The 288,358-nt window shown below is 44.0% G+C and overlaps 1 protein-coding gene across 1 annotated transcript; it reads right to left on the bottom strand.

Moving 5' to 3' along the window:
- Window positions 1-32,206: 32,206 nt before the first annotated feature.
- Window positions 32,207-161,220, bottom strand: COG6 (component of oligomeric golgi complex 6). The gene is made up of 19 exons (XM_077298167.1): window positions 160,918-161,220; window positions 159,840-159,983; window positions 154,802-154,873; window positions 142,132-142,190; window positions 121,240-121,351; window positions 118,311-118,393; window positions 116,607-116,677; window positions 112,059-112,152; window positions 102,849-102,977; window positions 102,136-102,227; window positions 98,233-98,297; window positions 92,652-92,743; window positions 88,421-88,538; window positions 69,968-70,099; window positions 62,636-62,803; window positions 61,137-61,244; window positions 58,198-58,251; window positions 53,551-53,630; window positions 32,207-32,422 (listed from the first exon to the last, which is right to left on the bottom strand). The coding sequence occupies exons 1-19, from the start codon at window positions 161,032-161,034 to the stop codon at window positions 32,275-32,277; spliced, it is 1,938 nt and encodes a 645-aa protein (XP_077154282.1). The 5' UTR covers window positions 161,035-161,220; the 3' UTR covers window positions 32,207-32,274.
- Window positions 161,221-288,358: the final 127,138 nt, after the last annotated feature.

Here is a 288,358-nt window from a genome sequence, read left to right on the forward strand (position 1 = left end):
TCTGGTCAGTGGAGGACTAGTGGAAGGAGGGAGCGCAGAAAGGCTTCAAAGGCCTAACATAACAAACAATAGGCTCATGGCAGTTTTACAGCGGTTACATGGATACACGGGCAGGCAGCTTGGTGGTGGTGAGTGGAGGAGTATTTAAAGTAGGGACCGCAGACAGGCTATCAAAGGCCTAACATAAAAAAACAATAGGCTCATGGCAGTTTCACAGCGGTTACATGGATACACGGGCAGGCAGCTTGGTGGTGGTGAGTGGAGGAGTATTTAAAGTAGGGACCGCAGACAGGCTATCAAAGGCCTAACATAACAAACAATAGGCTCATGGCAGTTTTACAGCGGTTACATGGATACACGGGCAGGCAGCTTGGTGCTGAGTGGAGGAGTATTTAAAGTATGGACCGCAGACAGGCTTCGAAGGCCTAACACAATAAAATGGGCTGGCTGTAGGCACTTTAAAATTGGTTCCAGGGGTACACGGGCAGCAGTGGTCTGGTCAGTGGAGGCCTAGTGGAAGGAGGGACCGCAGACAGGCTTCGAAGGCCTAACACAATAAAATGGGCTGACTGTAGGCACTTTAAAATTGGTTCCAGGGGTACACGGGCAGCAGTGGTCTGGTCAGTGGAGGACTAGTGGAAGTATGGACCGCAGACAGGCTTCGAAGGCCTAACACAATAAAATGGGCTGGCTGTAGGCACTTTAAAATTGGTTCCAGGGGTACACGGGCAGCAGTGGTCTGGTCAGTGGAGGACTAGTGGAAGGAGGGAGCGCAGAAAGGCTTCAAAGGCCTAACATAACAAACAATAGGCTCATGGCAGTTTTACAGCGGTTACATGGATACACGGGCAGGCAGCTTGGTGGTGGTGAGTGGAGGAGTATTTAAAGTAGGGACCGCAGACAGGCTATCAAAGGCCTAACATAAAAAAACAATAGGCTCATGGCAGTTTCACAGCGGTTACATGGATACACGGGCAGGCAGCTTGGTGCTGAGTGGAGGAGTATTTAAAGTATGGACCGCAGACAGGCTTCGAAGGCCTAACACAATAAAATGGGCTGGCTGTAGGCACTTTAAAATTGGTTCCAGGGGTACACGGGCAGCAGTGGTCTGGTCAGTGGAGGCCTAGTGGAAGTATGGACCGCAGACAGGCTTCGAAGGCCTAACACAATAAAATGGGCTGGCTGTAGGCACTTTAAAATTGGTTCCAGGGGTACACGGGCAGCAGTGGTCTGGTCAGTGGAGGACTAGTGGAAGTATGGACCGCAGACAGGCTTCGAAGGCCTAACACAATAAAATGGGCTGGCTGTAGGCACTTTAAAATTGGTTCCAGGGGTACACGGGCAGCAGTGGTCTGGTCAGTGGAGGCCTAGTGGAAGGAGGGACCGCAGACAGGCTTCGAAGGCCTAACACAATAAAATGGGCTGGCTGTAGGCACTTTAAAATTGGTTCCAGGGGTACACGGGCAGCAGTGGTCTGGTCAGTGGAGGACTAGTGGAAGGAGGGAGCGCAGAAAGGCTTCAAAGGCCTAAAATAACAAACAATAGGCTCATGGCAGTTTTACAGCGGTTACATGGATACACGGGCAGGCAGCTTGGTGGTCAGTGGAGGAGTAGGGACCGCAGACAGGCTATCAAAGGCCTAAAATAACAAACAATAGGCTCATGGCAGTTTTACAGCGGTTACATGGATACACGGGCAGGCAGCTTGGTGCTGAGTGGAGGAGTAGTGCAAGGAGTGTCTGTCCCAGTACTCCCAAAATATAAATAGATGTTAATGTCTCGCAAAACAACCAAAACAAAAAAAAAGATGGCATACTTAGGTACAGGGGTGGGCTCATCTGCTGTGTTTCTGACATAGTAATTTGGCAGTAACTATTTAATGGTGCCAATATAGGACACAGACACAGACTACTTTAAGTTGCATCATAGATGTCTACAAATTTGTATTGTCAGTGCCAGACATTGAATGATGTCAGCGAATAGACTAAAGATTGGTGGAGCTGTGCGACATAATTTTGCACGTAGTAGAGCCCAGTTTGAGCTGGGGTAGGGGGGAACTCTCTTGAGGCCGGCGGGACCGCCCCAGGGCCACTCATGTTACAACGGTGTGTCTGACGTTGGGTGCGCACCACCACCGCCAGAGACACTACATTGTACTATGAGGGACCCAGTAGCAATGCCGTCAACCAAAAGCGAGCACACCCACCTCTTCAGACAAACAGCAGTCTCACGGGTGCTTGCGCCAAGTCGCGATACCACGGCCCCGTGTGGGGAGTTTGGCCATTTAGGGAGGTGTAAACATGTCGTATGCTGTACAATCTGCAGCAGCAAATTAGACATTAGAAAAGTAATTCACAGGCAAGAGCTTTTCATAGGAAAGCTAGGTGTCGGCCGGGCAAGGTGGGGCAAAAGATTTTGAAATCCAGTTGTGGTTCATTTTAATGAATGTTAGATCGTCAACATTTTGGGTAGCCAGACGAGTCCTTTTTTCGGTTAATATTGACCCTGCAGCACTGAATACTCTTTCTGATAGGACACTTGCTGCCGGGCAAGCAAGCTCCTGCAATGCATATTCTGCCAATTCTGGCCAGGTGTCTAATTTGGAGGCCCAGTAATCAAATGGGAATGACGGTTGAGGGAGAACATCGATAAGGGATGAAAAATAGTTAGTAACCATACTGGACAAATGTTGTCTCCTGTCACTTTCAATTGATGCAGCAGTACCTGTCCTGTCTGCGGTCATAGCAAAATCACTCCACAACCTGGTCAGAAAACCCCTCTGTCCAACGCCACTTCTGATGTGTGCACCCCTAACACTCCTAGTCTGCTGCCCCCTGGAGCTCGTGTGAGAACGATCACGTGCGCTGTGTGCTGGGAATGCCTGAAGCAAACGGTCAACAAGAGTTGATTGTTTGGTTGCTAATATTAGTTCCAAGTTCTCATGTGGCATAATATTTTGCAATTTGCCTTTATAGCGTGGATCAAGGAGGCAGGCCAACCAGTAATCGTCATCGTTCATCATTTTCGTAATGCGTGTGTCCCTTTGTAGGATACGTAAGGCATAATCCGCCATGTGGGCCAAAGTTCCACTTGTCAAATCTCCGGTTGTGATTGGTTGAGGGGCAGTTGCAGGCAAATCTACGTCACTTGTGTCCCTCAAAAAACCAGAACCCGGCCGTGACACGCAACCAATTTCCTGTGCCCCCGTGAAAGTTTCCGCATTAAAAATATACTCATCCCCATCATCCTCCTCGTCCTCCACCTCCTCTTCGCCCGCTACCTCGTCCTGTACACTGCCCTGACCAGACAATGGCTGACTGTCATCAAGGCTTCCCTCTTCCTCTGGTGCAGACGCCTGCTCCTTTATGTGCGTCAAACTTTGCATCAGCAGACGCATTAGGGGGATGCTCATGCTTATTACGGCGTTGTCTGCACTAACCAGCCGTGTGCATTCCTCAAAACACTGAAGGACTTGACACATGTCTTGTATCTTCGACCACTGCACACCTGACAACTCCATGTCTGCCATCCTACTGCCTGCCCGTGTATCCTCCCACAAATAAATAACAGCACGCCTCTGTTCGCACAGTCTCTGAAGCATGTGCAGTGTTGAGTTCCACCTTGTTGCAACGTCTATGATTAGGCGATGCTGGGGAAGGTTCAAAGACCGCTGATAGGTCTGCATACGGCTGGCGTGTACAGGCGAACGTCGGATATGTGAGCAAAGTGCACGCACTTTGAGGAGCAGGTCGGAGAACCCAGGATAAGTTTTCAATAAGCACTGCACCACCAGGTTTAAGGTGTGAGCCAGGCAAGGAATGTGTTTCAGTTGGGAAAGGGAGATGGCAGCCATGAAATTCCTTCCGTTATCACTCACTACCTTGCCTGCCTCAAGATCTACTGTGCCCAGCCACGACTGCGTTTCTTGTTGCAAGAACTCGGACAGAACTTCCGCGGTGTGTCTGTTGTCGCCCAAACACTTCATAGCCAATACAGCCTGCTGACGCTTGGCAGTAGCTGGCCCATAATGGGACAACTGGTGTGCAACAGTGTCATCTGCCGATGGAGTGGTTGGCCGACTGCGTTCTGTGGAAGAGCTGTAGCTTCTGCAGGAGGACGAGGAGGAGGAGGAGGGGGTGCGAACGCCTACAGCCAACTGTTTCCTAGACCGTGGGCTAGGCACAACTGTCCCTAAATTGATGTCGCCTGTGGACCCTGCATCCACCACATTCACCCAGTGTGCCGTGATGGACACATAACGTCCCTGGCCATGCCTACTGGTCCATGCATCTGTAGTCAGGTGCACCTTTGTACTCACAGATTGCCTGAGTGCATGGACGATGCGCTGTTTAACATGCTGGTGCAGGGCTGGGATGGCTTTTCTGGAAAAAAAGTGTCGACTGGGTAGCTCGTATCGTGGTTCAGCGTACTCCATCAGGGCTTTGAAAGCTTCGCTTTCAACTAACCGGTAGGGCATCATCTCTAACGAGATTAGTCTAGCTATGTGGGCGTTAAAACCCTGTGTACGCGGATGCGAGGATAAGTACTTCCTTTTTCTAACCAGAGTCTCATGTAGGGTGAGCTGGACTGGAGAGCTGTAGATCGTGGAACTTTCGGGTGTGCCGGTGGACATGGCAGACTGAGAGACGGTTGGAGACGGTATTGTTTCCGCCGGTGCCCTACATGCAATATTTCCTCCTACAAAACTGGTGATTCCCTGACCCTGACTGCTTTTGGCTGGCAAAGAAACCTGCACAGATACTGCCGGTGGTGCGGAAAATGGTGGCCTTACAGTGACGGAAGGGATGTTGCGTTGCTGACTAGCTTCATTGGCCGAGGGTGCTACAACCTTGAGGGACGTTTGGTAGTTAGTCCAGGCTTGAGAATGCATGGTGGTTAAGTGTCTATGCATGCAACTAGTATTTAGACTTTTCAGATTCTGACCTCTGCTTAAGCTAGTTGAACATTTTTGACAGATGACTTTGCGCTGATCAGTTGGATGTTGTTTAAAAAAATGCCAGACTGCACTCTTCCTAGACTCTGATCCCTTTTCAGGGATTGCAGACTGAGCTTTAACCGGATGGCAACGCTGTGCTCCAACAGGTTTTGGCTTTGACACGCGTTTTGGTCCAGATACGGGCCCGGCAGATGGAACCTGTTGCGATGTTGATGCCTGCTGCGGCCCCTCCTCCACCTCCGCTTCTGAACTACTGCCGCCTGCACCCTGTTCCCCCAATGGCTGCCAATCGGGGTCAATAACTGGGTCATCTATTACCTCCTCTTCGAGCTCGTGTGCAACTTCGTCTGTGTCACTGTGTCGGTCGGTGGTATAGCGTTCGTGGCGGGGCAACATAGTCTCATCAGGGTCTGATTGTGGATCTGTACCCTGAGAGGGCAATGTGGTGGTCTGAGTCAAAGGAGCAGCATAGTACTCTGGCTGTGGCTGTGCATCAGTGCACTCCATGTCAGAATATACTTGTAATGGGCATGGCCTGTTAAATGTTTCACTTTCTAAGCCAGGGACGGTATGTGTAAAGAGCTCCATGGAGTGACCCGTTGTGTCGCCTGCTGCATCCTTCTCTCTTGTTGTAGTTTTTGCTGAGGAGGACAAGGAAGCGACTTGTCCCTGACCGTGAACATCCACAAGCGACGCGCTGCTTTTACATTTACCAGTTTCGGAAGAGGAGGCAAAAGAGCTAGAGGCTGAGTCTGCAATGTAAGCCAAAACTTGCTGTTGCTGCTCCGCCTTTAAAAGCGGTTTTCCTACTCCCAGAAAAGAGAGCGTTCGAGGCCTTGTGTAGCCTGACGACGAAACTGGCTCCACAGCTCCAGACTTAGGTGGAATATTTTTATCCCCACGACCACCTGATGCTCCACTACCACTACCATCATTACCAGCTGACAATGAACGCCCACGACGACCTCTTGCACCAGACTTCCTCATTGTTTTAAAATCTTAACCAAAGTAACTTTATTTGTTGCTATCAAACAACTTACACGGTGAGCTATAACTTCAGTATGATTTCAATATCCCTTAACAGGTTGGTGAGACCACAAGGAAAATCAGGCACAATGTTACACACTCTGTTTTCTGTGGCACAAAATCACAGAGATGACACACACGCAGGACTGTCACTCAAGCACTAATGTCAATATTAATCTCCCACCTAATTTATTTATTTTTTTTTCTCAGGGAGACTTTAGAAACCAAATAATATTAAAAAAAAAAAAAAAAAAGGCTTTCTATGGCCCACAATTAGAGAGAGAGAGGTGGCACAACCAGGAGTCAAGACTGGCGCACAAGCTGAAAGGGCAATATTACTCTCCCACTGTTTTTTATGTTTTTTTTGTTTTTTTCAGGGAGACTTTAGAAACCAAATAATATTAAAAAAACCAAAAAAAAAAAAGGCTTTCTATGGCCCACTGAATGAGAGGGAGAGAGGTGGCACACCCAGGAGTCAAGACTGGCACACAAGCTGAAAGGGCAATATTACTCTCCCACTGTTTTTTTATGTATTTTTTGTTTTTTCAGGGAGACTTTAGAAACCCAATAATATTTAAAAAAAAAAATAAATAGGCTTTCTATGGCCCACTGAATGAGAGGGAGAGAGGTGACACACCCAGGAGTCAAGACTGGCACACAAGCTGAAAGGGCAATATTACTCTCCCACTGTTTTTTTATGTATTTTTTGTTTTTTCAGGGAGACTTTAGAAACCCAATAATATTTAAAAAAAAAAATAAATAGGCTTTCTATGGCCCACTGAATGAGAGGGAGAGAGGTGACACACCCAGGAGTCAAGACTGGCACACAAGCTGAAAGGGCAATATTACTCTCCCACTGTTTTTTTAGGTTTTTTTTTTTTTTTCAGGGAGAATTAGAAACCAAATAATATTAAAAAAAAAAAAAAAATAGGCTTTCTATGGCCCACTGAATGAAAGGGAGAGAGGTGGCACACCCAGGAGTCAAGACTGGCACACAAGCTGAAAGGGCAATATTACTCTCCCACTGTTTTTTTATGTATTTTTTGTTTTTTCAGGGAGACTTTAGAAACCCAATAATATTTAAAAAAAAAAATAAATAGGCTTTCTATGGCCCACTGAATGAGAGGGAGAGAGGTGGCACACCCAGGAGTCAAGACTGGCACACAAGCTGAAAGGGCAATATTACTCTCCCACTGTTTTTTTAGGTTTTTTTTTTTTTTCAGGGAGAATTAGAAACCAAATAATATTAAAAAAAAAAAAAATAGGCTTTCTATGGCCCACTGAATGAAAGGGAGAGAGGTGGCACACCCAGGAGTCAAGACTGGCACACAAGCTGAAAGGGCAATATTACTCTCCCACTGTTTTTTTATGTATTTTTTGTTTTTTCAGGGAGACTTTAGAAACCCAATAATATTTAAAAAAAAAAATAAATAGGCTTTCTATGGCCCACTGAATGAGAGGGAGAGAGGTGGCACACCCAGGAGTCAAGACTGGCACACAAGCTGAAAGGGCAATATTACTCTCCCACTGTTTTTTTAGGTTTTTTTTTTTTTTCAGGGAGACTTTAGAAACCAAATAATATTAAAAAAAAAAAAAAAAAATAGGCTTGCTATAGCCCACTGAATGAGAGATAGCACACACAGCAGTGGCACACAAGCCCTGACTGAGGCCAATATTTTTCTCCCACTGATTGATGTAGTGTTTTTGTGTTGAGGTAGAATTTAGAACACAAATCACGGAAAAAATAAATAGGCTTTCTATGGCCCACTGAATGAAAGGGAGAGAGGTGGCACACCCAGGAGTCAAGACTGGCACACAAGCTGAAAGGGCAATATTACTCTCCCACTGTTTTTTTATGTATTTTTTGTTTTTTCAGGGAGACTTTAGAAACCCAATAATATTTTAAAAAAAAAAAAAGGCTTTCTATGGCCCACAATTAGAGAGAGAGAGGTGGCACAACCAGGAGTCAAGACTGGCGCACAAGCTGAAAGGGCAATATTACTCTCCCACTGTTTTTTATGTTTTTTTTGTTTTTTTCAGGGAGACTTTAGAAACCAAATAATATTAAAAAAACCAAAAAAAAAAAAGGCTTTCTATGGCCCACTGAATGAGAGGGAGAGAGGTGGCACACCCAGGAGTCAAGACTGGCACACAAGCTGAAAGGGCAATATTACTCTCCCACTGTTTTTTTATGTATTTTTTGTTTTTTTCAGGGAGACTTTAGAAACCCAATAATATTTAAAAAAAAAAATAAATAGGCTTTCTATGGCCCACTGAATGAGAGGGAGAGAGGTGGCACACCCAGGAGTCAAGACTGGCACACAAGCTGAAAGGGCAATATTACTCTCCCACTGTTTTTTTAGGTTTTTTTTTTTTTTCAGGGAGACTTTTGAAACCAAATAATATTAAAAAAAAAAAAAAAAAAAAAATATAGGCTTGCTATAGCCCACTGAATGAGAGATAGCGCACACACAGCAGTGGCACACAAGCCCTGACTGAGGCCAATATTTTTCTCCCACTGATTGATGTAGTGTTTCTGTGTTGAGGTAGATTTTAGAACACAAATCACGGAAAAAATAAATAGGCTTTCTATGGCCCACTCAGTGAGAGATGGCACACACAGGGATGGCACTGTAGCAGAAATGCCAATCTTAATCTCCCACAAAAAAAAAACAAAAAAAAAAAAAAAACTGTCCTACAATTACTATCTCCCTGCAGTAATGTAAGCCAGGTATGGCAGGCAGCAATAGGAGTGGACTGATGCACAAATTAAATAAAAAGTGTGGACAAACAAAAAAGATAGCTGTGCAGAAAGGAAGGAACAAGAGGATATGTGCTTTGAAAAAAGCAGTTGGTTTCCACAGTGGCGTACACACAGCAATACAGCTATCACGGAGCCTTCTAGGGCAGCCCAATGAGCTACAGCGCTGAGGGGAAAAAAAAAAAAAAATAGCTTCCACTGTTCCTGCACACCGAAGGTGGTGTTGGACAGTGGAAATCGCTGCAGCACAAGCGGTTTGGTGGTTAGTGGACCCTGCCTAACGCTCTCCCTGCTTCTGATGAAGCGGCAGCAACCTGTCCCTAAGCTCAGATCAGCAGCAGTAAGATGGCGGTCGGCGGGAACGCCCCTTTATAGCCCCTGTGACGCCGCAGACAGCAAGCCAATCACTGCAATGCCCTTCTCTAAGATGGTGGGGACCAGGATCTATGTCATCACGCTGCCCACACTCTGCGTTCACCTTCATTGGCTGAGAAATGGCGCTTTTCGCGTCATTGAAACGCGACTTTGGCGCGAAAGTCGCGTACCGCATGGCCGACAAGCACAGGGGTCGGATCGGGTTTCATGAGACGCCGACTTAGCCAAAAGTCGGCGACTTTTGAAAATGATCGACCCGTTTCGCTCAACCCTACTGGACAACATTGAGTTTCAGCTCACTCCAAAGATTTTCTATTTGGTTCAGGTCTAGGCCACTCCTCTCCATGAGGACACAGTTACCCTGGCTGTGTGTTTTGGGTCAATGTCATGCTTGAAGACCTAGTCACGTGATTTTCTCAATTTTTTTAAAGATTCTGTCTCTCCCACTTTAAGCGTACCTACAATAAAAATTACAGATCCCTCCATTCTTTTGAAGGTGGGAAAACTTGCAAATTCGTTACTGTATCAAGTACTTATTTTCCCGCTGTATATACGGTTTATAAATTTGAAGCGTTGGAATCAGAGGTGCATATATCATAAGCTCACTGTTAGTTCTCCAATAATCGACCTAGTAATGGAAACAGATGCAGCCTCATCCATTAATTGTCAGTCAATTGTGTAATTAACAGCAGAGAGTTGTTCATGACAAAAAGATAACAGCGTGATGGGTTTAGTGCGATCCCCCGGCTGTGATATTTGACAGTTTACAAATACTGATGGAAAATACTGATCAAATACTGAACATGTGAACATGGCCTTAGGCTTTAATCACACATCAGTATTTTTATGCCAAGACCGGGAGTGTCTCCAAGCACACAGAATAGGTGTCAAAATTTCAATTATAGTTTTTCTCGGTAAGTTCGACTCCTGATTTTGGCATACAAACAACAATGCAAAATACTGACCAAATACTGATGTGGGAATATGCTCTCATAGTGAAACAGGAGGCCAGTAGTTCCTCATGTGCTGTACATAGAAGACGTCACAGCAGTTAGTCTCCATCCACTAGGTCAGAGACAACTGAAAATTAGTGATAGATCTTGCAGTGGTGAAAAATGTACAGTACAAACCAAAAGTTTGGACACATCTTTTCATTTAAAGATTTTTCTGTATTTTCATGACTATGAAAATTGTACATTCACACTGAAGGCATCAAAACTATGAATTAACACATGTGGAATTATATACTTGACCGTTATTATACCTTGCTTCTTTTTACTTCTAAGGTGGCTACTTTGAAGAACCTAGAATATAAGACATAATTTCAGTTGTTTCACACTTTTTTGTTAAGTATATAATTCCACATGTGTTAATTCATAGCTTTGATGCCTTCAGTGTGAATGTACAATTTTCACATTCATGAAAATACAGAAAAATCTTTAAATGAGAAGGTGTGTTAAAACTTTTGGTCTGTACTGTAGGTTATCAGTCATAAAATGACTGGAAATAGTGTTATTCCTCATGTATCACCATATGAAAGCTTATTCTAGAAAGTCAACAGCAACTACAGGTACACGTTAGGTAAAGCCTTCAGGTTGTCCTATGATAACCATTCACATGAAAAGGAGAATGAAAGTATATGTTCCGCTCACCTGATATGCAGCTTCATATATACAGTAGATCTACATGGCAAAGGGATACCCACTAAGTAAATGTAGCCAATAAATGATCCAACACTCGATCTCCAGAAAAAATAGTTTTTTAAACTGTGATGTTTTATTCATCCATATAACATAGATAAATTCCACACATTTAGAAACAGGACATGCTTGAAAATATAGCATTAGTTACCGTATGTATTTCGGACTTGCAAATTTGAACAGTTCTTAAGCAGCTACAGCTTATATTATGAACATCACCAGCATATTCCAAAGGTGTCTGAATACTTTGTCTTAATATGAGCAATTTTTATTTTTCTTTACCTGTTAGAAGGGCTCAGTCTGGCATTCTTACCTAACGTAAAATAAACTAATTTGCTCAGGCACTGTTCACACCGAAGCTCCATTAGTTAGTGATCCCACTACTTATTTGTGGCAAGAATAGTGTCGTTAAAAAGCAGATACCTTAGGAAACCTGATAGAATTATAGTCAATAAGACCTGAAGATTTGTAAGATATGTTGAAGCCTTCATGACTCCATCGGATATGGAAACTATAGCACCATCGTGACCACAGACCTTTGGATGAACATTGTAAAAATGTATTTATTTCCTTGAGACTGTGGAGGAGAGATGATGTCCAGCCCTATATAGTTATGATTAAGTTTATCATTTATATATTGGACAGTTTTACTTGTGACTCGTAGAACCCTTATTCCTGAATATCCAAAGCTGTCTCCATTGTTTCCTTGCAGGTATAATACCCATCATGGATTTGCCATTCTGTCCCAATTCCCATATATAAAAGAAATAAAATTTTGACCAACCAGCCATGCAATGGAAAAAAAGTGTTGGTACAAAACAAAGAGGTAGAAGTAAAAAGAAGCAAGGTATAATAACGGTCAATGCTACAGATTAGCCATCGATCAAGGGAGCCATTGTGGAGCCCTTATTAGGGTGGTAGTTGTGCTTGATGGCATAGCTAAGAGTAAAAAAGGTGAAGGATCAAAACAGTGAACATGATAAATCTGATTATTTTCTGATACTATTTGGATGCATAGTATAGGTCCCAACCTGCTAGTAAAAAGTGAAGTATTCTAACAAAAAGTTATTTCAGAATTTAAACTACAGATTCTATTAAAAGACGATCCTTTGGCTTTTTACAAATGGCAGCAACCTGGGAATGAGAATTCTTAGCTAGATGTAAGAATACATAGTACTTTTTATTCTTAGATATTTTATAAAAGCCTATGACTCCCACAACAGGCATAAAAATAACTCAAGTCTGATGCAATCTGGCATATAGTATTTCTGGCATGCCATTATTATGCGGTACATTTATAGCCATTCCCATTAGTCCAGAATTTCTATCATAGTTTAATAAGAAATGGGAAGATAGGAAGACTGCATACACCATTGATGGAGATGGTACTAATCACCCTCTCTATATGGCAGCTCACCTACTATATGATGCACGTAATATGGAGGACTGGAGGCAAGTGAAGCCGGGAAGTATGATCCTGAGGGGTGTCAAGTGCTCTACAAGAGAGATGTATAGCAGTGCAAGACTCTCTAATAGGGGGACTGATCCAACGCAGCAATTTATTAGCTTGGCTTACGCAATCTCTCAGCTGCGTAGTGCAGGAGACTGGGAAATCTTATTAAACTTGTCAAAGAGCGGCAAAAAAGGGCCAAATTGAATGCACATTTCACATTATTTCAGGAGCTAAAAGCAAGTGGTATGGAGAAGAGAGTCAGATACTGCGATTCAGGTGTTTGTGAGGGATGACGTGGGAATAATGAAAATTCTCATTTGCACATGGAAACACGAGAAGGAATGCAATGAAACTGAATGGGAGGAGATACTGATTAAATGTTAGAAAAACGTTTTGACAGTGAGGGTGATCAATGAGTGGAACAGTGTTGTGATTTTGCTTTTTGCTCCCTCTAGTGGTCATTAGTGATTTGACTCTGGAGCTTCTGTCTTCTTTCCTATATCCTCACCTGGGCCGTTAGTTCAGGGGCGTTGCTATATAAGCTCCCTGGACCTTCAGTTCAATGCCTGGCATCGTTGAAATCAGAGCTAATCTGTTGTGCTCTTGTCCTATGATCCTGGTTCCTGTATTTCAAGCTAAGTCTGCTTCCTTGCTTTTTGCTTTTGTTTTGTTTGGTATTTTTGTCCAGCTTGTTCCAATCTGTATCCTGACCTTTGCTGGAAGCTCTAGGGGGCTGGTGTTCTCCCCCCGGACCGTTAGACGGTTCGGGGGTTCTTGAATCTCCAGCGTGGATTTTTATAGGGTTTTTGTTGACCAGATAAGTTATCTTGCTATATTCTGCTATTAGTAAGCTGGCCTCTCTTTGCTGAACCTGGTTCATTTCTGTGTTTGTCATTTCCTCTTACCTCACCGTTATTATTTGTGGGGGGCTTGTATCTTGCTTTGGGGTCCCTTTCTCTGGAGGCAAGAGAGGTCTTTGTTTTCTTCTCCTAGGGGTAGTTAGATTCTCCGGCTGGCGCGAGTCATCTAGCGATCACCGTAGGCATGATCCCCGGCTACTTCTAGTGTTGGCGTTAGGAGTAGCTATTTGGTCAACCCAGTTACCACAGCCCTATGAGCTGGATTTTTTAATCTCGCAGACTTACACGTTCCTCTGAGACCCTGTCCACTGGGGTCATAACAGAACAGGCTGCCATGAGAGGTGGTGAGTTCTCCTTCAATGGAAGTCCTCAAACAGAAGCTGGACAGACATCTGAGATGGTTTAGTAAATCCTGCATTGAGCAGGGGGTTAAACACTATGATCCTGGAGGTCCCTTCCAACTCTAAAATTCTATAATTCTATGAAAATCACATGGTATACTGAGGAGGTGTGGTTCCATTTAATGAGTTATATTAACTCGCAAAACACCCTAATATGGGTCACTGAAAATTGATTTGTCACTCAAAAAAAAACTACTCCATGATCAATACAGCAAAGTCAGGTGTCACAAATGTCTGAACTCTGATGGTGTGAGAAGCCAGATCTTCAGCCATTTTTTACACACACACACACACACACACACACACACACACACACACACACGTAATTAGTGTAAGGGCTATTGTGAAGTTTGGTGGGCAGCTGCTCCCTACAGGAGAAATGCTAAGCCCAGGAGAAGCAACCCTGTCCCCCCTGGGATTGAGTGGTGCTGGAGTTCAAGGAGGCCAGCCCGTGCCTTTGCTGAGGACGCTGTCCAGACTCCACCGAAATCTGTGCAGCCACATGGGACATTATGTCCTGTGTGGTTCAAGAAGTGCCCAACCACCAGACATCAGTTAGGGATCAGAGGAGAGATGTCTATCCATGAACCTTAGTTGTCAGAGGTGGGAAGTAAGCTGAGATAGTTTCCTGTTAAGCCTGAGGTGCTGTGGATGCCAAGGTCCAGGCTGAGAGTAGAAGTTTTGGTGCACCTATAGGGCTATATGCAGCGAGGAGAGCTGCTACACATTGCCAGAAAAGATCTGGGTTCATCACACCATGAGGAGCTGTACTGAGTAACTGTGGAGGGCTGTAATCATCATCATCAACTGCTCCAGTAAAAGCTAGTCTTTCTTCCTGTTGCACCTGAGGTTTGGACATTGCTAATTAAGACCGGTTGATCCTGCATCCTTTCCACAACATTTCCCTTTTTATTCTGCTGAGGACAGCCCGCTGGCCGGTGAGACCACCATGACAGTTAGCCACCATTATGGCCCAGTTCAGTGGAGGCCGATCCAGGCATATGGTACGCGATGTTTCAGTTATGCATCATAGGCCCAATTTTCTTTGTCAGTACCGATATCTACCTGGACATTTTTGAACAGTATGTGAATTAACTGAATGATTGTGAGCTAATGGAAGGTTACTTCCAGAAAGATGGAGCAATGTGTCACACATTGGCTGGGAGCATGGCAGAAATTGAGTCCTTTTTTCAGCAATAAGATCATTTCATAGGGGCTTTGGCCACCACGGTTGCTGGATTTTACACCATCAGACTTTTTCCATCGGGATATGCTCAAAGGAAAAGTATATTAGAATGAGCCTCGCAATGTGGAAGATTTGAAGGAAAACAAACATGTAAAGTTAAATCTCTGCTATTTCCTCCAATAACCTTGCCAAGGAACATCAGGAACATGGAGCGCTGCATCGAAATATGGTATGTCTGGCAGAAAACGGTGATCACTTCCAGCTGTGCATGTAATGAAACGTATTACACATACAGTACAGAGCAAAAGTTTGGACACACCTTCTCATTTAAAGATTTTTCTGTATTTTCATGACTATAAAAATTGTACATTCACACTGAAGGCATCAAACTATGAATTAACACATGTGGAATTATATACTTAACAAAAAAGTGTGAAACAACTGAAATTATGTCTTATATTCTAGGTTCTTCAAAGTAGCCACCTTTTGCTTTGATGACTGCTTTACACACTGTTAGCATTCTCTTGATGAGCTTCAAGAGGTAGTCACCGGGAATGATTTTCACTTCACAGGTGTGCTCTGTCACAGGTGTGCTCTGTCAGGTTTAATAAGTGGATTTCTTGCCTTATAAATGGGATTGGGGCCATCAGTTGTGTTTTGCAGAAGTCTGGTGGATACACAGCTGATAGTCCTACTGAATAGACTTAGAATTTGTATTATGGCAAGAAAAAAGCTGCTAAGTAAAGAAAAACGAGTGGCCATCATTACTTTAAGAAATGAAGGTCAGTCAGTCCGAAAAATTGGGAAAACTTTAAAAGTGTCCCTAAGTGCAGTGGCAAAAACCATCAAGCGCTACAAAGAAACTGGCTCACATGAGGACCGCCCCAGGAAAGGAAGACCAAGAGTCACCTCTGCTTCTGAGGATAAGTTTATCCGAGTCACCAGCTTCAGAAATCGCAGGTTAACAGCAGCTCAGATTAGAGACCAGGTCAATGCCACACAGAGTTATAGCAGCAGACACATCTCTACAACAACTGCTAAGAGGAGACTTTGTGCAGCAGGCCTTCATGGTAAAATACCTGCTAGGAAACCACTGCTAAGGACAGGCAACAAGCAGAAGAGACTTGTTTGGGCTAAAGAACACAAGGAATGGACATTAGACAAGTGGAAATCTTTGCTTTGGTCTGATGAATCCAAATTTGAGATCTTTGGTTCCAAGCACCGTGTCTTTGTGCGACGCAGAAAAGGTGAATGGATGGACTCTACATGCCTTGTTCCCACCGTAAAGCATGGAGGAGGAGGTGTGATGGTGTGGGGGTGCTTTGCTGGTGACACTGTTGGGGATTTATTTAAAATTGAAGGCATACTGAACCGGCATGGCTACCACAGCATCTTGCAGCGGCATGCTATTCCGTCTGGTTTGCGTTTAGTTGGACCATCATTTATTTTTCAACAGGACAATGACCCCAAACACCCCTCCAGGCTGTATAAGGGCTATTTGACCAAGGAGAGTGATGGGGTGCTACGCCAGATGACCTGGCCTCCACAGTCCCCAGACCTGAACCCAATCGAGATGGTTTGGGGTGAGCTGGACCGCAGAGTGAAGGCAAAAGGGCCAACAAGTGCTAAGCATCTCTGGGAACTCCTTCAAGATTGTTGGAAGAGAATGCCAAGAGTGTGCAAAGCAGTCATCAAAGCAAAAGGTGGCTACTTTGAAGAACCTAGAATATAAGACATAATTTCAGTTGTTTCACACTTTTTTGTTAAGTATATAATTCCACATGTGTTAATTCATAGCTTTGATGCCTTCAGTGTGAATGTACAATTTTCATAGTCATGAAAATACAGAAAAATCTTTAAATGAGAAGGTGTGTCCAAACTTTTGATCTGTACTGTATGTCAAGTTATGTAGCATATTTTTGGGGTTCAGATTGCTTCATCCTAACAGGAAATACAGCAGAATATTCAGGGCCTTTTTCGAGTGAATCTCCCTGTAGGTTATTTTATCGTTTAATACAATGTAAAGTGAATGAACAAATGAGAAATCGAAATCTAATTTCACGCAAAGCAGGTTAAACTGTATGAATGACCATTGTCAATTTTTAGAACCAAAATATGTGATCACCTGGAGCAGGCCAAGCGTTTTTTAAAAATATCAAGGCACCATAATTTCACACAGTTTGGTTTCTGTCAGTTTTTATTATCAGGTTTTCTTACAATATTTCACAAAAATTGAGTACACCCCTCACATGTTTGTAAATATTTAATTATATATTTTTGTGGGACAACACAGAAGGTATGACACTTAGATACAATGTAAAGTAGTCAATGTACAGCTTGTATTGCAGTGTAAATTTGGTGTGTCCTCTAAATAATTCAACAAACAGCAATTAATGGCTAAACAGCTGCAACAAAAGTGTGTACACCCCGAAGTGAAAATGGCAACATTATGCCCAATTAGCCATTTTCCCTCCCCGGTATCATGTGACTCATTAGTGTTACAAGATCTTAGGTGTTAATGGGGAGCAGGTGTGTTAAATTTGGTGTTATCACTCTCACACTCTCTCAAATTGGAAGTTCAACATGGCCGCACCTCATGGCAAAGAACTCTCTGGAGAGCTGAACAAAAGAATTGTTGCTCTACGTAAAGATGGCTTAAGCTATAAGGAGATTGCCAACACCCTGAAATGGAGCTACAGCACGGTTGCTAAAACCATACAGTGGTTTAACAAGACAGGTTCCACTCAAAAGAGGTCTTGCTGTTGAGGTTGAGGGGTCTGCCTGTTATTGCTCGGACCATACAGCATCAAATTTGTCTGCATGGCTGTTGTCCCAAAAGGAAGCCTCTTCTAAGGATGATGCACAAGAAAGCCTGCAAACACTTTGCTGAAGATAAGTAGACTATGGTCATGGATTACTGGAACCATGTCCTGTGTTCTGATGAGATGTACGGTAGATACAATTGACACCATCTGAACCAAATAAGTTTATGTGGCGGCAACCAGGTGAGGAGCACAAAGATAATTGTGTCCTACATACAGTCAAGCATGGTGGTGGGAATATCATGGTTTGGGGCTGCATGAGTGCTGCCTGCTGTGGGGAGCTACAGTTCATTGAGTAAATCATGAATGCCAACATGTACTGTGACATACTGAAACAGAGCATGATGACCTCCCTATAGAGAGAGAGAGACAGAAAGAGAGAGAGATTAGATAGATACAAGTGCTTCTCACTAAATGAGAATATCAGCAAAAAGATAATTTATTTCAGTTCTTCAATACAAAAAGTGAATCTCATATATTATATAGAGTCATTACAGAGTGATCTATTTCAAGTATTTATTTATGTTTATGCTGATGATTATGGCTTACAGCCAATGAAAACCCAGAAGTAATTATCTCAGTAAATTAGAATAATTAACAAAAAACACCTGCAAAGGCTTCCTTAGCATTTAAAAATGTCCCTTAGTCTGTTTCAGTAGGCTCCACAATCATGGGGAAGACTGCTGACTTGATAGATGTCCAGAAGACAGTCATTGACACACTCCACAAGGAGGGTAAGCCACAAAAGGTCTTTTCTAAAGATGCTGGCTGTTCAGAGTGCTATATCTAAGAATATTAATGGAAAGTTGAGTGGGAGGAAAAAGATAAAAAATATATATATACTGTAAATATGATATATATATATAATCAGTGCTTTGCGTGTGTGGTTTAGTTTACATTTTTTTTACTAAATGAATTCCTTTCGGAAAAAAGGCTTGGGATATCAGGACATTTTATTAACCAGCAGAAGGAAAGCGGACAGCTAGGGGCAGATGTTTATAGCCTGGGAAAGGGGTAATAACCATGAAGCTTCCCAGGCTATTAAAATTAGCTCACAGCTGTATACTTAATCTTTCCTGGTTATTAAAATTGAATACCTCCTCAAAATAATGACATATGGTCCCCCTATAATTAATAACCAGCAAAGGCCAGGCAGACAGCTGCGGACTGATATTAATAGGCTAGGAAGGGGCATGGATATTGGCCCCCTTCCAGACTAAAAACATCAGTTCTCAGCCACCCCAGAAAACACTCATCCATTAGATGCTCCAATTCTGGCACTTAGCTTCTCTCTTCCCTCTTGCCCTGGTGTAGTGGCAAGTGGGGTGATCATATTGGGGTTGATGTGACATCAAGCCCAGAAGTTAGTATTGGAGATAAGAGGCCCCATTACTAACCCATAGTGATATTGTATAAAAAAAACACATACCCAGAATAAAGTCCTTGATTTGAAATAATGAGACAGACTCCTTAAATGAATCTAAATTAAACCATACTCACGTCATCGCCCAGTCCACAGAAGCCAATGTCTCCTGTAACGGAATTTAAATAGTAAACCACAATATTCTTCACCTGTCTACAGAGAAGATAACAATCCATTTTTCCCGCGACGCGTCTAGCTCTGCTACATCTAGATCGTAGGCTGCATTGTTGCATGATGCAATTATACAGCCTGACATTTACATTTACCAAAAACACGTATACTCATGTGAATTCCCAATCCAATAAAGCCAATATCTCCTGTAACAGAATTACTCACGTCAATGCCCAATCCACTGAAGCCAATGTCTTTACTCAGGGTGTGTGTTTTTTATACAATATCACTATGGGGGTAGTAATGGGGGCGTCCATTACTAACCTCTGGGCTTGATGTCAACTGAGAATACAAAGGTGACATCAACCTCAATTCTCAAAGTAAAAGGAACAGCATCCAGTCCAGGTGATGAAAGAATCCAATATCTTTAATCTGCCATAATGCAACGTTTCGACCTAAAAAGGCCTTTATCGAGCTTTTTAGGTCGAAACGTCGCATTATGGCAGAATAAAGATATTGGATTCTTTCATCACCTGGACTGGATGCTGTTCCTTTTACTTTGAAGACTGTTTATTTCCAATTGGGTCGTTGGACTGGAGCGTGCATCCCACTATTGATGTGCTGTCGGCTGCCTTCCTTTTTTATCATTGATCAACCTCAATGCTATCATCCCACTTGCCACCACACCAGGGCAAGTGGGAAGAGCGAGGCTAAGTGCCAGAATTGGCACATCTTATGACTGCACCTTTTCTGGGGTAGCTGAGAGCTGATGTTTTTATTCTGGGAGGGGGCCACTATCCATGGCCCCTTCGTAGGCTATTACTATCAATCCGCAGCTGTCTGCCTAGCCTTTTCTGGTTATTAATTTTAGGGGGATCCTATGCCATTTTTTGGGGACGTCCTCTATTTTAATAACCAGGAAAGGCTAAGTATACAGCTGTTTGCTGATACTAATAGCCTGGGAAGTTCCATAGGTATTACCCCCTTCCCAGTCTATAAACATCTGCATCATGATGTCTTCTTTCTTTCTGCTGGTTAATAAAATGACGGGTGATCCCACAACATTTTTTTCCAGAAAACAATTTAGTAAGTAAAAAAAATATATGTACAGTAAGCTTCAAAAGCACTGTACTATTTCTATATGTGTCTGACATCTTTATACCTATCTGTTTTTACTGTACTGGCAGATTAATTGCCAGCTTTTGAAAGGACATGTGTAAAAATTGGATAACACTCGCCTGGTCTGAGTGCCATACGATTTTTTTTTTAATCACACCCATTGACTTCTATTGGTGAATGCGATCCGATTTCCGATTACTGTCGCAGCATGCAGCGATTTTTTTTTCCAGTCCGATTGCGGTCTAATCCAAGCTGGAAAAAAAAATTGCAGATTAACACAATTATAGAATAACATTGGTCTGAATGCAATCTGATTTTTAATCGGATTGCATTTGTCCGATTTAATCACAATTGGGGACGAGCCCTAACTCTGAGGATGAGCTGCTGCAGGAGACTGTTCTAATGCGTAGTCAGACGGCCGTAAAACACGGACGACGATCGCATAGCAATACTCCTAACCCGAGTGTGACAACATGTATTTCTATGTAGCCGTCACTCTTGGGTCAGGAGAGCCGCCGGCCAATCAGTGCACTGCCATGCAATCGTCATCTATATTATACTCAGCCTGCGCCTTAATTCTCAGAGGGGAAAACTGGTGCGGAGCTGACCCTTTCACTGCCATCACCTGCGCTCCAAATAAGAACATTTGGATACCAATACAGCTAATAGTAGGCAAACTGTGTAGAAAGTAGGAGATTAGAGGCCAGTTACATGCAATTTTCTTTTACAGGAATCATTCCAGAGACATCTTCTAATAAAGTGATTTGAAAACTTTCAGAACTTTCCATGCTGAACAAAATTATTAAAAAATGAAAGTTCAGTTACTATATTAAATGCTGTGCTGCAAACATGTTAACTAGAACATTCACATGAGATCATCAGCTGATTCTGCCAAAATGAACGTCTTTAGACGACTTTTATCTAATGTGCGCGGCCCGCTTTACTCTTGAGGAGTCATTTAGTCATAAATGATAATCAGTTAATCTAATGATGTTCTCGGTTCAGTCACTGCTCGTGATGAGAATGAGTAGGCTGAGGAAACAGACATTGCAGATCATTCTGAATCATTACCCTTTCATGTAGAACTTCTTTACTCTCTCAGAAAGGCTTCTGCCATATGTAATGACACTAGTATTCATGATATACGCCGATGACGACATCGCTGGAGAACAGCAGAGGCCATTGTGGTAAATCACGCACAACTCTGGCACACAGGTCCTCCAGGATAATTCATGTGATTGTATTATTAGCGTCCTATAAATGCACAATTAATAAAGAGGCATGGAAACCACACACGGCCACAGCTATGAATACAGCTAAAAAGCATCATTGGCACATTCATGGTTTACTTTATAGTAAAAGATGCTTCATTCAGCAGCCGATCACTGAGTTCATTGCCTTCTGTTATAGACATGAAGAAGTTAGTAATGAGCGAACGTGCTCGGATAAGGTGTTATCTGAGCATGCTCGTGTGCTAACCGAGTGTCTTCACTGCGCTTGAATACTATGTTCCAGTCCCCTCAGCTGCAGGTCTCACGGCTGGTCAAGAGCAAACAAACAGGCAATCCCTGTACGTGTCAAGGCTGTCGGACAGACGTGGGGACTCATATTTTTCGAACATATCGAAGACACTCGGTGTTAGCACCCGAGCATGGTCAGATAACACCTTATCTGAGCAGCCTTGCTCATCACTGGTAGAAGTATTAACCCCTTTACCCCCGAGGATGGTTTGCGTGTTAATGACCGGGCCAATTTTTACAATTCTGACCACTGTCTTTTTATGAGGTCATAACTCTGGAACTCTTCAATGGATCCCAGTGATTCTGACATTGTTTTCTCGTGACATATTGTACTTCATGTTAGTGGTAAAATTTCTTTGATATGACTTGCAATTATTTGTGAAAAAAAACGGAAATTTGGCAAAAAAAATTTGAAAATTTCGCAACTTTCCAAATTTGAATTTTTATGCCCTTAAATCACAGAGATATGTCACACAAAATAGTTAATAAGTAACATTTCCCACATGTCTACTTTACATCAGCACAATTTGGGAACCCAAATTTTTTTTAGTTAGGGAGTTATAAGGGTTTAAAGTTACACAGCAATTTCTCATTTTTACAACACCATTTTTTTTAGGGACCACCTCACATTTGAAGTCATTTTGACACCATTCTAAAAACTGCACCCCTCAAGGTGCTCAAAACCACATTCAAGAAGTTTATTAACCCTTCTGGTGCTTCACAAGAATTTTTGTAATGTTTAAAAAAATGAACATTTCACAAAAAATATTACTTCAGATCCAATTTTTTTAATTTTACCAAGGGTAACAGAAGAAATTGGACCCCAGAAGTTGTTGTGCAATTTTTCTTGAGTACACCGATAGTGCACAGTGCAAAGCTCAGAAGGGAAGAGGCACAATATTGGAGTTCAGATTTTGTTGGAATAGCTTGAGGGGGCCATGTCACATTGGCAGAGCCCCTGAGGTGCCAGAACAACAGAAACCACCTATATGTGAACTCGTTTTTTTAACTCTTCTAAGGGCTAATAGGAATTTTTTTACAACAAACTGAGGTCCATTTTTTTCCTGAATGTGCCAATAACCTACATGTAATCAGGAAATATTTTTCGGGCACAGTGCAAAGCTCAGAAGACAAGGAGCGCCAGATTTTACTGTTATGGTTTTCAGGTGCCATGACCCACTGGGAGAACCCACGAGGTGCCAGAGCAGCAGAACACCCTCATAAGTGACCCCATTTTACGAACTACACCTCTCAATAAATTCATCTAGCGATGCAGTGATCATATGGACACCATGGGAGTGTCACAGAATTTTATACCATTGGGAAGTGAAGACAAAATAACTACATTTTTAAGACCAAAATTTTGTTTTAGCCAAAGATTTTACATTTTCACACAAAAAGTGAGTGAAAATGGCACCAAAATGTGTCCCACAGACCGTGTGTCCGTGGGCAAAACACGCTGACATGTCCGTTTTTAATGTCCGCACGGGCCACAAAACGTCCTGCACATGTGCATACGCATAACACATATGGATGTCATCTGTGTGACATGCATCGGCGCTGGGGAAGAAATGTTACAGTAAAGCGCTGTTCCCCGTCACCTGGTGCTGAACACGACTCTCATCAATCTCATCATCATGATAAGAGTTACATTTAAGTGATAAAAGAGCAGGCGGCGGCTGATGGGACTATTACTCCCATTAGCCTATCCCTGCTGCTGCTAATAACAGTGACAGCAGGAGCAGCTGATGGGAGTATTCATCAGCCGCTGCCTGCGCTATAAATAAATAAATTTTAAAAATGGCGTGGGTTCCCTTGTATTTTCTATAACCAGCCAGGCAAAACTCACTACTGGGGCTGCAAACCTCAGCTGTCAGCAAGGCTGGTTATCAAGAATAGAGGGGTCCCAATGCTGTTTTTTTTTTAATTATTTAAATAAATAATTTTAAAAAACGGCGTGGGGTTCCCCCATTTTTGACAACCAGCCTTGCTAACGCTCACAGCTGAGGGCTTGTATTCTCAGGTTGGTAAGGGGCCATGGATATTGACACCCCCAGCCTAAAAATAGCAGCCCGCAACTGCCCAGAAAAGGCACATCTATTAGATGTGCCAATTCTGGCGCTTTGCCCGACTCTTCCCACTTACTGCAACGTCTAATTCCTGTGAAGCCCTCGATCTCCTGTAATAAAAGTAAAATAAAAAAACAACAATATACCATACCTGTCCGTCATTGTGTCCCACGCAATAATCCATGTCTGGGGTATAATTCGTTTTCAACGTGGACGGTGCCAAGATGCGACCATTCCAGCTCAAAACCACTGGTGAATGAGCTGCTGGGAATGCAGCGTCACTGACTGGAGGTGATGTCATAGAGGTAACCTCCGGTCACTGGGCTGTGTTCCCAGCCGGGCTGCGCCATGGTGAGATCCCCGCTAGCAACGTGAGCGCTCAGTGACCGGGGTGACGTCATAGAGGTAACCTCCGGTCACTGGGCTGTGTTCCCAGCCGGGCTGCACCATGGTGAGATCCCCGCTAGCACCGTGAGCGTTCAGTGACCGGGGGTGACGTCATAGAGGTAACCTCCGGTCACTGGGCTGTGTTCCCAGCCGGGCTGCGCCATGGTGAGATCCCCGCTAGCACCGTGAGCGCTCAGTGACCGGGGTGACATCATAGAGGTTACCTCCGGTCACTGGGCTGTGTTCCCAGCCTGGCTGCACCATGATGAGATCCCCGCTAGCACTGTAAATAGTACTGGCAGCAGAGTGGCCTGTGTAACCTAAAGATTAAATTATGCTTTCCTCCAGACACTAGGGGGAGTACAGTGCACCAGTAAATACATATCACACTGATAGCTCCCCCTAGTGGCAGCTGACATAAGTCATTCATCTGGTAGATGAGATAAATCAGCGTCAGTTCCATCAGTTGATGGGATGGGAGCACTCACCGACATCCATCTTCACTGCTCACTGTCCTGTAACAGACTGAGGATGATTGACAGTGGGTGGTGTGAGCCACATGGATTGCCAAAGGAACCTTTTAGCTGCCACCACTAAGCTGTAGGGCCTGGAATATATAATTGCGACTATACACAGCCTGCTGGAGGTTAGCTGATATTTTAAGGAAATCCTTCAGTAGGATCAACCCTCCTAAGCTGTCTATATGGACATGTAGGTCATAAGAAGCTGAAAAAAACGATACCTTGATATCTGTGATCCACTGTCTTATTCCAGAGAAATCCATGTTTTTCTTATATATAAGCTCTGCGGCGGACACTGCCTCCAGAGCTTATTTTACATGAAGGGGGAGTTACCACTGTGAGACAAGTAACTAACCCAGAACAGGAGACATGGAATTGGTCTTCTTGCAAACACATTTTTTCAGCTCTTGAGATCTGCTGTATTGCAGCAATATTGCAGCCCTGTCTGCCTGTGAGATTGAAGCTGAAAAGGCTGTCCACTCGTTTACCATTGATGACTTTTCCTTATGATAGGTCATTAATGTCTGATCGTTTGGGGCCTGACACCCCTGCAGATCAGTTGTTGGCGGCCGCTGTATGGAAATGCTCAATGGCGGAGCTGCCCTGTATAAAGGTCGCAGCAGGGTACTGCACATCTTCCTTCTATTGATTTGGATAGGATGCGGATGTGCAGTATGTAGTCACTGCCACTAACAGAAGATGGAGCAGCTCCATAATGGAGGACTTCTGTGCGATGGCCACCAATACTTAGAACAGCTGAGGGTGCCGGATGTCGGCCCTGAGCGATCAAACTTTTGATGACCCAGGTCATCAATGATAAAGTAGGAGACAACCTCTTGAAGCCCTGAGAGGAACCTGCAGATGTGTCGGGTATAATCCCACACAGCTCTGCAGTGAGATCAGGAGAGCAGAGAGCGGCCATCACACTGGTAACTCCTCCTTCATGTAAAATAATCTCTGTAGGCAGAGTTATCTCCAGACACCATCTGCCCCAAAGCCTGGAAGACGGTATTTTCAAAATGATAAAAGATGATTTATCAGCAACAACACATCTGGGAGGACTGTTCCCAGCAGTCTATAACCTGTATGCCCCTATTAATACTTTAGATAGGTCAGATGTGATGACAAATTCCCTTTAAAAAAATTTTTTCATGCTTTCGTGTGTGATGAGCAGTCAGAAAGAGGAGGGCAGCTTGTGAGTAAAAAGGTGCCGTTCCTGAAGGAGTCAGTGCAGAGCTGGCGGATTGTTGTTGGTGCATGGCGTTATATGAGTTTGCCAGATAGAGGTTTTGATTAATTAATTCTGAGTAGATTGGTACAGGTCTGAGTCCTAGCCCCCTCCATTGCTCAATAGACCCCCTAGAAGTGCACAGCTTAGGAATCAGGACTGTGACTTTCTATTGCATTGCTCTGCGCACTCTCCTGTCTACTGAACTACGCTCTTCTGAGAGGTCTTTTGAGCTACCGGTGGGGGCACAGCACTGGGTTCCCCATCAAGATGCTCAGAATGAAAGGGATCTGGTCATGTAAAATAGTGCTACTAACCTGCAGATATGGGGTTAATCTGCAGGTTAATAGTGTTCGGAACTCTGGCTGGTGCCGGCACTAAGAGCCCCACTGCCAGGAGGAAATTAAGTTTAGTCACCGCTCAGTGTACAGAGAGCGATGGTTGCAATCACACTTATTGGGCGTTTTTTTCTTTGGCGCCTATTTTCACATTTTTGGTCTATGTAAGCTTGGTTTCTGGCACTGTGTATATTTCTGTGGTTTCTTCTAGTGATGAGCGAGTGTACTCGTTATTTCCGAGTATTTCGGGGTGCTCGGAGATTATGTTTGTGTCTCCACAACTGCATGCTAGACAGCCTGAATACATGTGGGGATTCCCTAACAAACAGGAAATCCCCACATGTATTCACGCTGTGTAGCAGCCGCAAATCATGCAGCTGTGGCGACTCATGCATACTCTCCGAGCATGCCCAAAATACTCACGAGAACAACTGAGTATGCGCGGAAATCTGCCTTTCTATGTGCAAAGAACAATCATGTTAATGATCGTTCTGTGCACATGAATTTGAGGTCAAGTCCTGTCTAAACAGGTTATTAAATGACTACTGACCTGTGGTCGCTTGAAGGCTTCAAGTGACCAATGTAAATTCATCTTAGATCTAGGGACCTGTAGTTCAGCGAGGTTGGTTCAGTGTGATAGGCAGTGACCACAAGGAAATTTCAGAGAAAAATGTGTTTAATGTCCAAAACTCACACAGTGTACAACACACCGTATCCTCCAGATCGCTACCGCGAAATGAGACAGTCCATAAGTGAGTCCGGTTGCCAAGGGCGACTGCACCACCGTATCACGCTGCGAGGTGCCAGGAGTTCGCTCTGCTGGGCTCTGTGATACTCTCACATAGGTTGAGCTTTTGCAGAGCAGACTGCTCTGCTTGCTGCAAACTCCACTCTGATGCTGACACACCCAACCTTCTGCTGCAATGGTCTTTACAATAACCTGTGGTCGCAGGCCACATGGAAAACCCGGCCCGGGGGCGGAAACAGACCAATCCCACTACCTTCCTGTAGGTGTTTCAAAAATAAAAGCCCATGCAGGTTTTCTTAAATCTGCCCTAGACAAATAGCTTGTCCAAGACTACACTTACAGTACAGACCAAAAGTTTGGACACACCTTCTCATTTAAAGATTTTTCTGTATTTGCATGACTATGAAAATTGTAAATTCACACTGAAGGCATCAAAACTATTAATTAACACATGTGGAATTATGTAATTAACAAAAAAGTGTGCTTTGATGGCTGCTTTGCACACTCTTGGCATTCTCTTGATGAGCTTCAAGAGGTAGTCACCGGAAATGGTTTTCACTTCACAGGTGTGCCCTGTCAGGTTTAATAAGTGGGATTTCTTGCCTTATAAATGGGGTTGGGACCATCAGTTGTGTTGAGCAGAAGTCTGGTGGATACACAGCTGATAGTCCTACTGAATAGACTGTTAGAATTTGTATTGTGGCAAGAAAAAAGCAGCTAAGTAAAGAAAAACGAGTGGCCATCATTACTTTAAGAAATGAAGGTCAGTCAGTCCGAAAAATTGGGAAAACTTTGAAAGTGTCCCCAAGTGCAGTTGCAAAAACCATCAAGCGCTACAAAGAAACTGGCTCACATGAGGACCGCCCCAGGAAAGGAAGACCAAGAGTCACCTCTGCTTCTAAGGATAAGTTTATCCGAGACACCATCTTCAGAAATCGCAGGTTAACAGCAGCTCAGATTAGAGACCAGGTCAATGCCACACAGAGTTCTAGCAGCAGACATCTCTACAACTGTTAAGAGACTTTGTGCAGCAGGTCTTCATGGTAAAATAGCTGCTAGGAAACCACTGCTAAGGACAGGCAACAAGCAGAAGAGACTTGTTTGGGCTAAAGAACACAAGGAATGGACATTAGACCAGTGGAAATCTGTGCTTTCGTCTGATGAGTCCAAATTTGAGATCTTTGGTTCCAACCACTGTGTCTTTGTGCGATGCAGAAAATGTGAACGAATGGACTTTACATACCTGGTTCCCACTGTGAAGCATGGAGGAGGAGGTGTGATGGTGTGGGGGTGCTTTGCTGGTGACACTGTTGGGGATTTATTCAAAATTGAAGGCATACTGAACCAGCATGGCTACCACAGCATCTTGCGGCGGCATGCTATTCCATCCGGTTTGCGTTTAGTTGGACCATCATTTATTTTTCAACAGGACAATGACCCCAAACACATCTCCAGGCTGTGTAAGGGCTATTTGACCAAGAAGGAGAGTGATGGGGTGCTATACCAGATGACCTGGCCTCCACAGTCACCAGACCAGAACCCAATCGAGATGGTTTGGGGTGAGCTGGACCGCAGAGTGAAGTCAAAAGGGCCAACAAGTGCTAAGCATCTCTCGGGAACTCCTTCAAGATTGTTGGAAGACCATTCCCGGTGACTACCTCTTGAAGCTCATCAAGAGAATGCCAAGAGTGTGCAAAGCAGTCATCAAAGCAAAAGGTGGCTACTTTGAAGAACCTAGAATATAAGACATATTTTCAGTTGTTTCACACTTATAATTCCACGTGTTCATAGTTTTGATGCCTTCTGTGTGAATGTACAATTTTCACAGTCATGAAAATACAGAAAAATCTTTAAATGAGGTGTGTCCAAACTTTTGGTCTGTACTGTACTTTTGGTTGTGACTGCAACGCACTCCCGAGGCCTCAATATGCTTCAGAGCGCATCCTGGGGGACACATAGCAACCCTCACAAATAACACCGGTCACTGACTCACAGGACCTTATAGGTCCTGACTCCATGATTACTTGTCACAATCACTGCTCATCTCTGCAGACTTCACTCTTATCTTGTCTTCGGCAACACATCGCACCAGTGTCCTTAAAAATATCATTGCCATTATGTCTCCTGAACAAAAATAACCACCAATGCTGTGCCATAAATGAGCCCTGCGCTGTGCCCGAATAAAAACTTGTTCCTCACTGTGCTCCGTGCACAAAAAATTACCACCTCACTGTCCCTATTACAGTTTATGGCCTCTACACTACCCTTTCCTTTAAATTTTTCCCACCACACCATCTTCTCCTCTTTACTATGACCATCACATCATTCATCCTTGTGTACTGTATTACTCTGACCCCATACGTTCATCAGTTATGAACTATGTGCGCTCTACACTGTTCTCACCTCATGCTGCCCTGTTCACACTTTATCCTCCAGGACGACTCTTACATACTGAGCCCCCTCCATACTGACCCCCACATGCTGCCTCTTCCCTATACTGAGTCTCACGTGCTGCCACTTTCTCCACGCTCCGACCCCTCATGCTGCCCTACTCTCTGAACAGAAGCCCCACATACTTCCTCATTCTCCATAAGGACCCCCTCCACAGTGCCCCAATTTTCATACTGAGAGTCCACGCTGCCCAGCTCTTCATACTGAGCTCCCAGTGTTGACTTACTCTCCAGATTGAGACCCCCACTCTACACCACTCTCCATACTGAGCCCCCATGCCACCCCACTCCATATACTAGGCCCCCAACTGTCCCAGACATTGCCAGTCTTCATGCTGAGTCCCCCATACTGAGCCCCTCCATGTTCCCACTCTTTATTCTGAGCCCCATCACACTATCCTTTACCCTGTAAGCCCCCTAATACATTCTATAGTAATATGCCCACTAACCCCATGTCTACAGTAATAGCCCCACTAACTCCCAGTCTATAGTAAGATTTCCCCTAACCCCCTAGTCTACAGAAATAGGCCTCCTAAATCTTCAGCCCTTTGAGTGCTTACCTGCTCCAATGTCTCTTCTCCTCGGTGGCAATGTCCTCTGACTTCAGCTCCCTGATCTGATGTGCAGCAGAGTTCTAACACTGCTGATGAGGTCTTGGTGTTTCATTCTTATTCACTTCTTAAAGACACAAATGCAAATTATTGGAGGCGCTCCCCCTTCTAAAAAGACTAGTTTTAATATATCCTTTTTTTCCTCCATCTTAGCGCTGCCCTCCACCCTAGGCCCTTGACCTCAGGTGCCTAGCAGCAAATATGGTCCTGCTCACCAGTGACCAATGTCAGAGTTGCTGGTCACCATGTCCGTTTGTGCCGCTTCCAGTTGTTACAGATGACTGTGATGCTTCCAGTAGGATTGCACATACTCGATGTTGTGCTGTTGGCAGGCCTGTGCATTTCTTCTGACCGCATACATGTACTTTAGTATTGGGAAGTGCAATAAAATCTTATTTTATGACTCACTGCATGATTTATCCTAGGAGTCGAGATCTGAAATAAGGATTGTGAAACCACTCGGCCTTAGTCACCATGATCAGATTGTATCAGGCATTGTCCATCACTACATGTGATATTTAGTTACTGATTACCAGCAGCCAGAATACAGGTCTTACTTCATGTCTGCGGCATACATCCCATCCCTCCACATACAAAAGCTTAGATGAACCAGTAATGGAGGAAAGTCCAGGTCCTACGATTCGGCTGCCAGCAATCTCATGAGTCCTCCACACACAGGAACAGGTGGTTGTGGCCTCTGCCAACACCTTGTGTCCTGGTGATGAAACAGATCAGTAGTCTGAGATCTGATGGGCCGGAGCATTCTCTCCAGCAATATTATTTTTTGAGGTGGAAAGGCTGAAGGGCCCAATAAACATTATGAAAATGGGCAAGGAAACAGGAAGGGGAAATAGTCCATCTAGCACCAAACAGAAAAATCCACGTCGAAATAAACACCATGTTGATAACTGAATAAGTATACATGAACCTTACGCGTTTCGGACTAATGCTAGTGTTCATTCATAGGATTCACGTGTGAATAAGGACGAGCAGAGATCCTGCTCGGCAGCTACTGGGAAGGCAGAACCTACTGCCATGATCTGCAGGCAGCGCTTCCTGTGCAGATGGCTGATGCAGCAGTGCCTTCATTAATCATCCGGCAAAGTGTGTCACTTCAAAATGTGTAGGTGTAATGGAATAAACTGCATTCCTGCACCTCTGATCTCCTGCTCATCACTGATCCTCTGGCTGCTCAGACGTTAACCCACTCCTCTCCAGCCTCACTTGTTTCCACATCGTGGGTCTGCAGCCTTTTTAAGCACTTACAGCGGTTGTGACTTCACAACCGCACGAGGTGAGCAAAATTTCCCATTTTTTCCTGTTCACACTCAGATAAGACCCTATAGTGCTCATAGTCTTACCAGCTATTTTTGTCCATTCCTCCATTCATAAGGAATGCAGAGGATGGTGCATGAAAAAAAAAAAAATGATAAAACACTGCAGGAGATTATCACTAGAGGGCTAGTAAACCTGCTGCCAAGTAGTCCTCCAGATTAGTGATGAGCGAGTGTACTCGTTACTCGAGATTTCCTGAGCACGCTCGGTGTCCTCCGAGTATTTTTTAGTGCTCAGAGATTTAGTTTTCATTGCCTCAGCTGAAGGATTTACAGCTATTAGCCAGCTTGATTACATGTGGGGATTCCCTAGGAACCAGGCAACCCCCACATGTACTTATGCTGGCTAATAGCTGTAAATCATTCAGCTGAGGCAATGAAAACTAAATCTCCGAGCACTAAACAATACTCGGAGGAAACCGAGCGTGCTCAGGAAATCTCGAGTAACGAGTATACTCGCTCATCACTACTCCATATTCATAACTTCTGTATAACCCCGCCCTCACCACTGATTGGCAGCTTTCTGTATACACAGTGCATAGGCAGAAAGCAGCCAACCAGTGGTATGGGTGGGGTTATACACAGCTCAGCATTTAGAGAACTGGTAGGTCTCTAGCAGAAAAAAACAGTGATTTCATCAAAACTACAGCAAGTAAGTGACACATCGCTGAAATCAGAGTCTCTGTCTCTACATTATACTCCTCCTAGGGAAACAAAAACCTGCTGACAGATTCCATTTAAGGATTAGTACATGGTATATATGTTACCTGTGTATAGTAACAGGATGAAAAGGAATAAGACCCAGCACACATATAGTTCGTTTATTAAGATCAGACACTATACAATGAGAGGTGACGGAGGAAAGGGGTAACGTTCAGGAAAGCAGGGTCTGCACTTGTTGTGGAGATCTATGGAGGATGCTGGTGGGCTCCTTGTAACTGTTAACAGGATCCATGACAGCGTTGTACAGTTCCATGTAGGCTCTGAACACCAGCTCGGTGGACTGTTTAATTATCTGTTCCCTGAGGAAAAGAAAGAGTTAATATACATGTCTATCTCGAGCCCAATAGTTATATGTGCGTTGTATATTCACTCTGTAGTTCTGCAGGACGCGCTGTCATTGCTATGTAGAGAAGAATAGGGATGGATTCTCTCATACAGAAAACCAGCAAGAACAATACTGCCATCTGCAGGTTACAACCGGGACTACTGTATGTATGTAGAAAGATAGATAGATAGATAGATAGATAGATAGATAGATATTAATCACAACTTGAACCTTTTCCCCTGCTGTAATTGTAAAATGCTATGTTTAGACCGCCATTAAATAAGTGCACGTTACAGAGAGTTATGTAACAGGCAGATGTGACTAATTCCATAAAATAGTAAATGTGTAACCTTCAGCTACAAGGGACATGGCAGGATGGAGACCTACAGTATAACATAAGAAACATTTATATATTGTAGATAAAACAGAAATAAATGTAACTCAGACATCACCTACGTCATATGTATGTGTGGGGATGACTCATTATTGCACTTGCACTTTTTTAGCCTAGTTTTTGGTATTTCTCGTCTGTTTTTCATTCTTCCAGTAATTCCCTTCTTTTTATAAATCTATGTTATATATGTTTGCCTTTATATTTGCCGCTGGGGGTGCGCTTTAGGGCTTCTAGAGGATTCATCATTTGGAACTTTTCACAAGCTTTGTAGCACATGTTCGCCAGTTGTACCCAGGAATGATTTCATGGAAGGCAGAATTTTTGTGACTTTTGCAAAAACGTTTGTTTTTTTTTTTTGCACTAAAATTTACAAAATGGTTAAACACAAAAATAAAAACATTATTTTTTTTTTTTACTTTGCGCAGAATTCATGGACCGTGTGCGCCCGTTTTGAAGAATGTAGTGCAAAACAGAAAATGGACCCATAAATTTTGATTCCGGGGCCAAATGTTTTGGTCGCAGCTGACTGCCAGGAGAGGAAGAGGTTCTGCAACAGGGATGCCATTCATGAGAATGAGCCCGGGCTGTAGCACCAGGCACCACCAAAGGACGACTGTGTTACTGTTACCAAAAAATAATCCTACTCTTCTAGCTCATGGGGCTTTTGCCTTCCTCTGGATCAAACATAGGATTTCAGGTTGAACTTTATAAACTTGTGTCTTCTTAAAAACGATCAAACAAGGATGTAAATGGGGCCGCCCCAGCTGCGGCTCTGCAGCCCTGTCTTGATGGAGCGGAGGTGCACGTGGCTCAGCCTTTGTTCCATTCATGGTCAATGGGACTGCAGGAAATAGTGGGGCTATGTACTTGGCATTCTGCAGCAGTCCCATAGTCAATGAATGGAGTGGAGGTCGAACATGTGCACCTCTTGTTCAAGACCAGGCTGGAAAGCCACTTCTCGAGTTTGCTGGAGGTCCATGGGTAGGTGAGAACTTGTTATTTTCAGAATAACCCTTTAATGGTGTAATTCCTCTTCAGCAGTCACCGTAGGGTAAACGTACGGCTGACGGCGGCGCTGCAAACATAAGCGCCAATTCATCAAGCAGTTTACGCCAGTTAAATGCTGGAAAACTTATGTCAAGAAAGTGGCGTAAATTACAAGGCAAGTGTACTCCAATCCTTGACCAGATTGGTGGCGGCACAAAGGGGCAGAAAGATTACAGACTTGGGTGCATCTCACTCCAGCGCACACGTCGCCCAGACTGGCGTATACTACGGAATGAGTCCGGCTCACAGCCTGTTAAAGCCTCAGGACCCTCGGTGAAACCTTATTACAGAGGCCCATTAAAGGCCATCACTACACTTCTTCATGCCTTTATGAGCAGCTAATGTGATCCAACACGACCGTGCTTTCACTGCTGTATACCGCTATATATCATTTTAGGAAGCCCCCGCTGCATTGTATCTGTATAATGCTGCCAAATTGCCCCTATTTTACAGCACTTAGAATGCGGGAACATTAGCAACTCACAGGCGACTATTTATACCCAACCCAGAAGACCATTTTCTGATAAATGTTTAACATTAATGCTGGATTTTCGCACTGAGCCCTTGTACTTCCACTGTAAAGATGAGGGTAAATGGGGTGGGGGGCGTTTCATACGTGAAATGTAATATTGACCTACAGAAATACATTAGTCTGGAGCGCTAGGCTTCCTCCAATGTGTCAATGAGAATGACCCAGCAAGGATATCCAGATTGTGATGAAGTATCAGGGTGACTAAACCCAAAACCTTGTTTTTTTAATTGACTAGGCCCTGTTCACATCAATTTATGGCCCAAAAGGGCAAAAATGAGTACACCCTCATCTTAGAGAAGATGATTTATTCAATCGTATCATGCTTTAAGTAGGTGGAGGCAACCGAATCAAACATGAACTGCCTCCTCTCAAGTGCACCGTGCTGCCATTTTCATCGTTGGGGGGTATCAAAGTCACCCAAATATTGAAACACTATTCTAATACTTACATTTGCTTTAAAGGGAAATTTCACTTTTTTGTCATATTTTCAGCTCTATATCTAATGCGTACCAACCACAAAGAAACAGAAGAGTAAAGATGCGCATTAATAAGACTCTCATTTCAAGCAAAAGTCAGATGGACCAATAGTGATATAATCTCAACTTTATCGAAAAGTCTGAACTTTGTGGAGTCATTGTCTGACTCTGGAGAAGACGGGCATTTAAAATCCCATACACCTTAATGGAGTGGGGGGAGCTGTGCATTACTGACACATGCCGATGACACGTAAACGAGGCCCTCCATGTGTCACGGAGACCATCACTCCAGCCGTATCTAGATCAGTCTAATGCTTACAGGAAATCTTAATGTATTTAGGTGGAAATATACCACCTAAAATGTGAAACACAACCAAAGGAGTTTTCACAATATTGTAAATTTTATTTCAATAATACATAACATTAAAAGGGGAAAATTCCACAAGTGGAATAAAAACATCAGGGGGTGTGGGATATGTATTTACATGGACAGATTCTAAGCTGTTGATGTAAAAGGTGAACCAAGCAAATGATGATGATATAGTGATATAAATTACCTATAGAATAAATATAGAGCTAAAGGCGCATTAGAATAGTAAAGAATAACAAGTATAAGAACAACTGACCGATGCAGGTAAAGTGCATCGGTGTAGGTAGATATATCTATGTAACAAATGGTTCATTAATGTATCAGGAGAGAAAAGTAGTATAATATTGGCAGATACTTGATGGATGTATAGTAAATCCAGTAGGACAAATAGATTGTACAAATATATCAAGATGTTATTAACATCCGCGGTAAAGAGCAAGATTCATAGATCTACTTATGCGGCTATAAGGTAGATATATCTATCTATCTATATAATCGTCTAAGGGTCACTTCCGTCTGTTTGTCTGTCACGGAAATCCCGCGTCGCTGATTGGTCGCGGCCAGCCGGTCGCGGCCGATCAGCGACGGGCACAGTCCTGCCGCGAATTCACCCTTCCCTACTCCCCTCCAGTCAGTGCCCCCATTGCGGTTTAGCAGTCCGTTAACGCTGCTATTAACCCTGTGTGACCAACTTTTTACTATTGATGCTGCCTATGCAGCATCAATTGTAAAAAGATCTAATGTTAAAAATAAACAAAATAAAAAATAATTATATTCTCACCTTCCGGCGCCTTTCCCGCTCCTCGCGACGCTCCGATCCCGAGAATGCATTGCGGCAGTGACGGGAGATGACGTAGCGGTCTCGCGAGATGATGACGTAGCGGTCTCGCGAGACCGCTACATCATCACGTGTTATTGCCGCAATGCATTCTTGGGACCGGAGCGTCGCGAGGAGCATCGCTAAACGCCTGGGCTGGATCCGGGGGCCGTTGGAAGGTGAGTATATAACTATTTTTTATTTAAAATTCTTTTTTTTTTTTTTTTTTTAACAGGGATATGGTGCCCACACTGCTATATACTATGTGGGCTGCGTTATATACTACTATACATATTGTAGAATACCCGATGCATTAGAATCAGACCACCATCTAGTATATATATATATATATATATATATATATATATATATATATATATATATATATATATATATATATATATATATATATATATATATATATATATATATATATATATATATATATACACGGTAGATACAGCCACAATAAAGCAGGTATGGAGAACAATTACATCACTGGAGATCTATACAGCAACAGTGATTGCACAGCAGATCAAACTATAGCAGGAGAATTGTAAAGTGCTACGGCATATGGATAACAAGAGTACACAAACCCCACATGTGAGCGCCTGCATCTGCCCGACGCGCGTTTCGCCTGAGCTTTGACTCCCTCGTAGTTTGATCTGCTGTGTAATTACTGTTGCTGTATAAATCTCCAGTGATGTAATTCTTCTCCATACCTACTTTACTGTGGCTACATCTATATACTATTTGTAGCTCTATCCGTTATTGCACAGTCACATTATTTGACGTTACAGACACAAGTAGATATATGAATCTTGATCTTAACTGCGAATGTTAATAACATCTTGATATATTTGTACAATGTATTTTATCCTACTGGATTTACTATACATCCATCAAGTATTTGCCAATATTATACTACTTTTCTCTCCTGATACATTAATGAACCATTTGTTACATAGATATATCTACCTACACCGATGCACTTTACCTGCATCGGTCAATTGTTCTTAAACTTGTTATTCTTTACTATTCTAATGCGCCATTAGCTCAATATTTATTCTATAAGTAATTTATATGACTATATCATCATTTGTTTGGTTCACCTTTTACATCAAGAGCATAGAATCTGTCCATGTAATTACATATCCCCCCCCTGATGTTTTTATTCCACTTGTGGAATTTTCCCCTTTTAATGTCCTGTATTATTGAAATACAATGTACAATATTATGAAAAATCCTCTGGTTGTGGATCACATTTTAGTTCACGTCCTTTAAGTCACAGTAACCTTTCAGCTTCTTCTGGAAGACTCAACAATGACGCAACAAGTCTCCAAATACTTCACACCAGACAACAATAGAAAAAAAAGAGCTAAGAACGCCCCAAAGTGTTTATAGCTAAACCACCCCTACCACCGACACTAATGTTTCAATGCAAAACACCAGACTGAAAATAAAGACAATGAGTTGGAGAAGGCATTAGGCGGTATTATGGGGAAAGTTCCAAGAACTAAAAAGGCATAAAAGAACATAACAGCTCAATTATGGAACAATAATGTACATCACCTGCGCTTTGTGCAGTAAAAAGACAGAATTTTAGCTTTGGCACAAATGTCTGAAGTTGGTTTCTGGGTTTAAAGGGAACCTGTCACCCCCCCAGGCGTTTGAAACTAAAAGAGCCACCTTGTGCAGCAGTAATGCTGCATTCTGACAAGGTGGCTCTTTTAGTTCTGGGTGCTGTAACTGCAGAAATAATCAGTTTTATAATTTGTCCTAAATACCTTTCTTCAGTCCTGGAGGCAGGCCTTTCCCCCCTGCTGCAGACGCCACACAGCCGTCACTCAAATCCTCTTGGCGCCGGGCGCCGCCTCCTCAGTGCTGTTTTGAAATGAGCCGGCGTCTGCTCTCTTTTCTCCTGCCTTGGGCAGGCGCAGTGAGTGCTGCCCGTCCTCTGTGCTCATATGTAGTCTAGCTGACTGCGCCTGTGCGGCCGCCCTGCCTGTGAATCCCAGCCCTGCAGTGAGAATAAATCAGAAGACACTGCGGGGCTGAGATTCACAGGCAGGGCGTCCGCACAGGCGCAGTCAGCTAGACTACATAGGAGGAAAGACGGGCAGCGCTCACTGAGCCTGCCCAAGGCAGGAGAAAAGAGCGCAGGCGCCGGCTCATTTCAAAACAGCGCTGAGGAGGCGGCGCCCGGCGCCAAGAAGACATGGCTGACGGCTGTGTGGCATCTGCAGCAGGGGGAAAAGGCCTGCCTCCAGGACTGAAGAAAGGTATTTAGGACAAGTTACAAAACGGATTATTTCTGCAGTTACAGCACCAATAACTAAAAGAGCCACCTGGTCAGAATGCAGCATTACTGCTGCACAAGGTGGCTCTTTTAGTTTCAAACGCCTGGGGGGGTTGACAAGTTCCCTTTAAATGCCTGACACGTAGCTCAGTAAATCCTCCACAACACCGCAGCACCCAAACTTTGCAGGTACTAGAGCTGGCTTATATGGGAAGCCGAGATGTCGGAGAGTGGGATGGTGGGCTCACTGACAGCTGATACCAGGCATGTCTGCCAAGTGAAGAGCAAAAAGAATCGCAACATCCTGGACATCCACAGATGTGATTAGTTTGTGGCTGCCTGACCAGAGCCCTGCAAATTTCTTACTACCTGCGACATTGCTCTGCACCTATCCTGATCAGTAGGCCCCACAACGTCCAGTATGTCATCCCGCAAGGTAACCATGGCACACCGTCACAAGTAATAGGAGGTCCGCAAGGCTCCAGTCTGGCGGCACAGTCAACAGATGTGGCCGATGGACCAGCGTTCATCAAATCATTCTGTTCAGTTCTAAAAGTGAATAAATAAAAGGTCACATCCACAACATACATTACCAAACTGGAGCACGTGGTGCCACCCTGTATGCACAACCATAGGCGCTTTACTTTACTAATATAGCGCCAACATATTCTGGAGGAGTGGGAGGAGAATGGAGCATCTGGAGAAAACCCAAGCCAACAGGGAGAATACACTCACTGGCCACTTTATTAGGTACACCATGCTAGTAACGGGTTGGACCCCTTTTGCCTTCAGAACTGCCTCAATTCTTCGTGGCATAGATTCAACAAGGTGCTGGAAGCATTCCTCAGAGATTTTGGTCCATATTGACATGATGGCATCACACAGTTGCCGCAGATTTGTCGGCTGCACATCCCTGATGCGAATCTCCCGTTCCACCACATCCCAAAGATTTCATGTTGTTTACGCCAAATTCTGACCCTACCATCCGAATGTCGCAGCAGAAATCGAGACTCATCAGACCAAGCAACGTTTTTCCAATCTTCTACTGTCCAATTTCGATGAGCTTGTGCAAATTGTAGCCTCAGTTTCCTGTTCTTAGCTGAAAGGAGTGGTACCCGGTGTGGTCTTCTGCTGCTGTAGCCCATCTGCCTCAAAGTTCGACGCACTGTGCGTTCAGAGATGCTCTTAGGCCTACCTTGGTTGTAACGGGTGGCGATTTGAGTCACTGTTGCCTTTCTATCAGCTCGAACCAGTCTGCCCATTCTCCTCTGACCTCTGGCATCAACAAGGCATTTCTGCCCACAGAACTGCCGCTCACTGGATTTTTTTTCTTTTTCGGACCATTCTCTGTAAACCCTAGAGATGGTTGTGCGTGAAAATCCCAGTAGATCAGCAGTTTCTGAAATACTCAGACCAGCCCTTCTGGCACCAACAACCATGCCACATTCAAAGGCACTCAAATCACCTTTCTTCCCCATACTGATGCTCGGTTTGAACTGCAGGAGATTGTCTTGACCATGTCTACATGCCTAAATGCACTGAGTTGCCGCCATGTGATTGGCTGATTAGAAATTAAGTGTTAACAAGAAGTTGGACAGGTGTACCTAATAAAGTGGCCAGTGAGTGTATATAAACCCCACGCAGATGTTGCTTTTGATCAGATTCAAAGCTTGGATGGCAGAGCTGCAAGGCAACAATGGTAATCCCGGAGTCACTGGTGGGCCATTCTGGGGCCCCTGGACACCTAAGGAGGATAACAGCACAGTAATAGGTCATCTGATGGGATGAGAATCTGCAATAAATATCCCACACTGAAATAGGAGGCACAGTATGTCCTCACAGACTTGTCCAAGAGCATGAGGAAAGCAGAAAAACAAAAGGTCTGTGCCATTGTCAACTTTTAACACTACTTGTACAATTGAATTTACTAGTCGGTAAGTCTGAGACATATAATGAGGTCAAACTATGGATTACAACGATTAATTGCAGGGCTACCAGGGCATAACTATATGTTTGTCATCTGTAAAGGGGCCCCTTGTGTGGGCTTAACCCTTTCACCGATGCCAACTATCTTTTGATGGCAGGCAGTGCATGTCTTCAGTCTATTGTGCAGTAGGGGAGACAGCTCCCAGAACATATCCTAAGAATGGGCTAGAGCCAAGATCAGAGATGGCTTTGATTGATTGCCAAAGCCCATGAACACAGCATGATTAAAGGGAACTTGCACCTTCAATCCGGTCACAGGACACCAATCAAGTCAGTCCTGATGACCTCCAAAATTCAGTAAGCCAAAATTAGAGCACACGGTTTTTGTGACAGCAGCCTGTATGATGGAGACATAGATTGAAGTAGGGAAAAAGGGGCTTTCTCATGCTTCATCCTAAGGATCGCACAGCACGTGGTTCTTCAAATTTGCAAAACATAAAAAAATGTTCATTATTTTTGTCTTTACAGGTTTTGCAACTTCTTAGCTTTTTAGGCTAGGTTCACATTGCGTTAGGGCAATCCGTTTAGTGCTAGCGCTAGCGGATTGCGCTAACGCAATGTTTATTTAGGGGCCGCGTTAGGGGTCGCGTTAACGTCCCCGCTCTCGCAGATGCCCGATCTGCGTGAGCGGGGAACGGACCTCGGGCGCGCCGCGCCGCGTCCGAGGCTCGCTACAAAAGAACGGCACATCGCTAGTGCGAGCCGAAAAAGGCACGCGCTAGCGATGCGCTACAGGGAAACTTCACATTGCTGTCAATGGGTGCGCTAACGGACCTGTTGCACGGCGTTAATTGCGACATTTTCGCCGTGCAACGCTGTCCGTTAGCGTGCACACATTAACGCAATGTGAACCTAGCCTTAGTGCAAAAAAAGTCACATGCTAGCTAAAATTCTACACAGTGTGAGCCAACATATCTGGTGTACAAAATATCACTCTGGGGGGAGACTGGAGAACATTTCCAGGGAAATTAGCGACTTCATAAAAAGTCACAATTGAAGAATCAGCCAAAAACCATCCTGTATATATAAATTATTCAGTCATTTATATGTAGTGCCCAAACTACGCCGATCTACCATGAGCGCAACAGCAAAGAATCACAGAAGTCGCTTTTGAAACTATTTGTGGGGCTATAAGTATTTTTTTTGTACAAAATTATAGGAGAAAAAATATGACTAAATGCAAAAACCAAGTGACATTATATTCTAAAATCCATTTAATATATTTATGTTGTCATCACAGCAGTTCCTTCCAGCAGCTCAAAACTCAGGAGAGAAATGTACTTTATTCAGACGTGAAGAAGCAGCTTCCATACAAGTCTGCGAGTTCTATACGGTGAGGAGGAGTGAAATTACCCAGCTCTAATGCGGAGCACTCTTCCCTCCAGCTCCGCTGTTATACACGAGCGATTATCCTTTGAACAATGCTTTTAAACCGTATATGTCTTTATTTCCCAGCAGATCAACTGGCGATGCCCATTAAGCCACGCCGAGCCATTCATTCCATTAAGCAGCATGTAACGCTGCCGAGTACGCGAGATCCAAAGGCTGCAGCCGCAGAGTGGGCTCGATGTTTTACTCACCGCGTCTTTAAGGGGCAAGAAGACGAAAGAAAATGATAATAATAATAATAATTATTGAGTTAAGGGAAATTGAACCCCTCATTTATGGTGAGAAGTCAATATGTAACATTATCCACCTGCTATAATGCACATTTTCCCAGGCACAGAGGATTCATCTTGAGCTTCTGGCCACATAATAGTATAAATAGACCCCGTTATACCAATAGTCCTGCTAGATAATAGAAGACTTTCTAAAGAAACACTAGCTGTATTGCTTCTCTAGCGACATAATGCTTTATTCAAAGGAAACCCTGGTCAATACAAGAAGCATCAGTTTATTGTAATTATTCCTTAAGAGGTTTAGTTTGTAGTCACTTGTTGTGTTGTTCTATTTACGTTGCCGACCGTCCACTCCAGGTGCTGGTGGTCGTACATGCTCAGTAGTCAGTCCGGGCCAGCAAGTCATTGCACTAGACGTGGCTCCTTCTCATATCACTGACCACAAAGTAAAAACCTCCACAGTGTCTATCGAGACATTGGAGAAATCTTTATGAATGCTTTTTCTATTTTTTTGTACATACAAAAGACTTAGAAAATAATGCAGTCACAATCTTCTACATGCGACGATATACTTGTGTGAAACAAGAGAATAGCTGCACACAGTGGAATAGTCTCTGTCTCTAATGGACCCAATGTACATTAAAGTTTTCTGACTCACAGATTTTGGTGGCACCAGCCGACCATCCTGAGTGTGGGGGCTTCCCGACTGTTCCCTTACACATGGACTCGGTGAGAAATGGGTTACCGTATGTATAATAATAGAAAAAACTTGGCACTCAGTAGTGAGGAAACACGGGTATTACATACGTGGTAATGTGTTTTTTCATGAGACATGACGGCACCACGAGAGAGGGGATCCGCCCATCAAGGACAGGAAACCTTCAAGATAAAAGGGGCAGCTCCTCTCTCCACATCAGTTGTTTTACAGAGTACGAGAGGAACTCCGCTGGTTAGTGTACACATAAATAATACATCCTATACGGTTCTATTCACCGATACCCCAGGGAGTGTATAATACAAATAATGCTAATAATGCACCCAACTAATGACGTGATCAAAAGGGTGGGAATATAAGGGTGCCGTCATGTCTCATGAAAAAACACATTACCAGGTATGTAATACCCGTGTTTTTCCATCATACATGACGGCACCACGAGAGAGTTACAGAGATTTGTATTCTCTTTAGGGAGGGATCAGTGCTTGTAACACTCCCAAATGTGAGATCAGAGGTAGCAGATAGGTCTAGCCTATAATGTTTAAAAAATGTAGACGGAGAGGACCAAGTGGCCGCCTTACAGATTTGGTCGATGGTAGCATCTGCTCTCTCCGCCCACGACGTCGCCATGGCCCTCGTGGAGTGGGCTTTCAGACCCTGTGGAACAACCCTGCCTGCACTACTATACGCTAGAATAATGGCCTCTCTCACCCATTTAGCGATGTTTTGAGGCTTTAAGGCCCTTCCTTGACCCCTGGAACGAAACAAATAAAGCCCTCTGCTTCCTCCAGGATTTTGTATTCTCTAAATACTGTAGGATACATCTCCTGACATCTAGGCAATGGAGTCTCTCCTCTTTCTTGTTACTAGGATTGGGACAGAAAGAGGGTAGGGTTATATCCTGAGCCCTATGGAATCTCGATACCACTTTGGGGAGATATGCCAGATCTAATTTTAATACAACCCTATCGTCCATAATTTGTGTGTAAGGGGGGTCAGCTGACAGCGCGTGTACACTATGTTCCAAATTATTATGCAAATGATATTTTTCTCAGATTTTCCTAAATGGTCGATGCAAATGACAGTCAGTCTAATAAAAGTCATCACCCGTTAGATTATACATCGAATTTTATTGAAGAAACCTCCCAATGATAACAGTATAATCTCCAAAATGAATAAAAACTCAAAATGCACTATTCAAAATTATTATGCACAGTAGAATTTCTAAACATTTGATATGTTTTAAAGAACTGAAAATGCTCATTTGTGGAATTTGCAGCATTAGGAGGTCACATTCACTGAACAAAAAAGCTATTTAACTCCAAAACATTCTAAAAGGCCAAGTTACATGTTAACATAGGAACCCTTCTTTGATATCACCTTCACAATTCTTGCATCCATTGAACTTGTGAGTTTTTGGAGAGTTTCTGCTTGTATTTCTTTGCATGAAGTCAGAATAGCCTCCCAGAGCTGCTGTTTTGATGTGAACTGCCTCCCACCCTCATAGATCTTTTGCTTTATGGTACTCCAAAGGTTCTCTATAGGGTTGAGGTCAGGGGAAGATGGTGGCCACACCATGAGTTTGTCTCCTTTTATGCCCATAGCAGCCAATTACTCAGAGGTATTCATTGTCATGCACGAAGATGATTTTGCTCCTGAAGGCACGTTTCTGCTTTTTAGACCATGGAAGAAAGTTGTCAGTCAGAAACTCTATTTACTTTGCTGAGGTCATTTTCACACCTTCAGGAACCTTAAAGGGCCCTACCAGCTGGTTCCCCATTATTCCAGCCCCAAACATGACTCCTCCGCCTCCTTGCTGACGTCGCAGCCTTGTTGGGACATGGTGGCCATCCACCAACCATCCACTACTCCATCCGTCTGGACTATCCAGGGTTGCTCGACACTCATCAGTAAACAAGACTGTTTGAAAATTAGTCTTCATGTATGTCTGGGCCCACTGCAACCGTTTCTGCTTGTGAACACTGTTTAGGAGTGGCCGAATAGTAGGTTTATGCACCACAGCAAGCCTTTGAAGGATCCAACACCTTGAGGTTCGAGGGACTCCAGACGCACCAGCAGCTTCAAATAACTGTTTGCTGCTTTGTAATGGTATTTTGGCAGCTGCTCTCTTAATCCAATGAATTTGTCTGGCAGAAACCTTCCTCATTATGCCTTTATCTGCATTAACTCTGTCTGTGCTCTGTTTCAGTCACAAATCTCATCAGAGTATGATGATCTCTCTTAAGTTTTCGTGAAATATCTAATTTTTTCATACCTTGTCCAAGGCATTGCACTATTTAACACTTTTCAGCAGCAGAGAGATCCTTTTTATTTCTCATATTGCTTGAAACCTGTGATTAATAATGTGGAACATCATTTTTAAGCAGTTTTCCTTTAATTAGAATCACCTGGAAAACTAATTATCACATGTGTTTAAGATTGATTTCAGTGATTCATTGAGCCCTGAGACACAATACCACCCACGAGTTTATTTGAAAAACAAAACAATTAAACCTTTGTGACACTTAAATCCAATTTGCATAATAATTTGGAACACAGTGTAAATCCCCCACCCTATGGGCCGATGTAAGTGCCACTAACAAAGCTGTCTTTAATATCAGTACTTTATCTGATGTTGTATTTAACGGCTCAAAGGGGCTTTCTGTCAAAGCTGTTAACACTAAATTTAGATCCCATGGTGGAGGAGTAGGGGATGGAACAGAGTCAGCTCTACTACAGGCTCGGATAAACCTCACCACCCACCTATTGCTTGCCAGGTCACAGTTCAATAAGGCTGCTAAGGCTGAAATGTGTACTTTGAGGGTACTAACAGCTAACCTCAAATCTAAGCCCTTTTGCAGGAACTCCAGTATTGCCACTATCGGGACCTCCCCTTCCCGTATTGGCCCTGAACTGGAAAAGAATTTCTTCCATATTCTCCCGTAGATCTTGGTCGTTACTGGTTTTCTGCTACTAAGCAAGGTGGATAGTAACCCAGCTGAGAACCCTTCTTTCTCTAACAACGACCGTTCAAATGCCAGGCTGTCAAATGTAGCCCGGAATTCTGCGGGTGGTTGAAGGGACCCTGTGTTAGAAGGTCCTGGTCTTCCGGGAGAACCCACGGGTCCGTCACTGACATCACTCTCAGCCAGTAAAACCATGGTCTTTTCGGCCAGAAGGGAGCTATCACAATTACCCTGGCCTTGTCCTCCCTGATCTTCTTCAGAACTGCTGGGATTAGACATATCGGTGGGAAGGCATACAGGCGTCCTGACGTCCATTCTATGCTAAAGGCGTCTACTGCCAACGGCCTGTCTGCTGGGTTCAGGGAGCAGAACTTTCGAACTTTTTTGTTGGCTTTTGAGGCAAAGAGGTCTACACTGGGTCTTCCCCACATGTGCACTATCCATTGAAAAATGGACTTTTTAGGGACCATTCCCCTTGCCTCAAGTGGTTCCTGCTTAAAAAGTCTGCCTTTATATTGTCCACACCTCGAATATGCAGGGCCGATAATGAAAGGAAATGCCTATCGGCTAGAGTTATGAGTCTTCTGGTTATGTGCATTAGTGACCGAGAACGGGTGCCCCCCTGGTGGTTCACGTATGCGACCGCTGTTCGGTTGTCCGATAGGACTCTCACATGATGCCCTGCCAAGTGTGGAAGTAACCTCTTTAGCGCTTTTTCGATCGCTAGGAGTTCCCACTCGTTTGAGGATAGATTTTTCTCCTCTTGAGCCCAGGGGTCTTGGACCTATAGTGTGTCTGAGTGAGCTCCCCATCCCCATGGACTGGCGTCCGTTGTGATTACCTTGGAGGCTGTGTATGTCCAGGGAACTCCTCATTTGTTTGATCTTTTCCTCTTTTTCCTCTGGGAGGCGACACTCCTGCGCCACGGAGTCTACTGTTATCCCTAGGAAATTCTGGACCATTGCTGGCTCTAGTTTGGATTTTTTGAGGTTCAGTTGCCATCCTAGTGTCTGTAGAGGGTCCATCACTATTCTGACCTGCTCCTGACAGTGAGAAAAGTTTTTCCCCACTATCAGGAAGTTGTCTAAGTAGGGTATTATCAGAGTGTCTTTTTCTCTGAGATGTGCTGTGACCTCTGCAATCAGTTTTGTAAACACTCGTGGGGCTGTTGCTATCCCAAAGGGCAGAGCCCTGTACTGAAAGTGACGCAACTGGGACCCCATCTGAACTGCCACTCTGAGAAACTGACGATCTTGTTGTCTGATTGGGACGTGATAATAAGCGTCCTTGAGGTCTAGGATGGACATGTAACACTGAGGATATAGAAGTTTCACCGCTGATTTTATGGTTTCCATTTTGAAAGATGGAATTATTAGATATTTGTTGAGGCCTTTTAAATTTATTATTGTCCTCCAAGAATTGTCCGGTTTTTTTATGAGAAAAAGGGGGGAATAAAATCCTTCCATCCTTTCCTCTATTGGAACTTCATCCAAGACGTGCTTGTCTAGGAGTGATGTTACTTCTCCTTCCAGATTGTCTTGTTTCTCTTGGGAGGACTGTACCGGGGTCTGCATGTATCTTCTTGGGAGGCCAGTGGTGGAATTTTAGTTTAAGGCCTGATCCTATGATCTGTCGGATCCATACGCTGGAGGAGATCCTCTCCCAGGCTGGAAGGAAGTGAGAGAGCCTCCCTCCCACCTGAGAAGCACCGTCACTGGGAGGGTTTCTTGGTGTCCCTGGGGGACTTGCCAAAATAGAAGCCTTTTCCTCCCCTGGACCGCTTATCGAAGTTGCTCCTGCCTCGGTCTCTATACTGCTGCCTTCGGAATTTTTGGCCTCTCCGAAAGGAGCGCCGAAAGGGCTGAAATGGCTGTTTTGGAAAAAATTTTCTTTTTGTCACCGGCTTTCTCCAACACCTCGTCTAATGCCGGTCCAAACAGGAAGTTCCCCTCACAAGGCAAAGAGCAAAGCTTCATCTTTGCCTGTGTTTCTCCTGGCCAGCATTTAAGCCATACCGCCCGGCGTCCTGTGTTGGCTAAAGCTGCTGACTTTGCTGCCAGTCTAGCCGAGTCTGCTGATGCTTCAGCTAGAAACACTGCCGCTGCTCTCATGGTTGGTATTGCCTCTAGGAGAGTTTCTCTGGGAACTTTTTGTTCTACCTGTTCCTCCAGGTTGTCTATCCAGATTTTAAGGGATCTGGCTACACAAGTGGCCGCGATAGCTGGCCTTAGTGCTCCTGCCGAGGCTTCCCATGCTGTTTTCAGGGAACTGTCCACTTTTCTATCCAGAGGTTCTTTTAGAGAAAATAGGTCCTCGAATGGCAGGGAGGATTTTCTGGCAACTTTTGAAATTGCCACATCAACCTTCGGGGCTCTGTCCCAAGATGAGGACGCCTCCTCTTCAAAAGGATATCTCCTTTTTAGGGAGGTGGTTATCTGGGACCTTTTCTCCGGTTTTTGCCATTCACTTTTAATCAGTTCTTGTAGCTGTTCATTAATAGGGAATGACCTCCGTTTTCTCTTTTGCAGACATAAGTTCTTGGGCTGTCTTCTTTGCCTTCTCATCTACCAGCCCCATGGTAGAGCGAACAGCTTTAATAAGCTTATCCGTAGTCTCCGCTGGAAATGTGTCTTCCTCCTCTGAGCTACTATCTGAGCAGCGAGCTGTATCTGAGTCCCCCTCTGAGGCCATGTGCACACGTTCAGTATTTTTCGCGTTTTTTTCGCGTTTTTTCGCTATAAAAACGCGATAAAAACGCGAAAAAACCGCTAACATATGCCTCCTATTATTTACAGTGTATTCCGCATTTCTTGTGCAAATGTTGCATTTTTTTCCGCGAAAAAAAAGCAACATGTTCATTAAAAATGCGGATTGCGGGGATTCCGCACACCTAGGAGTGCATTGATCTGTATACTTTCCGCACGGGGCTGTGCACACCATGCGGGAAGTAAGCAGATTATGTGCGGTTGGTACCCAGGGTGGAGGAGAGGAGACTCTCCTCCACGGACTGGGCACCATATAATTGGTCAAAAATAAAGAATTAAAATAAAAAATAGTGATATACTCACCTTCGATGTCTTCCCGCCTCTCCGGTGCACGCTGCCGCTTCGGTTCCTATAGCTGGTGTGCGGTGAAGGACCTGCGATTACATCGCGGTCCTGTGATTGGTCGCGAGACCGGTCATGTGACCGCTCACGTGACCGTGACGTCATGGAAGGTCCTGCGCGCACACACCAGCTATAGGAACGGACGCCGCTGAGGAGATCAGCTGTCTGCAGGTGAGTATAACCATTTTTTTATTTTTTTTATTATTTTTAAACATTCTATCTTTTACTATAGATGCTGCATAAGCAGCATCTATAGTAAAAAGTTGGTCACACTTGTCAAACAGTATGTTTGACAAGTGTGACCAACTTGTCAGTCAGTTTTCCAAGCGATGCTACAGATCGCTTGGAAAACTTTAGCATTCTGCAAGCTAATTACGCTTGCAGAATGCTAAAAAAAACGCGAAAAAAAACGGAAAAAGAACGCAAAAAAAAATTGCGGATTTCTTGCAGAAAATTTCCGGTTTTCTTCAGGAAATTTCTGCAAGAAATCTGGACGTGTGCACATACCCTGACTCCGAGGAATCTCTTTGGGATGCTACTGAGGGGCTGGATCTGTCCCTAGATCTGGAATCTGTGTCGGCTGTCTGCAATGCTTTTACAGACCTACAGACCTCTGATTGGATCAGTGATCTTAGACTCTCTGTAAAGGAGGGTGTTTCCTCCGCTACCGTCTTGTTAATGCAATCCTGACACAGATTTTTATTCCAGGATGGTTTTAACGCTTTTTTGCATAAGGGACATTCCTTGTTTTTAGCCTTTGATTTATACTTCTTGGGGACCTCCTATACTCCACCCCCCCCAAATGTATGCAAGAAAAGAGGGGAGAGACGGAGATAAGAGAAGAGAAAAGAACAGACTTTAGCGTGCTGGACTTTCTCGAAGTTCACTCACCACTCGGACGCTTTCAAAGTACGGGTACCGGATCCGGAGGTTGGCTGGTTTTCTCCGTGTCTCCCAATGAGACTAGGGACACCTCCTTGGTATGGCGATCCGTCCGTACACTGTCCGAGAGGCTTCTGCTGCTGCCACGGCGGGTCTGGCTCTTTTCACTTGAGCGAGACCGCCTCTCCTGCATCTCTTGCTGTAGCATCAAATGTTCTGGCGAAAAGCTCTCCATCATACACACTACCACGTAACAAGAGTAGTCACCTTCAACCTGGCCTGGTTTAGTGACACAGGGCAGCATTTCTGGCTCGTTTAAATAGATTCACCCCCTTTTTTTTTTTTAATGGATCACCTGGTTGATCCTGCCATTACTGGTTGCTTCAGTAGTCAGGTGCATATGCGCAGCTGTCATGATTTGATTACCTGGCTGATCGTGCCTGCACCACTTCCGGTGCTCATAGATGCAAACACCTGGTTGATCCTGCATCTGCCGGCCGCTAGCGCAATGCCTGCACTGTATAATTATGTCAGAGCCCGCACCCGGCAACCACTTCCGGTGCGCGCTATTAGGTCCACCATACACCTGGTTGATCCTGCCATCGGGTCCTGAGCGAGGACCCGGTCCTTACTTCCAGTGCGCGCTCCTTAATCAACTATTCCACTTGGTTGATCCTCCTCCCAGTGCCAGCATCTGCGCATCCTCCTTGCGCGCAACCGGCCACTACTTCCGGTGCGCGCTCTAATTCTTGGTCCCCCGGCCCCTTTGCACCGCATCCAGGGTTCCGAGTGCTGCCGCGTCCCGGATGTTGTGCGCACACGCGTTCACACACTTCTCCTTCCCGGCTGCGCGATACACGTGCCGAGATCAGCGCTGGATCACAGTATGGACTGCACTTACCCCGCGCTTGTCCCATGGACCGCTCCCCTGCTGCGATCATGCTGCTTACAGGTACTCCATGCCAGGGAGGAAGGAGGGGAGGTGAGGGGGGGGACCATCTGCAGTGCTCAACAGGGATGGCATAATACCTCCGAGGAGCCTTACCTAGCCTGGGCACCAATGTGTCTCACAGGCTGCATGGCCACCATAGTCAACAGGGAGGGAGCACCCATTGTGACCTCCGAGGACAAAATTAGCAGGTGGATTTTTTTTTTTTTTTTTTGGCAACCGGGATGGTCACTAATCATGGCCTCCGAGGTTCCATCTTCACCCGGGCGTTTGCCTCACGGGCTGTGGCCATGCTTCGCTCAGGGGGGGCATGGAATACATGGCCCTCGAGGCGACTACCGGTACCTGGTGACGGGTGCCCAAATCCACCCGACCCAGGCCCAGGCATCCTCTTCTGTCTTCATCAGAAGTCTTCTGTCTTCATCAGAAGTCTTCTATCTTGAGGGTTCCCCGTCAAGGACAGTAAACCAACTGATGTGGAGAGCGGAGCCGCCCCTTTTATCTTGAAGGTTTCCTGTCCTTGATGGGCGGATCCCCTCTCTCGTGGTGCCGTCATGTATGATGGAAAAAATTATTTTGCTTCTTTTTATTATTAATGCATCCAGACAATATTAACGAATTAACGAATAAACGTTTTCGGTCCGGCAAAGGACCTTCATCAGACAATTCATTAGTGTGAACTGTATGTAGAAGCAATCTCCCCATAGAGAATACATGAATGACAGTAGCTTACTTCTCTCTCCCCATAGAGAATACATGAACGGCAGTAGCTTACTCCTCTCTCCCAAGAGAGAATACATGAACGACAGTAGCTTACTCCTCTCTCCCCACAGAGAATACATGAACGGCAGAAGCTTACTCCTCTCTCCCCATAGAGAATACATGAACGGCAGTAGCTTACTCCTCTCTCCCCATACAGCATACATGTACGGCAGTAGCTTACTCCTCTCTCCCTAGAGAGAAAACATGAATGACAGTAGCTTACTCCTCCCTCCCCATAGAGAATACATGAACGGCAGTAGCTTACTCCTCTCTCCCCACAGAGAATACATGAACGGCAGTAGCTTACTCCTCCCTCCCCATAGAGAATACATGAATGACAGTAGCTTACTTCTCTCTCCCCATAGAGAATACATGAACGGCAGTAGCTTACTCCTCTCTCCCAAGAGAGAATACATGAACGACAGTAGCTTACTCCTCTCTCCCCACAGAGAATACATGAACGGCAGAAGCTTACTCCTCTCTCCCCATAGAGAATACATGAACGGCAGTAGCTTACTCCTCTCTCCCCATACAGCATACATGTACGGCAGTAGCTTACTCCTCTCTCCCTAGAGAGAAAACATGAATGACAGTAGCTTACTCCTCCCTCCCCATAGAGAATACATGAACGGCAGTAGCTTACTCCTCTCTCCCCACAGAGAATACATGAACGGCAGTAGCTTACTCCTCCCTCCCCATAGAGAATACATGAACGGCAGTAGCTTACTCCTCCCTCCCCATAGAGAATACATGAACGGCAGTAGCTTACTCCTCTCTCCCCAGAGAGAATACATGAACGACAGTAGCTTACTCCTCCCTCCCCATAGAGAATACATGAACGGCAGTAGCTTACTCCTCTCTCCTCAGAGAGAATACATGAACGACAGTAGCTTACTCCTCTCTCCCCAGAGAGAATACATGAATGACAGTAGCTGACTTCTCTCTCCCCATAGAGAATACATGAACGGCAGTAGCTTACTCCTCTCTCCCCAGAGAGAATACATGAATGACAGTAGCTTACTTCTCTCTCCCCATAGAGAATACAGAATACATGAAGGGCAGTAGCTTACTCCTCTCTCCCCAGAGAGAATACATGAATGACAGTAGCTTACTCCTCTCTCCCCAGAGAGAATACATGAACGACAGTAGCTTACTCCTCTCCCCACAGAGAATACATGAACGGCAGTAGCTTACTCCTCCCTCCCCATAGAGAATACATGAACAGCAGTAGCTTACTCCTCTCTCCCCATAGAGAATACATGAACGGCAGTAGCTTACTCCTCTCTCCCCAGAGAGAATACATGAACGGCAGTAGCTTACTCCTCTCTCCCCATAGAGAATACATGAACGTTCCTTTGCTAATGATTGCTCACCTGCTGTATGCCATTGTTGGGTATACTTACTTTTGATGGCACTTTATCAGGGGACACCTAAGGGCCCATTTAGAGGAGTTGAATGAACTCTTATCGGCTGTATACAATCTTACGTGTGGTCGTTTAATGATGTCTTTAGACAGGTCGTCCAGAATACTATGAGCACAGAGTGATTGTTCTGTGACTATAAAATGTATCACGTTATCGGCAACACAGCACCAGGTTACACAGGATAATGTGCTGCTGAGAACGATGATTTTAAAGCCAGCATGAAAGATCCAAGCACCTGATGATTTGTTCATTCGTTGGGTGATTGCCGGCCTGTTTATACAAAGGGTATTCTAATGAGAGCTTGTTCCTGAATATTAGTTCATTTAAGGGGACCTTAACACAAGACACTTCTATTATGCTACATGTGCATTCATTACATCTCATGATGGTGTGCACTCTACAGTTTATACATATGGCTTCATTGTCATCACTTACAATATTATTATTTGCCTTTTTGGTATTTCTTCCTCCGTATGGTTACCTACGATGGGGCAGGTGTGGAGCTGTTATTAGGCCTCCACTATTGTCACCCACGCTTTTATTCCTTCACTCTCTCCATTTTGCAATAATTCTACATTTTAGGGTATAAGTTGATTTCATTTTGGCTTAATAAAGGATATTGTTATTTTTGTTACGTGTTGTGGATAATTTTTTTCCTTTGTGTTTGGAAGTATATCCATATTCGTCATTGTCATTTTCACTTTCACCTTATAACTTATAGAATAATTACGTATTTATTAAGTGAACTGTCACTTACTTTACGGTGGCACTTAGGAAGAAATTCAGCTGTGGCATCTGCAGATTGTCAGGGCCCGCCAAATACCGATCGAACTGAACCTATAGACAAGAAATACTGTAAGTGGAAAGTTACTGATTGCTTACATTGCAGCAGTAGTGCAGCACGTTTCGGCAAAATGTAGAAAACTTTTTCTTAAAGGGAACCTGCTTGCACAGAATGACTGTTCAAACCAAGCACAGAGCAGCCAGTCGGTTTCAGTGGACCTGCTTGTTTTCCACCTATCTCCGTGCTTCCCTGGCTCTATAAAGCCAGAGCTATCAAACAAAGAACACGAGTGCCGATAAAAGGAATACAACTAGGTGTGAAGGTGAACGGTTGGCACAGAGTGACTGTGCTTGGTTTGAACAGTCATTCTGTGCTGACAAGCTACCTGTAAAGCATAGCTACACTTTCACAAAAAGGACTACATTGCAGGACTCTGGACTCGAGTGGCAGATTTTATAAAAAAGCACCACAAGGAATAAGTCAGCTATGGAATCAAGAAGGCAGTACAAAGCTGGGGACAGATTCCTTAGAAGACAATGTGAAGAACCCCAAGCTAAACTAATTCTGGGAAGAGGTGTGTGACTCCAGGAATTCAAAGAAATGAGATAAAGCTCCTGCGACCCCTCTACGTGCTCCAGGCAGAACTCCTTCCTAGAATTAGATATAGACGTAGAATGAAGCCACACATTGTGACATAGTTCACAGTCCCAGCTTTCTTCTCGCCTCCCTGTGCTTGCCCCTCCATAGGAGGAGGGTGACATAATTATAGAGACAGCAGACGAGAGGCTGGCGGTTACCACTACAGAAGTGACATATGGCGCTGGCACCAGCTCCTGCGTCTAGCCGGTATGTATATCCTTCTATGTCAGGGAGAGACGGTCACAGTCCAGCCATGTCTGCCTAGCCAGAGACAAACTTAGAAACAGAGCCCAAAAAGTCACAGTGTCACATCTGTACACCCCTCCCACCTTTTATTACTGAGGGGCAGGAGTGAAGCCGGGCATTAATAATAGCTGGCAGGCATCTTGCCAGTAGGTGGCTGCTCGTACAATGCCGCCATTTATATCCTGGTATACTTATCATTATGCTGTGGCTACAAAATAGAACATGTCCCCTGCTAAATATAACAGGCCCCCAAATAGTCACACAAAGTTGAATTCAAGTTCATACAAGTTACAACCTCGCAAACTGAATAACACAAAGCCTACAAGGAATACCAAGCAGGTCCCCATGTAAAGTAACTATTCAAGTGCTACTCACAATTACAATATCATCACAATGTTAATTTATTTCAGTTCTCCAATACAAAAAGTGAAACTCATATTATATAGTCATTACAGAGTGATCTATTTCAAGTGTTTATTTCTTTTAATGTTGATGATTATGGCTTACAGCCAATGAAAACACAAAAGTCATTATCTCAGTAAATTAGAATAATTAACAAAAAAACTCCTGCAAAGGTTTTGTAAGAGTTTAAAAAGGTCCCTTATTCTGTTTCAGCAGGCTCCACAATCATGGGGAAGACTGCTGACTTGACAGATGTCCAGGAGGCAGTAACTGACACACTCCACAAGAAGGGTAAGCCACAAAAGGTCTTTGCTAAAGAACCTGGCTGTTCACAGAGTGCTGTATCCAATCATATTAATGGAAAGTTGAGTGGAAGGAAAAAGTGTGGTAGAAAAAGGTGCACAAGCAACCGGGATAACCGCAGCCTTGAAAGGATTGATAGGAAAAAACCATTCAAATATGTGGGGGACATTTACAAGGAGTGGACTACTGCTGGAGTCATTGCTTCAAGAGCCACCACACACAGACGTATCCAGGACATGGGCTACAAGTGTCACATTCCTTGTGTCAAGCCACTCATGACCAATAGACAATGCCAGATGCATCTTACCTGGGCCAAGGAGAAAAAGAACTGGACTGTTGCTCAGTGGTCCAAGGTGTTGTTTTCAGATGAAAATAAATTTTGCATTTCATTTGGAAATCAAGGTCCCAGAGTCTGAGGAAGAGTGGAGAGGCCACAATCCAAGCTGCCTGAGGTCTAGTGTGAAGTTTCCACAATCAGTTATGGTTTGGGGAGCCATATCATCTGCTGGTGTAGGTCCACTGTGTTTTATCAAGACCAAAATCAGCGCAGCCATCTACCAGGAAAGTTTAGAGAACTTCATGCTTCCCACTGCCAACAAGCTTTTTAGAGATGGAAATTCCATTCTCCAGCAGGACTTGGCACCTGTCCACACTGCCAAAAGTACCAATACCTGGTTTACAAACAACAGTATCACGGTGCTTGATTGGCCAGAAAACACGCCGGACCTTAACCCCATAGAGAATCTATGGGGTATTGTCAAGAGGAAGATGAGAGACACCAGACCCAACAATGCAGACGAGCTGAAGGCTGCTATCAAAGCAACCTGGGATTCCATAACACCTCAGCAGTGCCACAGACTGATCGCCTCCATGCCATGCCGCATTGATGCAGTAATTGATGCAAAAGGAGCCCCGACCAAGTATTGAGTGCATTTATTGAACATACATGTCAGTAGGCCAACATTTAGGATTTTAAAAATAATTTTTCAAGCTGGTGTTATAAAGTATTCTAATTTACTGAGATAATGACTTTTGGGTTTTCATTGGCTGTAAGCCATAATCATCAACATTAACAGAAACACACACTTGAAATAGATCACTCTGTTTGTAATGACTCTATATATATAATATATCAGTTTAACTTTTTGTATTGAAGAACTGAAATAAACTAACTTTTTGATGATGTTCTAATTTAGTGAGAAGCACAATACACATACAAGTGTTTGGTGTTATTAAATGGTAACTAAACTTTTACCTACTTTTTGATATGTTAAATACAATTGATCAGTGGGGGATGGGGTCCTGAGAGCCCATGATCTCTCCAACCAAAGGGCAGCAGTGCTTATATAGAATCAGCCACCAAGTATTTGCTGCCCCATCGTTGAGACCCCGATAGCAGCGCTGGGTCCTATACTGGGCTGCAGTTGTGTTAAACCACCGTTTCATCTACTGCAGCTCTGCTAGTCCTCTCAATGACGAGCTCCTGATCTTCTTGAGCTCTGGCTATTTGGAGAACAAGCAAAGCTTCAGAAGATAAAACAGTGATCATCAAGTCTGCAGCAAGGAGCCCAGTAAGCGACACAATGATGTAATCAGGGTATTCTATTCCTATTTTATTTTGCCCCCACCTTGGGTAGAATAAATCCGATTTCAATTAACATGCTCAAAAGTGGGCAGAGTGATGTGGGGCTAAACTGAACATCTGTATACCGCTCTGCACGCACTACAGAATTAGCTGAGCACTTGAGAGATCGGTGGAGGTTACAGAACTAGAACCAATCGGTAAGTAATGGGGACTACAACTTACTGAAAAGTTTAGGTGCACTCTACCAGCACTGACAGGTCATTTCTTGCTATAATCATCATGTTCATAAGCCAAGTGACTAGTCATTATTGGGGGACGTTGTGGCGGTCACAGCTATGGGCACAATGCATCACTGATCAGGGTGCGAGAAGGTGGTGCATGCCACAAGGATTTGCTGTTTGGTGCGCTTTGCCACCTTTCACATTGCACAATTTCCAAGGGCTGCAGTAAATCTTAAAGGGATTGTCGAGTCATAATAAATTGATGCCCTATTTAAAGGAAAGGTCATTAATATCCGATTGGTTGGGGGCCGATATCCCCACTGATCAGATCTTAAAAGCTCCAGCTGGATGTAAATAGATAGAACGAAACTGCACAGTGCAGCAACAATCAATGTGTAGTTGCCGCTGCGGAGTACTGCAGAACAGCTCTTATTTTTAGAAATGTAGCTGCTGTCGTACCTGCTCTGCAGCATCAGGGAGACGCCACAGTACACTTATTATTGCTGTGTTTTACATCTCTGTTCCATCTATTTACATTCAGCTGCAGGCTGACTAGTTTCAACTAATCTGTGGGGTGCCGGATGTTGGTCTCCAGAGATCTAATACTGATGTCCTGTCATCAATATATTATGACTGGACAACCCCTTTAAAACTGTTCTGAAGCTATTGGAGAAATATATAATCTGATATAAGGCCCTGGGACCAAAGACTATTTTGCATCACAGGTCTAGATATGCAAATAGCCTCTTCAGAGAAGTCAAGCCAGACACTACATTTGCAGACTCATGTTACTGCGTGTTTGCCCTTCATCAGTACAGAGCAAGAGATCTGATTTGACTGCCTTACAGGCCTCCAACAGGTGGTCTTAGGGGTAACATTTCTCTTTGTGGAGAATACCACTTTCAAATCACACATCCTGCTTTGCACTGATGAGGGGAAATGATGTGTCTTCAAATGGTGTGTCTGGTTTGGCTTCTTATCCCAAGTGTAAGTTTTAGGACTACTAACCCCCACCCCACCAATAGGTGGCGCTAGAGTTCAAATCGACTTCCGCTCTAGAGAGGCTATTTAAAAATGTAAAATCCCAGAGAAGCATTGCATGGCCTTTAAGTCTCCTTACAGTGACAGTCCGCTCCACAACGAGAAACGTTACCATCAGACAGCTCACATTTACATTATGAATATATATTTGGGTAACAAAACATTAACCGTGTAGTGCTTTACCATTGCGGCCTTCAGTGAGACTGCATCCATACTGGGCAGGTTTGATAGTGGTCCCTGTAAGAGAATGATATGTAGTAAAAGAGGTTAATACAACCAGGTCATCGATGGAAATCCTTTAGGTCTAATTTCAATCACGTACATACTGTATAAGTCAATGGAAGAAAGGGTCAGTCATCATTAAGGTGTCACCTCACTTTTCAGAACATCTGGCAGTCTAGTTTGGCACAGCTACGTAGTATATAACACAGCCACGTAGTATATAGGACAGCCAAGTAGTATATAGCAGCCACGTAGTATATAGCACAGGCACGTAGTATATAGCACAGGTACGTAGTATATAGCACAGCCCACGTAGTATATTGCACAGCCACGTAGTATATAGCACAGCCCACGCAGTATATAACACAGCCCACGCAGTATATAACACAGCCCACGCAGTATATAACACAGCCCACGCAGTATATAACACAGCCCACGCAGTATATAACACAGCCCACGCAGTATATAACACAGCCCACGCAGTATATAGCACAGCCACATAGTATATAGCACAGCCACATAGTATATAGCACAGCCACATAGTATATAGCACAGCCCATGCAGTATATAACAGCCCACGTAGTATATAGCACAGCCCACGTAGTATATAGCACAGCCAAATAGTATATAGCACAGCCAAATAGTATATAGCACAGCCCATGTAGTATATAGCACAGCCAAATAGTATATAGCACAGCCCACGCAGTATATAACAGCCCACGTAGTATATAGCACAGCCCACGTAGTATATAGCACAGCCCACGTAGTATATAGCACAGCCCACGTAGTATATAGCACAGCCCACGTAGTATATAACACAGCCCACGCAGTATATAACACAGCCCACGCAGTATATAACACAGCCCACGTAGTATATAACACAGCCCACGTAGTATATAGCACAGCCCACGCAGTATAACACAGCCCACATAGTATATAGCACAGCCACGTAGTATATTGCACAGCCCACGTAGTGTAGAGAACAGCGAAGTAGTATATAACACAGCCCACTCAGTATGTAACACAGCCCACTCAGTATGTAACACAGCCCACTCAGTATGTAACACAGCCCACGCAGTATGTAACACAGCCCACGCAGTATGTAACACAGCCCACGCAGTATGTAACACAGCCCACGCAGTATGTAACACAGCCCACGCAGTATGTAACACAGCCCACGCAGTATGTAACACAGCCCACGCAGTATGTAACACAGCCCACGCAGTATGTAACACAGCCCACGCAGTATGTAACACAGCCCACGCAGTATGTAACACAGCCCACGCAGTATGTAACACAGCCCACGCAGTATGTAACACAGCCCACGCAGTATGTAACACAGCCCACGCAGTATGTAACACAGCCCACGCAGTATGTAACACAGCCCACGCAGTATGTAACACAGCCCACGCAGTATGTAACACAGCCCACGCAGTATGTAACACAGCCCACGCAGTATGTAACACAGCCCACGCAGTATGTAACACAGCCCACGCAGTATGTAACACAGCCCACGCAGTATGTAACACAGCCCACGCAGTATGTAACACAGCCCACGCAGTATGTAACACAGCCCACGCAGTATGTAACACAGCCCACGCAGTATGTAACACAGCCCACGCAGTATGTAACACAGCCCACGCAGTATGTAACACAGCCCACGCAGTATATAACACAGCCCACGCAGTATATAGCAATGTGGGCACCATATCCCTGTTAAAAAAAAGAATTAAAATAAAAAATAGTTATATACTCACCTTCCGGCGGCCTCTGGATCCGGCCCAGGCCTTTAGCGATGCTCCTCACGTCGCTCCGTTCCTAGTAATGCCTTGCAGCAATAACCCGTGATGATGTAGCGGTCTCGCGAGACCGCTACGTCATCACAAGTCGTTGGCGCAATGCATTCTTGGGACCAGAGCGTTGCAAGGAGCGGGAAAGGCTGCCGCGGACACCGGAAGGTGAGAGTATAATGATTTTTTTTACTATTATTATTATTTTTAACATTATATGTTTTTACTATTGATACTGCATAGGCAGCATTAATAGTAAAAAGTTGGTCACACAGGGTTAATGGCAGCGTTAAATCGCGTTATGCTGCGGTGTAACGCAGTCCATTTAACGGACTGCTAAAATGCTATGTGGGCGCTGACTGGAGGGGAGTAGGGAGGGGCCGGACTGTGCCTGTCGCTGATTGGTCGCGACCAGCCGGCTGCGACCAATCAGTGACGCGGGATTTCCGTGACAGACAGACAAATAGACGGAAGTGGACCTTAGACGATTATATAGATAGATGGTTGACAAATGCAATGTTGACTTTTGTCTCTTTTTACAATTGTAAGTGAGAAATCTATAAAGAAACCGTCTGTGTGTATGGAGCTCAGCCTTGTCCACCTCCTTCTCCTGTGTGTGCCTGTAAGACACTGGATGACTGGTTGAAGCAGACACCTCCTCCGGTGACCAGTCTGAAAAAAATTCGAATCCCTGCCCCCGATCTCAGAATGCATGGCTCCATCGGCCACCAACCAAACATGGAACAGATTAGCAGAATATTGGTCCCTTCTTTTCACTGCAGGATTTTTACAAGACTGTTGCAGAACGGTGCAGATGCTGCTGGCTAACAAATAAGGAGGAGGGCTATTATATGGGCTAGTCATATATTATATGGGCAAGTCTTATATGGGCTAGTCTTCTATATTATATGGGCTAGTCTTATATTGGACAATAGAAAAAAAAAGTGCAGGTTCATAGTAAGAAAAAAAAAGAACACATGTCAACTAGGCGGGCTAGCACATGGTGATGGTAGAAGTGTGTGGTGTTAAAATGAAACCTGATCTTGTATTTCAGCTATGCTCTCCATACAGGAACACTGGATTTTAGATGTGACGGGATCTATTTCTCACCTGCTCAGGCCTGTGCTGCTGCAGACAACTGTATATTTGGCTTAATCCCGCTCTGGTCAATACATAAGAGGCTTGTTCATTAATTAGAGTGTCCAAATGAGCATCAATCTATAAAAGGGAAAAAACACATGGTACTATTAAATATTACAAACAATGTGAAAAATAGACATTACACTATTATTGGAACATAGTTAAAATCCTGATAAGTAAAGTAATGGGGGTTTGTCTACTACTCATACTCCCCCTTCTGCATCCCTATGTTCCCCCCCCCAGTAAAATAACACCTATACTGACCTCCAGTGCCGATGCCGATCCAGCGGTGTTGGCACTGGCTCTCCCAAGGATCGCGTGACATGTTATGTCATGAGATCCCTGTGGCCAATCAGCACTGGCTTCACTCACCCTGCCTTCGGACAAAATCACATACATTCAGAGGAAGAGAGAGCTGCTGCTAATCACTAATCACCGTGGGGAGCATTAGGTGATATGACTGTGTCCATCATTTTTTTTTTTTTTTTTTTTTTTTTTTTTCAGTTATAAACTCTTTTATAATTTTAAATTCCTTTATATAAGTAGTAGTGAACAGGTTGGAATTGAAAGGGATAAACCAGCACTGGTCACCTCCATTAGGAGGTGAACGTGGTCAGTTATGTCAATCTACAGATACCAGCTGGCTTGCGTGTGTGAGTGGCAAGTATCATGCCCCGTCCTATTCTAATGAATAAGACAGGTGCGTGATATGTGCTGCTCTTCAATGTCAGGGAAGTCAGTCTCAGGGGGCTAAGTTTTGGGACTGTACATTGAAAGAGAGTGTAGTGTCTGTCTAGATGGTGGATGCACAGTCACAAAAGGGGGGGTTCGCTTAGCTACTTAAATGAGCAATCAGCCAGCCCCTAACACACAGGAAACTCTACTGTGCCAAGCTTTGACGAAACAGGGAAAATCTATGGAGATTTGCTACTACAAGTGTATTAGTAAGTCAAATACAATTACAACAGGAACACATTTAAAGGGGGATCTTCCACTAGAATTTTACCAAACAAACTGCATACATTATAAAATAGAAGATCACAAACTTGATGAGGCCGTTATGCTTCCTTTGGGTTATAGAGCCCTTCTGATATGGATTTTCAGATAATAACATGAGCTAAAGAGTGAAAGAGCTCATGCGTGTATTCAGTCTCCGTCCATGCATCCAGCCTAACTGACAGCTGCAGCTTGTACTGAGTAGTGTAAGATTTCAGCAGGGAGGAGGGACACTGAGGAGCGGCCAATCAGATGGCGGAGATTGAGTTAATTTCAAAAATTATTATGAAGCCAATCTTACATATGTGGATAAGTCTATAAAGGTTCATGAAGGTCTATGAAGGTGTCTCTTCCATAAAAATGACTATGAATAGATACACTTTTCCTTCCTTAACGCTCTATATTTGATTGGAGAAGAGAAGCAAGAAAATTCAGCTGTAGCTAATGAAGTAATACACTGGAGACAGACTTGCCTGGAATTGCAGCATCTCAAGACGCTTGTCAGTGAACTCAAATAAAGCCAACGTCGTCTTCATCACATAAAGACAATTGACCATGTATGTGGCCATGTCAGCTGTGCCCAAATTACTGGCAGAGACCGTACACATCTGTAGCAAGGGATCCAGGACACAGGACAAAACCTAATGAAATAGATCAGGACACAGAGTACAGAACATCATGTTAATTTCCTTTTATTCAAGGGGGGTTATTTCCAATTACACTGGAGTATATTGTCCATGGTTCACGGGAACAAACAGTCTAAACTATCACAGGGCTTACATATGTATCCTACATTATTATTATTATTCATTTTTATAGCGCCATTTATTCCATGGCGCTTTACATGTGAAAAAAGGGGCATACATAGACAAGTACAATCAACATGAGCAATACAATGCACACACAAGTACAGAAGGAGATTGCACCCTGTCCGCTAGGGCTCACAGTCTACGGGGGATGGGTGAGGATACACTAGGAGAGGGTAGAGCTGGTTGTGCAGCGGTTCAGTAGACTGAGGATCACTGCAAGTTGTAGGCTTGTCGGAACAGGTCGGTCTTCAGGTTCCTTTTGAAAGTTTCCATGGCAGGTGAAAGTCTGTTGTGTTGTGGTAGAGAGTTCCAGAGTATGGGGGAAGCACGGGAGAAGTCATGTATGCGGTTATGGGAAGAAGAGATAATAGGGGAGTAGAGAAGGAGATCTTGAGAGGATTGAAGGTTGCGTGTAGGTAAGTATCGGCCGACCATATCACTGATGTATGGAGGAGACAGGTTGTGGATGGCTTTGTATGTCATGGTTAGGGTTTTGAACTGGAGCCTCTGGACAAAAGGAAGCCAATCAAGGGCTTGGCAGAGAGGAGAGGCTGGGGAATAACAGGGAGACAGGTGGATTAGTCGGTCAGCAAAGTTTAGGATAGATTGGAGTGGTACAAGATTGCTAGAGGGGAGGCCAGAGAGCAGGAGGTTGCAATAGTCAAGGTGGGAGATGATGAGGGCGTGCACAAGTGTTATTTGCAGTTTCTTGGTCAAGGAATGTACGGATCTGGGAAATGTTTTTAAGTTGGAGTCAGCAAGAGGAAGCAAGGGCTTGGATATGTGGCTTGAAAGAGAGGGCACAGTCGAGGATCACCCCAAGGCACCGAGCATGCAGGACTGGGGAAAGTGAGCAGCCATTGACATTGATGGATTGGTCTGGTGAAGGGGTAGAGTAAGATGGGGGAAAGATGATAAACTCTGTTTTGTCTATGTTCAGTTTAGAAAGCGAGTAGAAAAGAAAGATGAAATAGCGGACAGACATTGTGGGATTTTGGTCAGTAAGGAGGTGATGTCAGGTCCAGATAGGTAGATCTGCATGTCATCGGCGGAGAGATGATACTGCAGACCGTCGGATTCTATCAGCTGTCCCAGGCCAAAGGTGTAGATGGAGAAGAGCAGGGGTCCTAGAACTGAGCCTTGGGGAACACTGACAGACAGGGGGTGAGGAGGTGGTGTGGGATAGGGAGACACAATGTCCGGTCTGTTAGAAATGACGAGATCCAGAATAGGGCCAAATCTGTGATGCCAAGAGATGACAGAATCTGTAGCAAGAGGGAGGGACGTCTTCCCGGTATTCCAGGACCTCTCCTCGGAGAGCCAGGATTCACAGCATCCGTCAGGAGGCAGTGTATCAACTTTCAAAATGATCAAGCCAGAGACTTCACGCGTCATTACGGCGCCACCGTGGGATTTCAAGCTTCGACAGGCCGGAATTCCTCAGACTGATAAGTTTACCTGTTTCATAACCGGTTGTTCTTACCCTGACGTAATATTTAGTTTAACTCTCCTTTTAACCCTTTCTCTCCCTGCGTGGAGTAACCCCTGCAATAAACCCTTTAACTCTTGCTCTGCCTCCTGCTCGTCACTGCATCCCGCGTTCCTGCATTGCTTTCAGTACAATTGACCTTGCGTTTGTGTACACCCCAGAAAAGTTGACATTGCCAAAAGTGTGTAGTGTGTTAGTGGTGTGTGACTGGTGTGGTCATAGTCCTGGGGGAGTGACGCCTTTAGGTGACAGCCATATTGTCACGTCTGCCGTGCTTGCCGCACCTACTCCCGGGCCCCGGCATACTGTCCCGGCGCGCTCCCGGAGTGACCGTGCGTCACCCGAACTCCTCACTTCCTGTCTCTTGGGTCCCGTCGGGTGTGCATGTACACCTGGCATCCCAGGCTTAGTAGCGCACGCGCACTTCCTCGGGCTTGACTACAGCCGCTCAGTTCCTCCACTCTATGACCTGGGAGGACCCTGACCCAGAAGTCCTGCAGCACGCACTCTATATCAGGTAGCCTCTCCCCCTGCTCTGTGCCTGACTGTCCATTGTGTCCCATGCTTGATTCAGGCTCCAAGCTTCCCTGCGCTCTCCTGTCTACCTGCCTGTCTGAACTGCCTTGCGCGCTGCCTTGCGTCCTGCGCCACCCTATCTTGTGACCTCTCTGAGTTCTCTCCTAGTGCCTTCCGTCCCAGCCTGTTCCTTTCTCTTACTGTGTCGCCAGTTCCTCCTAAGTGTTCCTCCTCCGTTGTTCTCCTTCGGATATTCAGCAGTCTCCCCTGCGGTTGTCGGTCCCTGCTACCTGTCTCCCAGTCTGTTTTCCGCTTGTGTCTCCTACCTACTGTCCCTGGGTATCAGCTTCCGCAGAAACAGTCTCCCCTGGGCCTGCCCCTGACGCTCCCTGTATAGGGGGTGGTCCACTAGGCCAGCTCACCCGAGGGAGGTTCGTTGTCGCGGTCCTGCAGGTTCACATTAGGAGTTCCACAAGTCTCACACATGTGATGACAGTGTGTAGTGTGTTAGTGGTGTGTGGCTGGTGTAGTCATAGTCCTGGGGAAGTGACGTGTTTAGGTGATAGCCATATGATTACCGTGTGTAGTGTGTTAGTCGTGTGTGGCTGGTGTAGTCATAGTCCTGGGGGAGTGACGCGTTTAGGTGATAGCCATATGATTACCGTGTGTAGTGTGTTAGTTGTGTGTGGCTGGTGTAGTCATAGTCCTGGGGAAGTGATGTGTTTAGGTGATAGCTATATGATTACCGTGTGTAGTGTGTTAGTGGTGTGTGGCTGGTGTAGTCATAGTCCTGGGGAAGTGACGTGTTTAGGTGATAGCCATATGATTACCGTGTGTAGTGTGTTAGTCGTGTGTGGCTGGTGTAGTCATAGTCCTGGGGAAGTGACGTGTTTAGGTGATAGCTATATGATTACCGTGTGTAGTGTGTTAGTGGTGTGTGGCTGGTGTAGTCATAGTCCTGGGGGAGTGACACGTTTAGGTGATAGCCATATGATTACCGTGTGTAGTGTGTTAGTTGTGTGTGGCTGGTGTAGTCATAGTCCTGGGGAAGTGATGTGTTTAGGTGATAGCTATATGATTACCGTGTGTAGTGTGTTAGTGGTGTGTGGCTGGTGTAGTCATAGTCCTGGGGGAGTGACACGTTTAGGTGATAGCCATATGATTACTGTGTGTAGTGTGTTAGTGGCGTGTGGCTGGTGTGGTCATAGTCCTGAGGGAGTGACACGTTTAGGTGATAGCCATATGAATACTGTGGGTAGTGTCACCTTTCTGGGACATTAGATAAATATTTATTCTTTACATGAAATAACTCCTCTTTCCAGAGTGACCCCGTATTCTGGATTCCCCCAGGGCAGTGGGGAGCTGTCTGGCTGCATCGAGAGGATGAAAATCTGTGATGTGTGATCTTCCTTCACTCCCTACATAAAACTACATTTTACAGGACCATGTCCTTTAATAAGTTCACAATAAATGCATTAAACGTTATCCCTCCCTCTTCCCCTCCCCCCACTCCCCCCCCAAAAAAAAAAAACAGGATATGGGATCACATTATGACCTCAGAGGGTCCAACTGCTAGATCCCTAGTGATCTCAAGATTAATGCTCAGCAACCCCATCCTGAATGGATCAGAGGGTGTGCACGCTCGACCTCCGCATGCAATACTTTCTTATGCAGCAAATATTAATCTTTTACAGGAGCAGTTACAGTTTCCATCTTACAGAATGGGTAATGTATCCGTAATTCATCCACTCTGATGGTCCGTATGGCATCCATCCGTTTTTCTTGCACCCATCTGATTTTGCAGTGATATCGCCGCTTGCTGCAATTATTTCCTCAAGCCGAATATCGCTGAGAAAAAAACACAGATCTGCGCGGCCTCATTGAATAACATTGGTCCGAGTGTAATCCCTTTTTTATCAGATTGCTCTGGTCCATGTTATACAGTGGTGTGATTTTGCGAGTGTTTCGAGCACCAACCATCCAGGGATTCATTCCGATCGCCATTTTTGGGGTCAGGAATGAATTTTTTTCCCCTGCTATGAGGATTATCCAAGAACAAGTCCTCGGGGTTTTTCACCTTCCTCTGGATAAGTATAGCAAGTAATTAGTTGCTGAAATTGAATGAATTCTTGCAGTCATACTTGCTATGTCACCATGTGGACTCATCTGCAATGTGGTGGAAATGGACACACAGAAGGAAGCAGCTGCTCCTTCACTAACCAGATATGGACTGACGGAAGGAAGCGGATGCTCCTTCACCAACCAGATATGGACTGACGGAAGGAAGCGGGTGCTCCTTCACTTACCTGCCATGGACAGACGGAAGGAAGCGGCTGCTCCTTCACGTACCTGCCATGCACAGATGGAAGGAAGCGGCTGCGCCTTCACCAACAAGATATGGACTGACAAAAGGAAGCGGATGCTCCTTCACTTACCTGCCATGGACAGACGGAAGGAAGCGGACGCTCCTTCACTTACTTGCCATGGACAGACAGAAAGCCATGAAGCTGAACACAATGTTGCAGGATGAATATCCTAGAGGGATCCAGGAAAACTCAGAGCAGGCAGATCACACTCCATACATTCCTGCACTTCACCTTTCCATCATGTGTGATGCAGACCTGGATTTCTAAAAACAGCACATGAGCAAGCTGAGGCCTGAGGAATGGAGTCATCATCATCATCTACTCCATCACCTTCCATAACAATAACATTGTTTACGGATAAATAAAAAGAACAATCTATAGAAGTTTCCGTATAATTTCCTTTATTAGTGGCCTCTTAAGGAGGAGTGATGTTATATTAGTGGATTTGCCTCATTTACATTGCTCTTGTTTGATTGGTTTATTGGAAACAGCAGAAAGTTTTTAAATTTTGCAAAGAAACCCAATGTTTAACGGGGTTCAACAATTTTGATTGGAACAGTAAAAGGCCAACAAAAAAGCATAAGCAGCAGAGTCTACACATATAAGCCATGTTGTATAATGTAGGAAGCGGCAGTCAGCCACCTTGCCTGTCCTCCCCATACACATGTAGGGGATTCGGCCTAAATGGGTTTGTAGTTTTTAAGGGGAAGGAAGAAGGTGACAGCCAGGCCTTTTTAGGGGCGGCTTATCTCAAACAAGCCCTCTGTCATGGGTTGAGAGCCCCACAATACACTGGAGATATAATAAATGGGCAGGTTCAGCTGACTTTACACTAACGTGTAAGGGTCTTCCTGCTTTTTCTCAGATATGAACACACACATGCTCAGCCACATTCCCCTGCATGTGTATGGAGGAGATAGGAATGATGGCTGCCGGCAAAGCCAGAGTCACCTCAATATAACATGCATGTCCTGCTTTATAGTGGGGATAATCTACTCACCTCATGTGCAGAATAGGGCCGTAAAAAAGGATTTGAAAGTTTTCTTGAAAAGATCTAAATTTGCTACTAAAGCTTTAACCGTTCTAACATTCTAACAGAATAGAAAAGTGCTGGAAAAATTAGGGTGATGAAAAGTACACACATGGGGGAGGTTATTAACCCCTTCACCCCCGAGCCTGTTTTCACCTTCCTGACCAGGCCAAATTTTACAATGTCACATAATGTGCTAATAAAAATCGAGAATGCTTCAACAGATCCAAGTGATCCTGAGATCGTCCCTCCTCATGTTAGTGGTACATTTAAGCCAATATGTTTTTCCCGTTTATTTGCAAAAAAAAATGGCATTTTAGAAATTTTTTTTAGCAAATTTCAAATTTTAAAATTTTTATGCTCTAAGCACCTTTAAAACGAATGATGGAGCAGATGTCCGTTCCTCAGCATCATGACATGCTACGTCCATCATGGATTAAAACCGTCACGGTATGTAAACATGCAGTGACAGCTCTGTGCTGACAGCAGTCACTGACAGCTGAGCGGCACGGTAAGAGGTGCGGGGAGCCATGTCACCAGCCCCCACACGCAGATTGCTGTGATCGGTCAGTCAACCCGACTAACTGATCACTGCATGATCGTGCAGGAAGTGCTGAAATATCAGCACCTTCCGCATGATCTCCACCCATGGAAGGCTCACATAAAGCAGAAAATGCTAAGCAAGCCTGAAGAGAAATCTACATGAAGCGTCAACATCACTTATCCAGCAGGAAGAACGCACATCCCAAAAATCACATAACATGGCAGTGATGTTTCTTAAGAAGCTGCCCCAATTGTTATGGGCTCATAATGAGGAAAGGTGTTCCCCACAACAAACACACATCCACATTCTACAGAACAGATGGATAATATTAGATTACTGGAGGTGCTGTGAGCACAGATATGGACTTTCCAGTTTACACTTACCAGCACCCTAATGGGACAACTTTTTGAGAGTAACGTAAATGGCCGCATCTCCTCCCCAGATGATTGCTAGAGAACTGACCACTGGCACCCAGTGATCGCAGTAATGGAGACACCATATCCTCCATGTGAATGGAGCAGTAGTGTGCACTGTCTATAGAAATCGAGGTGACACATGCAGGCTACTGATTTATTACCAGGGGGATGGATAGGAAACAGTCAGACCCCTACCCATCATACATTTATCACCCATTCTGTAGATTGATAAACATTGAAATATTATTCATGGGTGACTCCTTTTTTTATTTCGAGGGAATTAAAATTCGTCCTGATCATGTTATGGACAGCACAACTCATTACAGGGCACAGCTAATATCCGATGGTTGGAGTACAATTACACTCCCAATAATTCCTCCATCGTACCAAGCATGGGTGCAGAGAAGATGGCCCTTTCCCGGTGTGATTCCCGTTGCATCACATGACAAAGCACACCGTCCATGCTGCCGCTAAGAATAGATCACATGATCCTTTTCAGAGCTGCTGACTTGCTGAAAAAGGGAACATGTGACTACAAAGAACTTTTTATTTTTATTGTTTGTTCACGCCCCGTACGCACAGTGTGATCCTGATAGTGACAGATGTAACACACAATCTACGTAAGGCTCACATACCTGCACAAAGTCAGCTTGTCTGGCATCGAGGGGGACAACGGAGGAGTCGTGAGAGACGAGAACTTCACGCAGAAGAGTAAGGGTCTGATTTAATGCCGCACTTGGTCCAAGATCTGCAGGAGGCAGCTCCACCTAAATGACAGGCTCCTGGTTAGACTTACATTCATAATGACATGATCTCAAGAAAGCAATAACCAGTTATCACTGCTCCAGTGCCCATACACCTAGACCGGCCATATATATGGCATTTAAATCAGGTGTTAGAAATGAAGAAGAAAAAAAAAAACACACAGAAGCCTACTGTAAGAGCAGAAATAAATCAATTTATGGCTGACCCTAAAATTAAGGTTTTTGTAATGAATGGAAAGTTGAGATGGGTGATTACTTAAAGGGAATCTGTCACCCCTTGGATGATTTTGATCTATTACTATGGGTATACAGGTAATAGAATGGTTAAATCAGTCTAACCGGTATGCCTCATAGCTGCGGTAAAGATCTTGAGAAATTAATTTGCAATCTTTTATGTTAATGATTTCTTCCAGGCTCTGGGGCTTGCAGTGCCAGGAAGATTCCCTGCCTCCTGACTTCATTATAATGGTAAATCTCTCCTATCAGCATCACACTGGCCTGTTTGGCGCTGTAATCCCACGCATGCGCCATGCACATGCGCGGTTACGCAAACCCTGTCCGCCCCTGTATGGTCAGTGTCTGCATTGATCATTCTCGTCTGCGCAGAAGATGGGTGATTGTAGTCAGGAGGCAGAGATTTCTTCATGGCACCCACGCCCCGAAGCCTGGAACAAATCATTAACATAAAAGATTATAAATTAATTTCTCATGATCTACACCGCCGCTGTGAGGCATAAAGGTAAGACTGGTTTAACCATTCTATTCCCTGTATGCCCAGAGTAATAATCAAAATCGTCCAGGGAGTGACAGATGCCCTTTAAGCTGGCCAAATTAGATGGCTGAGATTTTCAGAAGTTGAGGGTGAGCTCGATGGTTGAGTGGAACTTGTTGAAGGTTTTGTGGAAGTTAAGCAGATCATCTTTTGAGGATGTCCAGATTATTAGCAAACCAGCAATGCAGTGAAAGTATGCTAGAGGTTTAATAGCACAAGAATATAAAAACTCCTACTCTAGTTTGGCCATAAACAGGTTAGAATATTGTGGTGAAACTTTGCTTCCCATGGCACTGCCCAAACAACGCAGATATAAATATTTCTCAAAGGAAAAGTAACTAATGGAGCACAAACATGATAAAATTGCAGGGCATGGCTCTGTAGCCATATAGTTATTTTGAAGGAAATTTTGGCATGCACCAATACCATCCTCATGGGGAACATTGGCGTGTAGAGAGTCTACATCTATCGTGGTTAATATTGTTTCCTTTGGAAGTGGACCCAAGGCTGAGAGATTGCAGAGAATGTCTGTGGTTTCCTGGATATAACAGGGTCTACATGTCACCAAGAGTTCTCGCATGTTCTCCACCCAGCCTGGAATAATGCCCCAATACCAGAGATAATTGGTCTCCCTGGATTGTCTCCTTTATGTATTTTAGAAAACCTGTAGAAGGTACCCGCTTGGGGATTTTCCGGTATTAGGTCTAATAGAAAGGATGATGTGGAATCAAACCCAATTATGATATATTCCCGAGTGTATTTTTTGGTGGGATCTTCCTTAACAGCATGTAGTATTTCTGTCGGAGAGTTGTCTGCGTGCTTCCTAGATTTAATCAGATATGTTCTTAATAGTTGCAGCTCCTTCTTAATCTTCTGGTTTAAATGATGATATTGTTGCAAGATATTAGGGACTGTATGGTTTTCCTTTCCGCAATTCTGAGATTTTGTGATACTTTATGGTGTCTGTCCAAACTGGTGGATTTTACATTTTTCGTAAACAACATATATAGTGATCCAGAATTTGTTTTTCTCAAGTTTGTCCTCTTTTTCAATTTTAATAATAATAATAATAATAATAATTTTTATTTATATAGCGCCAACATATTCCGCAGCGCTTTACAACTTATAGAGGGGACTTGTACAGACAATAGACATTACAGCATAACAGAAATCACAGTTCAAAACAGATACCAGGAGGAATGAGGGCCCTGCTCGCAAGCTTACAAACTATGAGGAAAAGGGGAGACACGAGAGGTGGATGGTAACAATTGCTTTAGTTATGTGGACCAGCCATAGTGTAAGGATCGGGTGTTCATGTAAAGCTGCATGAACCAGTTAACAGCCTAAGTATGTAGCAGTACAGACACAGAGTGCTATTAACTGCATAAAGTGTATGAGAACACGATGCGAGGAACCGGATTATGTGTTTTGTTTTTTTTCTATTTTTAATAGGCCACACAGGGATAGTTAGGTTAATGCGTTGAGGCGGTAGGCCAGTCTGAACAAATGCGTTTTTAGGGCACGCTTAAAACTGTGGGGATTGGGGATTAATCGTATTAACCTAGGTAATGCATTCCAAAGAATCGGTGCAGCACGTGTAAAGTCTTGGAGACGGGAGTGGGAGGTTCTGATTATTGAGGATGCTAACCTGAGGTAATTAGCGGAGCGGAGGGCACGGGTAGGGTGGTAGACTGAGACCAGAGAGGAGATGTAGGGTGGTGCTGAGCCATGGAGTGCTTTGCGGATGAGGGTAGTAGTTTTGTACTGGATTCTGGAGTGGATGGGTAGCCAGTGTAATGACTGGCACAAGGTAGAGGCATCGGTGTAACGGTTGGTGAGGAATATGATCCTGGCAGCAGCATTCAGGACAGAATGGAGCGGGGAGAGTTTGGTAAGAGGGAGGCCGATTAGTAGAGAGTTACAATAGTCCAGACAGGAATGAATAAGAGAAACAGTAAGAGTTTTTGCAGAGTCGAAAGTAAGAAAAGGGCGAATTCTAGAAATGTTTTTGAGATGCAGATAAGAAGAGCGAGCCAGTGATCGGATGTGGGGGGTGAATGAAAGCTCGGAATCAAGGATGACCCCAAGGCAGCGGGCATGTTGCTTTGGAGTAATGATTGAACCGCACACGGAGATGGCAATGTCAGGCAAAGGTAGGTTAGTAGAGGGAGAGAACACGAGGAGTTCAGTTTTTGACAGGTTCAGTTTCAGATAGAGGGAGGACATGATGTTAGAGACAGCGGTAAGACAATCACTGGTGTTTTCTAAGAAGGTCGGAGTGAAAGCAGGAGAAGAGGTGTATAATTGCGTGTCATCAGCATAGAGATGGTACTGGAACCCAAATCTACTGATTATTTGTCCAATAGGGGCAGTATACAATGAGAAGAGGAGGGGGCCTAGGACTGATCCTTGAGGAACCCCAACAGTAAGGGGAAGGTGAGAGGAGGAGGAACCAGCAAAACATACAGTGAAGGATCGGTCAGAGAGATAGGAGGAGAACCAAGAGAGAACGGTGTCCTTGATGCCGATGGAGCGGAGCAGTGAGGAGGAGCTGATGATCCACAGTGTCGAATGCTGCGGAAAGATCCAATAGAATTAGCATGGAGTAGTGACCATTAGATTTAGCTGTTTGTAGGTCATTAGAGACTTTAGTGAGGGCAGTTTCAGTAGAGTGTAAAGAGTGGAAGCCAGATTGAAGAGGGTCGAGAAGAGAGTTATCTGAGAGATAGCGGGTAAGACGGGAGTGGACCAGGCGTTCCAGGAGTTTAGAGATGAAGGGAAGATTAGAGACAGGTCTATAATTAGCGGCACAGTTTTGGTCGAGGGAGGGTTTTTTAAGTAATGGATGTATGATGGCATGCTTAAATGAGGAGGGAAAAATACCGGAAGTGAGGGAAAGGTTGAATATTTTTGTTAGGTGAGAGGTGACAGCCGGGGAAAGGGACTGGAGGAGATGTGACGGAATGGGGTCGCTGGTGCAAGTGGACGGGCGAGAAGATGCAAGGAGCCTGCTTACTTCTTCTTCAGTAACTGGTTCAAAGTCAGAGAGTGAACTAGATGCAGTGGGGGAGGGAGGACAGTGCCTGGTATGAAGAGATTGGGAGATGATTTCCTGTCGAATGTGGTCAATTTTTTCTTTGAAGTAATTGGCCAGATCGTCAGCGCGGAGATCTGTGGTTGGGGCCTGCTCTCTTGGGTTGAGTAGGGACTGGAAAGTGTCGAAGAGACGTTTAGGGTTATTGGACAGCGAGGTGATGAGGGTGTTGAAATAGGTTTGTTTGGAGAGGTGAAGGGCAGAGTTGTATGTTTTTAGCATGAATTTATAATGGATGAAATCATCGGGTAGATTAGATTTTCTCCACAGACGTTCGGCGCACCTGGAGCATCGCTGCAGGAAGCGTGTTTGCAGCATGTGCCACGGTTGCCGCCGTCTGTGTCGAGTTGCTCTATGTATAGGAGGAGCAGCTTCGTCCAGGGCACTTTGCAGGGTTTCATTGTAATGGTTCAGAGCAGAATCAGGACATGAGATGGAGGAGATTGGGGCCAATGAGGACTGCAAGTTCTTCATAAGTTTCTGGGTGTTAATGGCCTGTATGTTTCTATAAGTGTGGAAAGTGGGGGTGACCTGAGCGGGATGGCAGTTCTTGATAGAGAATGAAAGAAGGTTGTGGTCAGAGAGCGGGAGAGGGGTGTTTGTGAAATCATCCACTGAGCAAAGTCGGGAGAAGACCAAGTCAAGGGAGTTTCCATCTTCATGCGTTGGAGAGTTAGTATGCTGCGAGAGGCCGAAAGAGGAGGTTAGAGATAAAAGGTGAGAAGCAGACGGGGAAAGGGGAGAAGCAATGGGGATGTTGAAATCACCCATGATAAGGGTGGGGGTGTCACAGGAGAGAAAGTGTGGAAGCCAGGTGGCAAAGTGATCCAGGAACTGATGAGAGTGGCCAGGAGGACGATACACCACCGCCACTCGCATGGAGAAGGGGACGTAGAGTCTGACAGCATGGACCTCAAAGGAAGGGAATACAAGTGAGGGACTTGGGGGATAACTTGGAAGGTACATTTGGGTGAAAGGAGTAGCCCAACGCCTCCACCTGCTTTGTTGTCTGATCTTGGGGTATGAGAAAAGTGTAGTCCACCATAGGAGAGAGCAGCAGCAGCGGTTGTGTCTGACTGCTGGATCCAGGTTTCAGTAAGAGCCAGGAGATTAAGAGCCTTAGAAAGGAAGTAATCATGGGTGAAGGAGAGTTTATTACACACAGAGCGAGAATTCCAAAGAGCACAATTGAAAGAGACAGAAGGCATGCATGGAATATTAATAAGGTTAGAGGGGTTTCTGGGTGTAGCAGTTGGGAGGTTTGACTGGCTATAACATGTGGGGCCGGGGTTTGGAGAGATGTCTCCAGCGACTAGGAGAAGGAGGATAGAAAGAGTGAGCAGATGGTTAAGTGATTTGTGAGAGCGTCTTTTGAGTTGGATGGTGGGACTGAATGGATCTGCGCTGTTAAGCAATGTGAACAGAGCATGAGTGCTATACATAGGAGAGGCAAGGACAGAGGGGCCGACATGGATGGAGTTTAAAGAGTTTATGCAAGGGCGGTGAGTGAATGCAGCAGCCAGGATATAGATTATACAGATACATATGGTGAGTATTTGTTTTGTTTCAAGTGAATAGGGAGTAGGTTTAGATTGTCTTACCTGTCTCCTGCCCTGTCTAACTGCCATGTTATAACTGCGTCATACTTTGAAAAAAATATACTTTGAAAAAAAAGTACACGAATAATAGTGCACGAATGCGCCCCTGCATGAATGCATCCCCAAGCTATGTCTACATTTATAGAAGGCTAGCTCTTAGATCTCACTTTTTTTTTTTTCTTTTTTTTGTGGAAAAGGGTGTTTCTCCCCCTCTTGTTACCAATCAATCTAACTCAGTTGAGACAGCAGGACACAATAAATGTAGTGATCAGATAAACAAATGTCCAGGTCTGCATGGATCATAAACCCCTTTGAAAAAGTTATGTGATCTCTCTACATAGGGACAAGCAAAAGTGAGTTAAATATCTATAAACACAAACAAATGCATAATAAGATGACTAACATATATAGCTATATGCAGGATTCAATGCCGAAGATAGAATGAATCAGATACCATCCAAGCCGCTTGCTGTCAGGGAATGGAGCAATAGACATGCAGGATAGTTCAGTTCAGGGAATGAATGAAGTGTTTACCATCCAAGCCGCTTGCTGTCAGGGAATGGAGCAATAGACATGCAGGATAGTTCAGTTCAGGGAATGAATGATATGTTTACCATCCAAGCCGCTTGATTTTTTGATGTGTATTGCATATTAGAATGTGATGTTATATCGGAATGGTCATGAAATAATTACCGGTATTTGAGCCATAATCTGCTAAAGAATTCCTTAACATCACCACAGAGCTGAGCTGTATCAAGTTGTTTGATACGGCAGAATGTTAGACCCGTCGATAGAATATTCATTACCACTGTGCTAGGTTCATACTGATAATGTATGCAAACTGTAAAGTGCTGCGGAATATGTTAGCGCTATATAAAAGTCAAGATTATTATTATACTGAGAAAGGTTTACAACAGAGGACGACATACAGTGCCTTGTGAAAGTATTCGGCTCCCTGGAACTTTTCAACCTTTTCACACATATCCTGCTTCAAACATAAAGATACCAAATGTAAATTTTTGGTGAAGAATCAACAACAAGTGGAACATAATTGTGAAGTTGAACGAAATTTATTGGTTATTTTAAATTTTTGTGGAAATTCAAAAACTAAAAAGTGGGGCGTGCAATACTATTCGGCCCCTTTAACGTAATACTTTGTTGCGCCACCTTTTGCTGCGATTACAGCTGCAAGTCGCTTGGGGTATGCCTCTATCAGTTTTGTACATTGAGAGACTGAAATTCTTGCCCATTCTTCCTTGGCAAACAGCTCGAGCTCAGTGAGGATTGATGGAGATCATTTGTGAAGAGCAGTTTTCAGCTCTTTCCACAGATTCTCGATTGGATTGAGGTCTGGACTTTGACTGTAGTCAAAGGGTTGTGTCAATGGGCTTGATTTTTGCCCACACTGATGCCTGCTCTCCTCACGAATCAATTAACTTTCTTTTTATTTTGATGATATTAAGATGATCTTGTAATTTCTTATAAATGTCTTGTAATCGTTCTTTGCTTAGCTTTAGTTAGACAAGAATCTGGTTCTTGTAGTCTGTCCTGGAGAGAATTTATCTCATTTTGGATGGTTCACTTCTTGCTGTTGAAAAATCCAATGCGATGATTCCAGTCTCTCAGATGATCTGTTGCAAGGTTTCCATGAAAAAATGAATTTTCTAGGTATAATGAGTCGGATTCCTTATCATGAGGTCTTTGGTAATTAAATTTTCCCTTTTCCATCTATATAAAAAGAAGAAGACGAAGAAGAGGTCGCTGTTCAGTTGTGCCAGTTTCTTCAGAGGATTTTTAAGATCCATCTGTGGTCAGTACATTGCGTTGTCTTCCATTATTATGATGCAAAATAAAAAAAAATTCTAAAAATTATATTGTGGTACCGTGCTAGCCAGAAAAACCATGTAAATGCTTTAATGCCACTTAAATGACAAATCTTTTCTAAGAGTAATATCTTTATTGAATAACCAGAAAAATTACATTTGCCAGCTTCCAAAGTAGGCTCCTTCTTCAGGCAAGAATGTAAATCTTTTCCAAACTTCATCCCCACAGCCCCCAACACATCATGTTCTCAGGATTTCCTTAGTGTAAGCATTAGACTAATGTAGACTGACCCCGCCACTATGCTGCTGACCACATAGTCCTACTGGAGATAAAGCTGCTGACTGACATGTCGGCCAGTAGCTTCTCATTGAGGACACAGGAGTAATTGGCCGAATGAGCGCTCTTCTATGTGGGAGAGAAGGCCGAGATAGCGGTCGGCTGAAGCACCGTTCGACAGTCATTTAATCTGTATCGCAAGCTTCAGTAAATTCTCCCGCCAACTCTCCATTCATTACAAAAAAAACTTTATTACCGTGGCTTCTTTTTAGGAATCATCACCCCATCTGCAAAAGGTCCAATTGTAACATCTCTTAAAAGGGAATCCGTCAGCAGGATCAACCATCCTAACCCGTCTAAATGGACATGTAGAGACTAGCGGTGGATAATGTGTCTGGAGGCTGCGCCCCTTACCTCCGTGATCGTCCTTATCAGCCTGCGGTGCTTTTTCTTATGGTGGTCATCGCCCCACCACAACTGCACTCCTTCTAAAGTTTTTGCTATCCTTACCATTCGTGCCCCAAGGTGTGGCGGCGCTTTTTGTACATTAAGTCTGTACTGTCTCCTTCCCATGATCTCAGCCCTACTGGCTAGCATTGGCACGTGACTGATGAAAGTCCCTATGGACTGAAACGTTTCTAGTGCTACAAATAAATCCAATCCACGTTTGCTGAAGTTGAGTGCTAGACTTCTTTTTATTTAAATGGACATGTGGGTCACAGAAAGCTGATTTCAGTGATATCTTGATATCTGCCATCTGATATATTATTTAGAAATATGTGGATTCCTCTGGAATATATAAATGATCTGTTAAGGTCTACGGGCTGGACACAGATCTCCCTGAGAATCCGCAGAACTGAACTTTGTCTTATTACAAACATATTTGCAGTTGTCCAAAATACTGGCTCACCAGAAAAAAATTATATCTGCAAGTTTTCTCAGCACAGAGACAAATTTATAAATCAATGACCGAGACAAGAGCACAGCATTTATATACATTTTTCCGGCTAACACAGTACCACAAAATACATTCTTATAAGTTGTATTGTACATCATATAGGAGCTCTAGATGAAAGACGCACAAGGGAGACCTGCATCGACCTGGCATTTATAGGATATCTTATCAATATGCCATATTGGTCCTAGATGGGAAAACCCATTTACCCAGACATATTATGAACTGTATTTTTTATATACAGAGCACTGGCTCATTGTGTAGATGGCTCCTTGGTGTTCTCTGTGCTAATGTAATCTGTAATATAATTTCCTGCCCACTCTCAAAGTGCATCCTAAATATAGCTAACAAATGTAGAAATCTAGTTATTGCTTAAGTGAAGCTCGGTCATCTGCCTCCCATCCAAAAATATTTTCAGAGCCAAGTCTAAATGGCACAAACATTCAAGTATCAAGTATTTTATTTCACCACAGAGCTGGATTCACAGTCACACAGCTCAGTACTGCTGTAAAATGTCCTGCATGCTACTCCTGCTTCTGAGAGTTTGCAACATAGAGACAGGAGAGAAGGATGTATATTGCATGTCATAACAGGAGTCTCCACCCACCAGCTCAGAGACCACCGTGAAATAAAGTTTTCACTCATGTACACACACACACACACACACACACACATTTTATTCCAAAGAGTCACCTAAAACTACTGGTACACTTTATGGCGATGTGCACAAGTTGCGTTTTGTTGCATTTTCTCCGCTTGAATTTGTTGTGGAAAATATGCAGCATTTTACAGTATCACCAAAGTGAATGAGATTGCTGAAAGGTCATTGACATGTTGCATATTTTATCCTTACAAATTTACAGCAGATTTAAAGGGTTATTCCCATCTCTAAGATCCTATCCCAATATGTAGTAGGTGTAATAATAATAATAGAAAATACCTCCAATTATATGTAGTATAGTTTTTCTGATTCACTATGTCTCGTAATTTACAGACATTGCAGGACCTTAGGTATCCATAGTTACAACCACTGATAGAGTGTCAGTGATTTGTAGAAGAATTGTACACTGGCGCTCCACGCTAGGGTTTGAAAAAAATTTGGAAAACAAAAAAAAGGGCTGCTGGTGATTAAAACAGGTTCTGTGTGTAACCTGTTAGTGGGAAAAGCTGCTTAATAATTATTAAGGATAATCACCGCGCTAATTATAACATAACTAACATGGATTGAACTAATAAGTGGTAGATATGGATAATTTTTTGGTGTTGTACTCACTTCATTGGTATCCCTGATGAAGAGGGATAGCGTCCCTTGAAACGCGTTGGTAGCTGTTCCTCCCGCGCACCCATCCCCTCTAGTTCGGTGATGTCACCTAGGCTCCGCCCCTCTTTTTTCACCGCGAACCTCAGCGCTGTCTCCGGCCGGGTGGTGACCTGATTCTAACGCATCGGGTATTCTAGAATATGTATGTATGTATATGGCAGCCACATAGTATATAGCACAGGCCACGTAGTATATATTAGCCATGTAGTATATGGCAGACACGCAGTATATAACACATCCCACGTAATATATAGCAAAGCCCATGCAGTATATAACACAGGCCACACAGTATACACTGTGTTCCAAATTATTATGCACAAAGAGTTTAGGAGTGATAAGGTTAGAATTTTTTTTGTCATTTAAACTCATTGATGGTGATGTGTGTCAGGGCTCTTTATATCACTGAAAGCAATTGCAGATACCTGTGCAAATTAGTTTGGCAGGTGTGTCCAAATACAGGCAAGACTACTTAAGAAGGCTGTTCCACATTATTAAGCAGCCTACATTTTTTGCCAAAATGGGAAAGAAAAAGGATGTGTCGGCTGCTGAGAAGCAACAAATTGTGGAGTATTTAGGTCAAGGCATGACTACAATCAGCATTGCCAAGACACTTCATCGTGATCATCGCACAATCAAGAAGTATGTAGCTGATTCCCAGCACACACGTGTGCGTGCTGATAAGGAAAAATTGAGGACTCTTTCCAACAGGCAATTGCGTAAGGTTAAAAGAGCAGCTGCAAAAATGCCTTGTCATAGCAGCAGACAAGTTTTTGAAGCTGCTGGTACCTCCAACGTCCCCAGAACAACAAGATGCAGGGTCCTTCAGAGGTTTGCAGCTGTGCGTAAGCCATGCTGTCGACCACCTCTATCCACTGCAACAAGCAGAAACAGCTCCAGTGGGCCAAACGATACATGAAGACTGACTTCCAAACTGTTTTGTTCACCGATGAGTGCCGTGCAACGCTCGATGGCCCAGATGGATGGAGTGGAGGATGGCTGGTTGATGGACACCCCATGAAAACACGGCTAAGGCGCCAACAAGGAGGAGGTGGAGTAATGTTTTGGGCTGGAATCATGGGGAGAGAGATTGTCAGCCCCTTTATGATCCCTGAAGGGTAAAGATGAACTCCATAATCTATGTGGAGTTTCTAAAACAACACTTCCTGCCATGGTTCAAGAGGAAGAACCGTGCTTTCCGCAGCAAGATCATTTTCATGCATGATAATGCACCGTCTCATGCTGCAAAAAACACATCTGCATCTCTGGCTGCTATGGGCATAGAAGAGGACAAACTTATGGTGTGGCCACCATCTTCCCCTGACCTCAACCCCATTGAGAACCTCTGGAGCATCATCAAAAGGAGTGTCTATGATGGCGGGAGGCAGTTCACATCCAAGCAACAGCTCTGGGAGGGTATTCTGTCCACATGCAAAACAATTGAAGCAGAAACCATCCAAAAACTGACAAATTCAATGGACGAGAGAGTCCAGAAGCTTCTTTCGAACAAGGGGTCCTATGTGCAAATGTAACATCACCTAGAATAAAGTTTTCACTTGAAAACTGTTTGATTTCATTTTGTAATACGCTGATAATGCTTATAACTTCACAATTGACCATTTTTTTGTTCAAAATAAAAAAAAAGGTTGAAAACTCTGCTGTGCATAATAATTTGGAACATGCATTTTGAGTGTTTATTTTTTTTTAAAAAGATACTGTTTTCATAGGCAGTTTGTTCCAAAACATTGCAATTATACTAGAATAGTAGATGACTGGAAAATAACAATGACTGCAATTCAGATAAGTAATTTAGAGAAAATATGAGGAAATATTATTTGCATAATAATTTGGAACACAGTGTATAACACAGGCCACGCAGTATATAACACAGGCCACGCAGTATATAATACAGGCCACACAGTATATAACAGTGGCCACGCAGTATATAACAGTGGCCACGCAGTATATAACTTTGGCCACGCAGTATATAACACAGCTCACGTAGTATATAACACAGGCCACGTAGTATATAGCAGCCACGCAGTATATAACACAGCCCACGTAATATATAACACAGCCCACGTAATATATAGCACAGCCCACGCAGTATATAACACAGCCCACACCATATATAACACAGCCCACGCAGTATATAACACTGGCCACGTAGTATATAGCAGCCACGCAGTATATAACATAGCCCACGTAGTATATAGCAGTGTGGGCACCATATCCCTGCTAAAAAAAAAAAAATTAAAATAAAAAATAGTTATATACTCACCCACTGGCGTCCAGCGAAGCTGTCCCTATGCGCACGCTGCTGCCGCCAGCTTCCGTTCCCACGATGCATTGCGAAATTACCCAGATGACTTAGCGGTCTCTGGGAACGGAAGCTGGCGGCAGCCGCGCGCGCATCGGCGGACGACGGAAGGTGAGAATAGCAGGTTTTTTGTTTTTTTTTATTATTTTTAACATTAGATCTTTTTACTATTGATGCTGCATAGGCAGCATCAATAGTAAAAAGTTGGTCACACAGGGTTAATAGCAGCGTTAACGGAGTGCGTTACCGGCGGCATAATGCGGTCCGTTAACGCTGCCATTAACCCTGTGTCAGCGCTGACTGGGAGTATGGAGCGGGCGCTGGGCACTGACTGGACGGAAGTAGGGAAGGACTAATTCTCAGCCGGACTGTGCCCGTCCAGCCATCGACGCGGGATTTCCGTTACAGACAGACAGACAGACGGAAGTACTCCTTAGACAATTATATATATATATATATATATATATATATATATATATATATATATATATATATATATATATATATATATATAGATTATTATATAGTGTCAGTGATTTGCTAATGGTTGTAACCATGGATACCTAAGGCCCTGTCATGCCCTGCACATGAGTAAAGAGACATAGCGAATCAGAAAAACTATACTACATTTTTAATTGGAGGCATTTGCTAACATTATTATTATTACACCTACTACATTTTGGGATGGGATTTTGGAGTTGGGAATAGCCCTTTAAATCTGCATCATATAAATTCTTGCACCGTATTTCACAGCACTAATGAATGGGGGGAAAAAAAAGCATGTCAAAAACGTGACTATTTTACTCAGCTTTTTTTCTGCCAACACTTCAGGATTTACAGCAGAATGTGATGAATATGTGCACATACCCTAAATGTCCCAATCTTTTAATCATTACTTCTGCATAAGAAGAGGTTGACCAAAAGAAGCCCTCAGAAGCAGCACATTCTAGATCTTTTTATCCTATTTGGAATATTTCCGTGGTACAGGATTTACTACTAGTGTTCAGAGCCCCCCATATTTGTAAGGCATACAACTACTCGAAGCAATGGATGCAAATTAGTGCTCCAAGATTTTATGAGATAATTGTACAACTCTGCGTGGGAATGTTTAACAGCGAGACGACCGGTGTAGAATGAGGACACACATGGGAGGTGACGAGCATTCACCTGCCATACACTGCCTGCACATTACACACATCTGCTGCATTCTTCTACCTTCCCAGCATTAGATCTAATAACCAGCTCAATACTGCGGATCACAAGTATGGCGGACACATCGCACTTTATGGATGAGAGGATATGCAGAGCCAAAACAACGTGGACAACGCAGTAATGTGCCAAGAGGCTGCGTACACATGCTGCACACAGTATATACCAGGCGTTCAGCCATTGTATAACGGCCAGTATAGAAAAGCAGAAAATAATTCCATGTGCACAGAACAATTGTTAATATGATCATTCTGTGTACGTAGCACATTAGTTGTTGGCAACACATTTCCTGTTTACACAGGAAAATGTGCTGCCGAGAACTATCACTTTAATGCCACCATGTATGATTGAATGATCTAATCATCTGACTAAGTTTGCTTGTTCGCCAGGCGATTTCCAACCTGTTTACACAAACCATATTCAGGAACTGGCATTTATTAGAACAGTGTTCCTCAATTATCAGGCCTTATTCAAGGTGCCCATTCCCCCCTGAGGAAGCGATATGGACGCGAAACGCACATTGGGGAATGTGCTCGCAGTCTATTCAGGACTCACAAACAGAATGGGGAATTAAATCCCCTATTAATTGCATTTCCCAATATGCACAGCGCTCAACGAAAAATCCATAGATACTTTGTAACAGACACTGGATCACTGCTCCGATATTGGATCATTTTCATTGCACCAGTTCACATGGAGTAATAACTGAATGTAAGGGTACCAGTTTACAAAAAAAAGTCTCCAACTCTGGATAAAAATTCTTTGTTGTTTGCTTTTTACCACTATGTCCTGACTTATTCCCCGGCCTTTTTTTCACCTATGGATCAAATCACGTTGTATCCATACAAATTTAATATTATTCATGTATTTTTTTATTGTAAATCTGTGTATTAATTAACCTTCATAATTTTAGAACACTTTGACTATTTCTCCTTGTATAGCTTATACAAGGTGCCCTGCCTGGTTCATTTTTATTATTTTTTTTTTTATAAAACACAACTTTAAAAACTTTCCATTTGCCATTTTATAGTGGGGATTTATATTTCCACTTCTCGATGTAGACAACAACAGCAATGCAGCGTGTACTGTAAGTGGCTCAATAACCATTAATGAAGGCTAATAAATGATTATGTCCTGATCACTTACCGCAGTCTTTATATAGCCGAGCAGGAAGGCATAACAGAAAATTCAAGGCTTGACCAAGCATGAGCATCGTGCAGGGGCCAGGTGAAAACATCATCATTCTTCAGCTTTAAATTAAAGTAAAAATACCCCTGAACACGGCAAATCCGACACCGGGAACAGCTTGCTCAAAGCACAATCAATACCAGTAATCTGGCGAGGAGCTCACTCTGTGTCATCTATGATCCCGACTAAATATACCTCAGTAAAAGGGACTGAAGGGAGGCACATGAAAAGCAAAAAGAGACCATATCTTTGGCTTTCTTACCACAGCACGGTATTAACCCTTTTAAAACCAGGCCTAACTTAGCCTTCATTTCCCGACATCTTTTTGTTTTTTGCATTTCAAGGTACCATTACTTTTTTTTGTCGAAGTAGCGGTACCAGTTGTTTCCAGCAGTGCTACATGTACGGTATATAGTTTAGTGTTTTCTTACTTTTGTACAATAAATACTGGCGGAACAAAAAAAAAAAGCTTTTTTTAGCATTGCCATATTCAGAGAACCCGAAGTTAAACATTTGTCTGCCAATTGAGCTGTATGGAGGATTATTGATTTATGGGACAAGCTGGGAGTTAGATAGTCCCATTATTTGGGAATGTGCGACCTTTTCATGACTTATTAGACTTTTACTGAATAAAAAAAAACAACGTAATTTTTCGTTGGTTTTTGAATTTTGCCTTCTTGGTGTTCATTGTGAGGAATAAATAAATGAAGATACAGCTTTTATGGTCGATACATTTACAGTAATACCCAAGTTATAACTTTTTGTAAGGTTTACCATTTTTGCATTTTTTATAAAAACTTTATTTTACTCGACATATATTAAGAGACATCATGTTTATTCATCAAGCCGTGTGAGTGATTGGAATAGTTATGTGATTTTTTTATTTAATGTTAGGCGAGACAAATAAAAATGTTTTTTTCATATTTTACTTTTTGCCTCAATCTCTGGTCACAATAAAAAATGCCATCATATATTGCGCTGGAAGTTATGGACGCGATAGTACTAAATATGTGTCTTTTTTTTTTAGATCAAATTACTGTATTTTCTGGCGTATAAGACTACTTTTTAACCCTTGAAAATCTTCTTAAAAGTCGGGGGTCGTCTTATACGCCGGGTGCCGTCTTGTACGCCGAGTGCAGACACCAATGTGTATATGGTGGGTGGGGGGGAGTGGTCCCGATGACGAAGAGGGGGCGTCTCACAGGAAAGTGTGAGTGGAGTATCCCCCATTACCTCATTGTAGCTGCAGCATGGGGTCTCTGTGCTGGGGAGAGGCGGCAGCTGCTGCTCCTCTTTGTCCCGCATGGGTGCTGTGCTGTGGGGCGGTGGCCGCCGCCGCTCCCCAGCACCCCACACTGCAGCTACAATGAGGTAATGGGGGATACTCCACTCACACTTTCCTGTGAGATGCCCCCTCTTCATCATCAGGACCACTCCCCCCCAAAAGGCACATTAGTCACCGGCCCTATAAGACGACATACGGCGTATAAGAAGACCCCCGACTTTTAAGAAGATTTTATATTTTAACTGGAAAGTTGGGGGGTCGTCTTATACGCCCAGTCGTCTTATATGCCGGAAAATACGGTACTTTTTATTGTGAAAAACAAAAGTAGGGATTTTCTTTTAACATTTTAAATACTAAAAAAAAGATGACATCCAATATGTACTAGTCCTACAAATGACATAGATAAAACACTGCATGTTCTATTAGGGCATTAAGAGGCCATGCGGTTCCATGAAGAGGTTAAAATAAGGAATTAAAAAAATACATATGGTAAATATTTTTCTAATATTTACCATTATTATTAGCTTGTTTGCTACTGGAAAAAAGCCAAAAAAATTAGTAATACCAATAACATTGTTTGTATACTTGTGTTTTTGAGAAGCTCCATGAGGTATGGTTATTAGTATTACATAGTATTGTTATTTAAGAGAAAAACTGGATAACAGCTACTTGTGTGGTCACTGAGGAGGCTGAGAAAGCTGAGCGATGTCTCCTGTTTAAAGTTAGGCTGGAGTAAAAGGATGTTTTTCTCGTTAAAAAAAAAAATAGTAATAAAATAAATTCTGTAATATTTTATAACATATATTCAAATACCCCATTGGGGAATTCTGAGTAAATACAAGGGGCCCCTTGAAAAAAAGAGAGGTCCGAAACGCGCGTCGGGGCAGACGCACTTGTCTGGGCATCGGTATAGCCCCCAACTTCTGGCAGCCATCCACGGGTAAATATAACATTATTTATTGGCATTGTAATTTGTTATTGAGGGAGTCCCTATGGTGGAATTGGGTAGCCGGTGATACGGGGGCGTGATCTCTGTCTGTGTATAGACTGGGGTAATTTGAAATTGTGGATGATAGTTTTATCTCGTGGCAAATAGCTGCGGCGATGCAGATATGTATTATAATGACAGGTTGCATCTGCTGTTAGATTAATAAATACCTGTGGACAGAGCCAGAAAATTAATATTTATACATATCTCTCTCTATATATATGATTTAAGTAAGTCCCTTGCCCGGATGAATGCGCCGCTTAATATGTATCACACTATGCACGCATGTTTTTCTATTCCCCCTTCTTCCCCAATTGGTACTATGTATTTTAAAGTTTGTGGTTTATAACAAAATTTGTATAAATTTTGGATAAATTGACCTTTTGATCATCTTTTTTTGGTTTGGTTTTTGTGAGACATTTGATGATAGGTCTGACAATCCTATGGACACATGGAGAGAGTAAATTATAGGTAAATGATTTATACCATGTGTCCTTGTCATACTTGTATTTTATTTAACAAAATCTATATCGATTGTCAGAACCATCAGCTAAGAAATGATAGAAATAAAGGAAACTGAATACAACATAAAACTAAACTAGCAGAAGAGGACAACTCAAGAGCGTTTATGTACTAATTAACTCTACCTATAAGTATGGTCCTACAGAGGGTGCGACAGACTGAAGACCACTAGTGTAGGGGAAGAGTATTGTCTCATCCGGTCACCAGAAAAGCTGCAACTTACATCTCATTTAAAATGAGTCAAACAACACAGCTTTCTGCAGATGTAATGACTGTGCATGGTTCTGCAGGGCTCCCTACAGGTGCTTCAACACTGCAGCCTCCTCCCCTATGGGCACGACGCGACTCTGCGGCCCCCCTCCTACGGGCAATGCGACTCTGCGGACCCCTCCTACGGGAGATGCGACTCTGCGGCCCCCCCTCCTACGGGAGACGTAACTCTGCGGCCCCCCCCCCTTACGGGTGACGCGACTCTGCGGCCCCCCTCCTACAGGAGACGCAACTCTGCGGCCCCCCTCCTACGGGAGACGCGACTCTGCGGCCCCCCTACTACGGGCGACAAGATATAGCTACAGAAGGCAGAATAAAGATGTAAGCTTCTATTTTTTTTTCACCATCCATTGTGGCGCTGTCCTCTTGTGATTTTTGGCTTTGGTACGTTATCCAGGTTGGACTCCCTGGGTTTGGACGTGCGCCCTTATGTCCATTGAGACCCTTTGTTTACAAGGATAACGGTGCGGTTTTGAGGTTTTGGACAATGCTATGATGATCATGGAAGGTTATCACTCTGATCTTGATATGCGCCACCAGCACCTCCAGTCCAGGCTACCACAGAGGCAGATATATTATACAGCCACAAGACTAATTTCTTTTTCATATTTGTTTTTCCAACCATTATCAGACAAGTAAAAAAACTGGATAAGACACGTAAATGCCTCCATTATTGAAGACAGTCTTCGGATCTGAGCTACCCACCTTGTCCAGCAGTTTACTTGCATGTAGGGTCAGACTGTTGAAGAATATCTTTTTACTTAATAAATGCATTTCTTCGATTGTAGTCAGTAATGTAGATCCACTCGTGCCAACGATCGCACTAAAATGGAATAGCAGAAGTGTAAGAATTTGTCTTACAGTAAATGAAATCCCCTGCAACGCTAATGACTGGAGCAGATCTGATGAGCCTGTACATCTGATGAGCCTGTACATCTGATGAGCCTGTACATCTGATGAGCCTGTACAGTGCATGAGAAGGGGAAGAAGAGTAAGGTCTCATTCAGACTTCTGTTTATTCATGTAAGAGCACCATGTGTGGTTTTCAAGGATCTCACTAGTACCCGCGATAGACTACGGGGCAATTCACATGTCCATGGTCTTTCACGGTCTGAATATCCCATGAAAAAGCTTGAAGACATGCCGAGGGTTGGATCAAAATAATCAATACAAGTTTACGGGCCCATAAAAAAAAAAATTGGACTGCATGCAGTGTGGTCCGATTTAACGGATTGTCAGAAAGGAGGAGGGGACATTTGTTTTAATTTTCTCCATGTATAAGAAAAACTGATGAGATTTGTATTACTCTCTCATCAAAGTCTGATCAAAATAATCAGTCGCTTTTTCTTGTATGGGAGAAAAAAGGATGTCTGAATGAAGCCTTAGGCTGCCACCGTCATAAAGATTGTTGTCCCTGACAATTATAGTTCCCAACTTCTGAAATGGAACAGCAAGGATTTGCTTTAAGGGTCTGTGCCCATTCCTTACCACATCCACCTTACATATGTCAGGCAGGCATCGAGCGTGCATGTGTGGACTGAGCTCACCAGCTGAGCCTGCCCTATACACGCCGATGCCAGCCAGCGTCGGTCTCCAACCGCATCGGCTGAGCAAGCTCTGATTGCTGCTGTTTAACCACTCAGATGACATGGTTACACCAATGGAGCTCTCCGTGATGTGATCACAGAGTGCCGATGGGGTAGAGTAGTACCCGGGACCTACCAAATGCCTCACATTGTGACAGAAGTCCAGCCTTTGGCTAGTCAGATTGTAAAAATGGACACACAGGGTCCGACATTAAGACAGACATTGTTCACGCCGGTCTTGATTAGGGGGCGTGCTGGTGTTGGACACTCCAGATTTATGAATGTTGAGCGTCTGACGAGTGACTGTCTCTATGCGCAACCCAGAAATATTACTAGTCAGGTATTGGAGAGAGATTTCTGGTGAACACCACGGCTGGTCATGAATCGGACGTGATTTGGTATCCCACCCCGCCGTGCCCCTGTCCTGTATCCCGCCCCGCCGTGCCCGTCCTGTATCCCGCCCCACCCCTGTCCTGTATCCCGCCCCGCCGTTCCCGTCCTGTATCCCGCCTGCCCCTGTCCTGTATCCCACCCCGCCGTGCCCGTCCTGTATCCCGCCTGCCCCTGTCCTGTATCCCGCCCCGCCGTTCCCCTCCTTTATCCCACCCCGCCGTGCCCCTGTCCTGTATCCCACACCCCACCGTGCCCGTCCTGTATCCCGCCTGCCCCTGTCCTGTATCCCACCCCACCGTGCCCCTGTTCAGTATCCCGCCTGCCCCTGTCCTGTATCCCGCCCTGCCGTGCCCGTCCTGAATCCCGCCCCGCTGTGCCCGTCCTGTATCCCGCCCCGCCGTGCCCGTCCTGTATCCCGCCCCGCCGTGCCCGTCCTTTATCCCACCCCGCCGTGCCCCTGTCCTGTATCCCGCCTGCCCCTGTCCTGTATCCCGCCCCGCCGTGCCCGTCCTGTATCCCACCCCGCCTTGCCCCTGTCCTGTATCCCGCCCCGCCGTGCCCGTCCTGTATCCCGCCCCACCGTGCTCCTGTCCTGTATCCCGACTGCCCCTGTTCTGTATCCCGCCCCGCCGTGCCCCTGTCCTGTATCATGCCAGCCTCTGTCCTGTATCCCACCCCGCCGTGCCCCTGTCCTGTATCCCGCCCCGCCGTGCTCCTGTCCTTTATCCCGCACCGCCGTGCTCCTGTCCTGTATCCCGCCCCGCCGTGCTCCTGTCCTGTATCTTGCCCCACCGTGCCCCTGTCCTGTATCCCGCCCCGCCGTGCTCCTGTCCTGTATCTTGCCCCGCCGTGCCCCTGTCCTGTATCCCCGCCCCGCCGTGGTCCTGTCCTGTATCCCAACCTGCTATGCTCCTTCTTATGAGAAAGCAAAATGACACCTCCAAGTTGCGCCTAAATATTTAGACTTTTCAAAGCTTCTACGCCTGAATTCTGGAGTGACAGCTTTGATGAATCAGGACCACCGAGTGCAAATGGATGAAAAATTGACCAGGAGGTGGATGATAAAAGAAGTATTTTTTGCAGACACATGCCGAGACAGACGTATACATTATTCACTTGGTATCCATTTAGTTTGGTTGTAACAATAGTTCCTATCATTATCGCTTCACGTCGAAGTTATAATACATGGAGAGCTGCCACCTATCACTTCTCCATTTCTCTGGATTGTGTCATGGCTTTGTGTCTCTTTTTCCACTGTACCATTACGTAACTCAACACTCAATAATGATTATGGAGACACCGCAATGTAAATGTCCTGCATTATGCAGCAGCACAATCAGGGAATAACAATGAGAACACAACGGTTATTGGTCGGGACCCCCGAATAAGCCACCAGGCATCGGACACACATTGCACAATGCACCTCACTGAAGTGCAGCACATGTCACGGGCTGGAGGCATTCGCAGCTTCGGACAATCCCTACGTGATAAAAGGGTTTCTTGACAGTAAAATGATCACAAAGTGACATCAATCAGCTGTAATCTGTAGGAAGCCTGGTAAGCGTTTACCTGCAGAGCCTCCACAGGTGAAATCAATTCTCATTTAAAGGACTTATCTCAATAACAGTGATGAACAAGCGAGCTTGGATATTGTGTAGCGTCCTGTAGTGTTCAGCTTGCTGTAAATTCAGAGGTGGACGGTCTCCTAGGCAAAGAGCATGCGCTTGTAAGCGGTTTGCTGCTTGCAAGTCCTGCAATGAAGCTGACCAGATCGCCACATCCAGTCAGCCTCCTTCTCCCAGCACTACCCCAACGCTGCCTCTGCTTGCATAGAAGAGTGCACAGTTCATACCGGCAGCTGAGCCATGCCGCGGGCATAAACCGGCAATATTTATGAACGCACCACTCCCGGGCAAGCAAGAAGTGGCGTGCTCTTGAAGGCAGAAGATTGGACAACCCCTTTAAAAAGGGTTTTCCACTATTAGTCTTTTGGCTGCTCTTTACAAGCACCTTGTTAAAATAATAAAATCAGATAGTACTTACCCTCCTCCCCAGGTCCATCGCCGGTTCTCTGCTGTTGCTCCGGTTTGATTTGGCTGTATCATTGACAACGTGACTAAAATTCACTAAAAGAATATAAATTTGGGTTTTCCAAAATGGGCTATCCTTTTAAACAGGTTGTCCATCACTGTGACATTGGTGACCTATCTGTAATCAATACCATAGGCGCTAAGCTACAGTGGCCGCTACGCAGCACAGTGTATGGAGGGATGCAGTCCGTCCCATAGACTGCTATGATAATAGCTGATCAGCAGGCTACCAGGTATCGGACCGCTAAAGACCCAATATTGAGGACTAATCCTACACAACTTACAATCATGCTCTGCTTACGAGGGGCTGCCTAATGAGGAAATTCCATTTCCAAATGTAAAGTTAGGAAATGGACTTGATAGTCGTCCTCAGCGGTGACCCTTCTCTGTTGGCCAGAACATCACCTGCTCCAGCAGACCGAGTGGCCTGAAGTTACAAGGCCGCCCATTCTTTGCAATGTAGCATGTTCCCTACAGCTGCAGCCTGATCACTTGATTGACTGCATTTATGACACGGATTCCCATTTTTTAACCTAACTTGAAATTTGAGCAGAATCCATGTAATACTTTTGTGCCAGGCGCTTTGTTTAAAACTGCAGTTCAATAAAGTATTAATCAACCAGCTTCCATAGAAACATCCATCATCATATCATATACAATCATGGAGGGCAGACATACGGGGTTCCAGGCTCGCATTTTACCCGATTGATATCTCAAGAAAACAGAAGTCCTACAAGCCGTGCAAAGTATGAGATATTAACTGTGCATCAGTAGGTGAGCAAGAACTTTAGGGATGGACAACAGGGAAAGATGCCCAAAATGTGGAATGTGATACCTGTAATGTAATCTGATCTCAGAGGTACTCGCCTTATCGTGTGATGGTAAAACTTCAGCAGATTGGAGATTTTATACAGCAGGACTGCACCAGGCTCGGCAATGATCACTTGCTCAATACGGACCTAAAATAACGTACAAGAAGCAGAATGACTCTTAGATGACAGCGTGCAAACTTACTCCGCAACTAATAAGTATCCTATTTGGAATCAGGGACGAAGATTGCTGTACAAGAAACCAAGCGCAAAGTCAAGTGCGGACACACATGTGTAACGCAGCAGCACAATGACACAAAAATGATGAGCACAGTTACCCTGAAGGATACTTCTTCCCCAATCCTTAAAGGGAAACTATCAGAAAAGGACCTACTGTTTAAAACAGGGTTTTTTAAGTTAAATGTATTTTTTTTTTTTTAATAAACTTTAGGCACTTCAAAAATGTAAAAAAAAGATAGTAAACTTTACAATTTTCAGGTTTCTGCTGGGGCATTCTTCTTGTTTCAGGAAACAACATATGTAGAAAGTCACAATGAACTGCCTCTCACCCCACCTTTTGTGTTGAATGAGCACGTACAATGGTCTTTGTGAAAGGAGGGGTAGTGGGGTCACCGCTTTTATCACCCATTGTGTATGGTGGATCAGCTGTGTATAGAGGTGTTACCTGTCCTCCTAATCCTGCCTAGCTTGTGAAATCTCTTCCTAAGAGAAAAAAAGTTTTAATATAAAAAAGCCCCAGGGGGGCAATTGGAAAATGGCAAGATAGCAATTTATATGTGGTTTTGTTTTTTAAATAAAAATTGTAATATAAAACAAAAAACATTGACAAAAAAATAAATAAATGTAAGGGTGGCTATGATTTCACAAGCCACCACCAGCAACATTTGTCACAAGAGCAAATAAAAAATGGAGTCAGGATACCTTCGTTTACTCAGCATGCGCAAAAAAACGCTACAGGTGCTCTGAGACGGTGTACCCGCCTATGGCAGGTCAACAAGTAGAGGGGGGACCCAGACTGACTGGTCAAAAGAGCGCCACATTCAATTTTGGACTGCCGATCCTTTTGTTCTCTCAATAGTCGCCTACAGACATTTCTAGAGAGCATATCAATGGCTCATGGCAATGAGATAGACAGGCGAAATAGCTTTCAGCCGTACGACGGTTCAGCTGTTGGCTATTTAAGGCCCCTCTCATAAGTCCGCTTAAAAAAGTTTTTTCTATCACGTGGTTTTCTGTTGGCCGATCATGTGTATCATTGGTGTGACACATACCGGAATAAATTGCATCCAATAAATTCTTGTTTTTTTATGTGGTAAAGATGTACAAAGATAAATTGATAGTTATACGTTAGGATATATAACCTTGCAACCCCACGACACATTATAAAATTTAATGCTTTCATGCCTTTCATATGAAGTTTATTGTGCAGATTTATATTATCCTAATACATAATTGAAAAAATGATGTGTCCTCGACCCCCTCCCATTTATTTTTGTAACCAGCAAAGGTAAAGCAGACAGCCATGAGCCTATATTAGCAAGCTGGAAAGGTCCATGGTTATTGGGTGCTTCCCTTCCTTAAAATACCAGCTCTCCGTAGCCCCAGAAGTGGAGCATCACGTAGGATGCTCCCATTATAGCGCTCGGCCTTCGCTGTCCCCGATGCCCTGCTGCGTTGGCAAATCAGGGTAATGGGGACTGAAGTGGATGTCAGCTGTAAATTCTCCAAAACACAGCTGTTATAAAGCCTTAATATGTTCGTACTGGAGAGGTGTCCACCCCCATTACTAACCTGGGAGAAAAAAAAAAAAGGAAACATAAAAATATACTTTATTGAAATAAACACTCCCCAACACTTTCACAGATTTAAAAAAAAAAAGCCTTTGCAAAAAAACTGAAAACACAAAAAAAGCACAGTAAAACCAAAAAATACTCTGTTGCAAAAAAAAAAAAAAAATCAGTCAACAAAAAAAACACCTGATGACTGAAAAGCGCTGACATCACGCACAAAGCAACGTAACCCCGTGACTGAGAAGAGCGGTAGCATTATTTATGTCAACGCTTTTCAGAGTCAACAGATCTCACACAGCGCTGCGTGACCTAGAAGTGGTTGTTTGCAAAGCCCATGGAGCATCAGAACAAAGATCTATAAGCTTTGTATGGAGGATTCCCTGGACTACGTCGGATCTGGGAACTTTTTTCTTTAGTAAAGTGAATGAGGGAGAGTGTTTGTTTTATTTCTCTTTATTGCGTGTGTGTATGTACTTTTCAGGTTTCCCTTCGTTGGACTACGTCGGATTTGGTGAACTGCACCGTAACTGAATAGGTTTTTTTTTTATAAACTGGTAAACAAGGAAAAGTGTCAGGAGTGTTAATTTCAATAAAGTATTTTTTGTGTGTGTTATTCCTTTTTTTTCCTGGGTTAGTGATGGGGGTGCCTGACACCTCTCCACTACTAGCACCAGGGCTTGATGTCAACTGTTTTTGGACAATTCACAGTTGACCTCAAAAAAGGTTGAACTTGATGGACCTAGGTCTTTTTTCAACCTATGTAACCCAAGCCCTATTACCACGATTGCCAATGCAGCAGGGCATCGAGAGGAGAAAAGGGCCAGAATTGGAGAATCTAATGTGATGCGCCAATTCTGGAGCCGCTGCAGATTGGTGTTTTAAGGCTGGGAAGGGCCAATAACCATGGACTTTGCGAGCCTGATAATATCTCTCAGCCGTCTGCTTTACCTTTGCTGGTTACAAAAAATGGGGGAACCCCACGTCTTTTTTTTTTCATTTATTTGATAGGTTAATAGATGTACAATAAGCTACACAAGCAAAGGTACAAATTATATATGTGACGGAAATCTATCTACTGTATATCTTTGCATATCTTTAACACATAAAAATTTGTAATTTCTATTCAAGCACATGTCACACAAACGGCACACAGATGTCATTCGTGCGCTGTACGTATTTACATGGACCCAATAACTGGTCTCAGCACTTGTCATCCGTGGTTCGCACAGACACATGGTCCATGTGAAAATATAGACAAGTGAAGATCACCATAGAATTTAATAGGTACATGTAGATATGCATCTCCGGTATGTGTAAAAATGGATGCTACATGTGCTGGAAACATGTACATGTGAAGGGCGCCTCAAGTGTATGCGGGCTTTAAGAGGCATTAACTCTGCAAGATAATCCTGAACTACAGTTGTTAAAAACGATCATTTCACAATTTTCTTGCCATGTAAACAGACTGCCGATCACCCGACAAACAAGCAAAACACTCAGGGTACCGTCACACAGTGGCATTTTCATCGCTACGACGGTACGATTCGTGACGTTCTAGCGATATCATTACGATATCGCAGTGTCTGACACGCAGCAGCGATCAGGGACCCTGCTGAGAATCGTACGTCGTAGCAGATCGTTTGGAACTTTCTTTCGTCGCTGGATCTCCCGCTGTCATCGCTGGATCGTTGTGTGTGACAGCGATCCAGCGATGCGTTCGCTTGTAACCAGGGTAAACATCGGGTTACTAAGCGCAGGGCCGCGCTTAGTAACCCAATGTTTACCGTGGTTACCAGCGTAAAAGTAAAAAAAAACAAACCGTACATACTCACCATCTGATGTCCGTCAGGTCCCTTGCCGTCTGCTTCCCGCTCTGTCTGTCTGCCGGCCGGAAAGTGAGAGCAGATCACAGCGGTGACGTCACCGCTGCACTCTGCTCTCACTGTACGGCGGCACTCAGTCAGAGCGGGAAGCAGACGGCTAGGGACCTGACGGACATCAGATGGTGAGTATGTACGGTTTTTTTTTTTTTTACTTTTACGCTGGTAACCACGGTAAACATCGGGTTACTAAGCGCGGCCCTGCGCTTAGTAACCCGATGTTTACCCTGGTTACCAGCGAACCTCAGCATCGTTGGTCGCTGGAGAGCGGTCTGTGTGACAGCTCCCCAGAGACCACACAATGACTTACCAACGATCACGGCCAGGTCGTATCGCAGGTCGTGATCGTTGGTAAATCGTATAGTGAGATGGTACCCTCAGTCATCGGCTGAAATGATCTTTCTCTGTCGCTTCATTGGGGGGCACATGAGCCATGGGGCTAGCCTGTTGCCACTTGGAGGCTGAGACTAACAAAACATCTTAACAAAAAATGTTGGCTCGACCACAGCAGATTATACCTTGGATGCTAGCACCAGGCCTTGTCAGTTCAGCTTGGTGTCAGTAGGAGGCAGACATACAGTAGGTTAGGTGGTAACCTTCTCTTTTTTTGTGTTATTCCTTCCCCAGGCCCAACTTTAGGACGTCCTATGGTTCCAGTGTCCTCCAATGATGTGACAGAGAAATGAATATTTTTGCTACTCACCGTAAAATCCTAGTCTTCATTGAGGAACACAGTACCATGGCTGCCTGATCAGGCATGCATTTACGTTGTTTTTCTCTCACAGTGGTTAGGCTTTTTATTTCATTCCTTCATGCTTCTTTTTGTTTCTCCTACTGCTTTCTTACTAACTTAAGAGGCTTGGTGATGGCAAGAGAGGAGGTATAGTCTGCTGCGGAGACATATTTTTGTTAAGATGTATTGCTAGTGTCAGCTTCCAGAGGGCAGCAGACTACCCTCGTGGTTCCTGTGTCCCCCAATGAAGACTACAAGAGGGAGATTCTATTGTGAGTACCAAAAATCTTCATTTTGTGCAGCATAAAAGATGATCATTCTCAGCGGTGCATCGTCCTAAGTGAACAAGACTCTCACTGCCAAGAACAATGGCAGGCTGGGCACCCTTATCCATCTAGTATAGATCGTTCAGTGCACATTGTTTGATTTGGTTTGTCTATGTATATAGGCTCAAATGACCGCCAACTGGTAAAAGTTTACTGACCGGCGGCGTATTGTGCTGCTGATCGGTCCAGGTACAGAGACTTACACTGGGAAGGTAATCACTGATGTCCACCGACTTTCCAATCTGATGACCCTGTTGAGTAGCTCCTCAAATCTCAGCCTCCTACACCCATGTGAGTGTTGTAAGCCAAAGTGTAAGAATAAGATTCCCACTCGTATTCTAAGGATATTTGTATACAATAAGTGTCACATGAAGACACAACCTTGAGTTAATGTTTGTGTTATCCTACTCTCTAGGTTGGACAAGAGCAATGTGAGGGTAAAAAAAAAGCGATAACAGCAGAATGTGACCTTCCGATGTCTTCCAGGAACTGGTACAAAAACATTTCACGCCGAGACCACATTATTTTCACTCTGTAAAAATGTGCGGCAAAGATATAGGATAGATATTGTTATTTCTTTATAAGGAATTTTGAAATCAACTCTTTCTGTTCCCAGGCCCGCTGCCTTCAGATGTGTCCTGCAAAATCAAATGTCTTCAAGTAGAAGGTCTTGTTGTTTTTAAGGGGGTTTCTCCATTTTATAAAGTGATGGCATAACTAGAATTAGGATGGCAGCACTTTATTTGTTTGGTGTATGCACCGGAAAAGCTTCAGGGATATATCTGGACAAATATTTATAGACCCTCATTCCCCCAGTGTACGTGCTGTGTCGCTAAGGAAGGGTAGGACTTATTTTATTAATACAAGTAGATGAGTGACACATAATAACCTTCAGTGGTCGGCAGACCCCTTCTGTGATGTGTCCTACCACCTCCTGGATATGGTCTTCAACTCCTGAAAAAGATCAAAATTTGGTTAAAAGTGAAAAACCTGAAACTAGCAGCAAATACCTCATCTTCCAAGCTAAGCATTAGGGGATAAAAGGGTCTTAGAAAGCGTTAAAAAATGACTTGGTAAATGCAAAAAAAAAAAAAAAAAAAAGTGTATCCCTCTGCTAAATTCAACATGTTTTACCTCTTTCCAGACTGTAACATTACCTGATGGGCAATGCATGAAAGAACTACAAAAGAAGCAAGAACTGCAACAAACTCATCACTATAGAAGCCATGCTTCAAGGCAAGGACAGGTAGAGCGGAGGCAGCAAGTTACAAGGTACCTTTCCTTTTATGCAGCCATCACCATTTTAAAAAATATTCTTTTGAGAGTTTTCGATTCAGTGCTTTATGTAAGTAGCAGATAAGACTAACACCCCCCTACAGATATTATTATTATTATAGCGCCATTTATTCCATGGCACTTTACATGTGAGGAGGGGTATACATAATAATAAACAAGTACAATAATCTTGAACAATACAAGTCACAACTGGTACAGGAGGAGAGAGGACCCTGCCCGCGAAGGCTCACAATCTACAAGGGATGGGTGAGAATACAGTAGGTGAGGGTAGAACTGGTCGTGCAGCGGTTTGGTCGATCGGTGGTTACTGCAGGTTGTAGGCTTGTCAGAAGAGGTAGGTCTTGAGGTTCCTTTTGAAGGTTTCCACGGTAGGAGAGAGTTTAACATGTTGTGGTAGAGAGTTCCAGAGTAGAGGGGAAGCACGGGAGAAGTCTTGTATGCGATGGTAGGAAGCGGAGATAAGAGGGGAGCAGAGAAGGATATCTTGTGAGGATCGGAGGTTGCGTGCAGGTAAGTACCGGGAGACGAGGTCACAGATGTATGGAGGAGACAGATTGTGGACCGCTTTGCATGCCATGGTTAGGGTTTTGAACTGGAGTCTCTGAATAATGGACAGGTAGGGGGGCAGGTGGATTAGTCGGGCAGCAGAGTTTAGAATAGATTGGAGGGGTGCGAGAGTGTTCGAGGGGAGGCCACAGAGCAGGAGGTTGCAGTAGTCGAGGCGGGAGATGATATTATTCTAATGTCACCCCCGAACCCGCTGATATCGACAGGTACGAAGAACAGTCTAATGTGTGTGGGGGGGGCTCCTGACAGGTGATTGTCTGTGCGATAAGGTCCGGCATGTCTGATTTTGGACTGCAGATTGTTTTGTTCTCTAGAGATAAGCTGCTGCCAGAGAGATCAGGCAGCGTCTCACTCATAGAGAACACAGTAGCGTTCGTCAGAGTTAGCACTCCTGTGTATGGGATAGGCAGGTGAGATAGTTCACAGGTAAATGATCGGCCAAACCATCACTCATCCGCTGACATCTAAAAGGTGTATGGGGGCTTAGGTGGTTTGCAGATCTGTGAACCAGTATATAGAGCGGAACTTGCAGATCAGATTAGTGAAGATCTTAAAAAAAAAACAACAAAAAAAACAGCTGGAGTGGTGCTTTATTTCACCACTTGAGTGGTACCATTAATGTAAGTTCCCTGCCTCTAGTATTAGGCTGCCGTCACACTAGCGAGTTTTACGGACGTAAGAGCATAAAATACGTCCGTAAAACACGCCTAACAAACGGCCCAATTATTCCCAATGGGTCAGGTCCTATCATCCGTATATAACGCATCCGTAATATACGCCTTTCTACGGCTGTACAAAATCGCAGCATGCTGCGTTTGTCAGCGTATTGCGCAAAAAATACGCCAATGAAAGTCTATGGGGGCGAGAAAAATACGGATTACACACGGACCATGCGTGTGACTTGCGAGAAATACGCAGCGGTGTTAGTGAAAAGTCAGTAATTCAATTGCCGGCTTTTCATTTCTCCTTCCCCAACCCGACAGGATATGAGACATGGTTTACATACAGTAAACCACCTCATATCCCTTTTTTTTGCATATTCCACACTACTAATGTTAGTAGTGTGTATGTGCAAAATTTGGGCGCTGTAGCTTGTAAAATAAAGGGCTAAATCGCGGAAAAAATTGGCGTGGGCTCCCGCGCAATTTTCTCCGCCAGAGTGGTAAAGCCAGTGACTGAGGGCAGATATTAATAGCCTAGAGAGGGTCCATGGTTATTGGCCCCCCCTGGCTACAAACATCTGCCCCCAGCCACCCCAGAAAAGGCACATCTGGAAGATGCGCCTATTCTGGCACTTGGCCACTCTCTTCCCACTCCCGTGTAGCGGTGGGATATGGGGTAATGAAGGGTTAATGTCACCTTGCTATTGTAAGGTGACATTAAGCCAGATTAATAATGGAGAGGCGTCAATTATGTCACCTATCCATTATTAATCCAATTGTCTGAAAGGGTTAAAAAACACACACACACGTTATTAAAAAGTATTTTAATGAAATAAACACAGGTTGTTTTAATATTTTATTGCTCTCTCAATCCATCCGGAAGACCCTCGCTTGGCAAAATAATAAACCAACAATATACATACCGTCTGATGAACTGTCACGTCCCACGAAGTAAATCCATCTGAAGGGGTTAAATCATTTTACAGCCAGGAGCTGCGCTAAAGCACTCGCTCGTGCCTGTAACCCCCGGGTGCTGAAAGGAAAGCTGGGTGATCTGTACTTACATTGAGTTGCGGTGAGGCGCCCTCTGGTGGATGTTCTCATGAACTGCAGCCTTGGAAAAGTTCCCACGCTCGAGTTCATATGAGTTCATCCACCAGAGGGCGCATCACCGCAACTCAAGGTAAGTACAGATCACTCAGCTTTCCTTTCAGCACCCGGGGTTTTTACAGCCACGAGCGAGTGCTTTAGCGCAGCTCCTGGCTGTAAAATGATTTTACCCCTTCAGATGGATTTACTTCGTGGGACCTGACCGTTCATCCGAAGGTATGTATATTGTTGGTTTATTATTTTGCCAAGCAAGGGTCTTCCGGATGGATTGAGAGAGCAATAAAATACTAAAACAACCTGTTTGTTTATTTCATTAAAATACTTTTTAATAACGTGTGTGTGTTTTTTAACCCTTTCAGACAATTGGATTAATAATGGATAGGTGACATAATTGACGCCTCTCCATTATTAATCTGGCTTAATGTCACCTTACAATAGCAAGGTGACATTAACCCTTCATTCCCCCATATCCCACCGCTACACGGGAATGGGAAGAGAGAGGCCAAGTGCCAGAATAGGCGCATCTTCCAGATGTGCCTTTTCTGGGGTGGCTGGGGGCAGATGTTTGTAGCCAGGGGGGGCCAATAACCATGGACCCTCTCTAGGCTATTAATATCTGCCCTCAGTCACTGGCTTTACCACTCTGGCGGAGAAAATTGCGCGGGAGCCCTTTATTTTAGCAGCTACAGCACCCAAATTTTGCACATACACACTACTAACATTAGTAGTGTGGAATATGCAAAAAAAAAGGGATATGAGATGGTTTACTGTATGTAAATTATAATTTACATGGTTTACTGTATGTAATTATATGTATTTTGGAGGACTGGAGACAGTGGACTCCGGCCAATCAGGAGAACAAGGGGTGGATCGCAAAGGAAACAATAATAATAGGTAGAGTCGGCAGTGCACATGGCGTTTTCTATAACATAAGCCTGAGTGCCCAGCTCTAACCAGCTGCACCCAGGTTGGAAATGCAAAACAAGGGTTACTCCACCATTCAGACATCCATAGCTTCCGATATAGAGGAGCCATTAATGTCTATGGTCAGAATACCTATATATTTCAAGGGGGGCCCAGTCATCCTCTGTGGAAAACCTTTACAATGAGAAACGAGAAAACCCAGTGAAGGATGCATACGGCACGCAAGGTCTCACCTTGGATATTCACCAGCTTTAGCAGAGACTCCAGATGCTCTTTTTCAGATGCAGTGGCTTGGTGCAGCCAGGCTAGCATATCCCCAACGTACCTTATTAATAAATACAACACGTGTCAATATTTTACAAAGTGGGTAACAACCGCTGTAGATACTATTAGGGATCCATGCTATCATATGGCCTGTCCTGTATATGTGGAAACCAAAGAAACCTCCAGCTCCCACCATCCAATAAAATAATGGGCGGATGTACTGAATAATCCATACAAAATATGAGCAAGACACCGAGAAGATATGCATCGCATTTCAGGTCAATTCTAAGCCTTCTTCATGGGGCTGCACATCTACGCTCTGTGCCTTGCTCATATTTTGTGTGGATTGCTCAGTAAAGCTGTCCATTATTTTATTTGGATGGCGAGAGCTGGAGGTTTCTTCATGTTCCTCCCATTACGCACAGACTGCGCGATCCGTGCACCTGGTTGTGAGTGAGCTGGACCACTGTCCTATATGTGAGCGCCATAAGACAGTGATGGACATACAAGAGGGATACAGGACTGACGTCAGGGAAATGTAGTGGAATAAGAAACAGTTTTTAACAATTTGGGTCAAAGTCATTTTTAAATGCTAAAAATCTTAAAAAAAGTTTTCCACCCTTACTGATCCCTATGTAATGTTTTATTCACTTGACAGTACTAGCATAAACTTATACACTACCTCAGTGGATCATGCGAGTGCATCTCAATGGGACGTGGGGTGCCCCCCGGGCCTCCTCTGGTGAGGGCATCAATGAAGCCGCGGACTACTGCACTCCTTCTTGCCGTTCCAAATTCATCCAGTGTGTACCTATCAGCCAAAAATAAGTAAAAATCCATCAATCTACTAAACATACTCCTCCATCTATTGAAGACTAACTTATTACAACAAAAGACACCATTTGACAGAAACCAATATACCGTAATATGATCGTAAGAAAGGAGAAAAAAAGTTTAACTTGCGGGACCCCCGCATCAATTATGCCATGGGTTCTGAGTACCCTGCTAGTGCACACATGAGCACGACTCCATTCATTCATACGGAGGGACCCGGAAGCAGGCTTCATAACAGGTGGAGATGCCAGATAACCAGACACGTCTCAACCATACTGCAGATAACTAAAGGCCCCATACACATTAGACTAACAGGGGGCACACCCGCCAATATTGACAGATTTGGCTAACAGTCCAATGTGTATGGAGGCCTCCGGGAGGATAAGGATCCACCATGTCAGATTTCGGACTGACGATCTTTTTGCCTTCAAGGAGAGAATGTGGAATCTGGCAGAAGCTTTCTGTAAAACCTCGGGTGTCCCGTGACCAGGGGCTCCTTCCCTGTCCCCAACCCTAGGGGGCGCCCTAGCTCGCCTTGCTCCTTGGATTACTTCTGATGGTGAAGACACCAAGGCCACATACCTTGCCTTAGCTCCTTAATCCGCCATCAGTCTGTACCCTTCCCCACCCAGGGAAGAGGAAAGTAGTAGTGCACCATAAAACACCAACCAGACTGACAAGGTAATATGAACAGGGGTAACGAAAAATACCAAACATACAAATATACTCACACAAAAACAACAGAGGAATGCACCAGGGAGTCTAGGATGGGGTTAAACCAAAGTAGGAGAAGAAAGGGAATTATCACACACTCAATCTAGCAGCAGCCACAGATAAATCCACCAAACACCTTCTCCAATAATAACAGCCTCCAGCAGAATAAGCTAGCTCTGACAATGAGTGCTAGCTAGGACCGATATTATATAGGAGTGGCTAACAGTGCACAACTGAGAGCCTTCACACTCCAGTAGCTCAACAGAGCAGATTAACCCATGCACTGCCAAAAGAAATTTAAACCAATAAGAAGGTGAAGTGCTTCTAATCAGTGCAGGAGTAGGAGAAATAAGACGCTGCAGTCTTCTGGCTCCTGTCTGTAACGGTAAACCAGTGACACTTTCTCATAAGTACAAGAATGCTCGGCAGAGCGAGCAAGTGCTCCTGTGTATCAGGGCGTCAGATGAGATAGCCGCCGAATCGGCCAAACCATTACATGGCTGACAGCTATGTAGCATTCATGGGGAGGGTTATCCTGGGACAACGCGACTTTAGATAAAATGAGATAGCACATGATTATAAATGTATTTTTACTAAATCATTTTTATGATTGTGAAGGCACAAATGTAGCTTATCGGTCGTTATTCGTCATTTAAAAATGGCCTTGAAAGAGAAAGATTAAAAAAAAGCTTTTAACAAAATTTCTACAATTTCTATGGACATTGGAGGTCAACCGGTATGAAGTTACACCAATTTTGAAAATCTCAGCGTTTCTTCATGTACGGTGTAAAATGACAATAAACACATTTTTTTAAATCGACGAAGGAGGAGTGAGAAGCGGCGACAGTAAATCTATTTGTGCCTTTATCACATAACAAGGACAGGCTGAATGACTAGTAATTCCACCACTTAGCCGTCCATTGTACCCCAACCCCACTTTGCACTCGTTCTCTTAGTATCACGCTCACAAGTGGCTATTGTTGTGGGTGAGACCTTTCAGTAAAGCCAAAATGATGGCTGGCGGTGAAGCAGCTGTAAGTAACTAAGCGCTGGAACAAATCACGCATTTCATAATCCATGAATAATTTTAAAGGTTGATAAAATTACAGTGAAGCCAATGAGGGGAATTTACCGATCGAAGAAATAGCTTGTAGTGGAAGAAAACTGACAACTTTATGACAGTGCATGAATTGGGGGGAAAAACATCTCTTAAGTTTACTATGAAATTGTTGCTAAAATGTTTCATTCAAATGTTACTCTGCAATTTAGTAAGTGCCCCTTATTGATTGAGTGAAGCACTTACAAGCATGTGGATCTGCACAAGAAACCAGGGTTGTTTATCCAATCTTCATATTGAAGTGGTCTGAAGATGCAGAGTTGCTATAAAATGCTCAGCACTAGGCGTAATCAGAAAATCACATTTTTATATAAAAGATTCAAGACCTCTAACTTCAAGAGGTGAGTGGCACTGCTGATGGGACGTTGGCCACCACTAGCCAGGTATTTGCAGGTCTCCTTCTCTGCACATGTCCAAATTCCTGCCGTCCATGTAGGAGACCTGTCAGTGGCCATTAAAGCAAAGTCAGCAATAAGGAGAAGGCACCAAAACACCTCTTCAAACATATTTGGGGTATTTTTCCTTTATTTTCTTGTCATTATCTATATCTAAAATAATCCTAAAATCTTGCCGATTTCACTCTGAACACTAAGCCCATCATTAGGCGGAGAGATCCTCTCTAAGATAACAGGATCCACCATACCATGCACTTGGGTAGAAGTAATAAGATGTATAACTATGTGCTTAATTCTAAAACTCTGGGCAAAACCGTCAATGAAAAAGACCTGGGTGTATGGGTGGATGACAAACTCATGTTCAGTGGCCAGTGTCAGGCAGCTGCTACAAAGGCAAATAACATAATGGGATGTATTAAAAGAGGCATAGATGCTCATGAGGAGAACATAATTTTACCTCTATACAAGTCACTAGTGCGACCACACTTAGAATACTGTGTACAGTTCTGGTCTCCGGTGTATAAGAAAGACATAGCTGAACTAGAGCGGGTGCAGAGAAGAGCGACCAAGGTTATTAGAGGACTGGGGGGTCTGCAATACCAAGATAGGTTATTACACTTGGGGCTATTTAGTTTGGAAAAACGAAGACTAAGGGGTGATCTTATGTGAATGTATAAATATATGAGGGGACAGTACAAAGACCTTTCTGATGATCTGTTTAATCATAGACCTGAGACAGGGACAAGGGGGCATCCTCTACGTCTGGAGGAAAAAAGGTTTAAGCATAATAACAGACGCGGATTCTTTACTGTAAGAGCAGTGAGACTATGGAACTCTCTGCCATATGAGGTTGTAATGAGTGATTCATTACTTAAATTTAAGAGGGGACTGGATACCTTTCTGGAAAAGTATAATGTTACAGGGTATATATATTAGATTCCTTGATAAGGCGTTGATCCAGGGAACTAGTCTGATTGCCGTATGTGGGGTCGGGAAGGAATTTTTTTCCCCATGATGGAGCTTACTCTTACCACATGGGGTTTTTTTGCCTTCCCCTGGATCAACATGTTAGGGCATGCTAGGCTATGGGTTGAACTAGATGGACTTAAAAATCTTCTTTCAACCTTAATAACTATATGTATACACAAAGCCGATGGTCACCACTCATCTCTTTCTCCTCCCTGCACAATGACCTCTGTACAGATCACTGAGTGTGCCTACACGTAAATCAATGAAGATCCCCAGTCTATCGCTTCCTATCGGAGAGAATTTATTCACATGCTCCATTCCATCGGACACGATAGTGGTATGTGGCCGCTAGACAAGAAAGTGAGTGCCGCCTCTTACCTGTCGGCGTCCGCGGCTTTTCTATTGATTAGCTGGTTGGCTAATGAAAAGAAGTGCCGTTGACAGGTAAGAGCCACAGACCACATTCTGGCCAAAGGAATGGAACATGCAAATAAATTCATACTTTGCATGTTCTCTCCCTGTTTGCGTGGGTTCCCTCCGGGTTCTCCGGTTTCCTCCCACATTCCAAAGACATACTGATAGGGAACTTAGATTGTGAGCCCCAATGGGGAGACAGCGCCAATAATGTCTGTAAAGCGCTGTGATATTAATAGCACTATATAAAGGAGTAAAATAAATAAACACTTCCTATGGTTCACGTTGCTGTTGTAAATCATATCCCTAAATGGTGTTAATAAGAGTGAGGAACATGCAAAAGAACAGGAACAGCAATAAAAAAAAAAAAGGATATAAAGCTGCAAGTTTTATACATCTGTGAAAATTGTATATGTCTTCAGCAGCAGAGAAGATTCGCTGTTTTATCACAGCTTTTGTGCGGGTCAGTTGGAAAAACTATGAGGGAGATTTGTGAAATACAAATTGTAAATTGTCAATTTAAAACTCGTGTTACATACTGCATGGAGCATAATCAATCTGGCACCGTCTGTGCGGCTTCTGTTCCCGGCGGGATACCGCTGCACCAATGGTCGTAGCCATCCAGTTTAGAGCAGGTTAGGACTGTTTGTCCCAGATTCATCACCAATGATGCACCGCACACCGGTCTCCATGAAAAGTGTGTGACAAGTTGATTATGAGGCAAGCGTCTCATAAAGGGAGCAGTGTATGAGAGTCCTGCTGCTTGAACCAGGGGCAGCGGGAATCAGAGGCCGCCTGCGAGGTTTAGGAAGTTTTACTACGGAAGGCAGCAATGTTTCAGAGAAGACATCATTTGATAAGCCGGCAAAGCTGTGGGAAGCCGGTCAGCGTGCCATCAGGCCAGTCAGGTCTCTCCCCATAGTCTCTGGACTATAGACAAGCTATATTTACTCTGAAATGTTGCGGTGTTTCAATCGCAGCCAAGTACATCAACGACCAGTTAAGGGAACCTGGTGCGTCACATATCGCTATTAACATGCGGACATGGCGTTAATCTGCAGGCTAATAGTGTTATCAAGACGCCCGGCTGCAGTACTGAAAGAACAGCTCCCAGGAGAAAATGAACTTTTTTTTCCTCCCAGAAGCCGCCAGCTTTCAAACATACAGATGTGCCCGAGTGGTTGTAGTCACCATAACAATGTGACTTTGTAGGACAGCTCGCTGAGCAGGGCATCAGTGCACAGCCGGCTGTCAGTCAGTGTGTCAGCCCCATGCTCTCAGTGCTGTGAACATAAAACTACCTCCTCCATAGAATTTTAAAAGCACCAGCTGTCATCTCCTCTCTCAGTAATGGGAAAGTCTGTCTTCCCGAAATACAGATTTTATCCATGAAATGAGAATGAAAAATCAGTCCGGGAGAAGAAAGAAGCAGATTTCTCTGATAAAATACAGCACAAAGTTTCTTATTTTCATGTGTATTTTTGATTTATGACATGAAAAGTAAAATAATGGTCACTCAACGTTTCACTGATGGAACTATCATAAACAAATAATGGAAGGGTTGACAGAGGGACAATGCACTGAAGTAGCTGCAGGTTCCTGCCCATTAACATCAAGTACCAAGAACAAGTAAGTTACTGAATCAGCGTTTTCTCCTATTTTTACGTACAGTAAAGCATCTTCTCCATTTCTGGTCGTTCGCCTTTAATAAGTTAGTGGAGCCCGGCCGATGCTCCACTTCAGGGTTATTTACACCAGTGGACATTCCCATGCCTATTTTTATAAATCAGATGGCGGCGTATGTGGGGAGAAAATATTCACAACAAGTACTGACTATTAACAAAATGTAAGATACTCAAGGCCAGTAAAACATTTCTGTGGCTGCGTAATACCCGGCATGTGATGGTATCCGTGCATTCATTTTAATTACAATCTTCTCAAATATTATCCTTGGGCCGATTTTCCAAGACATAATTCTGAATATACACAGCTGTCTGCTTCGCAATGGATGAGATTACCAGGAAATGTTGTGAAAGAGCTAAAGACCCCACCATTGGCTCCATCCATCTAATGCCACCAAAATGTTTGTATAATAGAAATGAACTGAAAAATGCATGGGAAATATTTCTGCAATTTGAGAATACGGTTAATTACTTTAAGTCAGAAAAGAAAACAAGCTGAAGCGCAGGGATTCCCACTTGTGCAGCCGCAAGGACAGACTCTTATGCCATGCACCAAGGTAGAGTGCTGCTGCCATCTAGTGGAGAAAAGCAATATATGGCCAGAGAAGATACGAAATCACTGCGACCTACTGCAAACCATGAAGATGTAACACAACTTTATTTTTACATTATGCCCCTATGGGAAACTGTCAGCAGGATTTCACACCAAAACTTTTTATATGTGCATGTAGATTATTCAAAGACAAGTCCAGCAATACCTTTACATGGTCAGTCCATTCCTCCGTTATGGAAAAATCAGTGTTTCAATTGAGGTTTAAGAGCTATGGTAGATCTAAAGCCTCTGTCACTCCAGCTCTATTCCCCGCCCAGCACTATCTCCTCCTGCTTGACTGATGGCTCCTTTACCTGAAGTCACACAGCTTAAAGGCTGTTCGTCAAGAAGGAGGAGGCAGTGCTGAATGGGGAAAGGAGCTGGAGTGACAGAGGCTTCAGATCTACCATAGCTCTTCAGCCATTTGCATATCAAATGCGGATTTCTTTGTAATGGAGGAACGGACTGACCATGTAAATGACTTGTTGGACTTGTCTTTGAAAGACCTGGATGGGGGTATAAATAGTTTGGGGGGCTGAAATCCTGCTCACAGATTATTTCTAAGGACATTTAATTTTCCTTTTACCCTTGCTGTATTGGGGCTTGTTTTCTGCAGGACAAGTTATAGTTTTGAATGGCACCATTCACTTTCCCAAATAATGTACATCAAACAGTAAACTGGAATGGTTATAAAAAAAAAAACACACCGCCACAATTCTGTCCCTTTATGGGTGTCATTTCAACAGCGTACATTGGGCTGTAAACATGACCTAGCAATTCTTCAGCCGGACCACCAAACACCCCCTGTGACTCCGCTCCACCAGCGCTTCTGATCCCCCCGGTAAGCTGAATTTGGAATGTAAGACGTACAGTCATTACGTTTGACGCATTAATTTTTTCTCCCTATTTTCCTTCTGAAAATTTGTGGCGCATCCTTTGGTCCGGTGCGTCTTATAGTCTGAAAAATGAGGTACTTTTACATTTTGATAGATCAAACATGTAACCGATGCAGTGATACTTAATTTTTTTAATGTAAGGTTGTGGAAACATGGAGCGATATGAATTTTTGCTTTATTCTGGTAATATTTTGTAATACTTCAGTATGACCGTAAAGAACAAAACTCATAGATACACTATGCATCAGCTCACTGCGATCAATTAATACTCAGTTAACAGGATTCTGTCAGCACAGAATGACTGTTCAAAGAGTACAGGTGCTCAGTGCACCCAAACAATTCATTGCTCCTTCCACCTGATTGATTTATATCCATCTCAGTCTTTCCCTGGTCCTATAAACCAGAGCTATCAATGAAAACAGAGGGGTGGACATAGCAAGAAAACAAGTGGGAGTGTGCACTTAAAGGGGTTTTCCCATGAACAAAGTTCATTTTCATCTATAGATTTTGGAATAATAATAATTTCCAGAATTGGATGGGTTTAAAAATAATGTTCCTGTGCTGAGATAATCTTATAAATGTGCCCCTGCTGTGTACTGTGTAATGGCTGTGTCTGACTGTACAGGGACATGGTCTGATCATAGCACATCTCCTGGGCAGGGGAGGAAGCAAAAGAGTATACAGACATTATAGCATGGCATCTATTAATTAAAATGTACTTTGCTTGTGGGAAAACCCCTTTAAATGACTGGCCCCGCCATGATGCACAGAGCGCCTGCACATGCTTTGTACAGTCATTCTGTGCTGACAGAGTGCCTTTAACATTTGTTTTATCAAAAAAGTGTATAAACCACCCACCGGCGACAAGGTGACCTCAATAAATGTACCCTAAATCTTTTGACTAACCTCTCTGTGTGTCCAACCAGGTCTCAACCAGTAAATAGAGAAAATATCCTAAAAGCACCAAACATGGCAAAACAGGGGTCTTCAGCATGTCATCCGAAAACACATCACAAGGGGACGGACAGACGCCACAAACAGACTGTGCCATTAGATGCCGCTTTTAGAGATGGACAGCGGCATTTAAGTGGTTAGCTCCCATTGCTACTACTTGAGGTGGGTCCTGGCTTTATATTCACAGCCAGCACAGGTCGGGTGGTGAGCGATTTCAGTGACACAGCCACAACCACTCCATGACAATTATATACGTCAAGGATCAAGTAGGGGTTTATAAGAGATATAACAGGCCCACACTACCAGTATATAAGATATGCAGACTATTGACGAAGGATAATTAAAAAACGCGCGTCGGGGTGTGCGCCACACTCGCTCCTCAGGACCATCAGGCTATTTGCCAAAATTTCTCAACATCCTTCTGCCTTATTTGCACTCAATGAGCACTAATCTATGATCTACACAGATATTTCTATTAAAATTACAATCTGACGGGTATTTGCTTAGGCTATTTACTCATCATAGTTTGTAAGCTTGCGAGCAGGGCCCTCACTCCTATTGGTATCTATTTTGAACTGTGATTATTGTTATGCTGTAATGTCTATTGTCTGTACAAATCTCCTGTACAATTTGTAAAGTGCTGCGGAATATGTTGGCGCTATATAACTAAAATCATTATTATTATTAACTATAGCTTGTTACACATATTATTGAAACGTTAATTGTTTTACAATATTTATGGCTTTTTTGGCTTATACTTTTGTAGGGCGAAGTGGCTGACTACTTTTTTGCCATTTGGCTTCCATTTGTGATGATATTGTCCTACATCAAAAGTGAATCAGTGGCCACAATTTATTTGTTACTTTTTTGTCTATTTTTCTAAAGCTGCATATTATCAGATACATTTACCGTAGTTATATATACATATACCCTATGTCCCACTGTATTCCCCTCTTTTCAGATGCCTTTTTTCCCTTTTAGTCCAGAGTGTTTTAATCATTCAGACTAATGTCTAATGGAATGTGTATTTATTATTTTTGTTTTTAATGATGTGTGGCACCATATAAACAATTGTTTGATAAATAAAAAGATTTTTTACTTTCATGATCTTCTCTTGTTCTGACCTCTTTTATGACCATAAGTTCGTTGTTTTTGCTTTTGGGTTTATAATTCTTCCGAATGGTCTGCCATTCATTTTCTACCAAGTATATGTCAATGGTATCCTTTATTTTATGTGCGCCACATATTTATGGATTAATATATATTATCTGCTCAGTCCAGAATCTGCTTTGCTATACAAGGCTACAGATCAGAGATTTACTCACTTGTACAGGACGGGTCTATCTTGTAAAGCGTCCATGGCCTGAGACAGAATAGGGGAAATATCGCACGATTCCTGGGTCAACGTTCTGCATTCATCTATCCAAAGCAATAGAATAAAATGTTATAAGAGCAGACATCCACCAGACATGTGCAAAACTAAGACGGTCATAATTAATGGGTCTGTACAGTTTTAGAACCAATTCCCCAAAGTGAAAAAATAAATAACTTGCAAAAAGAAGGAATCATTAAAAAGGATACCTACCGCTAAAATCCTAAAATCCTCCGCCGCGCCAGTAATCCACGCTGGGACAGGAAGAGATGACACCCGGTCCAGTCACCTGACCCTGCAGCCGATCAGTGACCTCAGCAGTCACGTGACATCACTTCTAGACCCAAGAAATAGCAGCGAGATGTTGGCTGTTATGTACAGCCAACATCTTGTACCGGCAATGACCAGAGCTCACTCCGATCGCTGCTGTATAAAGATGTAAAAGCCGCAGTCAAATCGCTGATCGTGAGATTAAATGGTGCAGTTGCAGAAGGGGGAACCTGATGGATTGTCATGCCCGCTGGGAGACTACTGGAGGCCCCCACGGCTGCCACCTTTGTCCTCCTGTGAAGCCTGTAGTTTGGGGTCGTAGGAGAACAGAATTTTGTCTATATATTGCAGTAATTTGTTATTGCAGTATATAGAACAAGCACTAAAATGACTGAAAGTTCAAGTCCCTTAAGGTGATTTAAAAAAAAAAAAAAAAACTTTTACAAATACTAACAATAAAAAATATATAAAAATTCACATCACTGCTCTTTTCTCCCATTAATTAAGAAATATGTGATATTATAATGTCTGTAAAAGTCTGATCAAAATAAAACAAATTTAAATTAACCCAAACGGTAAGGGCCATAATTAGAAAAAAAACTGAAATGCCATAATTGTGGTTTGTCAGTTACTGTACCTCTGTAACAAAAATGTAATAAAATGCCATCAAAGTGTAATCTCTACCCTAACATGGTATCAATATAGACATCAGTTTGATAAGCAAAAAAAATTTAAATAGTTAAGGGTCTCAGAACATGGGGACACGAAAAAAAAAAAGTTCCATCTATGTGAATGGAAAAATAAGAATTTTTGGCTCTTGGAAAAAGAAAAGGAAAAAGACGGAAGTGCAAACACGAAAAATTGCACGATGTTTACATGGGGCTGCCACAGAGGGTTATATTAGCTGTCACTTACTGGGATGCCCGAAGTCAGACACCCACCAATTAGATATTATCCTAATGATAGGTCCTCAATATCTTCTTACACATTATCCAAAATGTTTGAAAAATATCAGATACAGTTAGGTCCATATATATTTGGACAGAGACAACATTTTTCTAATTTTGGTTATAGACATTACCACAATGAATTTTAAACAAAACAATTCCGATGCAGTTGAAGTTCAGACTTTCAGCTTTCATTTGAGGGTATCCACATTAAAATTGGATGAAGGGTTTAGGAGTTTCAGCTCCTTAACATGTGCCACCCTGTTTTTAAAGGGACCAAAAGTAATTGGACAATTGACTCCAAGGCTATTTCATGGACAGGTGTGGGCAATCCCTTCGTTATGTCATTCTCAATAAAGCAGATAAAAGGCCTGGAGTTGATTTGAGGTGTGGTGTTTGCATTTGGAAGGTTTTGCTGTGAAGTAAACATGCGGTCAAAGGAGCTCTCCATGCAGGTGAAACAAGCCATCCTTAAGCTGCGAAAACAGAAAAAACCCATCCGAGAAATTGCTACATTATTAGGAGTGGCAAAATATACAGTTTGGTACATCCTGAGAAAGAAAGAAAGCACTGGTGAACTCATCAATGCAAAAAGACCTGGGCGCCCACGGAAGACAACAGTGGTGGATGATCGCAGAATAATCTCCATGGTGAAGAGAAACCCCTTCACAACAGCTAACCAAGTGACCAACACTCTCCAGGAGGTCGGCGTATCAATATCCAAATCTACCATAAAGAGAAGACTGCATGAAAGTAAATACAGAGGGTTCACTGCACGGTGCAAGCCACTCATAAGCATCAAGAATAAAAAGGCTAGACTGGACTTTGCTAAAAAACATCTAAAAAAGCCAGCACAGTTCTGGAAGAACATTCTTTGGACAGATGAAACCAAGATCAACCTCTACCAGAATGATGGAAAGAGAAAAGTATGGCGAAGGCTTGGTACAGCTCATGATCCAAAGCATACCACATCATCTGTAAACACGGCGGAGGCAGTGTGATGGCTTGGGCATGCATGGCTGCCAGTGGCACTGGGTCACTAGTGTTTATTGATGATGTGACACAGGACAGAAGCAGCCAAATGAATTCTGAGGTATTCAGAGCCATACTGTGTGATCAGATCCAGCCAAACTGATTGGTCATCGTTTCATACTACAGATGGACAATGACCCAAAACATAAAGCCAAAGCAACCCTGGAGTTTATTAAAGCAAAGAAGTGGAATATTCTTGAATGGCCAAGTCAGTCACCTGATCTCAACTCAATTGAGCAGCATTTCACTTGTTAAAGACTAAACTTCAGACAGAAAGGCCCACAAACAAACAGCAACTGAAAACCACCGCAGTGAAGGCCTGGCAGAGCATCAAAAAGGAGGAAACACAGCGTCTGGTGATGTCCATGAGTTCAAGACTTCAGGCAGTCATTGCCAACAAAGGGTTTTCAACCAAGTATTAGAAATGAACATTTTATTTAAAATTATTTAATCTGTCCAATTACTTTTGGTCCCTTTAAAAACAGGGTGGCACATGTTAAGGAGCTGAAACTCCTAAACCCTTCATCCAATTTTAATGTGGATACCCTCAAATAAAAGCTGAAAGTCTGAACTTCAACTGCTTATGAATTGTTTTGTTTAAAATTCATTGTGGTAATGTCTATAACCAAAATTAGAAAAATGTTGTCTGTGTCCAAATATATATAGACCTAACTGTATTTTTGGAAATAAACGCAAAACAAAGTGAGCTAAATTTACCACTAACAGAAAGTACAATGTGTCAGTATAAAACGGTCTTGGAATCCCTGCGATCATTAGAAGCATTTAGGCCTCTTTCACACGTCCAGTTAATTCCGGTACCGGAGAAATCGGTACCAGAGTTATCCGTGTCCGTGTGCTCACGTGGCACATCAGTGTGGCACACGTGCGGCATCCGTGTGCCGCCTGAGGACCACACGGACCGTGCAGGAGAGACAGCGCTACAGTAAGCGCTGTCCCCCCTGTGTGGTGCTGAAGGCGGCATTCATCTCTTCTCCCCCCGCAGGAGAGAAGAGATGAAAGATCAAGTTTTTGTTATTTTTTGTGAAAAATAAAGTTTGCATGTGACCCCCGCCTCCCATCCCCAGTGCGCCGCCCGGCCCCTTGCAGAGAAATACTCACCCAGCTCTCGCGATGTCTCCACTCTCCTCTCAGCGCCGGCAGCCTGTCCTGTGTGAGCGGTCACGTGGGACCGCTCATTACAGTGATGAATATGCGCATATTCATCACTGTAATGAGCGGTCCCACGTGACCGCTCACACAGGACAGGCTGCCGGCGCTGAGACCGGCGCTGAGAGGAGACATCGCGGGACCTGGGTGAGTATTTCTATGCAAGGGGCCGGGCGGCACACTGGGGATGGGAGGCGGGGGTCACATGCAAACTTTATTTTTCACAAAAAATAACAAAAACTTGATCTTTCATCTCTTCTCTCCTGCGGGGGAGAAGAGATGAATGCCGGCTTCAGCACCACACAGGGGGGGACAGCGCTTACTGTAGCGCTGTCTCTCCTGCAGGCGGTACGTGCACACGGAGGAGAGTGCACACTGTTCTCCGTGTGCACGTGTGCAGGACGTATTGCTGTACGTGCTGCCAGAGATAAGCGGACATGTCTCCGTGTTTTCAACACAGACACACGGTCCGTGAAAACACGGAGACATGTGCATAGACCCATTCATTTGAAAGGGTCTACGTGTGTCAGTGTCTCCGGTATGTGAGAAAACTGTCAGTACACGTACCGGAGACACTGACGTGTGAAAGAGGCCTTCTACAAAGTGACAAGTGTCAGTGTTTGAAAAATACAGTTTGGCCAGGAATGCCAAAATCGGCTGCAGCGGGAAGGAGTTAAACTAATAGGTCATTTTCTGATGAAACATTCCCTTTAAATGGATGGCTTTTTTAGAACTCAAGTGGAAAGAATTTGCAACTTGGGCATTCCAGGGCGTAAATCTGATGGATTTCACACTTTTCAATACATAGTGTGAAACTCAGGGCAAATCTGAGACAAAGCCTACCATGTGTGAACTAAGCCTTAAACACAGTACTGAATGCAGACACAACAGATAAGCCCTGTCCTCCCATAGAGATGTCTGGGACCCTCATCCTCCCTCTATCCTAACAACCTGTACCCCAACTGTACATTTATTATATAAATTAACCACGGGTGCGCTATCCCAGTACAGGATACTCCGCCACATTGCGTAATCGCAATCAAAATAAACTACTGGTTTACTATAGGAAAAAGAGGACGACTTACTTTGTGCCCAGCGATACAATCGCTCATATGAGGTCTCCTGGAGTAAAGCCATCTGCTCCATGATTTCCAGCCTGACAAGTCAATAACAGAACAGCATTACCTCTATTATATACAATTATCCCGAGGAAAAGGAGAAAATGAAGTACGTCTTAACCCTCAATGAGCCCTTATCATTCTGCAGAAATAATCATCCTCTGCAGGTGGTATAGCAGAGAAATGCTCCGGTGATGAAGAAATTAAAGGTTTCCTGCAAAAGATCAGGCACCCACTGTTCATATTAATAGCGCTTATATTAATACCCAGCAATAAACCTCATTACACACTTAGCACAACTGTAGTAAAGTAAGCCGTTTTACACTGCTTCTTATGCCCGATGTTATATTCATGGGGTGAGAGTTTTGCACTTTACAATTAAAGAGCACTTCAACAAAATTCATATTAAAAGGGGTTGTCCACTTACAGAGCAGGACAAAGTGTGTGCTTTTTTAATAATTATGCCTCTTCTTTGCAGAGATATTAGCAATCAAAGTATTTGGAACCCAGACCGTTAATACCCATTTGGACAAAAAAAAAATTACCAGTGAGATTTCACTGGAGGTGTGTACTTCTTTCTATATGTGATGCTGACTGACCAATCATAGCCACTCACTGCAGTGAGGAGAGCAGACTGTTTGCCGATGATATTGTGGAGGCGTGTTCTTTCTTCTGCAGTATGTTGCTGCCTGCTTATGATTGGTCAGGGTCAGAAAGTTTACTCCCCACTGAAATCTCTCTGGTAATGCCAACTTTGATTTAAAAAAAAAAAAAAAAAAAAGTAATTGCTCAAGTGCCAAATACTTTGATTGCTAATATCTCCACAATGAAGAGGCAAAATAAAAAAAAGTTTTAATCTGCTCCCCATCACTTATTACACGGTGTGTCCAGTTCGACATACTGCTGAACCACGGGCAGCATATATCAGACACTGTATGATTTTAGCCAAGTGTGTTTGACTCTGCAGTGTTTCATGGATAAACATAGTTTGAAGAGTTTTTCATTGTCATTGATGTCTGATCGTCCGGTGTTCGAAACCCAACACCCCTGCCGATCAGCTGTTATTGGTGTCGGTGGCCGCTGGACGGAAAGACTTACTTGCGGAGTTGGTCGCAGGGTACTACACATCTGCCTCCTTTTCAAACCAATAGGAGGTGGATGTGTAGTGCCCTGCGGTGGCCACTATCAGAAGATGGTCAGCTCCACAAGTATCTCCGGCCATTTAGGACAGCTGATTGGTGGAGGCGCTGGGTGTCGGACTCCAGTCGCTAGTTGAACAGGTGGCTTTCCCTGCCAGGTCCTGTTGAGTGACTGGTCTCTATCTGCATGCGAGTATAGGGAGAGACCAGTGAGTCACTGGCAGTGAGAATCTGCTGGGGTCCCATCCTTTCAGCTAGGTGGTCTCCACAGGCTCCAGTGAAGGGCCCAGTATTTCACAATCAAACATAAATGGCTGAAATCAGCTCAGCTCTGCATACAAAAGGACACCGAAAACAATCATTATAATGGGCCTGCAGACATTTATACATAAGTATAAGGAACAATAGGCAACATTTTTACTATACTGCCCACTGCAGGAGAAATGTGGTAATAGAAGAAGTCAATCCATTCTTGGACTATCGATATGCAAGAGGAGAAAAGGAGGACATTAGTTGTATATGCCCCACTTACCCTGCAGTTTGCTGGTTGGTTCGCAGAAGTAGTTTGACATCATTGTGAATTTGCTTAACTTTTGTCAGTACCTTGAAAAAATCCTTGAAACCAAGGAAGAAAAAAAAAGGAAGATGCAGATTTAGAAACCAAAATAAATATTATTAAAAGGGGTACTCGGCGGTGAGAAGTGAAAACTCGCCACTTGTGACCAGGATAGGAGACAAACATTGAATCAGTACAGGTGAAAAATGCTTGCAGCTGCCCCACACAGATACCTAAAGGGAATCTGTTGGAAGCATTTGCCTTATGCAAGAAGAGGTACTGCAGGTTAGGGCAGTGCAAAACATTCCCAAGGATTTCTGTTTCATTGCTTTCTGGTGCTCCCTCCATTGCTCTGAAATTAGACTTTTATGCTGAAGCAAATAATCTTCACAATTGCCCCGCTGTACGTGTCAGTGCACCGGCAGTACTCGGCTCCTCTTCACTTCTCCCCAGTTGGCGCCACCATCCTCTGCTTCATAACTGACAGTGATGTCAGAGGTCACGATATGAAGCAGAGCCTCTCTCTCCATTGTCAATAATAAAGCTGGGACGACTCCAACAAGAAGTGAAGAGGAGATGAGGACCACGATGGCAATGAGAGGCCCGCCGATGCACCCAAAACACCAACTTGTTTCCTTAGAAAGGATTTACATGGCTCTAGCCTGCAGTACCTCAGATTGCCTAAGGCAAATGTAGCTGCCAGATTCCCTTTAAAGAAGCACTCCTCCTCCCAAAGTTTTTATCCTCTGACCTCTCTGAAGAAGCAACTACGCGAAACGCGTGTTAGAGGGGCCAAACCCTGGTACTGTCTCTCTCTCCTTAACCGATCGGGCAAAACAGCTAGTCGGATCCGACAGAAAAACTGATCCGGCACTTCAGTTTTTCACAAATTTAGCCGGATCCAGCGATCCGTCCTAACGGCAGAAGACAGATGTGTGAAAGTAGCGTTAAGTAGCACTTCTCCTCCTCCTATCAAAGTTTTCATCCTCTTACTACATTACAATCATCATATTATACAGCACTGTGTACTTAAAATTGCTCATTTTGTCTTTCTACCCAGGTAATTCTTCTTTTCAATTAGGTCTATGACATCATGTGATTAAAAACTGACGAGCTGAATCCTAAGCTCTATGTAGTAACAGGAAGCCTCTTTTCCCTAAGGGAGTTATCATTAGAAATACAATTCTACCTCACTGCAATGAAGAGATGATGGGTGTGCTTCTATAAGAGGGGTAAAAACAGCAGAGTAACCAGTTATTACAACGGCTGAGCACCGATAACGCTGCACTGCTCTAATGCTAAAAGGTTAGCTCTGTAAATAATGGCTAGAATACAGCTACCTTGTATTACTTGGCTTTCTTTTTCTGGACCTTGTCCTAACGTCCCTCACATATTACAGCCCAGAGGCACATTCTGATTGCCGCTTGTTGCTGCCGCAGAGTCAACAATTAACAGATTAAAGTGGATCAGCTATCAGATTTCACAATAAAAACTACATACTGTACTTTATTAGAAAAAAGTAGAGAAAAAAAAGGATCCATAGGCTGGATATAAATTAAATGTGCTTTTTATTTTATTCCATTAAAAAGGAAAAAGGTGTTGTCCAGACAGATTAAAAAGATTCTGTCGCCTTGATGCCACCACTGCAGCCTATGAACAGAGCGGAGGGCTGCAGCAGAGAGGCAGCGCTGGACTCTGGGACGGTGAGTAAATCTCACATTCTTATTTTACATGTGACTGAACCGGAGGGCAAAAAAAAGGGACAAATCTTTTTAATAATTATAGTTTCCAGTGTAGGAGAATTCGGCTACCATATTTTTCAGACTATAAGACGCACCTTTTCCCAAAAAAATTGGCGCGCCTTACAGTCTGAATGCTGGCTTACCAGAGGGAGTTGTGGCACTGGTGGAGTAGGGTCCCTTCCTCAGGACACTGGCGCGGCAGAAGGGTCACGATGCTGCGGTCCTGGTGGCAGCAGTGAGCAGAGCGAACTGCATCACTGGTTTCCCAGTGGTCACCTTCCGAAGCCGTCGGCCGCAGGGAAATGGCTGCTTGGAGGCAGCGTGGGCTCAGATTGGGATCTCGCCCCAGCCAGCATCTCAATCACACCTTTTCCTGAGGCTGTGGGCTTCAGGGAAATGGCTGCTGGAGGCTGCGCATGAGGACATTGAGATTTTGTCTGGACAGATAACCCAATCTGTTCAAACACCACCTCAAGGGGACCGCAGCTGCAGGAAAATGGCCGACGGGAAACCAATGATGCACTCCGCTCTGCTCACCGACAACACCGGCCCGCAGCATCACACTTATGCCGCCCTGAGGAAGGGACCATGCTCCACTCAATGCACGCTGCTCTGCCTCACCGCCAACCCTAGGTCCGCAGCATCGCACTGCTGGGATGCCCCATCTTGCCACCCAGGGCCCGAAACATTGCCCCACTTCTGCTGCCACCGGCTTCCTGAGGAAGGGACCATGCCTCCTGTGACGACGCTCAACCGCCGCCGGCCCTCAACCCTATAAAATACTTTTTTTCCTATTTTACACCTCAAAAATTGGGATGCGTCTTATAGTCCGGTGCTTCTTATAGTCCGAAAAATATGATCTATGGTGCATATCGCACAACAGCAATTCTTATGAAGTCATGTGACAAAAACTTGGGAAACTTGTCAGTTGTGACACTATTCTGGAGTTGTAAATAGAAGAGCCACGTTACCGGCAAGCCCCATGTCACGTGCACATTCCACTGAAGTCTATGGCACGTGATGTGTGACCTATGACAAAAGATACAACTCTGTGGTGCAATATATCGCACGTCAACATCATAGGAAATTGTGCCACCCAATGTCTTCCTGTGTCACTGTGATGTCGGTGTCACACAACACATCGCCGTGATCTTACTCTTTACCTCGGTTAAGGGCCCTTCATGAGTTCCTCGAAGTATATTCATTTCATCAGAGGCAAGCTGAAACTTGTCTAAGAAAGCGTCTGCAACCTGGGCTCGAATTTCTAATCGCTGGCTGCAAAAAAATAAATGAACACAAATTATTATTAATCATAATAATAATGAACATACGCATTATACAAATTAATAATTTTTAATAAAACCTGCAGATGGGTTTTGCTTTCTGTTATAAAATATTACAGAACATAGAACAATTATGTGAAATATTAACTAAGATGCTAACTACACAAAAACCTGACTCAGCCATAAGGATAAGGGTGGAGGAACACAAAGTGCCCGATCGCAGCAGCTCCTGGGAGCAGCTAGAAAGGACCAAATATTAACACACTACGACAAAAACTAGCACTTAGAGCCCTGAGTAATAGTAATAAGGTGCCACTAGGTGGCGGTAAGCGATCACTTAATATCAGCATCACACGCACCAGGCCGTACAGTAACACACGCACCAGGCCGTACAGTAACACACGCACCAGGCCATACAGTAACACACGCACCAGGCCATACAGTAACACACGCACCAGGCCACGCAGTAACACATGCACCAGGCCATACAGTAACACACGCACCAGGCCATACAGTAACACACGCACCAGGCCACGCAGTAACACACGCACCAGGCCATACAGTAACACACGCACCAGGCCACGCAGTAACACATGCACCAGGCCATACAGTAACACACACACCAGGCCACGCAGTAACACATGCACCAGGCCATACAGTAACACACGCACCAGGCCACACAGTAACAGACGCACCGGGCCATACAATAACACACGCACCAGGCCACACAGTAACACACGCACCAGACAGAATGGAATCTGCTATAAACAACAAATTCACTTAAACATTAAACGCACATTTAGCAAAGATTAATTAAAAAAAAAAGTTTAATATATATCTACTATATAATTGTCTAAGGGTCACTTCCGTCTTTCTGTCCTTCTGTCTGTCTGTCACGGATATTCATAGGTCGCGGCCTCTGTCTGTCATGTAATCCAAGTCGCTGATTGGTCTCGCCAGCTGCCTGTCATGGCTGCCGCGACCAATCAACGACGGGCACAGTCCTATTAGTCCTTCACTACTCCCCTGCAGTCAGTGCCCGGCGCCCGCTCCATACTCCCCGCAGTCACCGCTCACACAGGGTTAATGCCAGTGGTAACGGACCGCGTTATGCTGCGGGTAACTCACTCCGTTACCGCCGCTATTAACCCTGTGACACCAAGTTTTTACTACTGATGCTGCCTATGCAGCGTCAATAGTAAAAACATCTAATGTTAAAAATAATTAAAAAAATAAAAAATCATTATATACTCACCTTCCGCCGCCTTTCCCGCTCCTCGCGACGCTCCGGTGACCGCTCCATGCAAGCGGCAGGTTCCGGTGGCAAGGATGGTATGTGCGAAGGACCTGCCATGACGTCACGGTCATGTGGCCGCGATGTCATCACACCCTGGGACCGGAAGCTGCCGCCTGCACGCACACAGGCGACAGAACTACAAGGGGCCCTCGGAAGGTGAGTATATGTTTATTTTTTAACCTGTGACATACGTGGCTGGGCAATATACTACGTGGCTCTGTGCTGTATACTACGTCACTGGGCAATATACTACGTGACTGGCCAATATACTACGTGGCTCTGGGCAATATACTACGTGGCTCTGTGCTGTATACTACGTCACTGGGCAATATACTACGTGACTGGCCAATATACTACGTGACTGGCCAATATACTACGTGGCTCTGGGCAATATACTACGTGGCTCTGGGCAATATACTACGTGGCTCTGTGCTGTATACTACGTCACTGGGCAATATACTACGTGACTGGCCAATATACTACGTGACTGGCCAATATACTACGTGGCTCTGGGCAATATACTACGTCGCACTGTGCAATATACTACGTCACTGGGCAATATACGACGTGGCTCTGGGCAATATACTACGTGGCTCTGGGCAATATACTACGTGGCTCTGTGCTGTATACTACGTCACTGGGCAATATACTACGTCACTGGGCATTATACTACGTCACTGGGCATTATACTACGTAACTGGGCAATATACTACGTGGCTGGGCAATATACTACGTCACTGGGCAATATACTACGTGGACATGCATATTCTAGAAAACCCAATGTGTTAGAATCGGGCTACCATCTAGTGTGTGTGTATGTGTGTATAATATATATATATATATATGTGTTATCTTCTGTGAAGCCTTTACAGTTTTGGGGTATCTTTTTCATGGTTTTCACTAATAACTTCACAAGTGGGTGAAATCCCAGGCTGGGAGGGGGCTTGCACTTTTTGTTTTTCCTCCCTTTCTTCTGAGAGCCATAACTTATTTTTTATTATTTAGTCGACAAGGACCTTTAGGGGCTTGTTTGCTGCAAGACGAGATGTAATTTTGAATGACCGTTCAATTTATCAAGCGATGTACTGGAAAAATGGAAAAAAAAAAAATTCCAAATGCAGCAAAATTGGGGGGGGGGGGGGCTAACGCAATTCTGCCTTTGATTTTTTGGAGTTTTGTTTTTTCACAATCCAATATACCGGGAATGAGAGTCTCCAGGTCAATACAACTACAGTGATCCTAAAACATGCAAACATATTAACGTTTCAGAGGCCTCAGTGGTTGATACCATCTTTTCAGTTAGCCATTAAGGGTAACAGATGGCATTTTTTGAGACTATTCAGGTCTCATCAGGCACAGAATAACACAAAATCTGAAGATTCATATATTTATATACAGGGTGGGCCATTTATATGGATACACCTAAATAAAATGGGAATGGTTGGTGATATCAACTTCATGTTTGTGGCACATTAGTATATGGGAGGGGGAAAACTTTTCAAGATGGGTGGTGACCATGGAGGCCATTATGAAGGCGGCTATTTTGAATCCAACTTTTTTTTTTCCAGTGCGAACTCATGAAAATAATGTTACGTGAAAACCAAGCACACCATTGTTTTTCTTCTGAAATTCTAAATAAGTTTGATGTGTCACATGACCCTCTTCCCATTGAAAAAAAAAAGTTGGATCCCAAATGGCCGACTTCAAAATGGCCGCCATGGTCACCACCCATCTTGAAAAGTTTTCTCCCTCCTATATACTATACCGCTGTGCTGTGCCACTGCCTTACGGCCGGCACTCAGTCAGTGCGGGAAGCAGACGGCAAGGGACCTGAAGGACACTGGAATGTGAGTATGTACTGTTTGTTTTTTTTTACATTTACGATGGTAACCAGGGTAAACATCAGGTTACTAAGCGCGGCCCTGCGCTTAGTAACCCGATGTTTACCCTGGTTACAAGCGAACGCATCGTTGGATCGGTGTCACACACACCGATCCAACGATGACAGCGGGAGATCCAGCGACGAAAGAAAGTTCCAAACGATCTGCTACGACGTACGATTCTCAGCAGGGTCCCTGATCGCTGCTGCGTGTCAGACACAGCGATATCGTATGAATATCGCTGGAACGTCACGGATCGTGCCGTCGTAGCGACAAAAGTGCCACTGTGAGACAGTACCCTAAGTGGCACTTTCAGATCGGAGCTGGCTATTAGAGACAGGTGCTGGCAGTGCAATGCATCTGGCATCTGCCTCGTACAGCGCAGGCTCAGCTCCTGAGCCCACTCCATGTCACTCAAAACCAACGTCAGGGTTTACTACTTCTTAAATTGGGAAAACTTTAAAAGGCATATAAAAAAAAAACACTATAACACTGCAACAAAAACCTTACTTTCATGCATTTTTTGTGATATCGATTTTTGTGGCTAAAAAAATATATATATATTTATCCATGTGAAAATCCGCTTAAGGATTTTATTCAAATTTTTAGGAACTGTGCAGTCATATGCCAAGCGGCCCCCCCTCCATTAATTTGGTAGGTTGTGAGTGGCTGCCTCATCGGTATTTCTGCACCTGTGTTGCCGCCATCATAACCACATGGGTCCACTGCATCCTGATAATGCATTTGTTTGGAGGCCTAGGCGGGTGAGCATCTCTGTCTTTTTTTGCTATTGAACTGGTAAGGGAGCATCTGAAGACCTGTGTAGCTACAGTAACTTCCAGTTAATCAAAAATGGGGCTTTACCACATAGTAGATTTTCAGGAATTCCATATTATAAATATATCAGAACTGCTGCAGTTAGATGACTAAAGGACTTAAAAAGAACATTAGCAATAATCATTTTATGTAATTTTACATATAAACATATAAGGCTAATAATACAAATGTGTATGTGTCACCAAATATCACAATACAGAATACATGCAGTAAGATGAAGCCAGTGTACTGGTGTAAGTCCATGTCAGAACGGCTTCATAATCCTTTTTGAAGGTTTTCCTGGGATTAGTCTAGCACTGCCCCCAGCAGGATCTTCCCAGCACTGCTGCAGGTGATTGACAGGTCTCTCCCTCACATGTATATAGGAAGACACCTGTCAATCACCTGCAGTGACACTGGGAAGAGGTGGCCGGGGGCAGTGCCAGACTAGTCCTGACTCGGGCTATGGTTCCTGGCCAGATTTGAAGACACGTGAGGGAGAGAGACCTGTCAATCACCTGCAGCGGTGCTAGGAACAGGCATCCGGGGGCAGAACCTGGCTAGTCTGGTATTCATCCAGATCTTCACAGTATACCTGGCTGCTGTGATTCATGCTGCCCCTTTTTTGGGTTCCCTAAGTATGTCACTCATCAAGTCTAAGAGTTTTACTAAGAATGTATGTAGCTTGTATTGTGAAATCTGGTGACATAAAAATACTAATGAAGCCAATAATAATAATCCAATAGCCCATGTAATACGTTGCCTTCCCTTCCAGCGCAGCGGTAGCGTGCAGAGATGCGGAATCTCCGGCTTATAATTATGCATATAGAAAGAGTGGGAACAAAAGTTTCATTGAAAACTTAAGACGTGTCCTAGGAAGACAAAGGTAACAGATCATGGGAATGTTCATGGCCCCGTCCTGCTTTCTGATCTCTGGAGGGTCCTAATGAAGCCCCCTTCCCTGCCTCTCCCGTTTCCGTGGTAACCAGATTCCGCTAGAAGTGCTCTCATGCTGTTCAGAAAACGACCGTCCACTTTCAGTTGCTGGGAGTACAACAGGGGCCTGTTCTGTGACAAAACAACGCAGCCCCAAGTGACTTTAATTCATGGCTGTAGCTCACATTTGTTGCCGCTGCACGCCTTCTTCATCCAATACAATTATGTCATAACCCTGTACATAATCAGAATAGAAAAGACCAGGAGAACTAAACTAAACAAGTTCATTAAGAAAAGCTGGTTTAAGCGTGATAATAATCTCACCATGTAAAATATATTTCCCACCAGTGGGGCCAGTTATACAAGCCGGTGTCTGCTGCACTGCAAACCGATCGGAAACTAGAGGGAGAGCGGACAATACGGGATTGAGGCAATTTCTTACATTTACCAGATTAAGTAAGCTGCAGGGGAAACTAATTGCCTCTCTATAGGCAGAATTCTATACAGCTCCACAACACGCGAGACAAAAGCTACTTGTGTATTGGAACAGAACCTACTCCAAGTTCATTCTAAAACGAAGATTCATGTGCTGAACCAGGAAAACTCCTTTAATATATAACATTTACAGTAGGTACGGAAAGTATTCATACCCCTTTACGTTTTTCACTCTGTTTCATTGCAGCCATTTGGTAAATTCAAAAAAGTTATTTTTTTCCTCATTAATGTACACTCTGCACCCCCCAAAAAAAAACAGAAATGTAGTAATTTTTGCAAATTTATTAAAAAAAGCAAAACTGAAATATCACATGGTCATAAGTATTCAGACCCTTTGCTCTGTATTGAGGAGAAGCACCTTTTCAGCTAGTACAGCCATGAGTCTTCTTGGGAATGTTGCAACAAGTTTTTCACACCTGGATTTGGAGATCCTCTGCCATTCTTCCTTGCAGATCCTCTCCAGGTCCATCAGGTTGGATGGTGAATGTTGGTGGACAGCCATTTTCAGGTCTCTCCAGACATGCTCAATTGGGTTTAGGTCAGGGCTCTGGCCGGGCCAGTCAAGAATGGTCACAGAGTTGTTCTGAAGTTCTGTTCTGAAGTCACTCCTTTGTTATTTTAGCTGTGTGCTTAGGGTCATTGTCTTGCTGGAAGATGAACCTTCGGCCAAGTCTGGGGTCCAGAGCACTCTGTAAGAGGTTTTCATCCATCTCTGTACTTGGCCGCATTCATGTTTCCTTCAATGACAGCCAGTCGTCCTGTCCCTGCAGCTGAAAAACACCCCATAGCACGATGCTGCCACCACCATGTACCACTGTTGGGATTGCATTGGGCAGGTGATGAGCAGTGCCTGGTTTTCTCAACACATACCACTTAGAATTATCACCAAAAAGGTCTATCTTCCTCTCATCAGACCAGAGAATCTTATTTCTCATAGTCTGGGAGTCATTCATGTGCTTCTTAGCAAACTCTATGCAGGCTTTCATATGTCTTGCACTGAGGAGAGGCTTCCGTCGGGCCACTCTGCCATAAAGGCCCGACTGGTGGAGGGCTGCAGTGATAGCTGACTTTGTGGAACTTTCTCCCATCTCCGTACTGCATCTCTGGAGCTCAGAAATAGTGATCTTGGGGTTCTTCTTTACCTCTCTCACCAAGGCTCTTCTCCCACGATTGCTCAGTTTGGCTGGACGGCCAGGTCTAGGAAGACTTCTGGTGCTCCCAAACTTCTTCCATTGAAGGATTATGGAGGCCACAGTGCTCTTAGGAACCTTGAGTACTGCAGAAATTATGTTGTAACCTTGGCCAGATATGTGCCTCGCCACAATTCTGTCTCTGAGCGCCTTGGCCAGTTCCTTTGACCTCATGATTCTTATTTGGTCTGACATGTACTGTGAGCTGTGAGGTCTTGTATAGACAGGTGTGTGCCTTTCCAAATCAAGTCCTATCAGTTTAATTAAACACAACTGGACTCTAATGAAGGAGTAGAACCATCTAAAGGAAGATCACAAAGAAATGGACAGCATGTGACTTAAATATGAGTGTCTGAGCAAAGGGTCTGAATACTTATGACCATGTGATATTTCAGTTTTTCTTTCTTAATTAAATTAGCAAAAATTTCTACATTTCTGTTTTTTTCAGTCACGATGGGGTGCAGAGTGTACATTAATGGGAGAACATGAACTTTTTTGAATTTACCAAATGGCTGCAGTGAAACAAAGAGTGAAACATTAAAAGAGGTCGGAATACTTTCCGTACCCACTTTATATATACCGTATATCTCCCATTAGTGAGAATCAAACTAGGGTAAGTACACACTATGTCTTTCAGATGCTGGCTCAGCCACTAAGTTTTCCCATAGTTTCCCATTACGGTGAAGCTGCATCAGGAAATTGCCATCTGTTGCTTTCCGCAGGCAGCGTTGCCATCGTTCCTACACTATTCTGTTAAGTAAAAATAGTGGGCGGCTTCCCAGGCAAAGCCCCCCCAAAAATAAGAATGTCACTTCTTTTAACTGCTTTCCAAACCCTGAAGCGGTTAACAGAAGTGACATAAGACGGATCATGAGCAGAGCAATGTAGATTTAACATTTATGGGGCGCATATGCTAAGGTCACACAGCCGGAATCCACCTAAAAAAAAAATGCAAAATGCACAGAGCTTTAAAGGGGTTGCCCGCTGTTAGGCTACAAGTCTGCAGTCACATTGCACACTATCAGAATTCTCCGATGCCGGGAGCAGGCAGTCATGCGGCTGCAAGTATGGAATTAGCATACTTCCAGCAACATTCCGATTGGAAGTGTCAGGCCTAGCTCAAATCAATTGCATTAAGCGGGGCCACACATGTCTAGTCAGCACATGACCACATGCATGCAAATCGCATACTTGCACTCACACACCTGTCCACTGCAGGTTACAGGCACACCAGAGAATTATCACGGAGTGCAGTGAGCACAATGTGAGGATTCACAAATCTGCAATAGAGTAACAGCAGACTTCTACCCTAAGGCCAGATAACACCTTTAAAGCGGTTATCCAGGGCTATATAAGTTCTTAGGCCCTCAGTAAATAAAAAAAACAGGCAGGTTGTTGCTAACTACTTGCCTATTCTCACCCAGTGGACACAGACCGCTCCTGCTGGCAATTTTGTGGCTTCCTCTGACGTCACATCTCTTTGCTCTGATGATTGAGTGTGACTGCATAACTGCAGGAAGCCGGCTGTCAATCAGCCTGACGTCAGCAATCACACCCCATCAACAGACCAGCTCAGAAGAAGAAGAGCTGCTGGGTTGACGTGGAGCAGCTGAATCGCTGGCAGGAGAGGTCAGTGACAGCTCTGAACTGGCACCGGGCAGGACAAGCAGGTAGTAACTACTTACCCGCTAGTCTTTTGGCTCATTGAAGAAAAAAATATTTAATCTAGTCCTCGATAACCCCTTTAGGCTGCATTTACACTGGCTGGCAATCCATCAATCCAATCCAATGACCCATCATTCATGATTACTGTGTAACGTGAATAGGTAGTGCAACCGAATAAGGTTTCCAATAACATTCATTCATCATGCATGAGACAGATTGAGCAAAAAAAATGGCCAAACAACTTTTGGAAATTGTGAAATGTAAATGCAAATTGTTTCAAGGAGTGGAAATTCAAGTCCTAAATAGGGTTGATCGTGACACAAGGCAAAAAAAAAACAAAAAACAGTTCAGTTATAGTAATGGAGAGAGCACATAATCGTGATTATTGAAAAAAAAACGAAAATGTTTGTACAATGACTTAGGAATTCATGTATTCAAAGTAAATATTATCACTCATCACCCACCATTAATTCAGATTAGCCATGTGTGTGAACATGGTGCATGACCTAAGAACTGACATTCAACCATTTCATCCATATGATTTTCTTCCTATATGAACACTCGTCTGACATTATCTGCTCATCGCATCGCTCAAACGATTATTTTAACAAACCTTATGACCCCTCCACCCAATCAGCTGTTTAAAGGGGTCTGCAGAGACCCATTAACGTCAATACAGTAATGCTTGGAAAAAAACAAAGCCGCTAATAAGTTGCAAGTGGGCATGCAAAGCAGGAAAGTGTGAAGAGCCCGCTGAGAGCTGTGGCCCCTTGAAACAGATGAGGGAAGGGGTGCCAGGAGTCAGATACCCAGTGATACGATATTCAGAGTCTACCCTAAAGATGGGACATTAATATCCTCAATCAGGAAAAGTTTGGGGAATATAAGTCTAGTAGCAGCAGCAGAAGTAAGCGCAAAATGTATTTTAGCGTTCATGGATATTAATCGACTTTAGTCAGATGTGACATCATTTGAAGTGACATCTTTTAAGTGTATCATCAGAAATATGCCAGAAATAGTCCAGGAATCGGTCAGACGGTTAGACTAATCACTGTATTCTAATTTTACTTGCTTTTCCTTTCTTCCCTGCTATTTAACCATACTCACATTTGCCCTCACAGTTTCTCCTCCACTAATCCTCACTCTCCTTCGCTAGCCCCTACCCCTGCACCCTCAAACCAAATAACTATCTCCCCCTCTCATTTTCACTGCTGGTGACATATCCCCCAATCCTGCCCCCCCCCCCCACCTCATACATCCCACTAATCCTCACCCCTATCCTTCTCACACTAAGAGAAACTACCGCAATCCCTCACACTTAAAATCTGTGCCACTAACCCCCATCCCCCTGCTTCCTCTCTCTGGGGCATTTTGGAATGCCCGCTCTGTCTGCAACAAGCTCCACGTGATCCACGGTCTCCTTACTTCCTGCAACCTTTCCTTCCTGGCCCTCACTGACACGGCCTCCCCTGCTGCATTGAGTTAAGGTGGCCTCCACTTTACCCACACTCCTCGCTCTGGCAACAGACATGGCAGGGGAGTGGATTTCCTTCTTTCCAAAAACTGTTACTTCAACCCTATCCAACCCCCACCCTCCCTTATTGTCCCTTCTTTCGAGATTCACTCTGTCCGTATCTACTCTCCCTCTAATCTCCAAATCTCCAAATGGCTGTCATATACTGACCACCGGGCTCAGTCACTGCCTTCATTGACCAATTCTCCACCTGGCTTCTTCACTTTCCCTCTGCTGACATCCCCACCATCATAATGGGTGACTTTAATATCCCAACAGACACCCACCAGCCAGCAGCCTCCAAGCTCTTGGCCCTTACCTCGTCCTTTGGACTTACTCAGTGGTCCTCCACAGCCACCCACAAAGACGGACATACACTAGAACTCATCTTCACCAACCTCTGTTCCTTATCTAATCTCACAACCTCTCCCTCCCCGCTAACTCCCTTGCACCACTCCAGTCTGTCCTCAACTCTGCTGCTCGGCTAATTCATCTCTCTCTTCGCTACGCCCCTGCTTCTCCCCTCTGCAAATCCCTCCACTGGCTCCCAATTCCCCAACGAATCCAGTTCAAACTACTAACACTGATCTACAAAGCCATCCACAACCTGTCCCCTCCTTATATCTCTGAACTAATCTCCCACTATCTTCCCTCACGTAATCTTCGATCCTCCCAAGACCTCCTACTCTCCTTCACATTTATTCATTCCTCACACAACCGCCTCCAAGATTTCTCCCGAATATCCCCCATCCTCTGGAATTCCACGCCTCAACACGTCCGATTATCCACCACCCTTGGATCCTTCAGACGGAACCTGAAAACCCATCTATTCAGGAAAGCCTACAGCCTGCAATAACCATTCTGCTGCCTCACCACCACCCGAGCTGCCGCACTCACCAACCACCCGAGTTGCTGCCACGTCACCAACCACCCGAGCTGCCGCATCGCCACCTCCAGAGCTGCCGCTTCACCAACCACCCGAGCTGCTGCTTCACCAACCACCCGAGCTGCCGACTCACCACCACCAGAGCTGCCGCACACCGACCTCCTGTCTCTTTCCCCATTATCCCGAAGAATGTAAGTCTGCAAGGACAGGGTCCTCCCCCCTCTGTACCAGTCTGTCACTGTAAATTTGTTTACTGTTAACGATATCTATAACCCGGTATGTAACCCCTTTTCACATGTACAGCACCATGGAATTAATGATGTTATATAAATAAATAATAATAATTAATCCATACGATTCAGCACTTGGGTTAATCTTCTGGAGCTTTCATTCCTTCACAAGTGAGACTTTTCAGGGCAGACATACAAATACCCGGTGTACGGTTGTGAAACACATAGCCGGCCACTGTGGACTACGCTCCTACTGTAGGAATAAAGGCTGCAGAAGTTATCCTGAAGATTAATTTCTAAGAACATAATTTTTCTCCTACAAGTTGGCAGCTTCCCTCGCACTCGGCTAAATTAGAAGCAATTGTGAGGATTACAGAGGCATCGTCCACCATTCATCATAATGCTCGGGCTCTGTTCACACACGTTACAAGCACTGATACCGCCCGACACACACCACTGCACTACACATGGGTCCGAAGTTCTAGCAACAATCAAATCTAAAGTGTGAAAAAAAGCTTAAAATGGATGAAAAACAAAAGTGATGTTGGCGTTAAGAAGACACCAACCTTGCTCCCTGGCAGTCCTATGGTACCAGGTTTAAATCAGACCAAGGGCAACATATCCTTCAGGTTTTTTTAGTGTAAAAGGAAAACTACACTTGCTGATGACCGGGGGTCCCACCGCACCCTAGAAAATTCTGCAGAGCCCCGTCTAAATGGAGTGGAGATCAAGCATGCACCTCATTGCTCCAATCATTTTCCATAGGAGCGTTGGAGATAGCTGAAGCCCATAACCATCTCCTCCTATAGGTAAGTAATGGAGTGATGGTGTGCATGATCTCCATCCAGACACAGATCTGCAGAAACTTCTAGGCTGTGATGGGACCCCCAGCAATCAGCAAGTTATGCCCTGTCTCAAGTTGTCTCTTGAGAGGTTTATAGCAATGTAATCTCCTTAAAGTTTCCTTACTTCTTGATTCTGGCAGTGAGGCTCTCCTCCCCGAGTGACAGTGCTGGTGAACTTAACTGTAGTATTAGTAGTGTTTGTTCTGAGTCTGCATTGTTATTCCTGCATTTACACAGATTTCAAAACATTTGAGCAAGCACACCGCTCAGGACAGTGAGAGCCATGATTATGAGGCCTGTGGTGAAAGCTGCTGGGCTGGTGATCTATAACTGCATCTCTTCAGAGGATAAGAGTGAGGAGGGAGGTGAACATCTAGCTGCTGTACTGAAATCAATGGACTTAGCAAAGCGGACCCGGATAATAAGAGTTAATCGCTCTCCTGGAATGTAGCTACTGCACACTGCCAGGTATTGGAGGCTGGGCTCCATGATACACAGTACACTATAAAAGGTGAAATCTATCATTGCAGGAGAGTGAAAGCAGATTTAAAAAAAAAAAACAAGATCATTGGAAACTTGCTTATTTTAAAGGGAACCTGTCACCCCCAAAATCGAAATTGAGCTAAGCCCACCGGCATCAGGGGCTTATCTACAGCATTCTGTAATGCTGTAGATAAGCCCCCATGTATCCTGAAAGATGAGAAAAAGAGGTTAGATTATACTCACCCAGGGGCGGTCTCCGGCCCGGTTCTGGCCCGATGGGCGTCGCGGTCCGGGGCCTCCCATCTTCTTACGATGACGTCCAGCCGGAAATGCGCTAACTGGTGACCACCGTCACATGATCGGGGGTCATCGGTGCGTTGGCATAACACCTAGAGGTGTCCTGAAGACTTCTATGGTTGTTGATGCCAGATTGCAGTCTGTGGTCGGCGCTCATAGCAATGCAGCAATTCTACTACATAGAGGTGATCTGAGCATTGCTCGTATGTAGCAGAGCTGATCAGGCTATGCCAGTTTCTTGCCTCCTATTGGCTATTGAAGCATGGCAAAAGTAAAAAAAAAAAAAAAAAAATGTTTTACAAAATATGAAAAAAAAAAAAAAAGTTCAAATCACACCCTATTCAAAAAAAAAAAATCAAACCTACACATAATTGGTATCGCCGCGTTCAGAATCGCCCGATCAATAAAAAAAAAAAAGAATTAACCTGATCGCTATACGGCGTAGCGAAAAAAAAATTCCAAATGCCAGAATTACTTTTTTTGGGTTGCCACGACATTGAATTAAAGTGCAATAATGGGCAATCAAAAGAACATATCTGCACCAAAATGGTATCATTAAAACATCAGCTCGGCTCGCAAAAAATAAGCCCTCACCCAACCCCAGATTACGAAAAATGAAGACGCTACGGGTATCGGAATATTGCACAATTTTTTTATTTTTTTAGCAAAGTTTGGAATTTCTTTTCATCACTTACATAAAAAATAACCTAGACATGTTTGGTGTCTATGAACTTGTAATGACCTGGAGAATCATTATGGCAGGTCAGTTTTAGCATTTAGTGAACCTGGCAAAAAAAGCCAAAACAAAAAACAAGTGTGGGATTGCACTTTTTTTTGCAATTTCACCGCACTTGGAATTTTTTTTCCCGTTTTATAGTACATGACATGGTAAAACCAAATGGTGTCGTTCAAAAGTATAACTCGTCACGCAAAAAATAAGCCCTCACATGGCCATATTGATGGGAAAATTAAAAAAAAAAAAAAAAAGTTATGGCTCTGGGCAGGAGGGGAGCGAAAAACGAAAACGCAAAACCGAAAAAAGCTCCGGGGGTTAAGGGGTAAATTCTGCTGCTGCTTCTGCCTATGTGCTACATAGCAAGAAGGGCAGTAATCCATCTCTGTGTGCTGTGCATGGCAGACAGTACAGCAGCTAGTCTCCTCCCAACAACTCAGATGCAACTGAAAACTGAACACAGCCAGAAAAGGAGAAAACTGATGAAAAATGCAGGATACCAGTCATATAATGGCCAGAAAGAATGTCATTCCTAATTTATACACAACAAATGTGTTAAAAAAAAGGGACTTTTTGTATACATTCCCCTTGACCTCCATTGTAAAATCTGTATATAGTGTGTTTTGAGGTTTTTTTCTTGGAACTTTTTTTGTACTGAACAGTGTATTTGTCTATTATATCCTATGGATACGTTCTGCACAAATACCCAACTTAGTGTTAAAGCCTTCAGCTGCTTTGATGCACAACATTCAGCAGTGTGTTCTGTATTGAGGGGTTTTTGGGGGTATAAAACTCTGCTGACAAAGATCTATAGTAAAATACAGAATGTCTAAAGACCACAAGTCCACACTTAAGCATTTTAGAACAGTTTCTAGAGTAAACAGCCATAAAAAACACAATTTGTTCAAATTTTTTGCACAACATAAAAAGATCAAAAATGCAAATTTATTAATTTTTTTTTCAGAGAAGCCTGCTTGTTTCTCCTCCTGGACCGAGCTTTCTCTCTCAATGGATTGGTAAAATCTGTGTCCATTGAAGACAAGATGACAGTTGGTGTTTTCAAGTTCTATGGAGAGGGGACGAGCTAGAGGCAGACGCCGATTTTCCACTACTAGTTCCATAAAACCTCATGTGCACCAACTGTGATCATCTCTCTCAGGAAAGTTTGTATTCACTGAAGACAGAGCTTCCCAGTGAATTGAAAATGGTCGATCAGTCCAGGAGGAGAAAGAAGAACATTTCAGGCCTCTTTCACACTAGCGTCGTGCACGGCACGAGGCTATGCGTCGTTCTGTAGAAAAAACGCATCCTGCAAAATTGCTTGTAGGATGCGTTTTTTCTCCATAGAGTTGAATTAGCGACGCAGTGCCACACGTCGCAACCATCATGTGACGGTTGCGTCGTGTTGCGTCGGACCGTCGGCACAAAAAAAGTTACATGTAACTTTTTTTGTGCCTCGTGAGCGTCTTTTCCGACCGCGCATGCGCAGCCGGAACTCGGCCCCCTCCTCCCTGCATCCGCTGCCACCGTTGTGCGGCGCTTTCACAGTTAGCGTCGGTGCGCCGCAACGTCCCATAGCGACGTGCAGTGCACGACGCTAGTGTGAAAGTAGCCTCACCAGTAAGATATTTTACAAAGTTTACCATTTTCATGTGTACTATTGATTAACAAGAAAAAAAAAATAAAAAGGGCGGTTAATCTTTAATGGAGTTGTCCACTACAAGGACAACTCCTTCTTGATCTAAAAAAGTGCACACTCCCCTCCCGCGCCAGCATTGTTCCAGCGGTGTCCTAGTAGTGGACAACCACTTTAAAGGGAACCTGTCACCTGAATTTGGCGGGACCAGTTTTGGGTCATAGGGGCGGGGTTTTCGGGTGTTTGATTCACCCTTTCCTTACCCGCTGGCTGCATGCTGGCCGCAATATTGGATTGAAGTTCATTCTCTGACCTCTGGAGTACATGCCTGCACAAGGTAATATTGCCTTGCGCTGGCGTGTACTCCGGAGGACAGAGAATGAACTTCAATCCAATATTGCAGCCAGCATGCAGCCAGCGGGTAAGGAAAGGGTGAATCAAACACCCGAAAACCCCGCCCATATGACCCAAAACTGGTCCCGCCAAATTCAGGTGACAGGTTCCCTTTAAGTAAAAAAAAAAAAAAAAAAATGGCAGAAATTCTGTCGCAAATCCATACCTCCTCATGGTGCAGATTTTATTTTCAGATGTTAATAATTTTGAAAAAAAATTTAAAAAGTACTAACAGCCGTGGACTTTTTAATAAATTTTCTCGCTGGTCTTGATGAGGCGGGCATGGTTGATTCAGATGCTCCCTATTCACAAAGAGCTACATATTTGTGTGCCATGCCAAAAATATTACTCCAGCCATCCACCGCTTGCAGTCTATAAAATTAATTGAATGTTTTTTGCTTTTTTTAACTGTGCCTTTGATTATCCATCCCTCCAAATTTAGGCTTCTCAGATGAAGAAAAAAAAAAAATAAAAAAAAAAAAACACACAGCACATTCCCTGTGGAGAAAACTACTAAATATTCATCATAGTGCAGAACTTAAAATATTTCAAAATTAGCTGCTAATTAGCAGAACCAAAAAAAAGGCATGTAAGCAGCAAGAAATGTGGTAGAAGAAAAAGCTTCAAAATCAAAGGATGTTTTTTTTTTTTTTTTTAGCTAAATGTAAAAGAGCCTAAATAATGACTTAAATAAAAAATTCAAATTGAAAACTACGGTATTTGTTTTTAGAAAATAGAAAAAAAAATACATAAAAAATTTACCTTTATAAGTCTAAGTCTAACAGAGGTTAAAGGGAACCTGTCACCCCCAAAATTGAAGGTGAGCTAAGCCCACCGGCATCAGGGGCTTATCTACAGCATTCTGGAATGCTGTAGATAAGCCCCCGATGTATCCTGAAAGATGAGAAAAAGAGGTTAGATTATACTCACCCAGGGGCGGTCCGGTCCGGTTTGATGGGTGTCGCGGTCTGGTCCGGGGCCTCCCATCTTCATACGATGACGTCCTCTTCTGGTCTTCACGCTGCGGCTCCGGCGCAGGCGTACTTTGTCCTGTTGAGGGCAGAGCAAAGTACTGCAGGGCGCAGGTGCTGGGCCTCTCTGACCTTTCCCAGCGCTTGCGCACTGCAGTACTTTGCTCTGCCCTCAACAGGACAGATAAGTACGCCTGCGCCGGAGCCGCAGCGTGAAGACCAGAAGAGGACATCATCGTAAGAAGATGGGAGGCTCCGGACCGGACCGCGACACCCATCGGACCAGAACCGGACCAGGACCGCCACAGGGGGTGTAATAATCTAGCCTCTTTTTCTCATCTGTTAGGATACATTGGGGGCTTATCTACAGCATTACAGAATGCTGTAGATAAGCCCCTGATGCCGGTGGGCTTAGCTCACCTTCGATTTTGGGGGTGACAGGTTCCCTTTAAAAAGCATAAAAAATATAATTAGAAATAAAAGATTAAATGGTCCCTGTACTTTCAGGCAACTTGATCTCATTTGATAGATGATTGACAATCCAGAAATTCGCTTTCACGCAGATAAGCCATTGTTTACTGGCAGGAGCCATGCATACGGGAGGTGTGAGAAAGGAAACTCCAGCTCCTATAGTACTTCACCCAGTCAGGAAAAAAAAATTAAGGGAATGGATGTCAAGAGTATGAGGACAGTTACTGGACTGTAGAGCTGCTCAATTAAAGCAGCACTTAACGGGCCTTTACCACAAACAAAAGTTCAATTTAATTAACAGATAATTAACAGAATAATAATAATTTCCACTATTGGATGTGGTTATATAAAATGTTCCTGTGCTGAGATAATCATATATGTGCCCCTGCTGTGTAATGGATGTGTGACCGTACAGGAACATCGTCTGATCATACCACAGGTCCTGGGCAGGGGGAGAGGGTGTACAGACATTACAGCAGGGGATCGCAGCTGATTCTTTCTTTGAAGTAATACAGTTTTTAAAAACAAGAACTGAAATATTTTACCTAATAAAAACAATCAGTGGTGATCCCGTGCTGTCCTGTCTGTCTGCGTCCTCCCCTGCCCGGGAGCTGTGGTATGATCAGACCATGTTCCTGCACGGTCATACACAGCCATTATGCAGTACACAGCAGGGGCACATTTATAAGATTATCTCAGCACAGGAACATTTTTTTTTTCAAACACATGCAATTGTGGAAATAATTTTTATTCCAATTGATTAAAATTAATATTTGTTCTACTGGATTGACATGTCATAAATCTCAGTGGTGCTCATGAAATACTACAGTTTCCTTTTAGCTCTAGCTGTAGTGTTAGATGTCTAGCTGGCCACCCTTACCGATGTCAAAGTTATGTGAGAAAATAGGACCGCCCCCTTGACTCCTAAGCATAGAAAGAGCAGGGATTTTGAAAATACAAGTTATATTGAAACATTTTTCATAAATCTATTTACAAATCTGCAGAACTCATGCTGCCCTGCAATTTTCAAAATTCCATAATGAAGCACGTGCGGCGAGCTCCCTGTTCCTAGCAGCACAAGGCGGGATCCTGTACTAGAGATGGGTGAGAGGTGGAAGCCATCATTGTGTAACAGTTATAGGATATCTCCATAATGAAGCACGTGCGGCCAGCTCCCTGTTCCTAGCAGCACAAGGCGGGATCCTGTCCTAGAGATTGGGGAGAGGTGGAAGCCATCATTGTGTAACAGTTATAGGATATCTCCATAATGAAGCACGTGCGGCCAGCTCCCTGTTCCTAGCAGCACAAGGCGGGATCCTGTACTAGAGCTGGGGGAGAGGTAGAAGCCATCATTGTGTAACAGTTATAGGATATCTCTATAATGAAGCACGTGTGGCCAGCTCCCTGTTCCTAGCAGCACAAGGCGGGATCCTGTACTAGAGCTGGGGGAGAGGTGGAAGCCATCATTGTGTAACAGTTATAGGATATCTCCATAATGAAGCACGTGTGGCCAGCTCCCTGTTCCTAGCAGCACAAGGCGGGATCCTGTACTAGAGATGGGGGAGAGGTGGAAGCTATCATTGTGTAACAGTTATAGGATATCTCCATAATGAAGCACGTGCGGCCAGCTCCCTGTTCCTAGCAGCACAAGGCGGGATCCTGTACTAGAGATGGGGGAGAGGTGGAAGCCATCATTGTGTAACAATTATAGGATATCTCCATAATGAAGCACGTGTGGCCAGCTCCCTGTTCCTAGCAGCACAAGGCGGGATCCTGTCCTAGAGATGGGGGAGAGGTGGAAGCCATCATTGTGTAACAGTTATAGGATATCCTGTTGATGTGTCTATAAAAAAGGACCAGGTCAAAACTGGCCGGTTTTTACTTGTATCCTATTCCTGCTGGTCCCCCAAGTTCCCGTTTTTTCCGTTTTTTTTGTTTTTGTTTTCATAAACCCGCCACTTGGTTCCAGAAATATGGGCCATTTTAGTTTGTGCTCATTTTTATGGTCTTTACCAATCAGATGTTGCTCACAGGGTAATTCTGCAGAGCAGCCTAAAGACAAGTCGTCCCCCTCCAGAGAATCCTGTGCACACTGCCGTCTTCATAATCACCAGAAACATTACCACTAAATAAAAAAAAAGACCCATATGCTAAACAGTATAGCGGATGAAGGAAAAAAAAATGCAAGATAAAATACTCAAGGGAACAGTGCAGCGCTGCATAAGAAAAATGGAGCCGTGTCCACTAAGAAGAGCGGAGCCCGCAGATCACCGAGGGCGGCCGCACACCTACTCAACTCATCTACTGGAATTAGGACATAAGGATGACGCTCTGATCGATTCTTCATTTCCCAAAAGGTGAAGTTCCTAAATAACAAGCAGCACCAAGCTGGCCACCATTACAGAGAATAGTGACGGAGCAGCTCCCCTCCGCCGTACACCCACCAGTGCTTTATTACATATAAAGAATAGAACGTCGGCATTATGGACGGTCAGGAAGGAAATCTTTACTTCGCACAATCTACAATGCAGTTAAGATGGCCACTAAAAGGAAAACTTCATCACAGAGCAGATTGCAGCCGGCCGCCTGGCGTTAAATCTCAGTAATGGATATGCTGTCGTATGCCCAGGATGAATAAGCCGTACTGTGCACATTACATAAGAGGCGATTTACACAAGCTGCAATGTCCTCTGCAGCATGGAACAGAAAGACTGCACAAACAAAAAATTATAATTAATGGACAGTGCAAGAATGAGCAGCAGCAACGAGGCGGGCCTAACCCACGGGGACCAGCGGCAACAAGGCAGGCCTAACCCACAGGGACCAGCGGGAACAAGGCGGGCCTCACCCACGGGGACCAACGGCGACAAGGTGGGCCTCACCCACGGGGACCAGCGGCGACAAGGTGGGCCTCACCCACAGGGACCAACGGCGACAAGGTGGGCCTCACCCACGGGGACCAGCGGCAACAAGGCAGGCCTAACCCACAGGGACCAGCGGGAACAAGGCGGGCCTCACCCACGGGGACCAGCGGGAACAAGGCGGGCCTCACCCACGGGGACCAGCGGCGACAAGGTGGGCCTAACCCACGGGGACCAGCGGCAACAAGGCAGGCCTAACCCACAGGGACCAGCGGGAACAAGGCGGGCCTCACCCACGGGGACCAGCGGGAACAAGGCGGGCCTCACCCACGGGGACCAGCGGCGACAAGGTGGGCCTCACCCACGGGGACCAGCGGCGATAAGGTGGGTCTCACCCACAGGGACCAGCGGCGACAAGGTGGGCCTCACCCACAGGGACCAGCGGCGACAAGGTGGGCCTCACCCACAGGGACCAGCGGCGACAAAGTGGGCCTCACCCACGGGAACCTGGGTCGACAAGGCAGGCCTCATCCATGGAGACCAGCAGCGAAGAGGCAGGAGGTGGGCCCCACCCAGCATTGAGGCTGGTCCCACCCTCGGGGACAAGCAGCAAGGAGGCGGGCCCCACCCATGGAAACAAGCGGCAACGAGGCGGGCCCCACCCACATGAACAAGCAGCAGCGAGGCGGGCACATGTACAGGAATGAGCAGTAGGCTTTGCATACAAAAATGTGTAGTACAGAATACACGAATGAATACACCACAAGCAAATAAGCAGCAAGAAGGCCATCATACAAAAGATGGTGCAGTATGAAAGAGCCCAGACCCAATAATCAGCTGTCAGCATGTTTATATATACGGAATTAGAGGTCTGTATAGACGCCTAAACGAAGGCCTTTTGCAAATAAGGCTGCAAATGCACTGTGGGAGTGTCCATGCACTTAGAAGGAGGAGTTAGTGCATGAACACGCCCACAGTGCACTTACTGATTATGGCTTTTACCCTAGATTTCTCATGACCGGCACATCAGATCATTTTTACGGTGGTACAAATACATGTAGGGGCAGGATAGAGGAGCCATGTTACAACACGCAATCTGACACATGATATTGGAGGGGTGTGTGGTCTGTGCTCCACACTGCACAGACGGCAGGCAGACCAGAGTGCCACTTACTTTTCTGCTTGTAGTTTCGTCGTCTTCACAATCAGATCCTGGGTTTGTTCTTTTGCTGCCTAAAAAAACAAAAGAAAAAAAACCTCACTAAGAAATCTGAATAACCGAGACACTAAAGTGCAGAGGTAATAACCGTGCAGCTGATAAGAAGAGCTGCAATAACCATTATACACCAGTATAGGAAGGTTTCTGGGGGTGTAACAGATCATCGTAATAATGCAATGAAGAACACCAGAGACCCCCACAAGCTGAAGTGGCTGCTTACAGAGAACAGTAGTGCACAATGACCCTCAGATAGAAGACGACTGCAGGCTTAGAGAAAACAAGTCACCGATACCTGCTTTATACTGGGTATAAAACATCACAGTCACATCAGCAGGAGCCATATTACTGCGCTAGAATATATAACTCAGCTACAAACACGAATTTCCTTTTTTTCTCCATTATTATTATTGCCCGTCTATAGTAATCATCAGGTACACAGAGGAAATAATGAATGGTAATCCTCGGTGCCGCCATAGGTAATGTAGGCCTCCAATACTGAACACAGGAGCTGCTCACAGCAGGAACAACCACAGTAGTTATACCTGTTACCGGCCTGGTGAGCAGCAGTGGGGCACGCGAAATAAAGGTGCAGATCTGTTCACAATCCGTTAATAGTAATAATCTTTATTTTTATATAGCGCTAACATATTCCGCAGACATTATCATCACTGTCCCCGATGGGGCTCACAATCTAAATTCCCTACCAGTAAGTCTTTGGAGTGTGGGAGGAAACCCACGCAAACACGGGGAGAACATACAAACTCGCCATCATGTCTTCTATTTACATAAGATCAGAGACTAGTATTATGGATTGGCCTTAGGACTCATACAGATGTCTGTGCAAATCGATGCAAGAATGTACAGGCTGACCATGGGTCCCCTGAACCGGACAGTCTCAGAAATATGCACAGTTGACATGCTCCAGTTAGAGTAGCGGGAAGTCCATGCATTAGTGGTCCGTGCTTGGACATCTAAGGCTACTTTCACACTAGCGTTAACTGCAATACGTCGCAAATGCGTCATTTTGCCGAAAAAACGCATCCTGCAAATGTGCTTGCAGGATGCGTTTTTTCTGCATTGACTAACATTAGCGACGCATTTGCGACGCATTGCCACACGTCGCGACGGTTGCGCCGTGCTGTGGCGGACCGTCGGGACCAAAAAACGTTACACGCCCCCACCTCCCCGCACTTCCCTGCACCCCACAATGGGGCAGCGGATGCGCTGGAAAAATGCATCCGCTGCACCCGTTGTGCGGCGGAGACAACGCTAGCGTCGGGAACCTCGGCCCGACGCACCGTGACGGGCCGAGCCCGACGCTAGTGTGAAAGAAGCCTAAATGAGTCGTTACTCTTGACAGATCCAAAAAGATATTGATGGACCGCATTGCATTTTAAAAGGGAACCTTTATTAGAGCTGTGTGTTATTACAACTGACGCAGTACAGCAGAGGTGAACATTGTCTCATTACAAAACACATCTAAGCTGCAACTCGCCTCTTTGCCTTCAGCAGAGCTGTGCGTGGCTAAAACTAACACATCTTTAGCTTTAATCTCACACACTCAGTGGGGGGGGGGGAGACAGTAAAGTAGGGCTAATAGCACAGTGAGAGGAGAGCTGCAGCTGTAAATAAGTTTGTAATGAGACAAACATCAGTTTTGCCGAGTACAGTTATAGTTGCTAGTCAGTACACGGCACACACTGGTAACGCTTCCTTTCATTAAAATAAGTTCTGTAGACAAATTTTCGAAGAGATCCGTGTCCATCCCACGAATCTTAACAGCACATTTAGGCTATGTTCACACACTGCAATTTTGCTGTGTTTCTTTGCTCTGTAGGCAAAACCTGCTCTCTTGGCAGTAAAGAAGCCGCTTAAAAAAAAGCATGCTTTGCTGTGTTTTTAAAGTTCATTTGCCTCTTGTGCATGCTGATAGTGCCTTTTCCTGAGTTTTCTGCACCAATAAAGCCTCCGTGTTTTGCACTTGCTGCTATCTATGGGTGAAAAAAAATAATGCAAAAACGCTGAAAGAAGTGAATGAAGTCAGATATGCTGCAGTTTTCAAAAACACAGCAGTGTTCCAATTCAGTCAGGGAAAAAAAAAGTTGTGCAAGAAACTTCTGAGCTTTTGCTGGTGCAGTAAAACACAGCTTTTAAATTTGCATAAAAAAGCAGTAAAAAAAAAAAAAAAAAGGTGCAAAAATCCAAAAAGTGTGAACATAGCCTTACATACGAAGAAAGACGCGGATTTCTCTGGACTAAGACATCAGATCACAGACATCAAGGTACATTTTATTCAGCTTCCTATGTGACCATATACAGTTGTGGCCAAAAGTATTGTTGACACCCCTGCAATTCTGTCAGATAATACTCACTTTCTTCCTGAAAATTATTGCAAACACAAATTCTTTGGTATTATTATCTTCATTTAATTTGTCTTAAACGAAAAAACACAAAAAGAATTGTCCTAAAGCCAAATTGGATATAATTCCACACCAAACATAAAAAAGGGGTGGACAAAAGTATTGGCACTGTTCGAAAAATCATGTGATGCTTCTCGAATTTGTGTAATTAACAACACCTGTAAGGCTACTTTCACACTAGCATCGGGCCGACGTTCCCGACGCTAGCGTTGTCTCCGCCGCACAACGGGGGCAGCGGATGCATTTTTCCAGCGCATCCGCTGCCCCATTGTGAGGTGCGGGGAAGTGCGGGGAGGTGGGGCCGGAGTTCCGGCCACGCATGCGCGGTCGGAAAAAGCGGACTGTCATGAGCAAAAAACGTTACATGTAGCGGTTTTTGCTCCCGACGGTCCGCCACTGCACGACGCATCCGTCGCACGATGGGTGCGACGTGTGGCAATCCGTCACAATGCATCGCTTCATGTTAATCAATGATGAAAAAACGCATCCTGCAAACACTTTTGCAGGATGCGTTTTTTCGGCAAAACGACGCATTGTGACGGAATGCAGTTAACGCTAGTGTGAAAGTAGCCTAACTTACCTGTGGCACCTAACAGGTGTTGGCAATAACTAAATCACACTTGCAGCCAGTTGACATGGATTAAAGTTGACTCAACCTCTGTCCTGTTTCCTTGTGTGTACCACATTGAGCATGGAGAAAAGAAAGAAGATCAAAGAACTGTCTGAGGACTTGAGAAACCAAATTGTGAGGAAGCATGAGCAATCTCAAGGCTACAAGTCCATCTCCAAAGACCTGAATGTTCCTGTGTCTACCGTGCGCAGTGTCATCAAGAAGTTTAAAGCCCATGGCACTGTGGCTAACCTCCCTAGATGTGGACGGAAAATAAAAATTGACAAGAGATTTCAACGCAAGATTGTGCGGATGTTGGATAAAGAACCTCGACTAACATCCAAACAAGTTCAAGCTGCCCTGCAGTCCGAGGGTGCAACAGTGTCAACCCGTACTATCCGTCGGCGTCTGAATGAAAAGGGACTGTATGGTAGGAGACCCAGGAAGACCCCACTTCTTACCCCGAGACATAAAAAAGCCAGGCTGGAGTTTGCCAAAACTTACCTGAAAAAGCCTAAAACGTTTTGGAAGAATGTTCTCTGGTCAGATGAGACAAAAGTAGAGCTTTTTGGGCTAAGGCATCAACATAGAGTTTACAGGAGAAAAAAAAGAGGCATTCAAAGAAAAGAACACGGTCCCTACAGTCAAGCATGGTGGAGGTTCCCTGATGTTTTGGGGTTGCTTTGCTGCCTCTGGCACTGGACTGCTTGACCGTGTGCATGGCATTATGAAGTCTGAAGACTACCAACAAATTCTGCAGCATAATGTAGGGCCCAGTTTGAGAAAGCTGGGTCTCCCTCAGAGGTCATGGGTCTTCCAGCAGGATAATGACCCAAAACACACTTCAAAAAGCACTAGAAAATGGTTTGAGAGAAAGCACTGGAGACTTCTAAGGTGGCCAGCAATGAGTCCGGACCTGAATCCCATAGAACACCTGTGGAGAAATCTAAAAATGGCAGTTTGGAGAAGGCACCCTTCAAATATCAGGGACCTGGAGCAGTTTGCCAAAGAAGAATGGTCTAAAATTCCAGCAGAGCATTGTAAGAAACTCATTGATGGTTACCGGAAGCGGTTGGTCGCAGTTATTTTGGCTAAAGGTTGTGCAACCAAGTATTAGGCTGAGGGTGCCAATACTTTTGTCTGGCCCATTTTTGGAGTTTTGTGTGAAATGATCAATGTTTTGCTTTTTTGCTTCATTCTCTTTTGTGTTTTTTCATTTAAGACAAATTAAATGAAGATATTAATACCAAAGAATTTGTGATTGCACTCATTTTCAGGAAGAAACTGAGTAATATCTGACAGAATTGCAGGGGTGTCAATACTTTTGGCCACAACTGTAGATGGTTAGCAGGATTGATTCTACTGAGATTCCTATTATTGGTATTCTGCTTTTTGAGACTGGGTTCAGCCTGCCATTAAAAGAAATCAATACTAAATCTATGAGCAGATCTGTGTGCTCACCATCATCACGGACAGATGGAGAAGCTGACTGCTGTTGCATATACACACAAACAACTGCGCACGCACGCACACACACGGGACTTGACGTTTTGATCAGACATAACAGACCGAAAATATGCTCCCCTGAACCTGGCCTTAGAGCAATAATAAAAAAAATAAATAAATACTCATCTTGTGTTATTCTTGCCTTAAAAGTAAGAAGGAGCTTGATATAAATTTCAATGAAAACCCAATGATACATGTCAAGAACCTCAACAGTACCTTAGTGCTGATCTTTGTATGTCATTTCCATCCTATAACATCCAGTGAGCAATTTTTTCTCCTAAACCACAGTTGGCATTTTATTTTTCTGATTCAGTGCTCCATAGAGGCACTACAGGTCCTTCTCAAAAAATTAGCATATAGTGTTAAATTTCAATATTTACCATAATGTAATGATTACAATTAAACTTTCATATATTATAGATTCATTATCCACCAACTGAAATTTGTCAGGTCTTTTATTGTTTTAATACTGATGATTTTGGCATACAACTCCTGATAACCCAAAAAACCTGTCTCAATAAATTAGCATATTTCACCCGTCCAATCAAATAAAAGTGTTTTTTAATAACAAACAAAAAAACCATCAAATAATAATGTTCAGTTATGCACTCAATACTTGGTCGGGAATCCTTTGGCAGAAATGACTGCTTCAATGCGGCGTGGCATGGAGGCAATCAGCCTGTGACACTGCTGAGATGTTATGGAGGCCCAGGATGCTTCAATAGCGGCCTTAAGCTCATCCAGAGTGTTGGGTCTTGCGTCTCTCAACTTTCTCTTCACAATACCCCACAGATTCTCTATGGGGTTCAGGTCAGGAGAGTTGGCAGGCCAATTGAGCACAGTAATACCATGGTCAGTAAACCATTTACCAGTGGTTTTGGCACTGTGAGCAGGTGCCAGGAAGCATGAAGTGCTCCAAAATCTCCTGATAGCTAGCTGCATTGACCCTGCCCTTGATGAAACACAGTGGACCAACACCAGCAGCTGACATGGCACCCCACACCACTGACTGTGGGTACTTGACACTGGACTTCAGGCATTTTGGCATTTCCTTCTCCCCAGTCTTCCTCCAGACTCTGGCACCTTGATTTCCGAATGACATGCAAAATTTGCTTTCATCAGAAAAAAGTACTTGGGACCACTTAGCAACAGTCCAGTGCTGCTTCTCTGTAGCCCAGGTCAGGCGCTTCTGCCGCTGTTTATGGTTCAAAAGTGGCTTTACCTGGGGAATGCGGCACCTGTAGCCCATTTCCTGCACACGCCTGTGCACGGTGGCTCTGGATGTTTCCACACCAGACTCAGTCCACTGCTTCCTCAGGTTCCCCAAGGTCTGGAATCGGTCCTTCTCCACAATCTTCCTCAGGGTCCGGTCACCTCTTCTCGTTGTACAGCGTTTTCTGCCACATTTTTGCCTTCCAACAGACTTACCATTGAGGTGCCTTGATACAACACTCTGGGAACAGCCTATTTGTTGAGAAATTTCTTTCTGGGTCTTACCCTCTTGCTTGAGGGTGTCAATGATGGCCTTCTTGACATCTGTCAGGTCGCTAGTCTTACCCATGATGGGGGTTTTGAGTAATGAACCAGGCAGGGAGTTTTTAAAAGCCTCAGGTATCTTTTGCATGTGTTTAGAGTTAATTAGTTGATTCAGAAGATTAGGGTAATAGGTCGTTTAGAGAACCTTTTCTTGATATGCTAATTTATTGAGACAGGTTTTTTGGGTTATCAGGAGTTGTAGGCCAAAATCATCAGTATTAAAACAATAAAAGACCTGACAAATTTCAGTTGGTGGATAATGAATCTATAATATATGAAAGTTTAATTGTAATCATTACATTATGGTAAATAATGAAATTTAACACTATATGCTAATTTTTTGAGAAGGACCTGTATATGGAAAAAAAAAAAAATCCGGCTACCAGATGCCACCACTAGGGGGAGCCTGAGAGTTTATCGCAGACAATTTACTGTACACATCGAGCAGATACTCTCAGCATTCACAAGAATGATGGACCAAGATCCCTCACAGCAGTATACGTATGCAAAGAGGCATATAAGCATGAGCACTGCCACTCTCTGCAATGTCCACCACTGCAATCAAACTTCTTCCCGCGGACGAGATTAGGTTGCACATCGTGGACAAAGAAACATCAAGATCTCTGGAGATGGACGTGTAACCTTGAGATTGTTGATATTTTTCAAGAATTTTGGTTCTCTAAATTCTCTTCTCTTTTTGTTCTCCATGCTCAGTGTAGCCCCAATAATGCAAAGACTGAATCAACTTCTCCGCTTTTTATCTGTTTTTTTTCTCAACACGTGACGTGGAGTGCGCCTGCTCGGGTTAATTTATCGTCCATAACTCAATAATGCCTTTAACCTCTGTGGTAGGCTATAAAGTGAGCATCAGTCACATCGCCACATATTCAGCACACTCCGGTTGCTTAACTGAGTAGTTGGCTACATCCATCCCCATTTTGGGCCAATAAAAGTTATCTGTGACACTCATTTGCAACTCATGGACATATGGGATTCCATACTGGCCATGACACATTGGTAGGGATGGTGCCTGATACACCCACTTCCCTGCTCCTCAGCCCAGATACACACCAGCCATGGGCACGGCTGACACCCCCAACTCCGGTTCCAGACATAGTCTTTCCTGGAATTACATCCGCAGGGGTCACAAGTTAGGGATGCACCAGGGTTGCTTCTGCTCGAGGAAAATGTGCATGGCACGATGCTAAAAATGTACTATAAGGTACCAGAGAAAGCTGGGATACAGTGTAGCTTGCGAAGATTTCATTTTCTGGCACAGAACACCAAAGATGTGCTACATTAACAAAGTGAGCTATAAGTTCTGTTGTACAAAACTCTAGCCCATATAAATTCTCTCCTTTATCCGAGTTCAGTTCTGTTCTGTGAGATGAAAAATGACCATTGAAGGTAAAGGTGGTAAAACCAGGTGACATCTCACCTGCAATAAAGCCACCAGAAATTGCTGAACACACAAGATGGATCTCCTGTGCCGAGATGCAGTCACCATATGTTTCCATTACATCTGCTGCCGCCCATTAGCTTAGATGTTATTCTCACCTGCTCCGAAATTCCAATCATAAGCAATGTTATCAGAGAAACAAGCTCCCCGGAGCCTTGTAAGATGCAGCGCACAGCTGGAGCTCACTGATCAGGCTTCCCTCACAGAACATTGCCCAGGTCCCGTGTAACACACATTACAGGAGCACGACAATTCTTTATGGGAATGTCTACGGAAATAAAGCTAAATCGCCATATAATTGGGTTATATATACGGTAGTTGCGGGTCTACCAGGGAAGGGTGTGGTCGCCCCAGGACCCCGCACTCAGAGCAGCCCACCAGGAGCTATACTACACTTAACTGGAAAAATTGAAAAAAAAACATTAAAAACTGACGTGTTTCAGGGTGGGTCGCCACCCTTCGTAAGAGTTTTTTTCTAATGGACCAATAATAAAAATAATCAATTTCTTCTACTTCTAATGGATGGATGTGCTGGATTTCTCCCCTTCTGCTCATTATCGCCGAGTGCCAGCTGAATACTGCACCTGATATGAAACACTTTTGAGCAAAGAGGTTCGCACTTGGTGGGACCATAAGACGCTAACTGACCATCTTGAGAGAAAAATGATACCTCAAGGTCTGAGTTTGAAAAAGGTACCTACTTACAATTTCTGTGACGATTTTTTGAGCTGTTGGAATGATATCCTTACAAAATGTTTCCAGGAATTAATGGATTTAATCAGAAAACATGAGGAACCAAAATTTGAGGACTTAAAAAGAAAATATATATATTGAAGAGGTGCGTTCCGCTCTTGACAAATATGCAGACACAACTGAATATGACAATTTACATAAGAAGATGCAACACAATTTAACTGTGCTGGAGGATACTATATTAAAAACTAAGAAAATAAAATGGATTATAAAAACAAACGAGTGTATACTATACACGGAAAATAACTAACACCAGGACTGGATCACAAAGACACGCTTCACACCAGGATAGGAACATTTCTACTAAACAGGTCTCCTGTTCCTCCATGGAACGAGGCTCCACTGATTACAGCTCAGATACATTACTCGAGCGTTGCAAAAGTTACCGCAATTTGTAAAGTCCGACTTTTTATCGTCCACAGGACCAGCCCTGGACCTCTTCTAGACACTAGATTGAAAATCTTTAAGTGACCATGTAAAAACAAAATTATACCGAAAAAAAAATCTAAGTAGGGATCAGTTTGAAGCCGTCAGTAAACCACAACCTTGTCATTAGACAATCTGACGAGGCTGGATGAGTAGTAGGCATGGACTATACCTTGAATTTGTAACAAGTCTCTGTGATTCTTAATAATAAAGGCACATACAGACGGCTTGATTCTGACCCCACAACTATTGTTAAAAATAATCTAAATGTCTTGATCACTTTAGGAGTTCTTAAAAACTAAAGAGAAGAAATACTATTTGCCAGAGCATCCCATTCTTTTAATATTCCATGGTCTACACAAGACTCACAAAAATGTATTTCCCCCGCTATTACCTATCATAGCTGACTCGGATCACCCAATGAAAAAAAAAACCACAATCAGTGAATGGTTGGATACTTACTTGCAGCCACTAGTTTCCAGCATACCTTACTACCTCAATAGATAGCTTAACTTTGCTGCAGGTATTTGATAATTTCAAGTGATATTCAAATTATTTTGAATGTTTTTTCATGCGATGTACTGAATTTGTATTCGGTTATTCCACATCATCGTGCCACCAGGGCCATTCAATAATCACACTGAAATGAAACATATTAGACTTGAACTTCAATACTTAAGACAATTTTTTCATGTTTAATTCTGAATATTTTTTGCAAATGGAAGGAGCCCTAATGGGCTCAAAATTTTCACCTTCGCTTGCCATCCTATACATGGCCTGGTGGGAACAGAGAAATATCTTCCAATTCATCAAATCCATTTTTTTCATGATGTGGTTTGGTACGGACAACATGTTGACGATCTGTTAATTGTGTCGTCTGGCGACATTTCGTTTCTTATTTGAATTCGTATGATCTCAACCTAAGGTTTATTCTCCTGGCAACTGCACTCCTTTTCTGGATTTATATCTTCAAGGCGATCAAGCCGTTGACAAAGTCGATACATCACAATATAGAAAAGACACCAAACTTTTTGGATACACATTTTAGACAACAAAATCCCGAATGGCATGAGTTTTAAAATAATATACAGGGTGGGCCATTTATATGGATACACCTAAATAAAATGGGAATGGTTGGTGATATCAACTTCCGGTTTGTGGCACATTAGTATATCGAAGGGGGGGAACTTTTCAAGATGGGTGGTGACCATGGAGGCCATTTTGAAGTTGGCCATTTTGGATCCAACTTTATTTTCTCCTTGGGAAGAGGGTCATGTGACACATCAAACTTATTGAGAATTTCACAAGAAAAACAATGGTGTGCTTAGGTTTAACGTTGCTTTATTCTTTCAGAAATTATTTACAAGTTTATGGCCACTTATATAATGTGTTCAAAGTGCTGCCCATTGTGTTGGATTGTCAATGCAACCCTCTTTCCCACTCTTGACACACTGATAGCAACACGGCACAAGAAATGCTAGCACAGGCTTCCAGTATCCATTGTTTCAGATGCTGGGGTCATCTGAAGACAATTGTCTATGTTGTGAAGATACGAGATGCGCAGCATCTGAAACAACGAATACTGGAAAGGTAAGAAATGTAAGTCACCATCTATAATTGTTATGTAGCACTGGTATCTACTACTACATGGTCACCATATGGTGGTAATATCAGTGTAGGTCTTTGTCTTTATTTTTTATTAACAGTGTGGTCATCTGCTGAGGTTTCCCTATACCCACTATTAGGGGGCGACAATGTAGCTGTACATACGGTTACCTGGTCAGGACCCTATTAATATCTTTCTGTAGACAGGGTCACAATGGCTATATGATGTAAATAACCAGATATTGGACTCCTTAAATGTGGCAGGCTGCCCACTACACCAGCGGACCTTTTCACCCACTACACCAGCAGACCATTTCACCCACTACACCAGCAGACCTTTTCACCCACAGCTGTACCTCTTTAATATCTATGCCTTCCTCCATTCTCAGGTTTTTCACAGCTTTAATTGAAAAAGTATTCAAAGTTGAGACAGTAGAAAGCAAAATCTCTGGTCTGTTTTCACAAGCCGGGAGCAGATGGGATCCCCTTCATTGAACACTACAAATTAATGAAAAATCCTGCGTCCCATGTCACCCGGAGATTTAAAGCAGAGGTAGTTTATTCCTGTAGCTGTTAATAAAGGACACTTTAGCAGAGCTAAGCGAGCTTGTCAGTGTACACAATGCTAAATGAGATTCCAGAGAATTATGGATTAATTGCCTGTGAAATTAAGAGCACTTGGAGAACTTGCCAAAACAGAAAGCACCAAGCAGCCGCCGTACGTTTTCCTCCAAGTCCCGCTAGGCTCGTCTACAGCGAGGCCATTCAGAAAGCTGGTGTTCAGCACAACAATACAATGGTACACTGGCCCATGAATGCGCGTGTCATATTGCATCATATGAGCCCAGCACATCACCACACACAGTATGATAGCTCCGTGGCTGCCAAGCCCAGCACAAAAAGGGATCTGTTTGGACGTCTCCACAAGCCACTCCGGATCCCACATCATGGCCCGCATTTTGTTTTATTTTCAAGACAAAGGCAGATCGCCATCCTTGGCCCGAAGCCTTGACAGCAAAAATAATTACCGAGTAATAAAATCAAAGCATGTGACGACAACATGGATATCAGCCTGTTCTGCTGAACAATGATAAATGCATTTCTTCCTAATTAGCTCAAAGCTGTCCAAAGTTTCTTTTAGATATTAATCTCAGTAATCACCAGGTACACGCTATGCGAGATGCTTAAAGAAAATGTATCTGGATGATATTACTACTGAAACTACTGGTACAGCTGTAAAGTTCCTATTGCAACAAGAAAAATTATACCTATTTTGCGGTAAGCCGATGTGCTGGCGGTGAGAAATCCTGCTTTGAAGCCACATGCAAATTTTCCAGAAGTTTATTGGAGGCGTGTCATTGCACTCTTATGGACACGCCCCCAATGGATTCCAGACTAATATGCATACGGCTTCAAAGCTCGGCTTCTCAGTAATAACACATCAGATTACTATAAAACTGATATCATTTGTATTGTTGCAATTGGACAGATACAGCCACATAACTAGTTTCACTGGTAAAATGGCCCCGACAGGTTCCCTTTAAAAATTGCAATTCTTATTTAGCTCTGCACACTGTGACCACTATTAAAATTAAGGGATATGGGTGTGACAGATATATCCCTTAATTGTTATATCCCTATACACACACGTCTCATATTCTCCAGCAATATCGAGACTTGCTAACATGTCACTCCCTCCTCTATCCTCCAAAACAGAGAGCTGCTCTCATGGACCTGGAGCATCTATGAAGTACATGGGTGACCATTTATTAGCCATGATCACCTGATGGTCACACTGGTTTTATTTTTCAAAGGATCACTTTAAAAAGGGAATCTGTCAGAATGATCCACCCTGTATCTGATGTCACTTTTCCCTTTCCCTTCTGGGTGTCTGTAAAAGAAACGGTGAGGCTAAAGCTTTGAATTGCAGTTCTAAGCCATTTTGTCGAGGGCAGAGTGAAATTGCAGTGCGCATGCGTCGGCGCTCTTTGGCCTAATCCTGCGCATGCGCACTGCAGTACTTTGCTCTGCCATCGGCAGGTCTTTTTCTTGTCTTGCAGACCAGATTGGTGGCATATAGACAGCATATCAGAACGCTGTGTAGGAGGGCTTACAGGTACCAGCCTTATCTCATATGGGAAAAACCTGGTGACAAGTTCCCTTTAATTTATTTTTAAAATAAAATCAAATTTAAAAGTTTATATACGGTAATTAAAAAAAGTGATACATTCCTTTTAAGTCTTTGTGAAAATTAAAAATTCATGTACATAGAGAACATAGAAAGCCCCACAGTCACACAAGAGGAGATACCTTCAGACGGCTGGTCATGTCTTCACAGCAGTTGCTCATCGCCTGGACATCTTCATTTATACTTTCAAGCTCCTTATTAAAACAAAAAATAAAATTATATAATTAAAGTCACAAAAAGTACAATATTACATACTCCTGCTGCCGTCGTCATCATAGGTTATTCAGTTTTGAAGATTCTGAAGGACACTGATAATAGGTGGGCCTACAGGTTGGTGTTTCTTCTCTGAATACATGGGGGCAAAAGTATAATCTGTGAATTATGGTAAATGCTGTCAGTTGGGTGCATGTAGTATACAAATAAGAAAACCGAGTACCTATCTTCTGACCCACCAGGACCCCAGATCTGTCCCTCAGCAGACATAGATGGGTCCTAATGACCTGCAATGGGGGCAGTAAGCGTTCTGTCCAGGTGTCCGAGAGATTCTGTGACAAAGGATCTTAACAGAGTATTTGGCATTTTGCTACCCCAGGGGTACTCTGGTGAAACTTCTTGTCACTGGAGATACCTGGCTTGAAAAAGTTGAGAAACGTGGAGCTCTATATAATATGATATATACCATATATAACCTGCTCTAGAATGACACATAGCAGCACACAACCAACGAGATCTGTGCCGCCGTCATAATGGAGCTGGTTCAGATTGGACACAACTGTAATTCTCAGCTGATAGCAGGACTGGCCATTAGACATGATTAAGATTTCCACTACTTTTTGATTTTACTTTTTACTTTTGATTGCTGACGTATCCTTAGAATAGGAAATCAATGTCTGATTGGCCAGGGTCCGACACCGGCACCTCTGCTGATATGCTGTTATTGGTGTCGGGGGCGGCAGATGCCAGCCGGAAGTGCTCACTTGCGGAGCTGGCCATCTTCTGATAGGGGCCGCCGCAGATTACTGCACATCCGCCTCCTATTGATTTGAATAATAGGCGGATGTGTAGTACCAAGCCACCACCGCCAATAACAGCTGATCGGCGGAGGTGTTTCACCACTGGAGTGGTGTCACGAATGAAAGTTCTAAGCACCTATTATTGCACTCAGCAGCTGCCATCTTAATCTGTTCCTGGCACTGCTCCAGTCCGTCTTCTGCAGGTTGTGACCTGCCGGATCTCTTCAGTGTCTGCTGGAGGTCACTACTCATTGTAAGTCTATGGGGACAGAACAAGGCTCACACAGATTACACTGAGAGCTTGAGACTGAAACCACTGACTTGCGGCCAGTTAGAAGTTGTGATCACAAAATGACAGATCAGCATCAGAGCACCGAGGGAAGAGCTGAAGACGGCGGCTGGTAGGTGTAACACTAGAGGCAGGAACTTACATCAGTGGCGCCACTCCAGTGCTGAAATAAAAGGAACGTTGGAGTGGTGCTTGAATGCTCTGGAGCATGGAAAAGAGAAGCCAAAAGTGTTGATTAACTACTTCAGTCTCCTCTTCAGGGGCCCCAGCAGTCTCTTAACAAGGTTAAAAAAAGGTGTGTCATCCAAAAAGCTGTTTAAATCAGGTTTTTGTGACATGTATTTTTTTTTTCATATCGTTGTCCGTAAGAGGAAAATTAGTAACCCTGCAGTTTTCACACTGGCTTCTAGACTTTTTTTTAGACATCTCTATACATAGCTGATAACAAGGATCAAAGTTTTAATAAATACTTTAATACAAAGGATAGAATTAGAGTCTGGTCATTGTAGCTATGGTACATGTGGATTTCATGAAACCAAAATAATTTAGAGAGTCTATAAAAAAAAAAGGGGCAAGGGCCAGTGTGAAAATTTCAAGATCTATTTTTTGTATTTTTAATAGAGATTGTTTTTTTATTTATTTATTTTTTTTTTTTTGGGGGGGGGGGGCTTTTCCATATTTATTAAAAAAGAAGTTACATTTAGCCAATAGCACATTTTCTCATGCTACCTTCCCCTTAAACAGGAAAAGTGACATTTACAATAGTGACAGACTATTTGTGTATGTGCACACGTTGCGGATTTGCCTGCTGCGGATTCGCAGCAGTTTTCCATCAGGTTTACAGTACCATGTAAACCTATGGAAAACCAAATCCGCAGTGCCCATGGTGCGGAAAATACTGCACGGAAACGCTGCATTGTATTCTCTGCAGCATGTCAATTCTTTGTGCGGATTCCGCAGCGTTTTACACCTGTTCCTGTATAGCAGGTGGTAAAACGCAGGTGAAATCCGCACAAAAAATGCTGGAAATCCACAGGTAAAACGCATGCGTTTTCCCGCAAAACAGAAGCGTTTTTAGCTTGCAGAATGCTTGCGTTTTACAAGCGATTTGAAGCATCGTTGGAAAAGTGATTGACAGGTTGGTCACACAAGCATATGATTGACAAGTGTGACCAACTTTTTACTATTGATGCTGCGTATGCAGCTTCAATAGTAAAAGATAGAATGTTAAAAAAAAAATAAAAAAAATATGGTTATTCTCACCTTCTGACGGCCCCTGATCTCTTCAGTGGCGCTCCCGGTACGTTCCGTTCCCAGGGATGCTTTGCGGGAAGGACCTTTGTGACGTCACGGTTGTGTGACCGCGACTTCATCTCAGGAGATTCGCGCAATGTATCCCTGGGAACGGAACCCGCCGCATGCACCGCTGAGAGGCGGGAGGTCTCCGGGGGCCATCAGAAGGTAAGTATACCCCTATTTTTTATTTTATTTATTAATTTTTTTTACAGCAATGTTGTACCTGGATGAGAGTCTCCTCTTCTCCAAACCCTGGGTACCATCCCCACATGAAGCGCTCACTTTACGCATAGTGGGCATAGCCACATGAGTACCCATCTACCCCCCACTCCCTGAAGATGGCTGGACCATCATTGTAAATACATCATTGTAAATACACACCTGTACTTTGTATCCCCCCACCTCATTGTAGATTGTAAGCTCTCACGGGCAGGGTCGTCTTATTTTGCTTTATTACTGTATTGTTAACATTGTTACCTATGACTGTTGTGTTTGAAACTGTTAAACTGTAAAGCGCTGCGGAATATGTTGGCGCTATATAAATAAAGATTATTATTATTATGAGTAAAGTGAGGGTTTCAATGCAATCTTAGGCTATGTTGCGGATTGGGGTGCAGAATTTTACGCAGAAAATCTGCATCTCCTGGCAGAAAACGCAGGTGTGGATTTGCTGAGGATTTTGTGCGTTTTTGTTGCGGATTTTCTGCGTTTTTTACCACTGCAGATTTCTATAATGGAAGGGGTCAGAAATGCTGCAGTTCAGCACAAAAGAAGTAACATGCTACTTCTTTTGATCCTCAGAAAACTAAATCTCTGAGCAGTCACAAATTCTCAGGAGACCACCCGAGCATGCTCTGGAAAATCCGAGCAACGAGTACACTCGCTCATCACTATTAAGGAGTCATTTAGAGTACAGTCCATGAGAGGGTAGAGATGTGCTGTAAACCGTGGCTCCCACTCATGATATCCCACCATACCCTCCATTAAAGATCATCACAACTATTTCATTAGAAGCTGAATAGCTGATTATATCTTTGCTGGATGCTATCCTGCTGTATTCTATGAGTATCGATGTGAACAGACAAGGTGTTTCAAGAGAAAACCAACTAGTATAAATATAAATTATATATATATATATATATATATATATATATATATATATATATATATATATATATATATATATATATATATATATATATATATATATATATATACATATACATATATATATATATATATACATATATATATATATATCCAAACATCAGAGGCAGCACACCATTGTGGATAAGGTTATGAAGGCATTCAAATTTAATAGCCCATCATGGCTATTGATGGGCTATTAGATTTGAATACCTTCATAACCTTATCCACAATGGTGTGCTGCCTCTGATCTTTGGACTTCTATGACAAGGTTTGGTACATGCCTGAGGGGCCTTGCACCCTGATTTTTGTTTTTCTTTTCTGTGCTGCTCTCACTTTTTTGCAAATATATACACTCACTGGCCACTTTATTAGGTACACCTTTCCAACTTCTTGTTAACACTTAATTTCTAATCAGCCAATCACATGGCGGCAACTCAGTGCATTTAGGCATGTAGACATGGTCAAGACAATCTCCTGCAGTTCAAACCGAGCATCAGTATGGGGAAGAAAGGTGATTTGAGTGCCTTTGAACGTGGCATGGTTGTTGGTGCCAGAAGGGCTGGTCTGAGTATTTCAGAAACTGCTGATCTACTGGGATTTTCACGCACAACCATCTCTAGGGTTTACAGAGAATGGCCCGAAAAAGAAAAAAAATCCAGTGAGCGGCAGTTCTGTGGGCGGAAATGCCTTGTTGATGCCAGAGGTCAGAGGAGAATGGGCAGACTGGTTCGAGCTGATAGAAAGGCAACAGTGACTCAAATCGCCACCCGTTACAACCAAGGTAGGCCTAAGAGCATCTCTGAACGCACAGTGCGTCGAACTTTGAGGCAGATGGGCTACAGCAGCAGAAGACCACACCGGGTACCACTCCTTTCAGCTAAGAACAGGAACCTGAGGCTACAATTTGTACAAGCTCATCGAAATTGGACAGTAGAAGATTGGAAAAACGTTGCTTGGTCTGATGAGTCTCGATTTCTGCTGCGACATTCGGATGGTAGGGTCAGAATTTGGCGTAAACAACATGAAAGCATGGATCCATCCTGCCTTGTATGGAGCATCTTTGGGATGTGCAGCCGACAAATCTGCGGCAACTGTGTGATGCCATCATGTCAATATGGACCAAAATCTCTGAGGAATGCTTCCAGCACCTTGTTGAATCTATGCCACGAAGAATTGAGGCAGTTCTGAAGGCAAAAGGGGGTCCAACCCGTTACTAGCATGGTGTACCTAATAAAGTGGCCGGTGAGTGTGTATATATATATATATATATATATATATATATATATATATATATATATATATATATATATATATATATATATATATATATATACACACACACACACACACACACACACACACACACACACACACACACACACACACACACACATAATAATACACATCACCAACCTCTTTAACATTCTTAAATGTAGCCACAAATTCTTCATTTATGGACAGGCTCCGTCGCTCTATATCACCTCGCAGGTTTCTTCGGCTTCTCAAACTGTTTTCAGTAAAGAACGAGGACAGAGACTTCAGGGCTTCCAGCATTTCCTACAAAGAAGAGGCATATGAAGTCTATTAAAGAACTTTAAATGAGTGATTAAAACCTTTCATACTGATGGTCAATTATTAGGACAGACCACCAATATCAGATCGGTAAGGGTCTGACTCAAAAAAAAACAAAAACATTAATTCCGGATTTTGCTGCAGATTCTCGGATAAAAGTCCGCAGACTGTATTTATGGATTTGATTTCTTAAGTTCTTTCTGAAGTTCATGATGAAACCCACAACAAGCATGAAAGTGATCTACAAAGGACCTGGCAATGGCGCATGAGATCTGAGATTCAGCCTTGTGTAAAAGGTCACCAGTAACACCAACTACACTCAGTCTCCACTCCAAGCAACTGGCACATGGGTACTCTGGCATGCTCTGCGGGGGGCACAGAGGTTCAGAGTCTACCCAGGGGGGCACAGAGTGGCACACAGGCGCCCCGGGGCTCCACTCCAGGTATCCTGGCACATGGGTACACTGGCATGCTCTGCGGGGGGTACAGAGGCTCAGAGTCTACCCAGGGGGGCAGAGTGGCACACAGGCGCCTCGGGGCTCCACTCCAGGTATCCTGGCACATGGGTACACTGGCATGCTCTGCGGGGGGCACAGAGGTTCAGAGTCTACCCAGGGGGGCACAGAGTGGCACACAGGCGCCTCGGGGCTCCACTCCAGGTATCCTGGCACATGGGTACACTGGCATGCTCTGCGGGGGGCACACAGGGGTATCACAGAGGCTCCCCCCAGGGGGGTACAGAATTCACTTCTTCTATGGTAGAGCCCCCTGCCCACAGGTGTCTAAGTCCCACTACACATGGGGGGCTACAAGTCCCAGCACACCCGAGCAGCCACACAGGAGCTTACACGCAGCACAGATATTGGGGGCTCCAGCTGTCACATGTAAACACTGGAGTTCACCCCTGTCTCCTCCTCACCTTGTCATTATCCAGCCGGGTCTCCAGGATTTTGTTGAGTTTCCTAGACAAGGGGTTGGAGGTCTGAGGGGACGCGGACAGGGAGGCGCTGCCGCCATTCATCTCCACCTCAGTCATGGTCCTTCAAGACAGCAAACTGATGATATCTTGTGGGGAAGACGTGAAACGCACCTGGAACGCAGAGCCAACACGGATTTCCGGGTTGTGCGACACGTCACTAAGCGGAGCGTCTGGCAGGGAATGCACTGCGCATGCTCAGAGCTAACAGAGTCTCTGCTAGTGTGGAGACGTCTGACCCTGGACGGGCGGTTGTGTGACTGTAGACCTGTGTTTATTGTGTCCAGGGGGCAAACATTACGGGTCACTGTTAATAAAACAGATTTTTATTGGGAAAAAGAGAAAAACTTTCCATAAAGTACCATGTATTGCAGATAAAATGTTAAGGCGTTCAATAGCGAAGTAAAAATCAATAAAATTATAAGGTTTGGTAGCCGCGGTTGCTCTCAAAATATTAAAGTCCAATTTCTTTGTTTTTGTACTTGATGAGTTCGGGGGATACGTCTCTGGGAGGTCTTCATGACTGCGGAGTCTGCAGCAATGTTTCCCCCATCACTGCGCGGCTGCGCCTCCTTTTTTTGGCCACGCACCCTCTGAATTAACATTGGGTCAGCAGGGCGCTATTTAATGACCGGGCATCCTGGGATTTGGTGCACCCTTCATTCTAAGTACAATGGTGGATCCTGTCCCCTTCTGTTCCCGACGCGTTTTGTTATCCTCATCAGGGGTTAACATTGGGGTCGGTAAAATGCCATAAATTGTACTTAGAAAGAAGGGTGTTTGTGAAAGAAAGACATCCAGATGGGTGAGATCCTTCTAATTTGCCATGTGTATCTCTGATAGAAATGTTAGGAAATCCCATATAAACCTGTAAGGAGATGGGTAAAAGTAACTGCAGTGAGTTGATAAAACTGACTTGACCCGGGAACTAACATTCTGAATGCTTTATGACCCTATAGTTCGGTGTATAAATTTGATGTCTATGTCACTATACATAGGGTATAAGGTTAAAACAGGTAGATCCGATAAGCATTGATATAAGATCTATTATGTTTAAGTGATGCTGTATAAATTGTGACGTGGAATAGTGACAATAGGAGCAATAAAAGTGAATCGCACATAAAAGCCTAATCACACAGGACTAGTTGTTATATACAGGTTTACACTAAGTGGATTTGGGAGCTGGTCTCGAGCATACAAGGGGTCAATCTGAAGTATACCTGTACTGCATGTATGCATTCCAATGTGCTTTTAGTATCTTAGTGTTGTACGTCTTAAGCACCTTGCACTTTTGGTTTTTGTTTTATTTGGTAAAATTATATTAAAAGTTATATTTTAGTCCAGGCCGCTGATATAAATATATTATTCCAAATAAAGAAAAAGAAAAAAAAGGTAACGGCACCAGGATAGATTGTTTCAGATGGCCTTCAAGTGAGCAATATACTGCAACAATCCAAGTCTCTCATGGCAACGGACCAGCAGTGGAATACAATCGCGCTGTGGTGCTCTACCAAACAGTACTTTGTATTAAATGTGCACAGAGAAAAAGAGAAAAGGTGGCACTCACCAAGCGATGCCTTAAAAATCCTTTATTCTTCCATATATCGGAGTAAGGACATGCCTTTCGGGCTGCAGGTAAAACGAGAGGGTGCAGGGAGTGGTCCGGTTCACTCCCGCACCCTCTCGTTTTACCTGCTGCCCGAAAGGCATGTCCTTACTCCGATATATGGAAGAATAAAGGATTTTTAAGGCATCGCTTGGTGAGTGCCACCTTTTCTCTTTTTCTCTGTGCACATTTAATAAATATATTATTGATTGGATTATACCACTAGCTAAAAAGACTCCGGAATACCCTCCAGATTAATGGCAGACAAAAAAACAGCAGAAAGAAAACCATTGGAACAATTAGGACCCCATTTAACAATATCACGAGATCCCCAGTCTATAACAGGATTATGTCTCTGTAACCAGGGAAACCCCAACATCAGATGATCCGAAAGTGCTCTCCTGAACTGGCATCTCAAAGCAGAGTCATCCCAAGACACCTCAGTGGACCACCATCTAAACTCAGAACAATACCGTTCAGCAGTGAGTTTACTCTGGGAGAGACCCATGATTACGTCCTCTGCCACCCTGACCCGGCTGGTTTATCATAAATCAGTCATAAAGCCTCAAAGAACCTATCCACAGACAATCATTCAGGGGCAGTAGCAGGTAAAGAAAAAGCCCAGGTTAGAGGACCCTCCCGGAGCAACAAAATAATTATCCCCACCCATTGACTCTCATCTCCTGAGGATCTGGGTCTAAGGGAAAAAAAGTATCTTACCACCTTCTCTGAATATAAGAAACCTCTCTTTCTCTCCGAAGAAAGTATCAGGGAGCCTGTAAGGAAATAACAATGGGGTTAGATTGCTTAACAGCTGATTTTGTCATGGAACCCTGAAAAGATTTTACAGTTTCAGTAAGCTCCCACTGGAGTTGGTTGTGAGAGGAGACAAGAGCCCTATCTTCCACTGACAAATCATGCATCATTTGGGACAGATTTGACATCTGTTCCGCAAGAGTGTGCAGCGGATCCATAAGGAGCAGAGCAAAGAAAAAAAACTGTCAGTGGTCAGTTATAATGTCAAGCCGCAGCTATGCAGGCAGATCGACGCTCCACTAGATGGCAGTAGAGTGAAGGGAAGACTGCAAGACTTGCCAGAGCAGACCTGCAGCGAGGCCACCACCAGGTGGCAACAGGGTAGTCAAACAAGCCACGTCAAAACCAGGAGAGTAACGTAATACAAAAGGGAAAATCAACTCAGATTCAGAGACGCGCCAGAGGGTCAATACCAGACAGAAGTAGAAGTACCAGGAGCAAAAGATAGAGTCAGGTTAGAGACAAAGACGAGTCAAGTACCAGAGAGTCCAAACATGAAGGGAAAACACTGAGTCAGAACGGGGGAAGGGGAATGAACAGACATGGGAACAGTCAAGAATAATCACAGCAGGACAAATCACAATATAACCAGAGTCAGGTAGTGACGCCGTAGGCAGAAGCTATACTGACACCGCCTGCAGGATGCAGCAGAGATAAATAGAAAACCTGAGAACAGACTGAGGCTGAGAAAAGTTAATCTCTGACATGATCAGTCGGGAAAAGGGAAGACAGGACTCAAAACCCGGTCTGGATCATGACAAGATGATAATTGATGATTTCTGAAGATGGGGATAACGCTTTAAATAAATACACCTACCTCATCCCGATGCAGAGGTTAAAAACGCCTCACAAAAAACACAATGCTATGTAGAAAACATCATTTTCTCCTATTACCAGCAAAATCATGGCTACTGCATTACTAGGATTCAAAATAAGGCCAAAAAATGTAATAAGTTTAATAGATCTCTGGGACACATGTATCTCCACTAAGGAGAGCTATAAACCCCCATGCTGTGAACAGAGAGGTGTCCGCTAGTAATGAGCGAGTGTGCTCAGATAAGGTGTAATCGGAGCACGCTCACGCATCACTAAGGCCACACATGTAAGCATGCTCAGCTATTTTTGGGACTCACATGTAAGTAAAAGGAGAGTCCATATGACAAGGTTCGATGAGTGAGTGAACCCTAGTTCTAAACATAAGTGTGGATACCATAGGTGGGGTACCATCTGTGCCGGTTTTTGTACCTCCTGGATCTGACCCGGCTATCTGACTATCCTTCTTGTCAGATTGCTCCAGCAAACATCATCTGACTCCATAGCCCCAGCCCAGGGACCCCAGTATAAGTCCAGAACACTCTACAGGGGTTAAACGGTGAATGCCAGGAAACAGAGGAGCTAGTGCCAGGCCTGTTTGTTGTGACCATTTTGGAGCTGTCACCAGGTGACCACAAACAGAGTCTGTGTGACAGGTGGTCTGTGAAGATTGTAATAAATGTCTAAAATGGGAATTCCTCTTTAGTGTAAAAGTTTCCATGTCAGTCAGCCGAGCTCCAATAGAAGCTGTTTATTTCTTTTTCCGCGGCCAGTACAGGAAGATTTTAGAGTGACACATGCCCACTAAAGGGAACCTGTCACTAGGATGATGCCGTCCAGACTGCAGGAATCACGTTATAGAAGCAACTGAAATATAGTTTTGTGATAAAAGATTCAGTATAACCTGTGATTTCATCATTTCAATCTCTGATTTTTCTGGTGTTTCGTCCAGTGGGCGGTCCTATCAGTGACTGACAGCTTTCTTTATACAAGTGTGTATAGAGAGCAAACTGTCAATCACTGATAGGACCGCCCACTGGACCAAGAATCCCAGGAAGAGCAGAGGTTCCAATGATAAAAACACAAGCTATACTGAATCCTTTCTAACAAAACTATCTATCAATCTGCTCAGGTCGTCCTGCTCTATAACATGGTGCTGCAGATTGGACGACATTGACAAGGCTCTGCTCACATGTCCATTCCGCTGCATTCCTTTTGTCTGTTCCATTTTAGGAACAAAGTGATCCGCTACGACAGAAGCAGAGGGGCCTCGTTGATTGTTAGGAGGTCTTTTTAGTGTCAGTATTTTAGAAATGAAAACTGTAGACCCTGTGTCTCCCCTTCTATAAAATATGTAACCCAGCTGGATCCTATAATAATTAATGGGGCCCCTATGTTGCTATTTGGATAAATGATGTCACAAATATAAGTGATGCTGTGGATATAAAAGGAATACTGATAGATTTAGTGTCACAACTCGGATGTCGGGTGACCCAGGACCAGGGACTCCTTCCCTGTCTCTAACGTTAGGGGGCGCCCTAGCTCGCCCTGTTCCCCGGGTTACTTCTGAAGGTGAAGATGCCAGGGCTACATACTTTGCCTTATCTCCTGAATCCACCCTCCATCTGTTCCCTTAACCCACCTAGGGAAGAGGGGAGCTGCCTTGCACCGCAGTACACCAACCCCACGAACAAGGCAACGCGAACAGGGGCAATGGAAAAATACCAGACATGCAAATATTCACTCACATATAAGAGAGGTATGCACCAGGGAGTAGAGGGTAGGATAAACCCAAAGTAGGAGAAGGAAAGGTAATTATCACACTTACTAACCCAAGCAACAGTCACTGATAAACACACCAAACGCCTTTTCATATAACCACCAAGCAACTACCCTCCAGCATAAGCTAGCTCTGACAATGTGTGTCAGTCAGGACCCAGATTATATAGGGAATAGGAGTGACTAACCGTGCTCAGCTGAGAGCTCAGACTCCCAGAGCTCCCAACATGGCCGATTAACCCTTGTTCTGCCAAAAAAAATTGACAGCATTTAAAATGAAGGTGAAGTGCTTCTTTTCAGTGCAGGAGTAGAAGCAATCAGATGCTGCAGTCTTCTGGCTCCTCTCTGTCATGGTAACCCTGTGACATTTAGGTTTTAACCCCTTCCCGACATGCGCCGTACTAGTACTGCGCTGCCGGCACTGCATTACTGACAGCCGCAGTACTAGAACGGCGGCTCGATCACCGCGGTCTCGCGCTGAGCGCCGCGGTGATCGGGTGCGGGTGTCAGCTGTATATGACAGCTGACACCCCGCAGCAATGCCCACGATCGGCGCTATCGCCGATCGCGGGCATTTAACCCCTCTGATGCCGCTGTCAACAGTGACAGCGGCATAGAGGGGGATCGCGCAGGGACGGGGGCTCCCTGCGCTCTCCCACCGGAGCAACGCGATGAGATCGCGCTGCTCCGGTGACCTGGAAGGAGTCCCCGGATCCAAGATGGCCGCGGGACTCCTTCCGGGTCATGAGATGACCCTGCTTGCCGGCGTCTGCTGAGAATCCTCATAGCAGGCGCCGGCAAGCCTGTGGAACGTGCCTGTCACATCGGTGATCAGACAGAGTGCTGTGCACACTGTCTGATCACCGATCTGTGATGTCCCCTCCTGGGACAAAGTAAAAAAGTAAAAAAAAAAAATTTCCACATGTGTAAAAAAATAAATAAAAAAAATTCCTAAATAAAGAAAAAAAAAAAAATTCCCATAAATACATTTCTTTATCTAAATAAAAAAAAAATCACACAATAAAAGTACACATATTTGGTATCGCCGCGTCCGTAACGACCCCACCTATAAAACTATATCACTAGTTAACCCCTGCAGTGAACACCGTAAAAAAAAAAAAAAAAAAAAACGAGGCAAAAAACAACGCTTTATTCTCATACCGCCAAACAAAAAGTGGAATAACACGCGATCAAAAAGACGGATATAAATAAGCATGGTACCGCTGAAAACGTCATCTTGTCCCGCAAAAAAAAAGCCGCCATACAGCATCATCAGCAGAAAAATAAAAAAGTTATAGCTCTCAGAATAAAGCGATGCAAAAACAATTATTTTTTTATATAAAATAGTTTTTATTGTGTAAAAGCGCCAAAACATAAAAAAATTACATAAATGAGGTATCGCTGTAATCGTACTGACCCGAAGAATAAAACTGCTTTATTCTTTTTACCAAACGCGGAACGGTATAAACGCCCCCCCTAAAAGAATTTCAGGAATTGCTGATTTTTGTTCATTCCGCCTTCCAAAAATCGGAATAAAAAGCGATCAAAAAATGTCATGTACCCGAAAATGGTACCAATAAAAACGTCAACTCGTCCCGCAAAAAACAAGATCTCACATGACTCTGTGGACCAAAATCTGGAAAAATTATAGCTCTCAAAATGTGGTGATGCAAAAACTATTTTTTGCAATAAAAAGCGTCTTTTAGTGTGTGACGGCTGCCAATCATAAAAATCCGCCCAAAAAAGCGCTATAAAAGTAAATCAAATCCCCCTTCATCACCCCCTTAGTTAGGGAAAAATAATACAATTAAAAAAAATATATTTATTTCCATTTTCCCGTTAGGCTACTTTCACACTAGCGTCAGTACGGGGCCGTCGCGCTGCGTCGGCCCGACATACCGACGCATACTGTGCAAGCGCCGCACAACGGGGGCAGCGGATGCTGTTTTTCCACGCATCCGCTGCCCCATTGTGAGGTGCGGGGAGGTGGGGGCGGAGTTCCAGCCGCGCATGCGCGGTCGGAAATGGTGGACCGTCGGCACAAAAAAAGTTACATGTAACGTTTGTTGCTGCCGGCGGTCCGCCACAACACGACGCAACCGTCGCACGACGCTTGCGATGTGTGTCAATATGTCGCTAATGTTAGTCTATGGGGAAAAAACGCATCCTGCAGATGACTTTGCAGGATGCGTTTTTTCGCCAAAACGACGCATTGCGACGTATGCAAAAAAACGCTAGTGTGAAAGTAGCGCTAGGGTTAGGACTAGGGTTAGGGCTAGGGTTAGGGTTGGGGTTAGGGTTGGGGTTAGGGCTAGGGTTAGGGTTTCAGTTAGAATTGGGGAGTTTTCACTGTTTAGGCACATCAGGGGCTCTCCAAACGCGACATGGCGTCCGATCTCAACGCGTTTGTTTGCGTTAAAAACGCAAGCGTTTTTATAGAAAAAAACCAGAACACACACTGAAAAGTCACCCACCACCATCAAGGTGACAAAGGGATCCAAACCCTAACCCTAACCCTACCCCTAAACTCACCCCTAACCGTTTAATGAACATTTTCTGACAGTCATAGTGCCACGTATTTCAGTGCCACGTATTTCAGTGCCACGTATTTCAGTGCCACGTATTTCAGTGCCACGATATTTCAGTGCCACGATATTTCAGTGCCACGTCTTTCAGTGCCATGATATTTCAGTGCCACGATATTTCAGTGCCACGATATTTCAGTGCCACGATATTTCAGTGCCACGTCTTTCAGTGCCACGATATTTCAGTGAAATACGTGGCACTGAAATATCGTGGCATTTACGTGAAATACGTGGCACTTATATACGTGGCACTTATATACGTGGCACTTATATACGTGGCACTTATATACGTGGCACTTATACACGTGGCCACTGAAATATCGTGGCACTTATATACGTATATAAACGTATTTCAGTGCCACGTATTTCAGTGCCACGTATTTCAGGTTAGGGGTAGGGTTAGGGTTTTTTCTCGTTTTCTTGTGTTTTTCTATAAAAACGCATGCGTCTAAAAAACGCATGCGTTTTACCGCGTTTACATGCATTTTTTCACACATGCGTTTTTAAAAAAAACGCATTTAGATAAAAACGCAAGTGTGAAACCAGCCTTACCCTTGGGAAAATAAAAACGTGGGGGCTAAAATATAATTTTCGTGGAAAAAAATATATTTTTTATTTTCGCGGCTTTGCGTTATAAACTGTAGTGAAACACTTGGGGGTTCAAAGTTCTCACAACACATCTAGATAAGTTCCGTGGGGGGTCTAGTTTCCAATATGGGGTCACTTGTGGGGGGTTTCTACTGTTTAGGTACATCACGGGCTCTGCAAATGCAACAAGACACCTGCAGACCAATTCATCTAAGTCTGCATTTCAAACGGCGCTCCTTCCCTTCCAAGCTCTGCCGTGCGCACAAACAGTGGTTCCCCCCCACATATGGGGTATCAGCGTACTCAGGACAAATTGGACAACAACTTTTGTTGTCCAATTTCTCCTGTTACCCTTGGGAAAATAAAAACGTGGGGGCTAAAATATAATTTTCGTGGAAAAAAAAATATTTTTTATTTTCGCGGCTTTGCGTTATAAACTGTAGTGAAACACTTGGGGGTTCAAAGTTCTCACAACACATCTAGATAAGTTCCGTGGGGGGTCTAGTTTCCAATATGGGGTCACTTGTGGGGGGTTTCTACTGTTTAGGTACATCACGGGCTCTGCAAATGCAACAAGACACCTGCAGACCAATTCATCTAAGTCTGCATTTCAAACGGTGCTCCTTCCCTTCCAAGCTCTGCCGTGCGCCCAAACAGTGGTTCCCCCCAATGTATGGGGTATCAGCGTACTCAGGACAAATTGGACAATAACTTTTGTGGTCCAATTTCTCCTGTTACCCCTGGGGAAAAAAATTGCGGGCTAAAACATCATTTAGTGGAAAGAAAAAATTATTTTTTAATTTTCATAGCGCTACATTCTAAACTTTAGTGAAACAATTGGGGGTTAAAAGTGCTCACCACACATCTAGATAAGTTCCTTAGGGGGTCTTCTTTCCAAAATGGTGTCACTTGTGGGGGTTTCCACTGTATAGGCACGTCAGGGGCTCTCCAAACACGACATGGGTTCCGATCTCAATTCCAGCCAATTTTGCATTGAAAAGTCAAATGGCACTCCTTCCCTTCCGAGCTCTGCCATGCGCCCAAACAGTGGTTTATCCCCATATATGAAGTATCAGCGTACTCAGGACAAATTGCACAACAACTTTTGGGGTCCAATTTATCCTGCTACCCTTGGGAAAATAAAAAATTGGGGGCAAAAAGATCATTTTTGTGAAAATTAATATTAATTTTTTTTTACGGCTCTACATTATAAACTTCTGTGAAGCACTTGGAGGTTCAAAGTGCTCACCACACATCTAGATAAGTTCCTTAGGGGGTCTTCTTTCCAAAATGGTGTCACTTGTGGGGGTTTCCACTGTTTAGGCACGTCAGGGGCTCTCCAAACACGACATGGGTTCCGATCTCAATTCCAGCCAATTTTGCATTGAAAAGTCAAATGGCGCTCCTTCCCTTCCGAGCTCTGCCATGCGCCCAAACAGTGGTTTACCCCCACATATGGGGTATCAGCGTACTCAGGACAAATTGCACAACAACTTTTGGGGTCCAATTTATCCTGCTACCCTTGGGAAAATAAAAAATTTGGGGCAAAAAGATCATTTTTTGTGAAAATTAATATTAATCTTTTTTTACGGCTCTACATTATAAACTTCTGTGAAGCACTTGGAGGTTCAAAGTGCTCACCGCACATCTAGATTAGTTCCTTAGAGGGTCTACTTTCCAAAATGGTGTCACTTGTGGGGGTTTCCACTGTTTAGGCACGTCAGGGGCTCTCCAATCGCGACATGGGCTCCGATCTCAATTCCAGCAAATCTTGCATTGAAAAGTCAAATGGCGCTCCTTCCCTTCCGAGCTCTGCCATGTGCCCAATCAATGGTTTACCCCAACATGTGGGGTATCGGCGTACTCAGGACAAATTGTACAACGACTTTTTTGGTCCAATTTCTCCTGTTACCCTTGGTAAAATAAAACAAATTGGATCTGAAGTAAAAATTTTGTGAAAAAAAATTAAATGTTCAATTTTTTTTAAACATTCCAAAAATTCCTGTGAAGCACCTGAAGGGTTAATAAACTTTTTTAATGTGGTTTTGAGTACCTTGAGGGGTGCAGTTTTTAGAATGGTGTCACTTTTGGGCATTTTCTGTCATATAGACCCCTCAAAGTCACTTCAAGTGTGAGGTGGTCCGTAAAAAAAATGGTTTTGCAAATTTTGTTGCAAAAATGAGAAATCGCTTTTCAACTTTTAACCCTTATAACTCCCTAACAAAAAAAAATTATGTTTCCAAAATTGTGCTGATGTAAAGCAGACATGTGGGAAATGTTGTTTATTAACTATATTATGTGATATAACTCTCTAATTTAAGGGCATAAAAACGAAAAATTTGAAAATTGCGAAATTTTCATAATTTTCGACAAATTTCTGTTTTTTTCACAAATAAATGCAAGTCATATCGAAGAAGTTTTACCACTATCATAAAGTACAATATGTCACGAGAAAACAATCTCAGAATCACCAAGATCCGTTGAAGCGTTTCAGAGTTATGACCTCATAAAGTGACAGTGGTCAGAATTGTAAAAATTGGCCGTGTCAGTTAGGTGAAAACAGGCTTCGGGGTGAAGGGGTTAATCCCCAATGGGGACAGTGATGATGATGTCTACAAAGCTGGAAATTAATGGTTCTATTTAAGCGAGTAAAAGAAATAACAGATCACTTATTCTCAATACAGAACAGACAAATAAAATGCTGGAAGGACGTGTGAGCTGAGCTTACAATGAAGCTTAGGCTCATGGAGGAGGATCCAGAAGACATATCCCACATCTAAGAGTTTCCATAGTGAAGTTCCATAATAATATAGTAAATATGTCTTCCATGGGCAGAAAAATCCTGAGATAAAACCTTGAAAATGTAAATATAATAAATACAATATATAAGAAGCAGGTTAGGCACCGCACCGTGCCGCATGAAGTAAAGAGATGAATCGCTATGGCAGACAGAAGTGTGGAAAACCAGAGATGAGATTTATACTTGGCATAAGATAGACCTGGAACCTGACTCCATCTATAGACTATAACCAGTGATCGGTCCTGTGTTACTCTGCTGCGTATAATGACATGGAACAGACATCTTCTAACTGTAAAATCAAGTCACCAAATTGTAAAGCTAATGTCCATATTTATAGTCTTGCCGCATTCTGTGTAATGGAAAAACAGACGTGCCGTAATGCAGCGTGGATCTCCACCATCGGACTGACACTATCACTATGTAGGAGCCCGGCGGTGTCAGTGTGGAGACCACTCTTTCTCCGCTTACTGAGAGTAATTGGTAATGTAATGAGGGGCCCATTTGTACTCGCACAGAACATGATCTGCACAATTACAAATACATCCCATTACTGGGAACATTTGCACAGAAGACAATAAATGTCCTACAATGGTATATAAAAGCCCGGTTAGCATGCCTTATAAATATGGAGAAATGTTTGTTGTGCTAGTGATTGACGTTACAAGCCGATTGTCAGCAGCGTGTCTGTTCCAATCTCTCTGTAACAAAGCTTCCACTCCAGTTTTATTCTCCAAGGATACGAATCTACTAACATCAATGTCTACATACATTTCTACATCCTAAATGCTTTTTTTAATCCCTTAAGGAAGCAGTTCATTATTTCCATTTTCATCGCTGTCTTCCAAGAGTTATAACTTTTTTATTTTTCCATTGACATAGCTGTATGAGGGTGTTATTCTTCAGTTCTTGAGTGGGTAAAATTGGAAAAAAAAGCAACTTTGCAATTTACTCCTTATTAAAAATTTTCTCAATTCTCAATAATAAAGGGATGTTTAATTCTATGGTTTACTGTCTGTTTTCCAGGTTACTGGCCACCTCTGGAGACTCTCTGCGGTGGGCGGTTTCCTAAGCAAGGAGCGCAGCGCTTACAAGCTGTTTGTAATAGAATTTATAAGCTCAGCACAGAAACTGTCTGAACCTCATCCAAATTCCATGCCTCCGCACTCCTCTGATCCTGCAGAGGTAAAGCTGTCTCTGTTGTCAGCACCATTGAGCACATTGTTTGGGCCAGCGTTGCAACCGTGCCACTGGTCTGAACTGTCAATCAATCAGGAGCTTGGTGCTACCTGACATGCAAGAGGCAGGGGAGCATTCCCTCCTGAAGACATAACATGAGACAACCCCTTTAATGGCACCATTTTCGGAGTACATATAATGTAATGACATGGTAACAATATTCGCTGTGTTGGTGCAATTTCAACAATACGATATTTGCTTAGTTTTTCAGTTTTACTACTTTTTATTTTAAGTCTCCATTTTCTGATGGAATTTTCTGTTGATGCGACTGTGAGAAAGCTTGTTTTTTTATTTGCAAGAAAAACTAGCTATTTTTTTTATTCTGAAGCGCAGTTCACTTTTTGAATAATTTTATTCAGTTTTTTTGGGAGGCAAGATACTCAATAACAACAATTTTCACCCTTTTTTCACTGGTATTTTTACAACAATTAAACATATAAAATATTGGTGGAATAAGGGATGGGGTACCTCCTGAACAACAACCTGTGCCTATCCCTAAACTTCCCTAACATCCTATGCGGGTCCTTTCCCCCTGACTCCGTCACATGCCTAGTCCCTAGCTGTCACCTCACTATACCCTGGCTAGTGCAATGGCCGGCAAGGACGCTAGCCTCACCACTGCAGATGGTATAAACACAGGTGATGGTGTGGCACCCCAGGAGTTCAGGTACCACAGTGGTGCTGCCTTCCTCTCGGGGAGGGTAGTGCCATGCCTGAGGACAAGAAGGATCCCTTTGGCAGGTAATCCCACATACAACACATTCCAAAACCAGACCAGAAGGGGGAGCTCAAAACCCGGTTTTAGGGGAGATTCCCTCAATAAACATCCTGGTCTGGAGGAGGAGTCAGGTTAGTCTGGGGAAGACGAGGAACAGGGAAGGAACAGAGGAATGATTAGGAATTAAGGGAGGCTGCGATTGGGCCTCCTTTAAGCCAGAGTGCAGAAACCGGGCTCCGGGAGCCTGAGGTCGTGGAGAACTACACATCCCACAACACAACCAGAGGGCATAGGACTGTATGTAAATTGCCCACACCGAATCTGAGGTACAGCAGCAGTTAAGAGCCTGGAGTCACCGTGTGAGAAACCCCAAGAGAACGGCTCAAGTTGCCTACCGTGCAGGCACTGTACCAGGACGCGAGAGAGAGGGGTGCCTTGCCAGACAACCACAGGTAGCAAGGGACCAGAAAACCAGCACATAGTGGAAGGCTCCCAACCTGACCTGCCAAAGGGATTCTCACTTGTTTTCGGGCTGCCTGAACTCCTTCTACTCCTGTTGCCACTACCCTGGACTGAGGCTGAATGCAACATCAGTAAACCAGGTAACGATTGCAACCCTGTGTCCTCCATTTATTCGCCGGCATCCACCATCCCTGCCAAATACATCGGAAGCCCTGGGGACCCCGCTTCACCTGTGGGAAGCGTCACCATCTTGCTGCAGAAACATTACCCCTGAGGACCCCCTTAACCCCTTTCTGACATCGGACGTACTATTCCGTCGAGGTGGGGTGGGCCCGTATGACCACCGACGGGATAGTACGTACAGCGCGATCGGCCGTGCTCACAGGGGGAGCGTGGCCGAGTGTCAGCTGATTATCACAGCTGACATCCGGCACTATGTGCCAGGAGTGGTCACGGACCGCCCCTGGCACATTAACCCCCGGCACACTGCGATCAAACATGATCGCAGTGTTCTGGCGGTACAGGGAAGCATCGCGCAGGGAGGGGGCTCCCTGCGTGCTTCCCTGAGACCCTCGGAGCAACGTGATGTGATCGCGTTGCTCCGAGCGTCTCTTACCTCCTATCCCTGCAGGCCCCGGATCCAAAATGGCCGTGGGGCTGCATTCGGGTCCTGCAGGGAGTACTTCCGGGTCCAGTGCAGGCGCCGGGAAGCCTGAAGCGCTGTAAGTCAGATCGCTGATCTGACAGAGCGCTGTGCTAACTGTTAGATCAGCGATCTGTGATGTCCCCCCCAGGACAAAGTAAAAAAGTTTAAAAAAAAAATTCCACATGTATAAAAAAAAAAAAAAAAATCCTAAATAAAGAAAAAAAAATATTATTCCCATAAATACATTTCTTTATCTAAATTAAAAAAAAACAATAAAAGTACACATATTTAATGTCGCTGCGTCCGTAACGACCCAAACTATAAAACTGTCCCACTAGTTAACCCCTTCAGTGGACACCGTAAGAAAAAAAAAAAAAAATGAGGCAAAAAACAACGCTTTATTATCATACTGCTGAACAAAAAGTGGAATAACACGCGATCAAAAAGACAGATATAAATAACCATGGTACCGTTGAAAACGTCAGCTTGTCCCACAAAATACGAGCCGCCACACAGCATCATAAGCAAAACAGTAAAAAAGTTATAGTCCTCAGAACAAAGTGATGCCAAAATAATTATTTTTTCTATAAAATAGCTTTTATCGTATAAAAGCGCCAAAACATAAAAAAATGATATAAATGAGATATCGCTGTAATCGTACTGACCCGAAGAATAAAAATGCTTTATCAATTTTACCAAACGTGGAACGGTATAAACGCCTCCCCCAAAAGAAATTCATGAATAGCTGGTTTTTGGTCATTCTGCCTCACAAAAATCAGAATAAAAAGCGATCAAAAACTGTCACGTGTCCGAAAATGTTACCAATAAAAACGTCAACTCGTCCCGCAAAGAACAAGACCTCACATGACTCTGTGAACCAAAATATGGAAAAATTATAGGTCTCAAAATGTGGAGATGCAAAAACTTTTTTGCTATAAAAAGCGTCTTTTAGTGTGTGACAGCTGCCAATCATAAAAATCCAATATAAAAAACGCTATAAAAGTAAATCAAACCCCCCTTCATCACCCCCTTAGTTAGGGAAAAATAATAAAATTAAAAAAATGTATTTATCTCCATTTTCCCATTAGGGTTAGGGCTAGAGTTAGGGCTAGGGTTAGGGTTAGGGCTAGGGTTAGGGTTAGGGCTAGGGTTAGGGTTAGTGCTAGGGTTAGTGTTAGGGCTAGGGTTAGGGCTAGGGTTAGGGTTAGGGTTGGGGCTTGGGTTGGGGCTAAAGTTAGGGTTAGGGTTGGGGCTAAAGTTGGTGTTAGGATTTGGATTACATTTACGGTTGGGATAAGGGTTGGTATTAGAGTTAGGGGTGTGTCAGGGTTAAGGGTGTAGTTAGGGTTACAATTGGGATTAGGGTTAGGGGTGGGTTTGGATCAGGGTTTCAGGTAGAATTGGGGAATTTCCACTGTTCAGGCACATCAGGGGCTCTCCAAGCGCGACATGGCATCCGATCTCAATTCCAGCCAATTCTGCGTTGAAAAAGTAAAACAGTGCTCCTTCTCTTCCAAACTCTCCCGTGCGCCCAAACAGGGGTTTACCCTAACATATGGGGTATCAGCGTACTCGGGACAAATTGGACAACAACTTTTGGGGTCCAATTTATCTTGTTATCCTTGGGAAAATAAAAATTTGGGGTCTAGATAAGTTCCTTGGGAGGTCTAGTTTCCAATATGGGGTCACTTGTGGGGGGTTTGTACTGTTTGGGTACATCAGGGGCTCTGCAAATGCAACGTGACGCCTGCAGGCCAATCCATCTAAGTCTGCATTCCAAATGGCGTTCCTTCCCTTCCGAGCTTTGCCATGCGCCCAAACAGTGGTTCCCCCCCACATATGGGATATCAGCGTACTCAGGACAAATTGGACAACAACTTTTGGGGTCCAATTTCTCCTGTTACCCTTGGGAAAATACAAAACTGGGGGCTAATAAATCATTTTTGTGAAAAAAAAAAGAATTTTTATTTTCACGGCTCTGCGTTATAAACTGTAGTGAAACACTTGGGGGTTCAAAGTTCTCACAACACATCTAGATAAGTTCCTTGGGAGGTCTAGTTTCCAATATGGGGTCACTTATGGGGAGTTTGTACTGTTTGGGTACATCAGGGGCTCTGCAAATGCAACGTGACGCCTGCAGACCAATCCATCTAAGTCTGCATTCCAAATGGCGCTCCTTCACTTCCGAGCTCTGCCATGCGCCCAAACAGTTGTTCCCCCCCACATATGGGGTATCAGCGTACTCAGGACAAATTGGACAACCACTATTGGGGTCCAATTTATCCTGTTACCCTTGTGAAAATACAAAACTGGGGGCTAAAAAATCATTTTTGTGAAAAAAAAAATTATTTTCACGGCTCTGCGTTATAAACTGTAGTGAAACACTTGGGGGTTCAAAGCTCTCAAAACACATCTAGATAAGTTCCTTAGGGGGTCTACATTCCAAAATGGTGTCACTTGTGGGGGGTTTTAATGTTTAGGCACATCAGGGGCTCTCCAAACACAACATGGTGTCCCATCTCAATTCCAGTCAATTTTGCATTGAAAAGTAAAATTGCGCTCCTTTTCTTCCGAGCTCTGCCATGCGCCCAAACAGTGGTTTACCCCCACATATGGGGTATCAGCGTACACAGGACAAATTGTACAACACCTTTTGGGGTCCATTTTCTCCTGTTACCCTTGGTAAAATAAAACAAATTGGAGCTGAAATAAATTTTGTGTGAAAAAAAGTTAAATGTTCATTTTTATTTAAACATTCCAAAAATTCCTGTGAAACACCTGAAGGGTTAATAAACTTCTTGAATGTGGTTTTGAGCACCTTGAGGGGTGCAGTTTTTAGAATGGTGTCACACTTGGGTATTTTCTATCATAGAGACCCCTCAAAATGACTTCAAATGAGATGTGGTCCCTAAAAAAAATGGTGTTGTAAAAATGTGAAATTGCTGGTCAACTTTTAAACCTTATAACTCCCTAACAAAAAAAAAATGTTGGTTCCAAAATTGTGCTGATGTAAAGTAGACATGTGGGAAATGTTACTTATTAAGTATTTTTCGTGACATATCTCTGTGATTTAAGGGCATAAAAATTCAAAATTGGAAAATTGCGAAATTTTCTAAATTTTTGCAAAATTTCTGTTTTTTTTCACAAATAAACGCAGGTAATATCAAAGAAATTTTACCACTATCATGAAGTACAATATGTCTTGGGAAAACAATGTCAGAATCACCGGGATCCGTTGAAGCATTCAATTTAAATTTGCGCCAAATTTCCAGTTTTTTTCACAAATAAATGCAGGTAATATCAAAGAAATTTTACCACTATCATGAAGTACAATATGTCAGAATCACCGGGATCCGTTGAAGCGTTCCAGAGTTATAACCTCATAAAGGGACAGTGGTCAGAATTGTAAAAATTGACCTGGTCATTAACGTGCAAACCACTCTTGGGGGTAAAGGGGTTAAGTAGCGTCGGCCCCCTCTGACCAAGAACCACAGGTTGCGTCACGAATACAGACTTTATTAAACCCTTGAAAGACCTTTCCCTTTTAATTGAGTACCCAGGGCCACGGACAAGGTCGCAGCCACCGTGACATCCCCTTTAAGTGCGACCGGACTCGGTGCCGAGTATCCCCATTGCCCTGGTGGGCAACTCAATAATGACAAGCACGAGACAGACAAGGAAAGGAACAACGAAAAACTTAGCTCAAGCTCTGCTGCAAGCTCCACACAGCAGAGAATACGGAACCAGGACCATAAGCAGCTGATACATTGATGGCACCAGAGCGCTCCCAACTCCTAGGCTGATCTCCAGAGAAAAACTCTATTACCAGCAGTCAGCTGATGCATCATGTGGCTATTTAAAGGATGGTGGGGGTGGTCACCACCCACATCAGCTGACCAGCAACACAGCAGCTGCCAGAAAGGAAACTGACATTAACCCTTGCTGGCCTAAAAGTAAAAACCATGTTTAAATTAAAGCAGAACCGGAGCTGTCACGACTCCAAAAATGAGTTATGACAGTTATGATGCCCCGGAAGACCCCACACACACAGTACGATGGCTCTTACAGTCATCCACACAGTAAGTTGGCTCCCAAAGAACTCCACACAGTATGATGACCCCAAAATCCACACAATGTGATAGGCCCCACAGCCCCCTTCAAGTACTGACTGATAAAATGAGAAAACTACTCACCTAACCCTATGCCCTTCAATCTGTTGATTTGCTCTATGTCGCCTGTGGACAGAGGCTCCACACAGTAGGTGCGATCTAGTGACGTCATCATGTCTACTGCTAAGAGACTCAAACTCATATGACGAGTGGTGGAGCAGAGAGTCAACGGCTCTATGTTCTACCATTATATTCAACTGTATTTGCATACTGCTGAAATAGTTTTGCCGGGCAGGTGACATTTGGCATTGTCTCCTAACGTATGAGTCCCATAGCGGCTGTGTGGTCTGCCACTATTAGCGATATGCAACTACCACCAATCCATGCTGCGAAGGAGATAAAACACTTTTTATAAACCTTGGGTCTTCATAGATGTTTACATCTGTAAGGAGTTTTATGGACTCTCTGCCATCACAACTTATAATATACCCCTTCTTACACTTTTATTCTATATATTATGTATTTTTCTTACAAGATGTGTTCAGTTTATGAATAATAATAATCTTTATTTTTATATAGCGCTAACATATTGCGCAGCGCTTTACAGTTATAATGTTAGTTGTATTATTACAGTTTGATGTATAAATGATCAAGGGTCACCGAGCAGCAGAGAAATGTTACTTGTCCAGTCATCATTTTAATATTCATTAGTAATAATCAACCAGGGCCATAAACAAAATTTGATGATAGAAATATAGGGAATTGTGTTTTCCTGGAAGAGAAGCAATATTTCAGGTAAGGTAAAGGTGCAGGTCATTGTTGGCACTGAGAGTATTGCTATTCCTACAGGGCTACTTACCACCTAACTATACACAATCGTGAATTAATAAAATGAGCAGTACAAGAAGCTTCATCATTACTCAACAAATAAGAACAATTCCGGAACCTCAAAAATACATTTGCAAAACATCTCAAAATGTAAAACCAGCTCCCAATGTTTCATAAAGGTTTATCGGAATGATTGATATCCTCGGGGCAGCCGCCTCTTTCGCGATTTTTGAAGAACTAACTAATGTAAGTGCTGATTGCTCTGCTTGTTTTTATCAGTGCATTATTCCATCCGCTTAATATTTTCAGTGTACATTAGATATACCGTAATCATCTTAAAATTGCTGCATTTTCATAAAATATATTAAATTGGATAGGTAAATAGAATAGAAAAAAATGCTAGCACTCCAAAGTCTGTGGTACAAAATAGCAGAGTTTCTCTTCGCTCATGTGATGTGATGTTTCAGCTCCCAAATATGTTCCAAATCTGAGAAAGGCTCAGACATATTTGGTAGCCGAAATATCGCATGCAATATGTAACATGAGGGAATATATCACTGCTATACTTTTCACTCTTCTGTGGAGAGATGCCATATTTTTAGATTATATAAAGGAGGATTTGAAGTCGTTGACCTGAGACTTGTTCCCTGTTCACACTTTCGTTCTGCTTTTGTTTTCTAGATTTATTGTTTATTTATTATGCTTTACTAGTATTGTACCATTAATTCCACAGCACTTTATAACATTATCATCACTGTCCCCGATGGGGCTCACAATCTACATTCCCTATCAGTATGTCTTCAGAGTGTGGGAGGAAACCAGAGAACCCAGAGGAAACCCAGGGAAACACGGGGAGAACATACAAACTCCTTGCAGATGTTGTCCTTGGTGGGATTTGAACTCAGGACTCCAGTGTTGCAAAACCACCATGATAGATTGATAGATGGATCTATCAACAAAAAAGAGAGAAAAGGGTAGTACTCTTTAAATCGGCATACAGGGGTCTTTATTTAGCCCAAATGTGACAGTTCAGTCTGGACAACTGGAACTTTTGCTTGTTCCTACGGTAATAGCACCTGATTACTGCTTACCTGACCCATTTATGGACCATTTAGTCTAATTTTTACTTACCAAATTTTGTAGAAGAAAAAACGGGACAAACCATGCGGTGTTCGAAGCGCTCCACGGCAAAATTCGACCACACCTCTAGCTACACCCCAAGCCACATCCATTTACCTGCATTTTTTTTTACATGCGCACTTGTTATGCTCCACATAAAAGCCTTTAGAGAAAAAAAGCACTAAAAGCATAGAGTTCAGCAACGTGCTTTTCATGAAATCATATCCACTTTGCTTGGACACGTACACACAGCAGAATTTCTGTGCAATAGAAATGCAGCACTTACGCTATACGTCAACACGGTTTAAATGTCCAAGCTGAATGGATGTGACTTTATAAGAACTCCTGCCTCGGTTCATCTAAAACCCTGCTGAACTATTCATTTTTTACGTATTTTTTTCTCTATATGCTTCTACGTGGAGGCTGAAAACAAATGCATATGAAAAACAGTTTTAAGTGCAGAATCAAAGATTTTCTGAACTAATAAAAAAAATAGAAACGCTGCTTTACATCTGTACCAAATGCGCATCAAATAATGATCATGGTCATGATTAAGGGAGCTTAGTCTCCAGAAACGCGTTGAGATTTTTACCCATATGGTTCGTGCTGAAGTTTGTATCCTCCATCTTTAAAGTTTGTGAATAAAGAAAATTATTTTTTACAGATTCGGTGAAACTGGACATTATCTTCTTTTTTGGACTTTATACGCCTGAACACAGCGGGTCCGTGCTCCCGGGGTTTGGTTTATACATTACAAGTGAGCTGGTCTATATCCCTTCTTTCTAGGGAATAAAGTGAGCTGGGCAGTTATTGGGAAGCTCAGGGTTAATAGGAATAGCAGAGGTGGAGTTGGGGTCAGGACAAGGGAGGGGAGGGGTCAGAGGTGTGGAGGGGAGTAGTATAAAAAAGTAAGCCATTTTCCTTGGGGCAGCCATCTTAGGTACCCCTTGCCACAGTGTAAAAAGCTCCCACCGACTCTCCCTATTTGTTTATTATGTTTTCATTGATGCTTTTTTATTTGTCAGGGTTTTTTTTCATAGAGATGGGAATACTGTAAATTTAGATTTATTGGGGGATTTAAGAATCGGTCAAAAAAGTATGTCATAGCAGTTTGGCATATGCGGGAGGTCCTTGAAGTTGATGGAATTTGTTAATGGCGGATCGGTGGCGGTGGGGAATCTCAAGAGGTTCTGGACCGCCCTGGGTGGATTTAAGTGGACGGGTGTTATGATCCCAGTGGCAGAGGATCCGAAAACCAGACCAGCTAAGTACTAAACAATAGACCAGCTCTGGGAGGTGGTAACTAGACTGACCGCATACCTGATCCTAACCACACACAACTATAGGTAGCCGTGGAACGTTCCTAAAATCCTAGACGTCTCGTCACGGCCTGAGAAACTGACTACTCCTAGAGAGAAAGCAAGACCTCCCTTGCCTCAGGGAAATGACCCCAAAGATATAGAAAGCCCCCCACAGATAATAACGGTGAGTTAAGGGGAAAGTACAAACACAGAGATGAATCAGATTTAGCAAAGGAGGCCCGCTAATACTAGATAGCAGAAAATAGAAAGGGATCTATGCGGTCAGTAAAAAACCCTCTAAAAATCCACTCAGACAATGCGCAAGTCCCTCACACCAACTAACGGTGTGAGGGGAGCAAGTCTGAACCCCAGAGCTACCAGCAAGCAGAAAATCACGTTAGCGAGCTGGATTAAACTCATCATACACAGAACACATATTGATAACTGATGAGTAAGAAACTGAAAAGCAAAACTTAGCTTGTCTTGGAAAGACTGAGACCAAACGTAGTCAGATGAAATCAGAATAGGTCTGAACACATTGACAGCAGGCAACAAGTGAAGTTGCAGCTGAGCTAAATAGAAAACCTCACTGGTGGATAACGAGGCAGCTGATCCAGCCACAAACCCGCAGGAGAACAAACAAAACCACCAGAGGGAGCCCAAAGACAACACTCACACAGTACCAGTTGTGACCACAAGAGGGAGCCTGCTAACAGAGTTCACAACAGACGGGTGTTTAAATAATCCCGGAGAAGGGATTAAATGGGCCCATGGTTAATGGTTTCGTACATTGACCAGGTTAGATAATAGGTGCCTCTGAGCTGGTGCATAGCGGCTAGAGGTAAGACACTACCTGGGGCAAAGGTGGGATTATTAATCCAGCTGTTTATAGTTTTGGGGGCTTCGAGGACCACCGCTTCTGGCAGGTTGATGTTTTAAACTGTTTTGTAATGAATGTTAATAAAAGACTGCTGTGACCAATTAATCCAGTTTAAGCGTGGTGTGATTATATGGTAGTTTATAAGGTAAGGAGGTAAAGTGAGGAAGGGAGTAGTTGAAAGGGGCTAAAAAATCGAAGCTCACTTGAATGGCGAATACCCCTTATGTCATGTAGCTTATTATGGCCTGTGATTTGACGATATTTTTTGTGCATCTAAATGTTATTTTGTTTTGGAAATTTCAATAAAAATGAGTTAAAAATTCAGCTCAACAATAAGAAGCTTTTTTTAATGCATCAGGTAAAAAAATATTTTCATGGGGCAAATGACCCCTTTTGTGGTACATAATAGTAACTGACTGATATTGGCCCGAGGGCTGGAATAGTTTTGATGGTGTTTCTTCCATTCATTAACAACAGTAGCTCAGTCCTTGTTCTTGATGTGATTTTCTGCTATCTCTCTCCTCATGTAGAAAGTACTTGCAGGGAACAACTCTGTTTCTCTGACATACAACATAATAATGAATGACACATAAATCACCGACTCATCTGATTGAATGTGATGTTCTACAGCAAAGGAGTTCAAGAAGATGCAACAATAGGAATATATTTTAGATGAAAATACAATATACATTCAGTGCAGGCTATTATTACTGAAATATTCTGCTATGTTTTATTTCCTTCTAAAGTCGGGTTCCTTAAAGAGGTATTCCCATCTCAGTGATGACAAATTGCTAGGACATGCCACCACATAGCGATCATTATCTCCTTCACCCCAGGGCCTGTTTTCACCTTCATGACCAAGCCAAATTGTATCATTCTGACCAGTGTCATTTTATGTGGTAGTAACTCTGGAACACTAACAACATATCCCAGTGATTTCTGACACTAATTTTTGCTACACATTGTACTTCATGTTAATGATAAATTTAGGCCAATATTTTTTGCTTTTATTTGTGAAACTATCGGAATTTTTGCGAAAATTTTTTAATTTTCCAACTTTTAATTTTTATACTCATAAACCAGAGAGTTATATCACACAAAATAGTTAATAAATAACATTTGAAAAATGTCTACTTTACATCAGCATGATTTTTTTTAAAGTTTTTTTTTTGCTAAAACGGGTTTAAATATGATCAGCAGTTTCTCATATTTCCAACAAAATTTATAAAACCATTTTTTGGGGACCATTTCTTTCCACTAAAATGTTGGGTTTTTTCCCCAAGTTTTTAATTTTCAAAAGGGATAATAAGAGAAAATGAATGGTACGATTTGTTACTCAATTTCTCCTGAGTATGCCAATACCCCATGTGCAGTTAAAAGCTACTTTTGAGATACAGTCCAAAGCTCAGAAGGGAAGAAGAACCATATTTTGCTAAAATGGTTTGATGGTTCCATGTCACATTGGCAGAGCCCCTGAGGTACTAGACCAGCAGAACACCTCCATAAGTGACCCAATTTTACAAACTACAAGCTGCAAGCGGGCCCGGCAGATGAGAGTCCCGCCGACGCCAGCAAATACTTCAGCTTGAGGTGCATACTTGGAAGCACATTCAGCTGACTTGTATTGCTGCGCACGGACCCAATACACGCTGCCAGCCAATCAGAGGCCAACAGCTGATGTCAGCATTCATGTGACTGGCAGGGACGTCATGTGCTCCAATTGCTTGCATGCTGAAGTCAGCTGCTAGCATCAGAAGAGGACGCCGCACGGTGGACAAGCAGAGGGAAGGTCAGTGTTTAATCATTTTTTTAAAATCAGTGACTACACAGTGGCCATACTACTGCATGGATGAGTATGGGCTGTACATTATACTACATGTATGACGACGGGCTGCGCATTATATTATATAGATGACTATGGGCTGTGCATTATACTACATGTATGACTATGGGCTGTGCAACCGAATGACATTGTGTATAACCAAGTTCACTGTATTTTTAGCTGAGGGGAGGCCGGTGCATGGAACAAAATGAGAAGCTTTAGTCAGGCGATCAACTACCACCATGATTGTATTCATGCCCCCCGATGTAGGCAGCTCCACAATAAAGTCCATTGATATAGACCCCCAAGGGCGGGACGGAACAGGTAATGGTTGTAGAAGACCCGTAGGTGCCACATGAGGAGTCTTGTAACAAGTACATGCCTCGCAAGAGAGAACATAGTCCTTGGTATCCTTCAGGCAAGTTGGCCACCAGAAGAATCGGCTCAGGAACTCTTGTGTCTTCTGTACCCCCCTGTGACCAGCCAACTTGGAGTCATGTACCAACTTGAGGATCTGCAGACGGACAACCTCAGGGACGTAGATATGTCGATCTCTGAACCACATGCCACCCTTAAAGACAAGATTAATATCCAAAGGTGGGTTGGCCAGAAATGCATCACCTTCATAGGCCTCCCTGCACTCCTTCCACAAGTCCTGATCGTGGATAACTCCAATGAAATTGGCATCAGATAGAATGGTCTTGGACGGGGCTCCAGGTACGGAATCCGCAGCATGGATTCGGGATAAAGCATCAGCCTTCCCATTACGAGAACCTGGACGGTATGAGATAACAAAGTTAAATTGATTTAAAAATAAGTTCCAACGAGCCTGACGAGGAGAAAGACATCTAGCGGATCTAAGGAACTCTAAATTGCAATAGTCAGTTAGCACTATGATCTGTTGTGCAGCTCCTTGCAGATGATGCCTCCATTCTTTGAAAGCCGCAATAATAGCCAGCAATTCCTTGTCTCCCACATCGTAATTCTTCTCTGCTGAGGTTAGTCTACGGGAAAAGAAAGCAGAAGGATGTAGCAGACCCTTCTCTCCAGCTCTTTGGGAGAGAATAGCCCCCAAAGCATTATCAGAAGCGTCCACCTCCACAATGAAGGAAAGTGTTGGATCTGGGTGTATCAACAGCGGTGCTGATGTGAAACAGATCTTAAGCCGATCAAAAGCTTCTTGAGCCTGTGATGACCACTTAAAGGGCTTTTCCTTCTTTGTCAAGGAAGTAATGGGACGGACAATATCAGAAAAATTTCGAATGAAGCGTCTGTAGAAATTTGCAAAACCAATAAAACATTGGACCTCCTTAACGTTCTTGGGTACCGGCCAGTCAAGGATAGCCTGAATCTTACCAGATTCCATGTTCAGCCCCTGGGGAGAGATGATATAACCTAAGAACTGTATCTCAGAACGATGGAACTCGCATTTCTCCGGCTTAATATACAGATGGTTCTCTTTCAGACATCTTAAAACAGTTTTGACATGTTCTTCATGTTCCTGTAGAGAGTCAGAAAAGATTAGTATATCGTCCAAATAGATCACTACAAACTGGTCCAACAAATCTCTGGAAATGTCATTAACAAGGTGTTGAAATGTTGCAGGGGCGTTACAAAGCCCGAAGGGCATCACAAGAGATTCAAAGTGTCCATACCGGCATCTGAATGCTGTCTTCCACTCATCCCCTGGACGAATACGCACCAAATTATAAGCCTCACAAAGATCCAGCTTAGAAAACACCTTAGCATGGCGGACTCTTTCCAGTAATTCGGGAATCAGAGGCTAAGGGTAACGGTTTCGTACGGTTACCTTATTGAGTTCCCGGTAGTCAACACAGGGTCTCAGGGTCCCATCCTTCTTCTTTACAAAAAAGATAGGTGCCCCTGCTGGTGAGGAAGAAGGACGTATGAAGGCTTTGGCCAGATTTTCATCAATATACTCCTTTAAGGCTTGAAGCTCAGGTGCCACCAAAGGGTATACATTACATGATCCACAGGCCCAGAGATTAAAGGTGACCCATCCACTGTTTCCATGGTAATTGGAGAGGCTCTTTGGTGAATTTCAAAACCATGTTCCTTGGCAAATGCGATATCCATGAAATTGCCACCTGCACCAGAGTCAATCATAGCTGCACTGGAAATCCACTGTCCTGAACACGGTATCTTAATAGGGAGATAACAGTGGGACTTCTATTCCTTAAGCTCCTTGGGGGGGTGAAGTCATAGAAAGTGAATGGAATACAGCATTTAAAGGCAGGCTACATTCAGAGATGTCAGATTCATCATCACAGTTGTCATACTCCCCTACTGCTGCTAGCACCTTGTTAGGCCGTCTAGGACACTTAGGACAATTGATCAAGAAGTGGTCAGACTGGCCACAGTAGAAACATAGACTTTCACGAAGGCGATGCTCCCGGCGCTCATTGATCTCGCACCTCTGAGCGGAATCAATTTGCATGGGCACCTCCTCCACCTCCCGAGATGTTTTACCTGCAGGCTCTTTGGAAGGAAGGGAAAAGTTAGAAATACGGTTATATGCAGCAAACTTCTCCTGCCTTCGCTCAGTAAGGCGAATGTCAATGCGCACACAATGCTGTATAAATGTATCTAGCTCTTGTGGTGTTGTGAAATTGGATTTTGGGCTCCCCCGGTGGCCACTGGTGGAATTGAACTGGTGTGCATCATCCCCTCTGTTCACCTGTTTCCATCAGGATGTGGGAGTCGCTATTTAACCTTGCTCCTCTGTCACTTCCATGCCGGTCAACATTGTAATCAGAAGCCTTTCTGTGCATGTTCCTGCTGCTAGACAACTCCCAGCTAAGTTGGACTTTAGTCCTCGTTTGTTTTTGCATTTTGTTCCAGTTCACAGCTGTAGTTTCGTTTCTGTGTCTGGAAAGCTCTTGTGATCTGAAATTGCCACTCTGATGTTATGAGTTAATACTAGAGTCTTAAAGTAATTTCAGGATGGTATTTTGATAGGGTTTTCAGCTGACCATGAAAGTGCCCTTTCTGTCTTCCTGCTATCTAGTAAGCGGACCTCAATTTTGCTAAACCTATTTTCATACTACGTTTGTCATTTCATCTAAAATCACCGCCAATATATGTGGGGGCCTCTGTCTGCCTATCGGGGAAATTTCTCTAGAGGTGAGCCAGGACTATATTTTCCTCTGCCAGGATTAGTTAGTCCTCCGGCCGGCGCTGGGCGTCTAGGGATAAAAAACGTAGGCAACGCTACCCGGCTACTGTTAGTTGTGCGGCAGGTTTAGTTCATGGTCAGTTTAGTTTCCATCCTTCCAAGAGCTAGTACTTATGTTTGCTGGGCTATGTTCTCTTGCCATTGAGAACCATAACAGTTTGACCGGCCCAAAAAGGGTTAAATTAATTGACAGAGAAAGGAGAGAAAAGAGAAGTCTGCTGAAGATTTTTTTTTTTTTTCCCTTCCCTTCAGTTCTGAGTGTGCTTGTAATTGAATCTCTTGCAAGTCTGCCTATATTGCAGCCTTTCTCTCTCTCTCTCTCCTTCTAATCCTGGAATGGCTCTGTGTTCACCTGTTTAAAATGGATATTCAGAGTTTAGCTGCAGGTTTGAATAATCTCACCACGAAAGTTCAAAATTTACAAGATTTTGTTGTTCATGTTCCTATATCTGAACCTAGAATTCCTTTGCCTGAATTTTTCTCGGGGAATAGATCTTGCTTTCAAAATTTCAAAAATAATTGCAAGTTGTTTTTGTCCCTGAAATCTCGCTCTGCTGGAGATCCTGCTCAGCAGGTCAGGATTGTGATTTCCTTGCTCCGGGGCGACCCTCAGGATTGGGCTTTTGCATTGGCTCCAGGGGATCCTGCGTTGCTCAATGTGGATGCGTTTTTTCTGGCCTTGGGGTTGCTTTATGAGGAACCTCAGTTAGAGCTTCAGGCAGAAAAGGCCTTGATGTCCCTATCTCAGGGGCAAGACGAAGCTGAAATATACTGCCAGAAATTCCGTAAATGGGCTGTGCTTACTCAGTGGAATGAGTGCGCCCTGGCGGCGAATTTCAGAGAGGGTCTCTCTGATGCCATTAAGGATGTTATGGTGGGGTTCCCTGTGCCTGCGGGTCTGAATGAGTCCATGACAATGGCTATCCAGATCGATAGGCGTCTGCGGGAGCGCAAACCTGTGCACCATTTGGCGGTGTCTACTGAGAAGACGCCAGAGAATATGCAATGTGATAGAATTCTGTCCAGAAGTGAACGGCAGAATTTAAGACGAAAAAATGGGTTGTGCTTCTATTGCGGTGATTCAACTCATGTTATATCAGCATGCTCTAAGCGTACTAAGAAGCTTGATAGGTCTGTTTCAATTGGCACTTTACAGTCTAAGTTTATTCTATCTGTAACCCTGATTTGTTCTTTATCATCTATTACCGCGGATGCCTATGTCGACTCTGGCGCCGCTTTGAGTCTTATGGATTGGTCCTTTGCCAAACGCTGTGGGTATGATTTGGAGCCTCTTGAAACTCCTATACCCCTGAAGGGGATTGACTCCACCCCATTGGCTAGTAATAAACCACAATACTGGACACAAGTAACTATGCGGATAAATCCGGATCATCAGGAGATTATTCGCTTTCTTGTGCTGTATAACCTACATGATGTGTTGGTGCTTGGATTGCCATGGCTGCAATCTCATAACCCAGTCCTTGACTGGAAAGCTATGTCTGTGTTAAGCTGGGGTTGTAAGGGGACGCATGGGGACGTACCTGTGGTTTCCATTTCATCATCTATTCCCTCTGAGATTCCTGAATTCTTGACTGAATATCGTGACGTTTTTGAAGAACCTAAGCTTGGTTCATTACCTCCGCACCGGGAGTGCGATTGTGCCATAGATTTGATTCCGGGTAGTAAATACCCTAAGGGTCGTTTATTTAATCTGTCTGTGCCTGAACATGCTGCTATGCGAGAATATATAAAGGAGTCCTTGGAAAAGGGACATATTCGTCCTTCGTCATCTCCCTTAGGAGCCGGTTTTTTCTTTGTGGCTAAGAAAGATGGCTCTTTGAGACCGTGTATTGATTATCGGCTTTTGAATAAAATCACGGTTAAATATCAATATCCGTTGCCACTGCTGACTGATTTGTTTGCTCGCATAGAGGGGGCCAAGTGGTTCTCTAAGATAGATCTCCGTGGGGCGTATAATTTGGTGCGAATTAAGCAGGGGGATGAGTGGAAGACCGCATTTAATACGCCCGAGGGCCACTTTGAGTATTTGGTGATGCCTTTTGGTCTTTCAAATGCCCCTTCAGTCTTTCAGTCCTTTATGCATGACATTTTCCGTGATTATTTGGATAAATTTTTGATTGTGTATCTGGATGATATTTTGATTTTTTCGGATGACTGGGACTCTCATGTCCAGCAGGTCAGGAGGGTTTTTCAGGTTTTGCGGTCTAATTCCTTGTGTGTGAAGGGTTCTAAGTGCGTTTTTGGGGTTCAAAAGATTTCCTTTTTGGGATATATTTTTTCCCCCTCTTCCATCGAGATGGATCCTGTCAAGGTTCAGGCTATTTGTGATTGGACGCAACCCTCTTCTCTTAAGAGTCTTCAGAAATTTTTGGGCTTTGCTAACTTTTATCGTCGATTTATTGCTGGTTTTTCTGATGTTGTTAAACCATTGACTGATCTGACTAAGAAGGGTGCTGATGTTGCTGATTGGTCCCCTGCTGCTGTGGAGGCCTTTCGGGAGCTTAAGCGCCGCTTTTCTTCCGCCCCTGTGTTGCGTCAGCCTGATGTTGCTCTTCCTTTTCAGGTTGAGGTCGACGCTTCTGAAATCGGAGCTGGGGCAGTTTTGTCGCAGAGAAGTTCCGATTGTTCCGTGATGAGACCTTGTGCCTTTTTCTCGCGTAAATTTTCGCCCGCCGAGCGGAATTATGATGTTGGGAATCGGGAGCTTTTGGCCATGAAGTGGGCTTTTGAGGAGTGGCGTCATTGGCTTGAGGGGGCTAGACATCAGGTGGTGGTATTGACTGACCACAAAAATCTAATTTATCTTGAGTCCGCCAGACGCCTGAATCCTAGACAGGCGCGCTGGTCGTTGTTTTTCTCTTGGTTTAATTTTGTGGTGTCCTACCTGCCGGGTTCTAAGAATGTTAAGGCGGATGCCCTTTCTAGGAGTTTTGAGCCTGACTCCCCTGGTAACTCTGAACCTACAGGTATCCTTAAGGATGGAGTGATATTGTCTGCCGTTTCTCCAGACCTGCGGCGGGCCTTGCAGGAGTTTCAGGCGGATAGACCTGATCATTGCCCACCTGGTAGACTGTTTGTTCCTGATGATTGGACCAGTAAAGTCATTTCTGAGGTTCATTCTTCTGCGTTGACAGGTCATCCTGGAATCTTTGGTACCAGGGATTTGGTGGCAAGGTCCTTCTGGTGGCCTTCCCTGTCTCGAGATGTGCGAGGCTTTGTGCAGTCTTGTGACGTTTGTGCTCGGGCCAAGCCTTGTTGTTCTCGGGCTAGTGGATTGTTGTTGCCCTTGCCTATCCCGAAGAGGCCCTGGACGCACATCTCGATGGATTTTATTTCGGATCTTCCTGTTTCTCAGAAGATGTCTGTCATCTGGGTGGTGTGTGACCGTTTCTCTAAGATGGTCCATTTGGTTCCCCTGCCTAAGTTGCCTTCTTCTTCCGAGTTGGTTCCTCTGTTTTTTCAAAATGTGGTCCGTTTGCATGGTATTCCGGAGAATATCGTTTCTGACAGAGGAACCCAATTCGTGTCTAGATTTTGGCGAGCATTCTGTGCTAGGATGGGCATAGATTTGTCTTTCTCATCTGCTTTCCATCCTCAGACTAATGGCCAGACCGAGCGGATGAATCAGACCTTGGAGACATATTTGAGGTGTTTTGTGTCTGCAGATCAGGATGATTGGGTTGCTTTTTTGCCTTTAGCGGAGTTTGCCCTCAATAATCGGGCCAGCTCTGCCACCTTGGTGTCTCCTTTTTTCTGTAATTCGGGGTTTCATCCTCGATTTTCTTCTGGTCAGGTGGAATCTTCGGATTGTCCTGGAGTGGATGCTGTGGTGGAGAGGTTGCATCAGATTTGGGGGCAGGTAGTGGACAATTTGAAGTTGTCCCAGGAGAAGACTCAGCTTTTTGCCAACCGCCGGCGTCGGGTTGGTCCTCGGCTTTGTGTTGGGGACTTGGTGTGGTTGTCTTCTCGTTTTGTCCCTATGAGGGTTTCTTCTCCTAAGTTTAAGCCTCGGTTCATCGGCCCGTACAAGATATTGGAGATTCTTAACCCTGTGTCCTTCCGTTTGGACCTCCCTGCATCTTTTTCTATTCATAATGTTTTTCATCGGTCATTGTTGCGCAGGTATGAGGTACCGGTTGTGCCTTCCGTTGAGCCTCCTGCTCCGGTGTTGGTTGAGGGCGAGTTGGAGTACGTTGTGGAAAAAATCTTGGACTCCCGTGTTTCCAGACGGAAACTCCAGTATCTGGTCAAATGGAAGGGATACGGTCAGGAGGATAATTCTTGGGTGACTGCCTCTGATGTTCATGCCTCCGATCTGGTCCGTGCCTTTCATAGGGCTCATCCTGATCGCCCTGGTGGTTCTGGTGAGGGTTCGGTGCCCCCTCCTTGAGGGGGGGGTACTGTTGTGAAATTGGATTTTGGGCTCCCCCGGTGGCCACTGGTGGAATTGAACTGGTGTGCATCATCCCCTCTGTTCACCTGTTTCCATCAGGATGTGGGAGTCGCTATTTAACCTTGCTCCGCTGTCACTTCCATGCCGGTCAACATTGTAATCAGAAGCCTTTCTGTGCATGTTCCTGCTGCTAGACAACTCCCAGCTAAGTTGGACTTTAGTCCTCGTTTGTTTTTGCATTTTGTTCCAGTTCACAGCTGTAGTTTCGTTTCTGTGTCTGGAAAGCTCTTGTGATCTGAAATTGCCACTCTGATGTTATGAGTTAATACTAGAGTCTTAAAGTAATTTCAGGATGGTATTTTGATAGGGTTTTCAGCTGACCATGAAAGTGCCCTTTCTGTCTTCCTGCTATCTAGTAAGCGGACCTCAATTTTGCTAAACCTATTTTCATACTACGTTTGTCATTTCATCTAAAATCACCGCCAATATATGTGGGGGCCTCTGTCTGCCTATCGGGGAAATTTCTCTAGAGGTGAGCCAGGACTATATTTTCCTCTGCCAGGATTAGTTAGTCCTCCGGCCGGCGCTGGGCGTCTAGGGATAAAAAACGTAGGCAACGCTACCCGGCTACTGTTAGTTGTGCGGCAGGTTTAGTTCATGGTCAGTTTAGTTTCCATCCTTCCAAGAGCTAGTACTTATGTTTGCTGGGCTATGTTCTCTTGCCATTGAGAACCATAACATGTGGTGACTCAGAGCGAGCTAGTTCATCTTTTACAATACTAGACAGACCCCTTTTAAAGCCCGTCCATACTGGGACTCTATGCCAGCAAGTTTGATTTCCTGGGCTGCCATGCGGGTGCTTAAGTCCTGCAAAGTCTGTCCAAACACTTGTTGATTGAGTTCAACGCTTCCAAACTTCTTTTGCAGACCTTCCACATTTTTCTGCAGTGATCTAATTATGGAAAACACCTGCTCTAGTCTGCTTTCTGCAGTCATTGTTCCAGCAGTCTCCCTTTTTTTTTTTAGGCTAGAGTATCCTGTAATAATTATAGGGGATAACTCAGGAGACTCTTTGCGTGGAACAAGACAACTACAGGACACAGTTTTATAAGTGGTAAAGTCTATATTATCACATGGTGATTCAAACAGGTGCAGAGAGAAACTCAAGTCCACAACACTTGGTGCAAATATCAAATGCAGCTCAGCAGTCTATAGGAAACTTCAGAGGAAAATGCAATCACGCAGAAAGTCTATGAAGCACAATTATTCTTGAGGATACTTGACACGAATAGGTCCTTGCTTAGTCCACAACACAGATAGATATGCTTATAAGGCAGTTCAAATAATATCTTAGCTCAACCAGGGAGGTCTGGGTAATAGTCTCAGGTTCTTGCAGAGCAGAAACAGCTTACATGTCCAGCAAATGCAGATGGAAGCAAACACGAGCAGCAGATGAAGGAGGATTACTGGAACTGGTGTATGCAGCAGGAACTCAGAGCAGAGTAGCAGGATAACCCCACAGGTTCACAGGAGCAGGTATATAGCCAGGGAGTCACCAGAGGTCAGGAGTTGGATGCAAGGCAGAATACTCTAGCACAGACTGAAGGCTGGGGTGGAGTTTTATAGCAGGAAGACACAGTGCACATGAGACCAAAGACGCCATCTTGGAAAAGGGCAGTAATGCACAAAAAGGTAATAAAAAATGTTCAGAGTTCTGACACCCAGCATTGATTAGTAGCTTACTGTCAATATACAATGTACACTGAAAGGTGCCAATCAGTGGTGTGGTTGAGGTTATACACAGGTCAACATCTCAGCTCTACAATATCTGCCCCTCCATAATGCTGCTGCCTGATTACATAAAAAAAACCTGCTGACAGAGTAAGCTATATTAATCACATACAGTATTTTGGACCTATTCAGATAAAACTGTCCGATTTTTATGCATTCATCTCCTAGGAAACCTGACATTTTATCAGCCGAATACAATAAATTCACAGCATGAACCATCAGAATAGAATAGATGGATAGAAAAATGTCTCAGCACACCAGCTGAAATACATGGACAGTAGTGTGAGAACACACCTGCAGTGACAAGGTGACCGAAGTTCATAGTCTATAAACTCCGGTCACCTTACTGACATCAGTGCTTGTAGCTTTGCCTCATGTCACCCCTCAACGCACCATCTGGATGTAGCAGAGTTGGGGATTGTCATGGTGTATGGGTTGGCTTTATGGCAGACCCCTTTAGAATATTTGATGTTTTAAAGGTAATAAATTGGTAAAAAAGGGGGCCAGTGAGTGTTTTGTTCAAATAAAGGACTTTTCTCTGTGTGTGGGTTTTTTTTCTTTAAACTTATGGGTTAGTAATGGGGGTGTCTTATAGATGCCTCTCCATTACTAACCTGGGCTTGATGTCACCTGACATTACACAGCTGACATCAACCCCAAAACCATTACCCTGCTTGCCAACACACCAGGGCAAGCAGGAAGAGCTTAGGCTAAGCGCTAGAATTGGTGCATCTATTGGATGCACCATTTATAGGATGGCTGAGGGCTGGTGTTATTAGTCTGGGAGGGGGGCCAATATCCATGGCCCCTTCTCAGACTATTAATATCATCCTGCAGCTTTCTGCTTAGCCTTTGCTGGTTATTAAAAATAGGGGTCCCCTTACATTTTTTGGGTGTCCCCCCTTTTAAATAACCAGTAAAGACTAAGTAGACAGCTGTGAGCTGATAGTAATAGCCTGGGTAGCTCCATGTTTTTTGCCCCCTTCCCAGACAATTAAAACCATCTCTCAGCTGTCTGCTTTCCCTCAGCTGGTTAATAAAAATAAGGGGGAGCCCGCATTCTTTTATTTATTAGCTAAATACATGTACAGAAAATTTCACATGCAAAGCACCAATTGTATATCTCATCAATCTATCTATCTATCTATCTATCTATCTATCTATATATCTATCTATATCTGTATATAAGATTGTTTTATTAGTTAGAAAACTAGCTTGAAATGACAGAGAATTAACGTATGTAAAAGCTAATGTTAAAAACGCATTGCATATGGATGTCATACGGATGATAGGTGAGAAAAAAATGCATGACATTCGCCTGACACTCCAACTTTTGTAGCTGAGAATCTCAGCTACTTTATAGTCATATATGTGAGCAAACCCTTATACTGCTTATATAGCATTGGGGGCTTTTTTATTGCCTTGAACTCTTGGTTTTCTAATTTTAAACCTTTAGAAATCCAAAGGCAATTCAGCGACATGCATTCATCCAGTGTCCCAGATCTTTCATTCTCAGATATGTTCATTGAACCATCCCTTTTGTTGGTGCACATGTTGACGACAAGCCATGTCAGGGGTAGACAACCTCAATATGTGTTCCATCAATTCCTAACGTGTTTTATGCTTCAAAAAGTGTCATGTGGATTATTAAAATTCATCTCTGTGTGACTATCATTCTCTAGATTGCATAAGAGTATGAGATCCTAATCAGGTTATTCATTCCCCTGCACAGTTATTAACCTCCTCCATCATTTTGCCTCTTCAGATAACTTCCTATCAAAGCAAAGAGTTGTCAGACAGAAAAGGATTTATCAGCAACAATATGGTTGAATTATTTAAACAGTGTTTTCTTTTATTACATTTGAATAATGATTTATTACCAGTAGACCTATGATGGCAAAAAAGAAAGGATATTAGCATATTGAATGTGTATATGTGTGTGTGTGTGTATACATATATATATATATATATATATATATATATATATATATATATATATATATATAGTAGTATAGTGACCTATGTTGTAGGTAGGGGGCGCTGTATGAGCTTCCCAGAGTGTGCATAGAGGCGTATAGAGGCCATAGGAATGCATGATAATCACAGATATACACTATGTTCCAAATTATTATGCAAATTACATTTTTATCAGATTTTCCTAAATGGTTGGTGCAAATGACAGTCAGTCTAATAAAAGTCATCACCCGTTAGATTATACATCGAATTTTATTGAAGAAACCTCCCAATGATAACAGTATAATCTCCAAAATGAATAAAAACTTAAAATGCACTGTTCCAAATTATTATGCACAGTAGAATTTCTAAACATTTGATATGTTTTAAAGAATTGAAAATGCTCATTTGTGGAATTTGCAGCATTAGGAGGTCACATTCACTGAGCAAAAAGCTATTTAACTCCAAAACATCCTAACAGGCCAAGTTACATGTTAACATAGGACCCTTCTTTGATGTCACCTTCACAATTCTTGCATCCATTGAACTTGTGAGTTTTTGGAGAGTTTCTGCTTGTATTTCTTTACATGAAGTTGGAATAGCCTCCCAGAGCTGCTGTTTGGATGTGAACTGCCTCCCACCCTCATAGATCTTTTGTTTTATGATCCTCTAAAGGTTCTCTATAGGGTTGAGGTCAGGGGAAGATGGTGGCCACACCATGAGTTTATCTCCTTTTATGCCCATAGCAGCCAATGACTCAGAGGTATTCTTTGCAGCATGAGATGGGGCATTGTCAGCATGAAGATGATTTTGCTCCTGAAGGCACGTTTCTGCTTTTTAGACCATAGAAGAAAGTTGTCAGTCAGAAACTCTATATACTTTGCAGAGGTCATTTTCACACCTTCAGGAACCTTAAAGGGCCTTACCAGCTGTTTCCCATGATTCTGGCCCAAAACATGACTCCTCCACCTCCTCGCTGACGTTGCAGCCTTGTTGGGACATGGTGGCCATCCACCAACCATCCACTACTCCATCCATCTGGACCATCCAGGGTTGCTCAACACTTATCAGTAAACAAGACTGTTTGGAAATTAGTCTTCATGTATGTGTGGGCCCAATACAACCATTTCTGCTTGTGAACACTGTTTAAGGGTGGCCGAATAGTAGGTTTATGCACCACAGCAAGCCTTTGAAGGAGCCTACACCTTGAGGTTCGAGGGACTCCAGAGGCACCAGCAGCTTCATATATCTGTTTGCTGCTTTGTAATGGCTTTTTAGCAGCTGCACTCTTAATTCGATGAACTTGCCTGGCAGAAATCTTCCTCATTATGCCTTTATCAGCACAAACACATTTGTGCTCAGATACAGCCACAAATCTCTTAACAGTACGATGATCACGCTTATGTTTTTGGAAAATTTCTAATGTTTTCATCCCTTCACCAAGGCAGTGCACTATTTGATGCTTTTCAGCAGCAGAGAGATCCTTTTTCTTTCCCATGTTACTTGAAAACTGTGACCTGCTTAATAATGTGGAACATCATTTTTAAGTAGTTTTCCTTTAATTAGAATCACCTGGAAAACCAATTATCACATGTGTTTAAGATTGATTTCAGTGATCCATTGAGCCCTGAGACACAATACCATCCATGAGTTTATTTGAAAAACAAAACAATTAAATCTTTATGACACTTAAATCTAATTTGCATAATAATTTGGAACACAGTGTAAGTGTGGTGGTGAGTCAAAGTCCGGCATTATGGTGAATGGCCGGTGTGTGTGTCACAGAGGGAGACACTCTGCACTGTCAATCTGAAGCAAGGATGATGATGATGACAAGTGAATTGTGTGTGTTGTTTAGCTAGGGAGATTGGCAGGGCTAGATATGAGAGATGGGAGGGTCAGACTAGCCAAACACACTCCCATCTAGGGGAGTGGTTAGTAGCATATAATGTGACTGAGGTTTGGTCACATGGGCTCTGAGTGTGGTCCTGAATAGTCCGTGCTGGAAGGTCCTGAAGAGAGCCCCATGTGTTGGGAGTGGCGGCTCCCTGAAGAGCACATGGCAGGGGCTCTGGACCTCGCACAGACCAGGCTGTGGAATGGATGGAGATCCGTGGTGTACTGACCGGAGTCAGTGTGAGAATGTCAGAAGGATGCCTCTGGTGAAGAGAGGTATCCGTGAACCTGTGCAGCAATGGCAGGTAACGAATGGAGATTCGTGTATAATGCTGACCGGGGTCAGAGAAAAGGGAAGACGGAGTGTGAACATCTGAAGGATGCCTCTGGTGGAGAGAGGTATCCGAGAACCTGTGCGGCACCAACAGGTAACGGATGGAGATCCGTGGGATATACTGACCGGGGTCAGAGTGAGAGACATTGTGTATGGGCACCTCAGAGGCCAAGAGGTGTCCAGGAACCCGTGAAGGTTGCCAACGGGTAACGGTCTGAAAACTGTGTATAATACTGACCGGGGTCAGAGATGAACTGTGGTAAAGTTGAATGTGTCCAGATACTGTTCAAGCTGTTACTAAGTTCCTGTGGATGTGGTTTATGTTGTGCGAAATAAACCTGAAAGACTGTGTTTTTGATAGAAAACCGTGCCCGATTGCTTTAATCCCGTGCCAAGCGAGTGTCCCCCAAGACACGTAGTAGGCGCTATGCTACAATATATATATATACTGTACATATATATATATATATATATATATATATATATATATATATATATACATCTCTGGAAAAATTAAGAGACGGTCACTGCAAAATGTTCAGTTTGTCTGATTTTTCTCTTTATAGGTATATTTTTGAGTGAAATGTAAATTGTTCATTTATTCTATAAACTTCTGACATGTCTCTGAATTTCCAAGCAATACATTTTGTATTTTTTTTCTGAAAAGGAGAAATGGTCAAAATAACAAAAAAAAAACAGTGCTTTCAGACCTCAAATAATGCAAAGAAAACAAGTTCATAATCATTTAGAAACAACAATACTAATGTTTTAACTCAATAAATGAAATCAATATTTTGTGGAATAACCATGATTATTAATCACAGCTTTCATGCCAGCTTTCCACCAGTCTTTCACACTGCTCCTGGGGCAAAAATGTAAGCAGTTCTTCTTTGTTTGATGGCTTGTGACTATCCATCATCCTCTTGATTACATTCCAGAGGTTTTCAATGGGGTTCAAGGATGGAGATTGGGCTGCCCATGACAGGGTTTTGATGTGGTGGTCTCTTAATTTCTGCCAGAGCTGTATATATAAACATGTGTATAACAAAACATGTGTAATTGAAATAATTTTCTGGGAGAAATACTTAATTTTCTGGAACAATCTCAAGGGTGCCAACACTTTCAGTCATGGCTGTATATGCCCTACAATATACAGTACCCTTAAAAAAAAAATTAAAACAGACCCTAGATCAAAACCTCATAATTCCTAAAAATATGTAACATAGTAACATAGTTAGTAAGGCCGAAAAAATACATTTGTCCATCCAGTTCAGCCTATATTCCATCATAATAAATCCCCAGATCTACGTCCTTCTACAGAACCTAATAATTGTATGATACAATATTTTTCTGCTCCAGGAAGACATCCAGGCCTCTCTTGAACCCCTCGACTGAGTTCGCCATCACCACCTCCTCAGGCAAGCAATTCCAGATTCTCACTGCCCTAACAGTAAAGAATCCTCTTCTATGTTGGTGGAAAAACCTTCTCTCCTCCAAAGAATGCCCCCTTGTGCCCGTCACCTTCCTTGGTATAAACAGATCCTCAGAGAGATATTTGTATTGTCCCCTTATATACTTATACATGGTTATTAGATCGCCCCTCAGTCGTCTTTTTTCTAGACTAAATAATCCTAATTTCGCTAATCTATCTGGGTATTGTAGTTCTCCCATCCCCTTTATTAATTTTGTTGCCCTCCTTTGTACTCTCTCTAGTTCCATTATATCCTTCCTGAGCACCGGTGCCCAAAACTGGACACAGTACTCCATGTGCGGTCTAACTAGGGATTTGTACAGAGGCAGTATAATGCTCTCATCATGTGTATCCAGACCTCTTTTAATGCACCCCATGATCCTGTTTGCCTTGGCAGCTGCTGCCTGGCACTGGCTGCTCCAGGTAAGTTTATCATTAACTAGGATCCCCAAGTCCTTCTCCCTGTCAGATTTACCCAGTGGTTTCCCGTTCAGTGTGTAATGGTGATATTGATTCCTTCTTCCCATGTGTATAACCTTACATTTATCATTGTTAAACCTCATCTGCCACCTTTCAGCCCAAGTTTCCAACCTATCCAGATCCATCTGTAGCAGAATACTATCTTCTCTTGTATTAACTGCTTTACATAGTTTTGTATCATCTGCAAATATCAGTATTTTACTGTGTAAACCTTCTACCAGATCATTAATATATATGTTGAAGAGAACAGGTCCCAATACCGACCCCTGCGGTACCCCACTGGTCACAGCGACCCAGTTAGAGACTATACCATTTATAACCACCCTCTGCTTTCTATCACTAAGCCAGTTACTAACCCATTTACACACATTTTCCCCCAGACCAAGCATTCTCATTTTGTGTACCAACCTCTTGTGCGGCACGGTATCAAACGCTTTGGAAAAATCGAGATATACCACGTCCAATGACTCCCCGTGGTCCAGCCTATAGCTTACCTCTTCATAAAAACTGATTAGATTGGTTTGACAGGAGCGATTCCTCATAAACCCATGCTGATATGGAGTTAAACAGTTATTCTCATTGAGATAATCCAGAATAACATCCTTCAGAAACCCTTCAAATATTTTACCAACAGTAGAGGTTAGACTGACTGGCCTATAATTTCCAGGTTCACTTTTAGAGCCCTTTTTGAATATTGGCACCACATTTGCTATGCGCCAGTCCTGCGGAACAGACCCCGTAGCTATAGAGTCCCTAAAAATAAGAAATAATGGTTTATCTATTACATTACTTAGTTCTCTTAGTACTCGTGGGTGTATGCCATCCGGACCCGGAGATTTATCTATTTTAATCTTATTTAGCCGGTTTCGCAGAACATCTAAATAAATGCAGATCCAAGGCCAAAAGTAGTAAATCAATGCTGGCCTCAGAAATAGACTTCCTAAATAAATACAATCCTCAGCCATGATTAACCCCCCAAAAATGCAGATGTAAAATCAGACCTGCCAAATAATTACAGCCCAGACCCCATAAACATATACAGACCCCAGAAAAGATCCCCTAAAAATACAGCTCATGGTGTTATTAATAAATGTACAACTGAGTGTAAAGGTTCCCATTTCCAAAGGGGTGTGTTCCTACAAAGTCCAGCACTCATTGGACAGTGTGGAAGAGTAGGGACACACCTCTAACTGGTAATGCCCAGATCAATTTATTCATGAATTTCTAGAAGGAATAAAAGAGGAACAGCACAATGTAGAGTTTTAGGGAAATATATTGCAGAATTGATATTCCATGCTGTATTTGCTGGTTTTCTTTCCAATCCTTTCATGATATCAAGGATGAGACACAGAAGTGATCGCCCATCTTACTGCAAATTATAGTCTTTTTCTGCTGAAATCTTCCTTTTTTGATAGACTGGGAGTAAATCTCTTAGATTTTTAACTAAATAACAGTCTGTGCAGACATACCAGGAGAGTGAGAAGGCTTTGGAGGATAGAGAGCCACGCGGGGATTCACTATTTATTGCTCATCCGCATTGTGTTGAGGTTTAGATTTCCCCCGGAATATTAGTCTTCCCGTGTGTTTATTTGTTCTCTCCGATCTCTGCTGTAGCCTCCATAAGCCTAATTACACAATTACTTGTTACACTAAATGTCATTGCCCACGGGACTATATAAAGCCCCTGATCTATTGCAGGTAAGCTGCAGCCTCTTTGGCTGCGTGGAGGATAACATTTACTGCTTGTACATGGATGACTAACTCCTCAATATGTGTTCTCCTCCTGATCAAGGTATTCAGACTTGAAAACCCACTCAATATCACCACCATGTAGGATGCTGGAAGTGTGCCTTCTGGTTTTATCTCTTAGTTAATGGACTCAAAACAGGTCAAGTAACAGCGAAGGCCAGGACGGGAGAGAATAAGAAATCACAACAAATTAAATGAACAACAATCAAAGAAAATTTCTTTCTAATTCGTCATTCAAGGCAAAAAATGAGAAAAAAAACATTATGGTGGGTGATGTCATGATGAAGACAAGCATGGCAAGATTTAGAAAAACAAATAACTTGAAATGAACCAGAGATTCATATACTGCGATGTCCCTCTGGTGTGTGTACGCCTCAGCAAATTTTCTGGTGAAATGTTCAACAACTGGCCGAAATTTTTATAGACAATCAAAGTTAGGATAGTCTTGGAAGACACTGAGCATTATCACCATAATGCAAAAATGGATCGCTTCAAATCGTGTCCTTATGACCATACGGAATACCGGTGTGCTGTAGAGTATATCAGTACTTCAGTATTGACGAAACTCTGGTTTTCTGACTACGCCCTTATGCAGCACAATGCCCCAAAATGTCATCATCTCTGCTGCATTTATGGGGGTCCATCTCACGTATGATGACGTGAGATTTTGGGTGAAAAATTGATGGGCATACAAATTTGTCTGGGCCACCATAAGATTTATTTACTTGCTGAAAAAGAATTAGAAAAAGTCAATTTCAGTAAAACATGTAACATCCAATTGGATTCCTGAGCTGCCCAAGAAATCCAGAATAACAGGCTGATAATTTTCAGGGCGTGGAGTCCATATGGGTTTGATTGCTGTAGGGCAATGTTCCCCAACTCCAGTCCTCAAGAGCCACCAACAGGTCAGGTTTTCAGGATTTCCTTTGTATTGCTCAGGTGATAATTGCAGAACCTGCACAGGCAACAAGTCCATCACCTATGCAATACTAAGAAAATCATGAGGACTGGAAACACACTGACATGTGCATAGACCCATTCATTTGTCTCCGGTACGTGTGAAAACAGTCATCACATGTACGAGACAGGGCCGGCATTAGGGGCAGGTAGACCAGGCAGCTGCCTAGGGCTCTTGCTCCCCCAGGGGCCCCCCAGCTAGCAGCACATCACGCAGCCACTATGGGGCCCCTGTGAGGCAGGGGAGCCCACCTGCCTACAGCGCCATCTCCCCACCGCCGCATTGAACTATACCGGCGTCTGCTAGTACAGTTCAAAGCAATGATGGAGGAGAGAGCGTCAGTTGACGCTCCCTCTCCCATCATTCCCCGCTCTGCCTCTGACACTGTGGGTGCGCGATGACGTTCGCGCACTCAATATGTGCCAGGCAGTGCAGCCGCTGAGACAGGAACAGGGAGCAGCGTGGGCATGAGGAGAGGTGATGAGTGTGGTTTTTTTCACTATAACAGTGAGTACTGGACTGTGGGGCCATTCTCGGGGCGGGTTGTGTTATATACTATGCGGGCTGTTCTATATACTGTGCCGGCTGTGCTATATACTGTGTGGGCTGTGCTATATACTATCTATGCAGGCTGTGCTATATACTGTATGGGCTGTGCTATACGCTGTGCTGGCTGTGTTACATACTGTGCGGGCTGTGTTATATAATATCCGGGCTGTTCTATACACTGTGCAGGCTGTGCTATATACTGTGCCGGCTGTGCTATATACTGTGTGGGCTGTGCTATATACTATCTATGCGGGCTGTGCTATATACTGTGCGGGCTGTGCTATATGCTGTGCCGGCTGTGTTATGTACTGTGCGGGCTGTGCTATATACTATGCGGGCTGTGCTATATACTATGCGGGCTGTGCTATATACTATCTATGCGGGCAGTGCTATATACTGTGCGGGCTGTGCTATATACTGTGCGGGCTGTGCTGTATACTGTGCGGGCTCTGCTATATACTGTGCGGGCTGTGTTTTATACTGTGCGGGCTGTGCTATATACTGTGCGGACTGTGCTATATACTGTCTATGCAGGCTGTGCTATATACTATGCGGGCTGTGCTATATACTGTGCTATATTCTGTGCGGGCGGTGCTATATACTGTGCGGGCTGCACTATATACTATGTGGGCTGTACTATATACTATGCGGGCTGTGCTATATACTATGTGGGCTGTGCTATATACTATGAGGGCTGTGCTATATACTATGTGGGCTGTGCTATATACTATGCGGGCTGGTGCTATATACTATGAGGGCTGTGCTATATACTATGCAGACTGTGATATATACTATGAGGGCTGCGTTATATACTATGTGGGCTGTGCTATATACTATGAGGCTGTGTTATATACTATGCGGGCTGTGCTTTATACTATGGGGGTATACTATATTCTATGAGGGAGGCTGTTATATACTATGTGGCTGTGTTATATACTATCTATGCGGGCAGTACTACATACTGTGCGGGCTGTGCTATATACTGTGTGGGCTGTGCTGTATACTGTGCGGGCTCTGCTATATACTGTGCGGGCTGTGTTTTATACTGTGCGGGCTGTGCTATATACTGTGCGGACTGTGCTATATACTGTCTATGCAGGCTGTGCTATATACTATGCGGGCTGTGCTATATACTGTGCTATATTCTGTGCGGGCTGTACTATATACTATGCGGGCTGTGCTATATACTATGTGGGCTGTGCTATATACTATGATGGCTGTGCTATATACAATGTGGGCTGTGCTATATACTATGCGGGCTTGTGCTATATACTATGTGGGCTGTGCTATATACTATGAGGCTGTGTTATATACCATGCGGGCTGTGCTTTATACTATGGGGGTATACTATATTCTATGAGGGAGGCTGTGTTATATACTATGTGGCTGTGTTATATACTATTGGGGGGTATATTCTATTCTATGGGGGAGGCTGTGTTATATACTATTGGGGGGTATATTATATTCTATGGGGGAGGTTGTGTGATATACTATGGGGGATATATTCTATTCTATGGGGAAGTGTTGTGAATTCCGTTCTCGGACTCCCTCCTGTGGTCATGAATGGTACTTTGGTTAGTTCTGCTCTTGGACTCCCTCTGGTGGCTTTGAGCGGAACTGCTGGTCACTGAGGTTGGCTTTGTCAGCTGCTCTCGTTTATTGCTATGTTGGCTTCCCTATTTAACTCCACTCAGATCGTTACTTCATGCCAGCTGTCAATGTATCAGTATTGGTTCAGATCTCTCTTGGACTTCTCTGAGGACCTGTCTACTCCAGCAGAAGCTAAGTCTTTGCTAGTTCATTTGTTGTTACTGCTTCCTGAATATATTTCTTAGTACTGCTAATTTCTAGTCCAACTTGCTATCATGATATTCCCTTGCTAGCTGGAAGCTCTGGGGTGCAGAGTGGCACCTCCACACCGTGAGTCGGTGTGGGGAGTCTTTTTGCTTACTCTGCGTGTTTTTTTGTAGTCTTTTGTGCTGACCGCATAGTTTCCTTTTCTATCCTCTGACTATTTAGTGAAGTCAGGCCTCTTTTGCTAAAACCTGTTTCATTCCTGTGTTTGTGACTTTCCTCTTAACTCACAGTCAATATATGTGGGGGGGGCTGCCTTTTCCTTTGGGGAATTTCTCTGAGGCAAGGTTAGGCTCTATTTCTATCTTTAGGGGTAGTTAGCTCTTAGGCTGTGAAGAGGCGTCTAGGGAGAGTTAGGTACGCTCCACGGCTATTTCTAGTGTGTGTGATAGGAGTAGAGTTTGCGGTCAGCAGAGTTCCCACTTTCCCAGAGCTTGTTCCGATTACTAGTTTACTCATCAGGTCATTCCGGCTGTGTTATATACTATGTGGCTGTGTTATATACTATGGGGGGTACATTATACATTATATTCTATGGGGACGCTGTCTTATATACTATTGGGGCGTATATTATATTCTATGGGGGAGGCTGTGTCATATACTATTGGGGGGTATATTATATTCTTTGGGGAGGCTGTGTTATATACTATGGAGGGTATATTATATTCTATGGGGGAGGCTGTGTTATATACTATGGGGTGTATATTATATTATATGAGGGAGGCTGCGTTATATACTATGTGGCTGTGTTATATACTATTGGGGTATATTATATTCTATGGGGGAGGCTGTGTTATATACTATTGGGGGTATATTATATTCTATGGGGCAGACTGTGTTACATACTATTGGGGGTATATTATATTCTATGGGGGAGGCTGTGTTATATACTATGGCGGGTATATTCTATTCTATGGGGAGGCTGTGTTATATACTATGGGGGGTATATTAAATTCTATGGGGAGGCTGTGTTATATACTATGTGGCTGTGTTATATACTATGGGGTACATTATACATTATATTCTATGGGGAGGCTGTGTTATACACTATGGGAGGTACATTATATTCTATGGGGGGCTACATTATATACTATGGGGAGGTGGACTGTATTATATTCTGTGGGGGGCTACATTATATTCTATGGGGGCTGTATTAGATTTTATGAGGGAGGATTGCATCATACTCTTTGATGGGGCTACATTATATTCTATGGGGGGCTGTATTTATATTTATATAATATGAGGGGTGATTGCATCATACTCTATGAGGGGGCTACATTATACTATATGAGGGGGGCTGCATTATATTCTATGGGGGTTACATTATACTCTGTGGGGTGGTTGCATTATACCATTATACTCTATGGGGTGGCTGCATTATGCTCTATGGGGTGGGTGCATTATACTATATGCAAATACACCATTGTAAATACACACCTGTGCTTTGTATCTCCCCACCTCATTGTAGATTGTAAGCTCTCACGAGTAGGGTCGTCTTATTTTGTCTTATTTTTGCTTTATTACTGTATTGTTAACGTTACCTATGACTGTTGTGTTTGAAACTGTTAAACTGTAAAGCGCTGCGGAATATGTTGGCGCTATATAAATAAAGATTATTATTATTATTATATGTGGGCTGAATTATACTGTATCGAGGACTATGGGGAATACATTATACTATATGAAGAACTATGGGGTGCATTATACTATGGGAAGTGAATTGTACTACATGGATGATTATGGTGGTGCATTATACTATTTGGAGGACTATGAGGAGTGTATTATACTATATGGAGGACTATGAGGAGTGTATTATACTATATGGAGGACTATGGGAAGTGTATAATACTATATGGAGGACTGAGTGTATTATACTATATCGAGGACTATGGGACATATTATATTATATGGAGGACTATGCGGTGTGCATTTTACAATATGGAGGACTGTGGTGCACATTATAATATATGGAGGACTATGGGGTGTATTATACTAAACAAGCAAAATGCTGCAAATTCATCGATTGATTGGATTGTTTATGCCGGAACAAAAATCATTGTTCTTAGCAGCACATCGCCAGTGTAAACTTCAGATGTGCTGCTGATAACATAATACTGTATGGTGAGCTGTTAGTGATCTATTAGTGATTGATCTGTCCCCATCATTCTTTCTCAGATGGTGGAAAGAGGCCGGGAAACAAGCGTTGAACGATTTCAATATTGTTGATCACACTCGTTTAGCGGCCTGAACTCAGTGCATGTAAATACAACCGAAATGCTTCTGTGTGATGTGCAATATGTTAGCATTTGGGGCCCCATTTTAAACTTTGCCTAGGGCCCAGGACCGGACTGGCCATCGGGCAGTTCTGGCAAATGCCAGAAGGGCCGGTGCCAGTAGTGGGCCGCTGCGTGCTGACTCACCCGCTCCCGCATTCAACTATACCGGCGTCTATGACACCGGTACAGTTGAATGCAATGATGGAGGAGATGATGCTCCCTCTCCCATCATTCCCCGCTCTGCCTCTGACACTGCGGGTGCGCGCGCACTCACTGTGTCCCAGGCAGTGCAGCGGCAGCCGCCAAGACAGGAGCAGGGAGCACCGCAGACACGAGGGGAGGTGAGGAGTGTTTTTTTTTTTACTGGACTGTGGGGCCATTCTAGGGGGGAGGAGAGATGTGGGCTCTGCTGTGTACTACTGTGTGGGCTGTGCTGTATACTACTATGTGGGCTCTGCTGTATACTACTATGTGGTCAGTGCTGTATACTACTGTGTTGGCTGTGCTGTATACTACTATGTGGGCTCTGCTGTATACTACTATGTGTGTAATAATTATAGGGGATAACTCAGGAGACTCTTTGCGTGGAACAAGACAACTACAGGACACAGTTTTATAAGTGGTAACGTCTATATTATCACACGGTGATTCAAACAGGTGCAGAGAGAAACTCAAGTCCACAACACTTGGTGCAAATAATAAACGCAGCTTAGCAGTCTATAGGAAACTTCAGAGGAAAATGCAATCAAGCAGAAAGTCTATGAAGCACAGTTATTCTTGAGGATACTTGACACGAATAAATCCTTGTCTTAGTCCAGGCACAGATAGATATGCTTATTAGGCAGTTCAAATCATATCTTACCTCAACCAGGGAGGCCTGGTTAATAGTCTCAGGTTATTGCAAAGCAGAAACAGCTTACATGTCCAGCAAATGCAGATGGAAGTAAACACAAACAGCAGATGAAGGAGGATTACTGGAAACTTGTGTATGCAGCAGGAACTCAGAGCTGAGTAGCAGGTAAATCCTTGTCTTAGTCCAGGCACAGATAGATATGCTTATTAGGCAGTTCAAATCATATCTTAGCTCAACCAGGGAGGCCTGGTTAATAGTCTCAGGTTATTGCAAAGCAGAAACAGCTTACATGTCCAGCAAATGCAGATGGAAGTAAACACGAACAGCAGATGAAGGAGGATTACTGGAAACTTGTGTATGCAGCAGGAACTCAGAGCTGAGTAGCAGGATCACCACACAGGTTCACAGGAGCAGGTGTATAGCCAGGGAGTAATCAGAGGTCAGGAGCTGGATGCAAGGCAGAATACTCTAGCACAGACTGAAGGCTGGGGTGGAGTTTTATAGCAGGAAGACACAGTGCACATGAGACCAAAGACGCCATCTTGGAAAAGGGCAGTAATGCACAAAAAGGTATTAAAAAATGTTCAGAGTCCTGACATTACTCCCTCCTTAGAAGCGGCCTCAGGACGATCCTGGACCTGGTTTCTCAGGGAATCTCTGATGAAAATGAGAAATCTTCTGTTGGGCATTGATGTTTTCCACAGGTTCCCAAGAGTCTTCCTCAGGGGGATATCCCTGCCATCTTATCAGATATTGGAGCCGATTCCTGCGAATCCTGGAATCAATAATTTCCTCCACCACAAATTGTTCTTGTCCATCAATCACCACAGGCTGCGGAGGCGGCACAACACGTCCCTGGAAGGTATTAGGAGATACAGGCTTTAGTAAAGATACATGAAAAACTGGGTGTACCTTCATTGTCCTAGGCAGCTTCAGCCGGCAGGCCACAGAGCTCACAATACCGTTAAACTTGAAAGGGCCAATGAATTTCTGTCCAAGTTTTTTTGAAGGAACGTTTAACTTCAGATTCTTAGTTGCTAACCACACGGAATCTCCTACCTTGAACATGGGTGCAGGTTTACGGAATCTATCAGCCAATCTCTTATAACGTTCTTGAGCTGTGGTCAGGGATTCCTTCAGAACCTCCAGATTCTGTCTCATCGCAGTCAGCCTTTCCTCCACTGCCGGAACCAGAGAATTAATTGGAGACCTAGGTAAAATACGCGGATGATAACCCAGATTGGCAAAGAAAGGTGTAAATATAGTGGAGGCGCTCTGAGAATTATTATATGAAAATTTGGCTAACGGCAACAACTCCAACCAATCATCCTGGAGATGGCTGACATAACATCTTAGATATTGTTCCAGCTTCTGGTTGGTACGCTCAGTCTGACCATTTGTCTGGGGATGGTAAGCAGAAGAGAGACAGACATTAATATTGAGTGCAGAGCAAAACCCCTTCCAGAATCTTGAAGTGAACTGTACTCCACAGTCAGAGATGATCTCATCAAGAACCCCGTGCAACCGAAAGACATTCTGTATAACCAAGTTCACTGTATCTTTAGCTGAGGGGAGGCCGGTGCACGGAACAAAATGAGCAGCTTTAGTCAGGCGATCAACTACCACCATGATTGTATTCATGCCCCCCGATGTAGGCAGCTCCACAATAAAGTCCATTGATATAGACCCCCAAGGGCGGGACGGAACAGGTAATGGTTGTAGAAGACCCGTAGGTGCCACATGAGGAGTCTTGTAACGGGCACATACCTCGCAAGAGAGAACATAGTCCTTGGTATCCTTCAGGCAAGTTGGCCACCAGAAGAATCGGCTCAGGAACTCTTGTGTCTTCTGTACCCCCCTGTGACCAGCCAACTTGGAGTCATGTACCAACTTGAGGATCTGCAGACGGACGACCTCTGGGACGTAGATACGTCGATCTCTGAACCACATGCCACCCTTAAAGACAAGATTAATATTCACAGGTGGGTTGGCCAGAAATACATCACCTTCATAGGCCTCCCTGCACTCCTTCCAGAAGTCCTGATCGTGGATAACTCCGATGAAATTGGCATCAGATAGAATGGTCTTGGACGGGGCTCCAGGTACGGAATCCGCAGCATGGATTTGGGATAAAGCTTCAGCCTTCCCATTACGAGAACATGGACGGTACGAGATAACAAAGTTAAATTGATTTCAAAATAAGTTCCAACAAGCCTGTCGAGGAGAAAGACATCTAGCGGATCTAAGGAACTCTAGATTGCGATGGTCAGTTAGCACTATGTGTTGTGAACTCTGTTTTTTGGCTCCCTCTTGTGGTCACAACTGGTACTGTGTGAGTGCTGTCTTTGGGCTCCCTCTGGTGGCTCTTTTTGTCATTCTGCAGGTCTGAGGCTTGATCAGCTGTCTCGTTATCTGTTAGCTGGTTTCCTATTTAGTTCACCTGGACTCTCAGTTGTTGCCTGCTGTCAATGTCTTCAGTGCTATTTTGGAGCTCTCCTGCAGTCCTTCGTTATCAGTCTCTTCAAGAGAAGCTAAGTTTTGCTTGGTTCATTTTTTGACCATCAGTGGTCATATGTTTCTTGGTTTATTTTTGTTTCTTGTCCAGCTTGCTAATATGTGATTTTCTTGCTTGCTGGTAGCTCTAGGGGGCTGAGTTTCTCCCCTCACACCGTTAGTTGGTGTGGGGGTTCTTGTATTCTCAACGTGGATATTTTGCATAGGGTTTTTTACTGACCGCACAGTTCCCTATCTGTCTTCTGCTATCTAGTATTAGCGGGCCTCATTTGCTGTATCTGTTTTCATTTCTACATTTGTGTTTTCCCCTTACCTCACCGTTATTATTTGTTGGGGGCTTCCTTTATCTTTGGGGTGATTTCTCTTGAGGCAAGTGAGGTCTTACTTTCCCTCCAGGAATAGATAGTTTCTCAGGCTGCGTCGAGACGTCCAGGATTTTAGGCACGTTCACCGGCTACCTTTAGTGTGTTGGTTAGGATCAGGTTTGCGGTCAGTCCAGTTACCACCTCCCTAGAGCTCGTGTCTATGTTCATAAACTTAGCTAGTCCGTTTTGTGATCCTCAGCCACTAGGATCATAACAGTACAGCAGGCCGAAAAGTGTTTAATGCATCGCAGAAGTGGGATAAGAGAAGCCCTGAGTACAATTTTTTTTTTCCCTCTCTATCTTTGCTGCAGTCTGTCCAGCTTCTCTCATCCCCTTAATCTCTGGGTGGTTTTGTGTTCAGCTGCAGACATGGATATTCAGAGTCTGACTTCTAGTGCGGATCATCTTGCTGCAAGGGTGCAAAGCATTCAGGATTTTGTTGTTCATAGCCCTATGTCAGAGCCTAAAATACCTATTCCTGAGTTGTTTTCTGGAGATAGATCTAGGTTTCTGAATTTTAAGAATAATTGTAAATTATTTCTATCTTTGAGACCTCGTTCCTCTGGTGATTCCGCTCAGCAAGTTAAAATTGTTATCTCCTTGTTACGTGGTGACCCTCAAGATTGGGCTTTCTCTCTGGTGCCAGGAGATCCTGCATTGCTGAATGTGGATGCATTTTTTCTGGCGCTTGGACTGCTTTATGAGGAACCTAATCTTGAGAACCAGGCAGAAAAGGCCTTGCTGGCTCCTTCTCAGGGCCAGGATGAAGCTGAGGTGTATTGTCAAAAATTTCGGAAATGGTCGGTGCTTACTCAATGGAATGAGTGTGCCCTGGCTGCAAATTTCAGAGAAGGTCTTTCTGAAGCCATTAAGAATGTTATGGTGGGGTTCCCCACGCCTGCAAGTCTGAATGACTCAATGGCTTTGGCCATTCAGATTGATCGGCGTTTGCGGGAGCGCAAATCTGCGCACCATCTGGCGGTGTTTTCTGAACAGAGACCTGAGTCTATGCAATGTGACCGAGTTCTGACCAGAATTGAGCGGCAAAATCATAGACGTCAAAATGGGTTGTGCTTTTACTGTGGTGATTCAACTCATGTTATCTCAGCATGCTCTAAGCGCGTTAAAAAAATCGCTAAACCTGTCACCATTGGTACTATACAGCCTAAATTCATTTTGTCTGTTACTTTAATTTGTTCTTTGTCATCCTACTCGGTTATGGCTTTTGTGGACTCAGGTGCTGCCCTGAATCTGATGGATTTGTCGTTTGCCAGGCTGTTATGGTTACCCCAATGACAATGGGAAAAAAAATGCAAAACGGACTAGCTCTCGGGTGATGGAAACTAAGGTCGACCGTGACCTGAACCTGACCCAACACTTACAGTAGCCGGGGGATGTACCTACGATGCCCTAGACACCACGCGCCAGCCGGAGATCTAACTACCCCTATAAGAGGAATATACAGGCCTGCCTTACCTCCAGTGAGGAACCCCAAAAGATGATAGCAGGCCCCCACAGATATTGACGGTGAGTTCAGAGGAAATGACATACGTAGGATGAACAGCAGATTTAGCACAGTGAGGTCCGCTTACTAGATAGCAGAAGGACAGGAAAGAGTTACTTCACGGTCGACCTAAAAATCACTATTCAAAAACACCATCCAGAAATTACTTTAAACTCCAGTGACAACTCATGCCACTGGAGTAGTAATTTTCTGTCCACAAGAGCTTCCAGCACTGAAGAGTCACATTGCAGATAGCTGGACAAAAATAGCAAAACAAGAAACAAAATTCAACTTAGCTGAACTGGAACTTGAGGCAGGTGAATGCAACAGAATGCTACTAGCACATTGTTGGCCGGCATGTGACTAACAGCCAAGCAGCCTTAAATAGGAAACTCCCCAAGAGGGTGGCGACAGGTAATCAGAGATGGAGGAAGGCACATAAGAGACACTACCATAACAGACCACCGGGGGAGCCCACAAACCGAATTCACAACAGTACCCCCCCCCTTAAGGAGGGGGCACCGAACCCTCACCAGAACCACCAGGGCGACCTGGATGAGCACTATAAAATGCACGAACCAAATCGGGAGCATGAACATCGGATGCTGTCACCCAAGAATTATCCTCCTGGCCATAACCTTTCCACTTAACCAGATACTGAAGTTTCCGTCTGGAAACACGGGAGTCCAAGATCTTTTCCACCACATACTCCAATTCACCCTCAACCAACACAGGAGCAGGTGGATCAGCAGAAGGAACAACCGGTACCTCATACCTCCGCAATAATGACCGATGGAAAACATTATGGATATTAAAAGATGCTGGGAGGTCCAAACGAAAGGACACAGGATTAAGAACCTCCAGAATCCTATAAGGGCCGATAAACCGAGGCTTAAACTTAGGAGACGAGACCTTCATAGGAACAAATCGAGAAGACAGCCACACCAGGTCCCCAACACAAAGACGAGTACCAATACGCCGATGACGATTAGTGAACTGTTGAGTCTTCTCCTGGGACAACTTCAGATTGTCCACAACCTGTCCCCAAATCTGATGCATCCTATCAACCACAGCATCCACTCCAGGACAATCCGAAGACTCCAATTGACCGGACGAAAACCGAGGGTGAAACCCTGAATTACAAAAAAATGGAGAAACCAAAGTGGCAGAACTAGCCCGATTGTTAAGGGCAAACTCTGCCAATGGCAAAAAGTCAAGCCAATCATCCTGATCAGCGGACACAAAACACCTCAAGTAAGTCTCCAAGGTCTGATTAGTACGCTCAGTCTGGCCATTAGTCTGAGGATGGAATGCAGACGAAAAAGACAAATCGATACCCATCCTGGCACAGAACGTCCGCCAAAATCTAGACACAAACTGAGTACCCCTGTCAGACACTATATTCTCAGGAATACCATGCAAACGCACCACATTCTGAAAAAATAGAGGAACCAACTCAGAGGAGGAGGGCAATTTGGGTAAAGGTACCAAATGAACCATCTTGGAAAAACGGTCACAAATCACCCAGATGACAGACATCCTACGAGAAACCGGAAGGTCAGAAATAAAGTCCATAGAGATGTGCGTCCAAGGCCTCTTAGGAATAGGCAAGGGCAACAACAACCCACTGGCCCTAGAACAGCAGGGCTTGGCCCGAGCACAAACATCACAAGACTGCACAAACATGCGCACATCTCGAGACAAAGAAGGCCACCAGAAGGACCTAGACACCAAATCCCTGGTGCCAAAAATTCCAGGATGACCTGTCAACGCGGAAGAATGAACCTCCGAGATAACTCTACTGGTCCAATCATCAGGGACAAACAGTCTACCAGGCGGACAGCGATCAGGCCTATCCACCTGAAACTCCTGCAAAGAACGCCGCAGGTCTGGGGAGACAGCTGACAATATCACCCCATCCTTCAGGATGCCGGTAGGTTCGGAATCACCAGGCGAGTCAGGCTCAAAACTCCTAGAGAGGGCATCCGCCCTCACATTCTTGGACCCAGGCAGATATGACACCGCCATATGGTGCACAGGTTTTTGCTCAGAAGATACCGCCATATGGTGCACAGATTCTTCCTCAGAAGACCCCGCCATATGGTGCACAGATTTGCGCTCCCGCAAACGCCGATCAATCTGGATAGCCAATTTCATGGCATCATTCAGACCTGTAGGCACAGGGAACCCCACCATGACATCCTTCACGGCATCAGAGAGACCTTCTCTGAAATTAGCTGCTAAAGCGCACTCATTCCATTTAGTAAGCACCGACCATTTACGGAATTTCTGGCAGTATATCTCAGCTTCATCTTGCCCTTGGGAAAGAGCTATCAAGGCTTTCTCAGCCAAAATCTCTAAATTAGGTTCTTCATAAAGCAACCCCAAAGCCTGAAAAAACGCATCTACATTTAACAACGCAGGATCCCCTGGCGATAATGCAAATGCCCAACTTTGTGGGTCGCCGCGCAGTAGAGAGATAACAATTTTAACTTGTTGAGTCTGATCACCAGCAGAGTGAGATCTCAGAGACAAAAACAATTTGCAATTTTCTCTGAAACTCAAAAACCGGGATCTGTCTCCGGTAAAGTATTCAGGCAGAGGAATCTTAGGTTCAGACATTGGAGCACGTATAACAAAATCTTGTAGGTTCTGTACTTTTGTCGCAAGGTTATTCAAACCCGCAACTAAACTCTGTGGATCCATGTTTCAGATGGGTGTAACCCAAGCATTCAGAGGTTAAGAGGAGAGGAGAAAAAAAAAAGGCTGAAGACTGCAGTTTAAGCAAGGAATACAAATGATCAAACTAAGGTGCACTTTCAAACACAGAAAAAAAAAAAAAAAAAAAAAACCTTTTCTTCTCCTTCCTACTTTAGTGCATATTTTAACACATAGATTTTTTATAGGCCGGCCAAACTGTTATGGTTACCCCAATGACAATGGGAAAAAAAATGCAAAACGGACTAGCTCTCGGGTGATGGAAACTAAGGTCGACCGTGACCTGAACCTGACCCAACACTTACAGTAGCCGGGGGATGTACCTACGATGCCCTAGACACCACGCGCCAGCCGGAGATCTAACTACCCCTATAAGAGGAATATACAGGCCTGCCTTACCTCCAGTGAGGAACCCCAAAAGATGATAGCAGGCCCCCACAGATATTGACGGTGAGTTCAGAGGAAATGACATACGTAGGATGAACAGCAGATTTAGCACAGTGAGGTCCGCTTACTAGATAGCAGAAGGACAGGAAAGAGTTACTTCACGGTCGACCTAAAAATCACTATTCAAAAACACCATCCAGAAATTACTTTAAACTCCAGTGACAACTCATGCCACTGGAGTAGTAATTTTCTGTCCACAAGAGCTTCCAGCACTGAAGAGTCACATTGCAGATAGCTGGACAAAAATAGCAAAACAAGAAACAAAATTCAACTTAGCTGAACTGGAACTTGAGGCAGGTGAATGCAACAGAATGCTACTAGCACATTGTTGGCCGGCATGTGACTAACAGCCAAGCAGCCTTAAATAGGAAACTCCCCAAGAGGGTGGCGACAGGTAATCAGAGATGGAGGAAGGCACATAAGAGACACTACCATAACAGACCACCGGGGGAGCCCACAAACCGAATTCACAACACCAGGCGCTGTGGTTTTGTCCTGGAGCCTTTGGAATTCCCTATTCCACTGAGGGGAATTGATGCTACACCATTGGCTGAGAATAAGCCTCAATATTGGACTCAAGTGACCATGTGCATGACTCCTGTGCATCAGGAGGTGATTCGCTTTCTTGTGCTGCATAATTTGCATGATGTTGTCGTGTTGGGTCTGCCATGGCTGCAGGCCCATAATCCAGTTCTGGATTGGAAAGCTATGTCTGTGTCAAGTTGGGGTTGCCCGGGGATTCATATCGATGCTCCTTTGGTATCAATTGCTTCTTCCACTCCTTCTGAGGTCCCTGAGTTTTTGTCGGACTACCAGGATGTATTTGATGAGCCCAGATCCGGTGCCCTGCCTCCTCACAGGGATTGTGATTGTGCTATAAATTTGATTCCTGGTAGTAAGTTCCCTAAGGGACGACTTTTTAATTTGTCTGTACCAGAACATGCCGCAATGCGGAGCTATATAAAGGAATCTTTAGAGAAGGGACATATTCGCCCGTCCTCCTCCCCTCTTGGTGCAGGATTCTTTTTTGTGGCCAAGAAGGATGGTTCTCTGAGACCTTGTATAGATTATCGTCTTCTAAATTAAATCACGGTCAAATTTCAGTATCCTTTGCCATTGTTGTCTGATCTGTTTGCTCGGATTAAGGGGTCCAGTTGGTTCACCAAGATAGATCTTCGTGGTGCGTATAACCTTGTGCGCATTAAGCAGGGGGATGAATGGAAAACAGCATTTAATACGCCCGAAGGCCATTTTGAGTACTTGGTGATGCCTTTTGGACTCTCTAATGCTCCTTCTGTGTTCCAGTCCTTCATGCATGACATCTTCCGAGAATATCTGGATAAATTTATGATTGTGTATCTGGATGACATTTTGGTCTTTTCTAAGGACTGGGAGTCCCATGTGAAGCAGGTCAGGATGGTATTTCAGGTCCTGCGTGCTAATGCCTTATTTGTGAAGGGCTCAAAATGTCTCTTCGGAGTACAGAAGGTTTCTTTTTTGGGTTTTATTTTTTCTCCTTCTACTATTGAGATGGACCCAGTCAAGGTCCAGGCTATTCATGACTGGACTCAGCCTACATCTGTTAAGAGTCTTCAGAAGTTCTTGGGCTTTGCTAATTTTTACCGTCGCTTCATTGCTAATTTTTCTGGCGTGGTTAAACCCTTGACGGATTTGACCAAGAAGGGTTCTGATGTGACTAATTGGTCTCCTGCGGCCGTGGAAGCCTTTCGGGAGCTGAAGCGCCGGTTTTCTTCGGCTCCAGTTTTGTGTCAGCCTGATGTCTCTCTTCCTTTTCAGGTCAAGGTTGATGCTTCTGAGATTGGAGCAGGGGCTGTTTTGTCGCAGAGAAGTTCTGATTGCTCTGTGATGAAGCCTTGTGCTTTCTTTTCAAGAAAGTTTTCGCCTGCCGAGCGGAATTATGATGTTGGTAATCGGGAGTTGTTGGCTATGAAGTGGGCATTTGAGGAGTGGCGACATTGGCTCGAGGGAGCTAAGCATCGTGTAGTGGTCTTAACTGATCACAAAAATCTGATGTATCTCGAGTAGTGTTGAGCATTCCGATGCTGCAAGTATCGGGTATCGGCCGATACTTGCTGTATCGGAATTCCGATACCGGGATTCCGATACTCTTGTGGTATCGGGTATCGGGTATCGCAACAACATTAATGTTAAAATGTGTAAAAGAGAGAATTAAAATAAAAAATATCGCTATACTCACCTCTCCGACGCAGCCGGGACTTCAGCGAGGGAACCGGCAGCGTTGTTTGTTTAAAATTCGCGCTATTACTTGGTTACGTGAATTCCCGGCTTGTGATTGGTCAGGTCGGCCACGTTGCCGGGACGCGGACCAATCACAGCAAGCCGTGACGAAATTACGTCACGGCTTGCTGTGATTGGTCCGCGTCCCGGCAATATGGCCGCCCTGACCAATCACAAGCCGTGACGTCACGGGAGGCTGGACACGCGCCCATTTTAAAATGAGCGCGTCCAGCCTCCCGGCTTGTGATTGGTTGACCGCGGCGCAACCAATCACAAGCCGTGACGTCACGGGAGGCTGGACACGCGCCCATTTTAAAATGAGCGCGTCCAGCCTCCCGGCTTGTGATTGGTTGACCGCGGCGCAACCAATCACAAGCCGTGACGTCACGGGAGGCTGGACACGCGCCCATTTTAAAATGAGCGTGTCCAGCCTCCCGGCTTGTGATTGGTTGACCGCGGCGCAACCAATCACAAGCCGTGACGTCACGGGAGGCTGGACACGCGCCCATTTTAAAATGAGCGCGTCCAGCCTCCCGGCTTGTGATTGGTTGACCGCGGCGCAACCAATCACAAGCCGTGACGTCACGGGAGGCTGGACACGCGCCCATTTTAAAATGAGCGCGTCCAGCCTCCCGGCTTGTGATTGGTTGACCGCGGCGCAACCAATCACAAGCCGTGACGTCACGGGAGGCTGGACACGCGCCCATTTTAAAATGAGCGCGTCCAGCCTCCCGGCTTGTGATTGGTTGACCGCGGCGCAACCAATCACAAGCCGTGATGTCACGGGAGGCTGGACACGCGCCAATTTTAAAGTGAGCGCGTGTCCAGCCTCCCGTGACGTCACGGCTTGTGATTGGTCAGGGCGGCCATATTGCCGGGACGCGGACCAATCACAGCAAGCCGTGACGTAATTTTGTCACGGCTTGCTGTGATTGGTCCGCGTCCCGGCAACATGGCCGACCTGACCAATCACAAGCCGGGAATTCACGTAACCAAGTAATAGCGCGCATTTTAAACAAACAACGCTGCCGGTTCCCTCGCTGAAGTCCCGGCTGCGTCGGAGAGGTGAGTATAGCGATATTTTTTATTTTAATTCTTTCTTTTACACATTTATATGGTTCCCAGGGCCTGAAGGAGAGTTTCCTCTCCTTCAGACCCTGGGAACCATCAGGAATACCGTCCGATACATGAGTCCCATTGACTTGTATTGGTATCGGGTATCGGTATCGGATTGGATCCGATATTTTGCCGGTATCGGCCGATACTTTCCGATACCGATACTTTCAAGTATCGGACGGTATCGCTCAACACTAATCTCGAGTCTGCCAAGCGGCTGAATCCTAGACAGGCTCATTGGTCGTTGTTTTTCTCCCGTTTCGATTTCGTGGTCTCGTACCTGCCTGGTTCGAAGAACGTGAAGGCTGATGCTCTTTCTAGGAGTTTTGTGCCTGACTCTCCGGGAGTTTCAGAGCCGGCTGGTATCCTCAGAGAGGGAGTGATTTTGTCTGCCATTTCCCCAGATTTGCGACGAGTGCTGCAGAAATTTCAGGCGGTTAGACCTGACCGTTGCCCACCAGAGAGACTGTTTGTCCCAGATAGATGGACCAGCAGAGTTATTTCCGAGGTTCATTCTTCGGTGTTGGCAGGCCATCCTGGGATTTTTGGTACCAGAGATTTGGTGGCTAGGTCCTTCTTGTGGCCTTCCTTGTCGCGGGATGTGCGTTCCTTTGTGCAGTCCTGTGGGATTTGTGCTCGGGCTAAGCCTTGCTGTTCTCGTGCCAGCGGTTTGCTTTTGCCTTTGCCTGTCCCGAAGAGGCCTTGGACGCACATTTCCATGGATTTTATTTCGGATCTTCCAGTCTCTCAGAGAATGTCTGTCATCTAGGTGGTGTGTGATCATTTTTCCAAAATGGTCCATTTGGTGCCCTTGCCTAAGTTGCCTTCCTCCTCCGATTTGGTTCCTCTATTTTTTCAGAATGTGGTTCGCTTGCACGGCATCCCTGAAAATATTGTGTCTGACAGAGGATCCCAGTTTGTGTCCAGATTTTGGCGGATCTTTTGTGCTAAGATGGGCATTGATTTGTCTTTTTCGTCGGCCTTCCATCCTCAGACGAATGGCCAAACCGAGCGAACTAATCAGACCTTGGAAACTTATTTAAGATGTTTTGTTTCTGCTGATCAGGATGATTGGGTGACTTTTTTGCCATTGGCCGAGTTTGCCCTTAATAATCGGACTAGTTCTGCTACTTTGGTTTCGCCTTTTTTCTGCAATTCTGGTTTTCATCCTCGTTTTTCCTCGGGTCAGGTTGAGCCTTCTGACTGTCCTGGGGTGGATTCTGTGGTGGATAGGTTGCAACAGATTTGGAACCATGTGGTGGACAATTTGAAGTTGTCACCGGAGAAGGCTCAGCGCTTTGCCAAACGCCGTCGCGGTATGGGTCCCCGACTTCTTGTTGGGGATTTGGTATGGCTGTCTTCTCGGTATGTTCCTATGAAGGTTTCCTCTCCTTAATTCAAGCCTCGCTTCATCGGTCCTTATAAGATTTTGGAAATCCTTAACCCAGTGTCATTTCGTTTGGACCTCCCAGCGCCGTTTGCCATTCATAACGTGTTCCATAGGTCTTTGTTGCGGAGGTATGTGGTGCCTGTGGTTCCTTCTGTTGAACCCCCTGCCCCGGTGCTGGTTGAGAGCGAATTGGAGTACGTGGTGGAGAAGATCTTGGATTCTCGTATTTCTAGACGGAGGCTGTAGTATTTGGTTGTGGAAGGGCTATGGTCAGGAGGATAATTCCTGGGTTGTCGCCTCTGATGTTCATGCAGCCGATTTGGTTCATGCCTTCCATGTGGCTCATCCTGATCACCCTGGGGGTTTTGATGAGGGTTCGGTGACCCCTCCTCAAGGGGGGGGTACTTGTGTATCCGCTTTTTGGGCTCCCTTGGTGGTTGCTGGTGGTACTGGTGACTTGTTTGCACTTTGCTGCTTCTGTTCACCTGCTTCCATCAGTGTTTGGGAGTTTCCTATTTAGCCTTGCTCTCCAGTCATTTCCTTGCCGGTCATCATTGTAACCAGAGCCTTCGGTTGCATGTTCCTGCTACTAGTCTGCTGATCAGCTAAGTGGACTATGTCCTTTTGTTTTGTACCTTTTGTCCAGTTTGCAGTTTTTGTAATTCTCTGTAGCTGGAAGCTCTTGCGGGCTGAAATTGCCACTCCTGTGTCATGAGTTGACACAGGAGTCTTAAAGTAATTTCAGGATGGTTTTTGAAAGGGTTTTCAGTTGACCGTGAAGTCCTCTTTTGTATCCTGCTATCTAGTAAGTGGACCTCTCTTTGCTAAATCTACTTTCATACTGTGTATGTCTTTTCCTCTTAATTCACCGTTATTACATGTGGGGGGCTGCTATCATCTTTTGGGGTATTTCCCTAGAGGTAAGCCAGGTCTGTTTCTTCCTCTACCAGGCGTAGTTAGTCCTCCGGCTGGCGCGTGGCATATAGGAAGCCGTAGGTATGCTCCCTGGCTACTGTTAGTTGTGTGGTAGATTTAGCTCACGGTCAACTCGAGTTTCCATCACCCGAGAGCTCGTTCGTTACTTATATGTTTCTTACGTTCCCTTGCCATTGGGAACCATGACAGTATGACCGGCCTGTGTTAAACTTATTGGCAGAAGAAAGGAGAGAAAAAAGAAGTCTGTAAATTTTTTTTTTTTTTCCCTTTTTCCTCTATGCTTGCTCCATAGTTGGATCAGTTGTATTTCAGCTTTAATTACAGCCTTTGCCTTTCTCTCCTTATAATCCTTGAATGGCTCTGAGCTCACCTGTTTAAAGATGGATCCTCAGAGTTTGGCTGCAGGTTTAAATAATCTTGCTACGAAGGTTCAAAATTTACAAGATTTTGTTATGCATGCTCCTATTTCTGAACCTAAAATCCCTACACCAGAGGTGTTTTCCGGAGATAGATCTCGGTTTTTGAATTTCAAATATAATTGTAAATTATTCCTTTCTCTCAGACCTCACTCCTCAGGAGATCCTGTCCAGCAGGTTAAGATTGTAATCTCTTTGCTGCGAGGTGACCCTCAAAATTGGGCATTTTCATTGGCACCAGGGGATCCTGCGTTGCTCAATGTGGATGCGTTTTTCCTGGCTTTAGGGTTGCTTTATGAGGAACCTAATTTGGAGATTCAAGCTGAAAAAGCTTTGATAGCCCTATCTCAAGGGCAAGATGAAGCGGAGATATACTGCCAAAAATTTCGTAGGTGGTCTGTGCTTACTCAGTGGAATGAGTGCGCCTTAGCGGCAAATTTCAGAGAGGGCCTTTCTGATGCCGTTAAAGATGTTATGGTCGGGTTCCCTGCGCCTACAGGTCTGAATGAGTCCATGACAATGGCAATTCAGATTGATCGGCGTTTGCGGGAGCGCAAACCCGTGCACCATTTGGCGGTATCTTCTGAAGAGACGCCAGAGAAAATGCAATGTGACAGAGTTATGTCCAGAAGCGAGCGGCAGAATTATAGGCGTAAAAATGGGTTATGCTTCTATTGTGGTGATTCTGCTCATGTTATATCGGCATGCTCTAAGCGTACTAGGAAGGTTGACAAGTCCATTTCAATTGGCACTTTACAGTCCAAATTTATTTTGTCTGTAACCTTGATTTGTTCATTATCAGTTATTACCGTGGATGCCTATGTGGACTCTGGCGCCGCTCTGAGTCTTATGGACTGGTCCTTTGCCAGGCGCTGTGGGTTTGATTTAGAGCCTCTGGAAGTCCCTATACCTCTGAAGGGTATTGATTCTACACCTTTGGCTTGTAATAAACCACAGTTCTGGACGCAAGTGACTATGCGTATGACTCCAGACCATCAGGAAGTGATTCGCTTCCTTGTGTTGTACAATTTACATGATGTTTTGGTGCTTGGATTACCATGGTTACAGTCTCATAACCCAGTCCTTGACTGGAAGGCTATGTCTGTGTTAAGCTGGGGATGTCGGGGGGCTCATGGGGACACTCCTATGGTGTCCATTTCGTCATCTATTCCATCTGAGATTCCGGCATTTTTGTCTGATTATCGTGATATTTTTGAAGAGCCTAAGATTGGTTCACTCCCTCCTCACAGGGATTGTGATTGCGCCATAGATCTGATTCCTGGCAGTAAATTTCCAAAGGGTCGTTTGTTTAACCTATCTGTACCTGAACATGCTGCTATGCGCGAGTATATTAAGGAGTCCCTGGAAAAGGGACATATTCGTCCTTCTTCATCACCGTTAGGAGCCGGTTTTTTCTTTGTCTCTAAAAAGGATGGCTCTCTGAGGCCTTGTATTGATTATCGTCTCCTGAATAAAATTACAGTCAAATATCAGTATCCGTTGCCTTTGCTGACTGATTTGTTTGCTCGCATAAGGGGGGCTAAGTGGTTCTCTAAGATTGATCTTCGTGGGGCGTATAATTTGGTGCGAATTAAGCAGGGGGATGAGTGGAAGACCGCATTTAATACGCCTGAGGGCCATTTTGAGTATTTGGTAATGCCTTTCGGCCTTTCTAATGCACCTTCTGTCTTTCAGTCCTTAATGCATGATATTTTCCGTGAATATTTGGATAAATTTATGATTGTGTACTAGGATGATATTTTGATTTTTTCTGATGACTGGGAGTCTCATGTTCAGCAGGTCAGGAGGGTTTTTCAGGTTTTGCGGGAGAATTCTTTGTGTGTAAAGGGTTCAAAGTGTGTTTTTGGGGTTCAAAAAATTTCATTTTTGGGGTATATTTTTTCCCCTTCTTCTATTGAGATGGACCCTGTCAAGGTTCGGGCTATTTACGACTGGACGCAGCCTACTTCTCTGAAGAGTCTCCAGAAATTCTTGGGCTTTGCTAATTTTTATCGTCGATTTATAGCTGGTTTTTCTGGCGTTGCTAAACCTCTGACGGATTTGACTAAAAAGGGTGCTGATGTTGCCAATTGGTCCCCTGCTGCCGTGGAGGCCTTTCGGGAGCTTAAGCGCCGCTTTTTGTCTGCTCCTGTGTTGCGCCAGCCTGATGTTTCTCTTCCCTTCCAGGTTAAGGTCGATGCTTCCGAGATCGGAGCGGGGGCGGTTTTGTCGCAGAAAAGTTCCGACTGCTCAGTGATGAGACCTTGTGCGTTCTTTTCGCGAAAATTTTCGGCCGCCGAGCGAAACTATGATGTTGGTAATCGGGAGCTTTTGGCCATGAAGTGGGCATTTGAGGAGTGGCGTCATTGGCTTGAGGGTGCCAGACATCAGGTGGTAGTTTTGACTGATCACAAGAATTTAATTTATTTGGAGTCTGCCAGGCGCCTGAATCCTAGACAGGCAAGTTGGTCGTTGTTCTTTTCCCGGTTTAATTTTGTGGTCTCGTACTTACCGGGTTCTAGGAATGTGAAAGCAGATGCTCTTTCTAGGAGTTTTGAGCCTGACTCTCCTGGGAATTTTGAACCTGCTGGTGTCCTTAAGGATGGAGTGGTTTTGTCTGCTGTCTCTCCAGATTTGCGACGTGCTTTGCAAGAATTTCAGGCGGATAGACCTGATCGTTGTCCGTCTGGTAGACTGTTTGTTCCTGACGAGTGGACCACTAGAGTCATCTCGGAAGTTCATTCTTCTACTCTGGCAGGTCATCCGGGAATTTTTGGCACCAGAGATTTGGTGGCTAGATCCTTCTGGTGGCCTTCCCTGTCTCGAGATGTGCGTGTTTTTGTGCAGTCTTGCGATGTGTGTTCTCGGGCCAAGCCTTGTTGTTCTAGGGCTAGTGGGTTGTTGTTGCCCTTGCCTATTCCGAAGAGGCCTTGGACGCACATCTCTATGGACTTTATCTCGGATCTCCCTGTTTCTCAGAAGATGTCTGTCATCTGGGTGGTGTGTGACCGTTTTTCTAAAATGGTTCATTTGGTGCCATTGCCTAAGTTGCCTTCCTCATCTGAGTTGGTCCCTCTGTTTTTTCAAAATGTGGTTCGCTTGCATGGTATTCCGGAAAACATCGTTTCTGACAGGGGTACCCAGTTCGTGTCTAGATTTTGGCGGGCAGTCTGTGCCAGGTTGGGCATTGATTTGTCCTTTTCGTCTGCATTCCATCCTCAGACCAATGGCCAGACGGAGCGAACTAATCAAACTTTGGAGACTTATTTGAGGTGTTTTGTGTCTGCGGATCAGGATGATTGGGTTGCCTTTCTGCCGTTGGCGGAGTTTGCTCTTAATAATCGGGCTAGTTCTGCCACTTTGGTTTCTCCTTTCTTTTGCAATTCAGGGTTTCATCCGCGTTTTTCATCTGGTCAGGTTGAATCTTCGGATTGTTCTGGAGTGGATGCGGTGGTGGATCGGTTGCATCGGATTTGGGGACAAGTGGTGGATAATTTGGAATTGTCCCAGGAGAGGACTCAGCAGTTTGCTAACCGTCGTCGTCGTGTTGGTCCCCACCTTCGCGTTGGGGACTTGGTGTGGTTGTCTTCCCGTTTTGTCCCTATGAGGGTTTCTTCTCCCAAATGTAAGCCTCGGTTCATCGGTCCTTATAGGATTTTGGAGATTCTTAACCCTGTTTCCTTTCGTTTGGACCTCCCGGCATCTTTCGCTATCCATAATGTGTTCCATCGGTCGTTGTTGCGGAGATATGAGGTACCGGTGGTTCCTTCTACTGAACCTCCTGCTCCTGTGCTGGTGGAGGGTGAATTGGAGTACGTCGTAGAGAAGATCTTGGACTCCCGTATTTCCAGACGGAGACTTCAATATCTGGTTAAATGGAAAGGCTATGGTCAGGAAGATAATTCTTGGGTAACTGCCTCTGATGTTCATGCCTTGGATTTGGTTCGTGCCTTTCATAGGGCTCATCCAGATCGCCCTGGCGGTTCTTGTGAGGGTTCGGTGCCCCCTCCTTAAGGGGAGGGTACTGTTGTGTATCCGCTTTTTGGGCTCCCCTGGTGGTTGCTGGTGGTACTGGTGACTTGTTTGCACTTTGCTGCTTCTGTTCACCTGCTTCCATCAGTGTTTGGGAGTTTCCTATTTAGCCTTGCTCTCCAGTCATTTCCTTGCCGGTCATCATTGTAACCAGAGCCTTCGGTTGCATGTTCCTGCTACTAGTCTGCTGATCAGCTAAGTGGACTTTGTCCTTTTGTTTTGTACCTTTTGTCCAGTTTGCAGTTTTTGTAATTCTCTGTAGCTGGAAGCTCTTGCGGGCTGAAATTGCCACTCCTGTGTCATGAGTTGACACAGGAGTCTTAAAGTAATTTCAGGATGGTTTTTGAAAGGGTTTTCAGTTGACCGTGAAGTCCTCTTTTGTATCCTTCTGCTATCTAGTAAGTGGACCTCTCTTTGCTAAATCTACTTTCATACTGTGTATGTCTTTTCCTCTTAATTCACTGTTATTACATGTGGGGGGCTGCTATCATCTTTTGGGGTATTTCCCTAGAGGTAAGCCAGGTCTGTTTCTTCCTCTACCAGGCGTAGTTAGTCCTCCGGCTGGCGCGTGGCATATAGGAAGCCGTAGGTATGCTCCCTGGCTACTGTTAGTTGTGTGGTAGATTTAGCTCACGGTCAACTCGAGTTTCCATCACCCGAGAGCTCGTTCGTTACTTATATGTTTCTTACGTTCCCTTGCCATTGGGAACCATGACAGGTACTGTTGTGAACTCTGTTTTTGGGCTCCCTCTTGTGGTCACAACTGGTACTGTGTGAGTGCTGTCTTTGGGCTCCCTCTGGTGGCTCTTTTTGTCATTCTGCAGGTCTGAGGCTTGATCAGCTGTCTCGTTATCTGTTAGCTGGTTTCCTATTTAGTTCACCTGGACTCTCAGTTGTTGCCTGCTGTCAATGTCTTCAGTGCTATTTTGGAGCTCTCCTGCAGTCCTTCGTTATCAGTCTCTTCAAGAGAAGCTAAGTTTTGCTTGGTTCATTTTTTGACCATCAGTGGTCATATGTTTCTTGGTTTATTTTTGTTTCTTGTCCAGCTTGCTAATATGTGATTTCCTTGCTTACTGGTAGCTCTAGGGGGCTGAGTTTCTCCCCTCACACCGTTAGTTGGTGTGGGGGTTCTTGTATTCTCAGCGTGGATATTTTGCATAGGGTTTTTTACTGACCGCACAGTTCCCTATCTGTCTTCTGCTATCTATTATTAGCGGGCCTCATTTGCTGTATCTGTTTTCATTTCTACGTTTGTGTTTTCCCCTTACCTCACCGTTATTATTTGTTGGGGGCTTCCTTTATCTTTGGGGTGATTTCTCTTGAGGCAAGTGAGGTCTTACTTTCCCTCCAGGAATAGATAGTTTCTCAGGCTGCGTCGAGACGTCCAGGATTTTAGGCACGTTCACCGGCTACCTTTAGTGTGTTGGTTAGGATCAGGTTTGCGGTCAGTCCAGTTACCACCTCCCTAGAGCTCGTGTCTATGTTCATAAACTTAGCTAGTCCGTTTTGTGATCCTCAGCCACTAGGATCATAACAACTATGATCTGTTGTGCAGCTCCTTGCAGATGATGCCTCAATTCTTTGAAAGCCGCAATAATAGCCAGCAATTCCTTGTCTCCCACGTCGTAATTCTTCTCTGCTGAGGTTAGTCTATGGGAAAAGAAAGCACAAGGATGTAGCAGACCCTTCTCTCCAGTTCTTTGGGAGAGAATAGCCCCCAAAGCATTATCAGAAGCGTCCACCTCCACAATGAAAGGAAGTGTTGGATCTGGGTGTATCAACAGTGGTGCTGATGTGAAACAGATCTTAAGCCGATCAAAAGCTTCTTGAGCCTGTGATGACCACTTAAAGGGCTTTTCCTTCTTTGTCAAGGAAGTAATGGGAAGGACAATATCAGAAAAATTTCGAATGAAGCGTCTGTAGAAATTTGCAAAACTAATAAAACGTTGGACCTCCTTAACGTTCTTGGGTACCGGCCAGTCAAGGATAGCCTGAATCTTACCAGATTCCATGTTCAGCCCCTGGGGAGAAATGATATAACCTAAGAACTGTATCTCAGAATGATGGAACTCGCATTTCTCCGGCTTAATATACAGATGGTTCTCTTTCAGACATCTTAAAACAGTTTTGACATGTTCTTCATGTTCCTGTAGAGAGTCAGAAAAGATTAGTATATCATCCAAATAGATCACTACAAACTGGTCCAACAAATCTCTGAAAATGTCATTATCAAGGTGTTGAAATGTTGCAGGGGCGTTACAAACCCCGAAGGGCATCACAAGAGATTCAAAGTGTCCATACTGGCATCTGAATACTGTCTTCCACTCATCCCCTGGACGAATACGCACCAAATTATAAGCCCCACGAAGATCCAGTTTAGAGAACACCTTAGCATGGTGGACTCTTTCCAGTAATTCGGGAATCAGAGGCAAAGGGTAACGGTTTCGTACGGTTACCTTATTGAGTTCTCGATAGTCAACACAGGGTCTCAGGGTCCCATCCTTCTTCTTTACAAAAAAGATAGGTGCCCCTGCTGTTGAGGAAGAAGGACGAATGAAGCCTTTGGCCAGATTTCCATCAATAAACTCTTTTAAGGCTTGAAGCTCGGGTGCCGCCAAAGGGTATAAGTTACCAAAAGGAATAGCTGCCCCAGGAAGCTACTCAATAGGACAGTCATAATGCCTGTGTGGAGGAAGCTGATCTGCATTCTTCTTGTCACAGATGTCAGAGAACTCTTTATAAGCTGGAGGTAAAGAAAATATCTGTACATGTGGTTCCGTAGCCGTGGACTCAGGGACAGCTTCTGTTAACGCTGAGTTGCTCCTTGTTGGGAAGATAATCTCCTTGGTCTCCCAGTTGATAATTGAGTTCTGAGAACGCAACCAAGGAATGCCTAAAATCACAGGAAAATGAGGAGAAGAAATTAGCAAGAAAAAGTTGCTCCTGATGATTAGGCTCCAACAAAATTTCAAGGGGTACGGTCTCCTGATCCACAGGCCCAGAGATTAAAGGTGACCCATCCACTGTTTCCATGGTAATTGGAGAGGCTCTTTGCTGAATTTTAATACCATGTTCCTTGGCAAATGCAATATCTATGAAATTGCCACCTGCACCAGAGTCACTCATAGCTGAACTGGAAATCCACTGTCCTGAACACAGGATCTTAATAGGGAGAGAACAATGAGGGTATGTGCACACGTTGCGGATTCTGCTGCGGATTTTTCCGCAGCGGATTTGGAAAATCTGCAGTGCAAAACCACTGCGGTTTTCACTGCGGATTTTATAGCGGTTTCTTCTGCGGATTCCACTGCGGTTTTACATCTGCAATTTCCTATTGATGCAAGTGTAAAACCGCTGCGGAATCAGCACAAAGAATTGACATGCTGCGGAAAATAATCCGCTGCGTTTCCGCGCGGATTTTTCCGCAACATGTGCACAGCGGGTTTTTTTTCCCATAGGTTTACATGGTACTGTAAACTTAGGGAAAACTGCTGCGGATCCACAGCGTCAAAACCGCTGCGGATCCTCAGCAAAATCCGCAACGTGTGAACATGGCCTGAGAGTTCTTTTCCTTCAGCTCCTTGGGGGGTGAAGTCATAGAAAGTGAATGGAATACAGCGTTTAAAGGCAGGCTACATTCAGAGATGTCAGATTCATCATCACAGTTGTCATACTCCCCTATTGCTGCTAGCACCTTTTTAGGCCATCTAGGACACTTAGGACAATTGATTAAGAAGTGGTCAGACTGGCCGCAGTAGAAACATACTTTCACGAAGGTGATGCTCCCGGCGCTCATTGATCTCCCGCCTCTGAACGGAATCAATTTGCATGGGCACCTGCTCCACCTCCCGAGAGGTTTTACCTGCAGGCTCTTTGGAAGGAAGGGAAAAGTTAGAAACACGGTTATATGCAGCAAATTTCTCCTGCCTACGCTCAGTAAGGTGAATGTCTATGCGCACACAATGCTGTATAAATGTCTCTAGCTCTTGTGGTGACTCAGAGCGGGCTAGTTCATCTTTTACAATACTAGACAGACCCCTTTTAAAAATAGGCAATTGTGCATAACTGTCCCAATTGGTATCTACCGCTAATCTCCTGAATTCAGTGGCATACTCAATAACAGAACGTTTAGCCTGGCGTAAAGACAACAAAGCAGATTCAGCGGTTGCACGGCGATTAGGGTCATCAAACATTAATGCCATAGCAGCCAAGAAATCATCCAAGTCATTTAACCGTGGGTCACGAGACTCAATCATCGGATTCGCCCAGGCGAGCGCTCGTGAGGTCAGTAACAGTAACAATTCTTTGGATCTATCAGTAGGAAAACGGTCAGCATGCACATCAAAATATAGCATAGATTGATTCACAAAGCCACGAAATTTGTCACGATCATCATTAAATCTGAATGGGGGCAACTTAGGTGGGCCAGCTGGTGGCAGTTGCCCAGAGGGTAAAGTCACTTGTGCAGCTATTTGCGTGCTTATGTCCTGAAAAGCCCGTCCATACTGGGACTCTATGCCAGCAATTTTTTTTCCTGGGCTGCCATGCGGTTGCTCAAGTCCTGCAAAGTTTGTCCAAACACTTGTTGATTGTGTTCAATGCTTCCAAACTTCTTTTGCAGACCTTCCACATCTTTCTGCAGTGATCTAATTATGGAAAACACCTGCTTTAATTTGCTTTCTGCAGTCATTGTTCCAGCAGTCTCCTTTTTTTTTTAGGCTATAGTATCCTGTAATAATTATAGGGGATAACTCAGGAGACTCTTTGCGTGGAACAAGACAACTACAGGACACAGTTTTATAAGTGGTAAAGTCTATATTATCACACGGTGATTCAAACAGGTGCAGAGAGAAACTCAAGTCCACAACACTTGGTGCAAATAATAAACGCAGCTTAGCAGTCTATAGGAAACTTTAGAGGAAAATGCAATCAAGCAGAAAGTCTATGAAGCACAGTTATTCTTGAGGATACTTGACACGAATAAATCCTTGTCTTAGTCCAGGCACAGATAGATATGCTTATTAGGCAGTTCAAATCATATCTTAGCTCAACCAGGGAGGCCTGGTTAATAGTCTCAGGTTATTGCAAAGCAGAAGCAGCTTACATGTCCAGCAAATGCAGATGGAAGTAAACACGAACAGCAGATGAAGGAGGATTACTGGAAACTTGTGTATGCAGCAGGAACTCAGAGCTGAGTAGCAGGATCACCACACAGGTTCACAGGAGCAGGTGTATAGCCAGGGAGTAATCAGAGGTCAGGAGCTGTATGCAAGGCAGAATACTCTAGCACAGACTGAAGGCTGGGGTGGAGTTTTATAGCAGGAAGACACAGTGCACATGAGACCAAAGATGCCATCTTGGAAAAGGGCAGTAATGCACAAAAGGTAAAAAATGTTCAGAGTCCTGACATTGTGGGCAGTGCTGTATACTACTGTGTGGGCTGTGCTGTATACTACTATGTGGTCTCTGCTGTATACTACTATGTGGACTGTGCTGTATACTACTGTGTGGGCTCTGCTGTATACTACTATGTGGGCTGTGCTGTATACTACTATGTGGGCTGTGCTATACACTACTATGTGGGCTCTGCTGTATACTACTATGTGGGCTGTGCTATACACTACTATGTGGGCTCTGCTGTATTTTTTTTGCCTTCCCCTGGATCAACATGTTAGGGCATGCTACGCTATGGGTTGAACTAGATGGACTTAAAGTCTTCCTTCAACCTTAATAACTATGTAACTATGTAACTATGTATACTACTGTGTGGGCTCTGCTATATACTTCTATGTGGGCTCTGCTGTATACTACTATGTGGGCTGTACTGTATACTACTATGTGGGCTGTGCTGTATACTACTATGTGGGCTGTGCTATTCACTTCTATGTGGGCTCTGCTGTATACTACTATGTGGACTGTGCTATACACTACTATGTGGGCTCTGTTGTATACTACTGTGTGGGCTGTGCTATACGCTACTATGTGGGCTCTGCTGTATACTACTATGTGGGCAGTGCTGTATACTACTATGTGGGCAGTGCTGTATACTACTGTGTGGGCTGTACTGTATACTGCTGTGTTGGCTGTACTGTTTACTACTATGTGGGCCATGCTGTATACTACTATGTGGGCAGTGCTGTATACTACTACTTGGGCAGTGCTATACACTACTATGTGGGCTCTGCTGTATACTACTATGTGGGCAGTGCTGTATACTACTTTGTGGGCTGTGCTGTATACTACTATGTGGGCTGTGCTGTATACTATTATGTGGGCAGTGCTGTATACTACTGTGTGGGCTGTGCTGTAAACTACTGTGTGGGCTGTGCTGTATACTACTATGTGGGCTGTGCTGTATACTACTATGTGGGCAGTGCTGTATACTACTGTGTGGGCTCTGCTGTATACTACTATGTGGGCTCTGCTGTATAATACTATGTGGGCTCTGCTTTATACTACTATGTGGGCAGTGCTGTATACTACTGTGGGCTGTGCTATTCACTTCTATGTGGGCTCTACTGTATACTACTATGTGGGCTGTGCTATACACTACTATGTGGGCCATGCTGTATACTACTATGTGGGCAGTGCTGTATACTACTTTGTGGGCTGTGCTGTATACTACTATGTGGGCTGTGCTGTATACTATTATGTGGGCAGTGCTGTATACTGCTGTGTGGGCTGTGCTGTAAACTACTGTGTGGGCTGTGCTGTATACTACTATGTGGGCTGTGCTGTATACTACTATGTGGGCAGTGCTGTATACTACTGTGTGGGCTCTGCTGTATACTACTATGTGGGCTCTGCTGTATAATACTATGTGGGCTCTGCTTTATACTACTATGTGGGCAGTGCTGTATACTACTATGTGGCCAGTGCTGTATACTACTACATGGGCAGTGCCAGTGCTGTATACTACTACATGGGCAGTGCTATACACTACTATGTGGGCTGTGCTGTATACTACTATGTAGGCAGTGCTGTATACTACTATGTGGGCAGTGCTGTATACTACTATGCGGACAGTGCTATACACTACTATGTGGGCTCTGCTGTATACTGCTGTGGGCTGTGCTATACACTACTATGTGGGCTGTGTTATGCACTACTATGTGGTCAGTGCTGTATACCACTATGTGGGCTCTGCTGTATATTACTATGTGGGCAGTGCTGTATCCTACTATGTGGGCAGTGCTGTATACTACTATGTGGACTGTGCTATTTACTACTGTGTGGGCTCCGCTGTATACTACTGTGTGGGCTGTGCTGTATACTGCTATGTGGGCTGTGCTATATACTACTGTGTGGGCTCTGCTGTATACTACTATGTGGGCTGTGCTATATACTACTATGTGGGCAGTGCTGTATACTGCTACATGGGCTGTTCTGTATACTGCTACGTGGGCTGTGTTTTCTGCAATGCGGGTTGTGCTATATACTATAGGGGTATATTATATTCTATGGGGAGGCCGTGTTATATACTATGTGGCTGTTAAATACTATTGTGGGTGTATATTATATTCTATGGGGGAGGCTGTATTATACTATGGGGGGCTGCATTATATTCTATGGGGCTACATTATATATTATGGGGAGGTGGGCTGTATTATATTCTATGGGGTGGCTGCATTATACTCTGGGGTGGCTGCATTATATTCTGTAGGGTGGTGGCTGCATTATACTATATGTGGGCTGCGTTATACTGTATCAAGGATTATGGGGAATACGATATACTATATGAAGAACTATGGGGTGCATTATACTATGGAAGGTGAATGGTACTACATGGATGACTATGGCGGTGCATTATACTATATGGAGCACTATGAAGAGTGTATTATGCTATATGGAGGACAATGAGGAGTGTATTATGCTATATGGAGGACTATGAGGAGTGTATTATGCTATATGGAGGACTGAGCAGTGTATTTTAATATATGGAGGGCTATAGGGAGTGTATTATACTATATGGAGGACTGTGGTGCACATTATAATATATGGAGGACTATGGGGTGTATTTTACTAAACAAGTAAAATGCTGCATATTCAGATTGTTTTTGCTGGAACAAAAAACAATTGTTCTCAACAGTACATTGCCGGTGTAAACTGTAGATGTGCTGCTGATAACATGATACTGTATGGTAATCTGTTAGTGATCTGTTAGTGATCGTTCTGTCCCATCATTATTCCTCAGCTGGTGGAAAGAGGCCACGAGGAAACAACTTAGCGGCATGAACTCAGCGCTTGTAAATACAACCGAAATGCTTTTGTGTGATGTGCAATATGTTAGCATTTGGGGCCCCATTTTAAACTTTGCCTAGGCGTAGGGCCCCACTTTGCCTAAAACCCGACCTGCCTACAAGTGTACAAAGATATTATGCAGTCACCATGTGACAAGTGGGCCTGTGTAACTTCAAATGCCAGGGCTGAATTTTAGTCCCAGTCCGGCCCTGTTAGGGCACACTTTGCCTAAACCCGGCGCTGGTACCAGACACACTGACGGGTGAAAGAGGCCTTACAGACTACAGAGCACATAATGGAACTAGTGGTAAAGAGGTGCCATAATTGTTGAGCCATAAACCAAAAGAAGTCACCTCCTAAAATTTCCATGTCGTAAAATTCTTGCAAAATAATATATATATATATTTTTTTTTTTTCAGGGGAAAGGGGTTTTTGGAAGAATTATGATGTTACACGTTTGCTATACTGTATACCTCATATTTGCTTACTTTAGGTTTCTATTGTTTGGGCACATATCAATGAGACATGTAGAATTAATAACTGTTTGGTTTTCTTTATTTTTATTCATTCATTTAAAATAAAAATCTATTTTGCTACAGGTCATAAATGCAAGAAAATAAAAAGTGATGTTTAATTTTGACTCCTGACAGAATTTTTTAATAGCCGCGATGATTTGATTTACAGAAAAAAAAATGTATTTTAAGATAATTTGCCCATTTTAATGACACAGCTCCAGCACCTTCGTTGTAATTATAGACAGGGGCTCAATAGTGCAGGCCTCCAAACACTACAGCCAAAAGTAATGAGATGGGGGTCACATCTGCAGAGAAAAAGCCTACTGTAATTGCAGGAATAATGACAGCAATCCAGGAAGGAGTCGCAGCCACCAGATTTAATGCAGCTTTGTGGTTTTCTTTTCTTTGCTTATGTACAACTCACGTTTTCCAAGGACAATTTCACCTTGCATCTTAGATCACTATTTATCACATGCAAAGAAGTGGTCACTAGTAATCCATCCCTGTGATCTCTAAGTATCAATGCAAATGTAGGATTTTGAGAGGGATCTTCAAATGTGTTGGTGCCCATAAGATGAGCAGTAAAAACCCCTTTTTTTCTTCCAGTTCAGATAAAACCAACTTTCTACAGTTAACTTTTTACTTTCTACAGCCCTCCATTTAAGTCGCCACCTTCATCATTCCTGTGACTGCTGCAGACAATCATTGGATTCAGCAGTGACATTTGTGCAGCGCCCCAGGGACCTGGTCGTTGCAGTAATGTCATTCTTCCACCAGGGGGAGTGATGTTACGTCTGAAGGCAATAAAGGAGATCACTTTACCCGGTATCACAAACAACACAACACACTTCACACTCCAGTCCACCAGAGGGAGCTATGCTCCTATTTAGTAGGGCACTCCTCACAATTAAGTAAAACTGGTGGTCTGGATAGGAAGTTAGGCAGAAGCTGACTGGGCTTCTCCCAGGCAGCACCTGTCAGGCAGCCAGAGGGGAAGAAGCAGCGTCGGACTGGAGTAGCTTGGGCCCACCAGAGAAAATCATTCTAAGGGCCCACCATGCTTAAGGGGTACTAGCAGCAGAGTCTTCCCTCTTTCACTGGATCCTGCATAAAAACGGTCCGTCGGGCAGAGAAAACGTTCAGAGGAACGTTTTTTCTGCACGTCGGAAAATCGGTCAGCGACGTATCCTGCGCTGTCCGTCACTGGCTACAATGGAAGCCTATGGGCACAGGATGCGTCGCTGCCTGTGAAAAGCAGGAATCCAGCAACTGGTCCCGTCTTTTCAAAGAGAGCATGCGTGGAAGAATTTCCCGTCAGGGAAATTCTCTCTCGCTCGCTCTCTCTCTCTTTTTACTATTGATGCTGCCTATGCAGCATCAATATAGTCAATAAAATATATACACGGCACTCTGAAGAAGGAAGGCGTAGGTGCTCAAGTAGGGTATCCGACCCCCAATGATAAATTCGTAGAAAAACTTGGCACTCAAGGGTTTTGAAATATTTTCTAAAGTTTTTATTTAACATCCAGAGAAATTAGTCAATTGACTAATTTCAAAACCCTTGAGTGCCAAGTTTTTCTACGAATTTATGCAGCATCAATAGTAACAAGATATGTTAAAAATAATTAAAAAAATTAAAAATCGCAGTATTCTCACCTACCGGCGTTCCCGCGTAGCGTCACCAATGCTCCCGGCAGCTAGTGTTCCTAGTAATACATTGTGACTTCTTGCGAGATTTCGTGGAGTATTGCTAGGAACGCTAGCTGCCGGGAGCATCGATGACACTGCGCGGGAACGCCGGTAGGTGAGAACACTGCGATTTTTTTATTTTTTTTTAAACCTGGTTTGTGTTGTGTATGCATTTTCGCAGCGGAAAACCGCTGCGAAGACACATACACAACAGGTGCACATAGCCTCGACGGGCCCAGTGCACACGTTTTCCACAATCTGCACAGGATCCGTCATTTCAACGTCTTGACGGATCCTGTGCAGATTTTGAAGATGGAAGTGTGAAAGTAGCCTAAGTTTCCATCTAGTTAAGCACCCTTATCGGCAGCGGATAATTTTGTGTAAACAAGACAAGTGCTGCCTAGAACAATGATATTCTATAAGCACAGAAAGATTTTACTATTTAGACATGTGCCACATACACACAATAGACACGACACATACACACCAGTCACACGCTAGACACAGGATACATACATGTGACACACACACACCAGTCACACGCTAGACACATGACACACTCACGCGCCATACATACACCAGTCACACACTAGACACAGGATTAGAGATGAGAGGACCCCTAGATGTTCGGGTCCGGCCGAACAGTTAAAAATGAGTCCAGGTTCGGGTACCAGAAAAGTACCTGGACCCTATTCATTTGAGTGGGGGGCCAATACATCAAGTGTTTACCACTCTGTCAGATACAAGACAGAGCGGCAAACATTGCTTCTGATCGGCGGTAAAATCATTACTGCCAGTCTGAAAGCTGATGTTCACACACTGTCAAATGATGCGAGCCCGCAGCTGTGATCGGAGGTATAAAGTTTACCTCTGGTCACTGGGGTCAGCTAACCTCATCGAGGTTATGGCAAGCCATTGAGGCTTTGTTCCCAGCCAGGCCCCTGAACTGCGGTGACCTTGGTGAGATTCCCACTAGCGCAGTGAGAAAGTCCCACGGTGCAGAGGCGGTGAACTCACCAATGGGCTTTTTCTCACTCCCCCTCTTCTCCACACAGCCCCGGATCACCTCTTTTTCCACAAAGCTCATCATCCCCCCTTTTCCACACAGCCCCCTCATCACCCCCCCTTTTCCACAAAGCTCATAATCCCTCCTTCTCCACACAGCCCCTCATCGTCCCTCCTCCAAACAGCCCCTCATCATCCCTCCTTTTCCACAGCCCCTTCAGCATCCTTCCTCCACACAGCCCCCTCATCCCTCCTTCTCCACACAGCCCCCTCATCATCCCCCCTTCATCACACAGCCCCTCATCATCGCTCCTGCTCCACACAGCCCCCTCATCATCCCTCCTTCTCCACAGAGCCCCCTCATCATCCCTCCTCCACACAGCCCCTCATCATCCCTCCTTCTCCACAGCCTTTTCAGCATCCCTCCTCCACACAGCCCCCTCATCATCCCTCCTTCTCCACAGCCTTTTCAGCATCCCTCCTCCACACAGCCCCCTCATCATCCCTCCTTCTCCACACAGCCCCCTCATCATCCCTCCTCCACACAGCCCCCTCATCATCCCTCCTTCTCCAGTCTTTTCAGCATCCCTCCTCCACAGCCCCCTCATCATCCCTTCTTCTCCACAGTCTTTTCAGCATCCCTCCTCCACACAGCCCCCTCATCATCCCTTCTTCTCCACAGCCTTTTCAGCATCCCTCCTCCACACAGCCCCCTCATCATCCCTCCTTCTCCACACAGCCCCCTCATCATCCCCCCTTCATCACACAGCCCCTCATCCCTCCTCCACACAGCCCCCTCATCATCCCTCCTCCACACAGCCCCCTCATCATCCCTCCTTCTCCACAGCCTTTTCAGCATCCCTCCTCCACACAGCCCCCTCATCATCCCTCCTTCTCCACACAGCCCCCTCATCATCCCCCCTTCATCACACAGCCCCCTCATCATCCCTCCTCCACACAGCCCCCTCATCATCCCTCCTTCTCCACAGCCTTTTCAGCATCCCTCCTCCACACAGCCCCCTCATCATCCCTCCTTCTCCACACAGCCCCCTCATCATCCCCCCTTCATCACACAGCCCCCTCATCATCCCTCCTCCACACAGCCCCCTCATCATCCCTCCTTCTCCACACAGCCCCTTTCAATTTACATCAAATAAATACATCCTCTGACCACTCACACTGAATGCTGGGTCTTCATTCCTATCTGTGCAAGGGTCCATTGTGCAGACCCTCATTCCTCTCCTTACACAGTTCCATAGTGCAGCCCCCTCGGTCCTCTAGTTCACACAGGGCTCCAGCAGCCTCAGTGAGCACAGCGCTGCTTCCTGCTATCAGGTCACTGGTCTGATGGAGGCCCCGCCCCTTCCAGTGACATCATGCCCTCAAAAAATCAACTCCGTTCTACACGCTGTGTGCAGTGTCTCACAGCCTGTGGCTCTGTGCTGTGCGTGGTGCTGTGCGGGTTATTGTATACCTGGTGCTGGCCATCTGCACGGCTCAGCACCAAGTGATGTGAGGTGAGAGCTTTCTATCACCTGCTGCTGCCGGTTATATTGATCTCATGAGCACTGCGCAGCTGAGACAGCGGCGCGAAGACATCAGTAGAAGCCGCAGCAGGTGATGAGAAAGCTCTCACCTCACATCACATGTACTGAGCAGTACAGGCGGCCAGCAGCGGGTATGGAATAACACTCACTGCTGGGTCCATGTAATCATAATGCGCTAAAATACAGGACAGAGCAGGAGTCTGGTGGGGGGGAGGGCCCCCTGGGGGGCGGGCCCACCGGAGGATTCTCCGATCTCCCGGTGGGCCAATCCGACCCTGGGAAGAAGGAACATCTAAGCGCTGCAGACAGAGAGGCCCCTGACAGGGGTGGGATCCTGTCAGAGGCCTAGACAGAAGGCCACAGAGCTGCGCCTGCCCGACGAGCGGCAGCATCCTAAGAAAGAGACATTGGAAGAGAATTGTATTGTAGAGAGTGAGAAACGAAGTCATAGCAAAAGGAGAGGAAACCAGAAAGAGTTCTGCCCTGCAAAAGGCTGCCTCCTTTCTGAGGCACAGGGTCCGGTAGCCGGAACACCGAGGGAGTCATCGTCTCCAAGAATTGCTCCAGAGACCGGCAGGACAGCTAATTCCATATTAGTTGCCCGACGTATACCCAGGAGGCACAGTGGCAACTTCTGGGGGCCGGGGCGTGCTAGAGTCTCTGTAAAAAGCCTCAGGCCATCAGTCATATGGGTTTGTCCTATCCATTCCATCAGGGGGACAGAGAGAGAGACATAACATCTAGAACATCTACAACAGTTGTGAGGACCTTACCGAGAAGCTTAGCAGGGAGGTACTACAACACCCAGGCGCTAGAGGAAGGCTACTGATTTCCACCTGGATAAGGGGACTCTGGATTTGCCTTCAGACCGGCCGGACTCTGTCTGCCCTGTGGTCTGGTGCTCTGGACTGTGGATGCTGAAGCCTTCAGTAAAAAGGTAAAGAGACTGCAACCTTGTGTCCTCGTTCTTCACTGCGCCTCACACCATCCACCATTTACACTCTGGGAGCCCTGGGGACACACTTCACCTGTGGGAAGGTATACCATCTAGCTGCCATATCCATACCTCCCAACTTTTGAAGACGGGAAAGAGGGACAAAGTTTGCGGCGCGCAATGCGCGCCGCGGCAAGTTTTAGGCCACACCTCTGACCACACCCATTCATAATTAGTCAGACCCATACCATATCCACGTCCCAACCACACCCATTTAGCACTGCTGATTACACTGTTTCATATACAATAATTATAAACAAAAAAATATGGCCACACAGTGCTCCATACTGTATAATGGCCACACATGATGCTGCATACTGTATAATGACTGCACATGATGCTGCATACTGTATAATGACCGCACATGATGCTGCATACTGTATAATGACCGCACATGATGCTGCATACTGTATAATGACCGCACATGATGCTCCATACTGTATAATGACCGCACATGATGCTCCATACTGTATAATGACCGCACATGATGCTCCATTCTGTATACTGGCTGCACATGATGCTCCATACTGTATAATGACCGCACATGATGCTCCATACTGTATACTGGCTGCACATGATGCTCCATACTGTATAATGACCGCACATGATGCTCCATACTGTATACTGGCTGCACATGATGCTCCATACTGTATAATGACCGCACATGATGCTCCATACTGTATAATGACCGTACATGATGCTCCATACTGTATAATGACCGCACATGGTGCTCCATACTGTATAATGACTGCACATGATGCTCCATACTGTATAATGGCTGCACATGATGCTCCATACTGTATAATGACCGCACATGATGCTCCATACTGTATACTGGCTGCACATGATGCTCCATACTGTATACTGGCTGCACATGATGCTCCATACTGTATAATGGCCACAGTTCTCCATACTGTATAATGACATACAGGCACGCAGCTCACACACAGGCACGCAGCTCACACACACGCACACAGCTCACACACACAGCTCACACACACGCAGCACACACACAGCTCACAGACGCACGCAGCTCACACACATTCAGCTCACACACGCAGCATCACACACACACGCAGCATCACACACACACGCAGTATCACACACACACGCAGCATCACAAACGCAGCTCACAAACACATGCAGCTTTGACACAAATGCATCACACACGTAGCCATCACACACACACACAGCCATCACACACACACGCAGCCATCACACACACACGCAGCCATCACACACACACGCAGCCATCACACACACACGCAGCCATCACACACACACGCAGCCATCACACACTCATGCAGCCATCACACACACACCCAGCCATCACACACACACCCAGCCATCACACACACACAGCCATCACACACACACGCAGCCATCACACACACGCAGCCATCACATACACACCAGATACCTCATACACACATGACACACATGCAGCATCTCACACACACACATGCAGCATCTCACACACACACATGCAGCATCACACACACATGCAGCATCACACACACACATGCAGCATCACACACACACACATGCAGCATCTCACACACGCACACACATGCAGCATCACACACACACACACACACACACATGCAGCATCTCACACACACACATGCAGCATCACACACACACACACACATGCAGCATCTCACACACACACACACATGCAGCATAACACACATCACACACACAATCTCCTCTGTGGTGCAGGGGCGGCTGATCTGTCCATGTGCAGCTCTTCAGTTTCTCCTGCTCACAGGCTGCTCTGCACTGTCCCGGCACCTCCCCCGTCTCTCCTCTGCCGGGATAGCAGATAAGAGCAGGAGAAGCCAGAGCTCCGTGCACACACAGGAGGTAGTGAGTCGCTGACCTTTCATCTTGATTGCTGCTGGCTCTCTCCCTCAGCGTGGCAGCGCCGCACAGGGGGCGGGGTCGGTCGGGAGGAGACCCAGCTTTTATTAAAAAAAAAAAAACAGCCACAAAGCAAAGTTACTCAGGTGCCGCCCCCTGCATTGTCCCCGCCCTAGGCACGTAGTGCGGGACAACTAATGTCCCACCCGGGATCCCGGGGCTGACTGTCAAAATCAGGACAGTCCCGCGGGATCCGGGATGGTTGGGAGGTATGGCCATATCATCACCCCAGCGGACCCCTTAAAGCAGCGTCGGTCACCCTGACCGAATACCACAGGTGGCGTCACAAACATTATCCCTTTAAAGACCTTTCCCCCATTTACAACGGACGTCCCTAGGGCCACGGACCGGGTCAGCCACCGTGACATCCCCCTTGAGAACCGAAGGACCCGGTACCGAGTACCCCATAGTCCTACGGGGGCACTCCATTTGCATCCATTGCTTGTGAGCAGGTTGCGGGATGCAGTAACAGATAGGAGGCAGAGCAAGGGTTAAAATTAACTTTACTATAACAGGGGTATACTCCACGCAGGGAGGAGAAAGGATATAGACAGGTGGTATTAATATCTTTGTTACACCAATGGAGGGAGTGAGGGCAAAGGGTATAAACAATGTTCAATAGTATAATATTATTATATCCCATAATGAAAACAATAATCCTCATATACAAGCTCATCTCCATGTGGAGGAGCGGTTGATAGAGGAATCACACCGACAATCTGACACTCCATTGACAATGCATTTTACTCATAGAAAAAAAGGAGTTTGAGTCCAAAATAGTATAAAAATATAAACAAATTTTATTTGTACAATATATCAATCCATAAACTGATCTATCAGATACACTGAAGTTTATAACATGCTCAGCAAGGGAACACAACCGTGACCAGTCCTGTGTGTCCTACTACATACTGCTATACATATAAAATACAGTGCTATGTGATAAAATATAAATACCATGGGATACAGAAACCCCTTAGGACCTGGTAATCACAGTGTCTCATATCACTCGTCCATAGTTAAAGATATCTCATTAACATAATGTCATACGAATAGTGAGCCCAAGGCTTGGTTCCTTACCCATGTAGCAGATGTAGGGGAATCACACAGTACAGCCCCTTTTTTCTATAAGTAAAATGTTCAATAGTAGTAAATTTATCGGTCCGGTGGCTTCATAGTGTACAGAGGTGCCTTCACGGTCAGCACATGCTGGGAACGATGCAGGCTTGAAGGCGTCGATGGTCCAGTTCCTGGCGATGATGGCGAGTCCTCAATGTCTTCCCCAGGGTCTGGAGTAGCAGGGAGAGAAGTACTGTGTACTGACGGGGTTGGACAGAGTCCGGCAGAAGTAAGCAGGTGAGTTAGGCTACTTTCACACTAGCGTCGGGCTCGGCCCGTCGCTGTGCGTCGGGCCGACGTTCCCGACGCTAGCGTTGTCTCCGCCGCACAATGGGGGCAGCGGATGCATTTTTCCAGCGCATCCGCTGCCCCATTGTGAGGTGCGGGGAGGTGCGGGGAGGTGGGGGCGGAGTTCCGGCCGCGCATGCGCGGTCAGAAAAGACGTTTACGACGGAGCAAAAAACGTTGCAAGCAACGTTTTTTGCTCCCGACGGTCCGCCACTGCACGACGCATCCGTCGCACGACGGGTGCGACGTGTGGCAATCCATCACAATGCGTCGCTTAATGTTAATCAATGGTGAAAAAACGCATCCTGCAAACACTTTTGCAGGATGTGTTTTTTCGGCAAAACGACGCATTGTGACGGAATGCAGTTAACGCTAGTGTGAAAGTAGCCTAAGGGTAAAGTTCTCGGTAAGGCTCGTTTCACACTAGCGTTTTGAGGAGCTGCGGTGGACTGCAGACTTCCTCCGTGAAGCCCCACCCTCGGCCGCACCTCCGCTGCTAGCTCCGCCTACTTCTGCATGTGGCCTGCGTACCTATCTTTAACATTAGTTACGCAGGTCGTGCGGCTGTATGCGGATGCTTCTGCATGCGTCGTTTTGAAAATAAGAAATTGCTACCAGCTGCGTCCTACGCTGGTCGCCGCATCGTCAAAACAACGCATGCTGAAGCATCCGCATACAGCCGCACGTGTTAATGTTAATGTTCATAACAGCAAAATCAGTAAAGTCACAGGCAATATGACAGCAATTATGGCCAATCATGCTATAATTAATGTCAAAATGTCTTTATCTATAATAAAATGCAGGAAAAAAAAGCGAAGCTTAATTGTAACTATCTTGCAATTCCCATTGTCGGGAAGCGCCAGTGGTCTTTTTATAAGTAGCTTAATTAAGCCGCATCCATAGTCTATATTAAGATTCATAGAGTTACAATATGAAAGTCTGGGGGAGGGGATGGGGGATTATTGGGCTATCTAGGGGAAATAACTACTCGTGTGAAACGAGGCCAATAGTTTAGAAAATTTTATGTGCATTTTAATATACCGTAAATCATTTTAATCCAACACATTTACAAATAGTCGTGCTGCTCAGGGGGTTATATGTAATGTACAGACATGGTGTATAATCCCTGCAAAGGTACGAGTATCTAATGTCACTGCCACAAATATTCCACCCCAGCCCATTCTCTCTATATACCGTACTTTTAAATACTGTCAAAAAGAATTTTCGATGTTAAAGGGATTGTTTATTACTGGACAACCCGTTCCTAAATGATTAAGTGCCCCAGAAAAAAAAAAATTATATAATTATATCCCGGACTGGCACCGCTCCTGAGATGTTGGTGCTCTGATTACAGGATTATGGGCAGTTACATGACATTACTAGCTACTGATTGGCTGCAGACTTTACTGCTCCGCCAGTTAAAATCAGCTCTGATGAAACACTGAAATGCTGCAGCAGATCAGACGCCACTGACTGGCTGCAGCGGTCACGTGACAGAACAATGTCACATAACTGCTGGCAATAACAGTGCCAACATCGCAGGAGCTGGAAAGAGTGGCGGACGGTATCTTCTGGGAGCCGCTGTGGATGGAGAAGACCAGAATAAAAAGGGGTAATTACGTTTCTAATGTACTAGACTTTTTCGGAGGTACCTGATGAAGGAGACGGACAGTCTCCGAAATGCGTAGTCCAATAGAAACGTTATCATCCCTTTTTATTCTGGTCTTCTACATCCTCAGCAGCACCCAGACGATGCCACCATTCTTTCCTCCTTTTGCCATATAATATGAGTTCCGTTCCCAGGAACTCAGGAGCGTCGGTCGATGCACCAGCCTAATTGTGGATTTACCCTGGCTCTTTCCAGTGTTGTCCCTGCTCTGCACAACAATGATAGGTAAGAAGTGCTTGCACCATGATATACGCCTGACAATGTTGAACCACTATGGAGCGCTTTTCCTTTCCCTTAACATTGCAGGAGTGACAAGAGGAAAATATTAGAATTTTTATTTTATTTTTTTATTAGGCGCTTTAACAAGTAAAGGAGATGTCCACTACTAGAACAACCCCTTCTTGATCGGAATGTTTGCCCTATGAAAACATAAACACTCCTACTCACCTTCCGTGCTGGCGCCATTCCAGTGATGTCGGCACCTACATGTATGTTCCAGTGGCTCACATGCGATTGTTATGACACTTGAGCCCTGCGACCAATCACCACTGCTGTCATTGTCCCTACCTATAGAAATATTAGTAATCAAGTGAAGTGAGCAGCCAGCCATGGTGATTGGCCGTAGGGTTCGCGCGCCATAACACAGGAGGTGCTGGCACAAGAGGTGAGTATAAGTGTTTTCATATGTCCACAAGGGAAAGCATTCAGATCGAGAAGGAGTTGTCCTAGTGGTGATTAACCCTGTTAACCATAAAGCATATATATATATATATATATATATATATATATAATACACTCTTTTCCCATGCACGGGCCCAGAATCGGGCAGCAGACAGATAGAGGACGAACTGGGATGATAACAGATTAGGTCTGGAGCTAAAGTGTGCGCAGAGTCTAAGTCATTGTCAATTCTTACCCTTGAAAACCCCTTAGGCCAACTTCCCACGAGGGTATACAAAATTAATTGTTTTTTGTCCAGAAAAAAAATTAAAATTTTTCATCCATTTTGTAATCTGTATGCCACCTAGGTGCTCGTTTTTATCATCCGTATGCACTCCATATGTCCGTTTTGCCCTTCCATATGTCATACGATTTTTTTATGCATAAATTAATAAATAATAAAGGTCAAATACAGTTTTTTATTTTTATAATAGTAATGGAAAAAACACACGACAAGCGGATGGTAACCTGTATGTGATCAGTTTTTATGCACCTTTGACTTATAATGGGCGAGTCTGATACTGAATGTAAATCAATGCATGGCATGCTGCAATTCTTTTTTACTTGCACCCATTTGGTCCAAGTGTAAAAATGTTCATGGGATCTACACCGTAGACTTACGTTGGCCAGTATGGTGTCTGTATATTATCAGTTTTGCAAACGGACATTCAACACATTCGTCTGAACGAGTCCTTACTGTTAAATCAACTTTCTTGGAAGGAATTTCAAGGCCACATCTTCTTCATTAGGGCTCTTTTATTATTTATTAATTTTTTCATGGAAAAAAACGGATGTCATACCGAAAAAAAAAATGAACACATGGATGCATAGGATGACAATAAAGTTGAAAAAATGTCAGATTTTTCTGGACAAAAAACAGATGATTTTTCATAAGCTTCTGTGAACCTCGACTTAGCAAAAATGGATTTATGAGCATGACACCCAAATCCCAGGGCACTGTGCTTATGGCGCTCCCTGAATATGTGTAAAGGTGGGCATCACAAAATTTATATATACTGAAGGGATCAAATCATTGCATAGCATGCTCCCTCTTTCTTAAAGGGGCCATGCGTGCCGTCCTAAAGTGTTCCCAGCCAATGGCTGGGAGACACTTATTATTTAAGGCTCCTCCACCTGAATGTAGGTGCCTGAGCAATGTGTAAAGTTAGTCCTTTGCATTCTAGTTTGTCAGAACCCCAGTACCCTCCAGTCAGTTTACTTATCCAGTACCTGTCATGTCCATCGGGAGCCAAGCCTAATCCCCACCATCAGGGGCTCTAGTTAAGAGTCAGGTGCTCACCTATTCACGCCCCTCCAGGCTCTCATCGGACTATGCCACAGTGGTTCCACCACTCCTGTTACAATAGCCAGGATGTCTGAGCAAATATTATCTTGTGAATGCTGGTCCTTTAAGAGGCCGATATAGAGTGGTGATGAATTCAAGGTGCGTAGCCATCATCTCTTTTACACATTTGATCCACGGAGGAACCGCAAGAGGCAGATAATAGTAATAATAATTTTAATCTCTATAGCGCCAACATATTCCGCAGCACTTGACGTTTTAGAGGGGACTTTTACAGACAATAAAAGATATTACAGAATAACAATAATCACATAAACAACAGATACCAAGAGGAATGTAGGCCCTGCTCACAAGCTTACAATCTTTAAGGAAATAGGGGAGGTGGATGGTAACAATTTCTTTCATTGTTCTGACCAGCCATAATGTAATAAATCGGGTGTTCATGTAATGCTGTATGAACCGGTTACCAGCCAGAATTTGTAAAAGTACATACAGAGAGGGCTATTAAATGCATAAAGCGTGTGAGAACATGATACAAGGGTCCTGGTTATTAAGAAAAATGGACAACACCAGGATAGTTAAATAAATCTGTTGAGGCGGTAGGCCAGTCTGAAGAAATAAGTTTTTAGGACAGGCTTAAAATGTGGGTATTGGGGATTAATCAAAGTGTCTTGCTGTCACGTGACTGGTGGGCGTGAGTTCAGGGGGTTTGTGGCTCCACTGAGCCACAAACCAGACTACCCTGGAAGGGGCGTGACTATGACAGCTGCCTGGGTTTTCACTGGAGCCTCTGATGGTGAGGTCAGGCTTGTGCAGCAGGCAGCTGCCATGTGCTACTCCAGGGTGGTGTCTGGCTGTGGCTGCTGATCCCACTTGGGAGACAGGAACACTAGGACAGGTGCGGGCGACTGGCAGATGAGCACTGCTGAAACTTGGATGAGTAGGCAAGCAGGCACGGCAGAGAACACAGGGCTGTCAGGCACAGCAGAGAACACAGGGCTGGCAGGCATGACAGAGAGCACAGGGCTGGCAGGCACGGCAGAGAACACAGGGCTGGCAGGCACGGAGAGAACACAGGGCTGGCAGGCACGGCAGAGAACACAGGGCTGGCAGGAAAGGCAGAGAACACAGGGCTGGCAGGAACAGCAGAGAAAACAGGGCTGGCAGGAATGGCAGAGAACACAGGGCTGGCAGGAATGGCAGAGAACACAGGGCTGGCAGGAACAGCAGAGAACACAGTGCTGGCAGGAACAGCAGAGAACACAGGGCTGGCAGGAATGGCAGAGAACACAGGGCTGGCAGGAACGGCAGAGACACAGGGCTGGCAGGCACGGCAGAGAACACAGGGCTGGCAGGAATGGCAGAGAACACAGGGCTGGCAGGCATGGCAGAGAACACAGGGCTGGCAGGCATGGCAGAGAACACAGGGCTGGCAGGAAAGGCAGAGAACACAGGGCTGGCAGGAACAGCAGAGAAAACAGGGCTGGCAGGAATGGCAGAGAACACAGGGCTGGCAGGAACAGCAGAGAACACAGGGCTGGCAGGAATGGCAGAGAACACAGGGCTGGCAGGAACGGCAGAGACACAGGGCTGGCAGGAACGGCAGAGACACAGGGCTGGCAGGAACGGCAGAGACACAGGGCAGGTAGGTGTGGTGTATGAAGGAACAGGTAGGGACCTGTTCACACAGGAGGTGCAGGTAAGGAAACAAGCAGAAAGGAATGAAGCATGAAGGAACAGGTTGGGACCTGTTCACACAGGAGCTGCAGGTACGGAATCAAGCCAGAAGGAAAGGAGAATGAAGGAACAGGTTGGGACCTATTCACACAGGAAGAGAACCGAAAGGCTGCGGATAGGAGCGGTAGAGCAGCAAGATATAGCGCAGCAACAAAAGCTAAGCAGAGCGGAACCGCAAGGAATGCGGAGAGGAGCTGCAGCAAGAGATTCCTGCAGCAGCAGGAGCAGAGCAGAACGAAGAAGAACCGCAGGAGTGCGGAGCAGAGGTAAAGCTGCAAGAGAGCGGAGCACAGGCAAGGTCACAAGAGCCGCAAGAGTGCAGAGCATAAGCAAACAGAAATGATGCAAGGAAAGACACAGCAGGGAAGGAAGACACAGACAAGGAGACAGAGGTAGGATAAAGTCCAGACAAGGTAATGGAACAAGACAAGGTACAAGAACAAAGACACAGGGACCAGGATATTCAGCCTCCTGTAGGACAGACAAACAAGATCAAGGCAAGACAAGGAGAAAAGCCCCTAGAGAGGGAGTAACACAGCGCAAGGCCTGGTGTTATGACCTGGTGCTTAAGAGGCCACACTGATATGACCTGGTGGCTAAAACGCAACATGGAATGAGCTCTGAGAAGGTGGTATCTCTACTGACCACAGTCCCTAATCCTAACAACAACACTAGTAATAGCCGTGGAATGTTCCTGACTCTCCCTAGACACCTATTCACAGCCTAAGAACTAACTACCCCTAAAGAAGGAAATAGAAAGCTATCTTGCCTCAGAGAAAACCCCAAAAGGAAAGATAGCCCCCCACAAATATTGACTGTGAGTTGATAAGGAAATGACGTACACAGAAATGAAATCAGATTTCAGCAAAGGAGGCCAATACTAAACTTGATAGACAGAGAGAAAAGGATACTGTGCGGTCAGTATTAAAAACTAAAAAATCCACGCAGTTTACAAAAATGAACTCCACACCGACTCACGGTGTGGAGGGGCAAATCTGCTTTCCCAGAGCTTCCAGCTAGCCTGAATATTACATAATGACAAGCTGGACAAAAAGAGACATATTTGCAGAGCAATAGAGTCCAAGCAAATGGACAAACAAGAACTAGCAAAAACTTATCTTTTGCTGACAAGGACAGGCCATATGAGAAATCCAAGGAGAGAACCAAATCCAACCAAGAACATTGACAGCTGGCATGAACTAAAGCCCAGAGCAGGTTTAAATAACAAACCCAGGCAAGGCGATTAGTGAAGGCATCTGCTAAAGCTACCTAAAGGAGCAGCAGTTCCACTCGAAACCACCAGAGGGAGCCCAAGGGCAGAGCTCACAAAAATACCATTAGCAACCACAGGAGGGAGCTCCAGAACGGAATTCACAACAGTACCCCCCCCCCTTGAGGAGGGGTCACCGAACCCTCACCAGAGCTCCCAGGCCGATCAGGACGAGCCAAATGGAAAGCACGAACCAAATCGGCAGCATGAACATCGGAGGCAACAACCCAAGAATTATCCTGGAAAGGAAAGAACTGGGGAGCCAGCCCACTGATCCTGGAGAGAAGCACGGAAGCAGTCCCAATGGAGCGTAGATAAATAGAAAAAGGCAAAAATTTCCAGCTTGCTCTTAGTAAAATATAAATTTTTAATCCAATAAGTTAAAATGACAGTACAGGCTCCGTGGACCCACCATGAACCCCTGAGGGTGAGCGACGCGTTTCGACTGACAAGCAGTCTTTATCCAAGCTAGTATCCCCTATGCAAACACCGTTATTTAAGGACCCGGCAACCAATGAGAATTCCATGTGCAAATCACATGGTATAATCAATCAACAGGTCCTGAAAAAATGTGTGTCACTAAAACACAACTACAACACGTAAAATACGAAAATTTACATGTATATACAAAAAATAGACATAAAATATGTACAAATGTAAACATAACAAAAATATATATGAATTAAATTAGAATAGAAAAACGACGGATATCAATAGTGAAACATGATCTCATTTCTGCGGTTGAGTCCGTCCGGAAATCTTGTGCCCAGCATGAAAATCCAATATGCTTCACGGGTGAGTAAAGTTCTGTGTAAATCACCCCCGCGATGAGGTTTATTCACCTTTTCAATGCCAGAAACTCTGAAAGATGAAATATCCCGTGAATGATGATCTATGAAATGTTTGGCTGCAGAGGAAATGTTGCGATTAAGATTTCTTTCATTAGAGATATCGTGCAGATGCTCAGAAATACGTTTTTTTAACTTGCGAATGGTGCAACCAACATAAGACTTATTGCAAGCAACACAATCAATTTTATATATTACAAAACGGGTATTACAATTGATGAATTTATTTATATAAAAAATATTAGAACCCGTATGATCAGTAAAGGATTTAGTAGTAATCATTTGTCTGCAGGTGGAACAATTGCGGACATTGCATTTATAACTGCCTTTACAGCTTAACCATGTAGGTTGCGGTTTCTCAGAAATGAATAAACTAGGTGATAGAATATTACCAAGGGTGGGTGCTCTCCTAGCCACAACATTGCATCCACCTTGTAGAATTTTAAATAAAATTGGATCTTCATATAAAATAGGAATAAATTTATTAATAAGAGCTTTAATGCTGTAAAATTGTGGACTATATTGTAAACAAACGAATGGTTTGTCAATCCTTTGATTATTAACCAATTCAATGTCAGATGTAACATTTTTATTTGAATTAATATTTTTCAAGATTTTTCCTGAATTATCAATTCTATCAGAATTCAAATGAATAGTAGGAGATGCAATGTTGAAAGCTCTGTTGAGCATCCAGTTGGGATAACCCCGTTTATTAAATTTGACACAGGACCTAGCAATATCTTGTTTGAAAAAATTATTATTGTTGCTATTTCTCTTTAATCTGATGAACTCACCAACCGGAACCGAACAAACAGTATGTTTGGGATGGCTACTTTTGGCATGCAAGATGGAGTTCCCTGCCAATGGTTTAAAATAGGTTTGAGTAGATATTAATTCATTCGCCACTCCCGTGAGTTCTAAATCAAGAAATGAAATTTTAAATAAATCATGAACAAAAGTAAATCTAATGTTGAAATCATTATTGTTAATATATGAAATGAACTCTGGTATGGCAGATACATCGCCCCTCCAAATGATGAGTGTGTCGTCGATGTATCTGCCATACCAAAATATGTGGGAAGAAAAATGATTAGAATGGGAAAACAAAAAATGATGCTCCCAATACGCCATAACCAAATTTGCCAAAGAAGGTGAAAACTTAGCCCCCATTGCGACACCGGTACACTGCAAATAATAAATAGAATTAAAGGAAAAAAAATTATGAGTCAACAGAAAAAAAGTTACTTGCAACATATATTGAATTAAATCCTGTGAGTAATGACTGTATAAATTTAAATGAAATTCCAACGCTTGAAGTGCTAAATTATGAGGAATACACGTATATAAAGAAACTACATCGCAACTGAGCCACGAAAAATCAGATAGCCAAGTTTTATGAGCCATGACATCAATTATGTCCCCGGTGTCTCTAATGTGCCCTGGTAATCTCAAAACTAGTGGTTGTAATAACGAGTCCAACCACTGACCCATGCGTTCATTTATGGATCCTATACTGGAAATTATCGGACGCATTGGGGGAAAATCCTGGTTTTTATGAATTTTGGGCAAACCGTGCATTATTGGAGTTACAGGATGTGAGATTATCAAAAAATCGGCCTGTTTTTTAGATATAACACCCAGGGATAAACCATCTTGTATCATGTCATCCATTTTCTTTTTGAAGTTAATTGTTGGATCCGATTTTAGTTTACTATAGGTGGTGGTATCTGATAATAAATTCATAATGGCATGTTCATACTCCAAAGAGTCCATAATGACCACCACTCCTCCCTTATCACTCATTTTTATAGTGATATCATTCATGTCCTGTATCTGTTTAATGATGCATCTTTGTTTTGTTGTCAAGTTAGATGTATTAGGTGCCGGTTCTCCATATTTAAGTTGTTTGAGTTCCCGTTCAAGAACCTCTTGAAAGCGATTCATGCAATCAGCCCTAGATTGAATCGGGTAGAAAAAAGGATTTTTTAGTTTCAATTGATTGGATTGATTGATAGGAGGACTAGAATTAATATCCTGATCCTGCAATTCCTGCAATGTTAATAAAGTCAGTTGTTCCTGAAAATCAAGCGAATGAAATTCATTCTTTATAGTAACATTCTGGTTGTCACAAATGTCAGAATTATCAACCCAAAAGTGTTTTTTTACCGTTAGATTACGGACAAATTTATTGATGTCTAGTAAGGTTGAAAATAAATTAAAATTATGATCTGGAACAAAATTAAGTCCATAAGACAACAATTTTAACTGTTCATCCGAAAAATCACGGGAAGAAAGATTGACTACATTATTAGAATTTATTTCGGTATGAATTTCTTCTGGCGTGTTTGCATGCCAGAACTGCCTTCTGTGTTTCCGGCCGCCACGCCTTTTACGTTTTTTGTAATAGTCTTATTTTTGGTGGAATTGCATGCAGCAGAATCATTAAAGGACGCATCCGACACATTAAAGCCATTATCGCCAGAATCTCCTTCATGAGAACTGAAACTAACATTCCTCCTAGAATACCTTCTTTTATAATTGTTTTGTCTCAAAATAGATCTAGGAGTTCTGGAAAAGGAATCCCATTCATAGACTTTGTTGGATGTGTAGTCTTCCAAATCACGTTGAAATTTTCGCTTTTTTCTAAGCATGATGTCATCCTCTAGTTTAACTAGTTCATCCTGAATTTTTTTGAAGCATATATTTTCATCCAATACAATATTAAATGAGTTAAGTTCCACTTTAGCACTGTCAATGTCTTTTTGTATATCAGATAATTTTAATTCTTCATGTTTGATAATCAAACGCATTAAATTAAGTGAACATGTGCTTAAAATTAAGTTCCACTCATTTAAAAATGTTTCACTAAAGTTTGTGGTGGATTTTTTCTTTATTCGTAAGCCTCTAGGAATCATGTCCTTTGAGACATAATTTTGCAACGTTGTTAGATCCCACCAAACCTTAGTTTCTTGAATCATAGATTTTTGTAACCGAGCAAAAGTATCTGTAACATCAACAGAGTCACTATTGGTGTGTGGCACATCAGAAAATACTTGTGCAGCTTTTTGAGCACGATTCCTTGCAATTTCCGTCATATTGCAAAAAAATAAGAAAAATATAAATAATAAAATGCAAGAGTCAAAGAACAAAACAACAGTGAATAAAAATCAAGGATGTACGTTACCCTCGTGGAATGGTGGGGTGGTGGGTCCAGCAATGAGGAGCCAAAAAGTTTGGATCAGGTGCACGGCAATTGGCGTCACATGGAAAGGAAAGAACTGGGGAGCCAGCCCACTGATCCTGGAGAGAAGCACGGAAGCAGTCCCAATGGAGCGTAGATAAATAGAAAAAGGCAAAAATTTCCAGCTTGCTCTTAGTAAAATATAAATTTTTAATCCAATAAGTTAAAATGACAGTACAGGCTCCGTGGACCCACCATGAACCCCTGAGGGTGAGCGACGCGTTTCGACTGACAAGCAGTCTTTATCCAAGCTAGTATCCCCTATGCAAACACCGTTATTTAAGGACCCGGCAACCAATGAGAATTCCATGTGCAAATCACATGGTATAATCAATCAACAGGTCCTGAAAAAATGTGTGTCACTAAAACACAACTACAACACGTAAAATACGAAAATTTACATGTATATACAAAAAATAGACATAAAATATGTACAAATGTAAACATAACAAAAATGCTTCTCTCCAGGATCAGTGGGCTGGCTCCCCAGTTCTTTCCTTTCCATGTGACGCCAATTGCCGTGCACCTGATCCAAACTTTTTGGCTCCTCATTGCTGGACCCACCACCCCACCATTCCACGAGGGTAACGTACATCCTTGATTTTTATTCACTGTTGTTTTGTTCTTTGACTCTTGCATTTTATTATTTATATTTTTCTTATTTTTTTGCAATATGACGGAAATTGCAAGGAATCGTGCTCAAAAAGCTGCACAAGTATTTTCTGATGTGCCACACACCAATAGTGACTCTGTTGATGTTACAGATACTTTTGCTTGGTTACAAAAATCTATGATTCAAGAAACTAAGGTTTGGTGGGATCTAACAACGTTGCAAAATTATGTCTCAAAGGACATGATTCCTAGAGGCTTACGAATAAAGAAAAAATCCACCACAAACTTTAGTGAAACATTTTTAAATGAGTGGAACTTAATTTTAAGCACATGTTCACTTAATTTAATGCGTTTGATTATCAAACATGAAGAATTAAAATTATCTGATATACAAAAAGACATTGACAGTGCTAAAGTGGAACTTAACTCATTTAATATTGTATTGGATGAAAATATATGCTTCAAAAAAATTCAGGATGAACTAGTTAAACTAGAGGATGACATCATGCTTAGAAAAAAGCGAAAATTTCAACGTGATTTGGAAGACTACACATCCAACAAAGTCTATGAATGGGATTCCTTTTCCAGAACTCCTAGATCTATTTTGAGACAAAACAATTATAAAAGAAGGTATTCTAGGAGGAATGTTAGTTTCAGTTCTCATGAAGGAGATTCTGGCGATAATGGCTTTAATGTGTCGGATGCGTCCTTTAATGATTCTGCTGCATGCAATTCCACCAAAAATAAGACTATTACAAAAAACGTAAAAGGCGTGGCGGCCGGAAACACAGAAGGCAGTTCTGGCATGCAAACACGCCAGAAGAAATTCATACCGAAATAAATTCTAATAATGTAGTCAATCTTTCTTCCCCTGATTTTTCGGATGAACAGTTAAAATTGTTGTCTTATGGACTTAATTTTGTTCCAGATCATAATTTTAATTTATTTTCAACCTTACTAGACATCAATAAATTTGTCCGTAATCTAACGGTAAAAAAACACTTTTGGGTTGATAATTCTGACATTTGTGACAACCAGAATGTTACTATAAAGAATGAATTTCATTCGCTTGATTTTCAGGAACAACTGACTTTATTAACATTGCAGGAATTGCAGGATCAGGATATTAATTCTAGTCCTCCTATCAATCAATCCAATCAATTGAAACTAAAAAATCCTTTTTTCTACCCGATTCAATCTAGGGCTGATTGCATGAATCGCTTTCAAGAGGTTCTTGAACGGGAATTCAAACAGCTTAAATATGGAGAACCGGCACCTAATACATCTAACTTGACAACAAAACAAAGATGCATCATTAAACAGATACAGGACATGAATGATATCACTATAAGGCCGGCGTCACACTCGGCGTAAGACAATACGGTCCGTATTTTACGGCCGTAATACGGCCGAAATACGGTGAAATGTTCCCAAAATAGTGATCCGTAGGCAGGGTGTGTCAGCGTATTTTGCGCATGGCATCCTCCGTATGTAATCCGTATGGCATCCGTACTGCGAGATTTTCGCGCAGGCTTGCAAAACCGACATCTAATGGATTTATGTGCTCAAATGTTCATTAAAACATATATACAGTATATATATATATATATGTCATTGAGACACATATATATATATTCTGTATTTAGATTTCATTCAGCGCGATATCTGTGAACAGCCGGTAATTCAATTGAGGGCTTTTCATTTCTCCTGCACAAACCCGACAGGATATGAGACATGGTTTACATATAGTAAACCATCTCATATCCCCTTTTTTTTTGCATATTCCACACTACTAATGTTAGTAGTGTGTATGTGCAAAATTTCAGCGCTGTAGCTGCTGAAATAAAGGGTTAAATGGCGGAAAAAATTGGCGTGGGCTCCCGCGCAATTTTCTCCGCCAGAATGGTAAAGCCAGTGACTGAGGGCAGATATTAATAGCCAGGAGAGGGTCCATGGTTATTGGCCCCCCCGTGGCTAAAAACATCTGCCCCCAGCCACCCCAGAAAAGGCACATCTGGAAGATGCGCCTATTCTGGCACTTGGCCACTCTCTTACCACTCCCTGTAGTGGTGGGATATGGGGTAATGAAGGGTTAATGCCACCTTGCTATTGGAAGGTGACATTAAGCCAGATTAATAATGGAGAGGCGTCAATTATGACACCTATCCATTATTAATCCAATTGTTGGAAAGGGTTAAAAAACACACACACACATGATTAAAAAGGATTTTAATGAAACAAACACAGCGGTTGTTGTAATAATTTATTGTTCTCGCAATCCATTTCCAGGCCCTCGCTTGGCAAAATAATAAACGCACAAGATACATACCTTCTGATGTCAGATCACGTCCCACGAAGTAATCCATCTGAAGGGGTTAACTAATATTACAGGCACAGCTGCGATAAACCACTCGCTCGTGCCTGTAATCCCCGGGTGCTGAAAGGAAAGCAGTGATCTGTACTTACATTGAGTCGCGGTGAGGCGCCCTCTGCTGGATGTTCTCATGAACTGCAGCCTGGGAACTTTTTCCCACGCTCCAGGTCATTCATATGAGGACATCCACCAGGGGGCGCATCACCGCGACTGAAGGAAATGTAGGTCATTGACCTACATTTCATTCATTCGCCGGGGCTTACAGGCACGGAGCACAGCTGCATTTAGCAGGGCTCCTGCCTGTAATATTAGTTAACCCCTTCAGATGGATTACATCGTGTGACGTGATCTGACATCAGAAGGTATGTATATTGTGCGTTTATTATTTTGCCAAGCGAGGGTTTGCAAATGGATTGCGAGAACAATAAATTATTACAACAACCGCTGTGTTTATTTCATTAAAATCCTTTTTAATCATGTGTGTGTGTGTTTTTTTAACCCTTTCCTACAATTGGATTAATAATGGATAGGTGTCATAATTGACGCCTCTCCATTATTAATCTGGCTTAATGTCACCTTCCAATAGCAAGGTGACATTAACCCTTCATTACCCCATATCCCACCGCTACAGGGAGTGGGAAGAGAGTGGCCAAGTGCCAGAATAGGCGCATCTTCCAGATGTGCCTTTTCTGGGGTGGCTGGGGGCAGATGTTTTTAGCCACGGGGGGGCCAATAACCATGGACCCTCTCCTGGCTATTAATATCTGCCCTCAGTCACTGGCTTTACCACTCTGGCGGAGAAAATTGCGCGGGAGCCCACGCCAATTTTTTCCGCCATTTAACCCTTTATTTTAGCAGCTACAGTGCCCAAATTTTGCACATACACACTATTAACATTAGTAGTGTGGAATATGCAAAAAAAAAGGGGATATGAGATGGTTTACTGTATGTAAACCATGTCTCATATCATGTCGGGTTTGTGAAGGAGAAGGAAAAAGCCGGCAATTGAATTACCGACTTTTCACTAACACCGCTGCGTATTTCTCGCAAGTCACACTGCAGGTCCGTGTGGAATCCGTATTTTTCTCGCCCCCATAGACTTTCATTGGCGTATTATTAGCGCAATACGCTGACAAACGCAGCATGCTGCGATTTTGTACGGCCGTAGAAAGCCGTATAATACTGAACCGTAATATACGGCTAATAGGAGCAGCCCCATTGAGAATAATTGTGCCGTATGTAATGCGAGTTTTACGGACGTAGTTTCTGCGCTCTTACGTCCGTAAAACTCGCCAGTGTGACGCCGGCCTAAAAATGAGTGATAAGGGAGGAGTGGTGGTCATTATGGACTCTTTGGAGTATGAACATGCCATTATGAATTTATTATCAGATACCACCACCTATAGTAAACTAAAATCGGATCCAACAATTAACTTCAAAAAGAAAATGGATGACATGATACAAGATGGTTTATCCCTGGGTGTTATATCTAAAAAACAGGCCGATTTTTTGATAATCTCACATCCTGTAACTCCAATAATGCACGGTTTGCCCAAAATTCATAAAAACCAGGATTTTCCCCCAATGCGTCCGATAATTTCCAGTATAGGATCCATAAATGAACGCATGGGTCAGTGGTTGGACTCGTTATTACAACCACTAGTTTTGAGATTACCAGGGCACATTAGAGACACCGGGGACATAATTGATGTCATGGCTCATAAAACTTGGCTATCTGATTTTTCGTGGCTCAGTTGCGATGTAGTTTCTTTATATACGTGTATTCCTCATAATTTAGCACTTCAAGCGTTGGAATTTCATTTAAATTTATACAGTCATTACTCACAGGATTTAATTCAATATATGTTGCAAGTAACTTTTTTTCTGTTGACTCATAATTTTTTTTCCTTTAATTCTATTTATTATTTGCAGTGTACCGGTGTCGCAATGGGGGCTAAGTTTTCACCTTCTTTGGCAAATTTGGTTATGGCGTATTGGGAGCATCATTTTTTGTTTTCCCATTCTAATCATTTTTCTTCCCACATATTTTGGTATGGCAGATACATCGACGACACACTCATCATTTGGAGGGGCGATGTATCTGCCATACCAGAGTTCATTTCATATATTAACAATAATGATTTCAACATTAGATTTACTTTTGTTCATGATTTATTTAAAATTTCATTTCTTGATTTAGAACTCACGGGAGTGGCGAATGAATTAATATCTACTCAAACCTATTTTAAACCATTGGCAGGGAACTCCATCTTGCATGCCAAAAGTAGCCATCCCAAACATACTGTTTGTTCGGTTCCGGTTGGTGAGTTCATCAGATTAAAGAGAAATAGCAACAATAATAATTTTTTCAAACAAGATATTGCTAGGTCCTGTGTCAAATTTAATAAACGGGGTTATCCCAACTGGATGCTCAACAGAGCTTTCAACATTGCATCTCCTACTATTCATTTGAATTCTGATAGAATTGATAATTCAGGAAAAATCTTGAAAAATATTAATTCAAATAAAAATGTTACATCTGACATTGAATTGGTTAATAATCAAAGGATTGACAAACCATTCGTTTGTTTACAATATAGTCCACAATTTTACAGCATTAAAGCTCTTATTAATAAATTTATTCCTATTTTATATGAAGATCCAATTTTATTTAAAATTCTACAAGGTGGATGCAATGTTGTGGCTAGGAGAGCACCCACCCTTGGTAATATTCTATCACCTAGTTTATTCATTTCTGAGAAACCGCAACCTACATGGTTAAGCTGTAAAGGCAGTTATAAATGCAATGTCCGCAATTGTTCCACCTGCAGACAAATGATTACTACTAAATCCTTTACTGATCATACGGGTTCTAATATTTTTTATATAAATAAATTCATCAATTGTAATACCCGTTTTGTAATATATAAAATTGATTGTGTTGCTTGCAATAAGTCTTATGTTGGTTGCACCATTCGCAAGTTAAAAAAACGTATTTCTGAGCATCTGCACGATATCTCTAATGAAAGAAATCTTAATCGCAACATTTCCTCTGCAGCCAAACATTTCATAGATCATCATTCACGGGATATTTCATCTTTCAGAGTTTCTGGCATTGAAAAGGTGAATAAACCTCATCGCGGGGGTGATTTACACAGAACTTTACTCACCCGTGAAGCATATTGGATTTTCATGCTGGGCACAAGATTTCCGGACGGACTCAACCGCAGAAATGAGATCATGTTTCACTATTGATATCCGTCGTTTTTCTATTCTAATTTAATTCATATATATTTTTGTTATGTTTACATTTGTACATATTTTATGTCTATTTTTTGTATATACATGTAAATTTTCGTATTTTACGTGTTGTAGTTGTGTTTTAGTGACACACATTTTTTCAGGACCTGTTGATTGATTATACCATGTGATTTGCACATGGAATTCTCATTGGTTGCCGGGTCCTTAAATAACGGTGTTTGCATAGGGGATACTAGCTTGGATAAAGACTGCTTGTCAGTCGAAACGCGTCGCTCACCCTCAGGGGTTCATGGTGGGTCCACGGAGCCTGTACTGTCATTTTAACTTATTGGATTAAAAATTTATATTTTACTAAGAGCAAGCTGGAAATTTTTGCCTTTTTCCAAGAATTATCCTCCTGGCCATAACCCTTCCACTTGACCAGATATTGGAGCTTCCGCATCGAAAAACGAGAATCCAAAATCTTCTCCACCACATATTCTAATTCCCCCTCAACCAACACCGGAGCAGGAGGATCAACGGAGGGAACCATAGGTACCACATATCTCCGCAACAAGGATCTATGGAACACATTATGAATGGAAAAAGATGCTGGAAGGGCCAAACGAAAAGACACCGGATTGATAATTTCAGAAATCTTATAAGGCCCAATAAAGCGAGGCTTGAACTTAGGGGACGAAACCTTCATAGGAACATGACGAGAAGACAACCAGACCAAATCCCCAACACGAAGCCGGGGACCAACACACCGACGACGGTTAGCAAAACGTTGAGCCTTTTCCCGAGACAACGTCAAATTGTCCACCACATGAGTCCAAATTTGCTGCAACCTGTCCACCACAGAATCCACACCAGGACAGTCAGAAGGCTCAAGCTGCCCCGAAGAAAAACGGGGATGAAAACCAAAGTTACAAAAGAAAGGCGAAACCAAGGTAGCCCGATTATTAAGGGCAAACTCGGCCAACGGCAAAAAGGTCACCCAATCATCCTGATCAGCAGACACGAAGCATCTCAAATAGGTTTCCAAGGTCTGATTGGTTCGCTCCGTTTGGCCATTTGTCTGAGGATGGAATGCTGAAGAAAAAGACAAATCAATGCCCATTCTAGCACAAAAGGACCGCCAAAACCTAGAAACGAACTGGGAACCTCTGTCAGACACAATATTTTCCAGAATACCATGCAAACGAACCACATGCTGAAAAAATAATGGAACCAAATCAGAGGAGGAAGGCAACTTAGGCAACGGTACCAAATGGACCATCTTAGAAAACCGGTCACAAACCACCCAGATGACAGACATCTTCTGAGAAACAGGAAGATCAGAAATAAAATCCATGGAAATATGCATCCAGGGCCTCTCAGGAATAGGCAAAGGCAAAAGCAACCCACTGGCACGGGAACCGCAAGGCTTAGCACAGGTCCCACAGGACTGCACAAACGAACGCACATCCCGCGACAAGGAAGGCCACCAAAAGGACCTAGCCACCAAATCTCTGGTACCGAAAATCCCAGGGTGACCAGCCAACACCGAACAATGAACCTCAGAAATTACCCTGCTAGTCCATCTATCAGGAACAAACAGTTTCCCCACTGGACAGCGGTCAGGTTTATCAGCCTGAAACTCCTGAAGTACCCGCCGCAAATCAGGGGAGATGGCAGAAAGAATCACCCCCTCCTTAAGGATCCCAGCCGGCTCAAGAACTCCCGGAGAATCAGGCAAAAAACTCCTAGAAAGGGCATCAGCCTTCACATTCTTAGATCCCGGAATATACGAGACCACAAAATCAAAACGTGAGAAAAACATTGACCACCGAGCTTGTCTAGGATTCAACCGCTTAGCAGACTCGAGGTAAATCAGATTCTTATGATCAGTCAAGACCACCACGCGATGCTTGGCTCCCTCAAGCCAATGTCGCCACTCCTCAAATGCCCACTTCATAGCCAACAACTCCCGATTGCCGACATCATAATTACGCTCAGCAGGCAAAAACTTTCTGGAGAAGAAAGCACATGGTTTCATCAACGAGCCATCAGAATTTCTCTGAGACAAAACGGCCCCTGCCCCAATCTCAGAAGCATCAACCTCAACCTGAAAAGGGAGAGAAACATCTGGCTGATGCAACACAGGGGCAGAAGTAAAACGACATTTAAGCTCCTGAAAGGCCTCAACAGCCGCAAAGAACCAATTCATCACATCAGCGCCCTTCCTCGTCAAATCGGTCAGAGGCTTCACCACACTAGAAAAATTAGCAATAAAGCGGCGATAAAAATTGGCAAAGCCCAAAAATTTCTGAAGGCTTTTTACAGATGTAGGTTGAGTCCAATCATGAATGGCCTGGACTTTAACAGGGTCCATTTCAATAGCCGAGGGAGAAAAAATGAAACCCAAAAAAGAAACCTTCTGAACTCCAAAGAGGCACTTAGACCCCTTCACAAACAACGCATTAGCACGAAGGACCTGAAATACCATCCTAACCTGCTTCACATGAGACTCCCAATCATCGGAGAAAACCAAAATATCATCCAAATACACAATCATGAATTTATCCAGATAATTCCAGAAAATAGCATGCATAAAGGACTGAAATACCGATGGAGCATTAGAGAGCCCGAATGGCATCACAAGATATTCAAAATGGCCTTCGGGCGTATTAAATGTTGTTTTCCATTCATCACCTTGTTTAATACGCACGAGGTTATACGCCCCTCGAAGGTCGATTTTAGTAAACCAACTGGCACCCTTAATCCGAGCAAACAAATCAGAAAGTAAAGGTATAGGGTACTGGAATTTAACAGTGATCTTATTGAGAAGGCGATAATCTATACAGGGTCTCAAGGAGCCATCCTTCTTAGCAACAAAAAAAAATCCCGCTCCCAACGGTGACGAAGACGGGCGAATATGCCCCTTCTCTAAGGACTCCTTTACATAACTCCGCATAGTGGCATGCTCTGGCACAGACAGATTGAAAAGTCGGCCCTTAGGGAACTTACAGCCAGGAATCAAATTAATGGCACAATCGCAGTCCCTATGAGGAGGCAGGGAACTGGACTTGGGCTCATCAAATATATCCTGGAAATCCGACAAAAACTCAGGAACTTCAGAAGAAGGGGACGAGGAAATGGACATCAAAGGAATATCACTATGTATCCCCTGACAACCCCAACCAGTTACAGACATAGATCTCCAATCCAGCACTGGATTATGTACCTGTAACCATGGAAAACCCAGCACAACAACATCATGCAAATTATGCAACACCAAAAAGCGAATATTTTCCTGATGTGCTGGAGCCATGTACATGGTTAACTGTGTCCAGTACTGAGGTTTATTCTTGGCCAATGGCGTAGCATCAATCCCCCTTAAGGGAATAGGGCTCTGCAAAGGCTCCAAGGAAAAACCACAGCGCTTGGCAAATTCTAAGTCCATTAAGTTCAGGGCAGCGCCAGAATCCACAAATGCCATAACAGAAAAGGACGACAATGAGCAAATCAGGGTAACAGACAAGAGAAATTTAGGCTGTACAGTACTAATGGTAACAGACCTAGGGACCCTCTTAGTACGCTTAGGGCAATCAGAAATAGCATGAGCAGAATCACCACAGTAAAAACACAGGCCATTCTGACATCTGAATTTCTGCCTTTCTGCTCTAGTCAAAATCCTATCACATTGTATAGGCTCAGGACTCTGCTCAGAGGGCACTGCCATATGGTGCACCACCTTGCGCTCACGCAGACGCCGATCGATCTGAATGGCCAAAGACATTGACTCATTCAGACCAGCAGGCGTGGGAAACCCCACCATAACATCTTTAAGGGCTTCAAAAAGACCCTTTCTGAAAATCGCTGCCAGAGCATACTCATTCTATTTTGTGAGCACAGACCACTTTCTAAATTTCTGGCAGTATACTTCTGCTGCTTCCTGACCCTGACACAGAGCCAGCAAAGTCTTTTCTGCCTGATCCACAGAATTAGGCTCGTCATACAGCAATCCGAGCGCTTGAAAAAATGCGTCAATATTGAGCAATGCAGGATTTCCTGGCTCAAGGGAGAATGCCCAGTCCTGCGGGTCGCCACGCAGCAAAGAAATAACAATCTTCACCTGCTGCATGGGGTCACCAGAGGAACGGGGTCTCAGAGCAAAAAATAATCTGCAATTATTTTTAAAGTTCAAAAATTTAGATCTATCCCCAGAAAATAAATCAGGAATAGGAATTCTAGGCTCTAATACCGGAGTCTGGACAACATAATATTGGATACTCTGTACCCTTGCAGCGAGTTGATCCACGCGCAAGGACAGACCCTGAACCTCCATATCAGCACCAAAATCCTGAACCACCCAGAGATTATGGGGAAAAAAAAGACAAAACAAGCTACAAAGGAAAAAAAAATGACTCAGAACTTTCTTTTCCCTCTTTTGAGATGCATTTAACACATTGTGGGCCAGCTGTACTGTTATGACCTGGTGGTTAAGAGGCCACACTGATATGACCTGGTGGCTAAAACGCAACATGGAATGAGCTCTGAGAAGGTGGTTTCTCTACTGACCGCAGTCCCTAATCCTAACAACAACACTAGTAATAGCCGTGGGATGTTCCTGACTCTCCCTAGACACCTCTTCAAAGCCTAAGAACTAACTACCCCTAAAGAAGGAAATAGAAAGCTATCTTGCCTCAGAGAAAACCCCAAAAGGAAAGACTGCCCCCCACAAATATTGACTGTGAGTGGAGAGGGAAATGACGTACACAGAAATGAAATCAGATTTCAGCAAAGGAGGCCAATACTAAACTTGATAGACAGAGAGAAAAGGATACTGTGCGGTCAGTATTAAAAACTACAAAATCCACGCAGAGTTTACAAAAATGAACTCCACACCGACTCACGGTGTGGAGGGGCAAATCTGCTTTCCCAGAGCTTCCAGCTAGCCTGAATATTACATAATGACAAGCTGGACAAAAAGAGACATATTTGCAGAGCAATAGAGTCCAAGCAAATGGACAAACAAGAACTAGCAAAAACTTATCTTTTGCTGACAAGGACAGGCCATATGAGAAATCCAAGGAGAGAACCAAATCCAACCAAGAACATTGACAGCTGGCATGAACTAAAGCCCAGAGCAGGTTTAAATAACAAACCCAGGCAAGGCGATTAGTGAAGGCAGCTGCTACAGCTACCTAAAGGAGCAGCAGTTCCACTCGAAACCACCAGAGGGAGCCCAAGGGCAGAGCTCACAAAAATACCATTAGCAACCACAGGAGGGAGCTCCAGAACGGAATTCACAACAGCCTGGCAACTCAGAAGCTAAACACAAACTGAGCTAACACATTGCACAGCCCAGTCCACTGGGTGGAGCTGCACTAAATACTGGAGGCCTCTTGGTAATTGGTCAGGAACAGATTAGACAGGTGCACCTGATTCCTCTAAGAACCAGAGAGTTCTCCAGCCTACAAGTGAGTGCAAAGCAAACTTCATATGGACTGCAACACTGTTTGTTTGCGGGATGCCAAGGTGTAGAGAAGCAGCAGCTCTCCCACGGCTACCACCTTGGGCACTGGTAATGAGTATATATGTCATTATTTTTCAAGGGGGAGCATGGTGAAGATAGGGAATGAGAAGGGGCTGTCTGATTAGTGGACAACCCCTTTAATGACCTCTTGAGTCCCACCCCATAGACACACCTTGACTGAATTCTGCAGACTTATCAGTCCTGTCACATAGCAGATGTTATAGTAATCTGCTTGTTTGTTGATATAATGTTCTTTCGGCTTTTCTCCCAGGAACGGCTGACAAGTTGTTGGCGACTTTCCCCACATGCTTTATTCAATGCTGACTGAAAAAATAAATCCGTTAACACTACTGAAGAATGGAGTCTTTAATCTAAAAATACACAAATGTAATTAAAAGGTTTATCTATAGAAAACAAGTTTTGTTCCAAAAATAAGCCATAGTCTTGGCACAAATGCAAAGTTTAGTGGAATTCCATTTTTTTTAATTATGTGTTATGCCAGAACAGAGGGCTGACCGAGCCAAATATTATTCACCTATTTACTCTACTCCCCAAACTAGAACATATTAGATGTGATATTCTGAGCTATTACACAATACAACACTGTGCTGGGAGGGGAAAGCTCTTTATGAAGTCTTAGGTCTCCCTCACATGTCCGTATTAATCACGTATACAAAAAAGCAGTACTGCTGTCATCAATCTTTTGCATCAGTGTTTTTCTGGTATGGTTAAAGAAAGAATTAAATTACAAAGCTTCTCTTATACGTTACAATGTGAAACACACACAGTACCCTGATGACATCCGAGTGCTGTACGGATTTTTCACGGACCCATACACTTGTACTGGCCCTTGTCATCCTTTCTGCCTGAAAAAACTAAGGGGACAATATTCCTCTTATGAAGCACAGAAGATATAAAGAAATACACGTGCATCTCACCAAATTAGAATATCATCAAAAAGTTAATTTATTTAAGTTTTTCATTACAAAAAGTAAAACTCATATATTATATAGAGTCATTACAAACGGAGTGATCTATTTCAAATGTTTATTTCTGTTAATGTTGATGATTATGGCTTACAGCCAATGAAAACCCAAAAGTCATTATCTCAGTAAATTAGAATACTTTATAACACGAGCTTGCAAAAAATTATTTTAAAATCCAAAATGTTGGCCTACTGAAATGTATGTTCAGTAAATGCACTCAATACTTGGTCCGGGCTCCTTTTGCATCAATTACTGCATCAAAGCGGCGTGGCATGAAGGCGATCAGCCTGTGGCACTGCTGAGGAGTTATGGAAGCCCAGGTTGCTTTGATAGCAGCCTTCAGCTCATCTGCATTGTTGGGTCTGGTGTCTCATCTTCCTCATGACAATGCCCTATAGATTCTCTATGGGGTTAAGATCAGGCGAGTTTGCCGGCCAATCAAGCACAGTCACTGCTTGGCTGCCAGTAGAGGCCTTATAGATGAAAAAATAATGACATGGACCCTTCTTCACCTGACTAAAACCCTATAGAGAATTTGGAGGGTCTTTTCCTTTACAGTGAAGAGAAACAGTGATCTCTCTGATAGATGCTGTACAAATAGTTGATCATCAACATATGAAGAAACTGACAGACTCCATGGATGAATCTTATGACTGTTCTTGAAACGAAAGGCGGCTATATTCTTCACTGATATATATATATTTTTTAAATGTCACAAATGTGTTTTTGTACATTTCGAGTAGTTTGGTTATCATTTTCACTTTAATGCCTTCACCACCTTGGGATTTTCTGTTTTTCAGTATTCGTGTTTTTTGCTCACTTTCTTCCCAGAGCCATAATTTTTTTTATTTTTCCGTCAATATGGCCATGTGACGGATTGCTGTTTTTTTACAGAATGAGTTGTGCTTTTGAACAACACCATTGGTTTTACAATATAGTGTACTGGAAAACTGGAAAAAATCCAAAGTGCGGTGAAATTGCAAAAAAAGTGCAATTCCACAACAGTTTTTTTTTTTTTACCATATTCATTAAATGCTAAAACTGACCTGCCATTATGATTCTCCAGGTCATTACCAGTTTGTAGATACCAAACATGTATAGGTTCTTTTTTATTTAAGTGGTGAAAAAAATGAGATATGGGGTTGGGTGAGGGCTTATTTTTTGTGCGCCGAGCTGACGTTTTCATTGATAACATTTTGGGGTAGTTATGATCTTGTTATTGCATTTTAATGTAATGTCACGGCAACCAAGAAAAACGTAATTCTGGCATTTTGATTTTTTTCTCATTATGACATTTAGCGATCAGATTAATTCTTTTTATATATTGATAGATCGGACGATTCTGAACTCGAGGATAACAAATATGTGTATTTTTTATAATCATTTAATTGTTTTAATGGGGGTTATTTCAACTTTTATATTTTTTAAATGTTTTCTATATTTTAAAATGTTTTTTTTTTTTACTGGCTTCAATAGTCCTCATGGGAGAATAGAAGCTACAATCATCTGATCGCTTGTGCTATGTGTAGCTAAAATGCTCATCAGCTATGTACGCCGGCTGCTCGGCAACCCACGGTCATTATTATTATTATTATTATTATACATTTTTATAGCGCCACTTATTCCATGGCACTTTACATGTGACATGGGTACTGCTGGGCGGGGTTTGTGATGCGCTTCTGGCACGATCATGTCAAATGCCGCTGTTACAGATTGACAGCGGCATTTAACATGTTAACAGCTGTTCCACCCGTGGCTGTTAGGGGCACATGTCAGCTCATAAAATCAGCTGACATGTGCAGGAAAAGTTGCATGCTCATTGCTGGAGCCCGCATAAATCAGGGGGGGCGACCTTGGACGTACCTATACGTCCAAGGTCATAAAAGGTTTAACAGATAAAAATAAACTGAGATGGGAAAATTTACATTTTTCATTTACTTGCTAGATAATTCTGCACACAAAAATATTCACGTAAGAAAGACAAAACTACACATTTAATTTGGGAAATATTCAGCTTTATTCACCCTTTGGACTGACCGACAGCATTGTAGTTGTTCAATACTAAAATTAATCATCAAAAAACACAAATTATCTAATAATTCTGAACACGATGGAGATAAAAATGCAAATCATTCTGTCTGCTTCTTTTACTGACAGCGGCTAGCTCTTATATCATGCCTGTATACATAGGTGTTAGGTTCCTTTTGATTTTTCTACATTGGGAAACGTGGCCATATACAGAGGTAAAAAGAAACAGTTTAAACCCCATCCCCCAAATGTGGTGGTCTCCAGCCTCCGGCCTCTATAATATGAAATAAATTGGAGACAGTCAATCTATTCTGTCTTAATAGGGAATGATAAGGTTAAGAAAGAGAGTAACTTAAATAGCTTAGTGATACACATGGGAAGGATAAAGTGTGAGTGGAATATTGATCATCATAACAGTGTGTCGTCTACCGGCTCTCAGGAAGGAATTCTTACCTATTGAAATATAATTGCACTCAGGCATCCACTTCCTACAGCAATCAATACGAATAGAAATAAAGTAATAAGAGCACGACATTCAGTCTGCAGAGCTGCTCTTTACATAGTACAGTATACAGTATAGCTGGTCCGTAACATGGTGTAGCTGTGAATAGGGCATACAGTAATAGTGTGGACACTGGCTTATGGCAAGTACGGCTTCCCGTAGCAATAAACGTCATCTGAAATAATAATGACCTAATATAACACGTGTAAAAACTGTATACATCTGTGCAAATGTATAAAGTTCACAAGTGAATGTGATGTTGCGGTGTACCACATAGAACAAATACTGCATTGACCTGGCAGGAGTCTATATGCACAGAATTCTAGGTTCCTTAGGCCAAACCTCTTATTAAATTGCTAAATAAATTATACTAAATAATAATAAAAAAAATATGTGGCTAAGTAATACTATATATGTCTGTTTGTATATATGTTTATACTGTAATAGGGTCACTGGTAATGTGATGGAGGGGAGATATGTTTCACTGAGGTTATTAGCTTCAGTGATATAAACCTGGAAGTTTTGCTCCAGCATGTTATGCGCTGAGAGGGGTTAATTGGCCATGGCAGGGCAAGGTCTAGAAGCTGAAGAGTGGGCGGGACAGTATATCTACACCCTAGGGAGTGGTCCAGGAGGTGAAAGTGAAGCCTTTGGACTTAATGATTGTTCTGTGTACTCTGGAGGGGAGCTGACCTCCACAGCTGAATCCTGTTTCCTCAGCTGGGGGACCCCACAGTTATAAGGATTATAATGAGTGCTGTTTTGTTTATGTGAATAATACTGAATATGTCTGTTTCTTTTGTTTGGACTTGTTTATGATGCCTGTTTGTGTAAAACAATGGAAAATTTAACCCCGTAGTGACAGAGCCAATTTGGTACTTAATGACCGAGCCAATTTTTACAATTCTGACCAGTGTCACTTTATGAGGTTATAACTCTGGAACGCTTTATCGGATCCCGCTGATTCTGAGATTGTTTTTTCGTGACATGTTGTACTTCAAGTTAGTGGTAACATTTCTTCGATATTACTTGCGATTATTTATGAAAAAAATGGAAATATGGCGAAAATTTTTAAAATTTTGCAATTTTCAAACTTTGTATTTTTATGCCCTTAAATCAGAGAGATATGTCACAAAAAATAGTTAATAAATAACATTTCTCACATGTCTACTTTACATCAGCACAATTTTGGAAACAATTTTTTTTTTTGTTAGGGAGTTATAAGGGTTAAAAGTTGACCAGCAATTTCTCATTTTTACAACACCATGTTTTTTTTAGGGACCACATCACCTTTAAAGTGATTTTGAGGGGTCTATATGATAGAAAATAACCAAGTGTGACACCATTCTAAAAACTGCACCCCTCAAGCTGCTCAAAACCACATTCAAGAAGTTTATTAACCCTTTACGTACTTCACAGGAACTAAAACAATGTGGAAGAAAAAAATGAACATTTTACTTTTTTTTGCAAACATTTTACTTCAGAACCATTTTTTTTAATTTTCACAAGTGTAAAAACAGAAATTTAACCACAAATTTTGTTGTGCAATTTTTCCTGAGTACACCGATACCCCATATGTGGAGGTAAACCACTGTTTGGGCGCACCGCAGAGCTTGGAAGTGAAGGAGCACCGTTTGACTGTTTCAATGCAGAATTGGCTGGAATTGAGATCGGACGCCATGTCGCGTTTGGAGAGCCCCTAATGTGCCTAAACAGTGGAAACCCCCCACAAGTGACACCATTTTGGAAACTAGACCCCCCAAGGAACTTATCTAGATGTGTGGTGAGCACTTTGAACCCCCAAGTGCTTCACAGAAGTTTATAACGTAGAGCCGTGAAAATAAAAAATCTCATTTTTTCTACAAAAATGATCTTTTTGCCCCCAAATTTTTATTTTCACAAGGGTAACAGGAGAAATTAGGCCACAAAAGTTGTTGTGCAATTTCTCCTGAGTACGTCGATACCCCATATATGGGGGTAAACCACTGTTTGGGCGCACCGCAGAGCTTGGAAGAGAAGGAGTGTCGTTTTACTTTTTCAATGTAGAATTGGCTGGAATTGAGATCGGACGCCATGTCACGTTTGGAGAGCCGCTGATGTGCCTAAACAGTAGAGACCCCCCACATATGACACCATTTTGGAAACTAGACCCCTTAAGGAACTTATCTAGATGTGTGGTGAGCACTTTAAACCCCCAGGTGCTTCACAGAAGTTTATAACGTAGAGCCGTGAAAATAAAAAAATCGCATTTTTTCTACAAAAATGATCTTTTTGCCTCCAAATTTTTATTTTACCAAGGGTAACAGGAGAAAATGGACCCCAGAAGCTGTTGTACAATTTGTCTTGAGTACGCCGACACCCCATATGTGGGGGTAAACCACTGTTTGGGCGCATGGCTGAGCTCGGAAGCAAAGGAGCGCCATTTGACTTTTCAATGCAAAATTGACTGGAATTGAGATCGGACGCCATGTCGCGTTTGGAGAGCCCCTGATGTGCCTAAACAGCAGAAACCCCCCAAAAGTGACCCCATTTTGGAAACTAGACCCCCCATGGAACTTATCTAGATGTGTAGTGAGAACTTTGAATGCCCAAGTGCATCACAGAAGTTTATAATGCAGAGTCGTGAAAATAAAAAATATATATTTTTTAACAATAAAGATTTTTTAGCCCCCAAGTTTTTATTTTCACAAGGGTAACAAGAGAAATTGGACCCCAAAAGTTGTTGTCCAATTTGTCCTGAGTATGCTGGTACCCCATATGTGGGGGTAAACCACTGTTTGGGCGCACGGCAGAGCTCGGAAGGGAAGGAGTGCCATTTTGGAATGCAGACTTTGATAGAATTGTCTGCGGGCGTTATGTTGCCTTTGCAGACCCCTAATGTACCTAAACAGTAGAAACCCCCAACAAGTGACCCCATTTTGGAAAATAGACCCCCCAAGGAACTTATCTAGATATGTGGTGAGAACTTTGAATGCCCAAGTGCTTCACAGAAGTTTATAATGCAGAGTAGTGAAAATAAAAAATATTTTTTTTCCCACAAAAAAGATTTTTTTAGCCCCCAAATTTTTATTTTCACAAGGGTAACAAGAGAAATTGGACCCCAAAAGTTGTTGTCCAATTTGTCCTGAGTATGCTGGTACCCCATATGTGGGGGTAAACCACTGTTTGGGCGCACGGCAGAGCTCGGAAGGGAAGGAGCGCCATTTTGGAATGCAGACTTTGATAGAATTGTCTGCGGGCGTTATGTTGCGTTTGCAGACCCCTAATGTACCTAAACAGTAGAAACCCCCACAAGTGACCAAATTTTGGAAACTAGACCCACTAAGGAACTTATCTAGATATGTGGTGAGAACTTTGAAAGCTCAAGTGCTTCATAGAAATTTATAATGCAGAGTAGTGAAAATAAAAAAATATATTTTTTTCCAACAAAAAAGATTTTTAGCCCCCAAGTTTTTATTTTCACAAGGGTAACAAGAGAAATTGGACCCCAAAAGTTGTTGTCCAATTTGTCCTGAGTATGCTGGTACCCCATATGTGGGGGTAAACCACTGTTTGGGCGCACGGCAGAGCTCGGAAGGGAAGGAGCGCCATTTTGGAATGCAGACTTTGATAGAATTGTCTGCGGGCGTTATGTTGCGTTTGCAGACCCCTAATGTACCTAAACAGTAGAAACCCCCACAAGTGACCAAATTTTGGAAACTAGACCCCCTAAGGAACTTATCTAGATATGTGGTGAGAACTTTGAAAGCTCAAGTGCTTCACAGAAATTTATAATGCAGAGTAGTGAAAATAAAAAAATATATTTTTTTCCAACAAAAAAGATTTTTAGCCCCCAAGTTTTTATTTTCACAAGGGTAACAGGAGAAATTGGACCCCAAAAGTTGTTGTCCAATTTATCCCGAGTACGCTGATGCCCCATATGTGGGGGTAAACCACTGTTTGGGCGCACGGCAGAGCTCAGAAGGGAGGGAGTACCATTTGACTTTTTTAGCGCAAAATTGGCTGTCGTGTTTGGAGACCCCCTGATGTACCTAAACAGTGGAAACCCCCCAATTCTAACTCCAACCCTAACCCCAACACAGCCCTAACCCTAATCTCAACCCGATCCATAATCCTAATCACAACCCTAACGATAATCACAACCCTAACCCCAAAACAGCCCTAATCTCAACCCTAACCATAACCCTAATCAAAACCCTAAATCAAACACACCCCTAACCCTAATCCCAACCCTAACCCTAATCCCAACCCTAATCCCAAACGTAACACTAATCCCAACCCTAATCCAAACCCTAACCCTAATCCCAACTCTAACCCTAACTTTAGCCCCAACCCTAACTTTAGCCCCAACCCTAACCATAACTTTAGCCCCCGTCGTCACAAAAAAGTTCAATGTAACCTTTTTTTTGTACGTCGCGTCCGCCATTTCCGCGGATGCGTGGCCGTAACTCTGCCCCCTCCTCCCCAGGACATAGACTGGGCAGCGGATGCGTTGAAAAACTGCATCCGCTGCCCACGTTGTGCACAATTTTCACAACGTGCGTCGGTACATCGGGCCGACGCATTGCGACCGCCCCGTACCGACGCAAGTGTGAAAGAAGCCTAAGGCTACTTTCACACTAGCGTCGTACTCGGCCCATCGCAGTGTGTCGGGCCGACGTACCGACGCTAGCGTTGTAAGCGCCGCACAACGGGTGCAGCGGATGCTGTTTTTTCAACGCATCCGCTGCCCCATTGTGAGGTGCGGGGAGGCGGGGGCGGAGTTCCGGCCACGCATGCGCGGTCGGAAATGGCGGACACGTCGCACAAAAAAGTTACATGTAGTTTTTTTTGTGTCGACGGTCCGCCAAAGCACGACGCATCCGTCGCACGACGGATGCGACATGTGGCAATCCGTCGCAATGCGTCGCTAATGCAAGCCAATGGAGAAAAAACGCATCCTGCAAGCACTTTTGCAGGATGCGTTTTTTCTCCAACGACGCATTGCGACGGAAGCCAAAAAACGCTAGTGTGAAAGTAGCCTAACCCTAACAATAGCCTTAACCCTAACCCTAAATTTAGCCCCAACCCTAACCCTAACTCTAACCCTAACCCTAACCCTAACCCTAATTTTAGCCCCAACTTGTCTTCTCCTGCCGGCCGGCAGATGGCAGCAGATGGCGGGCGCACTGCGCATGCGCCCGCCATGATGAAAAAGCCGGCTGGCAGGAGAAGACAGAAGAGGACCCAGGGACCCCGGGTGAGTATGATAGGGTCCCCGAATCCCCCTATTTCTCTGTCCTCTGATGTGCGATCACATCAGAGGACAGAGAAATAACTGATCGCTTTTTTTTTTCTTTTTTTTTTGCGGTCGCCGGTAAACTGTTAATTACCGGCGATCGCAAAGCAGGGGTCGGTGCAAACCGACCCCGATCGTGTTCTTTGGGGTCTTGGCTACCCCCGGCAGCCGAGACCCCAAAGAACATCCGGGTGCCGGGCGGCGGGCGCACTGCGCGTGCGCCCGCCATTTTTTCCCGGAAGAAAGATGGCGGCGCCCATGGGGAGACACGAGGAGCACCGGGGGAGGTAGGTAAGTATTGGGGGGCTATTGGGGGCCATCGGGGACCACATTTCTCTGTCCTCCGATGTGCGATCACATCGGAGGACAGAGAAATTAAACGGCAAATCGCGTTTTTTTTTTTTTTGTTGCGACTGCCGGTAAACGGTTAATTACCGGCGATCGCAACTCGGGGGTCGGTAAAAACCCCCCGAATCATGTTCTCTGGGGTCTCGGCTACCCTCGGCAACCGAGACCCCAGAGAAAATCCGACTCTGGGGGGCGCTATTCACTTTTTCCACAGCGCCGTTAATTAACGGCGCTGTGGATTAAGTACCCTTAGCGGCCGCCGTTAAAAGGTGTATCGGCGGTCGTTAAGGGGTTAAAGCATTACTGTGACTACCTCGTTAAGCAGGCAAGCAAGTGGATCTACCACAATACATACATACGTGTAATATTTTTGGATGCGTTTCTTTTCTGCATGCGCTTTTTCATTACATGCGTTTTTTGTCACTTGAAATAAAGCTTATTGAAAGTTGGCTTCTGGGAAGGAAAAAAAGTGATTTCCTGTTTGCAGATAGGGTACGTGCACAGTCAGTAAACGCTTCAGGTTGGATGTTGCGTACATCTGCAGCGTCCAACCCACAGCGGTCAGATGTTACAGCACAGTGGATGGGATTTCATGACGTCCATGTGACCTGGGACTTAATTCCCATGGACGGGATAGTACGTCATAGGCGATCACCTGAGCTCACGGGGGGAGCGCAGCCGTTCGCGGCCAGATGTCAGATGATTATCACAGCTGACATCCGGCACTTTGTGCCAGGAGCAGTCAAAGACCGCTCCCAGCACATTAACCCCCGGAACACTGTGCGATCAAACATGATCGCAGCGTTCCGGTAGCATAGGGGAGCCCCCTCCCTGCGCGCTTCCATGAGACCATCGGAACAACGCGATCGCGATGTGATTACGTTGTTCCGAGCGTCTCCTCAGTCCTCCTCCCTGCTGGAGGTGGATTGCGAGTGCTTGCTAAGAGCAGGCCTGCTAACAGCAGGCGCCGGCAAGCCTCCTGCACTGCGATCTGACACTATACAGTGATGTCCCACCCTGGGACAAAGTAAAAAAAGGAAAAAATAAATAAACTGTGTAAAAATATATAAAAAAAATTCCTAAATAAAGAAAAAAAAAGATTGTTCCAATAAATACATTTCTTTATATAAATAAAAAAAACAATAAAAGTACACATATTTAGTTATTTAGTATCGCCGCGCCCGTAACGACCCGACCTATAAAACTGTTCCACTATTTAACCCCTTCAGTGGACACCATAAAAAAAAAGCGAGGCAAAAAACAATGCTTTATCATCATACCGCCTCACAAAAAGTGGAATACCACGTGATCAAAAAGACGGATATAAATAAACATGGTACCGCTGAAAACGTCATCTTGTCCCGCAAAAAATAAGCCACCACACAGCATCATCAGCAAAAAAATAAAAAAGTTATAGCCCTCAGAATAAAGTGATGCAAAAATAATTATTTTTTATATAAAATAGTTTTTATTGTATAAAAGCGCCGAAACATAAAAAAATATAAATGAGATATCGCTGTAATCATACTGACCCGAAGAATAAAACTTCTTTATCAATTTTACCAAACGTGGAACAGTATAAACGCCCCCCCCAAAAGAAATTCATGAATTGCTGGTTTTTGCTCATTCTGCCTCAAAAAAATGGGAATAAAAAGCGATCAAAAAATGTCACATGCCCGAAAATGGTGCCAATAAAAATGTCAACTTGTCCAAAAAAAACAAGACCTCACATGACTCTGTGGACCAAAATATGGAAAAATTATAGCTCTCAAAATGTGATGACGCAAAAACTATTTTTTGCAATAAAAAGCGTCTTTTAGTGTGTGACAGCTGTCAAACATAAAAACCCGCTATAAATAGTAAATCAAACCCCCCTTTATCACCGCCTTAGTTAGGGAAAAATAATAAAATTTAAAAAATGCATTTATTTCTATTTTCCCATTAGGGTTAGGTTAGGGCTAAAGTTAGGGTTGGGTGTACAGTTAGGGTTGAGGCTAAATTTAGGGTTAGGGTTGGGGCTAAAGTTAGGGTTAGAGTTTGGATTACATTTACGGTTGGGATTAGGGTTAGGGGTGTGTCAGGGTTAGGGGTGTGGTTAGGGTTATGGTTGGGATTAGGGTTAGGGGTGTGTGGGAGTTAGGGGTGTGGTTAGGGTTGGGAATAGGGTTAGGGGTGTGCTGGGGTTAAGGGTGTGTTGAGGTTATGGGAGTGGTTAGGGTTGGGATTAGGGTTAGTGGCATGTTTGGGCTAGGGGTGCGGTTAGGGTTATGGTTAGGGTTGGGATTAGTGTTAGGGGTGTGTTCGGGTTAGGGTTGGAGTTAGAATTGGGGGGTTTCCACTGTTTAGGCACATCAGGGGCTCTCCAAACGCGACATGGCATCGGATCTCAATTCCAGCCAATTCTGCACTGAAAAAGGAAACTAGTGCTCCTTCCCTTCCGAGCTCTCCTGTACGCCCAAACAGAGGTTTACCCCAACATATGGGGTATCAGCGTACTCAGGACAAATTGGACAACAACTTTTGGGGTCCAAAAAATGACGTGCTACAAACACCAGCTCACAGCCGCCCCAGAAATGGTGATTCTCTAAGATGCGCCAATTCCAGCACTTAGCCTCGCTTTTCCCACTTGTCCTGTAGTGGTGGCAAGTGGGGTAATAGTTTGGGTGTTAATGTCACCTTTGTACCTTTGATTGGGAGTCTCATGTGGAACAGGTCAGGATGGTATTTCAGATCCTTCGTGACAATGCTTTGTTTGTGAAGGGGTCTAAGTGTCTCTTTGGGGTGCAGAAGGTTTCTTTTTTTGGGTTTTATTTTTCTCCTTCATCTATTGAGATGGATCCGGTTAAGGTTCAGGCCATTCATGATTGGATTCAACCCACGTCCGTAAAGAGCCTTCAGAAATTTTGGGGTTTTGCAAATTTTTATCGCCGTTTCATTGCTAACTTTTCCAGCGTGGTTAAACCCTTGACCGATTTGACGAAAAAAGGCGCTGATGTGGCGAATTGGTCCTCTGCGGCTGTTTCTGCCTTTCAGGAGCTTAAACGTCGATTTACTTCTGCTCTAGTGTTGCGCCAACCGGATGTTTCCCTTCCGTTTCAGGTTGAGATTGACGCTTCTGAGATTGGCGCAGGGGCCGTTTTGTCCCAGAGGGATCATGTTGGTTCCTTGACGAAACCGTGTGCATTCTTTTCCCGTAAATTTTCGCCTGCTGGACGCAATTATGATGTCGGCAATCGGGAGTTGTTGGCTATGAAGTGGGCATTTGAGGAGTGGCGACATTGGCTTGAGGGAGCTAAGCACCGTATTGTGGTCTTGACCGATCATAAGAATTTGATTTCCCTCGAGTCTGCCAAGCGGCTGAATCCTAGACAGGCTCGATGGTCCTTGTTTTTTTCCCGTTTTGATTTTGTGGTCTCGTATCTTCCGGGTTTCAAGAATATTAAGGCTGATGCCCTTTCTAGGAGTTTTTTGCCTGATTCTCCTGAGGTCCTTGAACCGGTTGGCATTCTGAAAGAAGGGGTGGTTATTTCTGCTATTTCCCCTGATTTACGACGGGTTCTTCAGGAATTTCAGGCTGACAGACCTGATCGTTGTCCAGTGGGGAAACTGTTTGTTCCTGACAGATGGACTAGTAGAGTGATTTCTGAGGTTCACTGTTCTGTGTTGGCTGGTCATCCTGGTATTTTTGGTACCAGAGACTTGGTTGGTAGGTCCTTTTGGTGGCCTTCTTTATCACGTGATGTGCGTTCTTTTGTGCAGTCCTGTGGGACTTGTGCGCGGGCCAAGCCTTGTTGTTCCCGTGCTAGTGGGTTGCTTTTGCCATTGCCGGTCCCTGAGAGGCCCTGGACGCATATTTCTATGGATTTTATTTCTGATCTTCCGGTTTCCCAGAGGATGTCGATTATCTGGGTTGTTTGTGACCGGTTTTCTAAGATGGTTCATTTGGTGCCTTTGCCTAAATTGCCTTCCTCTTCAGATTTAGTTTCGTTGTTTTTTCAGCATGTGGTTCGTTTGCATGGTATTCCGGAGAATATTGTGTCTGACAGAGGTTCCCAGTTTGTTTCTAGGTTTTGGCGGGCCTTTTGTGCTAGGCTGGGCATTGATTTATCTTTTTCCTCTGCATTTCAGCCTCAGACAAATGGCCAAACCGAGCGAACTAATCAGACCTTGGAGACTTATTTGAGATGCTTTGTGTCTGCTGATCAGGATGATTGGGTGGCCTTTTTGCCATTGGCCGAGTTTGCCCTTAATAATCGGGCTAGTTCGGCTACTTTAGTTTCGCCTTTTTTTTGTAATTTTGGTTTTCATCCTCGTTTTTCTTCTGGGCAGGTTGAGCCTTCTGACTGTCCTGGTGTGGATTCGGTGGTTGACAGGTTGCAGCAGATTTGGGCTCATGTGGTGGACAATTTGGTGTTGTCTCAGGAGGAGGCTCAACCTTTTGCTAACCGTCGTCGGTGTGTTGGTTCCCGGCTTCAGGTTGGGGATCTGGTCTGGTTGTCTTCCCGTCATGTTCCTATGAAGGTTTCTTCTCCTAAGTTTAAGCCTCGGTTTATTGGTCCTTATAGGATTTCTGGGATTATTAATCCGGTGTCTTTTCGATTGGCGCTTCCGGCCTCTTTTGCTATCCATAATGTCTTCCATAGATCTTTATTGCGGAAATATGTGGTACCCGTTGTTCCCTCTGTTGATTCTCCAGCCCCTGTGTTGGTTGATGGGGAGTTGGAGTATGTGGTTGAGAAGATTTTGGATTCTCATTTTTCGAGGCGGAGGCTTCAATATCTTGTCAAATGGAAGGGTTATGGCCAGGAGGATAATTCTTGGGTTTTTGCCTCCGATGTCCATGCTGCTGATTTGGTTCATGCTTTTCATCTGGCTCGTCCTGATCGGCCTGGGGGCTCTGGTGAAGGTTCGGTGACCCATCCTCAAGGGGGGGTACTGTTGTGAATTCTGCTTTTGGGCTCCCTCCGGTGGTTGTAGGTGGTAATGCAGTTGTCCCTGAGTTGCAGTCCTGGTCAGGTGTATCTGCTGATTGCAGTTCTGACTGGGGTATTTAGGCGTGCAGGATTCATTAGTCTTTGCCAGTTGTCCATGGTTGTTGGGAGGTTTTGGTCCTGGTTTGGTTCCTTCTGCCTTCTGCCAAATCAGCAAAGATAAGTGTCTGGTTTTCTTTCTGTGGCACACATGCTGTGTGCTTAATAATTCTGTGCTATTCAGTGTTTTTTTTTGTCCAGCTTAGATTGTGTCAGTATTTTCTCAGTCTTGTTGGATTCTCTGGAGTGGCAGATATACATTCCATGTCTTTAGTTAGATTGTGGAACTTTTTGTGTTATCTGCTGTGGATATTTTTGGAAGGGTTTTAATACTGACCGCTTAGTATTCTGTCCTATCTTTCCCTATTTAGCTAGAGTGGCCTCTTTTGCTGAATACTGTTTTCTGCCTGCGTGTGTCTTTCCTCTCCTACTCACAGTCAATATTCGTGGGGGGCTGCCTATCCTTTGGGGTTCTGCTCTGAGGCAAGGTAGTATTCCTATTTCCATCTATAGGGGTATTTAGTCCTCCGGCTGTGTCGAGGTGTCTAGGGTTTGTTAGGCACACCCCACGGCTACTGCTAGTTGCGGTGTTAGTTCAGGTTTTGCGGTCAGTACAGTTTCCACTTACTCCAGAGAAAGTTCATGTGGCTCCAAAGTCACCGGATCATGACAACTGCCCCTCGTCAGTGCAAAATGTGAGATCTGGTTTGGCTGAGTGAGAGGCGTCTGACCGGGATCTAAGGGTTAACATTTCTTCTTGTGGAGAGTGACATGTCAAGCCTGCCATGCCAAGGTGAGGAGACTTTTAAGCCTTGCAATAGGTGGCACTAGAGTTCTTGTACCCAGAGGAGAATTGCAAGACTTAAAAGTTTTGTCACCTTGGCATAGCATACGTGACATGTCACTCTCTAGAACAGGCATCCCCAACCTGTAACTCGGGAGCCACATGTGGCTCATGGTCTCATGAATTGTGGCTTGCGGCTGTCTGCCAGCTTGGTGCAGGTCTAGCAAACAGGTGTGAGGAGAAAATCTAAAAATGCCACAGAAGAGCAGATCTGGATGCACATATACTGGTCTTAGGGGTTTCGAGATAATTTAAGTATGGTACGCTGGAGACAGGATGATACTACCTGTCGGAGAAGGTGCCTGAAGCTGGATGTGACAGCGTGTTGAGAGTGCTGGATGGGAGAATACTAAATGGGAGTATTGTGGGGACCGCTGGATCTTGTTATACTGCTACAAGGTGATTTCTGTGGAAAAGCTATGGTTATCATTATACCTGTTAAGGGGGGCCCTGGTTGCCACTAACTGTGAGGGGAGGGAGCTAGATGTGGCTCACGACGCCCTCTCAGAGCGGAATGTGGCTCGCGATGTTCTCACAGAGCGGAATGTGGCTCTCTAGGTCAGAAAAGTTGGGGACCACTGCTCTAGAAGGATTAATGTTACCCCTTCAATTAATGTAGAAGAACATAAATCCAATGCGGCACATTCATTGCTGTTCTAAGTGTAAATCAGTCTAAATCAGTAGACATTAATATACAGAGTTGGTTTCCCTTTGGATTTAAAAAAAAACAGCTTCTGTGTAGGTTAGGCAGGCTCTTCCACATCAAACTCAACCAACCATGCTTTTATGGACCTTGTTTTGTACCTTGGGGCACATTCATGCTGGAGCAGAAAAGGGCCTTCTTCAAACTGTTCCCACAAAGTTGGAAACATACAAATTGTTCAAAATGTGTTGGTGTGCAAAAGTATTAGGATTTCTGTTAAATGGAACTAAGGGGTTTTGTCAAACTACTAAATTACTGCCCCATAGTATTATTACTCCTCCTCCATCCAACTATATAGTTGGCACAATCTAGTCAACCAGGTAACATTCTCCTGGCATTCACCAAACCTGGACTTGTTCATCAGATCTTCTAAGATCTCTGCATGCTGACAGCCAATCAGGTGAGCTGGTTACTACAAATATCTTCAACTTACTCATCAGATGTCAGATAGAGAAGTGTGATCCGTCACCCCATAGAATATGTGTCTATTGCTCCAGAGTCCAGTGGTGGCACCTTTACACCACTCCATCTGATGGTTGGTATTGTGCTTGGAGATGTAAGGCTTATATGCAGCTTCTCAGATATGGAAACCTATGCCAGGCTCCTGACACACAGTTCTTGTGCTGATGTTAATGGCTGAGGAGGTTAGGAATTTATACGTGCCACCATTCTTTGTCTATAAGACTAGAAGGGATAGAAAGTACACTGCTTATCTTTCTCATAGGCAATCAAGGAGCCATGACGTCTGTGCATTGCCAGAGCTTCATCCCAACAGGACATATCAAAGCCTCATTTTTGGGATGGGTGGATGTGCAGCGCCCCAGAGTCCTGGTCATTGCAGTACTGTGGCTCCGCCGCTAAGGGGGGCTATGGTACGTCTGATGGCACTGAAGGAGTTCATCTGACCAGGTATCACAGACACCAATACATTTCACAGTCTGGCCTCCAGGGGGAGCTAAGGGTACTATTCATTAGGCCACTCCTCACAGTCTGGTAAAACTGGGGGTTAGGCAGGAAGTTAGAGAGAACGCTGACTGGGTTGGAACCAGACAACACCTGGTGGCAGAGGGTGTTGTAGGGGAAGATTCGGTAGGGTCCCTGTCAGGTTTGGGACCCTGACAGAGGCCTGGCAACGAGAAAGAACGTCACGGGACCGTGCCTGCTCAGCATAGCGGCGGTGCCCTAAGAAAGGATCAGAAGTATTAGGGTTGAACAATTAATATAAATGTTCAATTCTCTAGTTGCCTACTCCTGGCCTAATGTATATATTGATCATGTGCACTAAAGAAATACACCAGACACAGTCAGCTGTAACTCTCCTTGATCAATGTGGCTCAGCTCCAAGAAGGGATTTATTAGTCAAACACAATGTTATATATCTCCTGTAAGGGGGCTCGGTTAGCTCTAAAATGGGAGTGATCGGATGTATTCCATTGGTTAGTGGGTTGGGCATGAGCAAGTCTATGGGCGGATCCATGAGGTCATCTAGGTGGGTTGGTCCGTGAGGTCATCAGAGTGGGCGTCGCTGTGGGTGGATCCATGAGGTCATCGAGGTGGGCGTCATCTTGGATACCAGACCGCATGGTCTGGTGAAACAGGAAATGGCAGTCATCTTCAGTGTCTTCATTGTTCATATACCAGAGCACATGGCTCTGATACAGGAGATGGCAGCCATCTTAAGTGTCTTACTTTGTCTGAGGAAAACTTATGTAAGGTTAAACAATACATGTTATAGGTTGCTTCCCACAATTACCTTATGTGTTGAGGTTAATTAAGTATTTGATCTTATGGCTCTCCTCAACAGTCCCCCCTAAATACTTTATTAACCTTTTCTTTTATCTTGATCCCACCTTGGTTCCCTAACCCATCGATGTTAAGTGTTATTATGACATCAGAGGCTTCATGACAATATGGATGCTATAGACACCAGAGAATGTGTGACCGATTATGGGTATACTGAGGAGGTATATCGGAGCGTGTTACCAGTGTCCTCGGGACTTCCCAACCTGCTGGATCTATTACTCTCCAATCTCCCATCTCCATGGTTACTTAGAGTAAAATACACATGTGCGACTAACCCTGTTGTACACATCCTAGATCCGACCGTCTTGCCCGGGAGGGGGAATTGGAGTTTTCACCAGTTTGAGACAAGTTTTCCCTTGTGGAAAACCTCCCTTTGTAGCTGGACTTTGACAAGCAGGTCAGATCCTACTCTGTCCCTAACTGTCTAACAAGTTTATAATGTGAGAGATGGATCCAGGAGGCGCTCAGCAATCCTGACCGAAGTAGGAGTAGTCAGGAGCACTTGGTAGGGACCCTTAAATCTCGACTCCAGGAATGTCTTTTCTGATGAACTTCTTTACAAGCACGTAGTCACCAGGTTGGAAAGTATGGGTACCTTCAATGGAATCTGGATCTGGAATGGATGATAAAACTCGTGCATGTGTTACTGACAGTTCTTTAGTAAGGGCAATGACATATTTCACCAGAGTATCACTTCCTAAGGCTAGCTGTTGTGGAAAATATTGACCCAACCTTGGAGGCCCCCCAAAAAGAATCTCGTATGGTGTGAGTTTAGTGGGACCCCTTGGAGTGTTTCTGACTGAGTATAAGGCAATGGGCAAAATGTCTGTCCAAGGAAGTCTGACCTCCTGACTGGCTTTCAGTATTTTATTTTTCAAGGTGCCATTCAATCTTTCTACTTTCCCACTGCTCTGAGGGTGATATGGAGTATGTAAACCCAAATCCGCTCCCACCAGTGTCCACAGTTCCTTAGTCAGTGCTGCAGTGAACGCAGGTCCTTGGTCACTCTCAATTACCTCTGGGACCCCATATCTGCAGACTACTTCAGTCATCAGTCTCTTAACAGTCACTCTGGCAGTCATGTTTGTTACTGGATAGGCTTCGGGCCATCCTGAGAACATGTCAGTCACTACCAGTACATACTCGTACTTCCCTACTTTTGGCATTTGAATGTGATCAATCTGAATCCTCTGAAAAGGATAAAGTGGTTTAGCCAAATGTTTCTGAGTCGGTGCTGGATTGCATGTTGCACACACAAGGCAGGACTTGAAATATTTTTGGGTGACTGTAGAAATTCCAGGTGCCATATAAATCTTTCAAATCAGGTCATTCATCCGATTCTTGCCTCTGTGGGTGATACCATGTGCCCATTCTGTCACTGAGGGGTACAGATTACGGGGTAGACCTTTGTGTTTACCCTCCAGACTCCATCTTCATCTTTTTTTAGTTCCTCCTTCTTGCCATGACTTCTTTTCATCATCTGATGTCTTGACTTGATGTAGATGGATAATCCTCATAAGAGAGGCTTTAGTCCCTTCTTCAGTGTCTTGTGACACGTACATCGCTGCTTTCTCTTTCCTAAATGGATCCACAGCATAGGTTTTTTCTGTTTTGTCAGCAAAGAAGTTCCCCCTTGCTTCTGGAGAATCCAGTCTCCCGTGAGCTTTGATCTCGATCACTGCAACCTTTGAAGGTAGATTCAGAGTGACTACAAGTTCTTGCATGGTAGCAGCATGTTTTACAGGAGTTCCACTGGACGTTAGGCATCCTCTGGCTGCCCAGATACTGCCGAAGTCATGAGCCACTCCAAAAGCGTATCTTGAATCCGTATAGATGTTGACCACCTTCTCCGTCGCTTCCTGACAAGCCAGTGTCAAAGCTTTAAGTTCCGCTTCTTGTGCAGACATGTGCGGTGGTAGCGATCCAGCTGAGATGATCTGGTCATGTGTAACCATGGCATATCCCGTATGGAATCTTCCTGTTTCATCTGCAAATCTGGAACCATCAGTGAAGAACGTCAGGTCAGCATGTGGGAGTGGGTCTTCAGACACGCTTTTCTGGGAGGCTACTTCTTCATGCATTTGTTCAAGACAGTCATGATCCTCTGAGTGTGTAGAGGCATCTTCTCCGAGAGCATCAGTATCATCCACATCCCCCCTGGAAAGAGGAAGCAGCGTGGACAGTTTGAAGATGCTGCAGCGGACAAGAGTGACATTATCCGGAACCAAGAGCCAACATAGGAGTCTCATATGATGCTGTACCAGCAGATGTTTAGGTTCCAACAATAGCAATTATGTCGTGTGGAGCCATTAAGAGAACTGGATGTCCTCAGATGATATCAGAAGTTTTGTCCAGAAGCATATGTGCAGCATGAACAGCTCTGAGGCAAGTCGAGGAAGCTTGAGACACAGAGTCCAGGCGGGCAGAGTAGTAGCCGATTGGTCTTGTTCTTCCCCCATGTTTTTGTGCTAGGACTCCGGAAGCATGTCCTGCTACTTCACTGACAAACAAGTAAAAAGGTAGTTGATAATTTGGGATTCCAAGAGCTGGTGCAGACTGTATGGCCTGTTTAAGAGCGTAGAAAGCTTCCACGGATTTAGTACATAGTGGAAACGCTGACGTCTTGAGGTCATCGTACAATGGCTGCATCAGCTTTGAGGCATCTGGAAACCTTTGGCAACAATAATAATTGATAGGTCAGCCAACTCATCCGAGGCCCTTGTCTTAGGTTCTTGGCAGAACTCAACACCAGAGTCCCATGTCTCGTCATGCTCCTGTAGAAAGGCATCGGCTGTTTTTCTGGATCTGGAAGTTGGTTCAACAGAGTAGCAGCTTGCTGGGGTGTAAACTTGACATAGAGGGTGGGCTCTTCAGACATGAGCATCGGCACTGTTGGTGGTGGCACCTGAGGCGGGAGTAGAGATGGCCCCGCGAGTACAGATGTAATCCCTTGTTTATGAGGAGCAGGAGGAGGTAACAGTCCTGGAATGAGGGGCTCTATTTGGGCAGCTCCAGTATCATGGTGTGGGGTCCAGGTGATGCAGGCAGTCTTAAAAGCTTTAACAGTCCTGTCTTCATTACTAATTAACCTGATTTCAGAAAGGCAGCAAATGCTTGGTGGGCTACACTTGTTTATTATAATTTCAACGATTTCCCTTGTACATGCATGAACAGGGAAACCGAAAATGCCAACACCAATGGCGGGAATTGTCAAGGTCTCAATGTGCTCACTAATATTTGCATACTCTAAAATGCGAGTTATTGCTGCACGAAGTTGTTGAGCACTAACGTCTGGATGAATAGGGTCATAAGTAGGGGTCACAGCATGTATGATCATTCTACATGGAAGATTGCCTGCTTTAGTCACCGCTATGTCCCCAACAGCTATCTGACCACGTGACTCAACAATGATATGACTGTCAGCTTGAATAGTCGCCCCTCCTGCTTCCACTATAGCTCTAGCTACACCTCCATTGTGCTCTAACCGAGAATTGGCAGCATTAACAATAGCGTCTGTCTCCATTGTTGTTATATCACCCTTTCCCACCACTAACAAGGGTCCCTCAGGAAGTTCTTTTTCAAAAATAGGTTGCCAACATTCCCTCCCCTTTGTGCTTCCTGTGCTATTGGTATCCCCCTCCCACATTGAGCCCCCCCTTGATGCAGTCGCCACCGTCCCATACAGGTGTGCGCTTGGCTGCGAGACAGCCTGTGAGGTACTGGGCATAGGGTTATGTAGGCTGCGTGAGAGTGCTGTTGTGGAAGCATTGGGAGGAGAGGCCGCTGCTTGGAGCATCTCATGTGGGTGTGCGGCTAAATTGGCAGTGGAAGTGACAGTAGAAAGGGTAGGTGCTGGGGACGATCCAGGTGGGAGGACTGCTGGATTCACAACAGGAGTGATAGAGGAAAGGGTTGGTGCCCCATTGGAAACAACAGAGATAGGAAACATGGGTAAAGCCTGTTCACTTCCCGAAGGAATATAGTATTGGCCGTTAGTGGTCATTACTGGGTAACAAGGATTTGGTGATGTGGCGTGTAGCCTTAATCTGAGATGTTCACCACCAGGAGCAGCACATTCGCCATCCACAACATGGCTGCCTTCAGAATTAACACCTTTGCCATCCATAACATGGCTGCCGTCAGAATTATATTTACCACCACCAAGATGGCTGCTATCAGAATTATATTTACCACCACCAAGATGGCTGCTATCAGAATTATATTTACCACCACCAAGATGGCTGCCATTACATTTAGCACCTGGCTCTGGGCCACCATTTTGGCTGCTATCACATTTAACACATTGGCCATTAACAAAATGGCGACCATTACATTTACCACATGGCTCTGAGCCACCATTTTGGCTGCTATTACATTTAACACATTGGCCATTAACAAAATGGCGACCATTACATTTACCACAT

The sequence above is a fragment of the Ranitomeya variabilis genome, chromosome 3, assembly GCF_051348905.1.
Source record: "Ranitomeya variabilis isolate aRanVar5 chromosome 3, aRanVar5.hap1, whole genome shotgun sequence".
Classification (NCBI taxonomy): domain Eukaryota; kingdom Metazoa; phylum Chordata; class Amphibia; order Anura; family Dendrobatidae; genus Ranitomeya; species Ranitomeya variabilis.

Excerpts from the sequence above, each read along its gene's own strand:
- COG6 (XM_077298167.1), bottom strand. The coding sequence starts at position 161,034 with ATGACTGAGGTGGAGATGAATGGCGGCAGCGCCTCCCTGTCCGCGTCC. Across the intron at positions 121,352-142,131 it reads ACGAAACTACAAGCAGAAAA|CCAGCGATTAGAAATTCGAG; the intron begins GTAAGTGGCACT and ends ATTTTTTTGCAG. Across the intron at positions 70,100-88,420 it reads CAAGTAAACTGCTGGACAAG|GTGGAGCTGCCTCCTGCAGA; the intron begins GTGGGTAGCTCA and ends CCTGTCATTTAG.